This window comes from Meriones unguiculatus (assembly GCF_030254825.1).
Source record: "Meriones unguiculatus strain TT.TT164.6M chromosome X unlocalized genomic scaffold, Bangor_MerUng_6.1 ChrX_unordered_Scaffold_30, whole genome shotgun sequence".
Taxonomy (NCBI): domain Eukaryota; kingdom Metazoa; phylum Chordata; class Mammalia; order Rodentia; family Muridae; genus Meriones; species Meriones unguiculatus.
This window is the reverse complement of record NW_026843706.1, coordinates 14,416,289-14,670,523: the sequence shown is the minus strand read 5'-3', so window position 1 is coordinate 14,670,523 and position 254,235 is coordinate 14,416,289. Positions and strand designations below refer to the sequence as shown.

Genomic DNA, 254,235 nt, shown 5'->3' with positions numbered 1-254,235 from the left:
ATCTGATGTTGGTTGGCTACTCCCACAAGTTTTGTGCCACCATTGCCTTAGCATATCCTTGCATTCAGGGTACCATTGTATATGGGAGGGTTTGTAGCTGGGTTGGTGTTTATATTTCTCATTTGTTAGTATGCAGAGTAACTTCTTTTACCAAAAATACTGGTTTGTAGGTGTGAAGGCTCTATGTATGCACCAGCTTGACTTCTTTGTGTTCAGTAGTTTGTGTAGGTGTTGTACTCAGCCATGAGACCATGCTGTCAGTTTGGGGAGAGCAACATTTAGCTTTGACAACAGCTTTGGTTGTTTGGTGGTTCTCATGGGGCCCCTTTGTCCAACCATTCAGGTGTAACCCTTTCCTGGTACTGTAAGTTTCTTTTGGTGACAAGAGATGTCCAGTTAGCGCTCTGTCTCCCCATTTTTGGCAATTTCATTTATACAGCTCCATATATGTACATTAAATTTAGGAACTGTATTAGTTTTCCCCACTATCCCTCAAATGGCCCTTAGTTTCAGCTGTGTCTTCCCATATTCTATCCCTCTTTCATCTTTGCCTTCCCTCTCTCTACTTAATACTCCCATTTCACTCCAACACCCTCTCTTGTCCACCCATAACTATTCTATTTCCATCTGTCCCCCATTACTACCTTTGATGCATTAGAGAGCTGGTAATCTGCAGCAGATTCATATCTTTCCAAATGGCCTTGCCTCTCTCATCTCCAGATACCAGATTATATATGGAGCACAAGTATCTTTATAACACAGAACATCAAAGTGCTTTGTCTACCATTAGAACCATGGGTATTGGCCACTTAGAAAAGAGGTACAGGTGAAGAAACATTTGTGGAGGGATATGTTAGTCAAAACGCCTTCCCAAAGATGTCCATATATATCTTAGTTTGGATTTTATTGCTATGAAGAGAAACTATGACCACAGCAATTCTTTTTTTTTTTTTGAAAGCTAAAATGAGAGGCTTTGATAAACATGTATTACATTTTTCTTTTTTATCAATTAATTCAATTTATATCTCAGTCATAGGCCCCTCCCTCCTCTCCTCCTAGTCTCACCCTCTCTCCTGCATCCCTGCTCCCCTAGGGGGGCCCGCCTACCTAGACACTACAGCTCATCTATCCACATGAGGACCGAGTTCATCTTTCTCCATTGTGGCTTTGTAGCGATAAAGGAAAATATTTCATTAGGGCTGGCTTACAGTTTCAGAAGTTTGGTTCATTATCATCATGGTGGAAAGCCTGGCAATGTGCAGGAAAACATTGTGCTGGAGAAGGAATTGAGAGTTCTGCATCTTTATCTGATGGCAGCAGAAGTAGACTGTTCCACTTCCTGTAGCTTGAGCATAGGAAACCTTAAAGCCTACCCCAACAGTGACACACTTCCTCCAGCAAGGCCACACATATTCCAACAATGCCATACCTCCTAATAGTGCCAGTCTCTGTGGTCCAAACATATAAACACATTAGTCTATGGCAGCTATTCCTATTATAACCATCACAATACCCTTGTCTCCAGAACCTGTAAAGAAGTGAGTGAATTGGATTGCAGACAGAATTAAAATTGGTTTCAATCAGAGCTAAACTGCCTCTACCCTCCATTTCTGGCTTATATGTGAAAGGCTTAGTCCTCAATGCAACCGTGTTTAGAAGTGGGGAACTGGAAGATGTTAGAATTGTAAGGGTTCTTCCTTCATCATTGGATTTACCCTATCCACATATTCATAGCTCAATGAGCTACCAGGAGGTTGTGGAAACTTCAGGAGTTGGGGCCTAGTTGGAGGAAAGAGGTCACCACAACAGGTGTGCTTTTTGAAAGTTACCTTTTTGTGTTGTACTTTCCCTCTTTTACTTCCTCTTTTTCCTCTCTTCCCTCCTCCTTGCTTCCTTCTTCTTTCTCTCTGCCCTTGCTGACTTTCCTATCACCCTTAGTTTTTGCTTCAACACAGGTCCAGAAACCACAGAGCCAAGTGAGCATTGATTGAAACATGGAGAGGATGAGCCTAAATAAATCTTTACTCCTTTAACTTCTCCAAGTATTTTGTCACAGCTCTGAAAAGCTGACTAACCAAAGCTAATCAACTGACTTAGAGATGAAATTATTTGGGGATTTTCAAGTGGGCCTGACATAGCTGCAAGTGTCTTTAAAAGTACAAGAGGAGGACAGACAATGTCAGAGTCTTGCAAGACTGGCCTGTCTTGGCTGTCTATGAGAATGAAGAAAGCATGATCCAGGGAGTTCAGTAGCATCTAGATGTCAGAAAAGACCAGGAGACAGATTTCTTCCACTGTCTCCAAACGGAGTGCAGCCCTGTAGAATCCTTAACTTTATCCTTAATTTAGTGAGGCCTTTCACTTCTGCCCTCCAGAATACAAGATGCTTATATTGCTGGTAGTGACTTGTTAACAGCAACCACACCTACAAAGGAAAGAGAAAATGGAAAAGACATGCCTGCTCTGATCAATGATCCACACACCTCCCTTCCAACTTCAATGACAGAGGGCCTCAGGGAAACTATGCTAGCTAAGAGCAGAGGTAGAGAAGGTCAAACTGTCCTCAGAAGTAATGCTTACCAACAAACTCTCTGTCATACAGTTTGAATTCATATCACATCAGGAGTTCCAAAGTCCCCCAGAACCAGGCTCATGATGACATGACATGCTCTCTAGAGGAGTCCACCTTCACCTCAGTCCTCAGAAGTGACCTTCTGAAGAAAACATGAGTAAAAACAAAAGCAGAAAGTATCCTTGAAAACCAATGGAAACAGAAGAACAGCAAGAGGCTTGTAAGGTTTAGTTTAAACTACTGAGTTACCATGCACCAGCAGTCAGTATGCTACAACTGTTCCGATGGCTTCATACTGTCAATCATGACTGTTTCTCCACATCTCTGTACTGTAATGTCAAGTTGGAGCCTGAAATCAGCCAGAGTAGCAATAGTTTCACCACAGAGATGAGCAAGAGCCGGAGTTGGGCTTTTTATTCCTTCACAGCTGGTAACTAAAACTTTCAAACATTGTCCTTAAAGGAATAAAATTTATAAAAAAAACAAAACAAAACAAAACAAAAAACATCTCAAAAAGAAGAAGAAAAAAGTTAAAAAGAAAGAAAATATAGAAACACTATCTCAAAGAAAAAAAAGCCTACAAATAAATAAGACCTATACAACCTTGGACTTGTTGATGACAGATACAATATCAGAAATAATCTGTGAGGGAAAACTTGGCAACATAGATCCTACTGAAATGAAAAGCATTTATGAAACAGTTAAGAGAATAATAAAGAAACCCCAGGCTGGGAGAAAGTCTTGTGTTTTATATGTCTAATAAGAGACCACAGAGATTGAGATCTACCCTTCAGCATACACACAAGTTTTGCTATGTAGCACTTGTTGGCTAGCCAGTAACTTGCTATGTAGACCAGGCTAGCCTTGAAGTTGTTACAATCCTCCTGACTCTGCCTCCTATAAAGTGAGGTTGTGGGTATGTGCATCATGTGTGACTCACAAAGAGTCCTGAAGAGTCAACAATAAGAAACTAATGTGTTTTTTTAAAGTGGGGAAAACAGGTTAAAGATTTGAACAGACACCTTATTAGCACACACATACATGGTTGTGCTTTATCTATGTCTCATATTTGTAACTTACATATGTGTTTCATTTCCTAATACCGCAAAGTAGCATATGATAATGCACTCCATGTGCCATCATAGAAATGTAAATCACAGTGAGATACCACTAAACCCCTATTAGAGTGAGCAATGGCAAATCCTGGCGAGAGTGAGAAGCAACACAAGGTTGCTTTAATTGCTGATGAGAATACAACATGGTGCAACCACTTGGAGAGACAGTTTGGTGATGTTTTACACAGTTGAACATACCCTTGCCATATGGATCAGCAATCATATACTTGGAAGTTAACCAGATGAATTTCAAAACTTATGCCCAAGCACAACTCTACACATAAATGTTTGAATGTTTATCAGACAGTTGCCACAATTTGGTTTAATATATATAAGTGAAAAAAAAAATTTTAAAGGGAACTGTGATACATCAGACAATGGAATCTTATTAACTTCTTAAAAGAAATGAGCAATCCAGCCATGAAAACACAAAATCCAAATTAGCTACCCATATGTACTTAAGTGTTAGACCATCCACTAAAGCATGATTAATCTACTAGTGACCACCCCCCTGAAGAAAGCTGACCTTCCCTCATTAACTGTATCAATTATGAATCCTAAACTAGGGGTGAAGGATTCTTGCCCCTCCTCCATCCATGCTGGAATTTTCAGTGGCTTGATTGTGTGCAAGTATTGTGCAAGCCATCACAGTATGCTCTACTTTCTCCTGTTTGTTTTTTTCCTGAAACCCAAAACTCCTTTTAAAGACCAGTTGATGATGATGATGATTGATTTTTCAAGACAGAGTTTCCTTGTGTAGTCATGGCTGTCCTGGACTCACTTTGTAGATCAGGCTGGGGTAAAACTCAGAACTCACAGAGACCTACTTGCCTCTGCCTCCCCACGTGCTGGGATCAAAGGTATGTACCACCATGCCTGGCTCAGTTGTCTAATTTTTTAAAGGAACTTTGTGCATTTTGTTTAGCACCAGATGTTTAGAATTGACTGTTCGTTGGTAGAATGTTTTTGTGGAATTTATACAGTTTACCCTTGTTCATTCAAATGCAGATTGCTCTACCCCACTATCTGGTTTCAATCCAGACTTTATATTGTTCACCTATATCAAGTTTGTGTAAACATGCCAGCATTTGTTCTCTGTATTGACACTAAAACAACCAGCCAATGCTGAGCAATGGAGAGAATAGGGTGGGACATCCTGGTCCAGAAGGGAGGAGAAAGAAGCTAGTGGGAGGGAGATCAGAGAGGAGAGAGATCTGGGAGGAGAGGACTTGGAACCATCAGGAGAGATGAACCAGACCTAAGATATCACTAAAACCAAGTTTTTTTTTTTTTTTTTTAGGAAATCTGAATGGGAGGAAGCTATGCAGGTTTGGAGGTTTAAGATGGAGTAATCATTGCCCAGCATTGTACTCTACGTTAACTAAATACATCCTAGTCTCTGTGTGGTGATTAGGGTATACAGCTGGTTTAGGAATAACTGCTGTTTAACTAAAAGATAAATCAATAATAAATATTAATAATCATCAACAACTGTTTTAGATAATCTTGGTCAAAATTTTAGTCAGAATACATCCGTACGTAGAGTGGTCTCTGGTTAGGAATCAGTGTCTTAGTTTTTTTTCTTTTGATGTTATAAAGACCATGACCAAAAACAACTTGGGGAGGCAAGAGTTTGTTTGACTTACCTTACATCTAACAGTCCATAACTGGTGAAAGCTAAGGTAGAAGTTGAAGTAGAGGCTGTAAAGGAATGCTTCTCATTGGCTTGCTCTTCATGGCTTCCTCAGCCTGCTATCTTATACCATCTAGGACTACCTTCCCAGTGGCAGCACTAATTCTAGTGACCTGGGTCTGCTCCCAACAACCACTATTTTAAAAGTGCCCTATAGACTTGCCTACAGGCCAGTCTGATAGATGACAATCTTTTTATTTCCAGATGACCCTGGCTTGTGTCAAGTTGAACAAAACCAAAAACAAACAAAAATTTCTGACCATCACAATCATCCTCTTTGTGGAGACTTTGAACAAAAACACCAAATAAAGGGACAAATCAGCCCCTATACTTGTAGAGGCAGTGCTTAAGAGAAGGAAGTCCGTCATCAAAATGCAAATACCTTAGTGTGACTTCTAAAACCTCTACATGTGCAAGTGACTACACCACTTCTTAGTGAATTGCATTTTTTCTCCAAATCCACTATTGCTATTATTATTATTAACAAATTATTTGCTTTGTATCCCAGTTGTAGCCCCCTTCCTCCCTCTTCCTCTTCTATCCCTGTTCCCTAGTCCACTGATAGGGGAAGTCCTTCTCCCCTACTGTCTTACCCTAGCCTATCAAGTCCCATCAGGACTGCCTGAATCCTCTTTCTCTGTGGGCTGGCTAGGTTGCTAGTACCTCTTTTTTAATTTAATTTTATTTTTATAATTTATAGTTTATTCACTTTGTATCCCAGCTGTAGTTTCCTCTCCATCCCCTCCCAATCCCAACCCCTCTCCCTCCCTCTTCTTCTGCTATGTCCCTCCCCCAGCACACTGATAGGGAAGGTTCTCCTCCCCATCCATCTGACCCTAGTCTACCATGTCTCATCAGGACTGGCTTCATTGTCTTCCTCTGTGGAATAGTAAGTCTGCTCCCCCAACAGGCAGAGGTGATCAAAGAGCTAGCCCCTGAGTTCATATTAGAGACAGTCCCTATTCCCACTACTAGAGAACCCACTTGGACACTGAGCTGCCATGGGCTGTATCTGTGCAGGGGTTCTAAGTTATCTCCATGAATGGTCCTTGGTTGGAGTAACAGTCTCATAAGACCCCTGTGCCCAGATTTTTTTGGTTCTGTTGCTCTCATTGTGGAGCTCTTGTCCCCTCCAGGTCTTTCTGTCTCCTACTTATTTCGTAAGATTCCCTGCACTTTGAACAAAGTTTGGCTATGAGTCTCAGCATCTGCTTTGATCCCCTGCTGTGCAGAGACATTCAGAGGCCCTCTGTGGTAGGCTTCTGCCCTGTTCCTTGTTTTCTCCCTCTTCTGATGCCCATCCCATTTGCCTTTCAGAATGAAGATTGAGCATCTTACCTAGGATCCTCCTTCTTGATTAGCTTCTTTAGGTCTACAGATTCTAGTATGATTATCCTATATTATATGTCTAATATCCACTTATAAGTGAGTATATACCATGTGTGTCTTTCTGCTTATGGGATACCTTTCTCAGACAATTAGGAATAAGTGCTACCTCAAGATCCAGCTATACTACTCCTAAGCATATATCCAAAAGATGCTTAAGTATACAACAAGGACATTTGCTCAGCCATGTTCGTAGCACCTTTATTTGTAATAGCTAGAATCTGGAAACAACCCACATGTCCCTCAGTTGAGGAATGGATACAGAAATTGTGGTACATTTACACAATGTAATACTACTCAGAAATTAAAAACAAGGAAATCATGAAATTTGCAGGCAAATGGTGGGAAAAAAATCATCTCGATCTGAGGTAAGGCTTTGTGTTTATTTCTGCCTGACCATGTATGAATCATTGTCAGTAGAGGGTGCTAAAGGTACACTGGAAACTGAGACTTGCAGTGTGTTTTTCTGAGACAGGCCTCGTTATGTATGCAGATCTGGCTGTCATGGAACTGCTAATCCTCCCACTCTCCTTCCTCCACTTCACAAGTGCTGGATCACAGGCTTGAGTCATTACACTTAGCTTGAAATGAATTTTATGAGATTGTGATGTGCCTCATTGGTTAGTCTCCTGCAAAGAACAGCATTCTCCAGTGCTAGGCAAAGTTCTTTCAAGTATAAACAGCCTGCAGGCCTCCCTCTCCTCCCACTCTGCTTCCTGCCTCCAGGTTTCTTTTAAAATCTTTTATTTTATGTGCATTAGTGGTTTTGCCTGTATATATGTCCGTGTGAAGGTTTGAATCTGGAGTTTCAGACAGTTGTGCACTGTCATGTCGGTGCTGGGAACTGAACTCAGGACCTCTGGAATAGCAGCCAGTGCTGCTCTTAACTTGTGAGCCATCTCTCCAATCCCCCCCTCCCCCAGGCTTCTTTTAAGACAGTCTCACACTATTTGGCCCAGGTTAACACAAAGTAGAGAACATTTCCTTCACAACCAGGATCCTTCCCACTGCCTTTTTAGAAGCATATTGCTTCCATTCCACACCCACCCTCCCCAACCTCCATGCTCTCAATCTGTTTTTGTTTTTTTTTTATTTGTTTTGTTTTTTGGTTGTTTTTTTTTTTGTTCACATGCTTTATTTATATCATTAGTATATAATATTGAGTACAGTAATTTTTTAATAACTTTTAAAATATTGAGGAATGAAAACCACAAATTTGCCTTCTCTTTTTTTCTTTCCAATTCTTTTTCTTAAATTATACTTTATTTACTTTGTATCCCCCTCTAGTTCCCTCCCTCCTCCCCCTTCTCCCCACACTCCCTTCCCCAAGTCCACTGGTAAGGGAGGGTTTCTTTTTCTTCCTTCTGTTCCTAGTCTGTTAGGTCTCATCAGGAGTGGCTGCATTGTCTTTCTCTTTGGCTAAAATGCTCAATCCCCACTCCGAAAGGCAAAGAGGATGGACACCAGAGGAAGAAGATAACAGGAAACAAGTTAGGAGCCTCCCACAGAAGGCCTCTGAAAGGCTCTGCCCTGCAGACTATCAAAGCAGATGCTGAGACTTATGGCCAAACTTTGGGCAGAATGCAGAGAATCTTATGAAAGAAGTGGGGAATAATAGTAAGAGCTGGAGAGGACAGGAGGTTCACAAGGAGAGCAACAGAACCAAAAAATTTGAGCACAGGGGTCTTTCCTGAGACTCATACTCCAACCAAGTACCATGCATGGAGATAACCTAGAACCCCTGCACAGATGTAGCCCATGGCAGTTCAGTGTCCAAGTGGGTTCCATAGTAATGGGAACAGGGACTGCTTCTGACATGAACTGATTGGCCTGCTCTTTGATCAGTCTGTTTTTCATTTTTATAATTCTGTCATTTCAATGATATTCCTTTCATAGGGACAACTGGGTGTTGCAAAGAGTTTGCTGTTGGCATATTTTAATTCACAAACACACACACACACACACACACAGGTTTTCATCTGGCTTACTGTACGTATAAAATGAAACCCCATGTATACCCATCCCCAGAAATAAAGACTCCTCAGAAATAAAGTCAAATAAGTTCTTCACTTCTTTTTTTATTTCAGAATTTGCAGCTGTTTATCATCACCATCATCTCCTTTTAAGTATCCCTTTAAGGGTGAAATGAAATTCAATGATTTATAGATAAAATGGTTTCCGAATGTACATATTGATTTCCTTTACAAAACAACAATATTATTGTTGTTACTGTTGTTGTCCTTAAATTGTGCATTTTCCATGGCCCTACCACTGACTTGAGTGAGTCCTTTCTTCCCACCTTGAGTCTCACCTTTGTCCTCAAAGCTTCATCACTTCATCATGGCTGCCCCCTATAACTACTGTGATCCCTGGGGGAATGAAGCCAGATGGATACCTAGACAAGCCTCCTTGAGTCTAGAGGACATAGTCCAGTGGCTCCTGGACAATGTGCTCACATTCGCATTCAATTCTGTTTCCCTTCATATTGGGAGACTAGGACACCTGCCCCTCAAATTCCCAGTGTATGCTGTGGTTATATGTGAAACTTTTCAGCTCCACCTCACCCAGGTGGTCTCTCAGCCTATGGTTAGGCCTTTTCCTGCCTTGTTGAAACTGTTATATTATTTTCTCCTGAGAGCAAAGGCCTGCCCAGCAGATATGTACTCTCCCAGGACCCTTCTCCCACCTCAACTGCTCACTGTGGGCAGAAGCCCTGAAATGTCTGAAACAGGCATCTTTGAAGCAGCTGAGGATACCAGGAGTTGGGGGGGGGTGAGGATTTTATTCAAGGAGGAGATATCACACAGGAGTACCCACAGGTATCTCAGGAAAGTGTTCTATTGCAGACGGACCCATAATTCTCCGGGATACTCTGACCCCTGGGGCCACCTCTCAGCCCCAAGGGGAACCAGAGAGGTAGGCTCTTTGTCAATTCTTATCTACCTACCACTAGGGAACTTTCTCATCCCAATCCATTGCCTGAACTCACGGAGGTTTCCTTGGCTTTGCTCCCAGTCTGAAGTCATGGCCTTTAGGCTGTCAGACTTTACTGAATTGATTTGACTCTCTGAAAGGAAGTCCAGATTGAAATTCCACAGGCTTGCTTACCACACTAAGCCCATCACCTAGAGTTGAGTATTATGTTAACAGGGTAAAAGAGACAAGCCAAAATTCTATGTGCTGGAAGTTGTGCTCAATGTTTGCATGCAGGAAATTACAACAGAAAGACTATAGGGTTCACAGTGGTGGGGTGGGGTGTTTGATTAACAGTGTAGTTGTTGTCAAATGAAATAAGCAAAGAAAAAGGCCTCTAGATTTAAAAGGGAAAAAAGCAAACTGTCATTAGTCCATGTAGACATTCTGTGAGTCTAATAAAGAATGTCTCAAGCTAATAACTGAACTCAAAAAGAGTGACAAAAGGTTTATGTGTGTGTAAAATTCTACTTTTATAGACCATCAATAAAATAATTGGAAATTGAAAGCAAAATTGTCAAAATTCAAAGATGAAATTAAAAACATGAAATGCAGAGGAACTGTCTTAGTTTTGTTTCCTGTTGCTATGATAAAACACATTGATAAAAGCAACTTAAGGGACAAAGGGTTTCTTTGTCTCATAGTTCCAGGTTACAGCACATCATTGCAGGAAATCAAGGAGGCAGAAAATTGAAGCAACCTTTCACATCTACCTACAGTCGAGGGCAGATTACAATGAATTAATACATCCACTCTTTTTTTTGGTTTACTTATTTTTAATTAATTAATTATTGAGACATGGATTCTCTGTGTAGCCTTGGCTGTCCTGGACTTACTTCATAGACCAGGCTAGCCTCAAACTCACAGAGATATGCCTGCCTCTGCCTCTGCCTCTGCCTCTGTCCTCTGCCCTCTGCCCTCTGCCCTCTGCCCTCTGCCTTCTGCCTCTGGCCTCTGGCCTCTGGCCTCTGCCTCTGCCTCTGCCTCTGCCTCTGGCCTCTGGCCTCTGCCTCTGCCTCTGCCTCTGGCCTCTGGCCTCTGCCTCTGGCCTCTGCCTCTGCCTCTGCCTCTGCCTCTGCCTCTGCCTCTGCCTCTGCCTCTGCCTCTGCCTCTGCCTCTGCCTCTGCCTCTGCCTCTGCTGCCTCCCTGAGTGCTGGGATCACAGACGTGTGCCACCATGCCTAGATGATTTCTCCACTCTTACACAACCTAAAATCCCTTATCCTACAATGACACCACTCATTGTAGGCAGGTCTTCCCACTTCAGTTAAAGTAATCAAGATAATCATTGTCATTGTTTGAACACACCAACTTGCTCTACAAAATTCTCCATTGAAAACCCTTTCTCATGATTCTAGGTAGTCTCAAGTGTACAGTGAACAAACATGGGGATAAATCTGATAAAATACTTAAGAACTTTGCATACCATAATTTACAAAGAATTGTGGAAAAAAACTAATGAAGACCTAAATTAAAGGAGACAAGTGCCTCATTCAGTTGTCAGGAAAGTCAATATTGTTTTTTTAATTAATTACAGTTTATTCACTTTGTATCCCCTCTGTAGTTCCCCACTCCTCCTCTCCCAACCCTACCTTCCCTCCCCCTCTCCACACATGTCCCACTCCAAGTCCACTGATGAGGGAGGTCCTCCTCCCCTTCCTTTTGATCCTTGTCTATCAAGTCTCATCAGGAGTGGCTGCATTGTCTTCCTCTGTGGCCTGGTAAGGCTGCTCTTCCCTAAGGGGGAGACAGTCAAAGAGCAGGCTAATCAGTTCATGTCAGAGACAGTGCCTGTTCCCATTACTATGGAACCCACTTGGACACTGAACTGCAATGGGCTACATCTGCACACGGGTTCTAGGTTATCTCCATGAATGGTCCTTGGTTGGAGTATCAGTCTCATAAAATACCCCTGTGCCCAGATTTTTTGATTCTGTTGCTCTCCTTGTGCAGATCCTGTCCTCTCCAGGTATTACTATCTCCCACTTCTTTCATAAGATTTCCTGCACTCTGCCCAAAGTTTGGCTATGAGTCTCAGCATCTGCTCTGATACCCTGCAGGGTAGAGCCTTTCAGAGGCCCTCTGTGGCAGGCTCCTGTCCTGTTCCCTGTTTTCTCCCTCTTCTGATGTCCATCCTCTTTGCCTTTCTGAATGGGGATTGAGCATCTTAGCTAGAGTCCTCCTTCTTGATTAGTTTCTTTAGGTGTACAGATTTTAGTATGTTTATCCTGTATTATATATGAGTAAGTATATAGTGTGTGTGTCTTTCTGCTTCTGGAATACCTCACTCGGGATGATATTTTACAGTTCCCACCATTTTCCTGCAAATTTCATGATTTTCTTGTTTTCTGTTGCTGAGCAATATTACATTGTGTAGATGGAATTTCTGTATCCATTACTCAACTGAGGGGCATCTGGGTTAAGACACACATTCTTCTCAAATTTTATCAATAAACCAAATCCAGTCGTATGCAAAATCCCAGAAGTATATTTTGAAAACACAAGAAAATAGAAGACAATGTTCACATTCACACATAACAAGAACAAAGTTGGAGAGGTTACAGAACTTTAATGATAAAGTCACTGTAATCAGGAGAATGTGAAAATAACACAACAATAGAAATGTATCAATAGAGTAGAGCCTAGAAATATTCCTTTAGGCAATAGCATACATATGGAGTACTGATTATGAGAAAGATACAAAGGAATATTGCAAGAGAAAGGCTAGACTTTATATCAGCTGAGTCTAGAACTTCTTGGTATCCATAGACAAACTGTAAGTTTCAATCCATACTTTTAATGTATAGAAAAGTATGTCAGAATGTCCTAGAGATGTGTTTTAGTGTAAGAGCACATACTACTCTTACAGAGAATTTGAATTCAGTTCCCACAGATGGCTAACAGCTCTCTGTTACTCCAGCTCCAGGAAATTCAACACCTTGTTCAAGACTTTATAGGAACCTACATTTGTGTGTACCCTCACTCAAACATATGCATACACAGAATTTTATTATTATTTGATAAATAACCTTTATTATGTATATTTGACAGCTATGTCATGACATGGTGGTACATGTAGAGAATAAAATGATTGTTGTGATAAAGCAGATGAATTGATATATTTCACATGATTGCTTTTGAGGAGGATGACAATAACAGCATACATTTATTTATCAAATCTTCTGACATAATTACATGTTATTAGTTTTAGTCTTCATGCTGTTAATTAGCTCCACAAATTTGTTCACTGCATGCATACATATGACTTTTCAAAAATTTATATTTAAATAAAATTTTAAAATAAATGGCTGAGAATATATAATGGACTCAGTTTACATACCACAACTGTAAGCATCTTAAAGAATACATAGCAGACATCTTTGTTTTATTTGGGTAGCATGGTAAGTTTTTGAGGATCAGGGAAGAGACAGGACTGTGGGAGCAGTAACATATAATAAGCTTTACTTGGCATTTCCTTAGTACACAACTTTAGTCACAAACAATAAAGATAAAGTTTGTTTGTAGAAGGAAGCACTCAAGTTTGAAAGTGACCTTTAATTGAGGGGCAAAGTAAATCAGAGAAAGATTTGACAGAATGAGTCAGAGATAGGATATGCTCAACTCTCACAAGAACAGGCAGGAAAGAAAAACTACTTAAGATCAGTTCAGGATGAAAGAGTAGAGTAGGGTACATTAGAGAGAGTAGACAATACAATACAGTAGAACAGTAGAGAAGACAGTACAGTAGAGAAAGGAGTAGAGGTGGTGGTACATACCTTTAATCCCATCACTCAGGGAGCAAAGGCAGATAGATCTCTGAGTTTGAGGCCATCTGGTCTACAGAGTGAGTCTAGGACAGCCAATGCTACCCTGAGAAACCATGTCTTGAAAAAGAGAGAGACAGAGACAGAGAGAGAAGGGGAGGAGTTGGGTATAGTAGAGAGTTCAGTAGAGAACACAGTAAAGCAGAGTTCAGTACAGTACAGGCAGTTCAGTCCATTTTATTTGAGAGCAGCTGAATTCACTTGAGTTCAGGTGAGTACAGATGAGTTCAGTTAGTGGAGTTCAAAAGCAGAGAAATTCATGAAAAGCCAAGAGAAGCCAGATTCAAGTAGTCATTTGGAAAGGGAATTTGAGCCAGAACAGCTGAGCTGAACCTGCCAGCCAGAGTTCAGAAAGAGCTAGAAAAGGTGAGCTTATTCAGCAGTAAGCCTCCAAGACAACAAGTATGTCTGGTAAATAAAAGCATGTTTTACAAAGAGTTGTCAGAGGTGGGGTTCAAGAACCCTCCCCCTCACTTCCTGAAAACATGTAGATGGTTAACCGTTGGGAGGGGATAGTGAGAGACATATTTTTCATTGGAATAGCCACTCATAAATTGCCCACACTCCCATAAGTAACCCCAATTAAACTCATTGGTCCACTAAGTTAGTCTTGATCAGAATTACTGCTCTGGTCTGTCATTGGTGCTTTATTTGGAATATGTAGACATTTGTTCATTTCTCTAGGAAAAGTTAACACAATACTTGGTACTGGGAAACCACAAACCAAAAATGAGTTTTAGACTGACATGTCTTCTTGCTGCAATAGGTATTTGCATTGTCCTTACAATGGGTTGAAAGACTTGCAACTTAGACCACTCCATCTGAATTGAAGTGTCTATTAAGGAGAATTCCAGGATTTCTGTCATCATCTGTTGGTATGTGTTGACTATTCATGTCATCTCAAGGGGCAGAGAAGGCTTTCCCTGTCCTGGACTCCCTTTGTAAATTTTGTAAACATTGTATAGTTTGTAAACTCTGTAAACCTTCAATGCAAGCAAGTGGTCAGGCCCTGCCTGAGAAGCTCCAGCAGCCAGACCATAAGGGCTAAAACAGTTTTAACTGCCATTTTAGCCCCTCAAGGGAGGAAAGGAGCCAGATCCTGAACCTAAACTTCCCTAATCACTGTAATGGTCATTTTCTAAAGACTGTAATGGTCATTCCCAGCCCTGAAGTGGGAGAGTAGCCAGACTCTGCCCTACAAGAAAAAAAAAAAATTCACCAATCCCTGAGTTTGTCTGAAGATCAGGCCACATAATCCCTCCAATCCCAGGCCACCTTGGGTGGCTCTGCATCCCAAGAAACCTTATACAAACCTTACATTCTGCCAAGTTCCCTGCTGCTTTCCTCCTGGGCAGAGGCAGCCACACTCCTGGGTTTTTCCCTCCCAATAAATCCCTGGTGTGTGGTTTGTTGTGCAGTGTGACTTTGTTGTATCACTTGGCTCCTGACTGCCAGAATAGCTTTCTGAGCAAAGCTGTAACACTTTCACTGGGAAAACTTTCTCCTATCTGAGCACAGCTGTTACATTTGCATTAGGGACACTTTCCAGGTGACTTTTCTGTAGGAGAAGCCTTTCCATTCAGAGCTGCAACACTTACAATATGGAGTGGCAATCCTCCTTGATGAATAAGGTTTGCCATATAAGTATATGATTGTCCCTAAAATGGCTAACAAACAGGGAAATATATTACATTCATGAAAACAAGTGTGAAATAAGATAGGAAGCAGGCTTCAACATCAGTTCCCATGGGCTTTCATTCAGATTGTAAGACATGCAACTAAGGCTGAGCTGTCATCCCAGAAATAACTTACCTGATAAAGGAAGAATTACAAGGAAAAGGCATGAGATGGAGTTTCTGGCTTTCTGTTTCATGTTACTAGGGTTTGGAGACATACTAAAAAAAAGGGTATAAATTTGATCTGTATCAAAGAGCCCCTCTTGGGCTCCCAAAACTATGAAACCTTGAGGACTTGGACAATAATGAGGAAGAGACCAAGATAAATACAATAGAAGATAAAGCCTTTAATAAAGAAGAATAGAAAAGTCATGATTTGGCACACATATAAGAGCCTTAATAATGGCCCAGCCAGCCTCAAGAAACTATGGCAATCAGTGAATACTCAGCCCCTGAACTTCTTGAATAGAGAAAGACTTTTAAACAACAAAAATGAGATATCCTCTCACACCCTGCCTCATGAAACTGTGGGACATGGAGGCAGATGGGTTCAGTCTGAGTGCTGTAGAAGCAGAGAAACTGCAGAACTGCCCATCTCTCCATAAGACAAAGGCTACATTGCCTTAAACTATAGGAAGAAAATCCATCCTTGATCTACTGGCTCATAGTAGCCATTAGGGATACCTGCTTATCACCGACTTAAGTCCCCATGGACTTGAGTGACTGAAGAATGATAGAAGAAGGGCAGAGCTTATTACTGAGAGAACTGAACATAAAAAAAGCACTGTTTGATTCCTAGTTCACTGGTCTGATCAGACTGTGTTCACCGGAGAGGTAAGATAGAGGTAGATTCAGTAGGGACCTTGGAATTGGTATAGGGCTTTAGTGGCTTTGCTAAAAGTGCTATGACATGGGGCAGGGCGGGGAAGGCTGTGCTCCTTACAAGGAAGAATATGAATTACTTAAAATTATATGTATGTCAAATATCTAAAGTATTAAAGCAATCAAGAGGGAGTGAGAACAAGAAAAAGCATACAAAAAGATTTCTGTGGCTCACTTGAATGCAAATGTGTCAAAATTTTATGTTAAATCAGGGTTCCATGGGAAAGAAATCTACAGAAATTCAAATTCAGTACTTGTGGGCCTCTACAAGACTGATGGAAAGTTTTTAAAAAATATTAACAATAAAACAATGTAAATGAAAAAGACTACCCTTGTCTCGGGGGTAAATAGTCAGCCTCCCCAAAACTAATCTGTATACATTTCTCTCTTGCAAGAAAGTGTGCTAGGTGTAGAGATTATTCACCTTCTAGATGCCAGATGGGGTACAGGGGAGAGGTAACAACAAGCTGCTGCTCAGGCCCAGAGACTGTCAGATCCTAATAAGCCTCAGAGGGTGCAGGAGATGAGAACCTTGTCAGGCACCCCCTTGGCCCTTTTTGTAAATCTTATAACTGCATTGTCAGGATCCCGTCAGAAAAATCTTTCCAGTACATTGAGTTCAAAGCTATTCCCCAATTTCTCTTCTAATGGATTTAGTGTATCACCCAGCTTTATGTTGAGGGCTTTGAACCACTTCGACTTGAATTTTGTGTAGGGTGCTAGATATGAGTCTATCTGCATTTTTCCGCATCTAGCTGCAGACATCTAATTAGACCAGCACCATTTGTTGAAAAGGCTCTCTTTTCCATTGTATGGTTTTGGCTTCTTTGTCAAAAGTCAACTGTCCATACATGTGTGGCTTTACTTCTGCATTTTCAATTTGATTCCATTGATCAACTAGTCTGTTTCTATGCCAGTGCCATGTGGTTATTACTATTGCTGTGTAGTATAGCTTAAAATCAGGGATGGCGATTACCTCCCGAAGTTCTTTTATTATATAGGATTGTTTTTAGCTGTTCTGGGTTTGTTTGTTTGTTTGTTTGTTTGTTTTTTCATATGAAGTTTAGAATTGTTCTTTCAAGGTCTGTAAAGAATTGTGTTGGTATTTTGATGGGAAGTGCATTGAATCTGTAGATTACTTTTTGGTAAAATAGCCATTTTTGCTATGTTAATCCTACCAATTGATGAGCATGGGACATCTTGCCATCATTTGGTATTGTTTTCATTTTCTTTCTTCAGAGATTTGAAGTTCTTATCATCCAGGTCTTTGACTTGCTTTGTTAGATTAAACCAAGATATTTTATGTTATTTATGGCTATTGTGAAGGGTATAGATGTTCTAATTTCTTTCTCAGCCTTTTTTTCATTTGTATACAGGAGGGCTACTGCTTTTTTTAAGTTAATTTTGTATCCAGACACTTTGCTGAAGGTGTTTATCAGCTGTAGGAGTTCTCTGGTAGAATTGGGGGGGGGGACTTGTATATACTACATATTCTGTAGATAGCCAGTTTGTATCTCCTTGACCTCCTTTGGTTGTCTCATTGATCTGGCAAGAATTTCAAATACAATATTGAATAGATATGGAAGTAGTGGGCTGCCTTGCCTTGTCCCTGATTTCAGTGGACTTGATTTAAGTTTTTCTCCATTTAATTTGATGTTGTCTATAGGTTTGCTGTATATTGTCTTTATTGTGTTTAGGTATCTGCCTTGTATCCCTGATCTTTCCAAGACTTTTAACATGAAGGGGTGTTAGATTTTGTCAAATGCTTTTTGGCATCTAGTGAGATGTGTTTTTTTTTTTTCTTTCAGTTTGTTTATATGGTGGATTATATTGATGTGTCTTCTCTTATCAAATATTTCCTGTATCCCTGGGATGAAGCCTATTTGATCATGGTAGAAGATGTTTTTGATATGTTCTTGGATTTGCTTTGCAAGTATTTTGTTAAATATGTTTTTTGCATCAATGTTCATAAGCAAGATTGGTCTGAAATTCTCTTTCTTTGTTGGGTCTTTGTGTGGTTTTGGTATCAGAGTAACTGTGGCCTCAGAATGAGTTTGGCAACGTTCCCTCTGTTTCTATTTTATGAAATAGTTTAAGGAGTATTGGTATTAACTCTTCTTTGAAAGTCTTGTAAAATTCTGTGCTGAAATCATCTTACCCTGGGATTTTCTTGAATAGGAGATTTTTGGCAACTGCTTCTATTTCCTTAGGTGTTATAGTACTATTTAACCTGTTTACCTGATCTTGATTTAACTTTGATAAGTTGTTAACTCACCATTTCCTTTAGATTTTCCAATTTTGTGGAGTACAAACCTTTGAAATAAGACCTCATGATTCTTTGGATTTCCTTATTGTCTGTTGTTATATCCACTTTTATTTCTGATTATGTTAAATTGGATACTGTCTCCCTGCCTTTTTGATAATTTGACTAAGGGTTTGTCTATCTTACTGAGTTTCTCAAAGAGCTAGTTCTTTCTTTTGTTGACTTATTGCATTATTGTCTTTGTTTCTAATTTATTAATTTCAGGCCTGAGTTTTATTATTTCCTGCCATCTGCTCTTCCTGAGTGTGTTTGCTTCCTTTTTTTTCTAGAGGTTTTAGGAGTGTTGTTAAGTCCCTAGTATGAGATCTCTCCAAGTTCTTTATGAATGCATTTAGTCCTATGAACTTTCCTCTTTACACTGCTTTTATTGTTTCCCATAAGTGTGAGTATGTTGTGCCTTCATTTACATTTAATTCCAGAAAGTTAATAATTTATTTCTTTCTTGACCAAGTGGTCATCGAGTAGAAAGCTGTTCCTTTTCCAAGAGTTTGTAGGTTTTCTGTTGTTTTTGCTATTGTTGAAGTCCAGCTTTAATACAGGGAAGTCTGATAGAATACAAGGAGTTGTTTCAATTTTCTTATATCCATTGGGCTTTACTTTGTGACCTATTATTTGGTCAATTTTGGAGAAGGTTCTGTGGGTTCTGTGGGGTGCTGAGAAGAAGATATATGTTTTGTGTTTGGGTGAAATGTTTGTAGATATCTGTTAGGTCCATTTGATTCATAACATCAGTTAATTTCATTATTTCTCTGTTTAGTTTCTGTCTGGATGACCTGTCCATTGGTGAGAGTAGGCTGTTGATGTCTCCCACTGTTTACATGTGGGGCCCAATGTGGGATTTAAACTTTAGTAATGTTTCTTTTATGAATGTGGGTGTCCTTGCATTTGGTGCATAGATGTCAGAATTGAGATGTCATCTTGGTAGGTTTTTTCCATTGATGTGTATGAAGTCACCTTCCCCGTCTGTTTTGATTAATTGTGGTTGAGAGAATATTTTATTAGATCTTAGAATGGATACTCCAGCTTGATTCTTGGGTCTGCTTGCTTCATGGTCATCAGATATGATGTAAGGTGTTGTTTCAATTTTCCTATGTTTGTTAAGACTTGCTTTGTCTAGTTACAGGGTGTTCTCTTCAGTCTCCATTACCCCTGCTAAGTCTCAGCTAAGGTCACCCCCATATCCTCCCAGAAGTTTACCATTCTCTATCTTGTCATAGAGATGCCTCTGCCCATGGTTTCTCTTCTCTTTGTAAACCCTCTATCCTTTTGCCTGCTCTCTCCTAGGTCTGGTCTCCATCCTCATTTCTCTCCCAGCTCCTGTTCCCTCCCTTCTTTCATGAGATTCCCTGCACTCTGCCCAAAGTTTGGCTATGACTCTCAGCCTCTGCTTTGATACTTTGCTGGGTAGAGTCTTTCAGAGGCCTCTGTGGTAGCTTTCTGTCCTGTTCCCTGTTTTCTCCCTCTTCTGATGTCCATCCTCTTTGCCTTTCTGAATGAGGATTGAGCATCTTAGCCAGAGTCCTCCTTCTTGATTAGTTTCTTCAGGTGTACAGGTTTTATTATGATTATCCTATATAATATGTCTAATATCCACTTATAAGTGAGTATATACCATGTATGTCTTTCTGCTTCTGTATCCTCACTCAGGATGATCTTTTCTAGATCCATCCTCTTCTCTGCAAATTTCATGATTTTGTTGTTTTTAATTGATGAGTAGTATTCCATTCTGTAAATGTACCACAATTTCTGTATTCTTTTCTCAACTGAGGGACATCTGGGTTGTTTCCAGCTTCTGGCTATTACAAATAAAGCTGCTACAAACATAGCTGAGCAAATGTCCTTGTTGTGTACTTGAGCATCTTTTGAATATATCCCTAGAAGTGGTATAGCTGGGTCTTGAGGAAGCACTATTCCTAATTGTCTGAGAAAGCACCAGATTGATTTCCAAAATAATTGTAAAACTTTACATGCTCACCAGCTATGGAAGAGGGTTCTCCTTTCTCCACATCCTCCACAGTATGTGTTGTCACTTGAGTTTTTGATCTTAGCCATTCTGATAGGTGTAAGGTGAAATCTCAGGGTTGTTTTGATTTGCATTTCCCTGATGACTAAGGATGTTGAGCATTTCTTTAAGTGTTTCTCTTTCATTCATTATTCCTCTACAGAGAATTCTCTATTTAGTTTTGTACCCCATTTTTAATTGGATTACTTGATTTATTGCTTTTTAACTTATTGAGTTCTTTATATATTATGGATATTAACCCTCTGTCAGATATAGGGTTGGTGAAGATTCTTTCCCAGTCTGTAGGCTGTCATTTTATTCTGGCAACCCTGTCTTTTGCTTTACAGAAGCTTTTCAGTTTCATGAGGTCCCATTTATTGATTGTTGACCTTAGAGCCTGTGCTGTTGGTATTCTGTTCAGGAAGTTGTCTCTTGTGCCAATGACTTCAAGGCTCTTCCCCACTTTGTCTTCTTGGACTTTAGTTTTCAGCAGGGTGATAATTATTCATCTATTTGTATTTTTTTACATGTAGACATCCAGTTAGACCAGCACCATTTGTTGAAGATGCTATCTTTTTTTCCATTGTATACTTTTTACTTCTTTGTCAAAACTCAGGTGTCCATAAGTGTGTTTATTTCTGGGTCTTCTATTCGATTGCATTGAACCACCAGCCAGTTTCTATGCCAGTGCCATGAGTTTTTATTATGGTTGCTCTATAGTACAGCTTGAGATCAGGGATGGAGATACCTCCAGAAGATCTGTTGTTGTACCGGATTGTTTTAGCTAGTCTGGGTTTCTTGTTATTCCCTAAGAAGTTTAGAATTTTCCATTCAAGTTCTGTAAAGAATTGTGTTGGTAATTTGATTGGAATTGCACTGAATCTGCAGATTGCTTTAGGTAAGATGGCCATTTTTACTGTGTTAATCCTACTGAAGCATGAGTATGGGAGATCTTTCCATCTTCTGATATCTTCTTCAATTTCTTTCTTCAGAGACTTGAAGTTTTTTTGTTTTTGTTTTTGTTTTTTATTACAAGTCTTTGACTTGCTTGGTTAGAGCTACACCAACGTACTTTATGTCTTTTGTGGCTATTGTGAAGGGTGTTGTTTCCCTAATTTCTTTTTCAGCCCATTTGTCTTTTGCATACAGGAGGGCTACTGATTTTTTTTTTTTTTAGTTAATTTTATATCTAGCCACTTTGCTGAAGGTGTGTATCAACTTTAGGAGTTCCTTGGTATAATTTTTGGGGTCACTCGTGTATACTATCATATTATCTGCAAATAATGATACTTTGACTTCTTCCTTTTCTGATTTGAATCCTTATGATCTCCTTTAATTGTCTTATTGTTCTAGCAAGAATTTCAAGAATTATTTTGAAGAGATATGGAGAGAGTGGGCAGCCTTGTCTTGTCCCTGATTTCAGTGGGATTGACTTCAGTTTCTCTCCATTTATTTTGATGATGGCTACAGGCTTTCTGTATATTGCCTTTACTATGTTTAGGTAAGTGCCTTGTATCCCCGATCTCTCAAGGATTTTAAACATGAATGAGTGTTGGATTTTATCAAATACTTTTTCAACATCTAAGGAGATGATTGTTTTTTTTTTTTTCTTTCATTTTATATATATGGTAGATTATATTGATTGGACCACTACTGCATATCTGGCATAAAGCCTACTTGGTCATAATGGATGATATCTTTGATGTGTTCTTGAATTCAGTTTGTGAGTATTTTGTTGAGTATTTTTGCATCAATGTTCATAAGGGAGATTGGTTTGAAATTCTCTTTCTTTGCTGGGAGATTAGCTTGAAATTTTCATTCTTTGTTAGGTCTTTGTGAGTTTTACGTATCAAGGTGACTGTGGCTTCATAGAATGAGTTTGGTAATGTTCTTTCTGTTTCTATTTTGTGGAATAGTTTGAAGAGTATTGGTGTTAGCTCTTCTTTCAAGGTCTGGTAGAATTCTGTGCTGAAACCATTTGACCCTGGGCTTTTTTTTTTTTTTTTTTTAATGGGAGAATTTTGATGACAGCTTCTATTTCCTTAGAAGATATGGGACTATTTAATTTATTTACCTGGTCTTGATCCAGCTTTGGGAAGTGGAATCAATCAAGAAATTGTCCATTTCATTTAGATTTTCAAATTTTGTGGCATATAGGCTTCTGAAGTAAGACCTGATGATTGTTTGGATTTCTTCAGTGTCTGTTGTTTTTTTTTTTTTTTTTTTTTTTGAAAGTGTGACATGTGAGCTGATGTTCATGTCAGGTTGCTCTTTTTTTTTTTTTTTTTTTTTTTTTTTTTTTTTTTTTTTTACTTTATTTTTATCAGTTACATTTTATTAACTCTGTATCCCAGCAGTGTCCCGATCCCTCATTCCCTCCCAGTCCCTCCCTCCCTCCCTCCCTCATCTCCACCGTGCCCCTTTCCAAGTCCACTGATAGGGGGGACCTCCTCCCCATTCATCTGATCCTGTTTTATCAGGTATCTTCAGGACGGGCTGCAAAGCCCTCCTCTGTGGTCTAGCAGGACTGACTGCTCCTCCCTTCGGGGGTGGGGAGACCAAAGAGCCAGTCATTGAGTTCCTGTTAGAAATAGTCCCTGTTCCCCTCACTTTGGGAAACCAATTGGTTACTGAGCTACCACAGGCTACATCTGAGTGGAGGTTCTAGGTTATATCCATACATGGTCCTTGGTTGAATGTCAGTCTCAGAAAAGACCCTGTGCCCAGATATATTTGGTCCTTGTGGAGCTCCTATCCTTTCCCCATCAGACTAACTCCCCTTCTTTCTTATGATTCCCTGTACTCTGCCAAAGGTTTGGTCATGAGTCTTTGCTTTGAAAACACTGCTAGTTAGAGTCTTTCAGATGCGCTCAGTAGACTCCTGTCATACGTTCAATGCACATCCCATCTGTCTTTCTAAATGAGGATTGATCATCTTACCCCATGTCCGCTCAATTGATTATCTTTTTTAGGTGTATAGATTTCATTATGTTTATCATATCTTATAGGTCTATATAAGTGAGTATATCCCATGTTTGTCTTTCTCCTTCTGGGATATTTCACTCAGAATGATCTTTTCTAGATCCCACCATTTGCCTGCAAATTTCATGATTTCCTCCTTTTTGATTGCTGAGTAGTATTCCATTGTATAAAAATACCACAATTTCTGTACCCATTCCACCGTTGATGACATCTGGGTTGTTTCCAGGTTCTGGCTATTACAAATAGAGCTGCTATAAACATGGTTGAGCAAGTGTCCTTTTTGTGTACTTGAACAAACTTTGGGTATATACCTAGCAGTGGTATAGCTGGGTCTGGAGGAAGCACTATTCCTATTTGTCTTAGAAAGCGCCAGATAGCTTTCCAGAGTGGTTGTACCAGTTTACATTCCCACCAGCAGTGGAGGAGGGTTCCCCTTTCTCCACAACCTCTCCAGCATGTGTTATCGCTTGAGTTTTTGATCTTGGCCATTCTGATGGGTGTAAGGTGATATCTCAGGGTCGTTTTGATTTGCATTTCCCTGATGGCTAATGAGGATGAGCATTTCTTTAAGTGTTTCTCTGCCATTCGATATTCCTCTGTCGAGAATTCTCTGTTTAGCTCTGTTCCCCATTTTTTAATTGGATTACTTGGTTTGCTGCTTTTCAGCTTCTTTAGTTCTTTGTATATACTGGATATTAGTCCTCTGTCAGATAAAGGGTTAGTGAAGATTCTTTCCCAATCTGTAGGCAGTCGTTTTGTTTTGATGACGGTATCCTTTGCTTTACAGAAACTTTTCAGTTTCATGAGGTCCCATTTATTGATTGTTGCTCTTAGAGCCTGTGCTGTTGGTGTTCTGTTCAGGAAGTTGTCTCCTGTGCCAATGAGTTCTAGGCTGTTCCCCACTTTTTTTTCCAATTGATTTAGGGTATCTGGTTTTATGTTGAGGTCCTTGATCCACTTTGACTTTAGTTTTGTGCAGGGTGATAAATATGGATCTATTTTCATTTTTCTGCATGTAGACATCCAGTTGGTCCAGCACCATTTGTTGAAGATGCTGTCTTTTTTCCATTGAATGGAATTGGCTTCTTTGTCGAATATCGAGTATTCATAGGTGTGTGGATTTATTTCTGGGTCTTCTATGCGGTTCCATTGATCCTCCTTTCTGTTTCTATGCCAGTACCATGCAGTTTTTATTACTGTTGCCCTGTAGTACAGCTTGAGATCAGGAATGGAGATACCTCCAGATGATCTGTTGTTGTACAGGATCGTTTTGGAGATTCTGGGTTTTTTGTTTCTCCATATGAAGCTGAGAATCTTTTTTTCAAGGTCTGTAAAGAATTGAGTTGGTATTTTGATGGGAATTGCATTGAATCTGTAGATTGCTTTTGGCAGTATGGCCATTTTCACAATGTTAATCCTACCAATCCATGAGCACGGGAGATCTTTCCATCTTCTGATATCTTCTTCGATTTCTTTCTTCAGAGACTTGAAGTTTTTCTCAAACAGGTCTTTCACTTGCTTGGTTAGGGTCACACCAAGGAACTTTATGTTATTAGTGGCTATTGTGAAGGGTGTTGTTTCCCTAATTTCTTTCTCAGCCTTATTGTCTTTGGTATATAGGAGGGCTTCTGATTTTTTTGAGTTGATTTTGTATCCTGCCACTTTGCTGAAGGTGTTTATCAGCTGAAGGAGTTCTCTGGTTGAATTTTTGGGGTCGCTCATGTATACTATCATATCATCTGCAAATAGTGACACTTTGACCTCTTCCTTTCTGATTTGTATCCCCTTGATCTCCTTTAGTTGTCTTATTGCTCTGGCTAGGACTTCAAGTACTATGTTGAAGAGATATGGGGACAATGGACAGCCTTGTCTTGTCCCTGATTTCAGTGGGATTGATTTAAGTTTCTCTCCATTGAGTTTGATGTTAGCTATAGGCTTGCTATATATTGCCTTTACTATGTTTAGGTATGTGCCTTGTATCCCTGATCTCCCCAAGACTTTAAACATGAATGGGTGTTGGACTTTGTCAAATGCTTTTTCGGCATCTAAGGAGATGATCATGTGGTTTTTCTCCTTCAGTTTGTTTATGTAGTGGATTACATTGATGGATTTCCGTATGTTGAACCACCCTTGCATGCCTGGGATGAAGCCTACTTGGTCATAGTGGATGATATCTTTGATGTGTTCTTGGATTCGGTTTGCAAGTATTTTATTGAGTATTTTTGCGTCAATGTTCATAAGAGAGATAGGCCTAAAGTTCTCTTTTTTTGTTGGGTCTTTGTGTGGTTTAGGTATTAAGGTGACTGTGGCTTCATAGAATGAGTTTGGTAGTGTTCCTTCTGTTTCTATTTTGTGGAATAGCTTGAGGAGAATTGGAGTTAGCACTTCTTTGAAGGTCTTGTAGAATTCTGCGCTGAAGCCATCTGGTCCAGGGCTTTTTTTGGAGGGGAGACTGTTAATGACTGCTTCGATTTCCTTGGGAGATATAGGGCTATTCAGTCTTTCTACCTGATCTTGACTTAGTTTTGGTAGATGGAATCTTTCAAGAAAATTATCCATTTCATTTAGATTCTCAAATTTTGTGGCATATAGGCTTTTGTAGTATGACCTAATAATTGTTTGGATTTCCTCAATGTCTGTGGTTATGTCCCCATTTTCATTTCTGATTTTGCTGATCTGGATAGTTTCTCTCTGCTTTTTAGTTAGTTTGGCTAAGGGTTTGTCTATCTTGTTGATTTTCTCAAAGAACCAGCTTTTTGTTTCATTGATTCTTTGGATAGTTTTATTTGTTTCTAGTTGATTGATTTCAGCCCTTAGTTTGATTATTTCCAGCCGTCTGCTCCTCTTGGGTATATCTGCTTCTTTTTTTTCTAGGGTTTTCAGTTGGGCCATTAAGTTGTTTGTATGTGATGTTACAAATTTCTTCTTGCAGGCACTTAGTGCTATAAATTTTCCTCTGAGCACTGCTTTCAATGTGTCCCATAAATTTGGGTATGTTGTGCCTTCCTTTTCATTGAATTCTAGGAAGACTTTAATTTCTTTATTTCTTCCTTAACCCAGCTGTCATTGAGTAGTAAGTTGTTCAGTTTCCATGTGCGTGTCGGCTTTTTGTTGTTTCTGTTGTTGTTGAGGTCGAGCTTTAGTCCATGGTGGTCAGATAGTATACAAGGGATTATTTCAATCCTTTTGTATCTGTTGAGGCTTGCTTTGTGGCCCACTATATGGTCTATTTTGGAAAAGGTTCCATGGGGTGCTGAAAAGAAGGTGTACTCTTTTGAGTTTGGGTGAAATGATCTGTAGACGTCTATTAGGTCCATTTGATTTAGGGATTCTGTGAGTGCTTTTATTTCCCTATTTGGTGTCTGTCTAGTTGATCTGTCCCTTGGTGAGAGTGGAGTGTTGAAGTCTCCCACTATTAAGGTATTAGGATCAATGTATGTTTTAAGCTTTAATAATGTTTCATTTACGAATGTCGGTGCTCTTGTATTTGGGGCATAGATATTCAAGATTGTGATGTCCTCTTGGTGGATTTTTCCTTTGATGAGAATATAGTGTCTGTTGTTATATTCCATTTTTCACTTTTGATTTTGTTGATTTTGACAGTGTCTTTTTGCCTTTTAGTTAGTCTGGCTAAGGGTTTGTCTATCTTGCTGATTTTCTCAAAGAACCAGCTCTTGGTTTCATTGATTCTTTGAATTATTTTGTTTCCGAATTACTGATTTCAGCCCTGAGTTTTATTATTTCCAGCCCTCTACTCCTCTTGGGTGTGTCTGCTTCTTTTTTTCCTAGGGCTTTCACTTGAGCCATTAAGCTGCTTGAATGAGATGTTTCGAATTTCTTCTTGAAGGCACTTAGTGCTATGAACTTTCCTCTTAGCACAGCTTTCATTGTGTCCCACTAGTTTGGGGTATGTTGGGCCTTCTTTTTCATTGAATTCTAGGAAGATTTTGATTTCTTTCTTTATTTCTTCCCTTACCCAGTTGTCATTGAATAGCAAGTTATTCAGTTTCCATGTATGTGAAGGCTTTTTGCTATTTCTCTTTTTGTTGAGGTCCAGCTTTAGTCCATGGTGGTTACATAAGATACAAGGGATTATTTCAATGTTCTTGTATCTGCTGAAGCTTGCTTTGTGACCAACTATATGGACTATTTTGGAGAAGGTTCCATGAGATGCTGAGAAGAAGGTAAATTCTTTTGTGTTTGGGTGAAAGGTTCTGTAAATGTCTGTTAGGTCTATTTGATTCATGACTTCTGTTAGAGTGATTTTTCATATATAATTTCTGTTTTGTTGACCTGTCCTTTGTTGAGAGTGGGGTGTTGATGTCTCCCACTATTAATGTGTGGGGATCTATATGTCGTTTAAGTTTTATTAATGTTTCTTTTACAAAAATGGGTACTCTTTTAATTTGGTGCACAGATGAAAGAATTGTGATGTCTTTTTGGTGGAATTTTCCTTTGATGAGTATGAAGTGTCCTTCCCCTTCTCTTTTGATTAATTTGTTTGAAAGTTTATTTTATTAGATATTAGAATGGCTACTTCTGCTTGTTTCTTGGGTCCATTTGCTTGGAAAATCATCTTCCAGCCCTTTACTCTCAGGTAATGTCTATCTTTGTGACTTAGAGGTATTTCTTGTATGAAACAGATTGTTGGGTCTTGTTTAGATATCCATTCTGTTAGTCTGTCTCTTTGTATTAGAGAGTTGAGTTCACTGATGTTGAGAGAGGTTAATGACCAGTGGCTGTCAAATTCTTTGATTTTGATGTTGGTTTTGGTAGTGTGTTTGAGTGCTTGGCTACTTTTAGTTTTGCTGTAGTGAGGTTATTTATTTCCTGTGTTTTCCTAAAAGTAGTTCGTTTTCTTGGGTTGTATTTTTGCTTCTAGTATCTTCTGTAATGCTGGATTTGTGGGTAAGTATTGTTAAATTTGTTTTGGTCATTGAATATCTTTTTTTTCTCCATCTATGATGACTGAGAGTTTTTCTGGGTATAGCAACCTGGGTTCACATCTGTGTTCTCTTAGGGTCTGCATGATATCCCTCCAGGCCCTTCTGGCTTTCATAGTCTTTAATTAGAAGTCAGGTGTGATTCTGTTTGGTTTTCCATTATATGTTATTTGGCCTTTTCCCCTTGCAGCTTTTAGTATTTTTTCTTCGTTCTGTATACTTATTCTTTTGATTATTATGTGGTGGGAGGATTTTCTTTTCTGGTCTAATTTATTAGTTGTTTTGTAGGCCTCTTGTATGTTTATAGGCCCCTCCTTTAAATTGAGGAAATTTTCTTCTATGATTTTGTTGAAAATATTTTCTGGGCCTTTGAGAAGGGAATCTTCTTTTCCTCTGTTCCTATTATTCTTTGGTTTTGTCTTTTCATGTTGTCTTGGATTTCTCGGATGGTTTTTTTTTTTTCAAGAATTTTTTTAGGTTTATCATTTTCTTTGATGGACACATCAATTTCTTTCCATTGTATCTTCCACACCTGAGAGTCTTTCTTCCATCTCTTGTAGTCTGTTGGTTATGCTTACCTCTGTAGTACCTGTTTTTGTCCCTAAGTTCTTCTTTTCAATGATTTCCTCCATTTATGTTTTCCTTAATTTTTCCAATTCTATCTTCAGATCTTGAACCATTTTGTTGATTTCCTTCATTTGTCTGACTGTATTTTTCTGTTTTTTCTTCAATTCTTTCACCTGTTTGAACATTCCCCTGTTTCTTTTATTTCTTTCAGTTACTTATTTCCTCTCGGATGGCCACCACTTGTTTGGATGAATCTTCCTGTATTTCTTTACAGACGACCATACTCTGTTTGACTTTATCTTTCTCTATTTCTTTATGTAGTTTATTTGTTTCCTCCATTATCCTCTTCTTAAGCATAAATGTAAGGTCATCTTCTTGGATTTCACTTATGATAGGATGTCCGGGGCTACTTGGCCCTGGATAACTGGGTTCTAAAGATGCCATATTGTTTTGTTCGTTGTGCTTTTATGCTGGCCTCTACCCATCTGGCTGTCTCAGGTGTTGACTGTTAGTTTCCGGTGCCTGCTTGAATCCTGGGGTAGGGGGAATCCCTTTGTCAGGAAGATGGTTGTTCCTGAAGGAGTCCTTCATCTTTTTGAGTATGGTCAACCCTTTGGCAGTGCTTCTCAGGAATTGCCACAGCTCACCTCAGGCGTATGGACCTGTGTGGTAACTGTGGTCATTGGTAGTCAGGGCGAGGGGCTCTTCTCTCACCAGGAAAAGTCCTCGAGACAGCTACCCTGCCACTGTGTTTCTTCTTCTGAATTTAGTGAACTGCTGCTTCTGCTCTTACACTGTGTTTGCTGGGCACAGCCCTCTTGAAGAACCAGGGAGCCCCCTGGTTTGGTCAGTTTAGCTAGGGATAACTGGTTTCACCATGCAGCAGTATCTGGGGGGTGATCCTATGGATCTCAGGCTTGTGTAGGTCTGAAGTTGGAGCTCTGTGCCTAGTACCCAAGCAGTAATCAGTGGCAGGTGAAAGCAGGAATCATGTTTGTGGCAGGAGGCTAGAGCCTGGAGCCTGCAGGAACCCAGAAACTTTTCCAGAGCTGGGTGTCCTCAGGTTGGACTTGATGTTTCCCCAACCATGGGGTTTCCTGCTGACAGGGAGACCCGGTCTGTGGTGTTTGGGGGTCCACAGTTCCATCTGGGAAGGTGAGTTGAGCACAGGTGAGTAGTTCAGTGCTGTCGCCTGGATGCCTGCATAAACCCGGAAACTTTTCCTGAGAACTTTGGGGGCAGGGGAGGGTGGTTGAGTGCCCTGAGGTCAGACTGATGTTTCCCTCACCGTGCGATTTTTCTCCCAATAGGGAAACCCAGTCTCTAGTGCCCTGGGGGGAGGAGGGGGAGCATAGTTCTGTCTGGGATAGTGATCAGAGCACACAGACATGTGGCTTTGGGCTGGTGACTAAACACCTGCCGGGACCCAGTAACTCTTTCAAGATTTAGCTGGGGGACCTGAGAACATACCCAATTGCTTTCCACATTGTGGGGTTTCCTCTAACCTGGGAAACACAATCGCTGGTGTTTTAGGGCCCAGAGTTCAATCTGTTGGTCACTGTGCAGTCACTGCTGTCCTGCTCTTCAGACACACTGTCCTCCCGGCATCGCCATCTTGAATCCCCCCCCCCCATTTTTAATTGTTTTCCTTCATTCATTCAACTGCTTTTGTTCTTATGGGTGTCATTGAGCCATTTGTTCATACTCATAATTGCTCTTATAAAGTCTTTGTTCTATGTTTAAGTTATTTTTGTTTGATGAAGACATGTTGCAATAGACTTGTGGCTTTTGTGGGAGGCATATTGTCTTGTTTATTCTTGCTTCTGTTTTTGTGATGGGACTTAGGCATCTGGAGTTATTATGTTTATAGTATCTCTTGGTTTAGATATCTGGTCTCACCTTTGTTGTGTGGATTTTTGTTGTTTTGGTTGCTCTTGTACCTAAATGATACATTAAGCACCAGAAGAATGAATAGTGCTTGGACAGTCTTGAGGTTACTCAGAGTTTTAGTATTCACATTTTGACTAGTCCTATATCTGAAGTTCTCATTGGAGCTCTGAGTTCAGGCCCTGGCAATCCCATATTAGTGTAGTAGGCTGCATGGATGTTAGGTGAACAGATGGAGGTATGGAAATCACTCTAGAATTATCTTAAGTGGGTGATGGTGCCTGTCTCCTGAAAGGCAGCAAAGGAAGAACTAGGAGTACCCTGCTTCTGCCCAGAGATGGCAGCAACTCTGAAGGAGAAGGGAGGTGGGCTAGAAGAAAGGGCTGATATAGGCAAGCGTAGTATGTCTAAGAATATTCTGGGAAGACCAGAGTGAAGAAGAGGAAGGAGGCCACAAGTAGCTTTCCTGGGTCCCCAAGTGTGGCAGCTGTGGAACCTCTGATAGAGAGTGGTTCTGGAAGGGAGGAATTTTTTGAACACTGAATACTCTTTGGTAAACAAGAAAAGCAGTGGGCAAGAAGGGCATTAACCTAAACAGGTAATTATGGTTTTAGATAAGAAAAGAACAGCAATCTACTTGAGAGAGAAAGCAGTTATTTTTCTCCTCAAAGTAATCATTCCTCTAGAGAAGAAATGCTTGGCTATGAAAGATCAACCTTTGATATTTTTAAATTTCAAATTGTATGGAGAGATGAGCTGTCAGGCATGACTAAGATGGAACGGGTGAAGGGAGGTTCTCCCACTCTCAACATAGTGGTTAGGAGAAATTTGTGAGCCAGTTGATAGTGGTACATAACCCTTTAATCCCAGCACTCAGGAGGCAGAGGTAGGCATATCTCTGTGAGTTTAAGGCCAACCTGGTGTACAGACCTAGTTTTAGGACATTAGGACATCCAAGGCTACACACACACACACACAAAACCTGTCCAGAAAAAAAACAATAAATAAACTAATTAATTAAAAATAAATTTGTGCCTAGGGCCTTTCCAGATATCCCACCTCTTGGTAATTGAGGGTGTGGAGGGGAGGCCAAGATTGGACAAAAAGTCTGGTATCTAAGGGGACCTTGGCAGGCTTTCCTTTAAAAATTGTGTGCTTATGGCTCAAGCCTGGTGTAGTCTCTCCAAGATATAGCTATTAAAGACATTCCTTGGGCTCTTCAGCTTATTTGTTTTATCATCTATCTATCTATCTATCTATCTATCTATCTATCTATCTATCTATTTTTTTCTATTCTTTCTTTCTATCTATTCTATCTATCTATCTATCTATCTATCTATCTATCTATCTATCTATTTTTGATCATCAGAGAGGCCTTAGCATTTAGGGGGCTTTGGTAATAAATAATATTTGGACCTCCAGTGGTCTTGTCAACAGATGAAACATGATTAAAGGAGTTTTTTGTTTGTTTGTTTGTTTACCTTTTTAAGGCATTCTCATTTGAGGTAGTCCTTCTGCCCAAAATTAAAACAGGTAAAAGCCATTTTCCTTTTGTCCTCAAGACTTGGACCCCAGTTAACTTACCATAGTCTGGCCACAAGAACTATTATTTTCCTCTTGATTTCTTTGTCCTTTTCCTTAATGTCCCCTTGATCTCCCTTATAAAGCATCTTAATACATGTTTTAAGGAGATTATCTAACGTGCATTCAAAATCTAAGAATAACATTATGTTTGTCCTGCTTGAATCAAAAGATTAGATAAAATTCTGAAAAACATAGGTTTACTTTTAGGTCATTTAAAATATTCCAAGATCAACTTTAATTGGTCTCAGATCTTGTTAAAAAGGTGGCGGGGGGGGCGCAACAGGGTAGGTTTCTAGTCTGAGAAGAAGGGCTTGACAGGCTCCAGATTCTTGGCATAAGTACGAAAAGAGGGATAATAAAACGTTTTCAGTTGTAAGGGTGGCTAAACCAGTGGAAGGCTGTTCATTGTGGGGCTGAGAAGCCATGCGACCAGGGAGCCAACCCAGATCAAGAGTGAGGTCACAGCATTTCCATATCCCAGGACCAGAAGGAGTAGGACTGGCCCATTCCTGTCCTGGGCATGAATGTCCTGACACACATAGCCTTAAGGCTCCCACCTCTGTCACCCTTGAGGTGGTCAAGTATCCTGGCAGAGATATTACAGGTTTAATGTCCTTTCTCTTTATAAGGTCATGTCCAGCTATCACTTGGAATTCATCTTCATGCAAATAAGGCATTCCTAGCATGTTGGCCCCTGCCAATGATGTACACTCACTCAGAGAGCCCCTACTCACTCCCCAAAGGTTTAAATAGCCTTTGCTCCCCCAATTAAATGAGCTGTCTCATTGAAACTGTCTCCTGAGAAGGCTATTTCTCTTGCACTCACTGCCAACCAGGATCCTGCATTGCATCCACCTGTCCTGACTAAGCTTCCCTCCCTCCAGTCCAGCCCACTGTTCAATGAACCTGGATGCCCCAAAGGGGGAAGCAGACACAGGGTGACAGTTACTGACATGGGAGGCTCTTGGTGTAAGGGCAGTGAGGAATGCTGAGTATACACAGCATGCCTTGTATAAGTCTGGTTTACCTACCAGAGCTAAGAAGGTCCACATATAACTTTTTTTCCTTACAAACAAATCTAATTATCTTAATGTTTGATTAATACTTCCCTCTGGAATCCATTTTTATCCATCCTCCAGTTTATTTTCAGGTCAGGCTTTAGTACAAAAAATTAGCTAGTGTTTCATTTTGATGATTTGAGGGTCCAATTATAGTCAGATGAACTATAATACACTCTATAGGTTTATTGTTACTGATCTGACAAAAAGAATTATGTTGGGAAGACTCCTGTTACCTCTTTGGCTTTCCTACCAGAACATTTTTTGGACTTCTCCTGTCCCACTCATCATGGTTGACCAAGAGTGGAGGTGAAATTTATGATATCAGTTGCACTCATTAGTATAGCTATAATATCTGTCCTTTCCCCCTCATTAGTGAGCATGAGGGGGAAAAGATCTATAGGATTAGTCATCCTCGTTGATATGGCCCTAGTATTCCATGTTCTTGATTAATTATTCTTACATTTTGCCTAGTTAACTCTAACCTGTCTTTGCTGGAACCTATGAAAAAATCTCTAGAGTAAATATTGACAATAATTTTGTCAAGAGAGTCAGCTAATTTTTGCTAATTATATGCATCAGACAGGTTCTTGAACCCTTGCATGTCAATCCTCCAATTATCTACTTTTACCTTTCTCTGAACTCCTCTTTCCCTCAAATTCATTATCTTGCCAATCTATATTGTATACTTGAGTCTGAATGAGGGCACAAAGATGATAATGCTTAAGGTGAAATCTTCAGTTAAGGAGGACAAGCTATCAGGTTGCCTGGACCAAAAGAGATACACTGTAACTTAACACATGCAGCTTGGATTTATTTATTTATTTTTGAGTTGTAGACATAAACCTTTATTTCAGGCATTCACCATTAACTCATTCTTTTTTAATTAATTTATTTTTATAGGTTACAGTTTATTCACTTTGTATCCCAGCTGTAGCCTCCTCCCTAGTCCCTTTTCAATCCCACTTTCCCTCCCTTCTCTTCTTCCATTCCCCTCCCCAAGTCTACTGATAGGGGAAGTCCCCCTCCCATTCCCTCTGACCCTAGCCTATCAGGTCTCATCAGTACTGGCTGCATTGTCTTCTTCTGTGGCCTGGTAAGGCTGATCCCCCATCAGGGGGAGGTGATCAAAGAGCTAGACACTGAGTTCATGTCAGAGACAGTCCCTGTTTGGATTTAAACACTTGTAACCTAGAGAAATAAAAGGACATAAAAACCAAAAATGTCTATAAAGACCCAGGAGGAGATGGTATACTAATATTCTTTTTTCATTAGCCTGTTTATGGCACAGTAGTTGAAAAGCAAAAGTGATGGTGAAAGCTTAGTAGAAAAGTGGAAAATAAGTTAAACTGAAAGCACGAAAGAAATGGATATGTGGTCTATGTACTCATCCCTTCTGTATTTCCTTTGATCCATATAGCCAATGGATCAAACGAAATGGGGATTGGAAGCGAGAGTCCTTAAGTATAATGAACATTTTCTTGTCCTGGATGGGCTTAAGCCAAGAACTAGAGTTCTGGGTGTTTACAAGTCACCAAAATCTTCACAAAGTCAGTGGTTCCCGGTCCTTGTAAAAAAAAAAAAAAATCACAAATGAGGTTTTTAAACTATGAAAGATGTGTCTAAGAAGTTTCACTTCTACTGACTAATGCTAGAATTCATAGTGTTGGAAGGTATTATGTATGGTTCTGGAGAAGAAAAGTAATCGCCAATCTCACCCAGCTTCATACCCTGCAAGCTACAATAGCAACCTGCCAGCAAAATATACCCATAGTTGCAATAGAAGCACAAATGTTCAACCACTTTTGAAATATTAGATTCAAGGCCCACTTTATGAGAGGGAATCCACATCTGACACTGTTAATAAGGTGAAGTACCTGAGACTAGACAGGTCATAGAACTAGAACTAGGAGAAAGCCTAGCACTGTTATTCTGCTAAAGGAACACAGTCAAAAAATGACTTTGAATGACACAATGATGTGCCTATAGATCACAGCATTGCCCAACTCCCATCAGAGAAACTTCTTCCTGCAGTAGATGAGAATTGAGAATTAACTCAGAGACCCACAACTGGGCAATGCACATAAAGCAAGAATCTGCTCAGTCTTGTATGTGCTCTCATACTGCTCTTCTCAACATTCAGCGATTTATTTGGAAGAGGCTGCAGAAAGACTAAGAGCCAGATGTGTTTTTTTTTTTTTTAAGGAAACAGCAATTTCCAAATGTAACATGGATGATCTACAAATGAACTCACAGAGACTGTGAAAGCATGTATAAAACCTGCATATGTTCAAACAAGACAAAATCCCAAGAGAAGGTGAAGAAGGCACAAAATCCTAACCCTAATCAAGAACTATTTCCAATCGGTAGCTTCTGGGAGAAGGAAATCAGTATTCTTCAGTGGAGTAAAACTATATATATCAACCACCCAACAGGTCAGGCCTTGTGTTCAGGAGTAGTTGGCAAATACAAATGGACTCCCTTTGTGTGTGTGTGTGTGTGTGTGTGTGTGTGTGTGTGTTCCTATTTTTTGTTTGTTTTGTTTTGTTTGAGTGCTTTTTATTTTTTTATTTTTATTTTTTCTATTAATCACAGGTTATTTACTTTGTATCCCAGCCGTAGTCCCCTCCATCATTCCTTCCCAATCCCACCCTCCTTCCCTCATCTCCTCCCTGCCCTTTTCTAAGTCCACTGATAGGGGAGGACCTCCTCCCCTTCCAGCTGACCCTAGCTTATCAGGTCTCTTCAGGACTGGCTACAATGTTCTCTTCTGTGGCCTAGCAAGGCTGTTCCTTCCTTGGAGGTGGGTGGGGAGAGGGGGGAGGTCAAAGAGCTCGCCATTGAGTTCATGTCAGAAATGGTCCCTGTTCCCCTTACTAGAGAACCCACTTGGATACTGAGCTACCATGGGCTATATCCAGGCAGGGGTTCTAGGTTATATACATACATGGTCCTTGGTTGGAGAAACAGTCTCATGAAAGACCCCTGTGCCCTGATATATTTGGTCCTTGTGGAGCTCCTGTCCTCTCCAGGTCTTACTAACTCCCCCTACTTTCATATGATTCCCTGTACTCTGCCAAATGTTTGGTTATGAGTCTTACTATCTGCTTTGATACACTGCTAGGTAGAGTCTTTCAGAGGCCCTCTGTGGTAGGCTCCTGTCCTGTTATTTGTTGTTTGAGTTTTTAAGGTAGAGAAAGTATAAGAAGTTAAGTAGTGCAGGGATCTGAAAGGAGTTGGAGAGAGGAAAGAATATGATCAAAATATATTGTAAGCAAATTTTAAACTATAAAATGAAAGGAAATAGCCTGGTGTGGTGGTGCATGCCTGTAATCCCAGCATCCTTGGAGGCAGAGGCATTTGGATCTCTGTGAGTTAGAGCCAACATGGTCTACAAAGTCCAGAACAGCCAAGGCTACACAGAGAAACCCTGTCTCAAGAAACAAAAAACAGAATGAAGAGAAAAAAAAATTTAAGTTTCATTATAAAAAGCAAACCAGCAGGGCTCCTTGATAGCAGGACAGGCCTCAAGAGAAGGCTGCCACAAATAGTAGTACTCTCAGTTATAAAAGTGGGAGTCCCTGAAGGAGGATTACCACTGAGGGGCTTTTGTTAAAGGTAAAATTGGCTTATTTTTAACTAAGGAAGTAAATTGGTCCTTGAAATTACTTGGCTGAGATATCAACATTGACCTGGTTGGACCAACCACAGATGCCCAGAAGTTGTTCATGTACCCCTCTATCATGGTGACTGGACTAGTTTCTGGCATATACCTTTAAGGACCAATAGATTAACTGATTACACATGGCATCCAGGCAGCTGTGCTCATTAGGTTTCTGTGCAAAAGCACAGAAAAAAATCAAACAACAAAAGGCCATGAACTGAACTGTTTCCTCTGGCTGAAACATTTCTGGCATTTCTGGTCTCTGTCCAGGAAAAAACTGCTGATAGAACCAAGGACATTGCTGTCTTCTGGCCAAGAAAATACCGTCTGTTTTTGTGGTCCCCACCTAACTGCCTGACAAGTTTCTGTCTCAGATCCTCATTATTAACATTTTTTTTTCTTTAGTCATCCTTTAGCTTCTGACTCCTGAAATCAACCAGAACTTGACTGGAATGGTGGGTTGGTGGACCTTCAGGAAGTCTGCCTTCTTGAAAAAAAGTTTCATTTCATAAATTATATAATGCTAATTTGAGTATTTTAATTAGAATAAAATCTGAAAGATATGAAAGTACATCTAAAGGCACAAGGACAAGATGTCAGTTCACATAGGCTCCCAGAAGCTACAAGATTATAAAATGAAAATCTCAGTGCCAGAAATGGGCTACATCCCTATGAATTGTTGGCCAGAGAAGCCACTCCCTCCCCAAATCAATGCAGTTCTATTGCCGCTGCTGTTAGCTATGCATCAAAAATACACTGTAAGACTTTATTGCTGAATACATCACATACATTGCTACAGGACATGTAAAAATCAGGGTAGGATTGAGGTGAAAACTTCCTCCCTGTGACAGGCTATTGTAGAGTTTGAAGGAGTAATGAAAATTGCTGGGGTACAAAAGTTACTAACAATTATACTCAGTTCTAGCTTCTGTATACACTCTAGCAACATGACAGAGAAGGAACACCTGTTGGTCTAATAGTGTCGTGACTATTATTGCCACACGGTTTGCTTTCTGTTGGAATTTGAGAGCTGCTCCACAGTATGGAAATCACATCTGGTACTGTAAGCCTAGTCAAAAAGCCCATGGCAGGGAGAACATAGGTCCCATTGGTAAAACTGCTGTTTTACTTAATTGACATGATGTCCCTGCTAAACTGTATTTCAAACATTAGTCTTTATGCCCGTAGATTATTTCTGCTATCATCTTTTGTCAGAGAAGCTTCCTTTTGCACTGATCAGAGACTTATAACTTGTGAAAGTACTGAGAACAATGATTTGTTTTTGTTTTTGGTTTTTGAGACAGGGTTTCTCTGTGTAGCCCTGGCTGTCCTGGAACTCACTCTGCAGACTAGGATAGCCTTGAGCTCACAAAGTTCTGCCTGCCTTTGCCTCCCAAGTGTTGGGATTGCACCACCACCACTGTGATTTTGAGGCCTCAGCCCTAAATGGGACATCCATATCACTCTATTCAAAGGCTCAGAGAATACCTTGGAATGGGGTACAGCATAAATAGGAGCTGGAGGAAGAGTGGAGCATTGTGGAATTATCTCTTCCATGCATGACATGGCTATTGCCCTTTTGAGATCTCTGGAGCTATGATTGCCATCAACAGACTTCACAAGATTGGGTCCATTAACTGAAGTTGAGGTGGGGGTTCACAAGGTCTCCCCACCTTGAAAATGTATACCCAGTTAATGGTTGCTAGAAGGGAGGGGCTCATTATACCTTCCTCACTCTGAGGATACATAGGCAGTAACAGTTGCTGAGGGAGATATGATACATTTTCTCGGGTGTTGCTGCTGTCCATAAGTTGCCCATGCTCCTCTAAGAAACCCTAATTAAAATCATTAAGCTTCAGTAAGCTGGACTTGAGCTGAATCATTTCTTTTGCCATCATCAGCACCCTGTCTGAGATGAAGAGAAATTTGTTTATCTCCCCAGGATAATTCATACAACTGAGGATTTTTTTTTAGAGAGTATTAACTAAGGATGAAAGACTCATCCTTCATGTAGGTGGCACAAGTCCATCTGCCCAGGATTCCAGGCTGAATAAAAAGGAGAAGCTTAGCTGAGCCATGACATTTATCTCTGCTTCTAGAACATAGATTCACTGTTACCAGCTTCCTCACCATCCTGCCACTGTGCATTTTCAAAACGGTGATGAACTGTATCTTCTCAAACTGTGAATCAAATTAAAGCTTTCTTCTTGTTGCCTCTTATTAGTAAGAATGACAAGCTGAGTGGTGGTGGTGTGTGCCTTTAATCCTAGCACTTGGGAGGCAGAGGCAGGTAGATCATGAGTTTGTGGCTAGCCTGGTCTGTAAAGCAAGTTCAAAGACAGCAAAGACTACATAAATTTACATAAGTAAACCCTATCTAAAAAAAATAAGAGTGACAAATATGCAAAGATAATCTAGAGGTGTAATCAGGCTCATTTATCTAGGAGTTATTTCTCTGCAGCAAATTTGTACTCTACAGGCATAGTGGTCCAAAGCACAGCAAAAGTTTTGGACCTTTTAAAGCTATAGGGTTTGCCATCTCTATGGTAAACAGATACTAGATACATTTTTATAATTATTCACAATAACTTCCTGACTGATAAGGATGTGCTCAGCCCCAGTGGATACATATACACAGAACACCTGGACTTAGGGCTCAGGGAATATCATAACAGAGAGGTAGAAAGATTGTAAGAACCAGAGGGCCAGAAAATATTCTGTGAGATGGTCTCCTAGAAATGGCAGAGAATTCTCACACATGGTATCTCAACAGTATAGTCTAAATAAAACCCTAACAAGGAGAACATCAACAGACAGGCTGACCCAAAAGGGGAAATCTCATGGAGCCCCATTTCCAGCTCTAAACAGAAACTACAGGCAACTAAGGAGAATTTATCTTACCCCAGAGAAAGATCCTCAGTTAGTTACCCAATACAAAGGAGTCAGTCCTGAAGTCACATACATACAAGCAACACTTAATAGACTCAGCAGTTTGCATTTACATATTTATGCACATGTGTGTATAGCAATAACAAAGAAAAAGAGGCCATGAATTTGTGAAGCAGTTAGGAGGGGGACATAGGGTTGGAGGAAGGAAATGGGAAAGAAAAAGATACAATTATATTTTAATTTAAAAATAGGTTCTACCTAGATTACATGAAAAACAACTGGATGCATGAGAATTTTAACTTGACAGCAGTGGGCTCTGAGCTAATTCCTTAAGACTGCCAGGGAGAACAGTTCATGAGGCATTCCCTTCCTTGAGGATATGTAAGGAGTTAACAGTTACTAGCAGGGAGGGATTCAAGACGCCCTGTTCCTCCTTCAGGATGTACGAGCTGTTAGCAGTCAACAACATAGAATCCATTTTAAGTCAATGAACACAGACCACAATAATGCCTTAAATATAGTATAGGGTTAATCTTTTAGCTTAAAAAAGAGAGAAAAATAAATGAATGTTAAGCTTTGTGAACAAAAGTTCTTGGGAAGATCCTGTACCTTTAAATGAACCTTCTGCAAGGCTGATGGATTAAGATATCAATGATTGTGGAGAGTTTGGAATGTTGTCAGTCCATAGAAAGATTATCTCTGGCATCTTTTGCCCTCTAAATAGACATGTATTGTCCTCCTCTGTACCAGACTTGGTATCTTTATAACCATTAGAAAATCATCCGGGACACAGAGTGCTAGTTTTCCTTTGGAATGCATAAACAGAGCACTAGTTTTTTAACCAAGCAAAAAGTAAAGGATATTCTCAGATAGCATCTGAAGGCTTTCACCTGCCTACTGGATGTTTCCATCAATGTGCTTTAATGTCCTGATTTATTATTTTCTTTGCTCTGCTACTAGAAAAAAAAAAAAAAAAAAAACCTGCTTCCACATTGTAACATGGTGTTTGGGGTAACCTAAATCTGTGTTCTTGGGCCATGCTCACCCACATTTGGCTCCAAAGAGATAACTATCTCTTATCTTTTTTGTGTGGTGAGAGTTGTTGACAATTTGGATTAAAATATTCTACATAAAAAAAAACAAAAAAAAATATTCTACAAAAGTAGTGTGTTGAAGGCTTAGTCACCAATGTAACAGTGTTCATAGATGAGACCCTAAGGAACTGATTGTACCACAAATACTCTAACCCCTTCGCTGGATTCCTATTCTCAGAGATTCATAGCTAAATAGCCCATGGGTGGTAATTAGGGACTTTAGGAGGTGGAGAGAAGTTAGAGGAAGTAGACCACTGTGGGTGTATCTCTGAAGAGTATTTTTGTTTGTGCTCTCTCTCTCACCTTCCTCTCCTCCTCCCACTTCCTCTGCTCTTCACCACCTCCCCTTCCTTCCTGACCACCGTGTCTTGGTCCATCATATGTGCTCCCCATCAAAGTGCCCTTCCTATATTACCTTAGGTGGAGAAACAACAGAAGCAAATGGCTAAGGACTAAATCACTTGAAACCATGAACCAACATAAAACATTTCTTCATTTTCTTAGATATTTTTGCCACAGGAACAATAACCTAACATAACTGGAATTATTTTGATAAGTTAATATAAAACATAAAACAATCACTAAAACACACACACACACACACACACACACACACACACAGCTTGTAGGTTCAACTCTTTCAACATTGACTACAAATCTGGGCACTGCACATTTATTCTTTTTCCCCCAGAAGAGTGCTTAATTCTGTTTCTTTGGGTAAAACTCCTGCCTTTGTACTGGTCTCAGCCTAATCCAGTCAAAAGTCCATAGCAGCAGCCAGGGAAACCAATTGCTCTGCCTATCCCTGGAAGAACTTCCTAAGTAAAGAAAAAGTAAGACAGCACTGTGGTTGAGTAGGTACAGGGAACAAAAAGTTAGTCCCAATGTCCCTATCCCATTCATGTTGGAAGAAAGTGGTTTTAGTAGGAGGGGCAAGTGCATCAGTATGTTTGTCATTATCAAAGAAATGTGAATTAAAAGTACTCTAAGACACCATCTCATTTTAGTAAGAATGGTCACCATAAAAAAAAAATGACATCAAATGCTGGCAAAGATGTGGAGGGAAAGGAGCGCTTATACACTGCTAAGTAAACTGGTGCAGTAACTAAGGAAATCAGTGTATAACTTCCTCAAAAAGCTAAAAATAGAACTACCATATGACCACAATAAACTGACCCGAGGAATACACTTAAAAGATTCAGTCAGTTTTCAATAGAGACATCTGCAAGTCCATATTTTTATTGCTTTAGTCTCAAAGCCAACTTGTAAAATTAGTCTAGTTATCCATTAATACATGAATGAATGAAGAAAATGTGCTATATATAGGCAATGGAGTTTTATTTAGTCATAAAGAAAGAAATCAGCTGGGTGTAGTGTCACATGCCTGCAATTGCAGCACTTGGGGAGGCAGAGGCAGACAGATTTCTGTGAGTTAAAGGTCAGCCAGCTCTACAAAGCAAGTCCAGGACAGCCAAGGCTACACATAGAAACCCTGTCTTGGAAAACAAAATAATGATGATGATGATGATGATGATGATGATGATGAAATCATGTCATTTTCTGGAATGTGAGCATAACTGGAAGTCATCACATTATGTGACATAAGCTAACCTCACTAAGAGAATGATTTCCCTGTGTGGAATTTAGGATAAGGTAGTAAAAGTAGAAATGTTGGAAATGTGAAATGGGGGAGGAAAGAGAAGGGAAGAAGAAGAAGAAAGAATAATGTAGGGAATAAATATGATCAAAATACATTATTTGCACATATAGGAATATCATCATGAAACTCATTGTTGTGTTCAATAATATATGCTAATAGGGAGGATGTAGGGAAATCTGGATGGAGCTTGAGGGGAGGAGTTTGGTGTGAATATGATTGAAATACATTCTATGCATAAATGGAATTTTCAAAGAAGAAAAATATTACATCTTATATGTGCTAATAAAAAGTAGGTGTTTTATTTCCTTGGACTTCCTTTATAAAATGCTACAGCTTTGTGGGGTGTCTTAAACAACAGGTTTTTATTTTTCTTACAGTTGGGAATGGGAAAGTCTAAGATCAAGATTCTGACCAGGCTGGTTTCTCATAAGGTGTCTCTTTCCAACTCCAAGAAGGCTAGAGGCCTTCTTGTTGTATCCTCAGTGTACTCACATGGCTTTTTAAAGGGCCTGGTGCACACTAAGCACTGGCTTTACTACTGAGTACACCTTTAGCCCCTTGTTTTAGTTTTATTTCGTGTTGCTGAGGAAAAACAAAACAAAACAAAACAAAAAACTAACCCTGACCAAAAGGAACTAGGGAAGCGAAGGGTTTATTTGCTTTATACTTCCAGGTCATGGTCCATCATTGTAGGAAATCAAGGTCAGAACCTAAAAGCAGGCCTACTTGCTATTTCATGCAGAATTTTCTCCTCCTAAGGAACTTACTCAAATCAATGAACTACAGTAGAATCCATAAAGGAATGCTGCTTGGTAGCTTGCTTATAGGCTCATGTGTTTTATACAGCTCTACAGTTCAGGCCCACCTGCCCAGGCAATGGTGCTGCCAACAGTAGTCTGGGCCCTCCTTCATAAACTTATGAGCAAGATAATCCCCTACAGACATGCCCACAGGCCAGTCTCATCTGGAAAAATCTTCTTCAAATAAGACTCACTTCTCAGGCTACTCCAGGCTGTATCGTGTTGACAGTTAAAGCTTGTTGCACTCTTTTTAAACCCTACTTTATTTAGGGTTTTTAAAAGCCTCTCCCTTCTAAATCCCCAACCCTAGGTAGGAGAGAGAGGTTAGTGGGGAAAGAGGGCACAAACCCCTTTACTTTTCCTGGCTGTTTAGGGCCAATGGGTTCTTACGAAGCTGTATCAATTCTCTGTCAACATCAAATGCAACAAGCAGTCTTGATCAAGCTGCTACTGCCAAGCAATCACAATGTCTTTGTCTGATCTCACCAAACTGCCACTCACCACAGACCACATTTTCTCTCTCCCAGCTCTCCTATTTATATCCTCAGAGCCCTAGACCATCACCCTCTCTGTGTTGCATGAGGCAGGCCCTTACCAGCTGGCAAAGACCACATAAGGCAGTTAACAGCTGTGGACAAACTATAGCCAAACTAAAATCCCACACTTGGAATTAAAACAAAAACATATTTACATAACATAACTGAGTTTTTAAGGAAACCAAAACTTCCATTACAGAAGCTAAGACACTCTCTGTGTGTTTTTGGTTTTCTAGGTGTATGCATATGAGAGCACAAGATTAAGCATGTGGTGTTCTTCATGATGATACTAACCTATTTTTACCAGGGCCTTTTGCCTTCAGGACCAAAAAAAGCACCCAAAGTCCCCATCATCATATACCAGAAAGTTACAAAGCCAACCTGGAAATATGAAGAAAACGTGGCCATTCGATACTTAACAGTGCATGCTTATTGTTGCAAGACTTGGCCAATGGAGAAAGATTGCAGCATGTTTGAAGCCAGTATGGTTTACACAGTGAGTTCCAGGCCAACAGTAGCTATAGTGAGACCTTGTCAAACAAACTAAACAAAACAAAAATTGAAATGTAGGCACTTGAAGATGATTTTCTACTGTGTCTGAAGATGTTGCTTTATCCCTGATTACCACTTCTTGGATGTAAGATGGTTGCTAGAACTGGGATGGACATGGGTTACTGTATGCCCAGGTCTGTCTTTAATCAGGGAGCCAAGTACTCCTTAGTCAGGGGTATCCTGTTCATGTCTAATGCCCCCATAGGCAAAATGCTCTTGATCAGGTACCCATGTACAACAAAATCAAGCAGAGCCAAGAGAGAAATTCTTGGTACAGGAACCAAAGCAAAATGAACAGGATAAGTCTATCCTAGGAAATGAATGTCCTAGATTTATCAGATATTGGCTTGATTTTCATAGTGATGATTTGCATAACAGAAGTTAAATGTTAAACTTAACATAAACCAAGGGCGGATGTTCTGAGGGCGTCTTTGGAGCATGTGGTTGTCCTACAGATGGCTGGGAGGTGGATATGTGGAGTAGGAGTGGGGGAGAGTAGGGTAGAGAGAAGAACAGAATGGGAATTGCAAAAAAAAAAAGTGAAGAAAAAAAAAAACAACCCATGGAATTGTTTATGCTTTAAGATGTCTAGCATGACCCCAGGATGTTCCCACCCAAAACTGAGAAGGAAAAAAAAAAGTTTTCAGATAGAGAATTTCCTCGGCACTTCTTTATTATTATTATTATTATTTTATTTTTTTATATCCACAATGTACCCGGTTTGTTTGCAGAGGAAAGCACCTGTCATGCACAACCACTTTGCAGTTTCCAAACCTCAGAGGTTGTAGTGTGTGTGTGTGTGTGTCTGTTGGGGTGTTAGGGTGTCAGGGGTGTTCTGGGGTGGCCAACTTCAGGTTCCTGGGACAGGAATGTGGGCAGGCAGCTGTAGTAGGACAGTGTGAACCCGGGCGTCACGCGCCGCCCTCCCCGCATCGACCCCGCCCCCGCGCGCATGGCCTTGTGGGTAACGCGGGCCCGCCAGGTGCCAGCTAATGGCGGCGGACTCCTGAAGCTAGTGGCTAAGCGGGAGCAGGGCGGCAGGGGGCGCATCGCGGAGCCTGGCTGACCGCCGCTGTACTCTGGACTGCAGCTCCCCGGAGTCTCCGGGCTTGACGCGACATGGACAGGCCGGTGACAGCGGCGGCCGCTGCGGCAGCTGGCTGTGAGGGCTCTGGGGGCCCGGGGCCAGGGCCGGCAGCTGGGTGGAGACCCGCTCGGGTTGCTGGGGGCGGCTCGGCCGGCTCCCGACACCCCAGCATGGAGACCCTGGACAGGTAAGTAGGGCCCTGGACGCCACAGCCTCTCGGTGCCTAGCTTAAAGCCAGGCGTCCTCTCCAGGTTCCCAGTCCGGAGCCGAGGCGGGGGTTGGGCGGCCCCTTCACAGCCACCTCTCGCCTCTCGTCCACGTCTCGGGCCGCTGCTCTAGGACCTGCCCGGGGTTGGGCACCTGCTCACTTCCGCCCAGTGAGCCCGATAGCTCTTTGCTTCAGAGCTGTCAAACCCGCACTAGTGCCTACTGCTCCTCAAGGATCCCTTTTCTGTGCCTGGCCGGGGCCAACGATCCTCTCAGGGGAAATGTCGCCTGGCTTCTTTTTAGCGTCCCCTTCTTGTCTAAATCGTGTGATTTTAAGATCCAGTTCAGCTGCTGCTGTTTGGGGTGGAGACTAGGAGATGAGACTCCATAGGCCCCAGATCTGTAGCAGATCGTGATAAAAATACACAGATTTGAAAAACTGAGGTGGACCGCTTCCATAATGCTCATGAAGCAGGAATATAGTTGTGTACTTTCAGTTCTTTACACTTTAAAGTACACAGTTCCTTTTTTTCTTGGGTATACAAGTCCTACTTCTGAGGAAGATTTAAATAAGTCAGTTCAAGGCATACCTGACATGTCCAACCGAGAAAGGCCACCACCCAGTTGGGTAATGACAACAGATGGCTGGAACATCCAGTTTCCCCACTTAGACACTTGGGCAACAGACAGTTGTGGTGTAGCTCAGTGGGTTTCAGCTGTTTATGCCTGCCTGTCTTAGTCATTTCAGTGCTCTGAACTTTTAAGAGTTTCCAAAGACAAGTAACAAGCAGCAAGCAACATGCTCTCACCTTGTATCTGAGTGTAATTACAGTATATTTTAATACATTAATCACTGAGTGAAAGGCTTCACTAAAAACTAACCACAGCTAAGGCATCCCTTGTAACCATGAGGACTTCACTTCACTCATCGGAAAGTATCCAGCAACACATGAGTTCTTGTCTATTCACAAAATGCCATGCTATAACTCTATGGCTCTAAGGCTGATAATTGAAATTACATGTGTTAAGTGCAGTTTATTGATAAACACAGAACAACAATAAATCCACCCCTTACTTGAAACAGCACAATCAATTTTAAGCCACAAAGGAGATATTTTGATTCACAAACCTCTCCAGAGAGGAAGAAATGAGAGTAGGCACAATTGGAGCCAAAGATTACATTTGAAGCAGTATTGTTAGGGCTTCCTATCTCCTGTGCTTGTGTCTTTTAAAAAATCTGATTTATCCTGTGTGTTCTTCAAAGTGATAGGAATAGGCTTCTGGAGAAAAGCCCTATGGTAGATCCATACAGCAAGGATCCAAAAGGAATCCTGGGACTACCTGGGCAATCCATGTACAAATGAGGACAGGAAGAGGTGGGTCAACCTCAGGAAGCAATGGATTGCAAGTCTGCAAAGTAAAGAGAAGTGTCTTTATGGGAAGAAGGTAGGGCATGATCTAGTCAGCAGTTGATTTCCTCTAGTTGATTTTTATGTATCTATATTCAGGGATGGGTACTGCTGGTAAAAATAGGACAAAAAGGAAACACTCCACTCAGGGGACGAAACCAGGATTGCTGCATATACCAGACCAATATAGTGGTAAATATAGTGAGTTCCAGCCAACCTTCACTGCAAAATAAGGCTGTCTCAAAAAAAAAGAAGAGCAGGCAGTAAAGGAGGCTAACCCAGTGCAGGGGCATTTTGGTGAGTTTGAGACCAGTCTGGTCTATAGAACAAAGCTCTGGGACATCCAGGACTACATAACTACATAGAGAGAACCTGTTTCAACACACACACACACACACACACACACACACACACACACAGATTAAATATCTCTCCCCTTTCCTGTCACCTTAGAAATTGTGATCCAATTCTAACTTCTACTAGGATCATAGAATCTTAGTATATCATAGAAATTTGTACTTATTTAGCAAATATTTTAAATATATTTTCAACCACTAAGACTAGAACACCTTAATCAGAGACTGCAATTAGATGTTCTGTACTTCAAACACAGTAGTGTGAATGTAATTGGCAGTGTTTTTGTTTTGTTTCAAGATGACATCTAACTTCTTGGTAAAAGGTCCTAAGTGTTTTGCTTCCTTTGATTTTTCCCCTGTTCTGAGAGATCTGGAGAGGAGCCTGGCTCTTGAGGGCAAGTTTTAAAGCTCTCACTGCTTAGTTTGCCTACAGAGTCTGTTAGGTCAGGTGAGCACATGGTCACCAGTCATGTGACCATGGGTAAAACTAGAAGCTCAGTTTTCTTTTCTATAAAATGGGTTACTGGGTAGCAAGGTAAGGCTGCATTTTAGACTACCAGAGGGTTCTATTTCCTTTGCACTATTGTGTTTTCATATTGAGACAGTGTCTGAGCATCTGTGGTATTGCCTTTAGCTCACTGTGTGTATAGATGTTGTCCAATGAGGCCAGAAAAGAACATTGGATCCTTTGGGACTGGAGTTACAGAAAGTTGTGAACTGCCACATGGACAATGGGAATATGAACCTGGGTCCTCTAAAGAGGTGCCAAATGCTCTCAATCACTGAGCCATTTCTCCAGCCCCAATACCTACAATCTTAAGTTTTTTAAAGAAGGTTGATTGATTCATCTAGAACTAACCTGGAACCTGACCTTATTCTCTGTTTTGTTTATTATTAATTCTTATATTAATTAGAAAGTAGCCAACCAAATAGTTTAAGACATTGTGGGGCATATCTATAATTTCAGCACTTGGGAGGTAGAGGCTGGAGGATGGAGAGTTCAAGGCTAACCTCAGCTGAACAGTAAGTTGAGGCCAGCCTACTCTGCACAAGAGACACTGTTTTAGAAAATAATATGTATAACTAAACATTCCTACCCAGGACACATTTTTCTCATTAGGAGCCTGTGTTTAAAGATTTTTGACCACATTATTTCTTTTAGTCCTACAGGGTCACATGTTGAATGGTGTAAACAGCTTATAGCTGCTACAATTTCTAGTCAGATTTCAGGTTCAGTCACATCAGAAAATGTGTCCAGAGATTACAAGGTAAGTGACGTGGAGTGTTTAATTCATTATTGGTATTTAAGTAGCCAAGAAGCTTTTTATTTTTAATTCACATGCACATTTAACCTCTGGGTGTTTAATTGCCTTTTGGGGATGGTGAGGACATCGTTTTTCTGGTGTTCAGTCTGAAATAAAGAGGGAATATATACCCATTTCTTTTGTTTGTAGTTACAGTTTTATAATTGACAGGAAAAAACTGTCCTAAGATTTTGATCAAATTTTAAAAAATCAATCTCTATCTTATGAGAAAGGTGTAGTGGGTGTAATGATGCATGCTTGTGATACCAATACTTATTTATAACTGAGTTTGAGGTCAGCCTTTTGTCTACAGAGAGCCTTCAAGGCCAGGGTAGGTTACAGAGTGAGAATCCCATCTAACATCAGGCAAACAAAAACATGTTTGCTTCCTTTGTTACTATTTTGTATAGAAGTCATACTTAGATGGACAGTACTTTGCAGGCATGCTTCTGTATTTGGGTATTGCATTTGAGTATTCATCGTTAGCATGAATACTACAATTCTAAACCATTTACAGAGCTCAAAATGGGGCAACTTTGTTTTTTGAGGCCTTACTGGAGTGAGTAACTTGGAAAAAGTTGGATTCTCTGCATAGCCTAAGGTTAAGTGTGAGATGCTTTTTTTTTTGGTATAGACTGATTTCTATGTCTTAGATCTTAATATATACTCAATAAATAGTTATTGAATGAATTTACAAGCAAAAATATCAGCTGCTCCATCTTTGTTCAGGCTACAAACTAAAATTTTAATTCCAATAAGCTGTTAGAGGATACACTAAGTGAAACTGTATTGATACTTTCTTTGTGTTTTTTGAGGTTTGTTTGTTTGTTTTTGCCTGATAGGAATAGTTGAATAATTTTTTACAAACATACATGGAATACATTCTGTTATCAGTGAATAGCTCTCAGAAGATGGCAAATCTCACACATAGTTCAAGAGCTTCAGCCAACATCCTGCTTCTTCATAAGTGCACCTTGTTGAGGACTTTTGACATCTGTTCCTTGTTAGATCATAGCATAAGATGAGAAACAGACTCCAGCACCTGTAGTTGAGATTTGCTCTTGTGCTGTCTCACTTCACCAAGCTCACAGTTGTCATTGATTATGCTTACCAAAGGTTGTGTAAATAGGATAACCTGCCACGTACAGACTGGCAGTATATCCCTTAATAGTATCCTTAGTTTGTGATTTTCATGCATAGTGACAAGAGAGCAGCTGAAGCTCTTGGTCTCTAAAACCTAGCTAGGAAGCCGCTCCAGGGAGATTCTTTACTGTAGCAGCATTGGGTCTTACTAGTCCCAGGTAGCCTATTGCCCCCACTTTACCTGAAACTGCCCACTGAAGGACCCCTGTCATTAGAGGAGAACATTCATATTATGGGTTGATTTTCTTTATTGTCAATTAAAAGTTAACTGTAGATTTTTCATTATGGCTTAATGTCATGTGGGTTCTGGAAAAAAGTGAATGCAGCCAAGTGTGGTGGCACACTCCAGAATCTTAGCACTTAGGAAACTGAGGCAGGAGAGTCACCTTAACTCAAGGCCTACTTAGATTACACACTGAGTTCACTGCTAACCTGGGATACAGTATACGACCGTGTCTCAAAACACAAAAACAATAACAAACAAAATTGAATTTTGACTAGCTTTCTAATGTATAGGTTAAGCTGGATCTTTAACATGAAATAACTAAGTTTTACCAATTTTAATCTATTTACAGATTTTGTATAGCAAAATCAGCTCATATTAGAATGGTTTAATAGATACAATAAGTTTAATAAGGAACAATACTGTTTAATAAGTTACTTATTAAACAGTAAGTTTAATTAATAAGTAACTTATTAAACAGTAAGTTCAATAGGTAACAATAAGATTTTCATATGTTTTGGAAATTGAAGTTTTAAGTCCCTACATCAGATCATAGTCAAAGCCTTTGATGGATTATTGCAAGATAGCATGTTTTATAACTAAATTTACACAGTTGGCATTAAGTTCTTCAAAGAAATATATTTTAAATAATAAAAGCACAAAATATTCTTAAACTACACAAACTGTTGTACATGCTACTTTTAAAACTCAAAGTAACCATTTTGGGCTTTGGGGACCCTCTGGCAAAGGAGCTGTTACACAGAGTTGAGCCTAAAGATCCAGATACAATTTCAGAAGGATTGAAATTGCAGCCACTAATAGAAAATATTTGAAATTATCTTTTGTATAAATATTTTACTTAAAACCCATACAGATTTGGTGTTGACTTTGCTCACCTCCCTTCCTGTCCTTTCTCTTCTTTCAAGTGCCTTCCCTTCTCTATTCCTTTCCTCTCAAAATTTCTTTCCCTTCTTCCCTCCCTCCTTCCTATCTCTTCCCTTCCCCTTTCCCCTCTTCTCTTTATTCCTCCTCTCCTTCCATAATCTCTCCTTTCTTCCAGTCCTTTCCTCCTACTCTCTTCTTCTTTTCCCTCCTCTCCCCTTTCTTCCTGTCCTGTCTCCTCTTGCTTTCCCTCTCTCCTTTCCTTCTCTGCCCTCTTTCTCCATCCTTTACCTTTTCTTTCCCTCATCCACTCTCCCTCTTTTCTCTTCTGCTCCTATTCCCCTTCTCTGATCTCTTCCTTCCATTTCCTTCTATTTCCCACTCCACCTCCCTCCCTCCTTCTCCTCTCACCTGTTCCTCCTTCTCTATCATCCGTCTGCTTACTCCTCCCTTTTCTGTTTTCATCCCTTCCTCTCCTGTTTCTGTTCTTCCTCCTCCTGCTTCTCCACTCTTCCCCTACTCTCTTCAACCATTTTCTCTTCGCATCTACCCACGCTTCTCCCATTCTTCTCCCACCTCCTTTCTGTGTTTAGTCCCTTCTCCATCTCTCCTTTTCTATCTCTTCTTTTCCTCTTCTTCTCAGTATGGCCTGTCCAATCACCTTATCTTCACCCTCTCCCTCTGCTTATCTCATCTCCCTTCTCTACCCCTCTTCTTCTTTCTCCTCCACCCTCCCTTCCTATCCTCTTCCTCTCCCCTTCCCTCTACTCTTCCCTTTCTTTCTCCCCCTTTATTCTTTCCTCTCCCCTCTATACAAACTCTACATCTTCATGGCTCTTCCATCTAGAGTTCTGGGAGTATGGGTGTGCTGTGCCATACCTTGTCTCCTACAGTTCTTAGGCACACAGAAAGATAAATATTAACACAAATGGTATGCAGTTACAGCAAGCTCAACTTGTAGAGGTAGAATTGTGAAATGACAGGTATTTGCCAGGTATTGTCACACCTGAAAGGGTGGACAGATAATACTAGTTAATAAGTGCTTATTTTATTATGACTTGGTATTAAATACCAAGCCAACATAAAGATTACCCTGATAATCTTAAATCTTGCATCATTAAAAGAAATGTAATAAAATAATTCCTTTTGCTTATCCTCTGCTTGCCAACCAATTGTTTTCATTTAACTAGGCCAATATACAGAAAAAAATGAGGGTTTGTTTATAAATATGATCAAAATACATTGTATGAAATTCTCAAAGAATTAATACATTAATTAAAATTTTTGCCCTTGAATTTATTAAATTAAGACTATGATCTGACTGTAAAATTCCCATAGATTAGGTGCAGTGATATAGTTAGAAATAATACTGAAATATTTCTAGAAATGACAGAACCAATCATAGGTTTTATTTGGAAAGTACATTATTTGGAAAGTACAACTTGACCAGGAAGAGGAACTTTTATGGAGTAGTAAAAACAGTTCTGGCTAGCTCTGAAACCTTGTGTAATCTCAGTGTGTGACCTTGTATAGTCTTTAGGGATTCCTTGACTATAGGGCTGAAATGGTTATGGTCAGATTTTAAAGTGACTAAATGCCTTTGTTTCTAGAATGGTTTTAAATTATGTTTTGCTCAGATGGACTTGATTCTGGTCTGCCTTCTACGAAGTCATCTACTATGTGATGATATTGCTTTTTCTGAATCTAGCATTATCACCATCACTTCTCTGTACCTTTGCTGTCTTTTCGCTGCTCTTATTATTGTGTACACAGTACTGCCTAGATTTTTCTTTAAATAGTCCAAACTACAAAAAAAGGAGAAAATTGAGATGACAGTATACAAATTTTCTTCCTTTTCTTTGTTTATACTATTTAGAGAAGAAAACTAGCTTTATTGAACCAGAACAGTATTAATAGTATTAATTAGTATTAATTAACAATATTAATCTCTGAATCCTCAGGAGAAATTTCTAGAAGGGCTTTGAAGGGAAGGGAAACTATATGGGATGCTCGCTTTGGCAGCACATATACTAAAATTGGGAAACTATATGGGGAGCTACTTATTAGGTCTTGGTTCATGTTTCCTGAATTAGGTGCTAGCCTATGAAAAGGGGAGCTTGAGCATGCCCTTTCAGGATTCACTGGCATAATCTATGGCTGAAAACCTGACTTCATGACATACTTATTAATCATAGGCTGCAGACTCAGATGCCTGCATGGGACAGTTAACAAGGGAGGAAGATACGGGAGGGGAGATGTGGAGAATTGAAGGTATAATATTCTCCCATAAAAGTGTTTTTTACAAAGCCCCATTACTATCTCTTTGAGCAATAACTGTCCAGTTTAAAATCACTTAATAGATGAGAAAAGATCATCCTATAGAAAAGAATTACTTTTTTTAAATGTTGAGACTTTCTCTTCTGCAAAGGTAGAGCAGATGTGTTTTTTCTTTTTCTTTTTCACACTAAATATAACTAAAATTTCTGGAAATTGTCTATAAAATAACACAAGAACAACCTGAAGGGTAAAGTGATGAAGAAAAACTTGCTAGGAATCTCAGTACCCAAAAATTGACAAGCTACAGAGCAGGAAAGAGTTTATTTGGAAACTTAATACATGATAAACAGTAGTATCTGGAGTACATAAAGAATATTCAAAACCTATCAGTGAAAATGGACAAAAGACATAAAGCCTTTCACTAAAGAGGTGCGTACAGATGGCAGAGAAACACATGAAAAGTTCTTCAACATCATAATAGGAGTAAGAGGTAGACTTACAAATTAAAGGCACGAAGATATGCCGCTAAATACCTATCAGAGTGATTAGAATATTGCTCAACAATAAAAAAGATACACTGATGTACTCCTCAACTGGGATGAATTTGAAGAATATTACACTGACTATAAAAATGTAGTGCTGTTCTGTAAGACTAGAAAATGAAGCTCCCAAGACATACATTGGGAGACCATCTAGCCTGCTCCTGTCTTAAAGGCACTTCAGTTTCCTCTGGCTTACATGAGAATGTAAGTCAAGAAGGAAATAAACTTCTGTATGTATATGAAAAGGCTCATTTTAGGAGAGAAGCAAAAGTGAGACAGAGAGAAACATACCCACAAGACTTAGAGGCAAACCCCTCAGACCTAACCGTCCCCTGTCTGGACTACTGAGGATTTCCTTATAGCAGCTTAAGAACCATGTGAGCATAAAAACTGGTTATTACACTGTCCTTTTCCAAACTGTCTAGCTATTTTCTTCCAGTAGAAAAGACACTGACAAGATGTTCTGTAATCTGTTAGACTCAGTCTCGTGACTTTGTTCTGCAGTAGGCACTATTTCCATAGAAAACGATATTATGAAGCCTTCTTTCTAGTGTTCATCTCTTGCTGTCTGTCCATTTAGTAAGCTTCAGGACAAATGCAAAAATACCACAGCATGCTGGAGTAGATGAGACAGAGGCAGAAAAGAAGTAACTTATCATATGTATAGGTCTTCTGCAGATAAGCATAGCTACTGAGTTCATGAGTATGATAGACAGGACATGTCCAGGAAACAGCATTTCACATTTGTTCTCATCCTCTGCTTCTTACATTCTTTTCACCTACTCATCAGAATGTTCCCTGAGGCTTGGTGGCAGAAAGAGGGACTGTGGAAATAGATGTCCTATTCAGAGCCAAGCACTTAGTGTCTTTTTCTCAGCACCCTGATCAGTTACACATCTTTCCATTGATCATTGTCCATTGCAAAAAGAAGTTTCTCTAAGGTTGAGAGCAGCAAAGGTCTACGGGTATGAATATAAATACTTAGAAGGCAATTTGACAGCATGAGCACTTCGGAAAGGGACAATAGTAGGTACTACCTTGCGGCATATAAACTCACCCAGTCAAGGATTCCAAGAATGAAATTGCCTTCTGTGGAGCAGCCCTCAAACCTAATCAAAAAGCATTCAGTTACTCCATAACAGTCATGTCACTAAAAGCGAGCATAGCTTTCCTAGTAAACTGATACTTTAGTATGCTTGGTCCAGTACTAGGTAAGAACTTTGATGTCTTTTCTCCCCATGAGCCTGCATAGCACCTTCCGGCACTAAGGAGGAAGATTCTTGTTGAGTTTGAGAATGATTTCTTATGTTTTAGCAATCAGAGTGTGTGATATTTTCAATAACCAAAGGTAGTGGCAATAGACTCTGCTACTTCGGTGACCTGGGACCTGAACAGTGAATTGAAGGGAGGTATTCTATGACTTGCACTGCTATTTTCAATTAATAACTCATCTCTTCTGGGAGCAAAAATTGTTCAGTCATGTAGGATAATTCCATTTGGACTCTTTTCTTTTAAGTTGTTAATGCTGATACAGGGATGGCTTTTGTGGCCTGTGTTCCCATTCAGGTGATCTTCTCACTCTTTAGTCAATCCATAAAGCTAATAATCTAGGAATTGTCTTTTTTGCTGATATGTTTCTCATACTACATCCAGTGGTTGGATACCAGCATTGTAGACTTCGCAGTGGAGTACAGAAACATTTAAGTCTTCCCCAGAATGTCACAGCTGTTTGTTTTTCTCAGGTTCTGTCCCCGTGTGCTGTTTCTTTTGACTGATGTTTTCCTACACAGAGGCTACATGTTCCGTTAGGATTCACAAGCCATAGGCAAAGGCATAATACTGCTGAAGTTAATGTCTCTCAGTTAAATGAAGCATGATCTTACTTCTTCAGAGACAGCTACTCCCTCTTCCTCCTTGAAGCTTCCTCTTTGATGCCAGGTCCATCAGAGAATGCACCCTGCTTCCAGTGGGGTAACCACATCATAGAGTTTAATTCTAGAGTTCCAATAGGAATTGAAAATTAATTTAAATAGAAATAAGGTTTAAGTTCTGTGATGATCTCACTATTAAGATAGTGAGTTCAAAGTGAATAAAGTGTAATTAATAAAGAATTAAAAAAAGATAGTGAGTTCATATATGGCTAACCTGTGTTCTGGATCCCATTTGGGTTTTGTGGGCTGCTCTGACAGCATATCTCCTTTTTTATATCACTGCTTTTGTATGGAAAATGTCTTCAGTTTTCTAAACAGAAACAACATTTAATTTTGAAATGCAGCTTGTTCACAATAGGTTGTGAAAGCACTTGCTAAAAAGAATTTGTGCTTAAAATAGTTGGAGATGAGGGAGATACATTTCTTCAAATCAGATACTTCCCTGAAAATTACAGCACAAATAAATGTATTAGGATTGATATAATATTGAATGAAACTTTGTGGGTAAATATGTTATAGAGGATTATAATATTTCTAGGGACTAGGCTGTTGAATCTAATGGCATCTTTCACAGGTCAGTAAGAACATTTCCATGATGATGATGATGTTCTGTATTTTAACTAACAGGTTTTCAGGAGGCCTGAAACCAGGGTAAGAATATTTGGCTTTTGGCAGATGGGCCTCCTGCTTATATATGTCTGTGTTTTGTGGAACACTTGGTTTGTTTAGTGCTCTTTACCTTCTCACTGGTTTGTATGAGTCACTCTGATTGGTTTGCTCTGCTTTGTCACAGCTTTAAGTGTTCACTGCAAATGCTGTGTTTGCTACAGAGTTTTAAATGTGTGAAGGCAGGAGATTGTACCCTACTGACTTTCCTCATACCACCTGAATTCTGACTCAATGGATGTTCATGGCCATTGCTATATGAGTATAGGCCTACAGTAGCCTATTTTTAAAAAATATGGTTTTAATTGAAACAGAATTATGTCATGTTCAATCCCTCCCGTTCCTTCTTCCAGACCTTCCTAGACACTATCCCTTGAACCCCTCCCAAATCCCCTAACTTTTTTGGAGTTGACCGACCCTTTTTCTTTTATTGTTACACTTATTGTTAAGTACACTTGTTGCGTGATTCATGCTAAAGAACTTAGCAACCAAAAAAGTGATTAGTTGTTTTCCTTCCAATCTAAGTAAGACTTTAGGTCATGCTTGTGATTGCATGTTCCATCCACAAAAGTGCTAATCTTGAAGCAAGATTTATAAAAGTCAGTATTTTTAAAAATACATATTTAGTGAATTGTAGCTTATATTTATTTCCTCATAATTTTCCTTCGCTCTATTTCAGAATATTCATAAAGCAAGACAAAGATTGGTAATTTGCATGCATTTAACTCCTAGTGTCAGACATGAAAAAATTAACCTATGTTCATTAGATGGAAACAATCTGGATTTTCATAATATGATTAATTACTTCAGTTTGAAACTTGTAACCTTATTGAAGCCAGTGAAGTTATATAGAAATATCCAGATTAAGTAAAATTCTTGCTATATTAGTTGGTTTACCATCTTACTTTGTTCCCTTTGGTTTGTGAAAATCATTTTTTTTCAATGATTCACACAGCTAAATATTAGTATTTGGTTTATACTTGCATGGACTTTGAAATACTGTAAGAATTTGCTTTGAATAATCACTAACTTTTCTGTTCTAACATTTAAAAATTACAGAATGAATTTTCTGTTTTAGTACTTAAAAACACAGAATGATTTTGTTGTTTTTGTATGTAAAAATTAGAAATTTCAATAAAACAGACTCCATTTAAAACCTATACTGCCTTGATAGGTAGCTACAAATTCATATTGAGTATAAACATGTGTTCTGTAGTTACTGGATTTTGTTGACCAATTTGTAAACTTGTGAAGTAGTAAATTTATTCAAAGGTTTGCAACTTCTGTTCCCATTAGAACCAATTTCATAAAGTAAAAATGTTAAGTTTTTAAATTGTCACTATTGAAATTTTATGCCGATTTAAAAGGGGGTTAATGATATTTTCATGTTAAGCATTCTTTTTACCACTTGTTAAGTTAATAATACGGTTTTTTAAAAAGATAACCAATTCTATGAAGAAATTAAGAATAGCATACCTTTAAACAAATCGAATAAAATAAAGAATATGTGACATTTTAGTTTTTTCTTTGAATCATGCTTTTGATACTGTAGTTAGAAATATTTGATGTGATATTGATTGCAAGTCACAGCAATTAGTAATAAGAAATATACTAGTACACATGTATATATATGTATGTATGTATTTATTATATATAAAATCTTGAGCATTTGTTGTGTGCATGTATACAATGAAATTTACCCCTGGGTAATGCAATAATCCTTTAGAATATGCAAATATTTACTCTCTATTTAAAGTGCTCATATATGAACTGCATTTGTATTTTTGCTTGACTTTGCCCTCTATGTGGTTTCTGTGGTGTGCCTTATTTTCTATGAGCACATGATGTGCCCATTATATTCTTTGCTATTTGCTATGGTGTTGCTTACTTTTATAAACACAGTGCATTGTTTGAAATGAAGTTTGTTTGCTTTTCATTTTTCTATCCCAACACAAACACAGAAAATAGACACTACATTGTAGGCTAACAATTTCTTAGATAGTCCACATGTTATTTCCTTAACTCAAAGGGGGCAAGTGTGGTGATTTGCAAAGCCATAAAAGGTTTGTCAACTTTTACATGCTTACTGTCTCTTAAAAAAGAAATTCTGTCCTTTCACCTGTCTGTTTGCACGTGTTTCTCTTTCTCTTTTCTGCCCTTTCTTGTCCATGCACCTGGTGCTGTGCAGGAGATAAAGGAAGAACACAATGGCTACCCTTTTGAAGCTGAAGCTGATCAGGTGGCAAGTTCTACATGTTCATCTCTTTGTAGCTACAGACTGTGTATCTAGAAGCCATTTCATACTAGAAATCTAGGCAATAAGCAAAACTTTCCAGTTGCTTTTATCACCGCAATAGTTCTTCCCAAGAAGGGGAGGAGGTCCTCCCTTATCAGTGGACTAGGGGTGAGGTGTAGGTGGAGAAGGGGAAGGGTGAGTGGGATTGGGAGGAGACTAGGGAAGGGGCCACAGCCGGGATAACAAAGTTAATAAATTGTAACAAATGATAATAAAAACAAAACAAAAAGTAGTTCTTCCCTGTCTGTTATGCAGATTCCATTATGACATTATTTGCAAATGGTTTATCCAACATTTTGTCAACTAGAAATTGGTTCATCCACACTACTTGGTTTCCCAAGACAGGTTTACATGACCTCCACCACTGTAAGAGTATGAAATGCTTTTTAACAAGGACCTAGAGAGGTAAACACAAATGCCACAGGTTTGTTTAAAAAAAAAAAGGGTGTGAACTTTTCTTTACTCAAAGTTGCCTGGTAGGGCTTGAGCTGTTGTACACACCTTTAATCTCAGCACCCTGGAGGCAGAGGTAGGCAGGTATCTGAGTTCCAGGACAGCCAGGGCTATACAGAGAAACCCCATCTTGAAAAATCAAAACAAAAAGCAGTCTGCTCTTCCAATTCCAAGCACCCACATGGCAGCTCACAACTGTCTGTGGTTCTTGGTGATCCAATGCCCTCTTCTGGCCATGTGGTGCATATATATACACATGTAGGCAGAACACTTATACACATAAAATATAGAAATAGAAATTTAAACTTATATTGTATATGCCTAACACACCACATTTTGTATTTTGTATTTGTGGAATGAGCATGTGTATTTTTTTTAATCAGAATTTAGAATCTTACTGTTTACTTCATACTTTCAGATGTTCTCCAGATTCATGAAGCAGCAGTGCATTTCCTGCTGTTGATGTAGAAACCAAATAGGAGAATCCCGTAAAAAGCAGCTCTTTGGGGGTGACTGGCACACCCCAGGTGCTCAGCCTTGCCTTTGTCCTCCATCACCTGTGCAGAACCACCTCCCTTCATTGACCCCAGAAACATCTTTTAGGACTCAATTACAAAATCACTACTTTGGACATGCAGCTGTTACATAAGCTGTTGACCTGGAAGTTTAGAGACATGTTTACCAAAAACAGTGAAAAGGTCAGAGTCGTCTGGGTAGGTTAGATCCCTCAAGGACAAAGTCAGCTAGACATTCAGAATCAAAGGTTGAGATGACCTCATAGGGAATTGCTCAGCTGGGCAACATTATGACAGAAGCACCAAGACCTCAAATTTACTTCATCTTTTATTTCTTTTGCACATAGGTTGGATAAATCAAGGGTCAAATCATGTCCCGTGCAACCTTGTAGTTGCAGTAAAAGCTTAATATAGCATAAATGTGAGTCTCATCTCCTAACACAGGTATAAAAGGAAATCTACTCTGCTCACCAAAAAAAAAAAAAAAAAAAAAAAACAAAAAAAAAAAAAACAAAAAAAAAAAAAACAAAAAACAAAAACCTTCTTTTCTCTCCTGGCTTCCCGTGTTGGAGCTAAATATGTTACTTTTTCTTAGGGAAGAATCTGAAGCATTGGAGTCTTTTATTTGTGTTATTGTGATAGATTCTTTTTCGTCATTGAAAGTCATGTCCCATACTTAATGATCATTAGTGAAAGTTTTGTCCACTGTGTTCACCAACACATTCATTCTTCATAGAAATGTGCAGGCTTTTCCAGTCATATTTGACTATGAATATGGGACAAGAAGAGAACCAGTTATTCCTTACTCTTTATCTTGAGAGCCTTGTGTATTCTTCCTGGGTTTCATTGACTAGCCCAGCCTGGAAGTCTTGAACATGTTTGATGTGGCTTGCTCTAAAGCTCAACAGGCATCTTCTCATCCCAGATCCCCTACAGATGCTAGTGATTAGAGAAGCTTACTTTGATAAATGGTTCCAAAATAACTTATCCTTGGTTATTTTTAAATATGTTATGAAATCTCGGTCTATATACTTTAGTATTTGCTCATTAAAGTAAGTTTTAACAATGTAATATTTGAAGTAATTTACAACTCTGACATTTATTAAAGTAGCTTTCTCACTTGGTAATCATAAAAATTAGTCACTAGTTCAGATAGTAAGTTAAAACAGACCTTCAAATTAAGGCTCCTGTTAAGCTTGTCGGTATTTAGTCTTTATAAAACAAATAGCTTAAAAGTATATGTATTGGTTTATGCTTTATTGAATAAAAAGTATATTCCTGAAGGAATCTTTAAGTGGGGCTGAGGGTGGAGCTCAGTGATACACAGTGACCAAAACAAGTATAATGAAATGACTGTAAAATTGAACATTAAATGGAAAAAGAAAGTCAAGTTTATATGAAAGTCTTAAATGTAATGTTAAGATGGGGTTGTGACTTAGTGATAGATTACTTGCTTGGCATGTACAGTATCCTAGGCTTGATCCCTTGTACTATAAAATTAAAAAAAAATTATTACATAAATTTTTGGTTGAAAATGTCATAACCAATCTGTTTTAAAAATTCAAATTGAATGTATTGTTTGTATATATGATTTTTAACCATACACTTTTTGATAAGGAAAGGATGGACCATGTAATCTTCTGCCTTCTTGGTAGAAGGGACATACATACCATACCATTGATCAACATTGCCCACCTGTTTTCTGATGAATGTTAATGCCCTCCCAAGTGTTAACAGTTCTTTCTTAAAAAGCAATTCCTGAGTAAGGAGGTATGAGATATGTGTTGTATTCTATCGCCCTCTTGCTGATTTGGTGTGCATTAACATACTAAAGCCTAGCTTGCTTTTTTAAAAAAAAAAAAGTCTCATTTGTTTTACCTAACACCATTTCCCTGCTTTATTTTTTTTTTTAAGCCTGTTTACATCTTTTGGTAAATTAATGTTCTACGAAATACAGCCTGGTAATTGCTGGGGTTTTTATTACCTTATTCTTATCTGTGAACCACCTTTTTTATCACCTTATTCTTATTTATTTATACCTGAGAAAATAACTGGTTTCTTTAGTAGCAACTCACATGGTAGCAGTACCTTGGAATATGCCTCAAATTTAGGCTTCAGTCTCAGCTTTGTAGTTCAAGAACTCCATTTTCTGCTCTCCTCTGAGTTATCTGACACCATACAATGAAACTTAGAAGAAGCTGTTCCCAGGTTACAGTGTCAGCCTGATCATAAAAATATGGGCATGAAGTGCCTAGGCATTCTAGGCAATATTCTTTTAGCAACATTGTAGCCAGCAAACCTAGTAACACATTAGCAGTTTTCTTTAAAAGTGTGAAATTAGTTATGAAAATGAATTGGCCTCAAGAATGTGGATGAATATATCCTGACCCACAGTATATACAGTTTAATACAGGTTGAGTATTCTTTATCTCAAATGGGTGGCACACGGATTCCAAATTTTGGGATTTTTCACATTTTGGAGTCTTGGATGAGACTCAAATCTACACATGAATTTTGTGTGTCTTCTATACCTTACACACATAAACTAGAGGAAATTTTATGCAATACTTTTTAGTGTGTGTGTTCTTGTGTTCTTATCTGCCAGTATAATCCTATGGCCTAGAATGAGTGAACAGTGATATTCCCATTTTTATGCTCCCTGTTATATGCTCACACACACACACACACAATTATATGTATGCACACACACATAAACACATGCACACACACACTTACACTTCTAGTGTTTCTATTTGTTAGTCTCATACTCGGAAACCTTATTTCCAAATTTGATGGCACCTTACAATAGCCTCTCTGTCTATAGTGATTACAGTATCTATCTGTCCTGTCAATCCATTTCTGTATTAGTGCTTTCTAACTGTTAAATGTAAATATGTTGTAACAATTTGCTAGAATATGCAGCATGATGTCCTGTGGTGCTGAGCTTTGAAATTATCTTTTAAGGGGAGAGAGGATATATTTTTGCAAGCTTGTGTAGCCTTATTAAGAGATCCCAGAATACCAGCATTTTCCTCAGTATACAGATGGAAAGTGAGATTTATTCCTGTTTGGTTTCTTTCCAGGCTTTGAGAGATGGAAATAAACTGGCACAGATGGAAGAAGCTCCACTTTTTCCAGGAGAATCAATTAAGGCCATTGGTAAGTTTAATATGTACCATTTGCTTATAGGAATCTAAAACATGAAGTGGTACTTTCTGAGCATAGGTGATGTGTATGTTGGAGATCAGCTAGACAGTTTTAATTAGGGGAAAGAGATTGAAGGACTAGGGCTTTTTATTCTTATTGGCATCATTCTGATCTTAAAAGATGGAAGAAATTAGAAGATCCAGTTAAGTGTTTACCAAAAGAAAAGGAGCCTGCCTGTTCCTCATGAAATAAGAGCTGAATGGACACCAAGTGTAATGCTGGCTCACTGTTTTGATGGACTGTTTCACCATAAAGAAATTTATCAGTAGCCCTCAATAGCATATCTTAGTAACAGTTTTGAGAACTTGGCAAATAATTTTTGTTGACTTCTTTGGTTATTGAAAGTATAATTTTAATGGAAGAAAAGAGCATGTGCTATCATCCTGGCTTGTAAAGGTAATGGAATGAGGGTTACCATACCTCCCATGGCAAATTGTCATGCATCTCAAGAGATAGTTAGAGGGGCTTCTGGGAACCACTTTTTTCATCTCAGCTGTGTTGGACAGTCAGCTTTACTGGCATATTTTCTTATTTTTTCATGACTCTCTCCCAACATGGGTGTTCAGTCTCAATATAGTCATGTCATATTAAGAACATATGAATGGTTGGGCTGTCCCACCAGAGCCTCCCAACTAACTCCTGATGAATACCCTAGTTTGTTACTCTGCTATTAACTTTCTTCATTATCCATTTGTCATTTTGAATCTATCTATCTATCTATCTATCTATTGGCTTGTGGATCTTGCTTTTCTCCTTGTCATCCTCTGGCTCTCTCACTCTTCCTTTTTTGGAGTTTTTTTCTAGCATTTCTCCTTGAGGTCTTCAAAACAATCTGTTTTAACATGGCATGCACTACTTCTGCAGACAGTAAGCTGCAGAGTTAGTGTTCAATATGGAAAGGGATGAATCACTTTACTTTTATCAGTAGGTCAGAGTCCACTTAAAAGAGATTAGAGCTAGTCTAGGTGACTGGTTTATCACGTTGTACTTCAGACTCCCAGATGTATTACAAGGAGTGCTGTAAAGCTCACAGCTGTATTAGTAAGAAGGCTTCAGGGATCTCTCTGTGGTCCTGATGCCCATTCTTTCCTGTTTGTATCTCTTTTTATTCTGGAAATGGAGCTTTGGGAGATAGAGGCTGTAACATAACCCCACTCCTCTCCCAGTTATTGGAAATATTTTACAGTTACATGTTAGGGACATCTGCACATCCTTAAGCTTTGTTAAATATGTTTCAAATTCCTCCAGGGACTTGCAAAGGGTAAGTAAATTAACCCTTACTATTAAATAAAATATGCTCCTGGAAGCAAAGTATTAAGTAGGCCATTGTAAAGTAAAATACTCCCTATTGAGTATTATTTTAGAACAGGCAGAATTTTGACATAGTATATACTTGGGAAGCCATTGTCACTCTTATGGTAATGAACTTGTCAAAACCCCTAACAGTAGTTTTCCTTTATCATCCCCTTTCATTTCTCCTATCCATTCCTCTATGCCCCAAAACTCTAGACTACTTTATATTTTCTAGTATTTGCCAGAAGTGAAATTATAGTATTTTTTGCTGAACTTCTTTCAATCAAATAATTGTTCTGATATTCAACCACATTGTGACATCAGTTAGCAATCATCCATTTTTATTGCTGAGTACTATTTCATAAAAAGTTGCTTTTGTATGTTGGTGGATATATGGGTTGTTTCTGTTGCTTTTGTCTTACAAATAAAATTGTTATGAACATTTTTACAAAAGCCTTTTTAAAAGTTTACTTTCTCTTAGATAAATGGCCTAAGGAATAGAACCGGCCATTTAACATAAGAAACTGATGTACTAGTATACATCCAGCAGTGCAGGAGTGTTCTGGTTCTTTCTTTCTGGTCTGGATGCCTTTACTTGCTTTTCTTTTTTTAAATTTTTATTAATTACAGTTTATTCCCTTTATATCCCAGCTGTCCCTCCTTCCCTCAACCTCTCCCAATCCCACCCTCCCTCCTTCTTCTTCTATCCCCTTCTCCAGTCCAATGATAGGGGAGGTCCTCCTCCCTTTCCATCTGACCCTAGTCTAGGAGGTCTCATCAGGATTGACTTCTTTGTCTTCCTCTGTGGACTAGTAAGGCTGCTTCTCCCTCAGGGGGAGGTGATCCAAGAGCCAGCCCATGAGTTCATGTCAGAGAAAGTCACTGTTCCTATTATTGGGGAACCCTCTTGGACACTGAGCTGCAATGGGCTACTTCTGTGCAGGGTTTCTAAGTTAACTCCATTCATGGTTCTTGTTTGATTTATCAGTCTCAGAAAAGAACCCTGTGCCTAGATTTTTTGGTTCTGTTGCTCTCCTTGTGGAGTTCCTGTTCCCTCCAGGTCTTTCTGTCTCCCCATTCTTTCATAAGGTTCCCTGCACTCTGCCCAAAGTTTGGCTATGAATCTCAGCATATGTTTTGATACCCTGCTGCACAGAGAATTCTCAATAAGGAACATCAAATGGAAGAGAAACACCTAAAGAAATGCTCAAAATCCTTAGTCACCAGGGAAATGTAAATCAAAACGACCCTGAGATTTCACCTTACACCCATCAGAATGGCTAAGATAAAAAGCTCAAGTGACAACACATGCTGTGCAGGATGTGGAGAAATGGGAACCCTCCTCCATTGCTGGTGGGAATGTAAACTTGTACAACCACTTTGGAAATCAACCTGGTGCTTTCTCAGACAATTAGGAATAGTGCTTCCTCAAGACCCAGCTATACCACTTCTAGGCATATATCCAAAAGATGCTCAAGTACACAACAAGGACATTTGCTCAGCATATTTGTAACAGCTTTATTTGTTTTTTTCTCTTTTAATTAATTAATTTATTTATTTTTAATTAATTTTTTATTATTAGTTACATTTTATTAACACTGTATCCCATCTGTATCCCACTCCCTCATTCCCTCCCAATCCCACCTTCCCTCCCTCATCTCCTCCCTGCCACTTTCCAAGTCCATTTATTGGGGAGAACCTCCTCCCCTTTCATCTGACCCTGTTTTATCAGATATCTTCAGGACTGGCTGCAAAGTCCTCCTCTGTGGCCTAGCAGAACTGCTCCTCCCTTGGAGGGTGGGGAGGTCAAAGAGCCTGCCATTGAGTTCATGTCAGAAATAGTCCCTGTTCCCCTTACTATGGGAAACCAATTGGTTACTGAGCTACCACGGGCTACATCTGAGCAGAGGTTCTAGGTTATATCCATATATGGTCCTTGGTGGAGTGTCAGACTCAGAAAAGACCCCTGTGCCCAGATATATTTGGTCCTTGTGCAGCTTTATTTATAATAGCCAGAAGCTGAAAACAACCCAGATGTTCCCCAGTTGAGAAAAAAATACAGAAATTGTGGTACATTTACAGAATGGAATACTACTCATCAATTAAAAACAAAGAAATCATTAAATGTGCAGGCAAATGGCGGGATCTAGAAAAGATCATCCTGAGCGAGCTATCCCAGAAGCAGAAAGACACACATGGTATATACTCACTTATAAGTGGATATTAGACATATAATATAGGATAATCATACTAAAATCTGTACACCTAAGGAAGCTAATCAAGATGGAGAACCCTGGGTAAGATGATCAATCTTCATTCAAAAAGGCAAATGAGACAGACATCGGAAGAGGGAGAAAACAGGGAACAGGACAGAAGCCTATAACAGAGAGCCTCTGAAAGACTCCATTCAGCAGGGTATCAAAACTTATGCTTTTCTCTGTATAAACCTTCAGTATGAAGTTAGAGAAATGGTAAGAGTAGACATTCTTATTCCTAATGTGGGGAAAGTGTTCAGATTTTCTAAAATTTAGATATTTAGATATCTAAAAATTTAGATATGATGTTGGCTGTAGGTAGTTGCTGCCCTTTATCAGAATATCAGAGAACTTTCTGCTCTCACTTTTTTAAGAATTGTAGTCAGGATTTGAATTTTGTGAAATGCATTTTTTGTATCAATGTTATTTTTCTTTAACCTATAATATGGCAGATTGCATCAATTAATTTTGAATGTTTAGTGAACACAGTTCCAGTACGAAGTATTTCTTTTCATGTACTATCTTTTTATGGATTGTTAGGTTTGATATATTAGAATTGCATTTAGGAGTGTTGCATATGTATTTATGATAGACAGTAGCCTGTAGTTTTCTTTTCTTGTAATGGCTTTTCAGTTTTTGGTATCAGTAATACTAACTTCATAATGAATTGGAAATTATTCTCTCTCAGCTTTTGTTTTGGAAAGAATTTCTTTCTTTTTTTTTTTTTTATAAGTAACTATTTGTTTTTTTTTTTTTTTTCAATGCAGTTTATTCAGGAACATTGAACGAACAATCCTCAGACCCCGGGGAAAGCCAGCCCACAGCTTAAATAGCCTCTGGGTAGCCAACCCAGGCGTGCCACGGGGGCAATGCAGATAGGTCCACATACATGGAAGCAAGCCAGATCATACCATAAAAAGCTAAAATGATACGCTCAGGATGCGAGGCTAAGCACTGCACTCAGGGTCAGCCGCTTTGGACCCAGAGAAGAGCATGTCTGATTGCATGCGGGTTGATGCCCCAGGTCCCGCCTCTGAGAAAAAGGTATCGGACGGGTCTGATGCTCTTTGGGCGGATGACACCTAAATGAACATCTGTACAAAGTCCCAATTTATTTCTAATATCAGAGATCAGACCTCTACTCTTGCCTGATGCGTCTAAAACAAAAAGGGGGAACTGTAGAGAGCTGCGGAATGCTATGCCTTAAAGATGGAGCTGGTTTCCGCCTTCCACCTTCCCGATGGTGAGTGCTCTCTGTCACGAACAACTCCACATTTGGCTAAGGCCGAGGATCTGGAAAGAATTTCTTTACTGTTTGCAATTTGTAGTTTACCCATGAAACCACCTGGACTGAGACTTTTCTTTGTGGAAATGTCTTAATGATTTGATGTATTGTCTTCAGTAGCTGATAGATAATTTATCTTAACTTTTTTTTTTTTTTTTTACCATGCAAGCTTAGGTAGTTCACATCTTTCCAGAATTCATTCATTTAATTGGAGCTGTGAAATTCCTTATCAGCATGTTACTTATCAGACCCTCTTAGTGTCTGTACAGTTGGTGACATGGCCTTTCACATGTCCTGCATTTGTAATGTACATGCTTTCTCTCTCCTTTCTTTCTGATAATCTTGCTGGAAGGTTTGTCAGTTGTATTGCTTATTCTCAAAGAATTAGTTTTTAGTTTCATTGTTGTATTTGTTTTCTATTTCATTTGTTTATACTAGTATCTTTATTGCTCCTTATCATTTGCTCACTTTGTGTTCCATTATCTTTTCTTCCAGTCTTTGTTTAAGTGGGCAAATGTGGTCATTGATTTGAGATCTTTGCTCTCCTCTAGTTTGGATGTTTGGATTTTCCTCTAGTCACTGGTTTCCACCACCTCATGAATTATGATTTAGTGTTTTCATTTTCATGACATTTAATGCTGTTGATTTCTTCTTTGACCCTCAGATTACTTAAGAGTATGTTGTTCATATCAGCATTCAGGAATAGAGGCAGAAGGACCAGGAGTCCAAGTTCATCTACAACTATATAATTTGAGGTCAGCTCATGCTAGAAAATACAAAACAAACAAACAAAAAACACCACCAACAACAACAAAATCAATGTGTTTTTTAATTTCTGCGTGTTTATGAATTTCTCAAATGCTTTCCTGTTGTTGATTTCTAAGTTTATTCTCATGCTTTGTTCTTATTGATATTTTATTTTCCTTTTAATTTCTCATCTAATTTCATAGTCTATATCCGTAGATGCACAAGTATAGACACAATAAAATCTAGTATCTGCATATCATAGAAAGTATGCAATATTTGTGTGTTTCTGAGTCTACATTATTTTACTTAACACCAGTTGCATTCATTTTTCTGTAAATATGATGAATTTATCTTTTTTTATGTTAAATACAGTACCATTGTGTGTATGTGGCATATTTTCATTCATTCATTTTTCTATGTAGTGTGGGTTTCTTTTGAGCCACATATAGTTTTGATCTTGTTTTTGTCCACAATCTTATAATCTGTACCTTGTATTTGGGATGTTGTGTTCATTAACATGTTATATTAATATAATTAATTTTAAATTGATCATCTTATTGTTTTCTTTTTGTCTCATTTAGTTCTTGCTGTCTTCTTTGTCTTTTTGGTCATGTTTTAGTTTAATTGAGTACTCTTTCTTTCTTTCTTTCTTTCTTTCTTTCTTTCTTTCTTTCTTTCTTTCTTTCTTTCTTTGTTACAGTGCTGAGGACTGAACTGAGAGCCTAAATGCTTGTCAGGCAAGCATCCTGCCACTGAGATCTATCCTCGTTAATTAAATGAGTACTTTCTCAGATAGCATTTTATATCCTCTGTCTATTTACTTGCTTCATTTTTTTTTATTTTATTCTTTGCTTTACATGATTTCTATGTTATATTTTCAAATCCCTTACACATTTTTTTTTTTGAGACAGGATTTCACTATGTAGTCCTGGCTGGCCTAGAACTTTCTATTTTGACTAGACTAGCCTTGAACTCACAGAGATCCACCATGGCTGCCTTCACAGTACTGAGATTTACTGTGTGTGCTATCATTACCATACTCTGTACAGCTTTATACTTCTCTATGTGTAGGGTAAGAACTGTACAAGTGTATACTCTCATGTGTCCTCTCCAGCCTTTGTTATTGTTATCATCCATGTATGCTATAAACCCACAGAGTATTGATTTTATTTTTAGCTTTTAATGATAGCATACTAATGATGCCTTGACATTGTATAAATACATTTATTGGTACATTCCCTGCAACTTGTCTGGCCGTTTTGAGACCCTCTACTCTCACTGCACTCTGATGAAGCCAAAGTAACAATCAGTTCACCACTCTCTCTTCCCTCTCTTCCTCCCCTTCCCCATCTGCTTCCCTGACTTGAGTGAAAGTGAGTTTTAAGTCCATCCCTGTGTATTCATATCATTATAGAAGCATTTATCAAACTAAAATAGATTGGTTATTTTTATGTTTCAAATCTTCCATATTCTCAGCTGCTTATGAGAGGGACTGTGTCTAATTCTATTATACCCAGAATTCCAGCAACAGAAGACAGTCAATACATAAAATTATAGAAAAAAAAACAGTGCTTTGACAGTTGGCTGAATCATTCTACTATCATGAATGTTCTGGTAACTCCAACATTGTAGAGGATGCTGTAAAGGTGCACAATTTTTGATAGCTATGTGTCTTTTAACATTCATAGGAATTAAATATGCTGTGAACACTTGACTGATAACAAACAGAAAGTTAACTTTGATAAGGAATTTTTTTTTATTTTTCATGTTTGCTTTTATTATTTTTGAGATATAATTACAAAAGTCCTCTTTCCTTTTTTCCCTCCACACATTCCCATATAGCCTCCTCTACTCCCCTTCAGATTCATGGTCTCTTTTTATTTAGATCTTTTCACATGTACATATGAATATGTATATACAAAGTTTTAAAACATTTTTTTTCAATGCAGTTTATTCAGGAACCTTGAACAATCATCTGACCCTGGGGAAAGCCAGCCCACAGCTTAAATAGCCTCTGGGTAGCCAACCCAGGCGTGCCACGTGGGCAATGCAGATAGGTCCACATACATGGAAGCAAGCCAGATCTTCAGCCTTAGCCAAATGTGGAATTGTTCGTGACAGAGAGCACTCACCATCGGGAAGGTGGAAGGCGGAAACCAGCTCCATCTTTAAGGCATAGCATTCCGCAGCTCTCTACAGTTCCCCCTTTTTGTTTTAGACGCATCAGGCAAGAGTAGAGGTCTGATCTCTGATATTAGAAATAAATTGGGACTTTGTACCGATGTTCATTTCGGTGTCATCCACCCAAAGAGCATCAGACCCGTCCGATACCTTTTTCTCAGAGGCGGGACCTGGGGTATCAACCCGCATGCAATCAGACATGCTCTTCTAAGCACTGCACTCAGGGTCAGCCGCTTTGGACCCAGGAATTTTTGTTTTGAGACAGAGTCTCAATATGGCTGTTCTGGAACTCACTATGTAGACCAGGTTGGCTTGAACTCACAAATCCTCCTGACTCTGCCTCCCAAGTGCTGGTTAAGATTAAAGGCATGCACTGCTGTGTCTGTAAGGAATTTTAAACAAGCTCTTCTCCTAGCATCTAACAAGCCTGGAGTCTCAGGCCCTGAGCTATATTCTCAGCCTATGAAAGAAGTCTTTTTTTCTACTTCATTGAAGGTATACAAGTTTTCTTCAACTGCAAAGCAGTTCCTACTCAGTTTCTACTCAGTTTGACTTTTATTAGTTTTATGCTGTACCATTTTATAGGAAGATAGTCCAGTGTCTTCTGAGTATAATTAATAATTTGAGCATTATCAACTTTTCAGCCAGGAGAAAATATTAACTACCTGGAAACTACAAAAGGAAAAAATAAACATACTATAAGACATTTTAGCTTAAAACATCATTAAATAGCAAATCAGAGTGTTGGAACTATATCAGAAGACTATTCATTTGTTGTTATGTAAAATAATAACTGATATAATTGTTTAAGTTTTTAAATCCCTAGAAGACTGGATCACGCATATGTATTTGGAAACTCATACTGGAAGTTACTGAAGTACAAGTCTATAAATCATTGCTACGTTGGTTTTCTTCTTTTAGTGAAAGATGTCATGTATATTTGTCCATTTATGGGAGCAGTGAGTGGAACCCTTACAGTGACGGACTTTAAAATGTACTTCAAAAATGTAGAAAGGGTAAGTTTTTTTAAAGTATGCTTTGTTTTCAAAATCTTATGAATAGTAAAAGAAAGTAAAGAGCCTCACGAATTCCCATTATTAGGACACTACAAGACAGTGAATTTGAAGAGAATTTGGTTCTTAAAAAAATTGTTAAAGTTGTACTTAGACTTGGAGGAGAAGTGTCACTGTGGTCTGGGTGTAGACCTTCTGAGTTACACTATCTCTTGGATGCCAGCTTCTTAGTAAATAAACATATGTTAGAGGTCTGAAGCAATTTAAAGCATGAAAACTCCATTGACTGACTTTGATAGGTGTTTAATTTTCAAACCCAGGACCCACATTTCATCCTTGATGTTCCCCTTGGAGTGATCAGCAGAGTTGAGAAGATTGGCGCACAGAGCCATGCGGACAATTCATGTGGTATAGAGATCGTGTGCAAGGTAGGCTGCAGACACAGTGAGCACTGCCATGAGGCAGTCTACTCTGAGCTCTTTGTGGACTCATGACACTTATGGTCTTTGGATCATAGGAACAATTTGTACTATTTTTAGGGCAATGACTCCTTCAAATCTTATATTAGTGAATACAAATCACTGTGCAACTCATAAAAACAGTCCATTTTGAATGCTGAAATGATTCTAGTTAACATGACTGCAATCTAAGTACTGGCATTATTTGTCACATTTCCAAGAAACCAAATGGAAAGTAGAATTCAATACTCTTTCTCACAGTTTGCTGTTTTAGAAGTACCTTTTAACATAGTAGATGGTCAAAGCCTTCTCCAAAGGAACAGCCTGTTCTAGAAATCTTGTGATTCAAGCTTCTTGGCTATGTTGGAAATTTCTACCTTGAATTAGGCTCATTTTTTCCCCTTTTCACTTCCTTCAAGAAATTAGATAGCAGTATGTGGTATAACTTCAATGATGGTCACCAAACCTAGTGACTTTAAATCTTATAAGACAGTATACTAAAAACTAACCTAATATATCCTGCCTGCACATTTGTCAAGATCTCTTCCAAACTTGGAATTTGGATTACTACATAATCTTTTTGTTTTGCTGGAATATGTGGACATCTCCATTCCTGGTTGGCTCAAGCACACAATCTAGACTCACTGTTGGCCATGCACAGCATTTGTTTCCCATTCCTAGAAAATGTTCCACCTGTGGAACAATGGCAAACAGCTGCTTAGGAAGGAAATCAACAACCATGTAGAGTCTACAGTGAATTGAATATGTCTTTGGTTTTTGAATGCTGTCATTCCCCTTGTAACTCCCCCTACCCCAGTGAGGAGACAATAGAAGCTAGGGATTTATGAATGCTAGACAATTGATCTAGCATTGTCTCCAACCCCTTCTGATAACTCTTTGGGAGCTTCTTACTCTCAGGCTATAGGAAGTACTCTTGTCTGTAGTTTCCCTCCCCTCATTCTTGCCTCCCATTTTCTGCTGTCTGTCCCATAATGCTCATGTTTGTTACATGCCTATTTTCTCACAAACACTTAAGTCAATACATCCCTCCCAATTCCTACTCCTTTCCTAAGTACTGTTCGACTCTGCCAGCGGGCTCCAGTAGTAGAGCCTAGAGCTTCTCACATTCTAAGCACATATTCTAACACTAAGCTACATGCCACACTCATTGTACAACCTCTTCCACAGTTTAGAATGCTTTTCCTCCCCTCTGATCATTCTAAACAGCAAGTGAGTTACCAGGATGCTTGCAAGGCCAGTGTGGCTTCAAAAAACAGGAATGTCAGGAAACAATGCTACCGTGCCACTTTTATGTATTTTATGTTATTTTTAAGGTATTTTGTGGCTGGCATGGATATTTGCTGACAGCTAATTTAAATACTTTGTAGCCTGGAATTACAAAGACCAGGCTCCCAACTCATGCTTGAGAACATCACAAGGTGTGGGGGTTTATTTTTTATTGATTTTCGTTGTTGTTAGATTTTTGTTTATTTGTTTTCACATCATCAGTTTTCACTGGGTAGCCTTGGAAGGCCTGAAACTCACTATGTAGACAGAGGCTGGCCTTAAACTCACAGATATCTGCCTGCCTCAGCTTTCTGATTGCTTGAATTAAAGGCATGTTCTAGCAAACCTTGCTTATTTTATTATTATTTTTATATGTGTAGGTGTTTTGCCTGGTGTCTGTGGAGGCCAAAAGAGGGCATCAAATCAGCTCCTCTACAAATGTGATCTGCCATGTGGGCGCTGGGAATTGAATTTGGATACCTCTGGAAGAACAGCCAGTACTCTTAACCACTGAGTCATCTTTCTAACCTGGGTTTTATTTTTTACAAGATGATTCATAATTCCAAAATGCAAAAGCTGTATATAATAAAATGTCAAGTCTTTCTCTCCCACTCTTCATTCCCTGTAGACAGTTACCAATACCTAATGTAACACTGCACAGATATCTTGTACATGGAAACATTTCTTTGAAAGAAACAATGAGCCATGATATGGCACACACCTTTACTAAAAGAACTTGGGAGACAGAGGCAGACAAATCTCTGTGAATTCATGGCTGGCCTGGTCTACATAGCAAGCTCCAGGGCAGCCAATGTGGTATAGTGAGACCTTGTCTCAAAAAAGGGCGCAGGAAGGAAGGCAATGATAGTGTGTATATATGGCTCTGCACCTTTATTTCCTTGGGACTATGTATCTTATAATTCTTTTTGGACCAGTGCATATAAGAACTGCAGTTTCTTTAACAGTCTTAGCTGCCCTGTATATTATTCAGCTACAGCCCCTACTGATGGGCATTTGGGTTATTGCCACTCTTTTGATATTATAAGTATTACAATAAGTTTACTCCCCAAGCTGCTATTTCTTTGTGATTATATTTATTTTCAAATTTCATTTGATGTTAAAGAAGAATGATATATATTACATATATGTATGTATATATAGGTTAGATGAGAGGAACAGAATTTTATTGGGAAGGAATGCTTAAAACGCTGTTACAGTAGGAAATCACACTATTAAGAGCTAGGTTTGATGCACCAGCTCCTGCTAACTTGTACTTGAACATTTGGCCATCAGCTTGCATTGGGACAAAGGAGGGCATTTTATCAAAGGAGTTACTAAGACTCAAAGCCAAACTTTAGGCAGAGTACTGGAAACCTTATGGAAGAAGGGGGAGATAAAAAGACCTGGAGGGGACAGGAACTCCACAAGGAGAGCAACAGAACCAAAAAAATACCTGGGCCCAGGGAGTCCAGCAGAGACCAATACTCCAACCAAGGACCTTGTATGGACAGGGCCTAGACCCCCTGTTCAAAAGAAGCCCATAGGCTTCTCAGCAGGTTCCCTAGTAAGGCATACAGGGGTTGTCTCTGACATGAACTCAGTGGCCACTCTTTGATCACCTACCCCAGAGGGGTTCAGCCTTGCCAGGCCACAGAGGAAGATGATGCAGCCAGGAAGATGATGAGACCTGATAGGCAGGGTCAGAGAGAAGTGGAGGAGGTCCTCCCCTATCAGGAGACTAGGGAAAGGGCATAAGGGGAGAAGAGGGAGGGTAGGAAGTCCTGGGGGGAGAAGAGGGAGGGGGATGTAGCAGGGAAACAAAGTGAATAAATTGAAATAGATAGATAGATAGATAGATAGATAGATAGATAGATAGATAGATAGATAGAGCGAACTTAAGAAACAACATTTGGTGATACAAAGTGACGATAGATAGATAGATAGATAGATAGATAGATAGATAGATAGATAGATAGATAGATAGATAAACAATGTGGACTTAAGAAACAACATTTGGTAAGAGGACATTGCCAAGAGCTGCAATCTCTTCATGGTACAGATTACTTTCTGTGACTACATAAGAGAAAGTATCTGCAATACTAATTTTTCATGGATGAAGTGAGTTCTGTAGTAGGCTTTTTCAGCAGCTTAACGTGAACAATAAATTCTATGCATATTGTTGGCTGGTGAGTGCACAGAATGTGATTGCACCTCTTTTGCGTACAAACTTTTTTTTTTTTTTCAATGCAGTTTATTCAGGAACATTGAACAATCCTCGGACCCCGGGGAACGCCAGCCCACAGCTTAAATAGCCTCTGGGTAGCCAACCCAGGCGTGCCACGGGGGCAATGCAGATAGGTCCACATACATGGAAGCAAGCCAGATCCTTGGCCTTAGCCAAATGTGGAGTTGTTCGACAAACTTTTTTCTTAATAGTTTGTTGAACCACACACATCCCCAAACATCCCCTTTATTCCAGTTTTCTTAATTTTTCAAATCTCACTGGAAGTATTTTTGTTAATTTGTCTTCTGTTAGTTAGAGAACTGTAAAGTACAAAATGAGAGTTATATAAAAATCTTTGATGTATGTCAGGGTATCTGGCTAATAGGTGCTCAATCCATGTTGAATGAGTTTTGCTCATTGTTTATTAGGATATGAGGAACCTAAGACTGGCATATAAGCAGGAAGAACAGCGAAAACTTGGCATATTTGAAAACCTCAATAAGCATGCTTTTCCTCTTTCCAATGGGCAGGTAAGTACAACAAAGTAAACCTTTCCTGCATATATCTATAAGTATCCAATAATCTCGTATTTATACATTCCTTTGAATTTGATTCTATCTCTTTTCTGTGTTGCTACTAAATAAAATATCTGTGGACTTAAAGAGGGGCATAGAAAGAGATGAGGGAGGAAGGGTGGGATTGGGAGGGGATTAGGGAGGGGTATACAGCTGCGATACAAAGTGAATAAGCTGTAATTAATATAAAAAATAAAAATTTCATTAAAAAATACTTGGATTCTATTTTTTCTGTATAATGATTAAGAAAAGCTTCTAGTCAGGGAGTGGTAGTATATGCTTTTAATCCTAGCACTTGGGAAGCAGATGCTGGCAGATCTCTGTGAGTTCAAGACCAGCCTGATCTACAAAGAGATCAGGTAAAAGTAGCCAGGGCTATTACACAGAAAACCCCTGTCAGAAAGAAAGGGAGGGAGGGAGGGAGGGAAGGAAGGAAGGAAAGAGAGGAGAGAAACAAAAGAAGGCAGCAGGACTTCTAATTGTTACTTTAAAATTTGCAGATTAAAATAAGAGTTATAACACATTCAGCTAACAACGGAATGAACAAAGCTTTGCTATTTGTTAAATGATAATAAATACTGACATGTATTTTGTGGATTCTGTGTACAGGTGCTATTTGCATTCAACTATAAAGAAAAGTTTCCAGTTAATGGCTGGAAAGTTTATGATCCAATATCTGAATATAAGAGACAGGTAGAGTATGTCACTTGTCATAATGAATATGATAGCTTAAATGTCTGTACTAAAAGGTTAGGTATGTAGTAGTGGAGAAGAAGCTGGCCAACAAATTGTCAGTAGGCCTAGTTTTTCTAGCTTGTTGGGTCTCAATTTCCTGTGTGCCCTCTTCTCTTATACCATACCTTTGATTCCATCATTGCTTAGTCATCCTTTTCCAGAGGATGTGTGCACAAAGGCTCGAAACTCAGATTTTTGAGAAGCCACCTTTTTTTTCCTTCCTTCCTTCCTTCCCTCCTTCCTTCCTTCCTTCCTTCCTTCCTTCCTTCCTTCCTTCCTTCCTTCCTTCCCTCCTCCTTCCCTAACTCCCTTTCTCCTCTTCCTCCTTTCCTCATTTCTGCTATTTTCCTAAATGTCTTTTCTACCTTCCTGTCTGTCTTCTTACCTGCCTTCTTTCCTTTCTCCTTCCCCACTCTCCCTCCCAGGATTATATACATACTAGGCAAGCATTCTATTTTCAAGCCACACCCCTATCTGCTTCCAGATGTTTTTATTACAGATCTCATAAAGAATTGATGAACAAATATCCAAACTGCATTGATTTGACTTGAGGTATTATTAGTTAATTAACAATAAACAAGTTATAAATGAATTTTCATTTAAAATAAATAAATGTTATTCATACTTTGTTTTTTTTTCAAAGTAGAGATGAATGTTTCCCCTTCTTATTCCTTCTCTAATACCCTACAGGGCTTGCCTAATGAGAGTTGGAAAATATCAAAAATAAATAGTAATTATGAGTTCTGCGATACCTACCCTGCCATCATTGTTGTGCCAACTAGTGTAAAAGATGATGACCTTTCAAAAGTGGCAGCCTTTCGAGCAAAAGGCAGAGTTCCTGTAAGTAATAAGAGTTACCATTTAGATAGAAAGAGACACCACATTGGATCTAATAACAAAATGGAGACTAGAAAAAAATAGTTTATAAACCTGACTCCACCTTTGATTCTTAAGAAATACCTCATTATATAAACACTCATTTGATCTGTCTCACTCTAGTATATGTTCTATTTCTAAATGAAAATGTAACTTAAGTTTTTCCCTCAGGGGATAGCCAAGAATAATAAAGGAGTAACAAGAACAAACTTGCTAGTACACTACAGTTATACTTCATTGGTTGTACCATTCGCTGTGGAGAAGATACATTCTTTCTTCCTGCTGTGTGGATTGCTGTAGCTATATGGTACTAAAACAACTGTGCAGAGAAATGATAAGTTTTACTCAGAGTGTACATCAGCATAATTTCATATCATTTGACCACTGTAGATAAATGGGAGAGTTATACATTTGTAACTTCAAGTTACAGATTTGAAGACCTCACCCTGCTATCTATGTTACTGTAGACAAAGTTTTTTTCTATTAAAAATATGAAACTAGCTAGTCAAATATAAATGGAGCTAGATTTTATTAATTAATTATTAAAACTTATTGACTTAAGTTTTATTTTATTTTCAAAGGTAGAAAGGGACTTTTAGAGAGTGTCTAGTCGGATTTCTTTCAGCATGACCAACACATTAATTCTCTTGGCCATTACTTAGGTACTCATAACAGTTAGGAGAGACTGTACATTTTACCAATAAATTAGATAATATATTATTTTAGAAATCTCTATCAGCAGATATTTATTATTTGTTGCTCTAAAACATTAGGTGTTGTCATGGATTCACCCGGAAAGTCAGGCAACTATTACACGTTGCAGCCAGCCACTGGTGGGTCCCAATGATAAACGCTGCAAAGAAGATGAAAAATACCTGCAGACGATAATGGATGCTAATGCACAGTCACATAAACTTATCATCTTTGATGCCCGACAAAACAGTGTTGCTGATACCAACAAGGTACATGTTTGGTAGCCTTTTAAAATATTTGTTTTTACATGCTTCCTTTAAGCCTTCATGGTTTTGGAACAGGTCATTGAATTCCTTGTCATGTTAACTTGTGAGGTTTTTTAATATAGTCTGTGGCTGTCCCTCCCTCTTTAATATATTACTTTTATATATTTTATATATCCTTTTAGAGTAGACTCAGCTATATGAAACTGCACATATATAAAATTTCCATAAATCACATAAAGCAGTACTCATATATGTGAGATGGCCGTGAAATGTGGTACAAACACATCTACATACAGCTCTTACTAGGTCTCCACTAGCTGAGGGGGCTGAGTCCTTTATATGAATGAAAACTTAAAGGTCAAGCGACTGGTATCTGTTACCCACATAGGAAAAGGCTTTGATTTGAGTCATTTCTCTTTCCCATGGATGATTTTCCAAAAGTCTATACCTGAAGACATGTATTTAGTAGTCAGGGGACTTTACCTTCTCCTCAAGTAATTTCAAGTATTAGAAAATTGACAGTCTTTTACCATCTCATGCCTATTTGTAATGTGACACTTGGGTAACCCATATCTAAAGAACACCTAGCAGGGTGCTAGGGGAAATAACAAAGGCAGACAATTAAAGTGCTATAAATAAGAGGAGTAAGCTTTGTTTCCTTGGGGTGGGGGTGAGGGGCACAGAAGGTGAAATGGCTAGAGTCCTTCTATACATAGACTTAGACTTTTTTACAGAGGAGATGGCACTTGAGCTGGCTTTATATAGTCAAAAAATGATGTAGAGGACATTTGAGACAGTTTGAATACCTGTCCAACAATGTGATGGGACATGGTTTTTATAAAAATGACAAGAATGGTGGCTAGGGGGAACCATCATAATCTGACCTGTGTGTGTGTGTGTATCCAACTTTTTTCTTGTCAGCTTGTTCCTTGTGTTTCCCTAATATGTATTTCATCATGAATTAACTACAGCTTCCAAAAAGACAACCTCCTACCTCTATCATGGCTGTCACTGAGAAAGCACTGACCTTTGCTGTTGTCATTAAGGACCTTAGATGGACCATTCCATTCTCTTGGCTTTCATGATTTCATGAATCCCTCTTACTCCGACCTCCATGTTCTTCTCACTATTCGCTATTCAGCTTGGTCCCCATGTTCTCCTTCATTGGCTCCTCTTCCTTTTCTGAACTTCAAATGGTAGTGTTATTTGAACATGTTTTTGGGGTACCCTTTTTGCTTCTATACCAATATCTCTGGGTCATTTACTCTGAGTTAGTACTTTAAACAGTGTTTCTATGCTAAGTTGCACATGGAAGTATGTCTGGCCCTGAACCCTCCTGAGGTTAGACCAAATCCCCATCCTATTTTATGTTTGACATCTCTATTGGCTGTCTCCAGGGTCACAAAACCTCAGTGAACTCAAATCCACCTAAGAGATAGTTTGGCAGAACAGTGTGACCTTTGGCTTGGACTTGGGTACTTCTGGGCTTTGCTGCACCAGTTACTTAACCTGTCCTACAAGATGGGAGATGATACTAGTGTCTTGTACCAACATTTGTGTGAGGATTAGAACTAAGTAAGAATAATACCTCTGAATGACGACATGCAGTACTTCATGCATAAAGCTACCACTTCTGTGGTCAAGGATGCCACCCAGGATTCTGACTTGAAGGCTAAGTTATGTTGTTAGTTACTAAGATGGGAGAAAAATGGGTCAGGGAGAATAGTGATTTTCTGAGGTTGCCCTTTAAACTATCTGAAGTCCACAAATGTTCATAAAGTTGTTCTCTTTTTAAAGCTTCCAAGAGATTCTGCTTTTTACCTCCTCCAGTGTCTCATGGCCAAGCAAGCACTCCTGAGCTTGTAGCCACACCTTATAATTTACTTCATCTCCACTTGGCCTCCTCTTGCTGTGTGTTTCTATGATTCTCCCTCCTCTTTCTTCTAAGAATATTATAATGACCATCAGGACCCACTTGAAGTAATCCAGGATAATCCCTGCAATTTATGATGTTTAATCACATTTTCAAAGACCTGTTTTGTTTTTCAAATTATGTTGCTTTTACAGTTGGCAGGTATTTATTGTATCTTCAGTGGGGGCCACTTTTCAGCCTATTCTGCCAAGGCATCCTTCATCAGGCAGTTGCCTTTGCTCCTCATGACTGCTGGATCATTGCCAGTCTGTCTACTTCTCTTACCTCTTCCTGTTACCACTGTACTCTTATTCCAAGGAGTTACAAAATATAAGAAAACTGTATGGAGAAGACAGATGCACAAAGACAGAAAAATGATCTTCCTTTTAATTATTTTATTACTATTTAAACAAATATTTGTATATATATATTTGCTGTTAAATAGAGAATATTTTACCAAAATGAAAATCCTGAGGTATATATATATATATATATATATATATATATATATAAATATAATATATCAATATTAGATCAAGAAAAATTTAAACAGACCTCAGTGAAATAGAAGCAGTAGCTAAAAGTCCTAAACCCCCAGACTACCAGGACAAAATGGATTCAACAGAAAAATTCTACCAGCAATTCAAAGAATATTTGATGCCAATATTCCTCAGACTTTTCATGAAACAGGTAGTGAAGAAACATTGCATATATTTTTTATGGAGTGACTGTTACCCTGACACCCAAACCATAAAATGACCCAACAGAAAAGGAAACTTATAGATCAATAAAACATGAATAATTCTCGATAAAATACATATAGATTCAATATAAGAACACATTAAATGGATTAGCCACTATGATCAAGTTGGATACATCAGAGATACAGGGATAGTTCACCATATATAAATCAATAAACTTAAACTACCACATAAACAAATTGAAAGACAAAGAATACATGATCTACTTCATAGACAGAAAAGGCCTATCTTTTATATATTTTTAAATTTATTTATTTTTTATTACAATGTTGATATTAATATTTACTATTGATATATCTTTTAATTAAATACCGGTTAGTCTTAAACCTGCTGTATACCCAAATCATCATATAGGGACTGGGATTTATTTAATTAATCTAGAGCATAATTCTGGGCAATAGTTACTCCATCTTAAACTTCCAAGTCCACATAGTTTCCTACCATTCAGATTTTACCCATTATACTTGCTTTTAGTCATATCTTAGTTCTGGTCCATCTCTCCATGTGGTTCCTAGACCTCTCTTGTGGATTCTCTCTTCTACTCTTCCCATTTACTTCCATCTCCCCCTCTTTCCAGACCAGGATGTCCCACCCTATATTTTCCATTGTACAGCATTGTCTGGTTGGTTGTTTAACTGACAATATAGAGAACAAATGGTAGCATGTTTACACAAACTTGAGACAGTGCAATGTCTGGATTAAAACAAGATAGTGAGCTAGAGAAATCAGCATCTGAATGAATAAGGGTAAATTGTATATATTCCAAAAGAACATTATACCAACATTTCCCCCATTAAGTCCAATAAAAAGCTCCATTTCTTTCAATAAAAAAATAATTATAAAAGTTATAAAAATTATTAGGTAAGATTTGCATATGCCATGTCCTGTTTACATGCACTTGGCAACTTAGAAGAAAGCATTTGATTATCTTATCTAGTTTAGAGTGCTATACCTAAATTAACTTTTATCCTTATTGGTATTACCTATATGAAAACATTTTTTAAAATTCTAAACAAATTAAGCTTAATTGTGGACCCATAACTATAACTATAACTATATAGTTGTCTTCAACCCCATCAGGGACTTGAGAAAGAATAAAAATAGTTACTCTGACTATGGAGTAAATAGGAAGTGCATGTTAGCAGCTTCCAAAAAATAAAAAATTGACAGAATTTGCTGCCTGAACAGTCACCCATAACTCTCTATAACATTGGAGCATCATCTTCAGCCTTCTGGCTCAGAATATCTGACAAACATATATGTGAAGCAGGAACTATTTATGACTTGCTTACCCTGTCTTGGCATAGTTTGGTAGTCAACTTTTCCTGCATTTAAACTTGCCCATTTTTGGTAGATTCTGTCTGTCATGAAGCAAGGGTATTTTCTTTACCTGAGTGGCTCGTTTGCCACATTTAAAGCCATCTTCATATGGAGGTTCTTCTATGCTCATCATCTTCTTTGAGGTAGGTGGAGTGCTGCTAAGAGATGACCTGTCTCATTGTCAAAGAATCTTTAAAATAATAAAGATGCTTTTAATTGCCATATTCTGTAGGTCTCTGAAGTTTTTGATGTAATCTGTCTACAAAATTATATCCAATCTGTTAAACCTAGGATGTATATTACTGTGATAAATTAGACTAGTTTCTGATATGACTATGAGTTGATTAACTAGCAATTAACTTGCATTACCTAATATCCTAAACAGTTTTTTAATAGCAGTTTAAAAGTACTGGAAGTAACCTTGAATTTGTATCAATACTAAAGCTCATGCTTTAGTCTATCAAAAATAGACTTATTTTGGATTAACATATAAAATCTTATACCAGAGTTAAAATTAACCTTATTTGAGAATAACAAATGAAACCTTAAATTGAGTAAATTCAATAATTTACTTTTTGTCTTATGTTTCCTATAAGAAATCCCTGTATTCTCCTTTCTTTCTTTTTAACCCCTTTTCTCCTTATCTAAGAAAGAGCAAAGAAAAAGTAAAAGAGAGGAATCCCTGAGTTTAACCTTGTTTTATCTCCGAATAAGACCATTAATAATTTATAACCATCTCCCAATGACAATAAACATTCATAGCCATAGAAAACAACCAAAAACCTACCCAACCCCCATTAAGGAAAATTGGACATCGTTCTCATGGATTTCTTCTAGATGACATTTTGGACATGCAGAAATCCTATTAGAGAGCCCAAAGGGAATTGGGGAAAAATGGTTAATTAAGCAAGCATTAATGTTTGTGGTCCAGTGTTTGACTGTTGAGAAATTTCAGGCTTAATGGAAGTCCTGTTTGGAACAGTCTTAAAATACTGGACGAATTGAGATTAGTAGCTTTCTTCAAAGCTTTATTGGGAGCAGACTTTGATGAAAAACAGCAATTGAAGCAGTTGAGGAAGGAACAAGCAGAATGCTGGAACATGTAAGATGCTGGAACGGATATGTTAATGTCTCAGCATGTTAGAAGGATGATTTCTGTGAGGTTTGATCCAGAGTCTCCAGTGTCTAGTCCTTTTGTTCTGTAAACATATAACTTCTCACAAGCATTATACAGTTCTAAAATTATAAATATATAAGATGTTCAGGATGAAACTAAACTGTAAAACAATTTTATCTATGCCAAATAAAAGAATGGCATAATAAATTTTAAAGATATAGCCAAGGATTTATTGGTCATGTATTGTTGAAGTTCTAGCTGGAAACATAAATCAGTCAGTTTCAGAGTTGTTCCCATGTAAAGAGATCAGCAATATAAGTTACCATTATTATTGAACATACATTCATTATCATGTTGAAATCAAAACAAGGTTGTATAGATCAAAATATCTTTTTTTGGGCTCTTGGGCGCCTGTTGTGTTAGGCCAAGCTGTTACCTATCTCCAGAGAGGAGGCTTCCCATTAGAGACAAGCTGGTTGCCTTGAACAATAGAAAATGCATGTTTTAAGTAAACTTTATATAAAGTCCTTTTTAATTTAGAATTTAAGCATACTTTAGGCATCTTGTACCTGTTTAGAGATTTAGGCCTAGGATTTTATATATGGTACAGCTATTTTTGTCCTTTCCCTCTTTTTTATACAGAATGGGTAGTTATGCCTTTATAGCCAAACTTTATATAAATTCCCTTTTACCTTTAGCATCCCTTTTACTTAGGCATCTTGGACCTGGATTTTTAAACTCCCTTTTACTTTTAGTACTTAAGCATATCCTAGGCATCTTGTACCTGGATTTTTATATTTGTTTTAGCTATCTTTGGCTTGCCCTCTTTTTTATATGGGATGGACAGTTTTGCCTTTTAAACATATGAATTATAATTTTTGAGTTTTTAGGACTTAACTAGGCTGGCGTATACTTTGCCACCTGTTAGCCTCCTGTGTCTTTTTTTGCACCAGGTATGACCAACATTTGTCCCCCATGTAAATGTCTCACTTTTGAAAGGATAAGCCAGCTTCCAGAGCAGTGTGACAGCTTGATATGGTCAGCATTTAAAAGATTTTTTTTTTGACATGGGAAGCATGCAATTTGCATGTTTGTCTCCCAGCCTAATTTTGAGTCCTTACATTGACCAACAGAACATAATTCTTAAGCCGAAATGCCCTTTTATACCAGTTCTATTTAATTATCCGTTTTGAGATTGGCTGGCCTTTTCAGAATAGTGTGACATTATCTCACTTTACATAAACCTAAAATTGATGTGAATCCAATGTTTAGATCAGTAAGGACATACATCTATTATTAAGAAAAAAGGACTTACATGGTAACCTTAAGGAAAATTTTGTCATTTTGAATCTTAGACTATCTCTGCAAATGGCTAAACAGCAGGCGTTGCCATCCTGGCTTTTATTATGTAAATTAGGCTGATCCTGAACTCTGAGATCTTCCTGTTTCTTTTTACCTTGTGTTGGGATTAAAGCCATGTGCCTTCACCAACTTGTTCAAATTTTTTTTCTCAAATCAATATCATTGTAACTCAAAGTCTTTAAATGAAAATCAAGCAAAGAGATAGGAAAATTTTAAATTTTGGGTCACTTGTGCCAATTTACACTGTAACAAGCAAGGCCTAGTTGATTATTTTTTGGAATTTAGTTGATGTTATCAGTAAATTACCAGAAAGAGCTGACAAGCATCTTGCAGCCAGAGAGCTTTGAGTTTTAGCCGTTATTAATCTAATTTTTATTAGGAAAAGTGCCCTTTCTATTGTCTGTAACTTAGTATTCCATTCCTTGGCTTTCCCCCCCATTTTCTCCTTGAACGTTCTTGGAGAAGGCATGGAGAAGAACCATCACCATTAAACATATTGCAACCAGATCCATGACTATGACAACCAAAACAAAGCCAAAAGGGATTAAAATACCCTCTGCCATGGCATTTTTATTTTACATGCAGTTAAGGCCAAGCTCTGTACAGAGGTCTGTCTGCCTCCATTTCCTTTCTTTCCAGCCATGGCTGCTGAGCTGAGCTAGGCATCTTATAAAGAAGCCATGCTTGTGTGTAGCAGAAGCTAATTTTGTTATGTTAAGTATCAGGTCTTCCCATGGTAGGGTATCTTTTGCTCCTGAGCCTGTTTAAGAGTTTCTCTTAAAGAGACAGTAATTGACCTGGGAGTTTTTAGGTTTTAGGTTGGGGTTGTATTCCTGGGAGCTTATTTCCCCCACCAAAATATGTCAAAGTATGATTTAAAGGGTGTGGATACTTAGATTAGTTGGGCACCATTTGTTGTTGATATTAATATTTACTATAGATGCATCTTTTAATTAAATAGCAGTTAGTCCTAAACCAGCTCTCCACACAGAAACTGGGATTTATTTAAGTAACCTAGAGCACAATGCTGGACAATAATTATTTCATCCTAATCCTCTAAGGCAACATAGTTTCCTACCATTCAGATTTCACCCATTATACTTGTTTTTAGTTATGTCTTGGGTCTGGTCCATGTGGTTGCAAGACCTCTCTTACAGATTTTCTCTCCTACTCTCCCCACCCACTTCCTTTTCCTTCCCTCCCTGGATCAGGATGTTCCACCCTGTATTCTCCATTGTACAGCATTGGCTGGTTGGTTGTTTAATTGACAATATAGAGAACAAGTGGGAAGATGGATCAGCCGTTAAAGGCAAGGCTCACAATCATACATATAAGAGAAAAAAATGGTGGCATATTTACACAAACTTGAGACAGGTGATGCTTAGAATAAGCATCACAATGCAATGTCTAGATTGAAACCAGATAGTGGGGGTAGAGAAATTGGCATTTGAATGAACAAGGGTGAATTTATATATTCCAAAAGAACATTATACTAACATTACAATTTATTCACTTTGTATCCCACTTGTAGTCCCCTCCCACTTCCCTTCCCAATTCTGCCTTTCCTCTCTCTTCTCCTCCCTTGTCCCTCCCCGAGTCCACTGATAGGGAAGGTCCTCCTCCCCTTCCATCTGACCCTAGCCTATCAGGTCTCATCAAGACTGGCTGCATTGTCTTCCTCTGTGGCCTGGTAAGGTTTTTCCCATACTCAGGAGCAAAGAGCTAGCCACTAAGTTCATGTTAGAGATAGTCCCTCTTCCCCTTACTAGGGTACCCACTTGGAGATTGAGCTGCCATGGGCTACATCTGAGCAGGGGTTCTAGGTTATCTCCATGCATGGTCCTTGGTTGATTCATCAGTCTCAGAAAAGACCCCAGGGCCCAGATATTTTGGTTCTGTTGCTCTCCTTATGGAGCTCCTGTCCCCTCCAGGTCTTTCTATCTCCCCTCTCATAAGATTCCCTGCACTCTGCTCAAAGTTTGTCTATGAGTCTCAGCATCTGCTTTGACACCCTGTTGGTAGAATCTTTCAGAGGCCCTCTGTGGTAGGCTCCTGTCCTGTTCCCTATTTTCTCCCTCTTCTGATATCTATCCCATTTACCTTTCTGAATGAGTATTGAGCATCTTATCCAGGGTCCTCCTTCTTGCTTAGCTTCTGACAAAAGTTGTATCTGGTTGTAGTGTGCATGATGTTTTGAAGTATTATACATTGTAGATAGGCTAAATTAAGGTAACAAACATGTAAACCTCACAAACTCTTTTTTGAAGTGAATAAAGTTTAAATCTATTCTTAGCAATTTGGATGTATACAATATGTTGTCATTATCAGTAGTCACCATGTTGTATAGACTGATCTAAGAACAAAGCTCTGTACATCCTATACCCTTAAAGACTTTCCTTTTTCTCTCTCTACAACTCCTGTGTGATAATTCTTTCCATTCCTGCAGTACTTCCCATGGTCACCTCTGAGTCTTTGATGTGTTCACATAGCTAGCCACTTTCCCATACTTCAGGCTGGTGCTTTCTCAGATCCTGAAACTTAGAAACTAAATCCCCCAGCTAGCTGTTTCCCAAAGTATATGCAGATTTTTGTTTCTCTATAGGCACAGTAGTGACCCCGCCCCTATTGATCACATTGCAGAAGGTTCACAGTCTGAGAGGACTTTGTGCATTACAGCATGGAAAGAGTAGTGACAGATGTAAGAGGTGGCTGGTAACATTGATGAATGTTGCTGCTTAGATCACTTTCTCTTTTTTATTCAATACAAGACCCCAGTGTAAAGGGATGGGGGTATCCATATTTAGGGCAAGTTTCCCCTCCTCAGTTGAACCTCTCTGGAAAAATCCCCAAAGCCATGCCCAGGTTGTGTCTATATAATTTTAAACCCATCAGTTGATAATCAAGACCAACAACCATAAAAGTACTGTTCCTTGGCTCTCCTAGTTCCTAGTGGGCTGAGGCATTCTAGGTTTATAGACTCATCACTTTAATTTCTACTTTTATACTTTTTTTTTACTTGATCTTCTCCCCTTCTTCTCTGCCTCTGCATCTGCTTTCCTTATAAAGATATCTGTTGGGCCAGCAAGATGGCTTGCCACCAAGCCTGACGACTTGAGTTTAATTGATACCAAGAACTGATATTGTAGAAGGAATTTTTTGTGTATTGTATGGATGCAACACCTGTCAATTAAAAAAAACCTATGGCCTCTGGCTGAGGCAGGAAATAGGTGGGACATTCAGCAGGCAGGAGGGATTCTGGGATAGAGCCAGCAGCATGAGATTCAGCCAGCAAGATGTGAAAAAGATGGATGCATGGTGCCTGAGCTCAGGTAACCAGCCACATAGCAGAATGTAAATTAATATAAATATTATTTTTAATTATGAACTAGTCAGAGAAGAGCCTAGCTATATAGCCTAGGTATTTGTAAAATAACTGAGTCTCACAAGTTATTCCAGGAGCTATCAGATGGAAGGACACCCCCCCACCCCGGCACACATACACACACACACAATAAAGATATAGTAAAAGAAGAGAACCAAATCCTGTAAGATTGTCTGTCCTCTGGCCTGTATACAAGAGTATGCACACAAGCACACAAATTATGTAATAAAAATGGCATATCTTCTACGCTTAATTAAGGTCCATCTTAATCTAATATGACTTTGGTTTAAGTTGATTAAATTTATAAGGAGTCTTTCAAAATATACTCATAAGCACTAAGAGTCAAGACTTCAACACATCATTGTATTGAAGACAAAATTTAAGCCTTAATAATCCTCTTTCCTCTATTATGGTTTTTAAATCAGTACCAACTGGGTTTTACTCAAGTTTCCTTCTGCTAGTACCATTTATCTACTTAAAAAATGTCATACTATCATAAAATTTCTGCATAAAAAACAATTTGGAGTTCTGAAACCACAGAGTTTATTTTATCAATTTAATAAGAGAAAATAAATGTAACAAAAGGGAGATAACTGATCTTATAATAAAACCTTGCCTGTAGCTAGCTTACACTTTACAGAGGTCAATATTCAAAACACATTTAGATGAGAGGGCAGAGAAACTGGTGAGCATATAAAAAGCTACAGCTTCTGTGGAAGACAATTTGGTGGTTCCTCAAAAGCTAAACAAAGAATTCCCATATCATCCAGTTGCTAGTGAGGACATTCCTAGCTGAAAGGTGCAGGGCTTGAAATGAGTTAAAACCAAGTCAAGAGTTAACTGGCTTTGATATCTTGCTGGGTAGAGTCTTTCAGAGGTCCTCTGTGGCATGTTCCTGTCCTGTTTCCTGTTTTCTCCTCCTTCCAATGTCCTTCCCATTTGCTTTTCTGAGTGAGGATTGATCATCTTAGTCAGGGTCCTCCTTCTTGCTTAGGTACTTTAGGTGATCAGATTTTCGTATGTTTATCCCATATTATATGCCCATGGCAGCTCAGTCTCCAAGTAGGTACCCTAGTAAGGGGAACAGAGACTGTCTCTGACATGAACTCAGGGCTGGCTCTTTGATCACCTCCCTCTGAGTGGAGACCAGCCTTACCAGGCCACAGAGGAAGACATTGCAGCCAATCCTGATGAGACCTGATAGGCTAGGGTCAGATGGAAGGGGAGGAGGACCTGCCCCATCAGTGGACTTGGAGAGGGGCATAGGAGGAGATGAGGGAGGGAGAGTGGGATTGGAAGGGAATGACAGAAGGGGCTACAGCTGGGATACAAGTGAATAAACTGTAATTAATATAAAAATTAGAATTAAAGAAAAGTAAAAGAAGCATAAAAAAATAGAGTTAACTGGTCAGTAGATGAAATTTGGCCTTTTCCCAGAATATGAAACACAAAGCTGTTTCCTAGATCCCAATGACAATGCCCTAATGTCAGCCAGAAGTTTCAGAAGATAACTCAAAACCCATTGTTTCCCACTTAACAGGCTGAAATACTGAATCAAAAAAGGCTCCCTGGCATAACAGACAAATGATTACCTAAGTTTCTTAATGACACTAGATATAACATGTCTAAGGACTACTGGTTCTATCTAGATAGACACCAAGCCCTTCCAGAACCTTTATCTAGTTCTTCTTAAGTGTTAGAGATGGTCTAGAGTCAATGATTTGACTCTAGTACAAAACACAAAGAAGGAAATGAAGGGCCCAAACACCTGAGCTGCAGCATCTGTGCTGCCATGACAGGTTTCATAAAATACTGTAGGCCCGAGTTTCTGTTTCCTGGTAATGTTCCCATAGTTGCTTAGATCATGTTCCTTTTTCTCAGAACATGAAACTATAATTCATGGAAATGAGGTACAATAACTCAATAATCTCCTTGAAAATCAGAAACAATAGTCTAGTAACCACCTTAAAAAGTCCCCAAAGCACTTGAATAATCCCTGAGCACTTTTTGTTAGCACGCTTTGTTATTTGAGCACACCTTGTTATGTGTACACTACATGAAGTCCCCCACCCCAGATCAGCACCAACCAATCAGTTTATGACAACTTTCCTTCTGCTAAATGCAAACCAATCATGTAACTGAAAGTCCTGTTCCTTGCTCAAACCATAACAAAACCCCAGCTTTGCAGCTGCTCGGGGCTCCCTCTTCAATCTACTGTGTTGCATGGTGAGAAACCTGAGCATAAGCCCAAAGTAAAGGCTCTTGGTTCTTGCATATATGGTTAGCCTTCTGGTGGTCTTTGGGGTCTGTGATTTGGATATAACAACAGCACACAGTGAGGATTTGAAATGGTGAGAGTGGATAGGACAATTGATATGTATGACTCTCTGCATGGTTACCTGAGGTGATAGCATCATTTCTTGAGGGTCTATTGGAGAAGGAATATATTGTATGGGAAAATTGTTTGGTATTGAATACAGAGAGGATCAAATGACTCAGTGAGAAAAGTCAGCTGAGATAATTAAAGGCCATGGGATACAAAGTTCTGGAACTCAGAAAAAGTATGAGCTATGAATATCAATGTGGAATATTTGTCATGTGGATGGATAACAAGGGAAGACAAAAACATGGTACATAGTATTCTACAACAATGTGCAATGTAAAGACAGAAGAGTAGGCCAGAAGTCTGAGGAAGACCAATATTTAAGGAAAACAGAGGAGAGGACAGAAAGGAGGAGAGCAGAAAGGAAAGAGGTTAGAAGAGAGGAGATAAGAAGAGAGGGGTACAAATGGTCGAGGAAAGGAGAGTGGAGAGGGCAGAAGAGACGGAAGGGGGAAGTAAGGAGAGTATGAAGGAGTAAAGTTCCTTAGCAGGCAGGAAGGCCAGGGAAAAAAGACAAGGCCCAGGGAGAAAGCCACCACTCCTACTACAAGAGGCAGGAATAGGAGGCAATTACTGTCAGATATAGCTTGTCCTCTATAAAGAAGCAGTCAGTTTTTGAGAATAAGAGGCTGGGTAGGTCTGTACACTTGAATAGACATAATGGGTTGAAATGGCCTTTGTAGAGAATAGAGAGCTGGTAGGAGAAATGTAGAAGACCACCCAGCAGCACCTAAGGCCCAGCTGAAGCTGGAGCTCATGAATCCAGAGCAGTTCTGGTCTATACATCATGAGCCTTTTCTTCGAAAACATTAAGAAGCCCAGGATATGTCCTTGAGGAAGGCACACAAGAGAACTGAAGTAGATTTCAAGGCAATAATGATATTATTGGGCACTTACTTTATATCAAGCTGTAAACTGAGCATAGAAATCAGCCCCTAAAGAGCCAGTAGCCACTGGAGAGGATGCTCTGTGAGGTGATGAGCCAGAGTCTCATGGCTATATAGCATTTCAGCATAGAGGCAGCATGTATGCACTACAAACTGGAATGAACCTGGGGAACATAAAGTCAATTTGTTGTCTATAAGCTGATTATAACAATGCACATAGTGCAAAGTCTCATTAATCAAACCAAGTCTATAGTGTTAAAAGGACGCTGAATACCAATTCTGTAACAGAACATAGGAATTAGGCATGTGGGGGAGGGGGTGTCTCAAGACAAAAAGGAAAGACAATGAGAAAGGGAGCCCACTGTTACCTTGGAAGAAGCAGGGTGTGAGGGTCAGAGAGTTCTAGAAAAAAACAAAAATTTGTTGGACAGACCTGTATCTATCACAGCTAAACAGGGTTCTTTAGAGAAGCTGGTGATACTGGAAAACGTTATCTATCTGTGCCTTCCTTAAGTTACTTTTGCTGAATATTTTGTCATTGCAGTGAGAAAAGTAGAGCCTCTGTTCTAGAGGATTCTAAGGTAGTCAGACTTTGTATGAATGGTAGAAAAGTTAATTCAAGAAGTGATGTTTATTTTTTGCTTTTTTTATAGGCAAAGGGTGGAGGATATGAAAGTGAAAGTGCTTACCCCAATGCAGAACTCGTGTTCTTGGAGATCCACAATATTCATGTGATGAGGGAGTCACTTCGTAAGTTAAAGGAGATCGTGTACCCTTCTATTGATGAGTCCCGGTGGCTATCCAATGTGGATGGAACACATTGGCTGGAATATATAAGGGTAAAGAAGTTCAATATTTCATCTGCCTTCCAATTCAGACATCTAACCATCTGTCATAAATACTTCTATTTAAAGTGTTCTTTTTGAACATAACACATTAGTGCATCTTGGCTATGTAAAAAAACATTTGGACATTCTTCCTGGAAATAGTTGGACAATCCTCTCTGGGGGCTTTGCTGTAAAAAAAATTCACAATGTTTTAATTATCAATTAACAGCTTTGAGACAGGATCATGTAGCCCATGCTAGCCTCCAGATTTGCTGAAGTTCATTTGATCTTCTGATCCTACAGAGTCCACTTTCCTAGTGCTGGGTTTTTAAAAACTTGTTTTTTTTTTTTAAAGATGTGGTTTCATTTTTTTAATTATATGTGTATATATACACATATGAGTGTCTGTGCCTGCAGATACCAGATTATATTAGATCCCTGAAGGTGAAGCTACAGGTGTTTGTGAGCTGCCTGTGTTAGGTGCCAGGAGCCAAACAGTGAAAGAACAGTATGCACTCTTAATTGTTGTGCTGTCCTTCCAGCCCCAGGTTTCTTTGTTTTTAATGACAGGGTATTTCTATGTAGCCTGGGCTACCTTTGAATTTACTACATAAACCAGACTGGCCTGAATTTGCTCTCAAATGCTGGGATTATAGGTATGCAATATACCTAGTAAGTCAGGTTTTTAACAGAATTTTGTAACCCTTCAATAAAGGACTCCATTTACTGTCATTATTTTTCATAGTTTAAAAAATACTTGGTGCTAACACTTCCTAGTGATTCTTAATTGGTTTTATGGTTGTTTGTTGTTGTTTATTTGTTTTGTGTTTTGTTTTGTTTGGGGTACTAGGGCTGGAACCTAGGGACTTACTGAAGTAGAGCCTCCACCATTCTAGTATGGTATATTGACCAGAACAGCCAAACCTTTTCACTGAATTATCTTATATAGCAGTTAGTACTTAATACCTTTTCTTTTCTGAAGGTACTTCTTGCTGGGGCAGTAAGAATTGCTGATAAAGTAGAATCTGGGAAAACTTCCGTTGTTATCCACTGCAGTGATGGGTGGGATCGAACATCCCAGCTTACATCTCTGGCAATGCTGATGTTGGACAGTTTTTACAGGACCATTAAAGGATTTGAAGCTCTCATAGAAAAGGAGTGGATAAGCTTTGGACACAGGTTTGCACTGGTATGTTGATCTGGATTATGTGTAATTGTTGTATTATCTCACATACATGGCATTTGGTAATATATAATATAATTATATACATGAGCATCTTTTTTCCTTTGCACCAGACTTGAATTTCCATAATACAATACCATGGACCTCCACATTTAATGTTCCTAGAAGGATTTATTTTGTATAGTTACGCCTTTCTTTTAAAATGAAGTTACATCCACATAACACAGAATTAATTATTTTTAAGTGCTCAATATAGTGTCCTATATTACACTCACAATGCTTTGTAAACATTACATCCTTCTAGTCCCCAAGCCTATTTGTCACCTCAAATGGAAACCCTCTATACATTAGTCAGTACACTATTCCCCCTTCCTTTCAGTCTCCAGGCTCCTAATCTGCCTCTAAAAGACTCATGAGATATCTGTAATTGGTTGATTCCGTATGGAAATGTGATGTTTTCCATAACAAAGAACCATAGACTGGGTAACAAAAATCACTGTATTTTCTCACTGTTATGGAGGCTAGAAGTACAAAATGAAGTTTCATTTTGAGAAGATGAATTTTCCAGAATGTATGGTGCTAATGTTTATAAAACAATATGTAATACTATTGAACTATATATTTAAGCATTGTTTTAACCTCAATCCTCACTCAGAAAGACAAACAGGATAGGCATTGAAAAAGGAGAAAACAGGAAACAGGACAGGAGCCTACCCACAGAGAGCCTCTGAAAGACTCTACCCAGCAGTGAATTGAAGCAGATACTGAGACTCAGAGCCAAACTTTGGGCAGAGTGCAGGGATTCTTATAAAAGAAGAGGGAGATGAAAGACCTGGAAAGGACAGGAGCTCCACAAGGAAAGTAACAGAACCAAAATATCTGGACAGAGGTCTTTTCTGAGACTGATACCCCAACCAAGGACCATTCATGGAGATAACCTAGAACCCCTGCTCAGATGTAGCCCATGGCATCTCAGTGTCCAAGTGGGTTCCCTAGTGAAGGGAACAGGGACTGTCTCTGACATGAACTTGGTGGCCGGCTCTTTGAGCAGCCTTAGCAGGCCGCAGAGGAGGACAGTGCAGCCAGTCCTCATTAGATCTGATAAGCTAGGGTCAGATGGAAGGGGAGGAGCACCTCCTCTATCAGTGGACTTGGATAGAGGGAGGAAGGGTAGGATTGGGAGGGAATAAGAGAGGGGGCTATAGCTGGGATACAAAGTGAATAAACTATAATTAATATAAAAATAAAACTTTAATTAAAATATTTTCTGGGAAAAAAGAATTATTTTAACCATTGGTTACTTACATGTTGCATATGTTATCATAATTAAAAATGTAAATGGAGAAGGGCTGTAGACATTGTTAAGAGTACTTGCAAGCTCTTGCAGAGGATTTAAGTTCAGTGCCAAGCACCCACATGGCAGTTCTTTTTTAATTTTTATATTAATTACAGTTTATTTGTTTTGTATCCCAGCTGTAGGCCCCTCCCTCATTCCCTCCCAATCACACCCTTCCTCCCTTATCTCCTCCTGTCCCTCTCTAAGTCCACTGATAAGGGAGGGCCTCCTCCCCTTCCATCTGACCCTAACCTATCAGGTCTCATCAGGATTGGCTGCAAAGTCCTTCTCTGTGGCTTAGCAATGCTGCTCCTCCCTCGGGGAGGAGCCACTGAGTTCATGTCAGAGACAGCCCCTGTTCCACTTACTAGAGAACCCACTTGGTTATTGAGCTGCCTTGGGCTACATCTGAGCAGGGGTTCTAGGTTATATCCATGCATGGTCCTTGGTTGGAGAATCAGTCTCAGAAAAGACCCTTGTCCCCAGATATATTTGGTCCTTGTGGAATTCCTGTTCAGGTCTTACTAACTCCCTCTTCTTTCATGATTCCCTGCACTCTTCCCAAGTTTTGGTTATGAGTCTTAGCATCTGCTTTGATACATTGCTAGGTAGAGTCTTTCAGAGGCCCTCTATGGTAGGCTTCTTTAAAGTCCAAGTGGATCAAAGACCTCAACATAAAACCAGACACACTAAATCGATTAGAAGAAAAAGTGGGGAAGAGCCTAGAACTCATTGACACAGGAGATAACTTCTTTAACAGAACACCAACAGCACAGGCTCTAAGATCAACAATTAATAAATGGGAACACAGGAAATTGAAAAGCTTCTGTAAAGCAAAAGACACTGTCGTCAGAACAAAACGACAGCCGACAGACTGGAAAAGGATCGTCACCAACCCTATATCTGACAGAGGGCTAATATCCAGAATTTATAAAGAACTAAAGAAGTTAAAAAGCAACAAATCAGGCAATCCAATTAAAAATGGTGTATGGAGCTAAACAGAGAATTCTCTGTAGAAGAATATAGAATGATAGAGAAACACTTAAAGAAATGCTCAGTGTCCCTAGCCATCAGGGAAACACAAATCAAAACGACCCTAAGATTTCACCTTACACCCATCAGAATGGCTAAGAGTAAAAACTCAAATCGTATGTCAGTTCTTAACCACCTGGAACTCCAGGTCCAGGGCATGCATCAGCCTCTGTCCTCACACACATTATACATATAAATAAAAACAGACAAATCTCTAAAGTAAAACAAATCACCCAAAACAACAGAACTAAACACCCACCCTATCTAATGAAAACAAGGTAATTCTACAAGGTTTTGCTTTTTCAGCAGGGGCCAAGGGAGCCCTTTTGCTCCCACTGTGTGGCCCTCACTGACCTGGGACTTACTATGTAGACCAGGCTGCACTCAAACTCACAAAGATCCAACCTGCTTTTTCCTCACAGGTGCTCTGATTAAAGGCATGTGCCACCATACATTGCATATCTGAGATTTTAAAAAATAATTTTGTAATTTATTTTTTCAAATGTTTATACATGTGCACAATGTGTTTTGATTTTATTCCTTTTTCTCTACTTCCTTCCAACTCCTCCTGGAACCCACCACTCTCATTGTTAGACGCTGTCATTACTTGGTCATTTCCTTGTCATATCCTTCCAGGTGGCAATTTCATTGATTATTTTCCAAGCTCTCTATGTGGGGATTGAATAATTCTGCTCCATGATAATTTCTTTCTTATCCTTTTGCTCATTTGGAAACTTACCTTAGAACACCCACTCTATAGATGTCTTTTTATGCATTGAACTTTCAATGCTTCTAGCAAGTCTCTTTATGTGGTCGGGAATGTTACCTTTAAATTTAAATGCATTAGTATAAAATACCAAAGGTATGAAGTGTGTTTCTTGACTTGCTTGAGGAAAAATATCTGTCCAATTACGATTTTAAGAGTGAGATTTTGAATGAGTGATCTGGACACAGCTGGGATATAGAGTTAATAAAATGTAACTGATAAGAAAAAAATAAAATTAAATTAAAAAAAAAGAAAAAAAAGAGTGAGATTTTGGGTTCTCCAAGTCAGGAAGTCAGGCAAAGATATATAGCACTTATAGCCTCTTTACCAATGTTTTTTTTTCACTGTCAGAATTACTGACATTTCTTATTATATGTGTGTATGTGTATGACGTTTCATGTGTATGAATGTGTAGAGGCCAATGGTTGACATCAAGAGGTCTTTGCCTACCCTTTTCCACATTTGAGACAGGTTTCTCACTGAACATGGACCTCACGATTTAGCCTAGACAGGATAGCAAGACTCCAGGGTCTCTTGTCTATGCCACCCATTATTAAAGTTATAGGCATGTGCCACCACACCCAGCTTTTACATGGGTGCTGGAAACCCATGCTCAGGTCCTGTGTTTGGGTAGCAAGCACTTTCCACACTGAGCCATTTCTTCGGCCTTCTTCCTGATATTTATAAAATACTTCCTACTTTGTAAATTACTAATTAATCTTCCTACACTTGGCATTATACACTTGGTGTAGCCCTCGATTCCATCATTTTAACTGAAAAGTTTGCTAGCCAATTTGTCTTTTTTGGTGTCAACTATATTAAAGAAATATCATAAAACCATCACCATGTAAATGTAGAGTAAACTGTAATTTTGTTTTCTAAAAGAAGGGAAAGTCCATTTAGTTTAATTAATTCTTATTTCTAATTATATAGTCATTTATTTTTTAAGTGTTACAAAATACTTCATTTTGTCGTGGTATTTTCATACTATATATCATTATGCTCTGATTTTCTAAATCATCCTTCTTACAAACAATTTTGAGTGCCTGTGATGAGCAGGAATTCACTTAGGCATGATGAGACATGACTGGGCAATTTAAGTGACTTTTCAGAGGATCATAGCCTATTCATATATATGCATATGCTATATGTGTATATGTATATATATATATATATATATGCATATGCTATGTGTGTATATATATTTGTATGTATAGATACATAGCACATATATGCATATATATGATAAATATGTATTATATTTATGTGTTATGTATATAAAACCTTTTGGTTCTTTTCAGAGAGTAGGCCATGGTGATGACAACCATGCAGATGCTGATCGATCACCTATATTTCTTCAGTTCATTGATTGTGTTTGGCAGATGACAAGACAGGTGAGAGATTTTAAGTGTGATTTCTGACCTATGTCTTTGTTTCAAATATATCTCATAGGTAAAAATTAAATTTCCATTGCTGCTTCATTCCAAATGAGGGTATGTGTGTTAAACATAGCCTCTTCTAGTACTCAGTACAGTTTGATTCTCATTCACTTAAAGATGTGAACAGAACATTCGAAACAATTTTCTTCTGCTGGTAGTTTTGGTCAATCCCCTTATCCATAGTTAATTCTGCTTCTCCTTTTCCCCTTTTGTCAGTCCCCTGCTGAGCACTTACTTCAATATTTCGTCCCACATTAGAACTTCTAGTTAAGCAAGTCAGTCCAAGGCATCTGAGAATATTCACATTGAGAAAAATGTGTGTCTGAGAGCCAATAATAGAGAGGAAGCTTAGAAGTTTTGTGTTCTGTTTTTGTTTCTGTTTTTATTTTTGTCCTCAGCTATTGTTTTAGCCTCCTAACTCCATTGAGCAGGACTCTGATATTTTGTTTGTTTGTTTGTTTGTTTGTTTGTTGTTTCAAGACACGGTTTCTCTGTGAAGCCTTGGCTGTCCTGGACTTGATTTGTAGTCCAGGCTGTCCTCAAACTCACAGAGATCAGCCTGCCTCTGCCTCCCATAGTGCTTAGATTACAGGCTTGCACCACCTTACTCAACTTGAACAGGGCACTGATAAGCAAGCGAACTTTTAGGGATCTTCCCTTCCTGAGTTAGTCAGGCCCTGCAGCTTCATTACAAGTAAGTCCCACTCAGATTTTTCCCTGGGATTAGAGACTTTGTCAGGGACATGAACTTGGAAACAAAAAGAATGAAGGAAGAGGCAAGAGAACAGTCTTTTCCAGTGTTTTCTGTTCAGCCTGAATTGAGTGAGACTGAGGACCAGGGGCTAGAATGCTATCCTTCCTGTGTGTCTATGAGAAGCTCCTAGCCATTTTCAGGTATTCCCCCAAATGGCCTCATGTTCATGCTTGATGCTCCTGAAAGTCTTTTCAAACTTCTCAGAGAACATTTATGTCCTTGCTTGTTTGCTCACTGTGGGTACTGCTACTGGTGGAAGTGTGTTGGAATGAGAAAATGTCAAGAACAAATACATTGCCTCTGCTGCCCTCCCTATCACAGTGTGGACTGCTTCCCAGGAGCATCCCCTGGGAACCTGGTAGCCATACTAGCTCTAGACCCACACAGACCTGCTGATGCTCAAGAGGTAGAGCCCAACACTCTGGGGCTCCCAAGCCCTCCTGGCACTTCTGATGTTTGAGAACACAAAGCTAGACCAGCCCAGCTGGAACTTGAACCAGCACATGAATCTTCTGAGGTTCTTATTGAAATACTAGAACCTGATTCAGTAGTTTGCAGAGCTTCCTTTTTGATGCTATGGGTTCATAAATTGAGGCAAGGACAGTAGTTCTTACTCGTTAATATAGATCCTCATGTTGTGGTGACCCCCCCACCATAAAATTATTGTCATTGGTACTTCATAATTAATTTTGCTATTGTTATGGATCATAATGTAAGTATTTTTGGAGACAGATATTTGCCAAGGGGTTCACAACCTACAGGTCTACCTTTAAAAAATGGTAAGCAAGGGGAGAGTGTATAGAGTAGATCTTACACGCCATCACTTGGAATGGACTCTTCCCTGTAGATTTAGCATCAGCAAGCTGACAGGGGTCTTATGTTAACTGTGTTTCCTATAGTAGAGAATTAAAAAAAAAAATAGTCTAAGGGGAGAATACCCAAGTGAAAGGCAATAGAAAAGACAGGCTGAGATGTCCTAGCGGCTAGCTGGAAGTCTTTTCATTTATAGTACCCTACTAATGACAAAACTTAGTGGTTATTACATTTAGATCAAGAAAAGAAAGTATGAAATACATTTTAGAAAAATTACCTTGAAAATTAAGTGCAAAAAAATCCCTCTGGTAACAATCTCATGGATATGAACTAGGTTCATTTTGCCGAAATGCTTCTGAACATGCACATTGGCATGCACATGTGTGTCTGTGCCTTCAAATTGATTTCTCTTCCTCATACTGATTAGTACTTACTTTTTTACCTCTCATCTGTTATTTTTGTATTGCTTATTAGTTTTTAAGAAGGAAAATAAGAGGGTTGGATGCAGTAGTTCAGGGGCCCCTCGTAACTCTCTGATACTATTCATTAAATGTGTGTATAATTTTCCTTAAAATAACATTGGTACCTGAGAAGAGATTAGTGGTTTTTAGCTATAAGTTAATAAATTATGTTTATATGTAACAAGGTCATAAATAATTATCCATGTAATACATGCACTTATTTTTCATTTGCATAACTGCTAAATTGAGTTCAGTCAGTATAAAGTCAGAAAAAAAATCTCAGAATACAATGAGCTATTTTGTATATAGACAAACTATGACAAAAAGAACTAGGGAAAATGCTTGAGGGAACCTTTAGCATCTTAGAAAATTTCTATAGCATCTATAGTTTAAAGGAACATTACCCTTTGGGATAGTTCTTTTTTTTTTTTTTTTTCAAAGCAGTTTATTCAGGAACCTTGAACAATCCTCGGACCCTGGGGAAAGCCAGCCCACAGCTTAAATAGCCTCTGGGTAGCCAACCCAGGCGTGCCACGTGGGCAATGCAGATAGGTCCACATACACGGAAGCAAGCCAGATCCTCAGCCTTAGCCAAATGTGGAATTGTTCGTGACAGAGAGCACTCACCATCGGGAAGGTGGAAGGCGGAAACCAGCTCCATCTTTAAGGCATAGCATTCCGCAGCTCTCTACAGTTCCCCCTTTTTGTTTTAGACGCATCAGGCAAGAGTAGAGGTCTGATCTCTGATATTAGAAATAAATTGGGACTTTGTACTGATGTTCATTTAGGTGTCATCCACCCAAAGAGCATCAGACCCATCCGATACCTTTTTCTCAGAGGCGGGACCTGGGGCATCAACCCGCATGCAACCAGACATGCTCTTCTCTGGGTCCAAAGCGGCTGACCCTGAGTGCAGTGCTTAGCCTCGCATCCTGAGCGTAACATTTTAGCTTTTTATGGTATCCAACCATGCTTGGGGAACATTACCCTTTGGGATAGTTCTTGATCCTTTTGTTCCTCAAGCAGTACAAAATTTCAGTGTACATTATGATGTATTTTTGAGACTACATTTTAGGTAAATTATATAGTCTCTGGATGAAGACAAGAAAACGAACTACAGCTTATAGAAACTTATCCTCTGTTTGCAATTCTCTGGCACTACCACTATCCCTGTTGAATTCCTTCCTAAATTAAATATCCTGCAACAGTACTCTTTGAGTAATTGCAATCTTGATCCATCCACCCAGTAGGAGTAGATGGAACCTGGGTTGCTGGTTTTCATGAGTGCTGTGGGGCTTGAGCTGAGCCTTTTATTCTCCCATACCTGGCACTCAGTTGGCCACACTAAACCAGTAGTACTGGCACTTGAACACATCCATCCAAGCTTTTAGATCTAGAATATAGACTCATGGACTAGGTATAAATATTCAATGTCTCATTCTTCTCAGACTGATGTCCTACTAACTAGCCTAACAATAATTAGGAAACCCATGTGTCAGTGATCCTGGTTGTCACCCAAGAGATGTCAAGATTAGACTTGACAGTGTACAAGCATGATTCTGACTAGATAATAGTATTTGTGTGTTTTAGAAGTAGTAGAGATTGAATCTGGAGCCTTGTGCAATCTAAACAACTGTTTAATAACTGAACTACCTGATTCCTGCCCAAGAATAGTTCTTTAGTGTAAACTGACTTAATGTAAATATGCTAGGTACCTCTGTTTATTTACTTTTGTTCCGGCTTCCTTTGCTTCATTTAGCAGAGTCTATTTCAGTGTTTTAAATTAAACTCTGGCACATGGTAGGCACTCAGTACAGTCCTACTCTTGGGACTATTATTATTTTCAGATGTCTCACGGCTGGTAAATTGCTGTTACTGGCTGTAAGCTATTGGCAGTGCTCATAATCTTCACAGAAATTCTGAACAACCACATTCATTATGCATTGCCTAAAACAATTAAGGTGACCATGTGGTTTTCTTCTTTGATCTGTTAATAAGATTAATTATAGTAATTTATATTTTTGTAACATTGATTTTCACTGTTAAACCAGCCTTGCATTCCTCTAGAATAAACCAGACTTGGCCATGTAATATCGCCCTTCTTATACACTGCTAGATTCAGTTTAAACATTGGTAATAATTTAGAAGCATGAGTTCATGGGATTGTATGTGTGAGAGAGATCTAAGAATGAGTAATCTCCTTTGATAGTCTGCGGGGCAGAGCCTTTCAGAGGCCCTCTGTGGCAGGTTCCTAACTTGTTTCTTGTTTTCTCCTTCTTCTGATGTCCATCCTCTTTTCCTTTCAGGATGGGGATTGAGCGTTTTAGTCAAGGTCCTCCCTCTTGATTAGTTTCTTTAGGTGTACAGATTTTAGTAGGTTTATCCTATATTCTATGTCTATATGAGTGAGTATATACCATGTGTGTCTTTCTGCTTCTGGGATAGCTCACTCAGGATGATCCTGTCCAGTTCCCACCATTTACCTGCAAATTTCATGATTTTCTTGTTTCTCATTGCAGAGTAATATTCCATTGTATAGATGTACCACAATTTCTGTATCCATTCTTCATTTGAGGGCCATATGGTTGTTTCCAGCTTCTGGCTACTACAAATAAAGCTGCTACAAACATGGTTGAACAAATGTCCTTATTGTGTACTTGAGCCTTTTTTGGATATATGCCTAGGAGTGAGTGATATGGCTGGATCTTGAGGAAGCGCTATTCCTAGTTGTCTGAGAAAGTGCCAGATTGATTTCCAGAGTGGTTGTAAAAGTTTACATTCCCACCAGCAGTGGAGGAGGGTTCTCCTTTCTCCACAACCTCTCCAGCATGTGTTTTCACTTGAATTTTTGATCTTGGCTATTCTGATGGGTGTAAAGTGAAATCTCAGGGTCTTTTTAATTTGCATTTCCTTGATGGCTAATGAGGTTGAGCATCTCTTTAAGTGTTTCTCTGCCATTCGATATTCTTCTATCGAGAATTCTGTTTAGCTCTGTTCCCCTGTTCCCCATGTTTTAATTGGATTACTAGGTTTGTTGCTTTTGAGCTTCTTTAGTTCTTTATATATACTGGATATTAGCCCTCTGTCAGATAGAGGGTTGGTGAAGATTCTTTCCCAATCTGTAGGCATTCATTTTGTTTTGATGATGGTGTCCTTTGCTTTACAGAAACTTTTCAGTATGAAAGCAGATGCTGAGACTTATGTCCAACTGTTGGGCAGAGTGCATAGAATCTTATAGGAAATACTAAGATCTGGAGAGGACAGGAGCTCCACAGGAAAGCAACAGAACCAAAAAATTTGAACACAAGGGTCTTTCCAGAGGCTCATACTCCAACCAAGTACCATGCATGGAGATAACCTAGGACCCCTGCACAGATATAGCCCACGGCAGTTTAGTGTCCAAGTGGGTTCCATAGTAATGGAACAGGGACTGCCTCTGACATAAACTGATTGGCCTGCTCTTTGATCACCACCCCCTGAGGAGGGAGCAGCTTTACCAGGCCACAGAAGATGGCAATGCAGCCACTCCTGATGGGATCTGATAGACTAAGATCAAAAGGATGGAAAGGAGGACCTCCCCTATCAGTGGACTTGGGGAGGAGCATGTGTGAAGAAGGGGAGGAAAGTTGAGATTAGGAGGGGAGGAGATAGGGGTTTATGGGGGATACAAAGTGAATAAACTAATTAATAAAAGTTAAAAAAAGAATGAGTAATCTCTAATATGTTTAGATCTAGTCACGCATTCTGTTCTTCTTGAATCACTTTTGATAAATGTTGAACCTGGAAAGTTCCTCCCCACTCTGTGACCTGCAATGTGCCTCCAGGCAAAAATCAGGTTCAATAACTGCTCTTTTCATTGACTTGTGTTTTCTCAAGGGCCATAGCAATTCCATGTTGCCTACTGCCAGAATCTAAGGACATATATTTTATCTTTATTGTATTTTATCTACCTTTCTAGTTCTTTCTGTCAGAATGGTAAATCTGAGCTTTGTTCTACCATCTGAGAAACTGGAAGCTCTCTGGTTTTCAGGTATTAAGGAACACAACAAATTGTATTGGGTATAGTTGTTTCTTAACCAGATCTATCAGCTTGGACTTGAAATTCTCAATTAGCTGAAAGACTGTTTGCTTCTTAATCTGACCATATTCCATATTGTAGTCCATCTCACACACAAATAAGGAATATGACTTTTTTTTTTAAATTAGACTTCAAGACTAAACTTTATTTTTCCTCTTCATTTAAGTTCCCTTCAGCGTTTGAGTTTAATGAATTACTCTTGATTACAATTTTGGATCACCTCTATAGCTGTCTTTTTGGGACCTTTTTATGCAACTGTGAACAACAACGCATCAAAGAGGTAAGTGTCTATGCTTCCCCTATTGTTCAGGCACCTTTTCTAGTAAACTCTACCAGAAGGGGCTTGAATGGAATGAGGACTTGGCTCCTGGTCCTATTGCTGCTTGTAAATGCCACAGGATAGTGGGAGAGATGACCTAGATACCTTTCCAAGATTTTAGCAGTCTAAGCATAGGTATCTAATATAAGCCTCTTACTTATAGAGGCAGGAACCCAACAAGCCCAAGCCCTCCAAGGTGTAGGACAAAATCCATACTTCCATAGCCCAATATGATGGGACCCTGTTAATTTTTTAAAATGTTTATTTATTTATTTACTTTACATCCTCATCACAGCTCTCCTCTCTTCCTACCTGAATCCCTTATGGGTACCAACCCACCCTGGGACATTAAGTCGCTGCAAGATTAAGTGCATTCTCTCCCACTGAGGCCATTTCCAGCTAGGGGAATGGTATCCAAAGGAAGGCATCAGAGTCAGAGGGGCCCCCCGTTTCAGTTGTTGGGGGACCCACATGAAGACCAAGCTGTACATCTGCTACATATGTACAAGGGACTTAGGACCAATCCTTGCATTCTCTTTGGTTGGTGGTTCAGTCTCTGTGAGACCCCACGGTCCCAGGTTAGTTGACTCTGTAAGTCTTCTTATGGAGTCCTTGACCCCTCACATTCCCTCAATCCTTCTCCCAGTTCTTCCATAGGATTCCCTGAGCTTTATCTAATGTTTGGTTCTGAGTTTCTGCATCTGTTTCCATCAGCTTCTAGGTGAAGCCTCTTAGAGGAGTTATGCCAGGCTCCTCTGAGAGTTGCATAGAAGAGTAAGATTAATAGTGTCAGGGATTGATTCTCCTCAATGGGATGGGTCTCAAATAGGACCAGTCATTGCTTGGCCATTCCCTCAGTCTTTACTCCATCTTTGACCCTGCACATCTCATAGGCAGCACTAATTTTAGGTCAAACGTTTTGTGGGTGGGTTGGTGTCTACACACCTATGAACACTTAATTTTTGACCAAAAAAATAGCCAAAACATACAGTGAAAAAAGAAAGCATTTTCAACAAATAGTGCCAGTCTTCATATAGAAAATGTCTACATATAGAGGAATGCAAATAGATCCATAATTATCACTCTGCACACAACTCAATTCCAAGTGGATCAAAGACCTCAACATAAAACTAGATACACTAAATCTATTAGAAGAGAAAGCTGGGAATAGCCTTGGACTCATTGGCACAGGAAACAACTTCCTGAACAGAACACCGACAGCTCAGGCTCTAAGATCAACAATGGAACCTCATGAAACTGAAAAGCTTCTGCAAGGCAAAGGACACTGCTAAGAGGATAAAACAGCGGCCTACAGATTGGGAAAAGTTCTTTACCAATCCTACATCTGAGAGAGGGCTAATATCAAAAATATATAAAGAACTCAAGAAATTAGACAACAACAAAACAAATAACCGAATTAAAAAATGTGGTACAGAGATAAGCAGAGAACTCTCAACAGAGGAATATCTAATGGCTGAGAAACACTTGAAATGTTAACTGCCCTTAGTCATCAGGGAAATACAAATAGAAATGACCCTGAGAATCTATTTTAAACCCATCAGGATGGCTATGATCAAAAACTCAAGTGGGACAATACATGCTTCAGAGAATGTGGAACAAGGGGAACCCTCCTCCATTGCTGGTAGGAGTGCAAACTCATACAACCACTTTGGAAAGCAATCTGGTAGTTTCTTAGAAAAAATGGAAATAGTTCTACCTCAAGAGCGAGCTATACCACTCCTGGGACTATACCCAAAAGATGTTAAACCATACAAAAAGGACACTTGCTCAACTATGTTCATAGCAGCTTTATTCATAATAGCCAGAACCCTGTTAACTCTTTAAAAAAGATTTTAAATTATTTTTATTTTATATGAATAAATATGGTGCCCAAAGCTGCCATAAAAGAGCATCATATACCCTAGAACTGGAATTCTAGACAGGATGAGCCACCATGTGGGTGCAGGGAACCAAACCCAGGTCCTTGTAAGAGTGGCAAGGGTTTTTAATAGCTGAGCCATCTTTCTAGCCCCTCTATTCACTTTTTAATTTTAAAAAGGGGAGACTAAATAGTAAATATAATGGCATGTGAATTGAATCTCAATGAAATTGTTTAAAGCAAAACAAAAGAAACCCTCAACAGCAGAATAAAATCCATGAGCTGTATCTTTACCAATTGTTGTAAAGTAGGGAATACAAGATTTAGTCTTTATTTAAATAAAATCTCAACATAGATTGCATAACACAAAATTTACTTAATCTGAATATTACAGTTCAGTGTAATCACAGATATTTAATTTCATAAATATTTTATCCATCCCTTTTGGAAGTCCCATATTAATTACAAGTTGCTTTCTATTTTCCCGGCACCTAGAATCTGCATATTCTGGACATGTCCTATAATTGGACTTCTACATTAGGTGCATGTTTGTGAGTGACCTACTCTACCTAGTGTAAAAGTTTCAAGGTTCATCCATATGCCAGCATATTCCTTTTATGGTTAAATAATATTCCTGTATATGAATAGAGCACATTTTGTGTGTCTGTTCATCAGCTGATATTCAATTGTTTTCTTTTTGTGGCTCTTGAATAATGTTCCTATAAATGTTCATGTACAAATTCCATTTCTTGGCTGTATTTTTTCATGGATGTGTATCTAAGAATGGAGTGATTGGACTGACTCTCTGTTTAACCTTTTGTAGAACCTTCAGATTATTTTCCAAATTAATTGTTCCATTTTCGATCTTAGTAGTAATATTCTACAAGTTTTCGTCTCCCTACATTTGCTGATGCTTATTATTTTTCTTTTAAAAGAAATAACCATATCAGTAGATAGTGTAATAAAATTTTTGCTTACATTTCCCTAATGATAAATGATATTGGGCATCCTTTCATGTGCTCATTTGACATTTGTATATCTTCTGTGGGAAATATCTATTCAATTCTTTGTTCATTTTTCAATTAAGTTATTTGTCTTTAAAAATCTTGATTTGTCTGTTTTTATGAAGTTTTATATACATAAGATTTACAAAGTTTTTCTCTCATTCTATGGGATTTTTTACTGTCTTGAAGCACAAAAGTGTTTAACTTTGATAACATCAGATTTTTTTTATGTTGTTTGTTCTTTTGATATTGTAGCTAAGAAATCATTGCTCAACCAAGGCCACAGAGATTTGATCCTGCTTTTCTTCTGAAACTTTTACAAATTTAGCTCTTGCATTTCTGTCTGTGTTACATTAGCAGTTATTATTTGTTTAGCATTTAGTAAGATTTCCACTCCATTCTTTTAGGTTGGCTGTCTAGTTGGCTGTCACAGTACTATTTGTTAGAAAGACTTGCTTTCTCCATTGAGTTGTGTCATTATCCTTGTTGAAAATCAGTTCAATGAATCTGGGCATGATGGCACATGCCTTTAATCCCAGGAGAGCCAGGGTTTCTATAGAAAAACCCTGTCTTGAACCCCCACCCTCAAATCAGTTGACTGTAAAGGTGACACATGTTAATTTCTGTGCTCTTTTTTTATTCCATTGACCTACGTGTATATATTTATACCAGCAACACTGGTATTAATTAGTATAACATTATAGTAAGTATGAGTCTTCCCACATCTTCCTTTTTCTATATTGCTTTGGCTATTCTGGATCCTTTGACTTATTAGTGATGTTGCTTTTATAAATAAAATATATAAATAATGAGGTGGTCATAATTCTGTTAGAATCCTATAGGCTTATAGTTCCTGTGAAAATATAGCTCATAGAAAGTAGGCAGTCCCATGAGCTACAAAGTGGGAGAACATTTACTTGGGTCTTATTTTTTATTTGTGTGAATATTTCACCTTTTAATCCATTGTTTAATGTTTATCTGCCCTAGTGTACCCACCCATTTTGCTGTTTTTATTCAGATAAGCAAATAAAATTCTTACATTTCTAAAGTGTATACTGTGAAATTGAGAGGGAGATATAATGTGATGGAATATACTTCTATACAAAGCTTCTCCAGCCTGCAGACAACTATGCCGTTTCAAATTCTACCAGCATTTCTGAATATGAAGAATCACAAAACCTCAATCCAGAATACAATATGTATTTGTTTTTGATGAGCCTGCTTATACTGTAGATGTTAGAAAGTTCTTATTCATCTTCTTACAGATACAGCTACCAAATGTTGCCTAACTTCACTGTTTTCTGGGATATCACACATGTCATCTGTAGCGTGAGGCTGCATGTAGCCAGAAGGATAGGGCTCAGTAATGTGCCTAGATTTTTTTAGTGTTTGAATTCAGTTCAGTTCATTATCCAAATTCTTTTCTTTATGTAATACTAATCCTTGTGGCTGACAAGAACTTACTTCAGTGTACTGATTTTTGTTTTACAGGATATATATTCAAAGACTATATCTCTGTGGTCTTATATCAATAGCCAACTAGATGAATTTTCAAATCCTTTCTTTGTGAATTATGAGAACCATGTGTTATATCCTGTTGCTAGCATGAGTCACTTGGAATTGTGGGTCAATTACTATGTACGATGGAATCCGCGGATGAGACCACAGGTAATTTTCTGTTTTTCTTCTTTTCATAAGAGTATTCAATTCTTTCCAAGTGAAGATGGTGTTATAAAAATGTGTGAGTAATAGATACTGACCTACTAAAGGTATATTGCTCCTATAAGCCAAGGTTCCATGTTTTGTGTTCCCATTCCAGAAGGTTTCTCCCACATACCCACCCCAATACCATTTACTGAGTTAGAGTTCAAACTGTTAAATGTCTGCATTCTAGTGATGAAATGGTAGAAAATATCATCTCCTCCTGTGTTTGGTTCTGAATCTAAATTGTGTACCTATGGAGATAGTGAAGGCTTGTGGAAAGTACAGCAAGGTTCACTTATAGCATGATATAGGAAGAGGGTATATGATACAACTTGGAAGAAGAGTAAATTTTCCCTACCCTGCTTTCACAGTAAAGTAACATGTTTTGAAATTTAAAAAAAAATACAGTGCACAACAGAAGCCAGTCAACCAAGTTCTATTCCCAAGGTCATGTATGGGTTACTGATGAAGGCAACATGATCTATGGGTGTGGCAGATAAGACAGAGGTCCTAAGGGATGAGTAAAGTATTTGCCCAGTACGCAATGGCCTTTGGAGCCAGCCTGTGCTATGTAAAAATATATTGTTATATAATAATATTACATATTATTATTATTACTCTCTCTCTCTATCTCTTCCTATAGCCTGACAAAATGGACCGTTTCTTTTTTTAAGCTTCCCGAGGCATCTGGCTGCTTTTGCTCAGTCTTTCTCCTACTGTTAGTTTTGTTATGGTCTTTCTCATCCCAATAAGAGCGATAATCACCAATAACACTCCCTATGGTCTAGTTTCAAGTGTTTGAGGGTGTAGAAGCAAGACCTGATGAGAGGTGGCCTGGAAAGGCAGACTGGGGTTTAGAGGATATCACTATTAGTCCTGAGGAAGTAGCCACAGAGGTGTGGTATGTGGTGAGCCATATTGTCCTCCTGAGGCATAGGATCAGTCCAATAACTGCTGTGTGTACAATGAATGGGAATGGAAACAAAGCTCCCAAGACCTGCCTATGCCTCCTTTGTCCCCCAGCATCACCCCACCGTGAGAAATCTATAAGGGAAAGGCTGAGTCTTGGGTCTCTAGGCTCCTAGTAGGTATTAAGGATGTCTGTTAGCTTAGAAAGCTGGGTATGGTGAACATAAATACTGGGACCTTGCCATCTTTGTTATGCTTTCCCACCATCATTTAGGGGGTCTAAAAGATAATCAGAGTGAAGCAATGAAGAAGTGCTAAGTGGGACACAAAGGACTGGTCTCTCTTGGGCACGTGTGCCCTAGCATTGCCCTCCAGGGGCTTTCTGCCAGTTCCTCTTCCAGTTGATGAAAACACAGAGCTCTATGTTGAAGAAAGTGCTGACTTAACAGAAGTGTTTGCAGTCAGTGGAGCTATTTATAAAAATGCATGAGTACAGGGCTAATGGAGCAGGGATCTCATATGAACACTGCTGCGTCTGGCAGCTGGGAAGAAGCTACTTGCATTTCTGAATCCTCCAAAGACTGCCTGGCTCTGAATCTGCACACGTCTATCCTTGGTAGACTTGGGATTGCACCTGAACCTATTTGCTCCTTCTTGAGAGTAAAGGCAGTGGAGGGTGAGGATGACCTGTCCTCCCCACTGCCTTTTCATGCCTAGCTCGTCCCTGGGAGCTTTGGGACAGCCTGGGTAACCACCTAAAACTCCTAACTTGTGGAGACAGAATGGATCACTGTTAGCTAGTTAGTTAGTTAGTTAGTTTTATGTCAGTGTGACACAGGCTAGATTTATTTCGGAAGAGGGACACTCAGTTGAGAAAATGCCTCCATAAATTTTCTTGATGATTGGTGTAGGAAGGCAGTGTCACCCCTGGGCTAATGGTCCTGGGGAGCTATAAGTAAGTAGGCCTGGGGAAAGCCAATAAGCAGCATTCCTCCATGGCCTCTTCTTCAGTTTCTACCTCCAGGTTTTTGCTTTGAGTTCCTGCCTTGACTTCCCTTGGTGATTGTGACCTGAGAGTTGTAAGCTGAAATAAGTCCTTTCCACCACAAATTACTTTTGGTCCTAGTGTCTTATCACAGTAATAGAAACCCTAACCTTTTAAGACAGTCACTGTCCACTTGGTGAAAGATTGGCCAGCAGTCTAGGAGACTAGGCACATAGGCATCTGGTTGCTGAAAGAATCATTAAGCTATGAACCTAGATGCTGAAATCCCTAGAACAAACACTACTGCAACAACAGTACATTAACAGCCTTGTCTCTGTTCACTGCCAGATGCCAATTCATCAGAATCTAAAGGAGCTGCTGGCTGTCAAGGCTGAGCTGCAGAAGCGGGTGGAGGACTTGCAGCGGGAAGTGGCTACACGGACCGTCTCATCTTCCTCTGAGAGGGGTTCCTCACCTACCCACTCAGCTACTCCTGTACACACCTCAGTCTGATGGAGGAGGCCAGTGTCGGGCCATCCTGCTGCTCTACTGTCTTCCAGCAGCTCAGGAACCTGGCCATTGATGTTATGGTTCTAGCTTATCATCTTAGCTCTTAGGATTAGGCCCAGGTACCGTTTGTGTGGCTAGGTGACAGCTCCTATTATTAACAAGTACTTCTTTTGTGTGAACAGCCTGTGACCCTTTATGGGCAGCCTCACAGGGGAGCAACATGTCACACCCACCCTGTGAACCACCTTTGTCTTGTACAGGCAGCTTGGGAGAAACTAGGTTGAATGCAGTGCAGTATTTCAGCTTAAGAGAATCTCATACTTCTTTCCAAGTTAGGTCCTTCCTTAGGAACAACCTGCTCACTTATAGAATACATCACCAGCCATGTGGCTTCTCTCAGCCTTTTGGCACAACTTAAAAACTGTTTTAAATGAAATATTAGCGTGGCAAATGAACCATTGCCAGCTGTTCTACAGTTATCTTCATGCAAGAAGTCCTCCTGTACAATTGGTACAATATGTATTTTTTAAAGAGAAACATGCCTTTATTTTCCTATGTCCTTTTTTATGTTTAGAATAGTTGTCTGCTAAACTGTGCTGTATGAGAAATTCTTACCCAACTATGCTGACTTTTGTGTGGTACATTTGAATTAAGATTTCAGATGTGTCATCTCAGTGGTAATCTAGTATTGTCCTCTAACCCTGGTACTTGCCTTTTGAGGTGACACAATCCAGTCATTCATTAGAGTAACTGCAGGTTCCCTCAGGGTGCACCAAACTATGAATACTCAGTGCTCTGGCTTTGTTGCAGGTAAACTGAGGGCTCAAGCAGCAACTGTGTGCATGTGTTTGGTCTCTCTCTATGACAGCTCTCTAAAGGAGCAACTCTGGCCATTAGATCTTGCATCCTATCACCTGTTTAAGATGCCCAGCACCTGTGTCCTATAAAGTCTTCTTTCACTTGTTGGATACCTGAACACCTTGTTTGCAATTATCACAATCTCTTCTCAGTTTATTTACATACTTTAACGCTGCCTGTCCATACTTTAAAGCAACAAATGTGCTGCAGCTTAGGTTGGAAAGCATAGCATGCTCTTCCTTGGTTTTCCTTTCTCAGAGGAGCCTTGGCTAGTCAGGTCTCTCCACAGTTAACAGCATTGAGATCTGCTATTCCATCAGTCCATGTAAGAATGAATTTCCCATCAGCAACTCTGTGTGCGGTGCCAATATCCCCACTCCCACCACCATGCCCATTTCTGTGTGTCACCTTAGGCCCTTCAGAGTTGGAGATGTGTCTGAAGCTGACAAAGTCAGCCCCTGAGCACAGATACATCACATCTTCCTCTGGTCAGTGTCGAATCACTGGATGCCATGCATTCCTATATAATGACCTCCATTTTCAAAATGTATTCTTAAAAGAGTTTTTTTTTTACAGCTGAACACATAAAAAGTAGATGATTTTTCAACTTGGAACAGAAAACTATCCAACCATAATATAACGACAGACATTTATTCAAGGAAATTTGATAAACTAAGATCAATTCTCCATTTTTATTATCTGGGAGATTTGTTTCTAAACTACACGTTAAGTGATATTAGCTTTTCATTTATGCTGTTCATCGATAAAAAACCTAATTTGTAAATGGTTAAACTGCCATACCTGAGGTAGGAGGACTGCTGTGAGTTCAAGGTCAGCTTTGGCTATACTTTGAGTTCTGGGACAACAGACCTATACTGTGGAACCCTTTCTCAAATCAATACCAAAAAGAAAATATGAACTGCAATATTTTCTCTTCATATACTTTTACAAACTGGGAACATTTACCAACTTTTCCCTAGAAATACCATCTAATTTTCCAGCAACACTAGGACTGTTGAATATAAATAAGGTGGACTGGATGAAGCTTTGACAGAACCAGAGAAGCCACAGGGGCTGCTGCTTGGTAAGGTCAGCTAGCCTGGTCAAGCCATGTCCTCTCAGCTGCACACCTGCAGCACCCCTAGAAATTTCCACTGGATTTTAAGGAAGCACAACAGAGTATTTCCCTTTGTATGTTTCTAGCACAGAATTGTTTCTAAAACAACTTGAAGTATAGTTTTCTTATCTAAGCAATTCTTTCATGTATGTTTTATTTAAGTACTAGAATGTAAAACCTTTTTTAATTAATTTATTTTTTTATTAATTACAATTTATTCACTTTGTATCCCAGCTGTACCTCTCCCTCTTCCCCTCCCAATCCCGCCCTCCCTCCCTTTTCTCCTCCCATGCTTCTCCCCCCAGTCCAATGATAGGGGAAGACCTCTTCCCCTTCCATCTGACCCTAGCCTATCAGGTCTCATCAGGACTGGCTGCATTGTCTTCCTCTGTTGCCTGGTAAGGCTGCTCCCCCTTGGGGAGAATGTAAAACCTTTAAGGTTCAGGTTTTTAAACAACTAGTACAATACTGTATTTGCCTCATCTGATGCACTGTATTCCAACCTGTAATTAAAATGATAATATGTTTGCTCCCTGGTCTTTTTGTTGTCTCTCTCTTTTAGCCATTTCAGTAGTTTTCTTCTCCCTGAGAAAAAATGAGTACTAATAAAGTGCCATGTGTCAAATGCTTACTCTGTGCCTTCCACAGTTAATATATGTAAAGTGCCCAGTATTATTTGATTGACTTACTAAGTTGTCCGTAATTTATTGTGAGTTTTGAGTGTTTGGGCTGGAACAGGTAAGTGATCTGATTTGCAAATCTGAAAGTCCCCTTGCTCATAACCTTGAAGAAATGTGAAACACAGAGAAAGGCCTGAAGTGACCAGAGACACTGGGTCCTCCTTATGCAAGTGTTCTCTTCCATTCTCTTCTTGCCAGCTCTATGGGACTGTGCTTTTTTTTTAAGGTTCTAAAAGCAACTGAGAAATTACACCACCTCCTGTGTGTCACCATTCTTTAAGGGCCTGGCATCAGTCATCCTCTTCATGTAAATTATGGCTAAGTTAGCAAGAGAGCCCAATATTAGGCATAAGAGGATTGGACTACCTCCCAGAATCCCTTCCATAATAGCACCCCACAGCAGGAAGCATACTCATTACTGGCTTACTTTTTAGGACTGAGCAGTATGTTCTAAAGATACCTGGGTAGTGGAGCCAGTGCTAAGCCTACCAAAGAAATTGGCGCTCTGGCAAGAGGGCTCTGCTCCAGCCTTCCCCTCCTCATCCCACATGTCATGCTACAGCTCCTGTACCATGGGGGCCCAACAGCAGAAGCCCCACGATTGGGCATTTTGTGGGAGGAATGATGGCAAATATGCTACCCTGCCCAAGATATACCTTTGGCGTAGGAGAAGGGGAGTAAAGTCAGCATATCACAAGAGACAATAGGAAAAGACAGATAACAACAGAACATAAGAAGCAGTTGGATTCCACTTTGTTTAATGCAAACACTAGACCATTTACAGTTCACACTTGGACACAAGCATGTAAAACGATGTACAGGGATTCTGGCAGTCTCCAGCATGTCTTCCTCAGAGAACTGGTACTAACCATAACCCAAGTGGCTGAGACCACTTGAGAATATTCAGTTTTTGTAAAGTTCTTCATGTCAAGTTACATTGACAGAGATCAGATCTTGGCAATTGACTCTTCTGCTTCATTCATTTTCTCCCTTCTATCACCTGGGACTAGCCCAAGTTGGCCAACTCAGCCTTCAGGGGGGACACAGTTACAAAACCAGTCCCAAGCCTTCTGCAGGCCACAATGCCCCACCAAGTATAAAATGCCAGTGGGAAGGAGGAGCCCGGCCCCTGGGATGAGACTGTATGAACAGGAGGCCGATGGCCCGCCCAGGCCTGTCCAGCCACTTAGCTAGCGCCTGCGGGCTGAGTGATGGGTTTTATGCAGAAGGGCTTTATGCAGAAGGCACCGAGGTAGCTAAGGGAGAGCAAAGTAGAGCTCTTTTTCACTGGTACCAGTGTTATTGAGAAAACAGTTTCACAAGAGGGCATTTATTTTACATCATGGCTGTGGGGTTAAAGGGCTTTACCATCAGACAGGCCTCAGCATAAAGGTAAAGTAGACAATCCCCTCTTAGATTACCCTAGCTACGTATCAACAGACCAGAAATACTAAAATCCTTCCTGAAGTCACCTCTATCTCAGCACTGGCTAGAGGGTAGCAGAATCATCTCTTGATGTCTTGATGACACTGAGGCACAATCCTGATGAAGGCGACAGCAAGTTAGGAGGTTCTGGAAACTGACGCATCTTGCAAGCAATACTTCCCTTGCTAATTAACTTCCTGAGGCCATGTTTTTATTGTCCTTGGTGCCATTTCCCCAGTGTTCCAGCTTCCATATCAGATCCACAGACCTGGACTGTCTGGGACTAAAGGCCAAGCAAAAGGGGTATCTCATAGCCCAAAGGGGCATCTCATAGTCCAAAGGTACACATTGGGAATTGATGTTCAGGCTGCCTGGAGGCATGACACCACCACCAGCCCTCCACCATGAAGAGTCTTTAAATAACAAACACTCAAGGCATGCATTAGACAGCACAAGATTTCAGTTTCTTAAGGTGGGCATTGCCTCATCCCAGCTCAGCAGATGTAAAGGAGCCAAATTCACAGCCTGTGGAATATATGGGGCCAATCATGTCATCCAGAGGAGCTGTGGATCTTGCCTTCCCAGTGACACACTCTGCTTTCAGAAGTGCCTTTTTTTTTAACTGTTAGTTCACATAGACTTTTGCTTAGCTTTTCACATGCAGGGTTCACTGTAGAGGTCACTGGAGCCAAGGACCAAAAGCCAAAGGAACAATCCAGGAAGCAGGTGGCTCCACCCCAAACTAGGGGTAGCAATCAGCTGGGGGCCAGGTGAAGCCCTAGTCCTTGGTTTCCCATGTTTACCATGGTGAACATGGTCAGAGCCTCCTTATGAGAGCAAACTGGGAGGATGGCTACACACCTACAAAGGCAGCAGCGACATTCCACTCAGCTAAGCCAGCATCCCTTCTCCCCTCCCCTCACCCAGCAGCTTCTAATAAAGCAACAAGCATGCTTCTGGCTTCCATATTCATTCTCAGGTTCTGTATGTAGCTCTTACTACTCAAATAAGATCATGTACAGGGTAGGAAGCACCTACTCTGACCTGGTGGAAAATTCATTTCCAATGCAGAAGTGACTTCTAAGACCTGTCACCAGGTCAGCGATCCCTATTGAATCTGATGGCAATCAACCTGCAAGTCACAGCTCCCACGTTCTCCAGATTCCTAAACTCAAGGTAAGTCTAAACTCAAGGTGAGACACATGTTTGCACTAAAATGATGGAAGAGCCTCCACCTGGACAAGCTCTCTGGAAGCTGAGTAATATAAAACCTGAAGTTGGAAAAAGCGTTCAAAGAAAAAATTTTAAAGTGCCTAGGTGTTACATGGGTGTGCACATGTATTACATGTGTGTGCACTTGTGTGTGTGCACTCAACATGTGTGCATGCATTTGTTCATGTGTGTGTGTGTGCGTGTGTGCGTACATTTGTGTATGCCTGTTTGTGTGTGTGTGTGTGTGTGTGTGTATGTGTGTGTGTGTTGCAGCTTGGGGTTGGCTGATTTGCTTCTTGTACAGACTCCATATGCACCAGATGCTAGCTAAGCATTATAATTTCAGCTTCCAGTGGCCAGTGCCACAACAACCCACTATGGAATATGGGTAGAGAGTCTCATAGTACCTAGAGGTTGCTTCAGCAGAAATGCTCTCCTGAAACACTGCTCCCACCATCCTCTTGATTACCCTCATCTTGGTCGTCCTCGCTTTTCCCATGCTAACTCTGGAGCAAGCTGTCTCTATGAGACTCCCAACACTGGTGCTAGTCATCTGCTCAAGTTGGGTCCTAAGTCTCAGGACCAAGTCTCTTCAGATGATCCATGGCAGAACAGTCACCATACTGTACAGGACAGCTCATAGATACCACACTCATGAACACCTAAGGCTTGTCCAGAAAACTCAGTACAATAAGAAGCCAGTGGCATGAGAAGAAACTTGGCGAAAAGGTCGGCAAATAAAATCTGGAGCTGGGTCACAAGCAGTGGCACCCTTCATATGCACCTGCTACTAAACAGGGCCTCAGATCCGGGATGGCACAGATGGTGGAGGTTCTGCAGACTGTGTTTCTTGTTGTGAATATGTCACTACAGAGAAAAGACATGCATTAGGGCATTAGGAGGGTTTCACTTCTGCTCTGCTCAAGTCCCCTGTCTGGTAGGATAGATGTTCGGATCTTTGTTGTGTGGGCAGTTCAGCACATCCCAAACCTGCTCACTGGTCCCTGTAAGACTGCCATGGGTCCTGGATACAAAGTGCAGGGTGGGCCAAGGAAGCAAACGCAAAAGCTTGGCAGGCTGCACAAAAGAGATCAGCCTCCATTTTTTTCTTCTACAAAATGGGCATATTTCCATCAAGACTTCTAAATTATTGGATCTAAAGCATTCATCATACCACTCATTCCTTAGGTGTTAACTCAATATTGATTAAAGTGTTAAAATTTTGATATAGTATGCTCCTATAGAATCCACAGCTCAGCATTTGCATCCAGGACAATTGCCATCCATTTGGTGTTGCACTACCAGAAAACTTCTTAAGCAGTGACTAAAGGACCTCATACTCCATTATGGAACAGGTAGGGCCAGATCCTTTCAAGTACCCAGGCTCCATAGCTTCTGTCCTGCAGCTGTGGCCTCTTCTACTCTCCTTGTCTGTGACACCACAGGTTCAGCTTAAAGAGAGAAGGCTTACCTCCTTGCCTAACAAAGCTATGTATCCCCATCAGCATTATCAGGCCATAGGCATGTCTCCTTCTTCTTTAGACTTACCATATGTGGACTATAGTTTCTGCTAGTCCCTGAACCCTCCAAAGTACTCAATGTCCCCAGAGAAGGTAATAGAATATATGGCTTTTAACTAAGTGTCTTATTGTCTTTGGCCATTTTCTAATCAGAAGGTCTAGAGACAGATGTGGACCCATACCTGTAATCCCAGCACTCAGGGAGTAGATCAGGAATTCAAATCTACTCCCAGCTACAGGTCTAGATACAAAACTTTCTAGATGAGCATGCCTAGGATGCATGTGTGTATGTCTGCTGGCAAAATAGGTGAGGTATCCCAGGCACACATTCAGATGATTCAATAGTTAAGGCTTAGCAGCAAACATTCCCAGAAGCCATTACCATGGCACCAGTATCCCTATTCTCAAGAAAATGGGAAACCAGCTGACCAGCTACAGGATACAGGCAGATCTGGGCCCCTGAAGGTTTTATGATGGACAGACATTTAAGAAACAGAATCTTCTGGGCCTCCCTAAACTAATTCTATTCATTGCTGGAGACAATGAATTGCGAGTCTTCATTAGGGGACAGTGACTGAGAAGGCCTCACCTTGAGGTTCCTCACACACAACAGCTTCCAGATTTTCCCCCTTCACATAGTCTGCATTGAGGCCCTCTGTAAAGAGAGTAAAGTAAAAGAGGCACAATGAAACAAAGGAGCATTCAGATTTAAGAACTTCTGACTGAGTCCTCTATGACAGCAAAGGCTTCCAGGATCAGCTCCGTGTTCCTGGATCACCAGCACGTCATCTTCTAGAGAAAGCCTGGCCACCAAGGAACCAATTGCACAAGACTTCTCATCACCATTCTTATAAACAGCATCATGCATTAAAGGTCCCCACCCCATCCATAAAGAGGCATGGAGGGGAGACCAAATGATTGGGCTCTGAATCATCCACATGTCCACATAAGGTCCAGAGGCCAGGGAGATAGAGAGGAAGCGCTCAGGGAATAAAGGACTGATGGATGCAGGGTAAGGAAGGGCAGACGGATGTGCAGGGATCACTCTGGAAATACTGGCATATGGCCATCCCAGCAACACCATTATGCAGAAGGAAGTCAATTGGCTTCTCCAGACCAGAAGAATGACTGCTGTCCACACCCATGCTTGGCGGACCCAGGGTCCACAAACAGCTGCTCTGGTCTAGTGTATCCTCCCCACACCTACCCTACTACCATATTATCCTCAAGGGCTCTGCAGCAACTCAATGAAGCATCTCTTCAATCAGCCAAAGGCCATCATTCAAGGTCTGAGAGCAGCCCCACATTCATGGTTGCTTAAAAGTCAGAGTCTTCTCTCTGAATAACCCAGTACTTCTAGGGAAAATGGGTTCTAATGCCAACCGACCAACTCACTGGACAAGTCACTTTCCTAGCTTTCACCAGAACTGATAGCTCTTGGGCTCAAGATGAAAGCTAGATGGGCCAGTGAAAAATGTAGGCAGTATTCTCCTGTATGGGTGATTAACTACCATGCAAAGCCAGGCAGGTGATGGCCCTAGTGCCAGTGGATGGGAGATACGAGATGTGTTCTGGGCCTCCAAACCACTGCCCAAATTCCCGCTTGGTGAGTAGGAGACAGTCTTTTTTCCTCCAATGGTTTTTGGAAGGTGTTCACCCACAGGTATCTGAGTGGGCCCCCTCCCTACCCCAGGGACATCCCTAACTCTGGCTACTTTGGGCCTGGAAATAGATGATGTGGCAGGTGGCACCCCCATAACATCTCAGGAAAAGCTATACATGGTATGATCACAGGCAAGTTGGTGAATGCCAGGGAGAGAAGTGAGGTAGAAAGCAAGGAGAGGGGCATAAAGAGGTGTCCAGGGCCAAAGTACAAGGAACATGAGCAAGTAAAATCACGCTGTTACCTTGACCTTCTGCTGCATCCGAAGACAAGACATGAAGCTTAGAGCCCTGGAGTAAGAACTTAGCTCCAGGCAGCAAACCGTATTCAGTATTTTATGAAACTGACACTTGGCACTGAGGGCAGGCAGGGAAACTAAGTATTCCCAAAATGGGAACCCCTTTGGTAGCAACAGAGGTTGGAGGTCAATGAGGTGAGGGAAGTTCCTACCAGCAACCACTTTCCATCTCCTTGGGGCTTTTCATCTGCCTTTCCCAACTGCCAATCACCTGAGGCCCTGGTTGACTCTTATCGGCAGCCCAGACAGACAGTGGAGAGTAGAAGCAAACACCACTGCTTCTTATGAAGTTAGCCACCCACACAAACACCCTTGGGGTCCTTCCAGATCATGGACCAGCACAGTGCAAGTGACAGTCACGTAGCTGCTGGACAATCCAGACGGGTGTGGGATTGGTTGTCTAGTCACAAACAAGGAAAACTGCAGGCTAATCCAGGCTCAAATGAGGTCAGCAGGGGGCGCTGTGACAGCACAATGAACCATAGCTGATGCAGCCAGACTGGCCAGACAGAAGGCTCAGTGGGAGAGGACACCTCAGGCTTGAACAATAAGAGGAGAGAGGAGCACTGCAGAGAGGAAACAGCAGTGGTTGTACCCTAAAGAAGGCAGAACATATAGGAAGGGAAAATGACTATGGAGAAGAAGACTTCCTGGGGACAGGGAGAAGCCAAATGGCCAGGGCTTTAAATGCCAAGTTCAGTCACAAGGCTGTGACCCTGTAATCATCAGGGAACCTGGTAAAGTATTTTTTAAACAGTTCTCCGTGAAGAAGGTAAAGTGTCAGGCAGACAGTGCCAGGAAGGTGGGGTAAGGCCTATTCATGGAGGGAGGCATGTGTGCAGGACTCCTAGACCTCTAGGTTAGAGAAGAGACGCAGGCGTGGGAAAGACAGTGACATCTAAGTTAAAGTAGACTTTCAGCAATGTGAAGACAGAAGCAGGCCTCTAGCTGTTCTCAGGGCCTGCCCATCACTGTCTAAGAGCATCACTGCACAGGAAACTGGCCGAAAATTAATAAAAAGTTTTGGCTAAATGACAACAGTGACTTTGATGACTCATACAGAACTCAGGGTTAACAAAGTGTTATCTTTTTAATCTTTTTAGAAGGCCATCTTGAGAATGCTTATCCGAACTTCTGCTTCTCCTTCTGGCCAACAAGAAGTTGAGCTGTTTTCCCCAAGTACCCTTAGATAAGGACCATATTCCCTTCCCTAAGAAGATTATATAGAGATTGCAGCCACAAGCTCAGCCACCTGCCTGCTTGGGAGAGGGTGGGAGAGGAGCTGACAGGCCTCTGAAACAGAAACACCCTAACACTCCCTCTGTCTTCAAAGATAACAATAATGAGGCTGGAGGAAGTCAGAACTGTAACCATCTTTCTATTTCCTTGTTACAGTCACAGCAAAGGGGAGTGACTCCCCACACCAATGTACAACCTGGCCAATCCCTTGCCTAATATCTCCACAAGGTCTCCCTCCAAATATTCTTTCTGATCCAGGGTCACCCTTGGCCTAAGTGAGTGGGACACCCATCTTTTTCACCAATTAGAAAGTCCCTTTGCTTTATAGTTGAGGGGACAGGCAGGTAAGTAAATCTGAGCCTTTGTCCCCAATATTTTCTTGTTCCTAACAACCCTGTCACCAAGCTTGCGGATCCATTTACATGTGGATATCCTTAATGAAGAATTTTCTATAAGAGCAAAAGAAAAAAGGACCACCATATTCCCAGGAAATCAAAGAATCTGAGGAAGGGGGCAAATACAGCTGAGTCATGTACCCCCCTTGAAGTAAAACCTGCCAGCCCTGAACCAGAGATCTTCCAGTTAAGCAGCGACGTACTGATGTTTTGGTACTAAAACCAAGGAGTTCAGCCCTTTTGTTCTCCTTCAACAGTATCCTCCCAGGCTCCCTGTCATGCTGTGTCAACAGGCATCTCACACTGGAACCCTCTGTAACAACCTGATTTACCCACAAGTGCCCCTACTCATGTCTACAGCCCACATCAAAAGCAATCTCTTCTCTAAAATTCCAGCACATAAAAGGCAAAATTTAAAAATTACTGTTTTCTATTTTATTACTGCTCCTTAAAACAACTTATGAGGTCCTATACTTTTAAATGACTTCAGGAGGAACAGAGGGCACAGGTAGTGACAAATCAAGAAATCGAGATCAGAAAAAGGGGCACTGCCAGAATCATAAGAGGCCTAAAGATGTTCAGTCATGTCAAAGAGACCCCGGGACGACAGTGTTCTAATTGGCAGTAGAGGGGCTGGTGGCACTAGACTTCTCATCCCCTTGGGTGAGATCTGAGGCCATGGGGATTACTGAGTTCACATTCTAGGGAAATCAAACATCATGGTGCTCACTGAGCTTTGTCCCAACAGGAATATGGCCTCTTCTAGCTGAGATGCCTGGAAAGTCAAGATCACATATTCTGACCCCATGTGTTCTTCCAGACCAGGATAATCTTCAGTTTGTCCTAAAGTTATCCCAATGACGTATAAAGTGTACCAGCTAGGAAATCCACTGGTATTGAGTAGGCTGAGGAAGGGATGAGAACTTGCCTGAACCCCTTTCCCTGTTCAGGTGTCTACTTACGCTGAATGCTGAAGCAAAACTTTTTCTGTTGGTAGGAGATGTAGCTGGATACAGCTCCAATCAGGGCCATAGCCAGGGCACTGGCCACACCTGCGATGGTGCCAGTTTCTGTCGACATGCCTGGACATGGAAAAAACAGACAGAACTGAGTAGACAAGGCTCCAAACTCCAGCTTATCCAGGATTCTGTGGCTCTGACAGCCCCAAGTTATGCTGACTCAGATGTCCATAATCCCCAAGCCCATGTGGAAGAGGTATGCAATAGATAACCAAACCATTCAAATGACATCATGCCCCTTGGATTTACCAAGTGCTTCTGATCTTCCATGAAGACTTTCATTTTGAAAAACATGAAAGGCATATATGCAGTTCTTTCTCCCAGAGACCCAGCCGGTTATCTGTATCTCAAGTTTGCACATTTCCCACTGTGCCACCTATCCCTGGGCCCAGCTCTTCATGTTACTTCCACTCAATGGCTACTCCTCTCTGCTATTTGCCTTATGATTCTACTGGTAACTGCGGTGATTAACTGTGAACCACTCCTCCCCCCTCAAAAAAAGCTCATGAGTTGAAGACTTAGGCAGCAGTGAGAAGCAGCAGGACATTTGAGAAGCTATTGGATCATGAGGTCTCCACTCTCAACAAGGGATGGATTTGCAGTGGAATGGTTTCCAGAATCAGGGCTTTGCTATACAGCCAGCTATTTATTTCTAGAAACACATGAGGTGAGCAGCCTTCTCCACCATGGGTGTTTGCCATGACAGTCCACTTCTCCATAGGTCCAAATGCAATAGGGTCAAGTGACCATGCACTGGAACCTCCAAAATCATAAGCAACATAAGTTTTATCTTCTTTTAAATCTTCTACCTTCAGTATTTTTCATGGTGATGGAAAGCTGACTAAGGGAAACATTTGAGGAATGGCAGGGAAGAACAACTCTAAGACCAGAGTGAGCCAATGTTATTTTTCCTTCTGGTTTCAATAAAAACTTTGGGGCACAAATACCCACCAGATCCAGGGTCATCATTGCTGCCATAACCACCACCACCTGAGGAAAGGAAAAAAGCACTTAATGTCTGCTATGACCCTTATGATCCCCAGACTAGCAGATTCAAGTCTCCAGAAAGCCCATTGAAATGGATGCTTCCGTACACTGAACTCTTGCCACACACAATATTGCCTAGGCTCTTTCTTCAAGTTTAGTTCTTCAGTACCCACTAGGGACAGTTCCACGTAGCATCCCTCCCTTAGGAAGGGTGGGAGCCAAGGCTAGCAGGCAGATGAGAGATGAGCAAAAAGCAGTTCAATCTGACTGTAAATTACACCACATCTACACAAGAGCTGGAGTATAAGCAAATGCAAATGCATAAACTCACATCTAATATTTTCACATTTAAAAAGCTGTTTAAATATATAAAAATGCAGAACAAGTTGATACTAATAGAGGTTGGGGAGGATGGGGAAAGGACATTTAGCTGTGCTTATAAGGGTCATAGGCAAGAGATCCTGTGGCAAAATGATTTATCTGATTATATTGATATACTATCACCACATGGCAAATTATAAGGCTAACACACACACACACACACACACACACACACTTATCCAGAGAGAACTACCCCCATTCTCCCATTCCTGGAGAACAACTCCAAGACAAGTAACAAGAACTATACGAGAATATTAAAGAGCCCTGAGTTCATCCCTTTTGTACTACCCTTTTCCTAGAGCCTAATACTCACTGTCAGAAGATGATGTTCTCAGGCTTTGGGGGGGGTATCCTAGGAGAGACTCCTCTAGAATGTTGGAAGAAACAAGCACAAGCATTTCCTTCACCAACCAAAGAGTCTAGGTTTATAAGTATAAAAATATTCCACTGTCATGAGGGAAGGTATAAGAATGGGCAGATGGGACATGAGAAGAGAACCCTACTTAACACTCAGTTTTACTACGCACATAATACTACTCCAAAAATCTTCTACTTTTGAAAAGTGGAGAAAATGAAGTGTGTTATGTTACAATGTGGAGCTGAATCTTCCAATTAAAAGCATTTTATAAAGATCTCTAATTTCCTTTTTACTAAACTAGGTGCTTAAGAGAACCTGAGTTCAATTTTCAGCATCCATTATGTGCCTCACAACCATGTAAAGCTACAGTTACAGGAGATCCACTACTCTCTTCTGGCCTCCTTAGGCACCAGGCATGCAAGTGATGCAGACAAACACCCAAACATACAAATAATTAAATAAAAACATGAAAAGAAAAGCAGTATTTCTGTTTTTTTTTTTTTTTTTTATGCAGGAGATATAACCCAGGCCCACCTGAAACTCTAGATCCTCCTGCCTCAAAGTCTAGTGTGATAGACTTCCAGGCATGCACCACCACATCACACCTAGCTGAGCACTAGCATTTTTGACACCATCACTGTTACAGGAGAAAGAAGAGCAGAACAGAGGACACATCAGTGAGTATTGACATTTCAGCAGTTGTAAATGTTATATTTCCTCAGATGATGGGATGAGATGAGAGCTGTATACAAGCTAAAAATGCATGGCTTAGGCTGAGACCAGAGCGTTTCTACCTAACTATTCCTAGGCCTGGGAGCTTCTAGCCTCTAGACATCTAATCTTCTGCAAGTCTGGACTTAAAAGGCTTCAGCTTCCAGCCTTCAACTGCTAACCTAGGTCTAGAATGTTTTCAGCCTCCAAGACATACTGCTGAATAAGCTCACCCTTTCTAGCTCTTTCTGAACTCTGCCTGGCTGGTTCAGCTCAGCTGTTCTGGCTCAAAATTCCTCTCTAAGCTGACTGATTCAAACTGGCTTTTCTCTGTTTCTCAGTGAGTTGCTCTACTTGGAAAAACTACCTCTAAATTCCAAGCTCCATGAAATGAACTGCATGAACTCACCTGTACTCAGATGAACTGCACTGAACTGTACTGTAGTCCCGAGCTGTACTGTCCTGTCTCCAAGAGCTCCCTGTGCGCTCTCTCTCTCTCTCTCTCTCTCTCTCTCTCTCTCTCTCTTTGTGTGTGTGTGTGTGGGCTGTACTTAAGTAGCTTCTTTTTCCTATCTGTTCTCATGAGAGTTAGGCATCTAACTATCTCTGACTAATTCTGTTGATTCTTTCTCTAATTCATCAATTTGTCTGCCCCTCAATTAGAGGTCATTTCTTAGGATTAAAGGGCATTAAATTCCAACCAGAGGGGTTAAGGACGTGTTCTTAGGGTGTGTTTGTATTCCATCTAGATCACACAGATCTAGACCTTCATATGTGATTCCTTGCCAGAGCAGCTTTTTTGCTGGATTAAAATTCCTCTACAAGCAGTAAGTGCTTAGAGTCCAATGGTGTTGGCCTGAATCCCCTCTGCTGTTTTGGAAGTGGTAACTGACTAGAGAAAAGCTAAGCATCCACACAGGAAACCCTTTGTGGATGTGTTCAAGTCACTAGCTTTCTGAAGTTTGGACTCACATGAACCTGAACCGAAATGAGCCAGATGGGCCTATCACTAGAATTACTCAGGCCAAAGTCATGACCTCCATCCCTTTTTGGCTTCTGAGCGCCACTCATTTTCTCTGAGTATAGGGCTGAACCAAGCTGCTCTACCAAACGCAGTGTGCAAAAGATAATATTAGGACAAGAGACAGAATTAACCAGCATCACACAACTCAATACAGTCTATGAACCTGAATATTCAATAAAAAATGAAATGGATAAAACCACAAGCCCAGGTGCTGTAGAAGTGGCTCAGAGGTTAAGAGCACTGCCTGCTCTTCCAGAGATCCTGAGTTCAATTCCCAGCAACCACATGGTGGCTCAAAACCATCTAAAATGGAATTTGATGCCCGTTTCTGGCATTCAGGCATATATGCAGATAGAGCACTCATACATAAAATAAATAAATAAAATCTTTATTAAAAACCCATAAGCCCATAATACATTTTAGGACAACATTTATATCTTAGGAGCGAGGGATGGCTTTTAAACATGATAGTAAAGTCAGAAATACAAAATAGAAAAGAGAGAGCAAATGAGTGAGTGAGAGAAGAAGAGAGACAGAGAAAGAGACAAAGAGAGACACTGGATATTGTCAAAGACCATTATAAATAAGTGAAGCAAACTGGATGTGGTAGCACACACTTAAATTCCTGAATAGAGTGGGCTAAAACAGGGTGTGAGTTCAAGGCGAGCCTGAGATACATGATGAGACAGTCTCAAAAACAAAACAAGAGTGATATAGTGAGAAGAGGAAGAGAGACCTAGCATACCCATGAAGTAAAAGTCAGGTGTGCCGGAATATGCATGGAATCTCTTCACCCAGTGGGCTAAACTGGGAGAATAAGGAGGCAAAAGCCAGTGTGGACTACATACTAAGGTCTTGTCTCAAAACAAACAAAAGTGGAATGATGGCTCATAAAATACTGGCAAATATATATATATCCAAGAATGGAATAAATTAATTAATCAGAAAAAATGCAAATGAAGCTCATCATGCCATAACATCCCTACATAAGCCATAACATCCACAAAAGAAAGAAAAAGAAGGAAAGTAAAGGATAAAAGGGGAGAGTCTAACAAGAATGTGGAGAGACTAGAACATGTTGCTAGCAGGGATGTGAAATTGTCCCTCTTCTAAGGAAATAGCTTAGTAACTCCTGAGAACATGAAACATAAAGTTATGGCATGTGCTAACAATATTACTTCTAGATCATTATGGTTTGAATATGTTCCCCAGAATTCATGTATGCCAGAAACTTGATCTTTAGGGCCCTATGTTAATGGTATTTGAATGTGAGGCCTTGAGGAGATAATTACGATTAAATGAGGTCATGAGGATGGACCTCTCATATTGACCTCTGAAGTTTTATCAAAAGATGGAGACACAAAACCACATGCTTGTTCTGTCTCACAACTGAGCATCCCCACCACATCTGGAACCAGCACAAGGGCCATACCATATGCCAATGCTCAGATGCACTCAAGATAGTTAAAAATTATACCTATGTAAAAACTTCTATTTACTTGTATACAGATGTTCATAGCAACATATTTCATTCATTATGACCTTTGTTCCAGTAGTCCATCAACTGGCAAGTAACTAAATAAAATGTTTGGTCATAAATGAAAAGGGCTCCCTAATATAAAATAAATTGTTACAAACCAACTAGGAAAAGGGAGGGCAAGGACATGAACAGATCACAAAATATATTGAGCTTTTAATAACAAGGAAATGAAGATATGACTAGGACAAATGCTTTGTTCTGATTGAATTTGCAAAGATTACAAAACTATAATGCTTGGTGGATTGAGGTTAGTATTGTAGAAAATAGATACCAGCTTACTTCCAATAGAGGTTGGTGCCACCTTAATGGGAAATCATTTGGTAATGTCATTTGGAGTCACATTTTTTTTTTATGTTTGCATGTTGTGACCCAGCAATTGCAGTGCTAGGGATTGATCTGACAGAAACAACTGTGGCTTTTCATGTTTGGCCTGACCGTGCTCAAAGTACTTTGTATAATTGAAAGCCTAGAGGAACCTCAACATAATATAGGCTACAGGATAAATAAAGCATAATGTGGTATTAAGCAGTCACTGATGGTATTTCAAAATAATCTACGTAACAGAGAAAATATTCTGAGTATTATTGAATAGGTGCTGATTTTTAAAAGGATAGCATATGCTGGGTATGGGGACACATACACAGAATGCCAGCACATAGTCAAGCTTCCTGGGAGGCTGGGACAAGAGAACTGCCCTGAGTTTAAGGACAGCCCAACATATCCTTCATTGGTATACGTTATGTTATAATTTGTTTTCACAATGCACACCTATTCACACAGATAGCTACACAGACTACCTAGCTCTAGGGGCCACGGCTATAACTCTATTGACTGTCATTACTACAGAGACTGCCACTGCAATGACAGCATGCACTACTATATCAGGTCCCATCGTGATAGGGACCATGTAGCTATAGAAAACACCACCACTTGGATGGACCCTATAGAATAAGAGCCATCATTACCTCAGTAAGGAAGTTGTGTTCAGTGGTTTGAATAAATCTTGTCCCCATGGAAACTTGTGGTAAAAGTTGATTGCCATTGTGGCAGTGCAATGCTTTTGTCCTGAGACTGGGTTAGTTGCCACAAGATTGGGTTGTTACAAAGAAAGCCTGCTTTTGTCTCATGGGTCTGCGCCCACTTATTCTTTTGCTTTTCTGCCATGTCAGGGTGCAACACAAGGCCTTCACCAGATGTAGCCACCAATCATGGCCTTCCAGCTGCTAGAACTGTGAGGTAAATAAACTTCTTTCTGTTATTAATTACTCTGCCTTGGACATTCTATTATAGTGAAAGAGAATGGATTAAGACATTGTGAGTAAGCTCTATTGTCAACAGAGGTGTCAGACTCTCAGCATCTGAAATATAAAGACAACAATGCACATATAGACATCAGCCTTGAGTTCTACAGAGCCACTTATTGGGATAAACAGGAACACAAGGCATGTACTTGCCCTGCTCTGATGGCAGCCCAGCTCAAGGCTCACAGTGAGTGCCTGACACATCCAGTCTTCAAGGACACAGAGAATCGTGGAACAGTAGAATGATTATATCTACAACTGTTGGGGATCTATTCAAGTGTTTAAAGACATTGTGAGTGTCCCAGACTTCCGGCAAAACAGAGCTAGAGCTTTTAGATACTTTTTAAAATGTACATTTATTGTCTCAAAAACAGTAGTAAATGTCATCACCCTTGAACCTAGCATGTGGAAGGTTAAGGGAGGAATTTCATGACATTCAAGCAAACTAGGGCAATAAAATAAGACCCTACCAAGAGAAAAAAAAAAAAGGAATAAACAAAAAGGAGGAAAGACATGGCTGCAAATGGTTTGCAGTTACCAAATAAAATCAAACAGAAAAAAAAAATGTCAAAACATACTGAGTGTCTGGGCTAACCACCAGGGAATACATTCTCACTGTTGCCGAAACTCTCACAGTCATATCTCATCCATTTCCTACCACAGAACTGAGAATATTCTGTAGATAACATGGTGTGTCTTGTCCTGATCTGATATGGGACATTAAAACACCCAATGTTATACATTAAGAACAGCTCAGCAAACCCTGCCACCCGTGTTCATGCTGTATTCCCTGTTGTGTTGAAGGGACTGCAGGTGTCTGACATGTCTCTACACTGTAGAAGACTAGGACCATCTGGTATATATTTCCCCAAGTTAAAGCTAAAAATGTTTTGGAAACAAGTGCAAAGAAACCTCTTTGGACCTTCTCCCATCCGTGCTAGGAAAAGAAGGAGGCTGTTGACTTAAAAAAAAAATGTCAGTGATCTGAGTTTAGGAAGGTCAAGAAAGGAGTAAGGGTAGAGCATTTGCAAGCCACTCTATTCAAGAGATGCTAGAAGGCTCAGTTACAAACTCATTCTGAGCCAGACTCAGTCTGTCAAAATGTTGTCTTGAGGTAAAAATACACAACGGATAATATATTACTTGAGAAATGCACTGTCAACAACAACTGAAGCTATGTCTTGAAGATTTAAGTCTGGGAAGTGCACTAATTGAGTTTATAATTTATGTAAATGTGATGCTTTCCTTCACTCCCATCATGAGCTTGTTTTGGTGTAAAGGATGGTGTCTGTGAATCTCACCCATGTTCCAGTTTCACCACTTGAACTTCTTTCCTGACACCTATGATGACAGAGGGGCTAACTGAAGCTAACAATTGATTATTCTTTACAAGACAAGCTCCAATATGAGCCTAATTAAAGAATTTTCTAACACTTTTTCCTTGCTAAACAAGTACTTTTAATGAAGAAAAGCCCCTGGCATGTCATTCAGACTTTCATTCCTCTGCATGCTTACATACACGACTACTGCCCTCATCTCCCCATCTGGAAATACCAATTGTCACCCAGGAGTAATTGGCTCATTTGCTGGGTTTGCCCTTTCAATGTTCCATGTTCTCCTGACACCTGGAAGTCTCATTTAGAGGCTTTTAGGGCTTATACCTAGAGATGACACCATCTGGAAAGGTGTTTCTGGGAACAAATGTGACTACAGTACACTTTAAGCAAGAGAACACTGTTCCCACATGAAAGGCACAGAGCTTGCAAGAAAGAAGCAAATGCTATGACTTCAGCCACGGCTTGGGAAGGGGGGGGGGGGGCTTTACATGTTATATCCAGATATACTCATAACTTGCAGCCTTCAGACCCTCCTACAGTTTTCCATCACAACAGGGAATAATAAAGCAAAGGGTTTCAAACACCACAGCTTGTCAGTCTAAGATCTTGCCACAAGTGATTGTAGTCAGAGGTCATTGTTGTAGCATGTTACACCTATGGATTGCAACATGACCTTGTTTTCCCACCCAACAAATCTACTCATACCTCTGACCCCATGTTTAAGGTCCATCTTCACATATGTGATGATGAAAGGTTTCAATCATTCATAGCTGGGAGAACTACAAACATGCATCTTGGGGAAGGACAAGACTATTCAAGGGGCAGCAGGAAGAAAAGATTTTATGATGTTGCATTTAAGCAGACATTGTACAGCAATGATAATGTCTCCCCAGTTGTGCTGATGGCTATTGAAATCTGCACATGTAGTAAAATTTCATACACACAGAGAGAGAGAGAGAAAGAGAGAGAGAGAAAGAGAGAGAGAGAGCGCAGTGCATGTAAGATGAGATATGACAAAATTTCCATAAGGTTAATTGGTGACTTTATTGTACAGATGTCAGCTTCCTACTTTAGATAACCTACTATGGTTCTGAAATAGAGGATCCCCAGGAGATGCTGGGTAAAGAGTACACAGGAGCTTTCCTGAACCATTTTAAAACTCTTACCCATCTAAAATTATTTTTAATACAAAGGACTTCTATATTTTTTTTTGGTTGTTTGGTTTGGTTTGGTTAGTCAGACACTAGCTCAGGCAGAACCTTAGATTAAAGAACAATAAGACAAATGGGCAGTTTCTCCAGGATATCGTACAAATAATCCCCTACCTCTAAGAATGATAGCCCACCCCGAGTTACAAGTGGAAATGTTTAAGCCTTATTTTCCAGAGGCTGAGTAAGAATGGCATGCTTTACCTGGAGGCCGAATGGCCAACATTTTAACAAGAATTATGTGTGGTTTTGGACTAAGAAATACTCCTACCTTTATTCTTATCAGGTTTATATCCTCCACCTCCCAGTATGTCTTCAAGATCCTTGTCTGAGAAACCTAGATAAAAACATACATTTCAGTGGCAAAAAAAAAAAAAAAAAAAAAAAAGCAGAAGCAAGAAATTTGGATTAGTAAATATTGCCAATGATACTTGGGTGTTCTTAGTTGTGGTACTGGGAATGTGGTTCAGTGGTACAGAACATGAGAACATGTAAGGCCCTGAGGATCATGCCTAGTGCCCAAACTAAAGAGAGATGGCAGGAGAAAGAAGAAGAAGAGAAGGAAGAAGGGAGAGATGAAATAGAATGAAGACAACAGGTAAAGTTCCAACAGGCCCCTCAGAGTGCCCATTGCCAGAATATGTTCTGTACAACCTCCAATTACCTTGAGTGTTCGTGTGACCACACAGAGATTGGATATAATCCTAGCGAATTAAGTCACATTATAAGCCAAAGATGAAGGGATTTTGTCAAAGTAATTAAGGGCCTGACTCAAACAAGTGAACCCAGATACTGGAAGCTTAAGTCTCTTCTTTCCCCAGTGGTCTTAAAGGAGCCACTAGCCCTATAACTGAAAGGAAATGTACTCTATTAACAAGCGCATGACCTTATTTTGAAGATGAGACCCCTCCTCCCAGTACAGTGATTGCAGCTATCTGTGACTCTGAAGAGAAAACTCGGCTTCTTAAAAGAACAAAGGAAATTATTTTTTTCTATTTTTTTAATTTATTTATTTTTTATATTAATCACAGGTTATTTACTTTGTATCCCAGCCGTAGCCCCCTCCCTCATTCCCTCCCAATCCCGCCCTCCCTCCCTCATCTTCTCCCTGCCCCTCTCTAAGTCCACTAATAGGGGAGGACCTCCTCCCCTTCCATCTAACCTTAACTTATCAAGTCTTTTTAGGACTGGCTGCAATGTCCTCTTCTGTGGCCTAGCAAGGCTGCTCCTTCCTTGGGGGGGGGGGGGGGGAGTTGAAGAGCTTGCCATTGAGTTCATGTCAAAAATAGTCCCTGTTCCCCTTATTAGAGAACCCATTTGGACACTAAGGTACCATGGGCTATATCCGAGCAGGGGTTCTAGGTTATATCCATACATGGTCCTTGGTTGGAGAAACAGTCTCATGAAAGACCCCTGTGCCCTGATATATTTGGTCCTTGTGGCGCTCCTGTACTCTCCAGGTCTTACTAACTCCCCCTTCTTTCATATGATTCAATGCAATCTGTCGAAGTTTTGGTTATGAGTCATAATATCTGCTTTAATACACTGATAGGTAGAGTCTTTCAGAGGCCCTGTGCTGTAGACTCCTGTCCTGTTACTTGTTTTCTCCTACATCCAATGTCCATCCCATTTTCTAAGTAAGGATTGGTCATCTTACTCCAAGTCCTCTTTCTTGTTTATCTTCTTTAGGTGTATAGATTTCAGTATATTTATCCTATCTTATAGGTCTACATAAGCGAGTATATACCATGTGTGTCTTTCTGAGTCCGGGTTACTTCACTCAGGATGATCTTTTCTAGGTCCCATCATTTGCCTGCAAATTTCATGATTTCCTCGTTTTTAATTGCTGAGTAGCATTCCATTGTGTAAAAGTACCACAATTTCTATAAAAGGAAATTCTTAACTCATTTCTTTAAACAAGTCTCAGTGATTCTGTCATGATTTGTGACACAATCATAGATACTAAATACAAGAAGCAGAATCATTATTAAGTATAGTTCAACCTATTAAGCACACATCTTCCTGAAGGTCCTATGTGCTGAAATGCAAAGTATGCTCAAAATGTTTCTACTGTATTCCAAAGTACTGGAGGTGATTCACAAAAGTCATCTGTGGTATCGTGCAATTCTATTAGTTTTATATACTTTGTGTTATGAAACCACTTTTGCTGTGCAGAATGAATACTGTATCAACTTGATTATTTGGGAAGCATTTCTTAAAACTGAATTAAAAGAGCCCATTAGTTAAGGACAGCCACTGATGCTACTTGTCAATAAGATTTCAAGTGCAGCCTTTATAAGCTACTGTGAGTCTATTAGTATCTTGCTACATAGAGACTTTTTCCAGTGGTTTTGATGGTATTAGTAGGAAATTGGCTTTTTCTTCTAATAATAGACTGTGGCATTACACTGAAGTTTAATAAATCCCCAAACAACAAGGTTTTCCAAAGAACTAACCTGCAATGTTACAAAGCAACAAATAAGGCAAAAGTCCATTGGATGGGTGTTGTAGTGCAAATGTGAAATGACCATATAGGCTCATGTGTTGGAATTCCTAAGGCTCAGCTTTTAGAAATATGTCACTGGGAGCTGACATTTGAGCTTCACTAGCCTACTTCCTGCCTCTTCCTTTGGGCTTCCTGAGTGAGGATACAATTTCACCAGCTGAGTCATGCTAATGCCCAATCACTTCTGAAACAATAAGCCAAATGAATCCTTCGTCTTTGCTTTGCTTGCCAAGTCAGGACAATTAGAAACGTTAGAAACATAACTAAAGGATAACTGAATGAGGAAAAGTTACCAAACACTTTTTATAAAGTTTTTATTTATATATATGTTTGTTTTTAAACACTTTTAAATTTAATTGTATTATTTATTATTTAAAGTGTGTGTGTGTGTGTGTGTGTGTGTGTGTGTGCAGGAATGCATGTGCCACCACACTGGATGTGTGCAGGTCAGAGGACAGCTTTCAAGCTGCATAAGTCAATATGAGAAACCAGGTTAGCACCTGCTAAGATGGATACTCTAGGGATTTCTAAAAAATGTAAAATAATGCCACTCTTCACATTAAATTGTTTTTATCTTGCCACATATAGTAATTTGTCATAAAATGTGCTACTTATTTTAATGTGTATTGGTTTAGTATTAATCTTTTTAGACTAGTGATACTGATTTTTAATTTTTTAAATATACAGATGATAAATGCTGATGGATATGATCTACACAGACAAAAAGTTATTGAGATTCCCAATAATTTGGGAAATCCCAAGACCAAAAGGTTTCAGCATTACTATGGTAGAGTTCTCCTACAGCTTAAAATGGTCTGGATCTATGGTGCTTGGAATGGCTTGGAATGTCAATACAGGTAAAAAAGACAGACCCTACCAGGAACAAACCCTAAAGGCATTGGCCTGTGATGTCACAAGGCTAGGACTTACCTTCTCCGTCTCTTGCATTTGGCGTTTTGCCACCATCTAGATCATTTCGATCATCCAAAGCATCAGCCAAGTTTAAACCATCTGGATCTGGGGACCACAAAACAAAAGAAATAATCACACACTGTCCTGGCTAGTTTTTAATATCAACTTGACACAAGCTAGAGTAATATGAGAGGAGGGAACCGCAACTGAGAAAATGTTTCCATAAGATCAGGCCCCTCCATAGCCTCTGCCTCAGCTCCTGCCTCCAGGTTCCTGCCTTGTTTGAGAATCTGTCCTGGCTCCCCTCAATGATGAACAGTGATATGGAAGCATAAGTTAAATAAGCCCTTTCCTTCCCAAGTTGTTTTTGGTCATGGTGTTTAATCTTCACAATAGAAATCCTAACTAAGACACCCATTTAAACAAACAGCTGATGTGGACATCCGTCCTTACTTCTCTCCTCAGAGAGCTTGTCTTACCCATAGGAATTGGTGGTGCTCTAGTTGTTACTGGCTTTCTAGTTGTAGTAGTGGTGACACGGTCCCATCTCTCTAAAAACAGGAGGGGGCGCAGACAGCAAGAGTTATATGTTTAATAACAAAATATGTATCTACATCATAGTTTAAGGAAGTCATACCATGAACAGATTACTCTTGTCCTAGTGTTTGAAATTCCTATATGATCACATAATTACTTGGAAAAAGATGCCAAAGGGATAGAAGAGGTTTAAGTGAGGGAGATTCTGCCCATTCTTTTTTACAGATTGAGGACTAAGAGAAGAATATAGCTCCACATCTTACCACTTGACCAGCATAGCTAGAACATGAGCTCAGTTCTGCTGACCACATCAATTAGGGAGTTCTAGAGTTTAAGCATGATACCCAAGACCTTCAAGCCATGGTTTCCTACACTATTAATTGAGCAACTGAATAACAGATGAACATGCCCAGAGATGAATGAGCTGGCATTTTTTTGGTGCTTTATAGAGAATTGTCTCATAAACTGAAAGTAATTAAAATACAGACATAGATACAGACACACACATACATACAAACATACACACACATGTACTTTTTTAAATGGTCTTTGACAGCAATAAAATTCCTTTAGAAATATTAGTTCCTTTTACAACACTTCTATGAGTTTTCTAACAGTTGCTTCCCTTAAACTTTAGAATTTGCTATAACTATTCCTACTACTTAAGGCATTCAAAGAGAAAGGTAATGACAATGCTATAGCAAACACAAAAGAGAAAAATATCATGTGCATTCATACAAAGAAGCAAATTTGACCATCAAGCTCTACCATATGTGAAAATCAACTAAAAGTGATCAAAGATCTAAACACTCAGCAGAAAACAGTTTGGAAAATATTTGTGACATTATATTTGTAGATATTTCCTGGATATGAAAGTACCAGCATCAAAAGAAATAATGGACATGAGCAGAAAAGATGTCTCAATAGTTAAGAACACTGGCTACTTAGATTCAGGTTCAATTCTCAGCACTCACATGGCTGCTCTCAACTGTAACTCCAGTCCCATGGGATCTGACACCTTCTTCTGCCCTCCTTAAGTACCAGACATACATGAGGTATACAGAAGAAAACAAGCAAACAAACTAACAAAAAAAAATAGGAGATAGGAGATGAGGGAAATCAAAACAAAATATAGTGATATATATGTACAAGATGTCACAGGTGAATGACGGGCAAGAATGGCTTGAGGTTTTTTAAATTATTTTTATTTTTAGTAATTACAGTTTATTCACTTTGTATCCCCCCTGAACCCCCCTCCCTCCTCCCCTCCCAATCTCACTCTCCCTCTTCCCCACCTGTGTCCCTCTCCCAGTTCACTGAAAAGGGAGGTCCTCCTCCCCTTCCCTCTGACCCTAGTCTATCAGGTCTCATCAGGAGTGGCTGCATTGTCTTCTTCTGTGGCCTGGTAAGGCTGCTCCCCCCTCAGGGGGAAGTGATCAGAGAGCAGGCCAATCAGTTCATGTCAGAGACAATCCCTGTCCCCATTACTATGTAACCCACTTGGATCCTAAACTGCCATGGGCCACCTCTGTGCAGGGGTTCCAGGCCATCCCTATGAGTGGTCCTTGGCTGGAGTATCGGTTTCAGAAAACACAGTTTTAATTCCCAAGTTGGAAAGGGAAGGTGAGGGTTGTTCAGACCATGGAAAATATGAGAATTTAGTTACATAAAAGCTGAAAATAAATCAATACATAGGTTAAAGAAGAAAATCATATACCACTGACATGAAAAGATCTAGAACATATTATAAAAAAGACCTTAAAAAACAAATTATGAATTAACTATTTCAGTTTAAAGACTGTCCTCTAGAAAACAGTTATCAGTCTCATTGGTTAAAGACTGTTTTTTTTTTCTGTAAGATCAGGAGCATACCACACTAATTTCAAAGAGTGCTGCAAGTTTTACAACTAAAAGAAGAAAAAATATGTAGATGGGAAATTAAGAAATCAATCTGTGCATATTTGCAGATGACATAATCATCTTCACAAAAAGAATATAAAATATGGGGGACTAGCTAGCAAATTCAGCAGTGTCTTGAAAAGGAGGTCAGTAACATCAACAAGTAATAGTGATGAACATATGGCATCCAAAATCTGCCATTCACAAAATAAAAGGAAACAAAATACTGAAATATATGCCTTTAAAACAATAATGCAAAAATTACTATGTTCAAATAAAATAAGCCTAGATGTTGAAAGCTATAAAATAAAGAGAATCTAGACAAACAGAGATACATACTGAGTTCATGGACTGGAAAACTAACTCAACAGAGTGAAATGTCAGCTCTCACACTGATCTATATGTTCAATGAAAGCTATAAAAGTTCCACTGGTAGGGTTTTTTTTTTTTTTTTAATCAGAAATAGTCAAATTTGATCTAAAATTTTTATGGAAAAGCAGAACCTTAGATTAGCTTTTTAAAACCTTAAAAACAATACAGTAGGATTAATACCTACCTAATATTAAAGCACACTTTATATTAACAGTTATCAAAGATGTGGCAAATGAATTGATACACAAGGCAATAGTAACAGTTATCAGAGATGTGGCAAATAGATTGATACACAAGGCAACAAAACAGAAGGAAGAGCTCACAAGACCTCAGATCCACTCAAGTGATTTTTTATACATATTTAAAGCAACTCAACAGAAGAAAGAATGTTTTCAGCAAAAGGTGCTGGAATAATTAGACTTCCCCCCAAAAAGGCAAGGGGTTTCATTTTATATAAAACCAACTTCAAATGGATGTGTTATATTTCCTTTAAATATAAAATCATAAAAATTTCAGGGGGAGAGAAGTATTTCTGAATTGAATGTTTGGTAAAGATTTCACACATTTGACAACACAAGCATGTCCCATAAAAGGAAGAACTGTTAAGCTGGGAAGGCCAGGCAAATGGTGCATGCCCAGCACTCAGAAAGCTGAGGTGGGACCATCTTACATCTGAGACCATCCAGGACTACTTGCCAAGAAAGTAAGACTCAGTTTCAAAAGATGGAGAAGGAGGAAGAAGTGACAAAGAAGGAGCAGGAGGATGTGGAGAGAGGAGGGAGGACGAAGAATTATAGACAATAAAAACAACAGGAAGCATTAATGGAGCTAAGGTTGAGGTGGGCTACAGGTGTAGCTAAACAGTAAGAATACATTTACATGGAGGCCCTAGGTTTGTTCCATAGAACAAAAGGGAAAAACAAAAGAACCTGAGAGAGGAAAGAAAGGAAATCTGGAGTTGGCTTTCTGAAGTTAAACAAAACTGAAAATCTCTACTTCTGCATTAATGACCCAAAATTATAAATGAGAGCAGAAGCATTACAACTAATACTAAATAAATACAAAAGATCATAAGAAACCACAATTGCCAATATATTCCAACAAATTGGGCAAGCTAGAAGAAATGGATAGAGTTCTAGAAGCACACAAACTATTAAGACAAGATTATGAAAAATAAAAATATAAATGGATTAATAATAATTTGAATAATCAAAGACCTCCCAACAAAGGACTATCCACGGAACAGATGGCTATAAAAATGAATTATTTGAAGAATTCAAAGAAAAATTAAAGCTAATCCTTCTCAAATTCTTGCAGATTTGAAGAGGAGGAAATAAGTCCACATTTACTTCATGAGACCAGCATGATGATCATGCTGGAAAAGAATGCCAAAACCAAGAAAACTTACATGAACAGAGGCAAAAATCACCAGGAAAACATTAGCAAACATAATTCAACAGCACATTTAAAAGATTATATACCATAATCAAAACTGGATTTATGCCTGGGATAGAAGGATGCTTCAGTATAACTTGAATCAATAAACATTAAAAGTATGAAGCATAAAAATGATTTGATCATCTCAGTAGGCACAGAAAGAAAATTTGCCTCTTTACACCCATCAGAATGGCTAAGATCAAAAACTCAAGTGACAACGCATGCTGGAGCAGGTGTAGAGATAAGGGAATCATCCTCAATTGCTGGTGGGAATGTAAACTTGTACAACCACTTTGGAAATCAATCTGGTGCTTTCTCAGAAAATTAGGAATAGTGCTACCTCAAGATCCAGCTATAGCACTCCTAGGCATATATCCAAAATACGCTCAACAAGGATATTTGCTCAACCATGTTTGTAGCGGTTCTCTTCATAATAGCCAGAACCTGGAAACAACCTATATGTCCCTCAATGGAGGAATGGATACAGAATGTGTGCTACACTTAAACAATGGAATACTACTCAGCTATCAAAAACAAGTAAATCATGAAATTTGCAGGCAAATGGTGGGAAATAGAAATGATCTTGAGTGAGGTAAGCCAGAAGCAGAAAGGCACACATGGTATATACTCATTTGTAAGTGGATATTAGCCATACAAAATAGGATAAACATACTAAAATCTATAGTCCTAAAGAAGCTGAACAACAAGGAACACCCTAGGGAAGATGCTCAATCCTTATTCAGAAGGACAAATTCAATAGACATCAGAAGCAGAAAACAGGAAACAGGACAGGGGCCTACCACAGACGGCCTCTGAAAGACTCTACTGATCGATGCATCAAAGCAAAGCCTGAAGTGCATAGCCAAACTTTGGGCAGAGTGCAGGGAATTTCACGAAAGAATGGGGAGATAGAAAGACCTGGAGGGGACAGGAGCTCCAAGAGAAGAACAACAGAGCCATAAAATCTGAGCCCTGGAGGCTCTGAAGGGAATGATACCCCAAACAAGGACAATGCATGGAGAGGACCTAAAACCCTAGCTCAGATGTAGTTTATAGCCTCAGTCTCCAAGTAGTGTCCCTAGTTAGGGGAGCAGGGACTTTCTCTGGCATGAACTTAGTGGCACGCTCTCTGATCACCACCCCAGGGTGGTGCTTGGCCACAGTGGAAGACAATGCACCCAGTTCTGATGTGACCTGATAGGCTAGGGTCAAACAGAAAGGGAGGAGGTCCTCCTCCATCGGTGGATTAGGGGAGGGGCACAGAGGGAGAAGAGGGAGAGAGGGTGGGACTGGAAGGAGATGAGGGAGGGGGCCACAGATGGGATACAAATTGAATAAATTGTAATAAATAATAAAAATAAAAGAGATGAAAAAATATCTATCTTCCAAGTTTTCCCACCAAAGTTTCAAAATTCATTTATAAAAACTCAGTCTTTTTGCAATTATGCTCATTTGCATGGAAACCAAAGCTTATTACTCTCCTAATTATTACTGTTATGATTGTTCCTTTCATTTGAATACAATGGCCCTATAACTTAAAAGAATAAAATTTCGAGCCAGCCAAAAAAAAAAAAAAATTGACAAAATTTAACATCTTTTGATGAAAATTATCAACATATTGGCTATAGGAGCTATGGTGGTTGGTCTCAGTTGTTGACTCAATGAGCTATAGAACCACCCAGGATCCAAGCCTCTGGCTATGTGGTACGGGATTATCTTGACTAAGTTAATTGTGTTGAAAAGAACCACCCATGGCAGATGGTGTGGTTCTCTGGGCTGAGATGCTGGACTGTATAAAAAGGACAAAGTGAGCTGAGCACATACCATCCTCATTCTCTTCTTCTTGTCAGAGTATTTTCTCACAGCAACTGGAAAAGTAACTAAGTTGAAATGAAACTCAATTGGATGAAGGCCACATAGAATAAGGAAACAAGTAACATCACAGTCAATGATGAAACACTGAAATCTTTTCTTCTAACAAGAGGAACAAAACAATGATGCCTACTCTACCAATTCTATTGAACATGGTACCAGCATTACTAGCAAGAACAAAAAAAGGCATCCAAATATGAAGGATGCTGAAGTGTGTCTATAGATGACAGGACTGAATGCATAGAAGATCTTTAAGAGCTAAGTGTGGTGGTGCATACCTATAATCCCAGAGCTTGAGGAGCAGACTCAGGAGGATCAGAAGTTCAAGGGCTGCCTTAACTAAATAAGGAGTTTAAAAGTAGCCTGGGCTATAAAGAAAAACAACAAAACAGAAAAAGTGAAAAAAGAAAATCCTGACAAGTTCACGGTTTTAAAGATGGAAGAAGTAGCCATAAGAAAAAGAATGTAAGTGGCACCAATGGGGGGAAAGATTCTCTCATAGAGTTTCCAGAGGAATGCAACCTTGCTAGCATGTTTATTGTAGCCTGTGATATTCATTATGCATTTTTACTTCCATGATTACAAGATGTATCTCTGCTGTTAAAGTAGCAAAGGTTGTGGTCAATAATCCCTTTTAGGGGACCAAAAGGAAGCTCACAGAACCTCACATTTCAGTTGAAACCCTGGCAGCAACTGACATCTGGATTGCTGCTTTGTAGGAGACTTTGAGCCAAGAATGCAGTTAAATAGGACCTATGACAGTTAATCCTGATGCTCAACATCATTGGATCAAGAAGTACCCAGGATACCAATACATGATACCTCCAGGTATCTTTGTAAGATCTCTCTGAGGAATATTACCTAAGGGCAAAAGACCCTAAACACTAACGGCATCATCACATAAACTGGGAGATCAGAAAAAAATAAAATGGGGGAGAGAACCCACTACTTCAGGCATGCTCTCTATCTGCTTCATTAGGATGGACAGAAAGCTCTAATTTGTAGCTCAACGTAGCACGAGGAATTTATATAACTTTCTTGACATGACATTTTGCAAATGGAAAAAGAGATTAATAGTAACCAGGGATTAGGGAAGGGATGGGGCAAGGAGGATAGAATTGAAGGAAGGCTGGAGTGGTTGTACACTGGGATCATGGAGTGCTTATAGTAATAGAACCATTCAGTATCTGACTAGAATGGCAGATGCACAAACCACCAAATGCTATTTGCATGTACAAATAAAACTGGAAAATGTACTTTCTTGCATCTACATAGCAAGAAAGTATAAGAAGTTATCTGTAGGAACCTAGGTGAAGAGAACATGTGACTTAATCTATGATGAAATTAAAATTTAGTATCGTCAGATATGACTTACATGCCTTAACCTCAGCACAGAGGAGGCAAAGGGAGAAGGAGGGCAAATTGGAGGCCAGCCTTGGCTACCTAACAAGACTATAAAAATAAATAAATAAATAAATAAATAAATAAATATTTCCGTGAAACCAAAATAAAATTGTAATTTTAAAACACCAGGTAAAGACAAATTTGAGAATCATCACAGGGAAACTTAGAAAAAAAAATGAATATTGTTTTATACTGCTAAATTTATTTAGGGTAGCAGCACTGGAAAATGACTACAAAGAAGTATAAATATTATTTTTATTGGAGTATGGGCGTGGTAGGGCACACCTTTAATACCCACTTTACTAATTCTATTGAATAGGAAGCATAGGCAGGTAGCTATCTGTGAATCCAAGGATAACCTGGTCAACAACGTCATGGTCCAGGTCAGGTGGGATCCCTGTCTCAAAATAAATGAACAAAATAAACATTTTCTCTGATGTAGAAGTATGTTTAAATGGTTTGTTGAACAGCCAAAAGACACAGACTGATGCACTCTCAGCAGCACAAGCAACTTCTCTCTGAAGAGTTTTCCCTGAATTACTGAAACCAAGAAATACCTAAAGATTTTATTTAAATAACAACTGCTACTCCATCTTGAATGTGTGTCACACATTTCCTTGCAAATGAATAGAATTTTCTATCACCTAAACACAAAACCTGATAATAATTGATTTTTAATTATTTTACTTTTTATATATGTGTAATTTCACTGCATTCATATCTATGCAACACTTGCATGACTGCAAAGTTGGATCCCCTGGAACGGTAGCCAGTTGTGAGCTGCCATGTGGGTACTCAGAAAACCAGGTCCTCTGAAAGAGCAGTCAGTGCGCTTAACCATTGATTCATCCATCCTTCAAGCCCCCTCTCCCTGATAGTATCTGCTGCCAATAATAAAACTTGAAATTTAAATTAAAATGTAGAATTTTCAAAAATATTTACACCTGACTTTTATGTGGACAGCTAGCCTAGTTGTAAAAATAAATGTTTTATTCATTCATTCATTCATTCGTTTGTTTGTTTGTTTGTTTTTTGACAAGGAATTTTGCTATTGTAACCTTGCCTACCCTGGAACTTGCAATGTAGGCCAGAATAGCCTCAAACTTTGGGTAATCTCCCCTCCTCTGCCTCCATAGTGCTGGGATTACAGGTGTATGCCACCTCATATGGCTTGCTAAAGACTTTTTTCCAGTGAGGGAGATGGCAATGTTAATCAGTGTGGTTTTGTGATACTATAGAGTGTAACATTAAATTATGGGCACTGTGCATTAGTCAGGGTACCAATGATTCCAAGTGACCAGTGCCTGATGCTAGCAAACCATGAATGGGCAGAAGATCTATTAAAAAAAAAAACAGAAGAGTCCAGTGGGGCTCAGTGGGTTCACACAGATGATTCACAATCCACACTTTTATTCTGGGAGAAACAAGCACTGGTCAGGCTTTGGGTCCTGTCTGAGAAGAATGTCTCAACTGATCTCAAAAGCACATTAAATTCTCTTTCCTTTTTCTACTGCATATCTGCATGAGCCTGAGTTTTCTTCATATATTGCTTTGGACCTCAGAATCTATAACAGCTCAGTACAGATGCACATATAAGAATCGAGGTAGAGAGCTGAGTGACATATGCTTTTAATCCCAGCACTAGGGAGACAGAAGCAGATGGATCTCTGAGATTGAGGCCAGCCTAGTGTGCAGAGTTCCAGAACAGCCAGAACTACAGAGAGAAACCCTGTTTCAAAAATACAAAGGAAGAAGGAGGAGAAGAATGAAGAGGAGGAAGAGAAGAAGGAGCAGCAACAGCAGCAGCAGCAACAGCTGAAGCAGCAGAAGCAGTATCCAGATGGAGGAGGAGCATTTCTTTAATTCCAGGACTGGAAAGATAGGGTCAGAGGCAGGCAGATAGATCTGATTTGAGGCCAGCTTGGTCTATCTATTGAGTTGTGCTCTACATAGTGAGTCCCAGGCCATCCTAGTACAATCCTATCTCAAAGCACCACCCAGGTTAAGAATCCGGGTGTATACTATTCAAGCCAAACATTACAGAAAATTGTAAAATAATGTCACTCTTCACTTTAAAGTGTGTTTTCACCTTATAAGCACAGTTATTTCTCATAGAAATTTACCACATATGTCGATGCATATGGCTTTTTCTTTTCTTTAGATTAATAACAGTTTTTCAGTTTTAAATTCTCAGATGAGACATATTTATGTGACCCACATAAATAAATTCTTTCAAGATCTTCACAACTTTAGGGGATTTAGGAAAATTGTTTGAGCATCTTCCTTCAAGAGTTCTTTTGTAGCCTGAAGTTGCCCACTCTGCCAGACTATGAATGGTTCATGTTTGTATTGTAGTTAGTAAGACTGATCCCACCACGGATAGCCTGGGGCTTCAGTCAATTTAGAACCCACCTTTACTGACTCTTCCTCCACTGGTTTCTGAGAGCCATTGTCTCAATCACCCAAAGCATTGGGGAAATAAAATATACTACCCTCACATAAGGCATAATAGTCAACCAGAAAGTATTCTGTTGAATTACATCTCCATTCAGATTGATGCCTTGACTGTCTTTTCATATGTACAGATAAAAACTCTACATAGCTTATTCTGATACTGTCCCAGATAGAGATCCAAAGAGTTCTTCCTCACTTCCCTTCTCAGATGAGCCTTGCCTTTCTCCTTTCCCAATTCAGGTGAGCCTTATTACCTGCTGGGTTTGCTGGGGCTCTGGTTGTTCCTGGCCTCTTAGTTGTGGTGCTGAAGTGTTCCCATCTTGCTGAAAAGAGAAGAAAAGACAACAAGGGGAGCAAACTAAGTAAAGTATATCAGCTACATCATGGCCTGCAGAAGTCATATCATGAGGACAATAGCCTTGATATTACTCCCTGAGGCCACTGTCAGTGAGAGATTCCAAGGGATCACACTGGGAGGAATGATAAAATGACATGGTTCTGGAGCTGGAAATACAGATCAGTGGTGAAGAAAGAACTGAAACAGGCCAAAGTTAACTTATTATACATCAGGAAAATGTCTAAGACAGATGCACATACTCTCATGTATTCAATATACATTAAATGAAAAAAGGAAGATGAAACACATATGGTTATATAACAAAAGCCTTGAACATGTAACAGAAAACAAACAGATGTATAAAGATGCAACTCATCTTCTTGTGTGTGTCTGCTTTTCTTAAGGGGATATTATGAATCTGGTCCACAGCGATCACTAGTAGTTGCTTTTTGTAATTGTTTGCTTGACTCACGCTTTACTGAGGAAGTGTCTTTCAATGCATCCTCCAGATTAAAATCATCAATGTCGCTGTATCCTACAAATAAGAAGATAATTTTAAATTTAGGTGGTTTGTAAAATGAAACTCAGTGACACTGAAATATTTTCTTTGTCTTTACTATTATAATCTGTAGCTCTGAGAACTGAATCTAGGACTTAGAATATAATGGGTTCTACTACTGAGACACACTCTAAAATATACCCTTGTTATAGTCTTTGCCACTTAAAAAATAAGGATATGAGAATACAAATGAAAAACAAAAGAAAGCAAAAGTATCTATACTTACATCAGAAAAAAAATAGGCCAGAAGTCAAACACTCCAAAATAGTAGAAAGGAACAGATCATTAGATAATGCAAAAAGGGCTAACTCATCAAGAAGTCAAAATGTTTGTGATATATATGTGATCAGCACCCAAATATATAAGTCAGTCATTGATATGAACAGAAGTATAATACAGAAATAGGAAATTTCCATCATTGAATAAACGACTAAACATAGCAAAAAAAAAAAAAAAAAAAAAAAAAAAAAACACTGGGTTTTACCAGTATTTACAGACCATTCTTTGCTAATGCACACACAGGGAATATCACAGATCATGTGTCAATACACAAAGCACATCCCAGCAGTGACTGCAGAACACTAGAACCATATCAAATCTCTTTTCTAACTACAATAGCATGAAACTAAAACTGAATGGTAAAAGAGAAAGCTAGAGAAACACAGAAATATGTATAAATTAAACAACACTCTTCTCAACAATCAATAAGTTAATTTAAAAAAAAACAAAAAGAAAACCAACAGTATCTTGAGACAAAGGAAAATGGAAGCACAATATAATCAAACTGAAAACAATGCTGACAGGAAAGTCTCCATCACAACAGGCCTTGTGTTATACCTCAGAAAGCTAGAAAATAAGGGGGCAGGGAGGAGATGAGGGAGGGAAGAGAGGATTGGGAGGGAAAGAGGGAGAGGGCTACAGCTGGGATACAAGTGAATGTATAAAATTATTTAAAAATTTAAAAAAATATTAAAAAAACAAGTAAATAAATCTTAAAAAAAAAGAAAGCTAGAAAATAGAACAAAGGGAAAGCCAAGCATAGTAAAACATTAAAAAAAAAACCAAAAAACTAAGGTTAGAATGGAAATAAACAAAATAGAAACTAGAAAATCAGGCTGGCTGGGAAAAGGGCTCTATGAATGAAGTGCCACCAGGTGCAGCTTTTCCCAGTTCTGCTAGGGATCAAAACTTATGTCCTTACACCCACACAATTTCATTCATGCAGTGCCTTCAGAGGCCTGAAGAGGATGACAGAACCGGAGTTACAGATGATTGTGATCTGTTATGTGGGCGCTGAGAATCAAACCCAGGTCTACAGGAAGAACAGTCAGTGTTTTTAACTGCAGGACCATCTCTCAAACCCTACAGAAGAAACAGTTGAATTCATAGAAACACGCAACCTTCTAAGACCAACTTGTGGAGAAATAAGCAATATGAATAGACCAAAAGTGACTAAAGAGAGTAAGCCAGTGATAAAAACTCTCCAGATTTCACATTAATGAATTATTCTATACAAAATTAAAAAGATAACCTATGTTTACACACACACAAACAAACAAACACATACAACTCACGGGGGAGGGGGTATTTCCAAACTCAGTTTTTCTCATCTAAAAGGTAGACAAGGACACTATAAGAAAACCACAGGACAACATTCTTTGATAAACACAAAGGCACAATTCCTCAACCAAATACTGTCAAACAAATACCTTTCCTCATTATCAAATAGAAATCATCCCAGGAATAAAATCAATACATGAAATACAGTTTACTAACAACAACAACAACAACAAAAACCATACTAAGCAAAATTACATGATTATAATAATAGATGCAGTAATGCATTTGACAAAATTCATTATCTGTTCTTGTTTAACACTATCATAAATGCAGAGCCCATAGCTAACATCATAGTCAACATGTTTTTACAGCACAAGTAAATATACCCAGTTATGGAATCAACCTAATTGTCCATCAGTGGTAAAATGGATAATTTTAATGTGGTATATTTGTGCATTTGAATATTATTTTGCTATACAGAAGAATGAAGTCATGTACTTTGAAAGAAAATGGATGAAATTTGTGTTAAACGTAAAAAGCTTTATGCAGAAAGCTGATGTCATACATTTTGTCTCAAATGGAGATATTCTAGATTTGAATTTTTATTCACTCTTCATTTTTGAAAATTATATGTATGTATGTTTTTGTGGAGATAGGTTCAGGTACCCTTCGAGGCCAGAAGTTCATGTCAAATCCCTGAGAGGTGGAGTTACAGATAGTTGTTAGCTGCCAACCATAGATGCTGGAACCAAACTCAGTGACTGAGCTCTCTCTCAAGTATGAGTCCAGATTTTAAACAAACACCCGAGGAATAGAAAAAATATCAGAAGTCACAGATCTTGCGGCACAGTTCAGAATAAATGAAACCCCTGTGAGGCCAGTATGGAAAGTGAGAGAGCCAGATATTGACCAGCTGGTTTCAAACTACGAGTTGGGTAAGAATAATATAAATATCAGAAATCCAAAATGATCTAAAAGCTGTAAGGGATATTCAACTTGTATGTTACAAAGTTTCCAGAAATAAAAGCTGAACAATGGTGTCATAAAATAAACAACCCAGAAATAAACCCAAGTGTATCCTTTACAGATATCTGATTTTGAAAATGCACAAAGGGTTAAGGATAGTAGATTCAGGAACTGCTGGTGGGAAAACACAAAGGAAGAAAATTAGATCTTTATCCCAGTATAGTAAGCAACTCAAAATTAATTTTAAATTTATTAAATGCAATATCCAAACCTGTAGAGCTCCTAAAAGAAGTAGCAGGCATTGGTCAGCCTGACAGTTTCTTGAAAACTGTCAGTCACAACAGAGTCAGAACTCACAACTCAATATCAAGAGAGCAAACTAGTTAAAATGGATAAAAGACATTTCCCCAAAAGAAATTATATTTATGGTCAACAGGTGAATAAAAGATAAGGTACAACAATTCTAATCTTTGGGGAAATGCAAATTAAAAGTAAAATGAAGCTAGACACGGTACACCTTTAATCCTAGCACTCAGGAGGTAGAAACGTTCCAAAAGCATTTGCAGAAAAGCAAAGTGCAAGAGTAGGGAGTGGCTTAAATGTCAAGGACTTGCTTAGCATGAGTGAAGCCCTGGGTTCAATTCCTGGCACTACAAAAACAAACACAAACAAAAGTAGACTAACAGGGTTGTTTCAAACTAAAATGCTTCAGCATAGCTAAAAAAAATAAATAAATAAAAGAAAAAAAAACAATTGGCGAAATTAAGTGACAACTCTAATCTCACAAAAGCTAATAGTCAAAATGTATAAAGAACTCACAATTCAATATCAAGAGAGCAAACTAGTTAAAATGGATAAAAGACATTTCCCCAAAAGAAATTATATTTATGGTCAACAGATGAATAAAAGATAAGGTACAACAATTCTAATCTTTAGGGAAATGCAAATTAAAAGTAAAATGAAGCTAGGCATGGTACACCTTTAATCCTAGCACTCAGGAGGTAGAAACATGAAGCTCACTATCCAGCAAGACTCTGTCAACTAAAGGGAAAGGAGGGGATGGAAAAAAAGGATAAAGAGATGAGATAAAGGATAAAGGGTAAGAAGAAATGACAAAAACAACTCCCGGAGCTCTTTTACCTTATACCTAGTGAATAGTTAGCATCAGAAAGATAACTGACAACAGGTATTGGAGAGGCTATAGAGAAAGGGCAATTTGTGCATACTGTTTGAAGAATATAAATTAATATCATAAATATAAAAACCAGTAGGGAATCTCCCAAAAGGTGAGCATAGAATTTTCATATAATCCAGTATATCATGCCTGGAAACTGAAATCGGTATGTCAGAGGCATCAGCTCTCTCATGCTCATTGTAGAATTATTTATAGTAGTCAAGAGATGAAAACAACCTAAAGGTTTACCAATGACTAAATGAAAAAAAAATACATGGAGTTTTAGACTAGGGATATAGCTTGGTGGTAGCATGCTTACTTAGCATGTGCAAAGCCCTAGGCCTAATCCCTAGCATTACAAAGAAGAAAGTGGTATGTATAACATATGTCCTTTTTGGAAAAAAAAAAAAAAGAAAATTCTATCACTCGCAGAAACATGATCTTGTATGTATAGCATCTAGAAATGCAGAGCTTTGAGGGTTTATAGCCTTACCTTGTTTCCAGTTCACTCTCTATGCTTTGTATTTGCAAATGAAGAGGTAGAGCTTCCTGCCCTTGCCACCTGCTGCCATTTCTTCCCTACTCTGACTGGGGCTGGGATGGAGAGAAAGGCCCTTGTGTCAGTTACTTTTTGTGTTGGTTTGAATAGGTTTGGCCCCCATAGACTCATTTGTTTGAATGCTTGGACCACAGGGTGTGGCACTATTAGGATGTGTAGTCTTGTTGGAGTGGGTGTGGTTTTGTTGGAGTATGCATGGCCTTCTTGAAGAAAGTGTGTCACTGTCAGGGTGGGCTTTCAGGTTTCCTATGCTCATACTCTGCCCAGTATGGAAGAAAGTCTCCTCCTGGTTGCCTGAAAAAGACAGTCTCCTTGCTGCCTGCACATCCAGACGTAGAACTCTTAGCCACCTCTCCAGCAGCATGTCTGGCTGCCATGCTTCCTGCCATGATGACTGAACCTCAGAAAAATGTAAGCCAGGCCCAATTAAATGTTTTCTTTTATAAGAGTTGCCTTGGTCATGGTGTCTCTTCACAGCAGCAGAACCATAAATAAGACACTGTTCTGTTGCTGTACTAAAACACCATGATAAACAGCAACATAAGGAAAAAAGCTAACTCTGGCTTGGTTGTAGAGAGTCCATAAGATTACTGGTGCTTTGCAATCTACGTAAGCTTTTATTTCAGTTCTGTGAATAGGAGACCAAGAACCTGCACTTACCTGGCCTGGACCTTGACCATCAGTAAGAGGCTTACAGAGACCGAGATATCAACTAAGGAGCATGCATGATCCTAGGCCCCTGCACATATGTGGCCAATGGGCAGCTTGGTGCAAATGGAGGGTGGGGGCTGTTTCTAACATGGACTCTGTTACCTGCTTTTGGATCACTTCCCCCAGACAGTATTGCCTTGCTTGCCCTCAGGGGATGAAGATATGCTCAGTCCTGATGTGACTTGATAGGCTGGGGAGGATTGATATGGGGGGGGCAGAGGTCCCCTTTTTTTGAGGGGAAGGGGGTTCTTGGGGGAGAGGAAGGTAGGACACACTTGGGATGTAAAGTAAATAAACTGAAATAATAAAGATATTAAAAACTTAAAAATAAAAAAGAGCCTTGGTAGGGCATGCTTATAATCCCAGGACAAGGGAGGATGAAGCAAGGGCTGTGAGTTCAAGGCTGCCCTAGGCTATATACAAGACATTGTTTCAAAAAAGTGTGCTCCACAAATACAAACAATTATTATTTTTCAATTAGAATAAACTTTACCTGGGGGGAAAACTCAGTAGTAGAGCCACATTTGGCATGCATAAGTCCCTGAGTTTAACACTCAATACCAAATAAATAAGAAAATAAATATTTTTAGATTGTTTGTTTGTTTGTTTGTTTGAGACAATGTTTCTCTGTGTGGTCTTGGCTGCCCTGGACTCATTTTGTAGACCAGGCTGGCCTTGAACTCAAACAGATCTGCCAGCCTCCGTCTCCCTGAGTGCTGGGATTATAGGCATGTGCCACCATGCCCATCTTAGATTATTTCTAAAATAGCTTCCTAAATTATCTTTGTATGAAAAATTACAGTGGCAAACTCGCTTGAAAAAGTTTTTCTCTTCAAATGTTATCAAAAGACAATTAAGGGTTGTTGAGCTGCCTCCGTAAATAAAGGAACTTGCTGCTGCTGGAAAAAAATATCTGATGACCTGAGTTCAATCCCCAGCTCTACAAAGTTGGTCTCTGATCTCTACAATCCTGCTATGGCATTTATGCCTACCCCAACCCAAGACACACATCATGCATATACACAAAACAACAAATAACTTAAAAAAAAAAAAAAACAGTATTATCCAAAACCACATCAAGATAAACAGAGTTGATGTTCTTCTGAAATCAACTTACTCTCACAAAAATCTCAATAGCAAAAACAAGGAAACTGGGGTTTCCATTGACTAGAAGGTAGAAGGCTCAACTATTTGGAACATTAGGTACAATCACACAGGAAGCCTTGAGAATATGACTTTTGCAAGAAAGAATATTGGATTCCCCAATCTCACTGACAATGAACTAAGCAGTCTCACAATACCCTGGATCCCACAAAGTATTTTGTCAACTTGAGGCACTTTACTTTCTATCCTGGCCCCTGGGAGGTAAAGCGGTCATGCCAAACACACTCAACTGAAAAAACTGGAGGACAAAGGGCTGTTCCAAAAAGAAGCTATCCTCTGAAACAGATCCAGATATCCATCTCTGTCCTACTGAGTAGTGTGGGTTCTAAGCCAGGTTGAGCTACATAGTGAGTTCCAGGCCAACCTAAACTATACACTGAGACCAGGTTTACTGTTTTAGTTTGTTCATTTGTTTTGTTTGGGGGGGGGGGTTGTTTGGTTGTTTTGTTTTTGGTTTTGTTTGTTTTGTTTTCTGAGGCGGTATCTCACTATGTAACCTTGGCTAGCCTGGTACTCATTATGTATAATTTTACAGAACTTCCTGCCTTTGCTTCCCAAGTGCTGGGACTAAAGGTGTGTGCCACTGTGCTTGGTAGGGTGAGACCATCTTTAAAAGTAACCAAACAGCACTTTACTTCTAATGGGCTTCTCATGCTCCCACATTCTCAGTATGAATGTGAGAAAAAAACAACAGACAAATTCCAATTGGAGGGTATTATGCAAAACATCTGACTGGGTCCCCTTCTCACCTGTTAAGATCATGGAGACCAGGGAGAGTCTGAGAAAGCATCCTTTCCTGTGGAGCCTACAGGTACAGTGACTTCAGATAAAATCTAGAAGCTCCACAGCCCAATGAGCAGCTCTTTGGGCTCCTTGAGAGAAACTAGGAAAAGCTCTTAACATATGGGTATTGGTTAATAATAGAGTATTAACATAGGTTCTTTAGAGATAAAGCTCATGTTAATGCTAATGACAGAGGGATATTAGGTATAGTGTATATAGGAATTCTCTACTTTGCAATTTTTTTATTTAAAAATTATTTTCCAATAGCAACAAAATGAGTATCAAATAAAGATATTTGGGATATGTAACCTCAAAACTGTTAAAGGAAAAAAAAAACACAACATAATGAAACTCAATCAAACCCATAAAAAAACATCAGAAGGAAAAGAAAGGGCAGGGCCATGTTAACAAAATTATAAACTGTCATGTAGGGATGTGTACAATCTGTGAGAAGCATCCATAAATTAGACAAATTCCCCAAAGCAAGTGTTCTCAGCACTAAACTAACAGTCAGAGACTTAGATGCTGGCAGAGTGAACATGCCCTGGATGGCTGGATATACTCCAGTGTGCTGAGACTGGAGCAGCTAGGTAACCAGTAACCAGTATCAGATAACCAGTGTACACACTGAAGAGATTTTGGGGGCTGGATACAAACTCTTCACATTCTATTCGCAAATTTTCTGGATGTCTGGATGTCTATAGTTATTTCAACATTTAAACATTTTATACATGCATTTTATAACTTAACAATGACATTTCTCAGTATGTTTTAGAGAAAAATAGTTGTAACATGGACATAAAGAAGGGCATAGAGAGATACCCATTGTAGCTCTGCTTACAACAGCAAAACCAAATGCCGGCAGAACAGTGGTCAGCAGAGAGGAACAGCTGTGTGAAAGGCAGCTCTTCCACACAATGAGTTACTGCATCGCTATGTTAGAAAAGAATGGGGAATGCCTGAATACTGAAATGAGATATGTTCTGAAATACTGAACGATACAAAGAAATGTTCTTCCATTTGTGCATGTGTATCTAAATCCACAACCATAAAAATGATCCAGAAGTTCACACAGGGAAGCTGTTAATATGGATTACATCTAGGGAATTGAGAATAAGGGTCAAGAGGAAGGAATTATTTCCTGTCAGGGTTACTTCTTTCTTGCTTTTTTGTAAAAAAAAAAAAAAAAAAAAAAAAATCATGTATATGTACTTTTCTTACAATAATTCAAGGTTCTGTAGAAGTATCTCCCAAACTATATGCCTATCACTCCATTGGGTCTTCTTTCAACACTCTTCTCCTACTTTAACCAAGAACAACAAAAGTATACATCCAACAATAGCATATTGAGTTAATAACATGTAGAACTGGCCATTCCCCTACTGATGTATCTGGCCATGTGTCATTAGGTAAGGTGTTAACAGCAATAGAACATAATTTTGTAGTATTTATTACTTAATTCCTTATTAATTTTGGACCCAACAGACCCAAACCATCTCTGGCTGAAACACTCACCCTCAAGCTCAATCCTGAACTACTAAGACTTCTTCAAAACCTACAACTAGGACAAGAGTGTAATCCAACAATAGGGCCCTTAAGGAACATGCATGATGCCCTGTGTTTCATTTTCAGTACTACAAGAATAGACCTACAATCCATCACAACTAAAATCCAAACAGGCACAGATGTTCTCATACTAAACCACACATCACAGAGGGTGTCACACAGGTGCTGCTCTTCCACATGCTAACTTAACTCTGTTTGGGATGCAGGTGGCCATCGCATAGGCTCTTCCTCTGGCATGAACACACTTTAAAAAGCAGATGATTCACCTTAGGCCCAGGTCACAACTCCTAAGCCCTGGAATCTGAGGGGGCAATGTTCCTGCATTCAGCAGAAAAATTAGTTACCTCATCCACTGCAGACAGCCACTAATAATTTTAATAGGAAAACCCCACCAGGAGCTGATAACACCTTTCTGATGCTATCTTCTTTGATAAAGAAAAATTTTGGAAATGTTACCTGTGAACTTGTGTGTGTCCTTGAAAGAATCTACTGAATAAATTGTTGGTTCTTTCCAAATACGCCCGGATAGCCACAGTCTGTCCTCTAGCACAGTTTCCTTTGTGGAGAGAATATAAACTTGATCTCCATTGCAACCTGACTTACCAGAAGTGGTGTGGGAAGCCAGGGCTGCATCTTAATGAGGGTTGTAAAACAAAGAAAAGTAGGCCCTTGTTAGTCAGTGATGTCATGAATTGGCTGTATACCAGCACCTGCCAAAGACTTGACAGAAATATGTGATCCTGGAGAGACTACTGATGGGGGCTTAAGGAGCCTTGCATTTGAGTTTGATTAATTAATCACTCTTGCCTCAGTTGTTCCTGTCCACTTGGCTTTGTTCACCCTGAAACCATCCACTTCCAAGTAAGGGCTTATGAACATCTTCTTCATGTCAGCCACCCAACTGCATAAAATAAAATAAGTGAAAATTTAATAAATGTTTAAGTGAGTGCTTGCTCCAATTACCACTCTGGCCTCTCCCAAACTACCAGTACATAGTGACTTGGTAGCAATCAATTCAGGGTTTACACCAAGGGCAAATTCACCTCCACAGAGGGACGTGTCTCCTGCCTGCTGATTGGTAAAGAACTTCAGAGGCTTCTGGACCACCTCCCAGCAAAGGATTTCATAGGTAATGTTAGGAAATAAGCAGAGTTTGGTTACTCTCAAGTGGCCAGTGACAGCCACCCACCTTGCTCTCTAAGGATTGTTTCTATCCTATCTCTTTGTTTTGTACATGTAAGCAATTTCTAGGTTTTCTGAAACAGAACCCAGCATAAATCCTAACTGAATAAATATCTGAACTGCTTCAGTTTTCACATTTGCAAAATGTGAAAACTTTTTTTCACAGTTGTTTTCTGTAGAAGTCAATAAGAACACCAGAGACATCGTAGTGTAGTAAAGCATAGATGTGTCATCTCAACTTTTCCCTTTGTCTGCCTTAATGGAGGTTTCATAAAACCTATTCTGTATTTAAATATGTCCATGAAAGCCATGATGCCATTCAAATGTCTCTCATCTGGACTAGTACCTGTGTCTACACAACTTCAACAGCACAAAGCTAATTATCAAAAAGAAACAGACTTGTTCAATGCTGGTGTAATCAAAGCACAAAGAACACTCACTATAAGAAGAATCAGAATCAAACCTCAGGGACCAAATTGTGTGCCGGGTGTGTTGCCTATGGCATAACTTCTTGATCACTTGGGCTCAAGGAATAAAAACAAATTTGGAGGCACAGGAAGATGGTTCAGTCAATAATGTGTTTGCTATGCAAGCCTGAGAAGCTGAGTTTAAATCCTCAGATCCCACAGGAAAGTGCATTGTGTTCCATGCTTATAACCCTGGTGCTTGGAAGGCAGAAACAGGTCAATCCTTGGGGCCTTCTGGCCAGCCAGTCTAATTGGTGAGCCCCAGATCCCACCCAGAGATCCAGTCTCAGAAAACAAGGAATGTGGATCCTAAGGAATGACACCTGAAGTTGACCTCTGATCCCATACCTACAGGCACACACACACAAATATTGGCATACCTACACACAAACACACACACTTTTTAAACTGAAATAAACTTGGCCCCAATACATGGAGACACCTTGAAATGGATCATGTCTAATGGATGCTCACCATCAAACAATAAAAGACTCACCTGAGCAGCTGCCAGCAAAGCCTTGTGTCCTCAGCTCCCTGGGCAGAGGGCCCCTGGGGCCACAAAAGGAAAGGCTGGAGGTCCATAAAACAAATTCACACTTCTGTGATTTGCATGGAAACATTCCTGAAAGCTGCTTATGGGAAATCCATAGGATAAACCTATTGGTACGTATGATCAAATTCCCAAATGTCTCTGGTGAAAATAATTCATCGTCTTTGGTGAAAACAAATAAATATCCTATCCTGACCTAGTGCCACAGAAGGCCAGAACAAACCAAGAATGTTAGTGACCAATCTACCTGAAATGTGTGCAGCATTTTACTTCATATTACTCAATCCAGACCTGGACACATTGCCTTGATAAGTGTATAGTTTTCCACCTCAAAGCATGCTGAGCAATTAATATCCTCTGTGTTAGTTAGGCACTACAGCACTGCAAAGGAATGTGAAAATAGCTTGCCTCTTTATTCTGATTACTAAATGCATTTCGCTGTCACCACCTGAGCTCCAACTAGTTTCATGAATAAATTTAAACTACTCTCAGAGAGGACAATAATGACAGGAAGGCAGTGGTTCACTAGAAGCCAGGAGTCAGCACCATTGTCAGTTCAACTGCAGTGGCCACTGAGATTGGAGCTGCCAGCTGATTTCAAGTATGCACAGAGCACCCCATGCTTCAGTTCCTGCTAGAGAAGGGGAAAACCTGTAAACATGGCATCTTTCAAATGCAGGCACCAGGGCTGAAAATCTTTTTGTATATTGCCAGGAAGCATCTAAGTATCCTATATAGCAGGTTGTTTGATTTCCAATGTTGGGGAAGGATTTGTACACATTGTAATTGTCACTTCACTGATGAGTATGTAATTAAAAGAAGAGTCTCATTTTCCTTTCTAAACAGAAAACAAAATGTATGTGAAGGATGTTCACAAAGGAAATTACAAATGTGCACTGAATGCCCACAAAGAGATCCTCCTGCACAGAAGTCAGAGCTGAGGGCAAAAAATGTGGAATGGGTGCCTGAGGCTAGAGGTGAGACTGCTAATGGGAATGATGCTTCATTTGAGGGTAGCATAAATTTACTGGCACCAGATAGATGACTGTAAAGCATAATGAGTGTATTGAAAACACTAAAGTATAGATACTGAAATGGTTGACTTTTTGTTTTGTAATTTCCATATCAACAGACTGGAGGGTTAGCTGTATCCAGGTCCTATTCCAGTGCTTCAGAAATCTTACGCACTTTGTTACAGGTAGGGCCCATTGGCCACAGCAATGAATAATTAGGCAGCATGGGGAATGGGGAAAAAGCTCAGCAGCTATGATCTGCTCTTAGAGATGATCTAGGTTCAGTTTTCGGCACTTGCATGATGCCTCACAGCAGTCTGTAACTGCAGTTCCAAGGCCCTCTTTTGGCCTCCACAGGCACCAGGCATGAATGCTGCACACTTACTTAAGTCAGAAGACCCTTACATGCAAAATAAATAAGCTAAAATTAATAATTATGTAGCAGAAGTGAAAATGGCCACTTACCTACAAAACCCGAGATATCTACTCATTACCTAGGTATCCATAGCAACCACTTGATTCCACAGAGGTGATCTGTTCCTGTATCTCAAATGACAATGCTATACCAGATTGCCTGTCCCTCTGCAGTAGGTGTATTACACATGATAGAAATAAAACCACATGCACAAGCAAGGTTCTGCCATGAGATGTCAGGATGCTTTAGGTTATATTACAGTCTGATGGCCTAACATATGCTGCATGGGGGGCTGCTGTGCCAATTTCCAAGTATTCCACTGAAGGTAAAAACCGCTGCTAAGACACAAAGGCAAGGCTGTTCTGAGACAACATCAGAACTTATCAGTACTGATGACCTGCTTTGGAGCCAATCCAGGTAGAGATCCAGCTCTCCTACTCACCACCACAGACAGCTGTGTGCTAATGAAGACCTGGCTCGGTACCCATAAAAACCCAAGCATAGCAGCATGCACCTGGAAGTCCAGAGTTCAGGATCTGTACAAAGGAAGATCCATGGGGCTTTCTGGCCATCCACTCTAGCCAGTGAGAAAACTCCATTCACTGAAAACTCAAATGGTAAAACAAAAACCTATTGTGCAAGACACCAACACAAACCTCTGACTTACACACTCACATACATGCTCACATATACGTGCACGTATACATGAACACACATACACACCCAAAAATTACAATAAAAGATTTAAGGGTTCAAGTCCTCAGTTTTCTCATCTGAAAAATGGATATGAAAACAGAGAGCCCACTTCAGTGGACTGATGTGAGGATTAATTGGTCATTTTACACAAAGTGATTATCAGAATACCTGACACACCTCTCTCAGATATTAACTACTCTTATTATCACATCTGGTGTTAAGTATAGCCAAGTGAATTGACTGTAACTTACAAGAGAGTGTGTTCAAATGGTCAAAGGCTTAGGACATTCAGACATAACAAAGCCACGTTGTCATCTAAACTCACCCCTCCCTGATGAATATTCAAACTCTGCTCTTCTGACATAAGCCTGGAAAATCAATGCACAAGAATGTCAGCGTTTCAGACAAGGCCATTTTCAAGCCCTTCTACACGAATAACAATGTGGGTGGCATTTCCTTCTCCTGCAGCTGGCATAAACAGCAGTGGCTCTCTGTGTAATTTCTTAGGGGGAGTGGGAAGTTGTGTCTGGCCTGTGTTTCTTACCTGAACATTTCCAAATCAGAGTCTGGCAAAGAAGACAGAAACCTCAGAGATCACTAAGTCCAATCCACTTGTTTTAACTTGAGATAAAGGTTGATGGTTGCGGCTGAGAAGACAAACTGCTTGCTTTGCAAACAACAAGAACCAGGGGATGGGAAAATTGTATGGAGCTCATTGTTTAATCAATCTAACCTACTAGGCTCAAAACAACAATGTGGATGGCTCGTGAGGAATGAAAACCAAGGTTGACCACTGGCCTTCACATACATGGGCATCTCACAGGCGTGTGCATTGTCCCCCTACACACACAAACATCTCCCCACATATTAAATACATAAATAAGTTGTTTTTCCTCATTCTGCCTCAAGCTAGTAGCAGGAGACTCTCACTATAAGACAGCTCATTAGGCAGTACAAATGTGCTTACCTGAAACCTGGGTTGCAATTACAGCCCCCATGAGCCAGCCTAGACAGAACCCAATGCAATCCACACAGGAATCCCAACAGAGCCCACACAGCCTCAGAGACAAGAGAAGCAGAGCAAACACTCCATGAAGCCCAGTATTAGAGACAGGCATCCCTTCTATGTTCATAAGCAGGGCAGGCCTGCATTAAGAATCCCAGTCTGCATTTGCCAGGTCATCAAGATTTCCATCTTTCCATCTGGCCAAACACTGCAAAGGGAGAAAGACAATGACAGTGGCCCAGCCTGGCCCTGGCCCATCTATCTACCCATTCTACTCCTACCAGAGGGGATTCTCTGTCTGCCTGGCTATTTTGGGTTCCTTAAATTTCCATGTGAATTTTAAGAGCATCCTGCCCATGTCTGCAAATGAAAGCTGCTGAGATTTTAATAGGATTGAGTGGAATCTGCAGATCAAATTGGGAAGTATCATTCCATCTGTTTTTAACATTTTCCATTTCAAACTAGAAAACCCTCTTTTGACTTCATTTCTCCATCTCAGTCCTGCTGCTTTATCTCCCCTTTTCATGACCAGGCTTATTAAATGGGCATCTAGGCTCTGTTTCCTCCTCTTTGAGTCACTCTCCAATGTCTCTTAGCCAAATACTAGACCTAGGTTCTACATTAATTTTATCGATTGGTACAGCTATCCGCATTATCTATTGTCCAAGACTAAATCCTAAAAACCATGCTAGATATCTCTCTTATGTTCTAAAGAATGCCATCACCAAGAATTATAAATCCATTTCTCTAGAATACCTAAGGATTATCTGCCTTTTTTACACCTAGCTCAGGCTGGAAGCATCTTTCACTTGAGCCACTTCCCAGGACTTTCAAGACAATAAGTTTTGTAGAAAATAGGCTCCAAGACTTTCTGCAAACCACAGGTAGGTAGACACCCTTTTTGTCCTCTCTAAATAGATCCTAGAGCATCACCTTCCCCACTCAAAAGCTCAATGATATTTTCATTACACTGACTATAAATCCTCCACGCCTAAATATAGCCTTCAAAGCCATGTGGCCTGACGTGGCCCTATCTTCTAGGCCTCTTACTGTTTTGTGAGCCTTTTAAGACTATTTTCAAGTTGTGCAGCCTAGCTGTGTAAATTTTAGAAAATATAAACAAGAATGAGAAATGAAATGACAGCAAAAGCTATAGTGCTTATTAGCAGCTATTCAAACTCTAACTATAAATAAATAAATAAATAAATAAATAAATAAATAAGCAAGCAAGTCATTATAACATGGATGAACCTTTTTAAAAAAATATATACTAGATTAATTAAGCTTCAAAACTCATGGAAAGCCACAAACATGGTGGTATGAGTCTATAAATCCTAGTGATATTCAGTGAGATGAAAAGCAAAAGAATCCCTGCTAGCTCAAGGGCTAGCCTGGTGTACAGAAAAGTGAACAAAAGAAAATCCTAACTCAAACAAGGTAGAATGTAAAGGTGGCAATGGAGGTTGTCCACTGATCTCCACACACAAGCCCTTGCATGAATGTACTTAAAACAACATGCAAATACGTGCACATAAACATACACATCACACAAAAAGATCAAAAACATAGGCAGCTGCATCACCCAAAGGCCACATAAGACGGATCATCCTGAGTCTTGTGTGTTTTGTGAGATTAAGTTACGATGTCTACCTTCCTGGATCTTTTAATGTTTGTTAGTCTCTTAAGAAGTACTATTTGTTTTAATTAGGAGAGGGTGGCTAAGGACCACTACCCTTAATACAAGAGCAATGATAAAGTCCTGCAGAGACTTCAAGATTTGGGACAGGTGACACGTTATCTGGACCTACCTGCTGACCAGAGAATGGATGGAGTTTGTGGATGAAAAGGGAAGAAGTACATACTCATCTGAATCAAACTTCTGCTGCCATCCAAGCATCATCTTGTGGTGGTTGGAGTGTAGGCTGTTTGGACAAGGATTGGGTACATAATAGGAATTCCATTTACTTAGCTACACCTCTATCAAAGATCAAGTTCTTACAGCAATCATTGATACTGGTGGCAAAATAGTTGGCATCCAAGCCAGTCTCTCACATCATCCAGATACTTTGATGTTTAATTTGTCTAGCAGACAGTGCTGTTCAACATGACCCCAAGGAAAGCCATAATGAAATAGTACATTTTAGTTCTGGATGGCTTCACATAGCTCACTATAGCAGTGCCAACAGAGTAAGAAATTCCAATATGGGTACATTTGAGAATGGTTAAAGAGCCAGGTGTGGAGATACACATCTCTAATCTCAGTTCTTGTGATGCTAAAGCATGAGGCCTGCCATGAATTTGAGGCCAGTAAGAGGTACACAGTAAGTTCCAGGACAGCTTGGGGTACATACTGAGTTCATATCTCAAAAATAAGAAAGGGAGGTCAAAGGGAAAAACATGAAATTATTAACAATGGAAAGATATGTTGGCTCCTGCCTTGCTGAGACAAGGCTGTACCTGCTGTAAGTTACCACACAGTGGTTTTCAGGCTCTGCCTTGCCATGAGAAACTCTGTTATGAAGACGGAGGTTCAGTGTGCACCTGGATAGGTACTTCATGGGCACCCTCTGTCCAGTACCACCTACATAATATAAACTGAAAAATGACTTATTACTGGGAGTAGTATGGAATGTCACCCCAGAAATTAATCAAGATTCACTGCAGCTATAGGAACACATGAACATAGGAAAATCATAGTAAGGAAACAACCTGATAACTTATCAGCGAAACTACCCCAAGAGTGCAACTCTCTCACCTGTACATATGAAGACACCTAGCAATTTGATGGCCACAGTCCCACTGACCACCTGATGTAGATGTCAAGGGACCTACAGACAGAGAATCCTGGACGGTGTCAGGGGCTTCAGCTCAGCTCAGGTGAGTTGCTGTCTGCCCATCATCCTCCTGTTCCCCAATCTGGATCTACAGTATGTGATGCTCATTCATCCTACCTTTCATGTTTGCATCTGGACTCAATTGTGCAGGTCCACTCAAACCTCTGACCACACCCTTGGACAGTGGCCAGGAGTCCCAGTGCCTCTTGAAGTCTCTAGCTAATTCATTTCCTTGCCCCTACAGAGATAACTTTGTATTTCTGTCAGTTTCCCAGCTCTGGTTGCGCAGGCCTCTTTGAAACTCTACCTCTTTAACTGTTTACAGTCACATACATGTCATCGAGAGGACAGAGACAAAAACAGAGAGGCAGGCAGAACAGAGAGATCTTTACTGTATGATGTATAATGTGTGATTTGAAAGGTAATATTAGAAATTAAGATTAGAATAAAAAGCCTACATTTGCCTTAGCCAGACCTATAAAGGAAAGTACAAGAATCTGGCAAACTCTGCCAAAGAAACTGCCTCATTTCGTGAATTTGGTGTTGTCTTACATAATCAGCTTGGGGAGGAATGGAGAAGAGCCTAAAGAAAGGTTCCTTGGGCTATGGATGCAGCTCGGTTGGTAGAGAGAACATCTAGCTTGCACAAAGGTCCAGGTTTGAACAATAACACAGCATAAACCTGGGATGTTAGGCACATCTATAATCTCAGCCCTTTGGAGATGGAGTCAAGCTCTGGGAACTGGGTAGGCCATCCTTGGCTATATACTGACTTTGAGGCTATCCTGAGGTAGGAAGGAAGGAAGGAAGAATTGCTTTCTTCAAGTGGAATTGTAGAATCTAACTCATCAACTTCCTAAGCTTCTTTTCAGCTCAGCTGAGTCCCCTGAGACAGGAACCAGGATTAGTAATACACACCTCACTACTAAGGCCAGAGAAGCAGTAAGCATCTCCAGCAGTTAAGCATAGTATGTTTATCTCCAAACACACAGGACTCAGATGCATAGACACAGAGCTCACATTTTCTCCTCTCTAACTAGCACATTCCTTTACAGAATACAGAAATCCACACAGGCACAAAAGCACTGGAGCAAACACTATTCACACTGTGATCTCATGGCTCTGGAAGCCACAAGAATGAAGTGAGCTAAAATCCGGACGCTATCAAGTCATATACAATCTTCTTGGGGGCTCCACTGAAGAACAGTCTGTTTTCTTGCCTCTTGTAAGTTTTGAAGGTTCACGGCATCCCTCGGCTCACAGTCTTTTATCCTCAATGTTCATCATTCCACCCTCTGCTCCTATCATCACATGCCTTTCCGGACTGATCGTCCCCTTGTGATGCCACTGGCACTCCTGCATAACTAAAGAAATCTTTTAGTTTTGAGTCCTATAGATTAAGTTTGTCTGTGAGACCCTTTAGCCATGCAAGGTACCAGGCTGCAGAAAATTGCAAGTCGCCATCTTGGCTGGGGAGGAGAAGCATGGCTATGCTGACTGCAACAATCAATGAGCACCAGCTAGTTTCCCATTTCAACCATTTAACTATGCATTTCTACTTAGATGAAAGCACTCCTCCCCATATCATCTTCTCAAGAATTAAATGCCTCCTTTGGGTGGAGTGGTGGAGAAGGTGTCTGTTAGTGAGGTGTGCTTTTGCTCTGCAGACTGTGTCAGAGAAGCATATTTTGCAAAACTGACATTTTTTTCAAAAACGCCCTGTATTCTGTGGAGATTTGTTTATGGGAGGCCAGTTGGAGAGCTGTGTGGCTCTGAGCCAAACCTTTGAGGACTATATGCCTATATGGGATGGCAAGATTCTAGTTTGCCCAAGACCTGTGAAATTTATTTAGTCACTAGTCCTCAGAGAACTCTTCCCCCACTCAGGGCTTTCAGAAGTCCCTCTACCTAAAAACTCCTTCCCATCACATGATCTGGCTATAGTACCTCTGACTCACTCTTTTTCAAGACATATTTATTAAAAGCATAAAATCCAGGGATTGAGAGGTGGATTGTTGGTTAATAACAGCTGCTGCACTTCCAGAGGCCTTGGGTTCCATTCCCAAACCCCTCATGGTGGTTCACAAGCACCTGTCTAGTTTCAGGAGATCTGACACCCTTTTCTGGCCCCCATGGACACAAGGCCTGCACATAGTATAGAGGCACACATGCACATAAAACACTCATACACACAAAATAAAATAAAACATGCAATTTGGTGGTTTCTACTACATCACATGGTCTATAGACATTGCAGATATCACTTTCCATTGATCCAAAAGGAAATCTGGCATCCATTAGGCATTTAAGCAGTAACTGCCCACACCCAGACCTTGCAATCATCTATTTTTTTGTCTCTATGGATTTGCCTGCTCTGGCTATCTCAATACATGGAATCATACATCCTGTATTTTTGTTACTACTTTTTTTTTTTTATTTAGTATCGTGTCTTCAAAGCTTCATCCACATTGTGGCATGTATGAGAAATTTGTTTCTTTTAATGGCTGAATAATTCACTGACTGAATAAAGAATGTTTCATTTGTTCACTCCTTGGGGTCCAGGCATTTTGTCTGATTCCTTTTTTTTTTTTCCAGTGCCAGTAACAGAACCCAGGGCTCCTTGCATGCTAGGCAATTATTTTCCCACTAAGATGAATCCCAGCTCTGCTTCCAGTTTTTGACACTATAAATAATGATGTCATGAATGACCCTGTACAAAATTTTGTATGGACATGTCTCAATTATCTTACTTATATATCAGAAAATTATGAATTTTTTCATTTATTGAAAATAGATTCAATATGTACTGCTTATAGTTTCCCCTCCCTCTACTCCTCCCAGTTCCTTCCCACCTTCCCTTCTGTTTCTTATTTAAAAAGAACAGGATTCTAAGAGATAACAACCAAACATGACAAAACAAAATATAAGATGAAGCAAAAACTATCATATCGAAATTAGACCCTGCGGGACAACAGTAGCTAAAAAGTCCCAAGAGCAGGGAAAAGAGCCAGAGACCCTACTCATTCTCAATCAGGAGTCACATAAAAATACTAAGTTAATATCTAAAATATATATGCAGAGGACTTGATGTAAACCCATGTAGGCTTTGAGGAGATGGAAGACACCAGGAGTACAAGGCCCTCTGAACAAACTAAGCAGGGCTCATACAGGCATACAGAAACTGAAGTAAAGAGATGATTTTTAACAGTGTGGGGGTTAGATGCCTCTATAGGCTCATATATTTGAATAATTGGTCTGTAGTTGGCAGAAGAGTTTGGGAAGGATTAGGAGGTGTGGCCTTGTTGGAGGAGGTGTGTCACTGGGGGTAGGTTTTAAAGCTTCAAATGTCCTTGCCATTCAGTTAGTTCTCTCTTTTTGTGTCTCTGCCTCTGTAAAATAAAAAGTCAAGCATGGTGGCACATGCTTATAACCCAACACTGAAAAGGTAGAGACAGAAGGACACCCAGGACACACTAGGAGGTTACTCTAGAGTAATTCTCAGCAAAAAGACTCTATCAAAATCATGGTGAATGACTCTTGAGGAATGGAACCCAATGTTGATCTCTGGCTCCCATGTACATATGCAACCATACACACAGAGGGGATAAGCTATGCTCACTTATTTTGTGGGTTCACCCTCTCTAAGACCATCAAGGGCCTTGAGAGGTTATATCCAGACAGTTATTGGTGCAGAGCTCTACAAGTGTATGCTCAGCTAGAAGGGGCCTCCTCCAAGAATCTCAGATTTTGAGCCTTTTCACTCTGTTACTTCTCTAATAAAATGAAATAAAGACAATGGAATGGCTTCAGGAGGGCTAACCAGAGGGGATGAGCTTTGTACTCATTGTTGTATATTTTCAATTTTTAAAGTTTATTTCATTTTTTCCTGAGCGTGACACTGGGCCCAGGGCCTCACACATGTCAGACAATTGCTCTACAACTAATTTAAACTAAGCTCTGAATGAGACTATAACTTTATTGTTGAGATTATAATTACAACATTTATCCCTTCCCTTCCCTCCATCCAAACCCTCCACATACCCCTCCAAGCAGCACTGTTAGCCTCACTTAGTCAAAACAGCAGAGTATACCATACTCAACCTGCCCAAAGCTACTAAGTCATGTAGGTCCTGTCCACAACCTGGTAAATACACCTGAAAAGTCTATAAGCCAAAAGGTTATAACCCAATAGCTAAGGTGCACTTGTCTTCAGTATCTTTTGTAAACTCCTTTCAAATCCCCGAACACAGGGCTCAGTAGCATTCACTTGATATAGAGAAAATCAAGATCCCCTTTGGGATTCCGGTTCAGTCACATTAATAAAAGAATTTAGAAATAGACTCAAATGGAAGTACAAGGACAATATTATTAGAGCTCAAAATAACCATAGGATTAGCATGTTGTAAAAATATAGCGGCTCCCAAGAGGAAGAGAATGAAGAAGGGGAAAAGCCATGCTCTTTAAGCTAGCATGGAGGTCAGGCAAGCAGCCACATGTTGGAGATGGAGGTTTTAGAGAACGAGTAGAAAAGCTCAAAATGATGGGGTATATCCCAAAGTGTTAAGGAAAGCACACCATAGAAAACAGAAAGAAGTGAAAGACAATTTATGCTTTCTTGAGTAATTCAGAAAAGCAGGCAGACTTACAACCTTTACATGCCTATGGTCCATAAGTTTCCATACTATGGGGCAGGGATCCTGGGAAGAAAATATACAGTGCTTCATTTAAAAAAGCTAATCATTATGCCTATCTCTTTAGTAAGCCTTAGAGTGAGGTATCCCTCATAGGGGTGGTCCCTAAGCCAAAGTGATTGAACCAGTCTGCACTCAGGCCAAAGATCCTATCCTCATGACCTACACTAACAATACTAGAAACGTGTGGAAGTAGCCAGCTCTCTCTCAAGCCTTGAGCCCAAAGTGGTACCCAAAAGACACATATTTGAACGCTCACCCAACTTACAGAACAAGCAGCCCATTAAGCAGTTTTCCCATGAGGTGCCACTCTGGAAATAATGTGAAATTACTTTGCCTGTTTATCGCTCCACTCCCCTTGTCACATTCTGGTTCATCTAATTATTGCTTCTCATAACAAGATGCAACACTTGCTGGGGATTCCCAGTGTGTGAGCTGGATTCTGACTTAGAGGCAGCTAATTTAAAAGACCAATTAAAAACAAGGAAATCATGAAATTTGCAGGCAAATGGTGGGATCTAGAAAAGATCATTCTGAGTGAGGTATCCCAAAAGCAGAAAGACACATGGTATATACTCACTTACGAGTGGATATTAGACATATAATATAGAATAATCATACTAAAATCTGTACATCTAAGGAAGTTAAGCAAGGAGGACCCGGGGTAAGATGCTCAAATCTTCATTCAGAAAGGCAAACGGGATGGACATTGGAAGAGGGAAAAAACAGGTAACAGGACAGGAGCCTACCACAGAGGGCCTCTGAAACACTCTACCCAGCAGGGTATCAGAGCAGATGCTGATGCTCATAGCCAAACTTTGGGCAGAGTACAGGGAATCTTATGAAAGTAGGGGGGATAGAAAGACCTGGAGGAGACAGGAGTTCAGTGTCCAAGAGGGTTCCCCAGTAATAGGAACAGGGACTATCTCTGACAAGAACTCATGGGTTGGCTCTTTGATCATCTCCACCTGAGGAGGGAGCAGCCTTACCAGTCCACAGAGAGAAACAATGAAGTGAGTCCTGATGAGACCTGATAGAGTAGGATCAGATGGGAAGGGAGGAGAACACCCCCTATCAATGGACTGGGGCAGGGGCATAGGAGAAGAAGAGGGAGGGAGGGAGGATAGGACTGGGAGGGGAGGGGACTACAGTTGGGATACAAAGTGAATAAACTGTAATTAATAAAAATAAAATAAAAATAAAAAAAGAGGAAACCTTTCCTCAGCAAAGGCAAAGAGTGATGTTATTGATGAATTGTGCTCTTCCTCCCATTCATATGTTCAGGTATAGTCCCTCAGAATGGGACTCTATTTGGGCAAAGTGGTTTTAAAATACATTTTTTGTTTATTTATTTAATGTGTGCATGTATGTATGTCCACAATGTGTATGCGGGAATCCTTGGTGATCAGAAGAGGTCATCGGATCCCTTGGAATTGAACTTACAGGCATTTGTGAGCCATTATGTGGATGATGGGAATTGAACCCAGGTCATCTTCAAGAGCCAAAGTGTTTTTAACCACTGAGTCATCTCTGAAAAAAAGATTTTAAGAGGAGTAATCAAGTTAAAATGAGCTCAGCATTGTGGTCCTAATCTAAAGACCTTATAAGAAGATCTTTATAAAAAGGTCCTTATAAGAAGATGAAAAGATAGACAAACCCAAGGCACACCCCTATAATCCCAACAACTGGGAGTCAACAGCAGGACACCAGGGTTCAAGGCTGGCCTGGTATACACATTAATTTCAAGGACATGTCAAATTCTAGGCCAGCCAGGACTACACACTGAAACCTTACCTCAAAGTAGAGAAGAAAGATACATATTGAAGAAAGCCTTATAAAGATGTAAATGGACTGGAGTGAGACATCTATAGCCAAGGAATGTCAAGGATTTTAGTTCTAGTCTAGCTCCAATCTGCCACTTCTATATCCTGCCCTGTGACTCTTCACGGTACTCTTTCCTTAAGGACTCTTGCTACTTCTTGGGCTGAAAGCAGCGTTCTTCATAAAGCTAGTCATTCCTAATCCCTTCCTGGAGTGAGGAGGTAGGCTCACAAGACTCAGGAAGCTCACAAAGCTTAACAATATGCATTAGATCCCTAGGCAAACTCACAATCTTCCCTGGATCTGCCTGCAAGTTGTTCAGAGAGTTCTATGGATATAGCTTTAGTGACTCATCATCCATGCAGGGATAGAACTTAAAAAAAAAAACTTTGTAGATGCATGTGCAGGTGTGTATGTGCATGTTTGTGTGCTCTGGGGCACATGAACTTCACTTTATCAGTATTTGAAGGCCAGAGGTCAACTTTGAGTGTTGTTCCTTAGGAAAGTTCACATTTATCTTTTGAGACAGCCTTTCATACATATGTAGAGCATACCAATTGAGTTAGGGAGGTCCACTAGTGAGCTCCAAGGCTCTGCTTATCTCCCCTTCCCCAACACTGACATCACAAGCATCTGCCAAGCCTCAGTACTGACCTCAGATGCCTTTGAGCCACCCATATTCCCATAAATAACTACCCCTCAATAAATTAATTGATTACAGCCAGCTGTGGTGGCACATACCTATAATCCTAGTGTTCTGGGAGGCACAGGCAGGCTGATTTCTATGAGTTCAAGGCCAGCCTGGTCCAGAACTCATTCCAGAATATCCAGCACCACACAGAGAAACCTTGTCTCAGAAAAAAAAAAAAAAATGATTCACAGAGTTAAATATGGAGTGAATAGAAGTTCATTCACGTCTTCCCAGGAAACATGACAGAACAGATGGACAGGGGAAAATTGTTTAACCAGTGGATCCATGAGTTTATTCTAAGATTGTGTATCCTAGGAATGTCAGAAGGTACACCCACAGTCTCATCAACATGACTGACTAAACAAAAGCTGAACAAAGACAACAGTAATAGACATGCTAAAGTGGGAGAAATCCTATGAGCCTCAATCCTTCACAAACAACTATAGCCAACTAAGGAATGCCGACAGCAAGAGAAATACTATTCTCCAGGCAAGAACACACCAACTGGTTATCCAATCAAGTACTGAGACCTGATAAACATAAACATACACAGACTGAAAGGATTGTAATTATGTATGTAGGGAAATCTATGTGTATATACATACACATATATGCATGTAACAACAATTAATGAAAAGAGAGTTTATGCAGTACTAACGATATTCTGCTATACTTGAAAACAAAAGCCTAGCATAGCTGTCCTCTGACAGGCCCCACCCAGCATGGAGCAAAACAGACGCTGAGACTCACAACCCAAATATTGGGTGAAACACTGAAGACCTTTTGGAAAAGTGGGGGGAATGATTAAAGGACCTGGAGGGGACAGGAGCTCCACAAGAAGACCAACAGAGCCAACTAACCAGGTCCCAGGAGGTCTTGTAGAGATTGAAGCAATAACCAAGGATTATGCATAGACTGGACCTAGGCCAACTACACAGTGTAGCCAATGTGCAGCTCTGGCTTCATGTGGGTCTCCTAGTAAGGGGAGCAGTATCTCTCTCTGACATGGACACTGTTGCCTGTTTTTTGATTCCCCCTGGCACAGCTGCCTCACCAAACCACAGAGGAAGAGGATGTTCTCAGTCCTGATGTGAATTGATGAGCTAGGATGGGTTGGTAGGGGGGCTCCCCTTTTCTGAGGAATAGGGAAGGGAGTAGGCAGAAGAGGGAGGGAGAGTGGAACTGGGAGGAGAGAAGGGAAGGGACTACAATCAAGATGTAAAATGAATAACTAATTTTTAAAAGATATAAAAAAGGCCATACCACTCCTAGGCATATATCCAAAAGAGGTTCAAGTACACAAAAAGGACATTTGCTCAACCATGTTTGTAGCAGCTTTATTTGTAATAGCCAGAAGCTGGAAACAACCATATGCCCCTCAAATGAAGAATGGATGCAGAAACTGTGGTACATCTATACAATGGAGTATTACTCAGAAATGAAAAATAAGGAAATCATGAAACTTGCAGGTAAATGGTGGGACCTGGAAAGGATCATCCTGAGTGAGTTGTCCCAGAAGCAAAAAGACACACACGGTATATACTCACTCATATAGACATACAACATAGGATAAACCCGCTAAAATCTGTACATCTAAACAAACTAAGCAAAAGAGAGGAGCCTAACTAAAAAGCTCAATCCCCATCCTGAAAGGCAAAGAGGATGGACATCAGAAGAAGAAGAAAACAGGAAACAACCTAGGAACCTGCCACAGAGGGCATCTGAAAGCCTCTGCCCTGCAGACTATCAAAGCAGATGCTGAGCCTGATGGCCAACTGTCGGGCAGAGTGAATGGAATTTTATGTAAGAAGTGGGAAATAGCAAGAGCTGGAGAGGACAGGAACTCCACAAGGTGAGCAACAGAACAAGAAAATTTGAACACAGGGAACTTCCCAGAGACTCATACTCCAACCAAGTACCATGCATAAAGATAACTTAGAACCCCTGCACAGATGTATCACATGGCAGTTCAGTGTCCAAGTGGGTTACATAGTAATGGGAAGAGGGACTGCCTCTGACATAATCTGATTGGCCTGCTCTTTGATCACCTCCCCCTGAGGGGGGAGCAGTCTTACCAGGCCACAGAAGATGACAATGCAGCCACTTCTGATGAGAACTGATAGACTAAGATCAGAAAGAAGGAGAGGAGGATCTCCCCTATCAGTGGACTTGGGGAGAGGCATGCATGCAGAAAGGGGAGGAAGGGTGGGGTCGGCAGGGAAGGAGGGAGGGGCTTATGGGGGGATACAAAATGAATAAAGTGTAATTAATAAAAGTTAAAAAAAGATTATATCTATAAAAATATATAAAAAAGAAAGAAGAGAAAGAGGGGTCATGGATTTGAAAGAGAGCAAAGAGAGGTATATGGGAAGCATTTTAACATTTATTTTATTTTCATCATTGTATATGTGTGACAGAATTTCTGAGGAGGCCAGAGGCATCAGAGCCTGTGGTGCTAGAGTTCTAGGTCATAGATTTGAAAGAGAGCAAAGAGGCATCAGAGCCTGCGGGTGCTGGGCTTAGGTCTTCAAGAAGAGTAATATATATATTTCTAACCACTGAGCCATCTCTTCAGCCCATATGGAAGGGTTTGGAGTGAGGATAAGGAATGCATAAATGTTGTCATTATATTATAATGTCAAACATTAAAGAAATAACTTAAAACCGTGCTTAAGTTAAGCATCACTTCCTCTGGGAAGCCCACATACAATACCCTCAGCCAGAGGATCATTGTGTCCTTGCTATCACTCCACATCCCTGTGGAGACTGCTGGGAAGTTAAGTTCTAATTTCTCTACACAACAGAGGCCCAAGAGGCCAGATGTAGTGGGGCCACTGAGATACTGAGTGTACAATTGTACCCCATTGTACACTCAACATGTTTGTCACAGGAAGTCATATAGCCCATCATTTTGAGTAACACAGATACTTTTGATCTGATAGGGAAAACAAATGAATAATACACACACTAATATGGAATACCAGAAGACTCATGCAGACTAGCAGTAACTAGACTACAAAGAAAAAAGTGCACTTAGTGTGCTGTGTAATCCCATTTCTACAAAATATAACATAGGCAATGGAGAGAAAAACAGATATGTTGTCACATGGTCATGGGGAGGAGGGGAGAAGATGTGACAAAGGTATAAGGTAGCTTTGAAACGGTCAGTTACACGGGTGTATGAGATCAGCCTGAACTGACTAGACAGTCTATTTAAGTCATTTATTGTATGCTCATTAACCACCACTTAGGAAAAGAAAAAAGGACTTAAACCCCTGCAATGGGTCTGAGTCATTTCAGCTGACCCCTCACTTTACCCACATATTTGGGGATTTTCATTTGCGTTTTTCATAAAATCTTAACATATATATCAAAACATATATGAAAATTGTCTAGATATTACCTCTTTCTAGAAATCTATTGTGCTTTTATGTAAAATAAAAACTATGCTTTAAAAGCAATGTGACATCATGATACAATCCTAATGATATAATATTCAATACCCCTGTGGTGAGTGGACTCACTCTGGGATGTTCTCCTTTCAAGTGTCAGAATATATAAACTTGCTACTTTATGTGGCAGAAATCACTATAAAATGTAATTAAGCTAAATTTCAGGTCTTGGAGATAGGGTTATTAGCGTGCATTACCTGGATGGGCTCATGGCAAAGGCTAGGGTCACTCTAAGGAAAGAAGAGTGATGGTCAGACCACATGTGGTCAGTGGATCCGTGGAAAGGACTGTGAGCCATGAGATGAAGACACACTAAAATAAAATAAAATAAAATAAAATAAAATAAAATAAAATAAAATAAAATAAAACAAAACAAAACAAAACAAAATAAAATAAAATAAAATAAAATAAAATAAAAACAAAACGTCAAAGAAACTGATGCATTACTAGAGCCGTCCAAGGACTGCAACCCTACTGAACCTGAACTTTAGGCTAGTGAGGTTCTTTCACCCACCCAGTACCCAAAATATTACGGGACTGATTTGTGTTGCGTTAGGCATCTAAGCTCATGGTAATCAGTTATACAAGAAACAGTAGACTATTTGCTTCTTTCTTCTATGTATGTAACAATGCAGACACTGGATTCTTTGCGCCGAAGAAGTTTCCAAAGCAGGTGACATCTGTTTGAAATAAGCCAAGTGTTCACCTTTGTTCTTCAGAGGTCTGCAGTATTCTCTTGGAAATCTTTCCAGATCCTAGTCTGCTAACTCTTTAATGTCACACTTTCAACAAGCAATTATTCTTTTTAAAAAATGGAGTCCTACTTACAATTATGTATATTCTAATTGGGCAATATGACTGGCAAAGGCCTTAATTATGGTCCATAATTCACACCTAGTGTATTATTAGGCCTTTGCTACACATTGGCATTTGTGAACATTGTACCATGGCCCTGTCATTTGCACAGCTTCTTCCAATTATTGTGCTTGCAGAGGACTTGTGAGAAGTGAGGTGACAAATGATGGCATTCCACCCATCTGAGGGAAACATCTTTTGGTCATACTAACTAAAACTCAGAAGAGGGGCTTCCAACAGATCATATCTATTAACAGGGAACCAGTTAGCTGCTCTTACATTTTAGTGAGATACAAAGTGATTTTAAGAGCAACAAGTCAGGAAGGGAGAACACAGTGAGCTCCAGACCTGCATTTTCACATGGATCTCACATCACTGAGTCATGATTAGGCAGCTGTGTTCTTTAGTGGATAGCTAGGGGATTTGGGTGGTGGTTTTAAGCACTTCTATTTATTGGAGTGGAATTTGTACCCCCTAAAGCCATGCTCGACCAGACCCTAAGGAGATGACCATATTTGGAAAATGAGTCTTTGGGGATAAACTCAAGTTAAGATGCAGTCACTCTGGGTTAGAGTGATACATACTTATAAAACTCTAACATTCAAGACTCTAAGAAAAGATGATCAGGATTTCAAGGCCAGCCTGGACTACACAATACTGTGTCACAAAAAAATGTGGGTCCTAATCCAATGTGTTCTCACACAAAAAGAAATCTGAACAGATTCAGATGAGAATTCCATGTGAAGAGGAGGCTGATGCACACTAAGGGATGCTCAATGACTGATTTTCACTACTAGAAGCTAGGAAGAGGCAAGGACAAATTCCATCCAGAAGCCAAGAGCAAGGGAACACAGCTCTACTGACACCTTGAACACTGGAGAATTCTACTCTCCAAAACTGTGAGAAATGTGTTTTGTTTTGTTTCGAATTTTAAGTTGTCCAGTTGGTAGTACAATTGTCTCCTGCTTAAAGAAAACAAGGATTCACTGCAATCATGGTTCTGTGGGTAAGGCAGATGCTGTGAAAGCCTGACAGCCTGAGTTTGATCCCTTGAACCCACATAAAGGTGGGAGAGAACCAACTCCAAGGCTTTTCCCTGACTTCCACACATGCTTTGGTACATATCAAAATCTCTCTCTCTCTGAGAGAGAGAGAGAGAGAAATTATTCAAAAAGAAATGCCTGAAACTAAAGCCAGTAATAACTGGACTGGGTGGCTCAGTGGGTAAGGCACCTGGTGCCAAGAATAATAACATGAGTTCAATCCCTGGGGCCCACAGGATAGAAGGAGAAAGCCAGTTCCTGAAAGCTGTCCTCTGACTTCCACATATGTGCTACATGTGTTATCCTGTGAGCAAAAATTGCACATATAAATAAGGAAGCAACATGGAAACTCACAGGTCCTGATGGTGGGAAATGAAGCTAGCCAGTATAGCTGTCCTAAGAACAGCATGGCAGCACCAGGGTGGCTTCCCCAGCGCTCTCTCTCTCTCTCTCTCTCTCTCTCTCTCTCTCTCTCTGTGTGTGTGTGTGTGTGTGTGTGTGTGTGTGTGTGTGTCTGTCTCTGTCTCTGTCTATATATCTGTCTGTCTGTCTGTATCTGTGTGTGTGTGTGTGTGTGTGTGTCCTCCATGACTAGAAATCTCCCCCTTAGGTCCTCCTTGTGTTAGTCATCTTTCCATCAACTAAAGAAGAAAAACTTGAGAAGCCACTCACCTTTAATCCCAGCACTCCAAGAGGAAGAGGTATATCTCTGTGAGTTCAAGGACAGCCTGGTCTACAAAGAGAGTCCAAGACAGCCAAGGCTACACAGGAAAATCCCTGTCATGAACCTCCACCCCCACCCCACCCCCGTCAATAAAAAGAAAGAAGGAAAACTTGTTACTGAGGTTATACTCACTGGGATTCATCACCTTAGACTTACGGTAGGCATACAATCATGGCAGAAAGGCATGGTAGAGGAAAGTTTCTTACCTCATGATGGCCAGAAAGCAAAGGGAGAGGGAACCATGGATCAGACATAATTGTATCTTTGAAAGGCATGGACCTAGGGTGTACTTCATTAATAGAGTACTGTCTAGCATGCACAAAGCCCTGATTTCCAGTCTCTGCACTCAAAATAATGGAAAGAAAGGAGGGAAGGAGGGGTGGAAGGAGGGAACCATGTGGAACAAGTTAGAAGATAAATTTAGAAAGCATAAAATTCCCAAATGATTCTTTCCAGCATCTTTTTCTCCCTGAATGACCTGCTCCTACCCACAGTATAGTACACTCAAACTTATAGTACTAATAATAGTACTAATAAGCACACAAACACACATGTCAAACTCTGCTTAAGCACTATGGACTTCCTCACTTTCTAGTTCATTTCCCTTTTGTTTTTATCAAATACCTGTCTGTAATTTTAATGTCCTCCTGACATGAGTGCCTTGTCTTCTATTGCAGGTTTTCTTCTGGATTTCCCAGCATGCTATGCTAGCCTAACAGAGTGACTGGAATATCTGCAGTCCACAGTCAGCCTGTCAGAAGAGGGCGTGTGCTCCTACTACTGTTGCCAGTCAAGACATGTTGGTGTTCTCTCTCTCTCTCTCTCTCTCTCTCTCTCTCTCTCTCTCTCTGTCTTCCCCAAAAGCTACTCTTTCTTTAAAAATGACTATCTGTAAAAGTAAACAGACTTTTAAAAATCCTTTCAATCTTTGGCCTTTGGGAGGAAGGGAGGGAAGGAAGAGAAAGGACGGCTGACTGAGAAGGTTGTTCTCATTCCCACTGCTGCTGAGGCATTTGATTTCCTAAGTATTAATCAAAATCACTCTTGATTATAGCAAAAACAACCTTTGCCATAATTTTAATGCAATTAACAAGAATATATGGTAATTCTGAGCAATCTTGCTCTTGAGATTAAAGAACAGCCTGCCAGGAAACATACGAATAAAGCTTTAAGATCAAAATTTGCATAATTAGGTTTCTTCTCTATGCTGCCCACCCCCACCCCACCTCCAGCTTCTCTGGCTATGATAAGTTCTACTGAAAAAGATGTTTAAAGTCAAATCAGCAAGCCTCTACCCAGGCTTCCTCCTGAGCTAGAACATCCTTTTCCAATAATGTTTTCGTGGTTTTACAGCTCATGCCTGCCAGACTAACAGATAGCCAATGATGACTGAATGAAAGAGGGAAGGTTTTGAGCCCTACTCTTAGATTTAGGAGGCAAAAAAAAAAAAAAAAAAGGTAGCACCTTATGGAACTGCTTCCTGCCACTTGGGTACTATATAAATCTATGTGTCCTGCTTTATGGAGATGTCATACCTGGTCATGAAAGTCTAACCTAAGTAACATATCAAAGATGCAAACTTAACAAGCTTTGTTTAAGAATACCAGACAGAAAGGTTCCACCTCCCCTTCCTCAATAGGGACTGTGATAGCGAGGGCCACTGCCTACCCCTGTCTACCACATGCCCACTTTACGAGCACAATAAGCCCCAGTCTTTTAGGGAAGACATGTGTTGTTCCAAGAGTACAGACAAAAGCATTAGGCAGCTGTTCTCTGAGGATGTAAGAAGCAGCACAGTGCACACAGTAAAGGTGCTACTCTCCCAAGAAGAAAGAACAGTGCAAAAAGTGATGATGCCACCTGTACCCACCTGCCTGAGCACTGGAGGACCCAGCAAACAATTCTCACCTCTTGCCTCCCAACTTGTGTCTCAAATAGATTTTTGTGAATTTGCCCCCACCCTCAAAAAGATCTTTAACGTTTCAATTCAAGTAAAATGTCAACAGCCCATTTCCCCTTCAATGAGTTGTTCCTTTCTATGTGGTAAGACTATAGGTGAAAGGTTAATAGGCGTTGATCAGAGACCTGGAGGGAACAGAAACCATCATTTTTTTTTCTATCTGCTTCTATGAAAAGAAAAGAGGAAGACGTCAGGAACAGCTGGCCCCCTTTACAGAGAACTTCAAGCTGGACTCCACACACATTTGTATAATTAAAACATTATTTCCTCACACATGTATAACTGTATCCTCAGTCTCACCAACCCCCTGGGAAAGAGTATAAAAGAGCACATGGGTATCCATAAAGACCCTGGACACAGGAGGCATTCCAAAGCACTTCTACTGTTTTATGTTCTCAGCAGCAGTGCATGGAAAATCCCATTCTTCTGTATTTTATTCAACATTTATGGCTTCACCGCTCCTCTGAATGTGAGTTTTCTTTTATTCTGATTTCAGCCGCTTCTGTTCTCTGGAAGTTCATCTTAATCTTAGGAAGAATAGGATCTGCCATGCACTGCTGTTGAGAGTGTAAAATGGTAGAAGCACTTTAGAAGCCCCCAGAATTTTCTTAAGACAGTAAACATATGTGTGCTCCATAAGTCAGGAATGCCCCTCCTTGGTCTCTCAGATATGTTTCATTTGTAATACTAATAAAAAGAGAACAACCCAAACATCTGTCTTCAGGGAAAATACACGAGCTATAGAGTCACAGTGGAAAATTGGCCAACAGCAACAAAAAGTTATGTTGGCCAAACATATACCCCCATACTTCACTTGTGGCACTACTGAATAGAGAGCAAACCAAACATCCACTTTCCAGCACATGAGAGGCAGAAGCAGAGGTACAACTAGCACCAATCTAGTCTGCTGAAATAAATACAAGAAGGAGGAGGAGAAGGAAAAGGAGGAGGCAGGAGGAGGACAAGGAAGAGGAAAAGCAGAGAAGAGAGAGGAGAGCTGAACAAGAGAATGAGGGAGAAAAGAGCATATGAAAGAGAAGTGATAGAGAAGAAGGGATGGAAGTGGAGGAGACAGAAGAGGAAAAGAAGGGAGATCTAGCAGGGAGCTAGTGGCCTAAACTGAACTGGCACCAAGAAGAGGTGCTGCTTACTTGTTACCCACAGCCCCAGCTTATATTGCACCCACTCTCATCTTCCCAGCCCTCAGCATACCTACCAAATGACTCTCCATTGGGAAATGACACTTAAATCACCAGAGACTGGAAAACAAACAGCAACCTGCTTTCATTCCTCTAACAAGCATTATCAATAAACATGCTTGTTGTACAGCTTTAATCTCTCAGCCTTTGAAAAAAATCCTCAACAAGGTGACTACAGATTTTCTCCTATGAATCAGAATGTTGGTAAAATGGTACAGCTACACAATGAGCTATCACTGAGGTGGAAAGAAATGGAGTACTGACCCATACTACAGCTAGAATACGCCCTGACAATGTGATGCAAGTGTAATCTCTATGCCTGGGTTTTATATGATGCTAAAGGTATAACAAGGGGCTTCCTGCAAGTACCTCAAACATGGTAGAAAGCAAGGACTGATACTTAAGATTGTCCTCTAACATCCACATATATGCAATGTTTTTGTCTGGGGGAGGGAAGGGGATACAAGCATTCACACACACACACACACACAAACACACACACACACAACTGAATTTAGCCTGATGTGGTGGTTGCATGCCTATAATTCCAGCATTCAAGAGGCAGAAACAAGAGGATCACCACATATTCAAGACTAACCTGGTCCACATAGGGAATTCGACAGCAGCCTTTGCTATAGGATGAGACATGATCAGAAAGAAGGAAGGAAGGAAAAAAGAAAGGAAGGAAGGAAAGAAGGAAGGAAGGAAGGAAGGAAGGAAGGAAGGAAGGAAGGAAGGAAGGAAGGAAGGCAAAGCCAAAACAAACAAAGCAAGCTATCAATTTATTCTAAGTAGTCTTGTGTATCCAGGACTGTCTCAAGCTCACTATATATATGAGGGTGACTGAATTTCTGATCCTTTTGCTCCAATCACATAAGTGTAATCTCCATGCCTAGGTTTTATGTGATGCTAGAGGTAAAACAGGAGGCTTTTTGCAGGTACTGTACCAAGTGAGCTACACTCCAGTTCCATCTATCTGTTTTCAAGAGCCGTTTTTAATTTCTATTCTTATAGCTGTGACAAATACTTGACAGAAACAACTTAAGGGAAGAAGGCCTTATACTGACTCAGAGTCTTAGAGAATATAGTATGTCCTATTGGGGGAAGCATAACATAGTGTTTGGATCCAGGTATAACAGGAGCTTGCAGGTGCCATGTCTCACACCTTAGTGAATCAGAAAGCAGAGATCTCAGACCAGAACCAGAAGTGGTTATCACCTCAAGGCCTTCCCCTAGTAACACACTCCTGCTATCTAGGTGACATGAGCCAAGAGTGCCATAATGTCCCACAATACTACTTCCATTTTGAAGCCAAATGTTCTAATACAAAACCCTATGAGGGACACTTACAATCAAACTATAATAACATATTTTAAAAAAGAAAACTGCAGGGCTGGAAAGATAGTTCAGTGGTTTAAGAGTACTAGCTGCTCTTGCAGAGGACCTGGGTTTGGTTCCCAAATCCACATGACAGCTTATAAGTGTCTGTAACTCCAGTCCCAGGGGTCCTGACTCCCTCTTCTGGCTTCTAAGGGTACCAGGCACACATGTGGTACACAGACATACATGAAGGCAAAAGTCATTCACATAACAATAAAATATTTTTAAAGAAAATTGCATTTCAAGATCCTACCCTCACAAGAAAGGAGATTTACACAAACAAAAAAGATTCTAGCCAGGGAACCAAGAAGATGTCTGGAGCTCCCATCTGAATCAGTGCTGAAAAGAGGGATGAGAAATAGCCAAGTACTCAGGGTGAGATGGAAGAGGGGAGGGTCATATGTCTTACGAACCATAAATATACCTGGCTTCCAACCAAAACCTAAGCCTGATTGTCCAAATATGAAACAAGATGTGCTTCCAACTGCCACCACATAAGCACAAGGGACCTGACCCTGGTGCTTTGATTCTGATTTCAGGAAACCCCATTCTATTTAAAACAGCCAAACAGTAAAGTTCCTGCTGCACATGCATAAGCGTCTGAGTTCAGATGAGCAGCACACATGTAAAAGCTGGATGTGCTGCCACGAATCCGTAAATCTAGCACTGAGTGAGGATATATGGAGACAGGTGGTCCTTGGAACTCATCAGTCACTCCACCTGGGTAATTGGTAAACTCTGTTCCGAGACAGACTTTGTGTCAAAAACTAAGGTGGCAGGGAATAGAGAAATGGCTTGGTGGTTAAGATCACTCACTGCTCCTGCAGAGGACCCAAGTTCAGTTTCCAGAACCCCGTGTTAGGTGACTTAACAACCATCTGTATTCCAGTTCCAGGAGATCTAGCACCATTTTCTGACATATGCAAGCACTGCACTAATGTGATGAACTTTTATGTGCTGCCAAAAACAGGGGTAAAAAGTAAAGGTTCAGGGAGGAGGAAAAGGGTTTCAATCAGCCTGTAAAGTGATTAAATAAATAATTAATGAAAAAGTAAATAAAATTATTTTTTAAATTGTAGAGAGCAATTGAAGAACATAGTGTTGCCCTCAGAATAATAATCTATAGTGAATTTAACTCTGACCAAAATAGAGGACTGAGGGTTGGCTCAGCAGTTAAGAGCATCTGATGCTGCTCTTACAGAAGACCTGGGTTGGATTTCCAGCATCTACATGGCTGCTCACAATCATCTGTAACTCCAGTGCCATGGGATCCAACATTCCTGATCTCTGAGGGCTCGAAACACCACGTGGTACACATAATGTTCCACATAAAAAAATAAATCAAAAAAAAAAAAAAAAAGCTAAGCATAATAGAGGCTGGGCATAGTGGTGCATGCCTCCAACCCGGCATTGGAAATGCTAAGAGAGAAGGATCAAGGTTTCATGGCCAGACAGGCTACACATTGAGATCTTGCCTGAGAAAACTAATTGGACTGGTGGGTGGGGAGTGGGGGAATCTTAACAACCTTTAAAGCTCTCAAAATTTTACTCTCAGTTGTGTGTGGCTGAAAGTTGCAGGTAAATAGATTTCAAAAGCAAAGAGTAATTTTAGAAAGACCTGCTTTGAGCAGGGCACAGAACATTGAGCTAGTAAGTGACTGTGCTAGATTCAATCTTTTGTACTGAGAAAGATAGGGGAGGAAAAGAGGGAGAGAGTAAGAGAAGGAGGGAGGAAAAGAGGAAAGAAAGGAGGAAAAGAGAGGGGAAATGGTAGGGGTGGGAATCACAAAGGAGATGGTAAAATTTCTAAAATTTATTAGAGAAATCTATAACTGTATTTTTTTTAATTGCAGAATACAAATGACCCAGCCATATCACTTACTGTGTTCCTAGACAATGTCTGATCCCAAGTTAAGGTTATAGGTTATGGAGTTCACTTTTCATTTGTCTTTTTTCTAAATAGCTGCCACAAATTCAAGTGATGAGTGTTATGCCTTCGTGTTTCTGTTGTCTGCCTTGAACTAAGCTAATTTAGCATCTTCCCAAACAACAAAGAAAGGGAACCACACCTTTCCCCCCCCCCAGTTCTGCTTTCCAGAGAATTCACTGAAGTCAGTAGTTTCAGAACCATTATGTTAATAATCAACTTAAACATAAAAGATAGAAGCTCCGGATGTAATACAGTTGGTAATGCTTCCTTAATATTCACAGGTCCTGGGTTTTACCTCTACCATCCCATTAACCAGTGTCTGCTGTAATCCTAGCAGTTCAGGAGTACAGGAAAGAACTTTAAGGTCATCCTTACCTACACAGGAGTTAAATGTCAGTCTAAAATACAGGAGACCTTGTCTTAACGAAAATAACAATGATGGCCTCAGGAAGTGGCTCAACAGTCAAGAAGAATGCACACTACTCTTGCTGAAGACCTGAATTCTGTTCCCAGCATTCCTATCAGGCAGATTATGGCTGTTTATGACTCCATCTCATGGGGATCTGATACCTTCTTCAAAAAAAAAATCTAAATGTGGGGCCATCAAGGTGGCTCAGTAGATAAACATATTTGCTGCCAAGCCTCATAACCTGAGTTCAATCCCTGCAACACACATAGAAGAAAGAGAGAAACGACTCCCATAAGTGTCCTCTGACATCCACATTGATGTGCATGCATGCACGCACACACACACACACACACACACACACACACACACACACACACACACACACAGAAGCATGAGAACCTGAGTTTGGATCCCCAGCACCTACATAAAAGCCAGGCATGGCAGCATGAGTCAATGACCCCAGCAGTGTAGAATGTAAACAGGCAGATTCTGAGGGTTTGTGAGCTATAAAATTTATCAAAACTGTCCAAGTTCAAAAGCCAGGCATGATGGTGCATTCCTCTAATCCCAGCATGTGGAGGCAGAGGCAGGCAGATCTCTGTGAGTTCAAGGCCAGCTTGGTCTACATAGTAAGTCCAGGACAACCAAGGCTACACAGAGAAACCCTGTCTCAAAAACAAACAAACAAACAACAACAAACCCTGTCCGGTTTCAGTGAGAGATCAAAAAACAAAGGTAGAGAGTCCTAAAGCGCAACACCTGTGAGCCCACATGCAGTGACACACACGCACACAAACACAATTAAAAACTGACAAAAACAAGCTAGATGTGTCGAGGTGCACTTTAGTGGCAGAGTCAGTTTGAGGCCAGCATAGGCTGGCCAAAACTTTTAGAGGAGATATTTGCAGGCCGATGGATATTTAGAGTCACTCTCCTTTGGGGGTGTGGCTACTGGTAGGTTGTTCCATGACTCAGTGGCCTGCCACACACTCATTTGCATATGTGCAACAGTATCTTTTGGAGACTAATAATAACAATGGAAGGAAGATGCAGTGGGGACTGGTGAAAGTTGGAGGGAGGAAATGGTACATAGATACACTCAATATGCATTGTATAAATGTATAAAACTTTCAAAAATAAAAATAATTTAAAAAATAAGCAAACAAATACAATCAATAAAGCTTATGAGACAACAAGAAAGCCACACAAGCAGCCACTTCCTCTGCGGCATCACAAACTTTCCAAAGCACCAAATCGCTTATGAGACAACAAGAAAGCCACACAAGCAGCCACTTCCTCTGCGGCATTACAAACTTTCCAAGACACCAAATCCAAGCTTCTGCACAGTAAGTTAAGGAACGTAAGAGAAAATTCTTCCCAAACTAAATTGGGAACCGAAAATGTTAGAGCCAAAAAATAAGACTGACTCGAAAGCAAAACTGCTTTTCCTAAATTAAGTCCCAGAGACTGAAAAAAAATAAAAAAGACCCAGATACTGAAAGGATCTAGGAGCTGGTGACACCAAGCAAAGCACTCAATCTTGTTTCAGGTATGCCTAAGCCCATTACACAAAGCAACTGACAAAATTCCAAAGAAATCATGCATTATAGCCTCCAAATGATACTACACACACACACACACACATTATTGCTTAAGTGCTATAACTGCAATCTTTCATTAGATTATATTATGGTTTATTCTCTCTATTTTGTTATATTAGTCTAAAGGTCATAGTATTAGATTACAAATTGAGAGCAAAGAAGACTATTTTGCTTCCTTGTCTGTTAAAATAAAACACCTGACTTGGTAAACAAAAGATGCTGACTTTTTAAAAAATCAGTCAGTAAAGAAGCTATGAGTCTTTTCTTGTATTGTTTAAGATTAGGGCAAACAATGGGGATGATGTGCAATATATATATATATATATATATATATATATATATATATATATATTACAATGATGACGAGAGCACCAGAAGAAAAACACAGCCAAGAACACAGAAAAATAAAGCACTGTGAGTGGGAACCAGGAGAAAATAATGAACAGGGAAGTGAGCCAACTTAAAGAAGAAATCAACTAGGATAAGACCCACAGTAATCGGAGACATATAAATTAAAGCAGAGAAATACATATATGTAAATCCTGTAGACTTGTATCATGATAAAGCTAAAAAGGCCAAGTGCTGGCAAGGCACAATGGCTACTTTATATGCTGCTGGTGGCCAGAACCAGCACAACCACTTTGAGAGACAGTTGGGCACCACTTCATAACAATGAACTGACAATTAACTGACAAACATTGTGCACTGCAGAAACTCCACTCCTGGGTATAATTTTGCAATAGGAAGCATCAAACATTTTGGTCTTATAACTCTAGATACCAAAACATTTAAAGGCCTTCAAGGGATTTTTTATATGGGTTCTAACTGTTGATCTTTATCATATTAGAGGTTAAAATAGATTTTTAAGATACAAGACACAGCACACACGACATTAGCCATCAAAGTACATTTTTTTTATTTATTAAACTTTTGTAATGCTAGATTTGCAAATTAAACAGCAAACAACAAAACAAACAAAAATAAATAACAAAACCCATATTTCTGTATTTTATTGTCCATTTTGATTTACTCTTTTACAAACCTTCTGAACAAGCCTTTGGCTCATTTTCCTTTTTATCCTTTTTCACTGTCCTCCAAAATCAAACATATTAAAAAGTGTCAGTCTACCACCTTTTAACAAGGAAGTGATTAGTTATCTTTGGATATTGAGGGGGAAAAAAATAACCGCCTAAAAAGCATAGTGACAGTGGAGCTCAAAGCTCACCAGAGTCCAGGGTGGATCTGAGATCAGTGGAGCCGACACCAACCCAGTAAGATGGCCCATGATCTCATTTCTTCCAACACATCTGTTCTGAGGCAGTGAAGAAGACAGAAAGCTTTGGTGACTCGTGAGTGTACTGAAGTAAGAGAAGAAACTCCAAAGTATACAACTGCAAGCAGTGTAAGATACCTCAAACTTTTAAATCCCAGCATTTGGGAGCAGAAGTTCAAGTCTAGCCTGAGCAACATAGAGACCCTGTCTCAAAAAAAAAAAAAAAGAAACAAGAGCTGGGGTACATGTTGGTGGCTGGGCTTTTGAGTAGCATATACGAGGCTCTTATTTACATCCCTAGCACCACACACATGCAGAGCCATCTTGAGAGTCATGATATATACACCTGTGACAAAATCAATGGTGCTCCACCAATGGAGGTCTGCCCTCCAGCACACACTGGGCACTATCTGCAGTCATCTTCAGGTGGCAAGACAGGTGAGCAGGCTGCTACTTACATCTGTTGGGTAAAGGCAAGTGATAGTGCCAAACATCTTACAGTGCACAGGACAGCACCTACTTTTCCCCTTGCCAACAGAGTGTCCATTATCAATCAATCAACCATCCTTTTTCTGTTACTGCCCCTCCCCCACTTCCAGGAACCTACTGCCTCACATATGCCAGACAAGTTTTCTAACACTAAGCTACCCCCACCCACATAAAATTTCCAAGCCAAATTTCAAAGGCATGGGTATAAAGAACTTCTCTGTAGTCTAGATCTAGGGACAGTTAAACCTTAGTCACTCTCCTCTGACACAGACAGGCACCCTCAGCCTGCCCCAGCTCATGGGCTAATCAAAACCCCTGAAGACTTATGCTCTGCCAATTCCACCAAGGGAATTGTCCTCCTGGACATAGTGCTCTCTGTATGAAGCAACCCCCCACAAAGAAAATTCTAGAAAAACCTTTGGAGACTCCTCATTGGAGAGAGAATGTGACAGTCCACATTTGACAGGCACGGCATGGCATCATTCAAAGGGATAGAAATAAAGAGGTGGGAATATCTCTAAATAGCTCTAGTGATTATTGGTACTTGAAGAACCAAAAGGTCCAGCTTCATCCTAGAGCTATACAGTTACTGCGGAAAGCCTTAGGGATGCAGCATTTCAGCTAGACCTTGATATCTCAGGGATTTTGTGCCATAGTTTTACAATTGGGGTTAAAAAAAACATTGGACACTCCTTCACTTGCAAGGTAGGATATTGTCATCTAGAATTTCAACTATCCTATGTGACTCACAACACATAGAAGACAATAAAAGCAACACTTTGTCACTTGCAAGCCTAATTGATTAAAGGCCACGCACAGGGTATATAAACAGAAATACTGAAGAGTGGTGTCAAGGTTTCACATAACAAGGCTGGCCTCAATTTTGTTGTGTAGCTGAGACTAGCCTTTGAACTCCTGATTCTCCTGCTCCCACCTCCTGAGTGCTAGGATTACAGACACATACCACCACATCCAATGGTGATTTTATATATCTACATTAAAACTACAAACCACCATTCAACTGACCTCTGAGAAGGCTTCTGAAGAGCTAAGTGTAAAATAAAGAGAGGTTTGGGAGCCTCTGCATCAGGCTTCACAGGCACCCAACAGCAGAGGAATCACATTCAAAATGTACAAAGTAACAGTAGATACAAAGCTAGAAAAGCAAAACCACCAGATGGAAAACATAGGTAAGAAAGCCAGTGTATCTAGAACTCAGTGAAGTTCTTGGTCTTAGGCACCTCTGAATAGACAGAACAGGCCTTTTCATTGTCATCTCACTTGAGTAGTAGTTTTCGTCCTTCCTATTGCTGTGACCCTTTAATACACCTTATGTTGTGGTGACCTCAACCACAAAATTACTTTCATTACTATTTCATAATTGTAATTTTGCTACTATTATGAATTGTAATATCAATATCTGATATGCCATCCCTGTTGGTATAATGTTCTTGTGGAATGTACCCTTGCTCATTCAAACGCTGGTTTCTCTACCCCACTATCTGGTTTCAATCTGGACATTACATTGTAATGTTTACTCTGAGCATCACCTGTCTCAAGTATGTGTAAACATGCCACCATTTGTTCTCTGTAATTTTCAATTAAACAACCAGCCAGTGCTGTGCAATGGAGAAAATAGGGTGGACATCCTGGTCTGGAGGGAGAAGAAAGCCAGTGGGGGTAGAAGAAGGCAGAGGTCGAGAGGAGAGGACTTGGAACAATGAGGAGGAGAGAGAGATCAGCAGGAGAGGACTTCAAAACACGAGGAAAGATGAACTGGACCTAAGATATGACTAAAAGCAAGTATGATGGGTGAAATCTGAATAGTAGGAAACTATTCGGGCTTGGAGGTCTAGGATGGAGTAACTATTGCCCAGCATTGTGTTCTAGGTTAATTAAATAAATCCTAGTCTCTGTGTGGTGGTTTGGATATATAGCTGGATTAGGAATAACCACTGTTTAACTAAAATATCAGTAATAAAAATTAATAACCACAACAAATGGCGCCCAACTAATCTAAGTATCCACACCCTTTAAATCATACTTCATCATAATTTGGTGGGAGGAATGCTCCCAGTGATACAACCCAAACCCTTTCTCTCTTACTGTTTCTGTAAGAGAGACTCTTAAACAGGCCAAGGAGCAAAGGACAGCATACTGTTGGTAGACCTGAGAATTAACATAACACAACTGGCTGCCTCTACAGTCTAACAGGACAGATACAAGAGCATGGCTTCTTTGTATTGTGGCTGGCTCAGAGCAACAACAGCAGCCCTGGCTAAAAAGAAAGGAAATGGAGGCACACAGACCTCTAGACCTATACCTACATCTAAAATAAAAAATGCCATGACAGAGGGTGTTTAATCCCTTTGGCTTTGTGTTTTTTGTTTGTTTGTTTGTTTTTTGTCATAGTCATGGATCTGGTTGCAGTATGTTTAATGGTGATGGTTCTTCTCCATGCCTTCTCCAAGAACATTCAAGGAGAAAATGGGGGAAAAGCCAAGGATTGGAATACTAAGTTACAGACAATAGAAAGGACAAACTTCCTAATCAAAGTTCTCTGGCTGCAAGATCCTTGTCAGTTCTGGTAAAGGTCTACCAATTCACTGAAACATCAACCAAATTCCAAAATATAAACAACCGTGTTTTGTTTGTTACAACCTAAATTGACACAACTGATACAAAACTTAAAATTTTCTGGTTTCTTTGCTTTATTTTCATTTAAAGGCTTTGAGTTTACAACAATATTGACTTGAGAAAAAATGTAAACAAATTGGTGAAGGCACATGTCTTTAATCGCAAAACAAAGTGAAAAGAAACAGGCAGATCTCTGAGTTCAGGATCAGTTTAATTTACATAATAAAAGCCAGGGTAGTAATTCCTGCTGTAGCCACTTACAGAGATAGTCTAAGATTCAAAATGACAAAATTTTCCTTAAGGTTACCAAGTAAGTTCTTTTTTATTAATAATAGATGTATGTCCTTACTGATCTAAAGATTGGATTCACATCAATTTTAGGTTTATGTAAAGAGAAATGATGTCACACTGCTCTAAAAAAGCCAGCCAATCTCAAAAACTGGTACTTCCACAGAATTGGTACAAAAGGGCATTTTGGCTTAAGAAATATGTTCTGTTGGTCAATGTAAGGACTCAAAATTAAGCTGGGAGACAAGCATGCAAACTGCACAGTTACCATGTCAAAAAACTTTTAAATGCTGACTAAATTAAGGTGTCATACTGCTCTAGAAGCTGACTTACACTTTCAAAAGTGAGACATTTACATGGGGGACAAATGTTGATCATGCCTGATGCAAAAAAGACACAGGAGGCTTACAGGTGGCAAAGTACACACCAGCCTAGTTAAGTCCTAAAAACTCAAAAATTACAATGCCTATGTTTAAAAGGCGGAACTCTCCATCCCATATCAAAAAAGGTGGCAAGCCAACGATAGCAAAAACGAATGTAAATACCCAGGTACAAGATGCTTAGGGTATGCTTAAATGCTAAAAGTAAAAGAGAAAGTATGTAAAGTTTGGCTATAAAGGCATAACTGCCCATTCTGTATAAAAAAGAGGGCAAGGTAAAGAATAGCCACAACCAATGTAAAAACCCAGGTACAAGATGCCTAGGGTATGCTTAAATGCTAAAGGTAAAAGGGAATTTATACAAACTTTGGCTATAAAGGCATAACTGCCCATTCTATATAAAAGGGGGATAGGACAAAAATAGCTACAACATATATAAAAACCTAGGTCTAAACCTCTAAACAGGTACAGGATGCCTAGGGTATGCGTAAACTCTAAATTAAAAAGGAGTTAACATAAAGTTTATTTTAAACATGTATTTTCTATAGCTCAAGGCAACCAGCTTGTCTCTCTAATGGGAGGCCTTCTCTAGGGAGATAGATAGCAGCTTGGCCTAATACAACAGGCTCCCAAAAGCCTAAAAAAGATATTTTGATCTATACAACCTTGTTTTGATTTTTACATGATAATGATTGTATATTCAATAATAATTGTAACTTACATTGCTGATCCCTCTACATGGAAATAACTCTGAAACTGACTGAGACATAAAAAATGTCTCTAGCCAGAATGCCAACAATACACGGCCAATAAATCTTTGGCTATAATAACCTCAAAATTTATTATACCATTCTCCTAACTGACATAGATAAAATTGGTTTACAATTTAGTTTCATCCTGAACATCTCATACATTTATAATTTTAGAACTGTATAATGCTTGTGAGAAGTCATATTTTGCAGAACAAAATGACTGGACACCAGAGATGCTGGATCAAACCTGACAGAATTCATCCTTCCAACACGCTGAGAAATTGACACATCTGTTCCAGCATCTTGCATGTTCCAGCATTCTGCTTGTTCCTGCCTCAACTGCTTCAGTTGCTGTTTCTCATCAAAGCCTGCTCCCAAGAGAGCTTTGAAGAAAGCTACTAATCTCAATTGGTCCAGCATTTTAGACTGTTCCAAACAGGACTTCTATTAAGCCTGAATTTTCTCAGCATTTAAGGACTGGACCACAAATGTTAATGCTTGCTTAAGTAACCATTTTCCCCAATTTCCTTTGGGCCCCCTAACAAGAAGTCTGCATGTCCAAAATGTCAGCTAGAAGAAATTCGTGAGAATGAAGTCCGTTTTCCTTAAAGGGGGTTGGGTAGGTTTTTGGTAATTTTCTATGACTATGAATATTTATTTTCATTGGGAGATGGTTATAAATTATTAATAGTCTTATTCTGAGAGAAAACAAGGTTATACTCAGGAATTCCTCTCTTTTTCTTTTCTCTATCTGACTTAGGTAAGGAGAAAAGGTGTTGAAAAGAAAGAAAGGGGAATACAGGGATATCTTATAGGAAATGTAAGACAAAAGATAGACTATTGAATCTACTCAACTTAAGGTTTTATTTGTTATTCTCAAATAAGGTTAATTTTAACTCTGATATAGGCTTTTGCATATTGATGCAAAAATAAGTCTTTTTTAATACATTTGTAAATTTTAGTATATTGATACAAATTCAAGGTTACTTCCAATACTTTTAAATTGCTATTACAAATTGTTTAGGGTATTAGTTATTAGTTAATTGTTAGTTAATCAACTCATAGTCATGTCAGAAACTAGTCTAATTTATCATAGGAGTATACATCCTAGGTTTAACAGATATAGATATAGTTTTGTAGATAGGTCAATTACATAAAGATAGATAAGTCTTCAAAAACTTCAGAGACCTACAGAATATGTCAATTAAAAATGTCTTTACTATCTTAAAGATTCTCTGACAATAAGACAGGTCATCTCCTGACAGTACCCCGCCTACCTCAAAGAAGATGATGAGCATTGAAAAACCTCTATATGGAGATGGCTTCAAATATGGCAAATGAGCCACTCGGGTAAAGAAAATACTCTCACTTCTCAACACACAGAATCTACCAAAAATGGGCAAGCTTAAATGCAGAACAAGTTGACTGCCGAAATCTGCCAAGACAAGGTAAGCAAGTCCTAAAGAGTTCCTGCTTCATATATATGTCTGTCAAAATATTCTAAGCCAGAAGTCTGAAAATCATGCTCCAATGTTATAGAGAGTTATGGATGACTGTTCAGGCAGCAAACTGTCTCTGTCATTTTTTTTTTTTTTTTAGAAGCTGCTAACATGCACTTCCTATTTACTCCAGTAACCAATTTTATTCCTTCTCAAGTCTCTGGTGGGGTTGAAGGCCAAATAGTTATAGTTCTACAATTAAGCTTAAGTTGTTTAGAATTTAAGAAACTATTTTCATATAGGTAATACCAGTAAGGATAAAAGTAAATTAAGTAAAGAACTCTAAACTTGTCAAGATAAGATAAAAATCAAATACTTTCTTCTAAGTTGCCAAATACACATTGACTGGACATCACACATGTAACTCTTACTTAATAGTTTTCATAACTTTTATTATTATTATTGTATTGAAAGAAAAGGAGCCTTTTATTGGACTTAAAGGGGAAAATGTTGGTATAATGTTCTTGTGGAATGTATGCAATTTACCCTTGTTCATTCAAATGCTGATTTCTCTACCCCACTATCTGGTTTCAATCTGGACATTACATTGTGATGTTTACTCTGAGCATCACCTGTCTCAAGTTTGTTTAAACACGCCACCATTTGTTCTCTGTAATTTTCAATTAAATAACCAGCCAGTGCTGTGCAATGGAGAAAATAGGGTGGACATCCTGGTCTGGAGGGAGAAGAAAGCCAGTGGGGGTAGAAGAAGGCAGAGGTCGAGAGGAGAGAACTTGGAACAATGAGGAGGAGAGAAAGATCAGCAGGAGAGGACTTTGAACCATAAGAAAAGATGAACTGGACCTAAGATATGACTAAAAGCAAGTATAATGGGTGAAATATGAATTGTAGGAAACTATGCAGGCTTTGAAGATTTAGGATAGAGTAACTATTGCCCAGCATTGTGCTCTAGGTTAATTAAATAAATCCTAGTCTCTGTGTGGTGATTTAGATATATAGCTGGATTAGGAATAACTGCTCCTTAACTAAAAAAGTATATATCAATAATAAATATTAATACCCAACAGATCATCCCAAAAGGGGTCACAACCCACAGGTTGAGAACCATTCCACTAGAGCAACTTCATGACCTTCCCTGGTACCCAAAAATGCCCATTCAAATGACTTCTGTGTATTTGGTACAGTTACCTGTTGTCTATCTTGTGAAGAGGGATGAAGACATGATCTATAAGATCAAGAAAGGGGTGAAAGCTTATCACACTTCTCAAGACTGAGTCTTCTGTCCAGTGGAGGACTGACTGACACACATAATGGTGACCCCCCCCCAACTACATAGGGAAATAAAATTCTCTCTGTCCTCATGATGCCCAATTCCTAGGACTGAGGCAGGGAGAGTCAAGTAGCTTGAAGCCCGTCCTGCACACTTTCTAGTACACATCTATCAAGCCTGCTTCTCCAAGTCAGCCACAGGTTCTTGTTTAGGATCCCAGCCTGGTCACTCAGTGCTGTAATACCTGGGGCCACTGTGCTCTTGCCCAGTCCTAACCCACAATCATGTGCACCTAGTTTGGCTTGGTTGTTTCCTCAGACAGCTAGCTTCAAATTCAAGATCCTCCTGCCTCAGCTTCTGGAGCACTAAAATTAATGGGCATGTGCCACCACATCTGGTGTAATTAGAAGAGCATTTGTTTTCTTTCAGTGCAATGTGGTGTTTTGCTTTGCTTTGCTTTACTTTGAGTAATTATAACCTAGGTTAGCCAGGAACTCACCATGTACTCCAGACTGCTCTCAAACTTACAGCAATCCTCCTGCTTCATCCCCAAATGCTGGGATTACAGACATGGGCTACCATATCAAGCGTACTTCTTTTTCTTTTTTAAATTAATTTATTTTTAATATAATTTTTGTTTATTATAATTTATTCACTTTGTATCCCAGCTGTAGCCCCCACCCTCGTATTTTTTTAATAAATTTACATTTATTTATTCATTCTTTCTATTTGTGATACTGGAGATGGAATCCAGGTCCTTGCACATGTTAAATAAGTGTTCCACCAACGAGCTACACCTCCAGCCCTTGTGGATTATTTTAAACAAATATATAATTCACATACCACACAATCACCCTTTCAATGTGTATAATTATTCAATGGTTTTTACAGCACTTTTAAGACTGCACAGCATTCCCTTTCTCTATTCCTAGAACATTTTCATTACTCCCCAAAGCCTTGACCCTTTAAGCAGTCATTTACCATCCCCTTACCCTGATCCTTAGCAACCACTAATCTGTTTTCTGTTTGTGTAGATGTGAAATCTCTGATCATTTCTTATAAACAATGCTGTCAAGATTTGCAAAGTATTTTTGTTGTTTTTTTGGGGGGGGTTGTTCTATTTTTTATTTTTACTTATTTTTTTTTTGGTTTGTTTTTAAAAACAGGGTTTCTCTGTGTAGCCTAGGATGTCCTGGACTCACTCTGTAGACCAGGCTGGCCTCAAACTCACAGCAATCAGCTGTCCTCTGCCTCCCGAGTGCTGGAATTAAAGGCATGACCCACCATGCCTGGCTGAAAAGTGTATTTTTTTAAGTGTGGCTTGGAATATTTAAGAAGTAGGATTAATATGGACTATTTTGAAAGGGGCTCACTGGAAAGCGAGTCCTATGCTGAGCACATTTAATCCTAATAACTGCCACACCAAAAGAAAAAGGCCATTATCCCCATGGTACAAGCGAAGAAACTATCGGTAATGTCTCCAGAAGATTCCTAAAATCTTTGGAACTACATTTTTCCATGTAGGAAGTTGGTTATTGCCCACTACTTATGTTTCATTTTAAAAATTAACATACAAAGTAAGGGGCTTCACTATGGCATTTTCATACATATACTGCTGTGCTTCACTCATGTTCATCTTCCTCATTATCCATTAACCTCTCTTATTCTTTCTTCTGCCTCCTTCTTGATTCATGTCACATATATATATATGTATATATATATATATATATATAGTCTCAAAACTTCATCGTGTACATGTACCACATTTTCTTTAGCCATCTGCCAGTCAATGTACATCTAGACTGGTTCCAATTCCTGGCTATTGAAAACAGTATAGGAAGAAACATGGTATGCAGGTATCTTTGTAGTGTGTTAACTTAAGTTCGGTTAGGTATGTGCACAGACTCAGGTGAACCTGAATCATGTGGAAATTCTATTTGCAGATTTTAAGAAATCTCATACTCATTTCCACATTGGCTGCACTGGTGATGACTAAGACCCTCTTACATCCTCAACATAACCATTCTAACCTCAAGCAAATTTAATTTGCAATTCCCCGAAGACCCAGGATGTTGAACAGTTTTTTAAATATTTATTAGACGTTTATATTTTGTTCTTTAAGAGCTGTCTATTTACTGATTTGATGGTCCTGACTGTGGTGGGATAGAATTGCAAAGCAGTTTGAGTTGCATGGTCCTCATTTGTCCGTTACTTTTCAAGACTGCAACAGGTCACTGTGTATGTAGAGGGGAAGAAAAGGACACAGTGGCAGCCTTCCCAGGATGGTAAAAGGGGTGAATGTGTGCATTGTACTAAGAGTCTGTCTCAGGGAAGGCTTTCTTGAAATATAGCCCCTGTTAGGACACACACACAAACAGAGCAAGAGAATCGAGCTGAGGTCCTTCTCCCTGGTACTAAGAAGAAAAACTTGCCACACTCAGGACACCTTCAGAGGACCCCTATCCTCAGAAAATGTTACAGAACCAGTAAGATACACATTGAAGTTAACTCCCATTTGTCTTTATAGTGACCTCTTAACTACACTTTCAAATACTGGGAGGTAAAACCTGTCTCTACTTTCTAGAGCCTGGAGGAACTTAACATCTTATCCCAAGATGGGCTTCTGGGACCTTTTGCATGCTTGCTGGGGTTGCTCAGGCACAACCCATTACTGAGGACTAGGAATAAGAAAAAAGGGACACCAGGGCAGAGCTCTGTGGACCCCAATACAAAAAAAAAAAAAATAGGTCTCTACCTTCAAAACAATCCTACTTCTACTCCAACATTCTTAGGTCAAACAAAACAAAAAGGTCACAGAGTGGAATTCTAACCTGGTTTGAACCCTGGAATTTCTTCTGATACATGACATTTCCCTTACTTGGAAGCAAGGATAATTCCTAACCTGAACAGTTGTGATGATACCTTCTAGGCATGGTGGCATGTGTCATCCCAGGTCTCAAGAGGCAGAGGCAAGAGAATTAGGAATATGAGCCCAGATCTCATCAAACAGAGGCAGAAGGATCAAGAGTTCAAGGCCAGCTTTGGACAGATAGCATATTTGAGGCTACCAAACTGGGTTACATGAGACCCTCTCTGTAAAAAGGAGGAGGAGAAGTGGGGCAGACTCTAGGTATAAATGAATTGTACTTAGTGTTTTAAGATGGTTGCTGTGGAGTCACAGAAACCTGGAAGCAACCCTAGCTGCCAATTAATCACTGTATGACCTCACCTCTACCAGCTTCCTCAATCTCTCTCAACTCAAAGCAGGAAAACCTGAGGCTTGGCCATTTATAGGCTATAGTGTCAAAACTTCCATTCTATAACATGCAATTATCTAGCATGCACAGGGCTTCATGTTCCAATTTCAGCAAAGGAGAAAAGCCACATTTGTAGTCTCAAGCATCTCCTGCAGTGTTTAAAATATAGCCCTCAAGGAAAAGGTGGGCTTTTCTCTCAAAAGCCCATTAGACAATAAAAATGTTATCCCCAAAGGGAAACTGAAAAAAAAAATAGCAACTCTTTATCCCTGTGACAGTTTGCTTTCTTCTCTCCATCGCAGTCTATCACACACATGCGATGTTTATGCTGGTATTCTCCCTCTACTGGGCTGTCATTGCAGAGACAGAAGTCTTGTCTTTCTTCACCCTCCGCATCGGTTCCTAGAACCCAGATTGGCCATACCTCTGTAGCTCATTGAAAGGTTCTTTTTGTAACAACTCCAGCAGGGTTGCCCTTGGAAAAAATATTTCTGCATCTTTTGCATATTGTCCTGGGCTAGGAGTTCTCTTTCTCAGTGCTCCTTATAAGTGACATAAACCTCACTTGATGTCAGTGCTAAGACCAAGTTTTGTTTGCCTATGTTTTTCACTGGTTGGATTTGCCATCATTTTCAGAAAGCTCAACGCACAATCCTGCTCAATTACAATTGCAGTGTTTTCTTGAAGCCATTTTTTTTCCTCCTGCTGTGGAAATGGGGCATAAATAAATGAAAGAAGACTCTGTTGGTACATGCTGAAGACACTATTTTCAAGCACAGATTGTATTTATCATAAGAAGATGCTACTCAGACTTTAATGTGCCTGCAAATTCCCCAGGGATCTGGTTATTATGCTAAATAAAACACAGAATCTGACTCAGTAGGTCAGAGCAGGGCATGAGCTACTGCATTTCTAACAAGACCCAAGCTGATGCCATTGTGTCCTGTTCCACAAATTGAGTTGCACACTGTGAAAGAAACTTGCTCCCTTGATTCAGCACAATTTCTGTGTCCATCTCCTCCACAATATATGACCAAAAGTCTCTAGTAGTGTAAGGACAGACACCAAAAGCATGTAGCGAGCTAGAAAGTTGCCCCCATTCCATTTTTGATTTGCCTTACCCAACCTCTCCTAGATCCTGATGAAAGTGGCCAGGAAGTCCCCTTGGAAACCTCTTCAGATGCTTCTGCTGCAGGTGGCTTCATAGCCAATTTTCAAAATGACTGTTTTTTTCAAGGTTTTCCCAAGGTATTCCCAGGGTACACTCCTGGGGACAGCTGTTGTCACCAATGCTTGACAAGGATTTTAACATCCTAGTGTTTTAAGACCAGCTCTAAGAAGGGTCCCATCCCTCATCTTCAACTATACAATTCACAGTGGGTTTAGTTCTAGAAGCCTCAGACCCTCACCCCTAGGCCTAGAGCTGCCAGGTAGTCCGATGCCCCCTACCTCAGGCCAGCCAGACGGGACAAGGCCACTCAAGAGCAGAGCGACCCCCAGGCCACAGGGCGGGGTCCCTGGGTGCCCCAGCCCACACCCACCTTACCTCTCTGGACCAGGGTGGCCAAGGAGAAAACGAAGCAAATGAGGAAACCGGTGCGCCAGGCCACCATGGCTGGGAGCAGGCGCAGGGGCCCGGAGGAGCTCAGTTAGCGCAGGAGGGCCCGACGGGGAGGGGAGGAGCCGGGGAGGAGGAGCCTGTCAAAACCGCAGGACCCCGCCCAGAGCTGGCACGAGTTGCTAGGCCTGGGAGGGAGGTGGCCAGGCGCGGCTAAATACCAGCGCTGGGGGTCGACTCTGGCGGGCCCAGGGTTGGAGACCGGGAGACACTGCTGTTTCAGGGACTTGGCTGCAGTCTGGGGGCGGGACATGAGAAGAGGGCGGGGGCGGGGCTCACAGACATCCATTGGGTCCCGTGATCTGGACTGGGTGGCAAGCTTACTTGCTGCCTTCAGACCCCTTCCCACCCTATCATCGCTAAAGAAATGTCAGAGGTGGCCTGCAAGCTCCTAGCAGTGTATCACCAGAGGTCAGGGAATGGGGAGCAGCAGTGGAGAGAGTGCTAAGGAATAAAAGCACTACACCCTAGCCTAGGGCTTGGGTACTGGCAGCCTTTGACTTTGGGCCGCAACTTCCCCCTCTACTCAGTTTCTCCCAGCTGCCAGGTCCCCCAGCTCCTTAGCAGCAGTTTCGGCTTCCGGCTGGAAGCTGCAGCAAAACCCCTGGCCCGGAATAAAGAACTGGTCTGTTGGCTGCTGGGAATTCGCTGAAAGCGGACAATGCCGGGCAGGCAACAGGGAGGGTGGGCTCAGTCCAGAGCAAAGGCTCTGGGGAATGCTCCCCAGACTTGGTTTAGAGACAGGGTTAGTACTGCGAAAGTTCACAGTCGCTCAATCGATCGGAAAAAAACATGCCCCGTGACCAACAAACGCGCTGCAGTCTTTTCCCATGAATCTCTGCAAATGGAATCCATTCCCTAGCGGCAAGAATGCAGATAACCGTCTCTGCTGCGACAACCAAAAACCTACTGCAGCTTAGAAGCAAAAGCTCCCAAGAAGAGCATAGCTGCAGCCAGCTCTCAGGACAAAGAAAGCACCACTGCTCAAGGTGGCAACATGAAGCCCAGCAGGAGCTGCCCTGGGTCACTTCAAAAGATGACTCCTATTCCTATCCCCAGTGTTCCTGGCTAGAAACAACACATATGCACAGTCCCCCTCCCCTCTCTCTCCTATCCCCTCTCTCTCCTATCCCCTCCCGGACTACCTTTCTCCTCCCTCTACCCCCCTTCTCTGCTTCTAGTCTATCCACTGCACTAAATACGAGACTGGGAAACACAAATACACTAGGTGTTAAGGGTAAACCTTCCCATGGGTAGGACTGTAAGAGAAGAAATAGCTGATAGATTTGGTTTTCTTATAGTCTTGTGTGTCATCTCAATAATCTAGGAGGAGAAATGAGTGAGTGGGAGTGCCTTGACTTTGAGACAGTAACCAGGGGACCATGCAGTCAAAGGGGCCAGAAAAATACTGGCAGGCCTGCTGCTGAGTGGCCAAGACCAGGAGCTTTCAGAACCTGGCTGAACTAAAGAGTCAATAATGTGGTGGAAAGTGGTGGGATGGAATGTAGTGAGGGCTAGATGAAACTGAGCTATCACAGTGGAGGTATTGGCAGGTGATGAGGCTGGACCTAAATTATATGCTTCTTTAACAATACAAGATAACCTGTCTAGATGCAGGAGCAAGAACTATGAGAAAATAATGGTATTGTAATATGCCAAATGATACCAGATAAACAAACAAACAAACAAAAACAAACTTTGCTAATCAAAGTGCCTGAATAAGGCTATGAGACAACTCTTCCTTTGTAAGATGATGTATCTGGGGCCTAGTGTGTCTCTCAGTTGAAGAGAAAGGCCCACCTGGAACTTGGTGAGCAACGCAGTCAGAAAATTGTAACCCTGCTGAATTGCAATTGAACATGAAACTGATTTACACACAGGAAATCTAAAACACTTACAGGCCATCCTTACCTCTCCACTTTATATAACTTCCTTATTATCAAAGCATCTGATCTGGGACCAGTGACTGACCAAGAATCTTGTTAACACACTACTCCTTTCTCCTCACCCTGCACACCTAGCTCTTCCCTGAACTTCTCATGCCCCGAATACTGCCACCAGCTGGAAAAAAGCAACTTGGCCCTTCATATTCCTCTCCTTTTTTTACAAGGCAGAAAAGCGTGTCATTACCCACAAGAGTCAGCAGACCTCCCTGGGAGCACAGCAGATGTCCAGAGTATGCTGAGAACACTGCTAGTGACCCCTCAAGTGTCTTTCTGAGAGTCAACCTGGTGTTCAACAACTCCCAGCTTTCTGTTCCTGTTGTAATATACCAAACCCAGGGTAAAATGTGTGAACGGTGAAGCCATGATCTCTTGAGAATCCTGGGCTTCAGCATCTTTCTAGAACTATGATGTTCTATTGCTACCCAAATAACAGATGCAAACCTGTCCTCATAAAATATTCACCATCAATCCCATATGCCAGCCATTTTTTTCAAAGGAGCCTCCTTCACCCATGGTCAAAGGCAGCTGTCAAATGTTTCATCTACTAACCAACCAGGACTCTGACACTGCTGAAGATGCCTGTCAGGAGAGCACCACTGTCCTTGTTAAAACTGCACTTCCATGAGAGTTGTGGTAGCTCATCCTTCAATATCAGCCATTGTGAGGATGAGGAAGGAAAACTGCTACAATATCAATGCCAATAAGCTTCTGCTACATTCCTCAACCTTGGAGGGCCCTACACACACACACAGAGAGAGAGACAGAGACAGAGACAGAGACAGAGACAGAGACAGAGAGAGCACTTCAGGAAGAGGGAGCATTAGGAAAGAAAGTTCTCCTGTCCGTCAGTCTAGTTCCCCACTCAGTTCCCCCCACTCTGTGGCAGACCTCATACTCAAAGTTCTGACCAGTTCTGTGCAGAGAAGGAAAAAAGAAGCCCTAAACCTCCAGAGCACTGACCTTTATTCTGCAATTGTGAACTTTGTTGCTGTACAAAAGTCCTTTATTTCATGGAATATAATAGTGTTTTGTTTAAAGTGCTTGCTGCACAAAATTAAAATTTAGCAAGCCTAGTATCCCCAAACTAAAAAGAAAACAAAATCTACAAGGCAAAAATTGACACATCTTTGAGCCTTTACCTCATGAGAACCCAGATATATGGTAACTGACAGAGCATACTCCATAAGTGAACAGAAGCTTTGGAAATGGAGCCCCCGTTTTTTACTTGCAAGCAAATTATACTCAGCCTCTCCACAGCTCTTCATTTCTCCTCTTGCATATTTGGTCATACGGCAAGGTCACACAAGACCTTGGATGCCACATCAATGGCAAAGGTTAAGCCTAAGAGCAAAGGGAGAGCACTGAAGGGTGTTAAGGGATCTGAAGCATGACAAGGCCTGTGGTTCATGGAAGAATGGCAACCATACTGTAGGAAGAAAAGCTAGTGCTGGATTCTCAGTGACCACATTAGGGAGTTGGAGTAGTTGTCTGGACCTGGGTACAGGGCAGGGGAATTGATGAAATTCAAGGACACAAGGAATTGAGTCAGTTAGAGTCAACATCCTGTGTACACACTGGAGCAACCCTGTAGAATTGATTTAAAGGGAAAAAAAAAAAACAGTCTACCAAGCCACAAAGACAGGACTTGCCAGAGAAAGGCTGAGGAGAATGCGGGAAAGACTAGACATGAGAATATATGTCTAAACTAGGAGTAGCAAGAACTACCACATACAAGACTTGAGGACCAGCTGCTAAGGCAGCTGAAGTGGTTTAAGCAGGTGGAGCCTGAAGAGGCTCAAGCAGGCACAGGGTAACACTGCAGAAGGGCACAAGATCTGATTACTGGTATTGTGTAGATCAGTTTCTCCAAGGGACCTCAGAACCCTACTGTGTAAAAACCAGAGTTTTCCTTAGAAAACCCTGTTCTACTAGTATGGAAGAGACCCTGGCTTGTATCCCTAGCAAAGGAAGAAGATGGGAGAAAAGGAGAAGAGAAGAGGAGAGGAGAAGAGGGATGGAAAGAAAACTGGAAAAGGAGGGGAGGGGAAAGGTGAGGAGAGAAGAGATAAGGAAAGGGAGGAGGGAATAGAGGGGTAGGAGAAGTGGGGAAGATAATGACAATACTAGTTGTGTGACAATGGTCCAGGAAGAAAACAAGGTGCAAAAGACCACCTGGTCCTTACTCCTTCTTGAGGCTCATTATGATGAGAAGGAGCCCTCCTTTCTGTCTATCTGTTTGCAGAGTACCCAGAGACATTGAAAATCCTGCATGCTAAGCCAGTCAGGGCCAACACTTCCACCTGCATGCTTTCCTAATGTGAGAGGCTCTCTGCATTGTTCTCTTCAGAACTTGGTTGAGTTAATATGGAATTTACATAAGCACTTGTCAAGAAATTGCTAATATCTCCATAATATTTCCAAGACAGCATTTTCTACTCTGAATCCTAACCTCAGTAGGAACAGGAGTTAATATTTGTTGGACTTTATTTAACTTAGTTGTTGAAATCTCTCCCTGCAAGCACTTTGAGAGACTCAAATCACAGAATCAGCATCTGTTGTCTTTTCCTGTCAGTGAAGCTGCCTAAGAAACTTCACAGGAAAGTCATGAGACATAAATGTGACCAGAGCTCTAATTGGGAGCTATGTCATCTTGTTAAAATAAGATTTCTTGGGGGCACTGCAATATATAAAACAAAAGTGTACCCCTATGATACCAGAATCAGTGCTCCTCCTCCATCATGTGTTCTTTTATCTTAGCAAATGGCATCACTATTCCTTCAATTGCTAGGGTCCCAGATCCTAAAGGTAGCCATGAGCTTCTCCTGGTTACTCCTATCCATCCTTCTGTCCACAGCAGACTCCTCCAGAGCATTCTGCACCTAGCACATAGAAGAAGACACAAAGGTAGCTGCTCTAACAGCAGCCTTGCAACCTCATGTTAAAGGCTCCACATCTCACCAGGAAGAAATCTAAGCTCCTGTCCCTGACCCACACATTCCTCCAAGACCTATACATCCTTTTGATAGTTTTTTTTTCATCAGTGCTTCACTTTAACTCTAAGATCATGCCAGAACCTACTATTGCCTCCTAGACCAAGAAAAGCTGAAGATCTATCACTTCCACTCTCACAGGTCCTAACACCAAGCATTTAAGACTTTTTTTTTTTTCAGGAAAGAGATGGCTCAGTCAATAAAGTATCTGCTGTTGTAAGTGACGATTGATATTTACTATTGGTTTATCTTTTATTAACGCTGCTGTTAATCGTAAACAGCTGTATAACCAAATCACCGCAGAAAGACTATGATTTATTTAACCTAGAACACAATGCTGGGCAATAGTTACTCCATCCTAAACCTCCAAGCCCTCATAGTTTCTTAACATTTAGATTTCCCACATTATACTTGTTTTTAGTGATATATTAGGTCCAGTCCATCTCTCCACATTGTTCCAAGATCTCTCTAGCTCTGTCTCCCAGCTCTCTCTCCCTTCTCCCTCCTCTGCCTCCCACCTTCCTGTCCTCTGGCTCCTCCCTCTCCTCCTGCTTCCTTTCCTTTGCTCAACATTGTGGCTAGTTGCTTTATTTTGGCATGTTTACACAAAGTTGAGGGAGGTAATGCTTAGAATAAGTATCACAATGCAATGTCTAGATTGAAACCAGAGAGTGGGGGAGAGAAATCAGCATTTGAATGAACAAGGGTAAAATGCATACATTCCAAAAGAACATTATACCAACAATCTGCCATGGAATCATGAGGACTTGAGTCCAGATCCCTGCAACCCAGATAAAAAGCCAGCTGTGTTTAATTAGGTGTAAAGATTTTAGTAGGTTTATCCTATATTATATGTCTATATGAGTGAGTATATACCATGTGCATCTTTCTGCTTCTGGGGTAGCTCACTCATGATGATCTTTTCCAGATCCCACATTTACCTGCAAATTTCATGAGTTCCTTGTTTTTTATTGCTGAGTAATATTCCATTGTGTAGATATACCACAATTTGTGCATCCATTCCTCCACTGAGGGGTATCTGGGCTGTTTCCAGGTTCTGGCTATCCTACACAGATGTAGCCCATGGCAGTTCAGTATCCAAGTGGGTTCCATTGTAATAGGAACAGGGACTATCTCTGACATGAACTGATTGGCCTACTCTTTAATTACCTCCACCTGAGAGGGAAGCAACATTACCAAGGCACAGAAGAAGACAATGCAGCCACTCCTGATGAGACCTAATTGACTAGGATCAGAAGGAAGGAAAAGAATTCCACCCCTATCAGTGGATTTGGGGAGGGGCATGAATGCAGAGGGTGGAGAAAGGGAGGGATTGGGACGGGAGGAGGGAGGGAGCCACAGGGAGGATATAAAGTGAATAAAGTGTAACTAATAAAGAATTTTAAAAAAAAGCCAGGTGTGGTAGGAGGAGACACAACTGAATATCTGAAGCTCCTTGGCCAGCCAACAGCCCAATTATGAGCTGCAGATTCATGGAGAGACTCTATTTAAAACAATGAAGGGAAGAGAGTGATCGAGGAAAGACACTTGATGTAGGCCCTAAACCCACTCCTACCCCACCACACAGGAAAAACAGTTTGGGAGCAAATTGATGTGAGACTCACTGGTTCCATGTTCCTCAACCTTAGCTCCATGATAAAATGAGGGCTGAGGTATAATTAGTCTTGCACTCATAAATCTTGATACTCAAGTTGATTTTGATTGTGAAGTGCTTAAGAGAGCTGGAAGTATAGCTTAGTGGTCGAGCACTTGTCTAGCAAATGTGAAGCCTTGGATTCCACTCTCCACATCCTCTCTCCCCACTTCCCCACTCCACTTGCACCAAAACCACAGCAAACAAAAATCAAAAGAAAACAAAGATAGAGCACCTCTCCCAGAAGTACTAAGACATTAGTAAAGCACAAACTTAGGTATGTCTGTGGTATGCTTCTGGAGAGGATTAACTAAAGTGGGGAAACCCACCAGTACTCTACAGAAAAAGGCAGACAGACCATTGCAATTTCTAGGTCAGCCTTCTCTACAAACCAAGTTTTAAGCTGGCCAAAGCTATGTAACAAGACCCTTTCTTCAAAAATAAACGACTCCCCCTAAATGAGTGTGGACAGCATAATCCCACAAGCTGGTAGCTTGAAAGGAATAAAAGTGAGGAGGGAAAAAGACTTTAGACATAGACATATTCTCTCCCTCTTCCTCTTTTTCTTCATTTTCCTCTTCCCCCTCCCTCCCTCTCTCTTAGAATGGACTGAAACCATGAGCTAAAACAATACTTTCCAAAATCTAGCTGTGGTGATGCCTATACTTGCAGTTTCAATGTTATGGTGAGTTCAGATCACTGGGGCTGAGTGGCTGCCAGCCTAGCTCCAAGTTCAGTGAGACCCTGCCCAAAAGAAATAAGGTAGAGAATTACAAATCAGCACATCAGATCACCTCTTCTGGTTTCTACATGTACAAGCATGTGTACCCCCACACATACGTGCACATATACAGCACATTGAATAAATTAAATAAATAAATGTTTCCTATCATATGATGTGTTGCTCAAGCATCTTGTCACAACAAGGACAAATCTAATGTAAATCTTTTATAAGTGCAAAAACAATCACTTCTATATAGTTTCAGAACATTTCCATCACCCCCAAATAAAAGAAAACCTGCACTTACTTAAGCAGTCATTCTCGATTTCTCCTATCCCTAGGCCCTGGAAACTACTAATGTCATGTCTGTCGCCAAAGTTTGTTTTTTGTTTGTTTGTTATTTTGTTTTCGTTTGTTTTGGTTTTGGTTTGGGGTTGTTTTTTTTAATTTATTTATTTGTTTGTTTGTTTGTTTGTTTATTTATTTATTTATTTTGAGACAGGGTTTCTCTGTGTAGCCTTTGGCTGTCCTGAAATTGCTTTGAAGACCAGCCTGCCCTTGAACTTGCTTTGTAGATCAGCCTGCCTCTGCCTCAAGAGTGTTGAATTAAAGGCATGTACCACCACAGCCCAGCTTCAAAATGTGTTTATTCTAAACTCATCTATATGTTTATATATATATATTATCTGTACATTCTAATGGTAGACCCCTTCTTCTCCTCCAGGTCTCACCCTTTCTTTCTTCTCACTAACCTCCCTTTTTTTTTCTTTTTTCTTAGAAAAGAGGAGCCTCCTAACTTACCCAAACACATCAAGTCACATCAGAACTAAGCACATCCTCTTCTCTTGTGGCCACACGAGGCAGCCCCACCAGGAAAAAGTGAACAAAAAACAGGCAACCGAGTTCATGTCAGAGACAGCCACCACTTCCCTTACTAGAGGACCCACATGGAGATGGAGCTGCCCATCGGCTACATCTCTGTTGGAGGCCTAGGTCCAGTCCATAGATGGTCCTTGGTTGGTGCTTCAGTCTCCACAAGCCCCTCTGGGCCCTGGTTAGTTGGCTCTGGCTGGTCTTCTTTTGGAGCTCTTCATCCTCCCCCACACTCTTCCACAAGTCTCCCTGCTTGTTCTGCCCAATGTTTAGCTGTGAGTATTAGCATCTGTTTCAAACTTCTGCTGGGTGGAGCCACTCAGAGGATAGCAATGCTAGGCTCCTGTCTGCAAGCATAAGCAGAGTGTCATTAATAGTGTCAGGGGTTGACTCTTTCCCATGGGGTGGGTCTCAGGTTGGGCCAGGCATTGGTTGGACATTCCCTCAATCTGCTCTATTTTTATCCCTGAATAGCTTGTAGGTAGGTAAATTTTAGGTCAAAGTTTATGTGGGTAGGTTGGTGATCTCCTCCTTTCATTAGGAGAACTGTGTAGTTAGAGTGTGTCCTCCTCAGTCTCCATGACCCCTGCCAATAGGAGTCACCCCCATATCCTCCCAGGAGCCTGCCCTCTCAAAAGTCTCCAGCTTGTCACAGAGATGCCCCTGCCCATGGTTTCTCTTCTCTTTGCAAGGCATCTGTCCTCCTGTTCCTGCTCTCTCCAGGTCTGGTTTCCACCCTCATTTCTCTCCGGGATCCCTCTACTACCCTGTTTCCTTTTTTTTTTTTTTTAACTGCTTCCACTGTTTGTTCCATTTCCCACTCTGAGTGATATTTAAGCATCCTCCCTTGGGTCCTCCTCGTTACTTATCTTTTTTGGGTCTGTGGATTGTAATATTAATATTCTATACCATATAGCTAAAATCTGCCTATAAGTGAGTACATACCATGTGTATCTTTCTGGGTTACGTCACTCAGGATGATCTTTTCTACTTCCATCCACTTGCCTGAAAATTTCAAGATGTCTTTGTTTTTAATAGCGGAATAGTATTCCATTTTGTAAATGTACCACAGTTTCTTTAGCCATTCTTCAGTTGTGGGACATCTGGATTGTTTCTAGGTTCTGGATATTACAAATAAAGCTGTTATGAACATAGCCGTGCAAATGTCCTTGTTGTATGGTGGCACATCTTTTGGGTATATGCCCAGGAATGAAATAGCTGGTCTGAAATATTTTCAGTTTTCCGAGAAAGAGCTAGATTGATTTCCAAAGTGGTTGTACAAGTTTATAGTCTCACCAGCAATGGAGGAATATTCTCCTTTCGCCATCCTCCACAGCGTGTGCTGTCACTTAAGTACTTTATCTTAGCCATTCTGATGGGTGTAAGGTGGAATCTCAGAGTGGGTTTGATTTGCATTTCAATGATGGCTAAAGACATTGAGCATTTCTTTAAGTGCTGCAAGATGCCTTTGGTTAGCTCTGCACCCCAGTTTTAATTGGGTTATTTGTTTTGTTGGTGTTTAATTCCTTGAGTTCTTTATATACTTTGGATATTAGCTTTCTGTTTGATGTAGGGTTGGCAAAGATGTTTTCACAATCTGTAGGCTGTACAACAGCTTAAGCAAGAGATGCAATATAACACTTTGGTATTACCATAGGTTTTGGAACCCCCGAGTTTCCACTGGCAAGGCGATCTCATTCTAAAAGAGCTCTGTGGAAAACCTTTACCACACCCCAGCCTAGCACATGCAGGCCTCCTCTAAAGTGCTCTAGCTTCCCCTGAAAGAAACAGAAACCCAGTTCTCCATCTGGAAACCCAGCTGTAGGCCCCCATCAAAATCTAGGTCTCTGGCAAATGGAGAACAACAATAAATGGCCCTGAAAACATTATGCTTAAGTCATACTGGAGGATAAATACTGTGTGATTCTACTGATATAATGTATCTCAATGGACAAACATTTAAAGACTTCAAGTGCATGAAAGACCACTGTGGGTTGGGATAGGGAGGTAATGTTATGTTTTAGATATGACATCTCTCCTATTTCAAAAAACCCATGTATTGAAAGCATGATCCCCAACTGGTAACATAGTCTTGAGATGATCACAGATTAATCCACTGGCAATTTCAAAGGTGAATGGACTGTTATGAAGTGGGGCATAGGGACTTGAGAGATGACTCAGTGGTTAAGAGCACTGGCTTCTCTTCCGAGGACCTGGGTTCAATTTCCAGCACCCACATGGCAGCTGTCACCTATTTCCAGTTCCGAGGAACCCAACACCCTCACACAGACATGCAGGCAAAACACCAATGCATATAAAATAAAAACAAATAAATTATAAAAATAAAAAAAGAAGTGGGAGTTAGTTGGAAGAAGTCAGTTACTGATGTCTCACCTTCTAATTATATATGTTCTCCCTGGATCATTCTTCTCTACTTCTCTACTTTTCTTTTTTTTTTTTTTTTTTAAGATTTATTTATTATTTATACAACATTCTGCCTGCATACCAGATCTTATTATAGATGGTTCTGAGCTACCATGTGGTTGCTGGGAATTGAACTCAGGACCTTCGGAAGAACAGCGAGTGTTCTTAACCTCTGAGCCATCTCTCCAGCCCTCTTCTCTACTTTTCTGTGTCCTCAGGCCACCATGAATTAAGCACTACATACACTCAGCCATGCTGTTGAGTCTCACCACTATCCCAAAAACCATGCAATAAGTCTACCATGAATCGAAACCATGAGGCAAAACAAATCATTCATCCCTTAAGTTATCTCAAGCTAACCTATATGGATAATTACAAAGCAAACAGAGCTCATGTTGGGTTCAAGTCCAAAGCCTTATATATACACAACAGTTATGAGAACATAACATTGGGAATGTAATCAATGTGTTCTTACAGAACGTTAGGATGATAAGTACACTATGAATGCTTTAACACGATAAAAATTGCTTTTAAAATGTGATTCAGGGCTGGTGAGATGGCTCAGTAGATAGAAGTGCTTACACCTTTCTTAGGGCAACCATTGCTATGATGAAACAGATGACAAAAAAAAGCAGGTTGGGGAGGAAAGGACTTATTTGGATTATACTTCCACATTGCTGTTCATCACCGAAGAAAGTCAGGACAGGAACTCAAGCAGGGCTGGAACCTGGAGGCTGGAGCTGATGCAGAGGCCATGGAGGGTGTTGCTTACTGGCTTGTTCCCCATAGCTTGCTCAGCCTGCTTTCTTATAAAGAACCCAGAACAACTGGCCCAGGGGTAGTCCTACTTATAATAGGCTGGGACTCCCTCATTAATCACTAATTTTAAGTAACAAGGAAGGCTTAAGGGGGCAGAAGGATCTCCCTAGGAAGGGAAAATACAATTAGATTTTGCCGGTGGGCTGGGGGTGGGTAGGGTTGGGAACACAAGGGATCAGGTGAGAGGGGAACGAGAAAATACTGGGAGAAATGACTGGAATTAGAGGACATACCAGGTGTGAAATAGAAACCTAGTGCAATGGAAACTCCATGAAATCTACAAGAGTAACTCTAGCAAAGACTCCTAGTAATGGGGGACAGGGAGTCTGAACTGAACATCTTCTGTAACCAGGCAAGGCCTCAAGTGGAGGGATTGGGACACCAATCCAGCTACAAAACCTTTGACCTACAGTTTGCCCTGCTTGCAGAGTGTTCTGGGACCAAAGCCTAGCAGAATCCTCATCAAAGAAACTTCAGATGGCTGGAGAGATGGCTGAGCAGTTAAGAACACTCGTTGTTCTTCCAAAGGTCCTGAGCTCAATTCCCAGAAACCACATGGTGGCTCATAACCATCTATAGTAAGATTTGGTGTGCTGGCAGAATGTTGTATAAATAATAAATAAATCTTTAGAAAAAGAAACCTCAGAACACACCAGGAGAACATGACCCCCAGAATAAACTGACCAGGACTCATGGTCACTTACAGAGACCAGGGAGCCTGTAGGGGTCTGACCTAGGTCCTCTGCATATATGTTATGGCTGAGTAGCTTTGCACAGGAATCCTGGCAGTGGGAACAGGGCCTGGCCCTGACTCTTTTGCCTATGTGTGAGACCCTTTTCCCTTGGTTGCCTTGTCTACCCTTGATGTGATGGTGGGTGCCTGGTCTTATTGTAGCTTGTTATGCCTTGTTTGGTTGATTTCCCTGGGAGTCCTGCTCTTCTCTGAAAGGGGGGGTATGGGTCTGGGGAGCTGGGGGGAAGAGACTGGGGGGAGGGGAAGGAGAGGAAACTGCAGTCGGGATGTAATGTATGAGAGGAATTTTAAAATGCCTTACAAGTTTGCTAACAGCCTGATGTGTGGAGGCATTTTCTCAGCTGAAAGTCCCTTTTCTTTGATGACTCTAGCTTGTATCAAATTGACGTAAAACTAGCCAGCACACCACCCAAACTGGCAAACTGAGTTTTATCCCCAGGACTCACATAGTGGAAACAGAGAACCAGTTTCTGTAATTTCTTCTCTGACATCCATTCTCAAGCAAATGTGCTTGACAATTTGTACAAATTGTCACATATGTGTGCCCTCCCTCACAATTAAAGTGAGCACAAAAGTGTAATTAAAAAGTTAAAAAAAAAACCAGCTGGGCTGTGGTGCATGCCTTTAATCCCAGCACTTGTGTGGCAAAGGCAGGCAGAGGTCTACTTGGGAGGAAAAGGTCTACAGAACAAGTAGCAGGACAGCCAGGACTACACAGCAATGAGACAAGTAGATAATTCATCCATTCTGTTTGACTCCTGGATAGCCAGCTGGGCTCTCAGGCCTCACTGCCTATTCAGTGCCTTGTATCTCTCCTTTTGCTTCACCTTGCTTCTAGTAGAATCACTTCAGGGGCTAGTGCACTGGCAGCAGTATCCCCGGGGCTTCTCTCACAGTGACATTTGCCATTTTGCAGCTGTACATACTCAATGACAGGTCTCTGAAAGATCCCAGAGATTACTGATTGATTTCTGTCATAGTCTTCTGAAGTCAGGTTTCCATGGCATTTCAGCTCATAGAATGCCCACAACCATAATCACTTCTTGCTTTAAACAGAATGTCTCCCTAGCTTCCCATTCCCTACAAGATTTAAACAGAATGTCTCCCTAGCTTCCCATTTCCTACAAGATTGAGGCCAATGCCTTGGCTTGCCATTCCATGCCCAGCATCCTGGTCAGTGACCTCATTGTAGGTTGACTAAGTCTCTTTGCCTTTGCTGATGTGGCTTCTCCTGACTACTGAGCCTTCATTTAAACTTTCTATCCTAGTATCCAAAGGTTATGTGTCTTGAGGTCCAGGTAAACACTGATTAAGTTGCAGAGCATTGAATAACAAATGGTTGTTGGTACAAATTGTCACATATAAGGATGATATATGGAAGATTTTTCAAGAGATGGAGTTTCAACTATTAGATACAATTTTCCCCACTGGAAATTGGGGAGGGGAGAGAGAAATAGTTGTATGAGTTAAAAAGAAAATTTTGGTTAATTTGGTTAATTTCAGTTAATTTGGGTTGCCCTTTTCTAGGCCGTCTTTGTCATCTTCCACCTTTGAGACCCAAAGCTGTTGTACTAAATTCTACCAGAAATGCATCACTTTTGAAAACTCTACCTAAGCCAGGTTTGGTGGAGCATGTTTTTCAGTCCTCGGGGAGGCAGAGGCAAACAGATCTCTATGAGTTCAAGGCCAGCCTGGTCTACAAAGTGACTCCAGGACATCCAAAGCAGAAAACCTTGCTTATAAAAAGAGAAAGGAAAGAAAAGAAAAAAAAGGAAAAGAAAAGAAAAGGAAGGGAAGGGAAGGGAAGGGAAGGAAAAGGAAAGGGAAGAGAAGAGAAGAAAAAAAAGAAAAGAAAAGAAAAGAAAAGAAAAGAAAAGAAAAGAAAAGAAAAGAAAAGAAAACTACACCTATTTGAAGGCTCACACATGTAGATCATTTGAAAGGGTCAAACTGGAAAAAACCGAAATGTCTATCAAGGGTTGGAAGCCTTCATAAATAAAATGTAGTTTCTCTATACAGTGAAATATTATTCATTCATCCAGAAAAATGAAGTCCCAGAACATGCCAGAACATGCCATAAACATGACCCTATCTTAAAGACATTATGGGTATGGATACTACACTAAATGAAAGAAACTAGAGACAATAGGTCACATATTACATCTTTCTGCTGCATAAAATATACAGAATCAGGAGATGGATAAGTACCTCAGCAATTAAGAGCATTTGTTGCTCTGGCAGAGGGCCTAGATTCAATTTCTAGTACTCACAGTGGTACACAGCCATCTTTAACTCCAGTTCCAGGGGATACAATGCCCTCTTCTGACCTCAATGAGCAACAAGCACACAAAACACTCACACATAAAATAAAACAAATCTTTAAAAAGAACTAAATTTAGCATAGACCTTATCATGTTCATCATCTCATATTGAACCTAAATCTCTGATGCCCTCTAATCCCAGGATAATTTCTACTCTAGTATATGTCATGGGTTGGACTTCGCTGAGCCCTTCCTAGAAGCTGATTTACTCACTGTCATTTTCTGCCTACCTTACTTTACTGAGCAACATGTCCTCAAGGGTCTCCTACTTTTGTACTGCACCTTAGAATTAAGGGGTACAATTTTGTATGTGAGGTTTACTTCAACTGAAAAAAAAATGTTTCTTGAACTGGGCAGTGGTGGAGCGCCACTATCAACAAAAACAGAAAATCAACAAAGACACAAAAGTAGCAGCAGTTCCAGGGTTGATTCTAGAGACGAAAAAAAAAATGTCCCAGGTAAATGAGGGTCACAGTTTTTAGTAGGAAAAAGAAGATTCTAGTGGAGGTTGTGCCAGTTCCTGACCATCATCAAATGTCTTGACACCAAGTGAAACCATGGAACATGAACCTGTTCTAAGTTACAGGGAGGTATGGGAATATTTATAAGGATACGAGGTCATAGAACATGAGCATTAAGAAGATCATGGGGCCAGGTAGTGGTGACGCACACCTTTAACTCCAGTACTAAGGAGGCAGATTATGAGGTTCTCTGTGAGTTAAATGCCAGCCTGCTCTATAGAGTTAGTTCTAAGACAGCCAAGGCTACACAAAGGAGGAGGAGGAGCAGGAGGACAGGAGGAGGAAGCTCATGAGAGTTACACAGATGGCTTAGTGGTTAAAAACACTGATTGTTCTTCCAGAGGACCCAGGTTCAACTTCCAGAACACCACAACCATCTAGTTCCAGGGCATCTAATCCACTTTTCTGGCCTCCAGGTACACCTGTGGTATGCATATATACATGCAGGGGAAAAGACTCACACATCTTAGTTGTTTTTTTTTGTTTGTTTGTTTGTTTTTGTTTTTTTTAAAGAAGTTTATTATGCCTGAAAGATGGCTCAGTCATTAAACTGCATGCTTCACAAGAATGAGGATATGAGTTTAGATCCTTAGAACCTGTGTAAAAAGCCAAGCGTGATAATGAGTACTCCTAACTTCAGCAGTTGGGGAAGGGAAACAGGTAGATCCCCGAACATCACTGGACAGCCAGTCTAGCTAAATTGATGACCTCTAGGTTCAGTAAGAGACTCTGTCTCAAACAATAAATATTAAAGGCTTGATATGGTGACACACACCTTTAATCCCACCCAGCACTGGGAGACATGTGCAGGAGGTCCTCTATGAGTTCCAGGACAGCCTGAACTACATAGTGAATTTCAGGACAGCTAGAGCTATGCAGAGAGACCCTTTCTCAAACAAACAACAAGACTGAGAGCAATTGAGAAAAAGACACCTGATGTCAACCTCTGGCCTTTACCATGCATGCATACCATGGTTTTGGCTCAGTGACACAGATTTTGGATTTCTGACTTTCAGCAATATAAAAGAATAATTACTTTATGTGTCTCTCTGTCTCTGTTTCACTCTCTCTCTTCCTCTCTCTCTCTCTGTGTGTGTGTGTGTGTACTAGATGTCAACCTTGGTTATCATCCCTCAGGTGTTGTCAACCTTACTATTTTGAGACAAGGTCGCTCACTGGCCTTGAACTCCGCAGACTGGCTGGCCAGCAAAAACAGGGGTCCTCCCCTCTCTAGTACTGGCATTCAAATGAGTTCCACCTTGCCCAGCACTTGTATGTGAGTTCTAGAGATTGAGCCCAGGTTCTTATGTTTGCCAGATAAGTGTTTTAGCTCCTGAGTTATTTCCCCAGCCCAATATCTGCAGTTTTTATTTTAAAGAAGGAATTTTTTTGCATTTTTTAAATTTAATTTTATCTTATTAATTACACTTTACTCACTTTGTATCCCCCCATAAGCCCCTCTCTCCTCCCCGCTCGGTCCTCCTTCCCCTCCCCCCTTCCCCTTCTTCACGCATGCCCCTCCCCAAGTCCAATGATAAGAGAGGTCCTCCTCTCCTTCCTTCTGATCTTAGTCTATCAGATCACATCAGGAGTGGCTGCATTGTCATCTTCTGTGGCCTGGTAAGGCTGCTCCCCCCTCAGGGGAGGTGATCAAAGAGCAGGCCAATCAGATTATGTCAGAGACAGTTCCTCTTCCCATTACTATGTAACCCACTTAGACACTAAACTGTCATGGGTTACATCTGTGCAGGGGATCCAGGGTACTTCCATGCATGGTACTTGGTTAGAGTATGAGTCTCTGGGAAGACCCCCGTGCTCAAATTTTCTGGTTCTGTTGCTCTCCTTGTGGGGTTCCTATCCTCTCCAGATCTTACTATTTCCCACTTCTTACATAAGATTCCATGCACTCAGCCCAACAGTTGGCCATAAGTCTCAGCATCTGCTTTGATAGTCTTCAGGGCAGAGCCTTTCAGAGGCCCTCTGTGGCAGGTTCCTAGGTTGTTTCCTGTTTTTTCTTCTTCTTCTGATGTCCATCCTCTTTGCCTTTCTGGATGGGGATTGAGCATTTTAGTCAGGGTCCTCCATCTTGATTAGTTTCTTTAGATGTACAGATTTTAGTAGGTTTATCCTATGTTATATGTCTATATGAGTGAGTACATACCGTGTATGTCTTTCTGCTTCTGGGCCAGCTCACTCAGGATGATCCTTTCCAGGTCCCACCATTTACCTGCAAATTTCATGATTTCCTCATTTTTTCACTGCAGAGTAATACTCCATTGTGTAGATGTACCAAAAATTCTGCATCCATTCCTCCACTGAGGAGCATCTGGGCTGTTTCCAGCTTCTGGCTATTACAAATAAAGCTGCAACAAACATGGTTGAGCAAATGTCCTTTTTGTGTACTTGAGCCTCTTTTGGATATATGCCTAAAAGTGGTATGGCTGGATCTTGAGGAAGCACTATTCCTAGTTGTCTGAGAAAGCACCAGATTGATTTCCAGAGTAGTTTTACAAGTGTACATTCCCACCAACCGTGGAGGAGGGTTCCCCTTTCTCCACAACCTCTTAGCATGTGTTGTCACTAGAGTTTTTCATCTTGGCCATTCTAATGGGTGTAAGGTGAAATCTCAGGGTCGTTTTGATTTGCATTTCCCTAATGGCTAATGACGTTGAGCATTTCTTTGAGTGTTTCTCTGCCATTCGATATTCCTCTACTGAGAATTGTCTGTTTAGCTCTGTTCCCCATTTTTTAACTGGATTACTTGGTTTGCTGCTTTTCAGCTTCTTTAGTTCTTTATATATACTGGATATTAGCCCTCTGTCAGATAAACGGTTGGTGAAGATTCTTTCCCAATCTGTAGGCAGTTGTTTTGTTTTGATCACGGTGTCCTTTGCTTTACAGAAGCTTTTCAGTTTCATGAGGTCCTGTTTATTGATTGTTGCTCTTAGAGCCTGTGCTGTTGCTGTTCTGTTCAGGAAGTTGTCTCCTGTACCAATGAGTTCTGGGGTTTCCCCCACTTTTTTTTTCTAACCTATTTAATGTATCTGGTTTTATGTTGAGTTCTTTGATCCACTTGGACTTTAGTTTTATGCAGGGTGATAAGTATAGATCTATTTGCATTTTTCTACATGTAGACATCCAGTTAGACCAGCACCATTTGTTGAATGTGCTATCTTTTTTCCATTGTATGGTTTTGGCATCTTTGTCAAAAATCAGGTGTCCATAAGTGTGTGGGTTTATTTCTGGGTCTTCTGTAAGGTTCCATTGATCCACCATTCTGTTTCTATGCCCGAACTACGCAGTTTTTATAACTGTTGCTCTATAGTACAGCTTAAGATCAGGGATGGAGATACCTCCAGAAGATCTTTTATTGTAGAGGATTGTTTTAGCAATTCTGGGCTTCTTGTTATTCCATATGAAGTTGAGAATTTTTCTTTTCAGGTCTGTAAGGAATTGTGTTGGTAATTTGATGGGAATTGCATTGAATCTGCAGATTGCTTTTGGTAAGATGGCCATTTTTACTATGTTAATCCTGCCAAGCCATGAGCATGGGAGATCTTTCCATCTTCTGATATCTTCTTCTAATTCTTTCTTCAGAGACTTGAAATTTTTTTCATACAAGTCTTTGACTTGCTTGGTTAGGGTCACACCAAGGTACTTTATGTCCTTTGTGGCTATTGTGAAGGGTATTGTTTCCCTAATTTCTTTCTCAACCCTTTTGTCTTTTGTATACAGGAGGGCTACTGATGTTTTTTTTTTTTTTTTTTTTTTTTGAGTTAATTTTGTATCTGTCCACTTTTCTCAAGATGTTTATCCACTGTAGCAGTTCCCTGGTAGAGTTTTTGGAGTCACTCAGGTATACTATCATATCATCTGCAAATAGTGATAATTTGACTTCTTCCTTACCAGTTTGTATCTCCTTGATTTCCTTCAACTGTCTTATTGCTCTAGCAAGGACTTCCAGAACTATGTTGAAGAGATATGGAGAAAGTAGGCAGTCTTGTCTTGTCCCTGATTTCAGTGGGATTGCTTTAAGTTTCTCTCAGTTCAGTTTGATGTTGGCTATAGGCTTGCTGTATATTGCTTTTACTATGTTTAGATATGTGCCTTGTATCCCTGATCTCTCCAATACTTTAAACATGAATGGATGTTGGATTTTGTCAAATTCTTTTTCAGCATCTAGGGAGATTATCATGTGGTTTTTTTTCTTTCAGTTTGTTAATATGGTGGATCACATTGATGGATTTCCATATACTGAATCACCCCTGCATACTTGAGATGAAGCCTACTTCATGATATCTTTGATGTGTTCTTGTATTTGGTTTGCAAGTATTTTGTTGAGTATTTTTGCATCTATGTTCATAAGGGATATTGGCCTGAAATTCTTTTCTTTGTTGGGTCTTTGTGAGGTTTAGGTACCAAGGTGACTGTGGCTTCATAGAATGAGTTTGGTAGTGTTCCTTCTGTTTCTATTTTGTGGAATAGTTTGAAGAGAACTGCAATTAGCTTTTCTTTGAAGATCTGGTAGAATTCTGTGCTGAAACCATCTGGTCCTGGGCTTTTTTTTGGATTGGAGACTTTTGATGACCCCTTCTATTTCTTTGGGGGATATAGGACTATTTAATTGATTTACCTGGTCCTGATTCAGCTTTGGTAAGTTGAATCGATTAAGAAAATTGTCCATTTCATTTAGATTTTCAAATTTTATGGCATATAGACTTTTGAAGTAAGTCCTAATGATTGTTTGAATTTCCTCAGTGTCCGTCGTTATGTCCCCCTTTTCATTTCTGATTTTGTTGATTTGGATGGTGTCTCTCTGTCTTTTAGTTAGCTTGGCTAAGGGTTTGTCTATATTGTTGATTTTCTCAAAGAACCAGCTCTTGGTTTCATTGATTCTTTGAATTGTTTTATTTGTTTCTAATTGATTGATTTCAGCCCTGAGTTTGATTATTTCCAGCCATCTACTCCTTTTTGGTGTGTCTGCTTCTTCCTTTTCTAGGGTTTTTAAGTCAGCCATTAAGTTGCTTGAATGAGCTGTCTCCAATTTCTTCTTGAAGGCACTTAGTGCTATGAACTTCCCTCTTATCACTGCTTTTATTGTGTCCCACAAGTTTGGGTATGCTGTGTCTTCATTTTCATTGATTTCTAGGAAGACTTTAATTTCTTTCTTTATTTCTTCCCTGACCCAGCTGTCATTTAGTAGCAAGTTGTTCAGTTTTCATGGGTGTGTAGGCTTTTTGCTATTTCTGTTGTTGTTGAGGTCCAGATTTATTCCATGGTGATCAGACAGGATACAAGGGTTTATTTCAATCTTCTTGTATCTGTTGAGGCTTGCTTTGTTACCAATTATATGGTCTATTTTGGAGAAGGTTTCATGAGGTGCTGAGAAGAAGGTAAATTCTTTTGTGTTTGGGTGTAAGGTTCTGTAAATGTCTGTTAGGTCTATTTGATTCATGACCTTTGTTAAAGACATTGTTTCTTTGTTTAATTTCTGTTTTGTTGACCTGTTCTTTGTTGAGAGTGGGGTGTTGAAGTATCCCACTATTAATGTGTGGGGATCTATGTGTGGTTTGAGTTTTATCAATGTTTCTTTTACAAATGTGGGTGCCCTTGTATTTGGGGCATAGATGTTCAGGATTGTGATGTCTTACTAGTGGATTTTTCCCTTGATGAGTATGAAGTGTCCTTCCCCATATCTTTTGATTAATTTTGGTTGAAAGTCTATTTTATCAGATATTAGAATGGCTACTCCTTGGGTCCTTGCTTCTTGGGTCCATTTGATTGGAAAGCCATCTTCCAACCCTTTACCTTCAGGTAATGTCTATCTTTGTGACTTAGGTGTGTTTCTTGTATGCAACAGATTGCTGGGTCTTGTTTACGCATCCATTCTGTTAGTCTGTGTCTTTTTATTGGAGAATTGAGTCCATTGATGTTGAGAGAGATTAATGACCAGTGGCTGTTAGATCCTTTGATTTTGGTGTTGGCTGTGATCATAAGTTTATGTGATTGGTTGCTTTTTGTTTTACTGTAGTGAAGTTAATTATTTCCTGTGTTTTCTTGAAAGTAGTTAGTTTTCTTGGGTTGTATTTTCCCTTCTAGTGTCTTCTGTAATGCTGGATTTGTGTGTAGGTATTTTTGAAATTTGCTTTTGTCATTGAATATCTTGTTTTCTCCTCTGCAGTTTTAAGTCAGTGAGTTTTAGGGAACTGTATATAGTTTAGTAGAGCAACCCTAAGATGCCACAGAAACTTTCCTAGTGTGAGATGCTTGGAAAAGTTATGCAGTCAGACATGCTGACTTAAGTATTTGTATCCATTGGCTCCTTGACAAATAATGTGTATTGATATGATTTTTGTGGAAGACAATTTCTGAAATGTTCTTTAGTTTCGAGAATATTCTGTGCACTAATAGGAGACATAAGAGGGCCACAATCTTCAGATTTGTTGTGACAAGTTGCCCAGGGTACAGAATTCTTCCTGTTTAGCCTGAATTTATAGGCAGAACTTATCTTATTCATCTATAATCAGATGTCTGATGTTCTATCTATTCTTCATGGCTTAGGCAGGTTGTGGTCAACTGTGGGGTTATTTATTCTTTTTTTTTTATTTGTTTGCTTGTTTGTTTTGAGATTGAGCCTCACTATGTACCTGAGCTACATTATAAGCCTCTTGAGTTCTAGCATTAAAGGTGTGTGATGCCATACAAGGTTAAAAGGAATATTGTTTCATTGTCTAAATATTTCCTAGTGTGAGCTTGATGTAATTTTGCAAGCCTGTAACTCCCACCCCTTGAGAGATTGATACAGAAGACTGAAGATTTCAAGGTTAACCTCAGATACATAGTTAAACTCTGCCCAACACATGTTTGTTCGTTCTTTCTCCCTCCCTCCCTCCCTCTCCCCACATCTCTCTCTCTCTCTCTCTCTCTCTCTCTCTCCCTCCCTCCCTCCCTCCCTCCCTCCTCTCTTCAGGATCTACTTACTCCCTATAATAACTAGCACTCCTGATCCAGGGATTTGATTCTCATGATTATCACTTCTTCTTTTTCTTCTACATGAGGTAATTTTTACAATTTAAGAAATCCTCACAGACTTGGGTAAAACTTAAACTGAGATGTCAGAGAAAGAATAATTATATGAAATGAAAAGAATATAACAGAACCCCCTTAGTGCTGACTTTCCTCTGATATGAACCATTCCTTAGTCTCATAGGGTCATTGTAGATTGGGAGGGGAAGAATGATTGGAACAAAGGCCCGTGGACTGTAGAAATCTTGCCTCATGTACAGTTTCTCAGGCTGTTTTGTGGACTGACCTTGGCAGAGGCCATGCTGGCTCTTCCCCAGATACCTCTTGGCTTGTTCAACAGTCATCATGTCTGTGTGGGCTTCCCTTCATCGTTCTCCCTCAGCTATGCTTGGCTTAAAGTGTGAGCCTAATTCACTTATTGATTCAGTGGGTGGCCATTCTTCTTATAAATGTTCCAAGGTTTTCTGGTAGACTATGGTGTTTTCCAGCAATTTTCGGTGTCCTTTTGTTCATAGATGAATCACTCCATTATCTGCTTCCATATGTGTGTGTGTGTGTGTGTGTGTGTTTACATATAACACAAAATGACATTTTGTTACGTACTGCTTCAATCAAATATCTCACCTAAGAAACTTATGGAAAGAGGGGTATACTTTGGCTCATGGCTTAAATGGATAGAGTCCACTATAGTGAGGATACATGGTGGATCAGTCCATGACACCTGGCCCCATTATGGCATCAGGCTGGAAGCAGATAACTAGAGAGGATGCAAGGCCTGCCTATAATTCTCAAATCCCATCCCTACTCACATCTACCAGCTAGACTCCATGTCCAAAAGTGTGCACAGTCTCCCAAAACAGTACTCTTAGAGGTTGATCTAATGCTAATTATTGGCACTCAAGTTGTGGTCACTGCTAGCTGGATACACCCATCCTTGTTCTTATAAGCCTGCCTAAAACATTACACCTGATTGATTCATTAAATGGGCAATACCTGGGCAGGGCAGAATGGGTTAGGTGTGGCTAGGTTCCTGGGCTTTTGAGGAGGGAAGAATCACGGAACAGACAGACAGGAAGAGAAGAGGAAGGAAGACATGATGGTGGGTTATCCTGGAGAAGAAATCTCATGAGGCTGGGAGGAAGGACTCCAATAATGGCATGAAAAGGCTGAGATGAAGAATAAAAGCAAGTATTAAAAAAAATATGGATGGAAGAATTTACAATATAGCACCACCAGCAGGAAACAAAATGTTCAAGCACATGAGCCTTTCACATTAAAACCATAATAGACAAAGCTTTGGGTTCAGTCCTCAGCTCTGAAAAAAACAAACTAACAAAACAAAAAACGGCTATGTTGATTTTCTTTTCAGTTGACAGTATAAAGGTAAAAACAACCCCAATGTCCATGTTTGGTCAGTACATGCTAAGCAAACGGTTCTGTGTATGTACAATGAAGTATATTAGATCATGATATGGAATGACATATTGCTCCATGTGAAAACATGCACAATCCATTTTCACTTTGGTACTCCAGATGAAAAAGACTGCCAATTCTGTCATTGGAAAGTCTAGAGCATGGAACTCTGTGGAAACTGACAGTAGATTAGTGCTTATTTAGGACTAGGTAAGAGGATAGGCTAGAGGTTATGGAGGGAGGTGACAGCTAAAGGGTATAGCTTCTAATCCAATAGATAAAAATGTTCTAAGACAGACTGTCAGAGTATTGGGGACTTCGCTCAGTGGCAGAGCACTTGCCAAACAGATAAGAAGTCCTAAGCTCAGTCTTCATCTCTGAAAAAATATCACAACAAGAAAACCCAAGGGAATGAAAAGTGGCTCTTATGATGGTTGTATGGCTCTGAATATACTAGACTTCTTTGAATTATAAACCTTAAATGAGTGAATTGTGTGTAAAATGAATGACATGTCTGGGAAGCTTTTTTTCCTGAGCCAGGAGTTAAAGCTCCATTGGTAGAATGCTTGACTAGATCTAGATTCTGTCCTCAGCACCACAAAAGGTAAGTATAACTGGAGCCTGCAATTCAGCACTCAAAAGATGCAGACAGATGGAGCAGAAATTCAAGTTTGTTTTTAGTTACATGGCAAATTTGAAGCCACTCTAAGATACATGAGACTCTCTTTCTCAAAATGAAAGAAAGACACACAGAGAAAGAGAGAGACAGAGAGAGGAAGGAAGGAAGGAAGGAAGGAAGGAAGGAAGGAAGGAAGGAAGGAAGGAAGGAAGGGAGAAGAGAAAAGAAAGGCCTGTGAGATGGCTCAGCTGGTAAAGGTCCTTGTCACCAAGACTGATGTCCTGAGTTCAGATCTCAGACTTCACAATGGAAGGAGAGAACTGGCACCTGAAAGTTGTCCTCTAATCTCTATATGTACAGCATGGTATATGTGCATGCTCTTCTCTCTCTCTCTCTCTCTCTAATAGTAAAATAATAAAGTTAATTAATTTTTATCTTTTTCTGACTGTAACCCTCCTGATTCCCTCTTTTAAAAACCCATGTGATGATACTAGCCCTACATGGAAAATCCAAAGTAATCTCCCAACACATCTGCAAAAACCCTTTGACCATCCCTGGCAGGTCTGGAAGATTAGGAATAGGGTATTTTGTCATTCTGTTATCCAGTCCAGTATATGAAGCTCCTTTTTTACATAGTATTTCAGAGCTTGAAGTAAGATTTCAAAATGGAAGGAGGAACCTTTCCAGCCTTATTTTCTACATATTCTGTAGATAAGGCCTCCACTTGGATGTGACATCTAGTAAAAATATCCTGCTTCCCTCTCCACCACTGGCAACTAGGGGGAGTGATTCCTTCCACCCCAGAGACAAGGTTTTGTATAACCTACTGCATATTTGTGATCAGTTAGCTTAAAGCCGACTTGTTCCCAGCCTGGAGAAAGGATGAAGGTCAGTGTAAAGGAACCCCTGTGCTTGGACAGCTTCAAGGTCGTCACTAAATAATTATGCTAACATCTCCACCACTGAACTCTTCTTTGGAGCTAATTTAAATCTCTTCTATGATGACTGGAGCCTATTTCATTTGCTATTGTTTGGTTCTCAGGGCAAGTGCACAAATAGCTTCTGAACACTAAATCTGCTGCTTGAAAAAGCACCATTAATTTACTTTGGGGCCTTTTGGGCAGGTGAAATCATCTTAGTTCCTTTTCAGTTTCTTCCCTTGCTCCCCCCATCTCAGGGAGCTACCCACACAGTGACAAGCCCAGTTCTATTTTTCTAAATAATATATAAATTCTCCTTACTACAAACACATACTCTGAGTGATCTGCTGTGAGAGGACTTCATCTTGCTAACCAGCCCCTAGCTGATTTTTGTTGGTTGGTTTGTTTGTTTGTTTGTTTGTGTTTTGAGACAGGATATCAGGCTGGCGGCAAACTTAAGCTTCCCAAAAGCTGAGATTACAGGCGTGGAGAGATTGGCTTACTTCTGAATTCTTTTTAAGGATTTGTTTATTTGTTTGTTGTATATATGTGTATTTGCAAGAGTTTATGTGCTCTGTGCATGCAGGTGCCTGCAGAGGACAAAGATCATTTGACCACCTGGAATTGGAGTTTAAAAGGTTGTGAATTGCCTGTTTGGGGAGCTGGGAACCAAACTGGGGTCCTCTGAAAGAGCAGTAAGCACCCTAAACCACTTAGACATCTCTCCAGACCCTACAACTTATTTTTCCTTCCTTCCTTTTTTCCTTCCTTCTTTCCTTTTTTTTTCTTTCTTTCTTTTGTTCTTGACTTTTAAGACATAGTTTCTCTGTGTAGCCTTAGCCATCCTGTAACTCACTATGTATGGCAGATAATTAAAAATCTGTATGCACTCTCTCCCAACCAAACATGTGGATGTGGGAGATCTAGGTGTCTCAGGCTCTGCTGGTGGAATCCTGCCTTTTCTCAAAGCTCTTGATCAATTTATAGCAAAATGAACAGTGATTGAACTTCACCTTCAGAAACTCAAAATGAACAACAGCCTTAGGGAATGAGATGTTAAGCACAACAGAATGTAAATCAAAGCAGCTATCCCTGCCATTAACTAAAAATGGATCAAAGACTTAAATATAGAGCTACAACTATAAAACTAATTTTCTTGCCATCCTATCTTTGCACTTGACCTGAATTAAATTACAAAAGGAGTTGGCTGAAATGACTCCCATTTATAATCCCAATATTTAAGGAGCACAGGCAAAAGGATCAGTGGAAGTTTGAGACCAGCCTACTCTACATAGTAAGATTCAGGTCATCTGGGAATACATAATGAAACCACGTCTCAATGAACAAATGAGATTAGCAGAGTTCTCAAAAGAAGAAACTACAAATGATCTATACAGCTTTGTGTTTTTGTTTTGTGTTAATGTTTTTCAGGGAAAAACAAATTAAACTACTTTGAGATTCCATCTTGCCTCAGTCAGAATAGCTATGATCATTTAAAAAAATATATATGAGAGAGGATGTGGAGAAAGAGGAACTGTCATTCACTGCTGGTGGGAGTGTAAACTGGTACAGCTCTATGGAAAACCCTGTGGAGGTTTCTCAAAAAGCTAAAAATAGATAGCATATGAGTCAGCAATGCTACCCCTGGGCATACACCCAAAGGACAAATACTCACAGACACTTTCATACCCATGTTTGTTGCTGCTCTACTCACAGGAGCAAGGAAATAGAATCAACATAGATGTTCATCAACTAATGAATAAATAATGAAAATGAGATATGTATACACAACGGAATTTTATTCATCTGTAAAGAAAAATGAAAATTTCAGGAAACTGGATAATTCTGGAAAGGATCATATTAAGTAAAGTCACTCGGATATAGAAAGACAAAAAAATTATCATCTTTCCTATATTTGGACACTAACCTATAATGTTTATAGACATACATACTTATGAATTACTTATTTTCATTGCTGTGATAAAACACCATCACCAAGAGTAACTTAAAAAAGAAAAAGTTTATTTAGCTTACTGTTCCAGAGGTAGAGTTCATGATAATAGGGGAAACATGGCAGCAAATGGCAGGTATGGTGGCCAGAACAGGAAGCCGAGAAATCATGTCTACAAGAAATCATGTCTTCAGCCACAAACAGGAGATCACATCTTCATCTGCAAACATGAAGCAGAAAGAGAAAACTGGAAATGGAACAAAGCTATAAACTCTGAATGGCCCAGTGACATATTACATCTAGCAAAGCTCCATCTCCTTAAGTAGTGGTTCTCAATCTGTGGGTCATGACCCCTTTGTAAATATCTGACGTCCTGAATATCAGATATTTACATTATGACTCATAACAGTAGGGAAATTACAGTTATAAAATATTTTATGATTGGGGTCACCACAACACGAGTAACTGTATTAAAGGGTCACAGCATTAGGAAGATTAAGAACCAGTGTCCTAAATGTTCCACATTAGTGACACCATGTGCCCAGTACCACTCACAAAGTACAGACTGTTCCATGTGTAGGAGTAGTATTCTTACTCCTAGGAATCCTAGGAGTAGAATGTGAAGTTAGTTGAGACTAGAGGAACATGCAGATATTAAAAATCCTATCAAGGAAACCTGGTTCAAGAATGTGTTAGATACACCACACAGACAGAGGAAATAGTGTAACTCTCTTACCTGATCCCAGTAAAAAAAAAGGGGGGGGGGAGGGCTCCTAGTACTGACAGCCCCCAACATATCTATTTTCCATTAGAACACTTAGTGCATTCATAAAAGAACAGACAGAAAACTCCTGACTGTCCCTGGGGCTATTTAGTACGGCTGGGTCTGGTGTTTTTGCAGCCTACTCATTCACTGTCTTCTGAACCTCCTGTTCACACTTCTGTACCTGCCATCCATCTATGTATAAGGTTTTTTGTCTGGACTGCCTTTTTGCACCTACAGTTGGACTCCTCGGCAGCTCCATTTTCAGACCTGTGACAGCAGCTCCTTCCGCAGCTTCTGTACACCTCGGTTGGCTTGATTCTTTTGTTTGTTTGTTTGTTTGTTTGTTTGTTTGACCAAGGGTTTCTCTGTATAGCCTTGGCTGTCCTGAACTCATTTTGTAGACAAGGCTGGCCTTGAACTCACAGAGATCCACCTGCCTCTGCCTCTCTGAGTGATGGGATTATAGGTGTGTGACACTGGGCAGGGTTAAAATATCTTTTCAACAAAAGAGAAGCGTAAACATTTAAGAACTGAAAGATAAAGGAATCTTCCTTCTTCTTGTGCTTGAGCTAAGACATTCCTTCTTCTGCAAATGTGAGACATCCATGCCTCAGGCACTGGAGCCTTTAGGCTCTGTCAGGCACACAGAGATCAAGAAATTTCTGAGCTTCCAGAACCACAGGAACCAATTCCTGTTAGATGGGTGACAGATAGATGGTAGGTACATAGATAGATAATAGATAGATAGTCAGATACGAGGATAGATATAAAGAGATAGATGATAGATAAGATAGAGTGAGCATGTCCTAAAGTAATTCTAGCTGGGATTTGGCTGTTATTCTTAGCTAAACAGGGCTCATGAGGGAGTAACACTGGTTGTCAAATTTCTTCAGGACTCACTGTTAAGGAGAGACATTTTCCCTGAGGTCTGAGCAGTAAAATTAGGAGGACGAACAGTTTGTTTTAGGAAAGCAGTTTCTTCTCTAGGTAAGGACAGTTTTCCCTGTTGCCCTCTCTCACTGCTGAGAATGGAAATCAGGCCTTGAGCATTATATGAAAGTGCTTTACCTCTGAGCTACAGCCCCAACAGTAGCAGGGTCTTGGAGAGGGGCAGAGGGACAAGGCATTGTAGGACAATCAAAGCTTGAAAAAGTCCTTGGTGGAGCTGCTGTGGGCTGGTCTGCTGCCCATTCATATTTAGGCCAGATAACCTCTAAATCTGCAACCTTGAGAAGCTTTGTTTTTCTGAATTGCTCAGAGTCCAGTTACGCCTCTGTAGGGAGGCTGCTAAACGTCTGCAAGCCTCCCACAGATGGGAAAAATGCCAACTCACTTCAAGAAGACAAGGAAGTAGACTGACAGGAGCAGCAGGCACCATTCAGAAATGGATTCTGTGTGCTGGAAGAATGGCTCTTCAAAAAACAGGCCACCTACTGTCCAAGGCAGCTGTGAACTTCTCCTGTTCCCATCAACAGACAAAACTCCCTGTAGCCTCCTCATGACAAGGAAACAGGAGGACTCCTTCTCTCATCCTTTGGGGACAATAGTCCAGGGAGACGCAGCAAAGGCAAAGGAGGGCAGGTCTTCCAGGGCACAAGACTCTCAGCCTTCAGATTAGGAAGAGGCCAGGGCTCATGGGACTGATTTCTTTCATGTTTTTCCTTTTCTGGCTACCCTCCTCTCAATATGGAGGGATCTGCCACCCCTCCTGAAAGGGCTCCAAAGGGCTCCAGCCCTTTGTCGGTTTTCCTTTGGGTATGCTGACCAATAAAGTCTATTCTTCATATGATCACATTCAAATAACATCCACACCAGGGGATCCTATAGACTAGTAGATCAGCAGTTACCAGAGGCTGGGGGAGGGGTCGCATGAGAATAATAGCTTAAAATGTACTAGGGTTTTTTTAGGGGTAACAAAAATGTTTCGCAACTGACTGGTGATTATTGCACCTACCTGTGAATATACTTTTTTAAAAGCATAGTACATTTTACACCTTAAATAGTATGTGTATATAGTATGTGTAATAGATGTCAATATAGCTGCTTTTCAAAAAAGGCATTGTGGATCCTTTTACAGCTGAATTATTTCTTTCACTCACCAGAGAAAACCTAGAACGTCTGTGGGCCATGAGACAGCCTGGCCTGCCCCAGCACCATCTGAGAGACTGGTGCTGCTGGTGCTGGGTGCCCCTCCATTGAGCGAGGCGCCTCATTGTGATTACAGATGGCTGGCCAAACACGCCGTGTGTATGCAGCAATGAGAACTATCTGGAAGGCATTTAATATAGTGACTCACAGGGTCATGCTTGGAAAATTAATTCAAATTGGCTTGGCATCAAGCCAAGGAAAACTGTTTGAAGAGGCTGTAAACAGAAGGTAATAGATTGAGTGGAAGGAAGGGTAGAGGGAGGAGGCAGGGGAAGGCCCAGCCACAGGGCTGCCAAGGCAGCTGGGGGTGGGGGCTCTCATGGTAGCTGACACTGAGTGCTTTTCAGCTCTGCACAATGGAGTCCCTGGTACCTGTTCTGTTTCTCCTGCTAGTCCCTGGTATTCCTGACTTTTCAGATGTTTATTGCTACTGTACCTCCCTAGTGTGAACACCTTGGAGCAGAGGGATATAGACAAATACACTTAGCTGTGTGTTTATAGAACAGTCTCTGCTTACAGGAAGTCCTTGGTGGGCTACCCACTGGCTCTGCCTTTGAAAAACCTGTTTCTCATTGGACAAAATGATCTTTGCCAGTGCTAGGTATGGAGCCCTGGGCACTGTGCATGCTAAATAAGTGCCCTACTGCTGAGCTACTACTCCCCAGCCCTAGACAAAAAGAAAAAAAAAAACAACACGATAATGCAAGCTTTAGTTTCAGTAGTTTTTCATGGATAAATACAAATTTCCAAAGAGATGTTATTAAAGCCTTTTGTGCAGATTTACAGAAGGATAATGTATAAATTATAGTCATACATAACACTGAGTAGTTGTGAGGAAATTTCTGGAGTTGAGTAAATACCACCATAATCATTCGGATTTTTATTTATTCAGGTGTTTATTATCCATAAACATTCAGGACACTTCCATTGCCACACACACTGTTTCAACTGTGCACTGCTCACTTTCTGATATTCTCAAGGACACAAAATGTCTTCTTCCTACTCATTTGATTGGGTGGCAACCGGAAGCTCACCTGGATTCTCAGTCCAGCTCTATCACTGAGATCTTAGGCAACTCTTTTTCCCTTTGGGGCCTTCTCTTATTTCTTGAGAAAGAAAGAGGTTGAGACTAAACCAGTGGCTCTCACCTTGGAGGCCTTTTGATTCTACGATTGTGTGAGTGTCCTTGCCTTCAAAGGGAGGTTGAGGCAAAGATCACAGCAGAAGATCTCTGGGACCCTGTAAGTCTAGAATCAACATCTGGGCCCCATTGTTAGAAGCCAGGAGAGGAGAGCAGGGCTGAAGATGCTTCTTGGCTGGACAATGCTTCATCTGGTATTCTTTTCCTATGTATGACTCTGACACGCAGCAAAGCTACTTGAGAGGATTCACATCTGCCCTACCCTTCTGCCCTCAGTGCCCCTCTCTCTGAATAAACAAACTCAAGCAAATGTTTCCTGAACATGAGAAGTCAGTTGGCAAGTCTCTTCCAGGTATGAGGGGACAAGATGTAAAAAGTACACAAATTAGGCCATACATTCTCCACAGTATTAGAGGTAAGATATATACTAATTTCCTATGACTTGTAACAGATTATCCAAATTTAAGTGGCCTTAGAACAACACAAATTGACTCTCTCACAGTGCTAAGGGTCATACACCCCAAATGGGTCTCACAAGAGAATCCCTTCCCTTGCCTCTTCCATCTCCTACAGACTGGCTACAACCCTGAGTCTGTTCCTATGACCCTTCACGTCTGTTTCTGTCATAGTTTCTCTGGCTCTCACCTTCCTCACCCTTACAAGTAATTGTGTTGTACCCACCCAACTAAAGCAGGGTAATATTGCCATTTCTAAGTGCTAACCTTAACACCCTTACTGAGTCTCTTCTACCATGAATGAGTCCACTAGGGAATAGGAGATAGATAACTTTAACGGAGTCAAGAAGAATCTGGACTTTGTACATATTGTATTGTGTGTTCTGGTACATGAGCATGTTCACACTACTGTGTGAAGGCTGGAGGTAAACCTTGCCTATCATTTCTCATTGTTTTATTAATACAGAGCAATATCCTCAGACCAACTTTTTTCTATCTATCTATCTATCTATCTATCTATCTATCTATCTATCTATCATCTGTCTGTCTGCCTATTGTTTTCTTCAATGCTTTTATTGGTTTTCAATGTGGGGGACAGATTATCAATGTTCTATGACTTCTCCAGAGGAAATTGAAAGAAATGCCTATTTTCCTTATTTAGGAAGGACATTCCAACGGAAAGATTTGATCCAAACCCAGATTTGTGGATGGAATTTATTAGGATCATACACAGGAACATTGATAACTCAAAGACAGCTACAACATCAGGAATTTCCCCCAAGCAACTAAAAGTCCCACTGCAGCAATGGTTTATATCTTTTATATAACCTCCAGGTAGAGAGAAGCCTCTGGAAGATTTCCATGTGCCTAATGAGCATCTTCTCCTGCCATAGGTGAATGTTAATAAGCCTGCCCTCCTGAGATCACAGCCATTCTCCTTATAGATGCCAATGCTCATGTCCAACCTTGAGAAAACAACTACTACACCAGGGCCTCATGCCTGTTAAGAAAGTGCTCCACCACTAGCTAGAACAACTGAGCCCACTGTGGCGGCTGGCTGAAAAATACCCTTCATAGACTCATGTTCTTGAATACTTGGTTCCCAGTTGGTGGACCTGTTTGGAGAGATTAAGGAAATCTTCAGGAGATACAGCTTCAATGGAGGAATGACATCACTGGGTGTGGGATCTGAGGGTTTATAGTCTCATCCTATGTTCAGTGTTTATGCTTTCTCTTCTCTCTTCTGTTTCTATCTGTTTCCTCTGTGCTGATGAAATGTAACCAGCTTTCTACTCCTGCCACATTGTGCCATGCATTCCCTAAAATTATGGGCTTCTCCTCTGCAATTCTAGACCAAAATAAACTCTTTCTTTTAACAAAATAGCTTTTGGTCACTGTATTCATCCTGGCAACAAAAAACGTTAACTAATGCACTGTGGTGGTTTGAATAAGAATGACACCATAAACTCATATATTTGAGTGCTTAATTATAAGGGTATGGCACTACTTGAGAGGGATTAGGAGGTATGGCCTTGTAGTAGGTATGCCCTTGTTGAAAGAAGTGTTTCACTGGTATGGGAGGTGGGGGGGGGGGTGGTTGCTTTGAGGTTTCAAATGCTCAAGCCAGGCCCAGTGTCACTCTCTTCCTGCTGCCTGAAGATCCAGATGTAGAACTCTCAACTACTTCTCCAGCTCCATGTCTGCCTGTGTGCTGCAGTGTCTGCACCATAATGATAATAGACCAAAACTCTAAAACTGTAAGTTTTCTTTTATAAGAGTTACCTTGGTCATGGTGTCTCTTCACAGCAACAGAACACTGAGTAAGATATACACCTACCAACAACTGTCTTTCCCATTTCCTTTTCTTCTTCTGATTCCAATCTTAGACCATATGCTGTAAGCAGTTGTCACCCAATGTAGAACAGTTTCTCAGTCTTTCTTTGTTTTGCATGACCTTTATAGTTTGCTTGCTGTTTGGTTTTAAGACATAGTTTCACTATCCCAGGCTGTAAGTCTTAATTATTCTTTCTCAGAGTGTTTGGATCACAGGTGGCACTGTTGTCAATATGTTGGAGCCTGAGAATATGGAAGTTATTTTATTTTAGTTATTCTAGTTATTTTGTAAAATCACCTTCCATTTTCTTGTGTTTAATGTCTCTTAAGGAACATTTTAGGAGTGATTTATAGAAGAAAGGTTCTCTATCTGATGAACATTGTTGCCAATGCTATAGAACTGGGTTTGTTTTTGTTTTCCAAGAAGAGAGTACTTTACCATAGCTTATCTAAAAGAAGAGAGAAGCTTTCTCAGCTCTATCTCCCCCTCAGAGTTGACTGGCAAAGAACCTAAGTGGCCCAGGTTATTGAGAAACAAAATTCTCACCATAGTGATGGGGTAGCTGGGACGTTATTAGCTCATGAGTGTGGAAGCCCCACAAATGGGACTAGTGGCCTTAGTTCTGGAAATTACCACTGCCCTTTCCATGTGGACACAGCAAAGAAACAGCCAACACCCTAAAGCCAGGGACTCACACAAGTTTGTTCCTGCTGGTTGGATCCAGAGTGTTTTTCATTGCACCTTTCCATACTTGCATGCATTTCCTTTGTCCCACCGTGAGAAACCTGGTTCATCTCATCTAATGCACCTTGTACTTACTTTTTCACTCCATTCTTAAGTATGGTTCTAATCTCCTGATTACAAAGGCTGGCTAAGCTATGGCCCTGCTGAGCCTGCCAACTATACCTGCTGAAGCATCCTTCCCTGGCACTGTTGAATGCTGACTATGCCAGCCAGCTTGCCTGAACCTGACACCAACCCAACACCAACCTGGGAGATCTTGGCCAGCTTTTTTGTCTACCCTGAAAGGGAGTGGCTGGGAAAAGGGTTGTGCCTCTTCTGTGCCCAGGTACAGAGCTGTATGTGTGTGGCTAGAATTTTAGATAAAGGTGGTAGAGAGTGGTATACTTGACAGACAGGAACTCTATTTCCTCTCCCAGCACAGGCTGAAGAGTCAGTGTCTCTTTGCTGTTTTGTGACAGTTGCCCAGTTTGACCTAGAACTCTCCACATGGCCAAACTCCTGATCTTCTTGGCTCCATGTCCTAAGTGCTAGTGTTACAGGGTACACCACAATACCCATCTGGGTTCATGTTTTTTAAAGTGGGTTCACAGAGACCTAGGGGATGCTGCTGACAGCAAGGAGATGGGTAGATCTTAGAGGAGTAGACTAAGTATGAATTTAATCCCTGTGACTAGAGCTTTGGAGGATGGGAGCTGCAGTTGCATTTTCTTTTTGATTGAGACAATGCCTCAGGTAGCCCAGGCCGGTGTCCAACTATGTAGTCAAGGATGGCTTTTAACTTCTTATCTTCCCAAGTGCTGGAATTACTGACATTTACCACTATATCTGCTTACTAAGGTACTGGAAATGGAAACCAGGGCTTCCTGCATGCATGCTAGGCAAACATTCCACCAACTCATCTACATCAAACTATGGGACCATTGTGGTTTGAACAAGATGATCTCCAAGTTTCAGGCATTTGATTATTTGGTCCCCAGTTGGTGGTACTGTTTGGGTAGATTTAGGAGGTATGGCCTTGCTGAGGGAAATATGTTACTGGGGGCAGGCTTTGAGGCTTCAAAACCATGGCCCCATTCCCAGATTGCTTTCTTCTTAAGGTTTGTGATGAGAGCTCTCACTTATGCCTGCTGCCATGCTGCCATGTGTCTCTGCCATTATAGATTCTTATTCCTCTGGAACTGTACGCCAAGTAAATCTCTCCTTTTATAAGTTGCCTTAGTCATTGTGCTGTATCACAACAATAGACAAGTAACTAAGACACTGTTGTTTGCATTTTATTTTATGTGTGTATCTTGACTGCCTGTGTGTCTTGTGTACCACTTGCATGCTTGATACCCACAGACCACAGAGCAAGAACTCGGATCCCTTAACCTCTGAGCCATCTCTCCAATCTCCATTTACATTTTCATTAGAGACTCTGGCAGCTGAGTGACAGTTCAGGTGGAATGTAGGAAGGATGATGGTAGAGGCTGAATCTAATTAGAAAACTATTGTTCCCAGAGGCAGGAGTGGGAACCTAGTATAGGTGGAGGAGTGGACAGACCTCAGGGATAGTTAAAGTCATGAAATGAAATTATAGATAGAAAGGCCTGGTATTTTTCATGATATAAATATTGAACCTGGGAATCAACAACAACAGGGAGAGGGAAGAAAAGGAAACCAGGTATTGTTTTGATCTAAGGTAACAGTGAGACTTCAGGGAGATGCCTGTACCAGGCAGATGGGGATAAAAAAAAAATGCAGGAGAGACAGACAGTCTATAGGGGCAAGCCATCAAGGCCACAGGAAGGGGAGAGAAAATGTAGTCCCTAAGGCAAAGACCTAAGGACTTGGTAATGGTATAGTGGACAGGGAAGAAACAGAAGATCCTGGGCAATGGGAAAAGGAACAGAGGAGGGAAGCAAAAACCCAGACTACCTGGAAAATGGTTCCTTATTCTAGTTAAGTGGTCTCCTTGTAGAAGTCTGGCCTGTGACCCTCTAAGCAGGAGCTCAACCAGGTCTGTTGATTATTAATATTTAATATTAGTATATCTTTTAGCTAAAGAGTGGTTATTCCTAAACCAGCTGTATACCCAAATCACCACACAGGATTTATTTAACTAACCTAGAGCATAATGCTGAGCAATAATTCCTTCCTCTTAAACCTCTAAGCCCATATAGTTTTATCTCATTCAGATTTCCCATATTATATTTGCTTTTTAGTCATATCTTAGATCCAGTTCATTTTTCCTGATGTTTCTTGGTCCTCTCCTCTTGGATTTCTCCTCCCACCTGCTTTTTTTCTCTTCCCTTCCGGACCAGGTTGTCCCATTCTATTTTTTCCATTGCTGGTTGTTTTTATTGGCAATACAGAGAACAAATGTAGCACGTTTACACAAACTTGAGATAGGTGATGCTTAGAATAAGCATCACAGTGCAATGTCCGGATTGAAACCAGAGAGTGGGGTAAAGAAATCAGCATTCGAATGAACAAGGGTAAATTGTATACATTTCACAAGAACATTTTACCAACACAGGTCCTTTTGAATTTCTAGAGTAATCGTTGTCCTTAAATTCCTAAAGAATATTTGGCCTGCCTGAAGGTCAATCTGTCTCATGTGCTTGTCTAACCATCCACAAACTGAAGCCATTGTATTCTACAAGCAGTCATTAAATACCCTTTCCCCCAAGGCAGATGATCTGGATTGGCAGGAAACTTTTTTTTTAGACTTTGAAAACATTATTTTTATTGTTCATATTTACATCTTTTCTACTATCTAATACTCTAATTTTATTATTGTTGTGTATTTCTTTCTTTCTTCCACCACCCCCCCCCCCCCCGCAGAAGACTTTGAGGAGTCCAGTGTTCCTGATTGGTCACATGTTAATCCAACCTCAAACCTTACTTGTACATCACTCAAAGTATGGAAAATGTCCCTGTTTTCCTAAAAGGGCACCCCTACAGTACCTTGGAATCAATAATTGCTGATAATGCTTTTATTAGTCAGGATTATCTAGGTCAATAATAGTTCTTTACCTTCCAATACTGTGACCCTTTAATACAGTTTCTCGTGTTGTGGTGACCCCCAACCATGAAATTATTTTCATTGCTACTTTATAAGTGTAATTTTGCTACTTTTATGAATCCTAAATATGGTCTTAAGCGACCCTTATGAAAGGGTCATTCAACCAACAAGGGGTTGTGAGCCACAGATTAAGAACACTGCTCTAAAGGAAGAGAACGGATAGTGTGAGTGTATATTACCAAAGGACTTTATTAGATTGCCTTGCTTAATACAGACTGGGTAGTGCACCAATGTCTGTCTTCATACTGGAGAGACTGAGAACCAGGCAGCTGCCCAGTTCTAGAGGGTGAATGCCTCAGCAGATTCAGTGTGGTGCCTGGAGGATTCTTACAGAGCCACCCCTCTTCAACCCACGTTGGAAGCCTGAAGAAACTGGGTTCCTATGTTAGCAAAAGATGGCTGTTGCAGCCGCAGCAGCAGAACAGATGCACTCACCAGGAAGAAGTCAAAGACATGCAAGCAAAAGTAATCCTGCTTTCCCCTCAGACCTCTGACTATCTGGGCCACCTCAGGAAGGAGATTCTCCTTCTGAGGGAGGAATCTTTCTACCGCAATAGATCCTTTCTGGAAAGACCCTCATCAATCCACCTAAAAGCATATCTCTGAGTTGATCTTGGTTCAGTCAAGTTGATAACTATGGTTAATCATGACAGTATTCCGTGGCAGACTGCTGATCAGAAGCATTCAGAGCCCTGTCTCCGTCTCAACCCAGGCCATCTGGAGTAAAGGAGAGATCCTGCCAAGACATAGCCCAAAGGACAGATTCTTCAACAGCAAGCCACCTTGGATGAATCCACCTTTCAGTGAGTGTGGGATTTACAGACTGTTTACAGTCAGCAATTATTGGTTGCTACCTCAAAGAGCTATCTCATAACACACTTAGCTGACTTGGGACAGTGAATTCATTAATCTGTAGGCAAACTGGCTCACAAGCAGATGCTGAGCCACAAGAACAGCCAAGACTGGCCTGGCTGGCAGGACAAATTCACACTGTGCCTTCTTGAGGCCAGAAGTCATAAGTGGCAAATCAGTTCTTCTTACATTGATTGGCAGGCCTCCAATGAGAGGCCCTGGGCAGGTAGCATGGGGATGCAAGGTAAGGTAGCAGGCCCAGTCCCAATTTCAGCTGCTTTTGTCTTCCAGGGCCAGGTGGCTGAACAAGGTAGATGCACCAAACCCATGGACCCATAGTTTTGCAGGGACACACTTTGTCCATAGCTAGGAGCAGTCTCCTCCTTAAATCAGATGTCAGACAGCCCTGTCCCTTTATAGTCTTCTCTGCAGAACAGGCCCAACTCACCTGCAGCCTCTGATACTACACTCATGCTCCATCATACCTACCCTGATCCCACAAGCTCATGTGCTTCCAACAGTGTCACATGTGTCTTCCCTCTCATGACTACCTCCATATGTGAGCGCTCACATACAGAAGCCCTCACATGCACAATGCTCATTACCTTCTGTCATTCACATATTCATATCTATTCACACACAAACCCATGTATATCCATACAGACTAACACACGTACACATGCACATCCACTGTGATGCACACCCTCAACATCTTCCACTCACTTATTCAAGCTACCAGTCTCTCCTCTGTCCCCTATGACCAGTCATCCAGGCCAGCTGCATGCAGTCATCATCATAATCTGACAGATCCCCAGGTCTGGGCAGAGACCTAAAGCTATGAAGAGAGAGAGAGAGAGAGAGAGAGAGAGAGAGAGAGAGAGAGAGAGAAGGTCCCTAGATTGAAAGACTAGGAGGAAATTATTTTCCTGAACTCTCAGAGAGTGTTTTAAAAATATGAATACCTTTGACCAAGCCTCTATTTCCCACTGCCTGGTGGCAGGAAATGTGGTTTTCTCTCAGACAGAAGGAAACACGTTTATCCAGTCAGTCATTTACATGTTTGTTGTGGAATTGATCAATTTAATGTCCTGGACACTCCTCAAAGGGAGAACCTGTACCTTGTTCTTGCAGCTGATGTTACAAATTACTGCAAACTTAGTGTCTTAAATGGCAAAAATTTATTCTGTCTCAGTTCTGAGACCATAAGTTCCAAATCAAGGTATTAAAGGACATTTCCTCTGGAAGCTCAAGAGAACATGCTCCTTCCTCATCCCTCCCAGCTGCTGGTAGCTACAACATCCCACCCAGTCTGTGCTTTTGTCTTCACAGCCTCCACTTTTGTGTATGTGCTGAAATCTCCCTTTTATGAAGGTACACGTAATTGCATTTACAGCCCACCTGGATACCAGGACAACTTCACAACTGTGAACTTAACACCATCTACAAAATCTCTTTTCATATGTAAAGTAACATTCATAACAGGTTGCAGGGATTCAGACCTGTAAATCTTAGGGAGCTATTATCAACCTCCCACATCACTCAAAGTACCCACCAGTAGAGCTATTTACTTGTCCAAAAAGAAAGATGATATTAAAAATTGGTTATGGGCTGTAAGGATAGACAGATTAATCCAATGTCAAAGAGTACTGAGGTAGCTGGGCTTTTAGAGCCCTTTTTGAACCTTAATTTCTGCCATGATTAAATCAGATTCACTATCCTTGCCCTGCTTGTCTCCAAGCACTGGTATAATTACTATGTGAAGGAGAATGTCTAATATTATACAGATGGCAAGCATTGTTGTAGATGCTGTTACAACCTTAAGGAGAGAGAAAATGAGGGTAACACCCAGTGCAAGGAATGTTTCTAATGGTGGAATTTATATCTGTGCCAGGCCTGCAGAATCTGTACTACCCAGTGGTCTCCTCTGGTTGCCATTCAAGTGGCCTTGACATTTTAGCCACATCCCTTCAAAGCACTCCTGCTGCCCTGGGTATTGCATGTGGTGGCAGAGGCCACCCTGAGCATACACGGCAGCTCTGATCTGCTATTGTCCTGCCTTCTGCTCCCACCAAACATGTATTGTAAACCACTGAAAGCCGTGTCACTCTCTCCTCGAGCAGAGATGAGGAAAGCCTTTCTGTAGAGGCTAGATCCCCAAATCCTAGAGCAAGGCTTTTTCTTCTGGGGCTGGTACACAAATCTGCAATAGAAGAAATACGGCAGCACAGCTGTCAGGCAGCTTTACAAAATGGTGGACAGACTTGTTCTTGGCATCTCTTGGAATGTGTCTTTTTTTTTTTTTCTTCATTTATTTTTCCTCTGCCTGTCCCATCCTACAGAAGACAAGAATGCTCTGAAAACTTCAGGATGGCTCCTCTACTCCAAGATTGAACTTTGGCCTCTGGTCCTGCCAAGGCCTGCTTCTCTTCAGGCCTCTGCCACAACTGCCACAACCACCACCACCACCCCACTTCCACCTTCTACTTGCCCACAAGTGTGTCTATTCCTAGTTGACATGTAGGGACTTTGCAAAGCACAGGCAAGGTTTAGCTGCTGCCCTCTTGCCAGCGGAGGATGGAATAGTACAGGCTGCTCCTATGTCAGCTTTTGAATGGCTGAAAGCCCCAGGCACTATGAAGCCACTCACATGTTAAGAACTTATGATTTCCCCTCCACCTCTTCCCAGCAGTGTTCCCAGAGTGCCCATTATCTGGTGCCAGGGCCTTTCCTTGGTTGCATATTGGTTCTGTAACTTCTTTGCATGTAGTCATTAGGACTAAGTCTCCTCTGAGCAGGCAGATCACAGACTCCAACCTTTTGTACCTGCCAAGATGCCCACCGGTCATCAGAAGAGCCTTAACAAGAGATGAAACCCCCATGAGGTGAGCCTGGCTTTACTTTTTTCATCTCACACACCAGCAGTGAGAGAGGAAAACAAACATCTGCTTATTTCAGATAGGGCCATGAAGACAGACCAAAGATGATTCCACCCAAGTCTAGCTTGAATTATTGGAGTTACTTATAATAGCATGGGTTATGGGTTACTTAGAAGTGCATGACTGATTCACAGGCAGCTACATAGCTGAAAATACCAACCTAGCATGGGTGACAGCTCACAAAAAAAAAAAAAAAAAAGAAAATGTGCATCCCTGAGACTTTTCAAGCAGGATTTCCACTGAATAGTCTACTTCCCCACAATTGTTTACTGCCCATGCAGCCTCAGGGGTATGATTTACTAAGAGTAACTTTCATGAACTTCCTGTGTCTTCTGAGTCTCCTTAGCTTCCTGAGTCTTTTGTGCCTCCAGCCTTCAGACCAGAAGGAATCCTGTAATTAGGAGGAAACAGGAAACAACTTCACAACAGATTCCATTCACTTGTTGGCCCAGGATGCATTAGGTACCTATGGTATTGCAGGCTTATGCCATGTAGTGCAAGAAAAGAACCAAGGCCAAAGGGAATGAGGATATTTGTGTCTTGCTTGGTAGTAAAATACACACAACACAAACATTAGTATTTTAGCCTTTTTAAAGTGTGTAATTCAATGATATTTATTCCATCTACAGTGTGTGCCGCCATCACCTTATGCCCAGTTGCAGAATTTGTCCATCAGCTTTAATGCCCCTCATTAAGTAGTCACTTCCCCTTGTCATCTTCACCAACCCCGGAAACAACTGGTACATTCTCCATCTCTATGAATGTGCATCTTCTAGATATTTCACAGAAATAGAATCATGCAAAGTGTCTTTTTGTTTCCCACTTCTATTCGCCATCATGTTTTAAGGCTCATCCATGCTATCACATGGAACATTATAACATTAATGTGGTTGAATAATGATCCACATGAATAGGTCACAGATTACTTATCAGTTCAACTGTGAATCAGAAACTTTTTATGGATTTGGGGTTTGGGTTTTGTTGTTTTATGTCATTTTGAGACAGGGTCTCTTAGACCCCAGGCTGGCCTCAAATGTGCCACATAGCAGTCTTGGCTTTAATCTTCTGATTGTTCCTTCTCTACCACCCTGGTTCTGAGATTATGTACATGTACTTCTGCACCTGGTTGATATATGGGCTATTATGTCTATTTTTTATTACATTGTATTTATTTATTTTCTCTCTCTCTCTCTCTCTGTGTGTGTGTGTGTGTGTGTGTATGTGCTTGGGTGTGCATATAAGTTGTGCCACAGTTTTTTTCTTTCCACCATCCATGTGCATTGTAGGGATCACACTCAGATCATCAAGCTTTACTCACTGGCAGAAGTCTTTATTCACTGGGACATCATACCAACCCCAATGTTTGTTTTATGGGCAGGGTCTCATTCTAGTCTTGGCTAGCATGGAACTCACCTCATGGACTAGGCTGGATTCAAGCATGCAGCAATCCTCTTGTCTCAGCATTCCCTAGTTCTGGGTTTTCAGGTATACACAGCATGGCATCTGGATGTTCTACTTAGTTCTACAATGTTGTTTCTAAGTAGTACTACAATGAAATTAATTGCAAGCTTTGTTTAGGTGTGTGATCCCAGAGTCTCAGTTTACTGCTTTGGGGTTTATACCTAGCTGAGTGTGTACTAGGGCAAGTCTATGGTGAAGTTTCAAAGAAACTAGAAGTTTTCCCATGATCACATAAGAGGTACAAATTTCCCCTCTCGCTTAGCCTCCCTAATGCTTGTAAGAAGCAGACCAAAGAGGATGTATTGGACAGGGGGTATCTAGGAGGAGAATCCAGAAAAGGATGAGAGAAACCTGAACTCTGGGAGACATTGTGTGCCCCAGGAGAAGAGATTGGCTAGCAGCATCATTAATAGTATCCTCAACTGAAGATGGTTGGTTTTGTAGTGGCCGGCACTTGAGATATGGGGAGGGAGGAGGAATTGGAGAAGAAAGAAAACCAGTGTGGTACAGAAAATTGTGATGGTGGGAGGATCCTTGGGAAATATAAAGAAGACCTTCATGTTATAATTTGAATTACTTCCTACACTGGCAGAGGAGGGGAAGGGCTTTTCCTCATTGCTGGAGGTTTGGAACCTATGCCAAATGCCCAAGACACTGCTGGCCTGATAGCTGTGAAGAAGTGAAGAAGTGAACTGGGGAAGAGAGAAAACAGGAATTAGGGAAATTTGGGAAAGTGGAAGCAATGAGGTGAATGAATGAATGAATGAAAACCTGTTTTAAGGCTTCAAAGACTCCATTTGCAAGAGACCCTGTAAGCTCAGTGATGGTAGTAGCTGGTAGGTGTTCAAGTCCTTTAAGGGTCACTCTAGGCCATGTCTTCCTACCCCATCTTGGCCTGCCTTCCACTGTATGATGCAAGGTCCTCAGAAGGATCCAGAGCAAGGGTAAAGTCCCAAAAAAGCCCTTCGGCAGTGGCCAAGTGCCAAGCCTTCAGCTCTGCTGGTGAGGCCTATGTATGCTTGACTCCACTCTGCAACCCTATGAGCTGCAGGCTCTGAGTAGGTACATATTCTGTTGCTAGCAGTAGGAGAAGGTTGGCTTGGCATGGTGGGAGCCACCCAGGCATTAAATCTCTGAATGTCCTGTCAATTTTGTCAGCCTGTTTGCTGTTTCACAAGACACTGGGAAGATGGGGCTCCCAGATCCAAAAGTAAGCCTTAAAGTACAGAGCAAAGGGCCCAAGATAATGTCAGAGGAACAGCCAGGCAAAGGGGAGGGGGAGTTGTGCTCTGAAAGCAAGGCAGGCTACCGACTGTACTGGTTCCTTCCCAGCAAGCTTGTTACCCTTTCCTACCTACTCTTTTCATCTGCTCTCTACCTCATTTAAATAAAACCTCAGCCACTTGTGAAAGCTGGCCCACCAGAGGTGCTCCAGCCATATTCTGTTTTGCTCTCACCTTGAACAATCTGGGAGAACTTGTAGCTCAGAGGAGGCTGTTCTTGCTTTTCTCTCCTCTCCTCCCTTCCTACTGCTGTACCCTATCATTTTCTCTTCTCTTGTGCATCACCTCCCAGCATCCTTCTCACCTCTGTTCCTCCCTTCTACTGTGTTTCATTTAATTTAGAGATGATGAGGATGGAACCCAGTGACCTAAAGCCTCTTGGAGCTTCTTACCTCTCTCAGTGTCTCTCCTTATTCCCTCCTTCCTTCTTTCCCCCAGATAGCGGCATCCTTTTCTTACAGTACCTTTTCTGCTTTTCCTCTCTCACCCTGCTCTCACGTCCTCTAGCTGAGACAGGGGATCATCTCCTTTTATTCTGTGCCACAGGCCAGAAGATGTTATTTCCTCTTGTCAAATGAAGGACTGTTATGGAAATGTGAGAACCGCTGTCCACAGCTTTCTCAACAGAAAACCAAAGGACAGAAACTGATAAAGGAAAATGGGTTGATTTATGATTTACACCAGAAATGGAGAAAGAAAAAAATTCTTCTTCCCACCTTTCCTATAACCATGTTATAATTCTATAGAAAAGACAAAGTACAGGTCAGAAATTAAATGTATATATAGCTGAGATGTGGTCTTAGACTATCTGCTGGACATAGTGTCAGACACTTTTAATGCTAGCAGAGGCAAAGGCAAACCAGAGGATCAGTGTGAGTTCAAGGCCAACGGGGTCCACATATCAAGATCCAAGGCAGCCAGCACTACGCAATGAGACACTATCCCTCTTTCCCCTAATACACACAGGTTTTTTTTTTTCTTTTGTTTCTGAGATCTGAGGCCTCTTTCTGGAAAGAAACCCCCCACTGGTTCCAAGACTTGGATTATACTCATTCCTGGTAGAGATTTTCTACCTTCAGACTTTTGGGAATCTTCCAAGGGTTGTGCTTTTTAAAATACTAGATGAGACAGAAGACCCTGAGCAAGGTCTTCAGGAAGAGGTCCAGGCTTACCGGTGCCAAATTTCAAGCACTGCTGTGCAATATTCCATCCTGCAAGATGCTCCTTCAGCAAGAAAGTAAACAACCCAAAATAGCTTCAGGAAGTCCCTGAAACTGATCAGATTCACTAGGCCTCTCCTTTTGCTAGTGTAAGCAATAAACACAAAGAGTCCTACTCAGAGGGAAGAGAAGGTCAAGCTGCAAAGTAGACTCTGAGGTCAGACCATATACATGGAAGAAGCAAAAAACAGCTGAGCTATCTGGAAGAGATTTAGACCTACTGAGTCACCTGGAGAGGACACTCTCCAAACTGCTGAGCTGCCTGAAGACTGTGCAGTGTTCTCCAGTTTCCCTGCTTTTATAAGAAAGTTGCAGTGGGTTTTGGTGATACAGATGTCTTTGAGGAGTTTCTGCTTTTGTCAGTAATTCCTATCCCATATACCCATTAGTAACCCCCAAAAAATCATGGTTCACCAAGTTGGACTTTAATGTTATTCACAATTTGGTCTGGTGTGAGCTCCCTATCTGGGGTGATTGGATTTGTATGTTGTGTCGTTCCAGGAAAAGTTTTGTCATGCAACAGGCACCCAGGAATCCGTTTTTCTGTTCTGTTTTATTTTTTATTTGTTTGTTGAGACTGCATCTCATGTATCCCAGGCTGGTCTCAGAACCACTATGTAGCCAAGGAGAAACTTAAACTCCTGATTTTTCTGTTTTTATTTCCAGAGTGCTGAGATTATAGGGATGAACCACCACATCTGTTTTATGCAATGCTGAGAGTTGAAGCCAGGGCCTTGTGCATGCTAGGCAAGCACTCTATCAACCAAGTTACATTGCCAGCCGTAGGAATCTTGGTTTTCACAAGCTCTCTCCTCAGGGTGATTTTAGTGTACACTGAAGGATGAACACCTTGGTACTGAACTTCTCACATTAACAGGGAGAACAGAGGAGCAGTGGAGACAAGGGACTCAAGGTGAGGTTGACACTCAGTCAGAGATGCAGGCTCTCTGCACAGCCTGATGGAATTTGTACAGTTTGTACACATTATTGCCATCACAGGCACAGCAGCACTCACTCTGCTTGCCCAAGGTCCCTGCTCAGCCTACCCTACTGGCAGATTTGAATTAGGTAGACTGGATAACTACAAAATTAAGGATTTCCTTCCATTAAGGACATTGCAGATAGAGTTAAGAGACAGATGACAGATGGAGAGAAGATATTTGCTATTTAAAACCAACAAGGGACTAATTGGGGAAAAAATACACAAGAAAATTCTGCAAACCAACAAGAAAAAGACCCAAGAGGAAAATGAGCAAAGCATGTGAATAGGCAATTACCAGACGGAGACACCCAAAAGGCTATCGAGTGAATACGGAGGAAAGGCTCGCATTCCAGATTCTTGAGAGATACAAATGAAAACAAAGAGACAGGATTTGTACATGTCAGATTGGCAATAATCAGCTGCCTGATGCCAAGCCTTGGCTGGCATAAGAAGGAGGAACCACTGTGTGTGACTGGTGGCAGCTGCTGTGAAAAGTCACCAGATGGTATTTAACTAGATCCAGGGTTCATGACCACACTGCCCTGCCTGGCCTAGTCCTGGGTATACCCTGATATATATATTTTTCCCATTGGATCACAAAAGGGATAACAGAACAACTGCCACCAGCTCAGTGGCTTCAATGAGCATAACTCAGCTGAATGTGGTGATGGACACCTGTAGTCTTCACATTCAGAAGGCTATAGCAACATTAATAATGATGACAACCGTAATACTAAAACATAAACAAATGTATTATCTCAAAGTTCTGGACTGGAAGCTGGAAGTCCAAAAAAATAATGAGGATGCTTAAGCTGATACCAAGTGGCAGCAAGACCTGGCTCCTCCGGGAGGCTCCAGGAGACAATGAATTTCTTGTCTCTGCCAACTTCTGGTGGCTGCCAAAAATTTATGGCTGTATCACCCTTATCTTCAAGGCCAGGATTTTCAACTAATTCTCTGATCTGCCCTTTAATTACATTCACACAGAACCCAAGAAAAGGAACAGTCTTTGCTGATATCAATAGTTAGAGTTAAAATGGGCTCTTAACCCAAGAGCTGGTAGTCTTGGAAGTAGGAAAGTGCTCATAGAGACACAGAGAAAGCCATGTGAACATGGAGTTATTTGGCATATGGGAACAGAGATCAGTGGTAGAATGCTGGCCTACCATGTGTAGAGCACTGGGTTCAATCCCAGCACCACAAAAAGAAAAGTGTTGAAAGAGGAAGAGTTTGGAGTTATTCTGCTACAAATCAAGCACACCTGGGCCTATTCTAATATGGAAGTAATAGGGAAGTATCTGCCCCCAGACCCTCCAAAGGAAGCATGGCCCTGCTTATACAACTTGATCTCAAACTTCCAGCCTCTGGAGTTTTGAAGTTAGGCTGTGTTTTTTCGTGTTGTTTCTGAGGCACTTTGTTATATCAGTCACAGGCCACTCACTAAACTTGGGACTGCATCCCATCCTGACAGTCAAGGACAATTTCCCCAAGCTTATACCCATTATACTGATCATGCTTGCAAAAACCCCTTTCCACACAAGATAACACTTTCAGGTTATAGGGATATGATGGCTTTGATCACCAGCATCCAGTCTATTACAGGGCTCTAGGTCAGAATCCCAATCACACAGTGCTTGTATAACAAAGGCAATCGAGGGCTGGAGAGATGGCTTAGTGGTTAAGAGCACTTGGCTGCTCTTCCAGAAGTCCTGAGTTCAATTCCCACCACATAGTGGCTCATAACCATCTATATATCTGATGCTCTCTTCTGGCAAGTAGGTGTACATGATGATAGAGCATATATATAAAATAAGTTAAAAATATTAAAAAAAAAACACGAAGGCAATCCAAGTGCTGGCCACTGGAAAAAAGGAGAAGTAATTGAGTGGTTACATGTGTCCAATGGAAGAGGCAATTAACACACAGCTGAGTAGAAAAGTGTCCCATAAGAAACTGGACATCTCCAGCTGTTCCTTGCCTAGTATGCACAAGACCCTGGGTTTCATTCCCTCACATACTGTAAAGTAAGCATGGTGTTCACTATACACACACACACACACACACACACACACACACAGGGGGAGAGAGAGACAGACAGACAGACAGACAGACAGATGCAGAGAGAGACAGAGAGAACAACAAATGATGGAATCCACTCAATGCTTTTAGGAAGGAACAGCAGAAGAGAAAGAACTGTCAGTCACAGCTGTCAGTCACAGCAAATGGCATTAATGTGTGTGTGTGTGACTCTTTTGTTCCTTAGCATTGCTAAAAGAGATGTGATGGCCCTAATGTAATAGCATCAGAGACTCTGATGGCCGCTTTTGGATCACTTTTTCCTAACTGGGCTGCCTTGTCTGGCCTCAGTGGGAGAAGATGCACCTAGTTCTGTAGCGACTTAATATGCCAGAGTGGGTCGACACCCATGGGGGACCCCCTACTTCTCTGAAGAGAAGGAGAGAGGAGAATGGGTGAGGGGTATGTGAGATGGTGGGAGGCTGAGAGGAGAGGTAAGGGGGCTGTGATCAGTGTGGAAAGTGAATTAATTAATTAATTAATTAATTAATTAATTAATTAATTAAAAGAGATGTGCACTCCTCACTCTAGAGCCCACAAGGTTCTTTTCTCAAGCTAAAATGGAATGTAAAGCATACTGGCTGCTAACAAGGTCTGCAGCTAATGGATAGTGTTTTGGAATGCTTTGGAAAGGATCCTTGAACACTTCACTCTTCTGTTTGTTGTAGAGAAAACAAAGTAATGCACACTCTTCTCTTGACAGTGACAATTCTATTTAACTGTGAGATCACTTTCTAGCTGGATCTGTCTAGTTCTTTGTACTCACTCTTTTCTACTCTAATTTTGCTCCCTCAGTGGAAGCCAATTGAATATGTGCTCAAACAAAATGTGAAGCTGTGCATGTGTGTTGTGTGTGTGTGTGTGTGTGTGTGTTTTCTCACCACGTTTGTTTCTTGGTTTTGTTGTTGTTATTTGTTTAGTTTAGTTTCGTGAAACCAGGATGGTCTCAAACTCACTATGTAGTTGAGGATGACCCTGAACTCCTGTTTCTCCTGCTTCTATCTCTCAAGTACTGGGATTACAGGAGTAAACCACCAGGCCTACTCATTTTGTTCATTTTCAAAACATATCCTCACCCCCTTTCTCCAGATATAATCCCACTGGATTGTGCTCTCTCTCTACTCCCTTTTCCTTCCTTTTCTCCTTCCCTCTCCCCTCTCTCCCCTTCTCTTTGGTTTTGAGACAGAGTCTCTCTGTAGTCCATGCTTGTCTTGACTCAACCTCTTGAGTACTATGATTACTTAGCATGAGCCACTACTCCCATCTTGCCATACATCTTTCAATATTAGTTGGCAAAGTAGCAGAGACACAAAATATAAAGAAGCCAGTAGTCCTGAAAATAGTCATACACATCTCCTTGAATTTAGAATCACTTTGGGAAATGGTCCAGTACTCTGACCCTGGGGAGAGGGCTTTGATCTTATTTGTTTAATTTCCCATCGGTTCTCATGGTTCCTTGTGAAGTTCCCTTTGAAAATGCCATCCTATGTTGACTATGCTTGGGGAGGAAAGAGAATCTGATTTTTAATGTTTTGTCTGTTAGTATCAAGGCCAGAGGGAAAAGGGGAGTAATATTTTATTGTAACCTTTTCTTTATCCACCACAAAGGCCTCTTGGTAGAACTGACCTTCAAAACTTTTAAATCTAACAAGGGAAAATCTGATTGTGGCATTCTGCTGTATTCTTGTCTAGACTCTCCTTTATTCCCTTGAGGATTCATGTTTTAGGGTAAACCAATAGCTGCTGGGTTTTGTTCTTCATTCCTTGTCACCCCCTTACCCCAACTCTTATGGTTATATCCAGGAGACTAAGAGTCCAAATGCAGGTGAGGAATAAAGTGCTGAGGCCTCATCTCTAAAGATGCTTTAATAACCTGCTCAAGGTCTGCACTCTCACGAGCAAATATTTCATCTGAGCTTTGCCACATCCATACTTGGCAGTCTTTGTTCAAAAAAGGAAAACAAAATGCTTAAAAATCATCTAGAGTCACCAATATATTCTTAGTTGTTTGTTTGGGATCTGAAATTAGTCAAGTGTCCACTCAGGCAGAAGGACTTCACCTAATTGCCCCGCCCCACCTGAGTTCCAACTCTCATCTATACAATGCAGGTGGTTGCAGCTAGATGAGTTTTTACATTATGTTAGCAGAAGGTTCTGGGAGGTGCTTCAAGAGCCACCATGGAGATAGTTCCTAATAGGTGAGGATCCTGGCCTTCTTTCTAACCATCTTCCTTTATGTTAACTAGATGTCTCTAGAAAGGGAAAGTGGTTGGTTTTGATGCTTAAAATATGCAGAAACCATTGTGCTAAATAGGCTCAGAAAGTCTTGTGTTAATTTTCTGGGAATTGCCATGACAAAGAACTACAAACTGGAAGGAGTAGACAGCAGGAATTTAATCTATCTTTGTCTCTAGAGGGAAGAAAACCAAAATAAATATCACCTTGGGGTGAAACCAAGGTGTTCACAAGGTGCTCTGCTTCTTTCTGAGTCTCTAAGAACAAACCCATTACTTGTTTCTTCCAGCCTCTGGTGGATGCCCCCATTTTTGCTGTTGTTGTTTTGTTTTTCAAGACAGGGTTTCTGTTCTGATCCTGATGGTCCTGGACTCGTTTTGTAGACCAGGCTGGCCTGGAGCTCAGAGATCTACCCCCTTTTGCCTCTGGAGTGCTAGGATTAAAGTTGTGCACCACCACACCTGGCTTTGGCACCCCGATTTTTAAGAACAGCATCTTCAAATCTCTTTGCTCCACCTTTGCATTACATTCTCCTATGTTTTTTTTCACATCTTCCTTTGTGTCACTAATTCACATACACATATGGGTTTTTTTGTGGATGTCTCTCTGTCTGACTTCATTTAGGACGCATCCAGATAACGCAGCATAATTTTCCTGTCTTCAACTGTTTTGTGTTGTTATAACTAAATACCAGTGTCTAAATACTTTATAAAGAAATTTTCTTTTATTTAGCTCATGTTTCGGTAACTAACTTTTCAGTATCTGGCTTTGTCTAATATGATGGACAAGTACAAACAGAAACTTGATAAGCAATGGAGGCTGAATATATGTGTGCTTTTGATATGTAGCAGCCTCCCATCTCCCCACATCCTGAACTAACTTTGTTCTTCAGGAGTTACATTAATCCCCTCCAAGGTGACTGTGACTTTATTACCTCGCCTGATACCTTGCCTTTTAAAATCCTACTACCCTTCAATACTGTCATACTGGAGATAAGGTCTCTATATACTACACCTTTTGAGGGCAAACCAGTAACAAGCTATAAAGGTCCCCATGTCAAAATCTTTCTTTGTTTTTGCTTTGTTTTGATTTGTTGTTGTTGTTGTTTTGTTTTGTTTTTTTGAGACAAGGTTTCTCTGTATAACCGCTCTAGCTGTCCTGGAACTAGCTTTGCAGACCAGGCTGACCTCAAACTCACAGATCCTTCTGCCTCTACCTTCTGAGTGCTAGTATTAAAGACATATACTACCATGCCTCACTCCCCACTCCAATGCCAGGATTTTAAACTGCTGTTTTTATTTCTGCAGAGGTTAAATGGATGTTGGGAGTTAGTTTTGCTTTATTGGCTTTGTCACCAGATCATAACATGTGCCATGCATGTTCACAAGGAATGCAGAAAGAACCACATTTTGGGGCCTTTCTTGTCCTATGGGCTGTTAATAACATCCCTCCCTCTTCTGAGGATGGGACATTACCCAGTAGCTTTGCAGCAATGCCTTGTAAGAGCAGTTCAGGACTATGTTGTACATACTACAGTCTGTCCTTTGCATTTCTCACAAACACATCTTGAGGTGAGACATTGAGCATTATGAGACCATTTTACTGATGAGGAAACAGGCATAGTTTCAGTGACCAGCGCTAGAAAGGGACATAGTTGAGACTTGAATCCTCATACCACTGACATCAAAGCCCATGACTTCTGCACTCACCACATGTGCCCTGAACATTTTGTGTTTACACCTTTCAAGACAGCACAGCACCTAGGCTGTATGACACAGCATGTATGATATGGCCCAGCATGACAGAGCCAGCAGGATGTATCCTCAACAGGATGCATGTATAATGCCTTGCCTGGGTCTCTTTGCAAGGTACCATGGAAGTGGAGTGCAGCTGGTGGAGACCTCACAGGGCTTTGAATTCTTTGAAAGCCTGAGAAATCTTCATTCCCACCTTCATCCATTTGGGAGGGAGAGGCAGAGTGGTATATTTCAAGAAGCCAGGTCTCACTCTTGGTACAGCAGGGGTAGCAGCATCCTTGTGTAGTAGCATTAATGTCATGTGGGATGGTGGGAGATGACAGGCACTCTGTGCAGCCTGTATCTAACTATTTCACCATCTCTATCTGTTTCCTTCATTGTTCTCTTCAGAGAATGATGTGCCTCATTTTCCTTTGAAAAGAGCAACGTGGTCTCCATCTGTTTCCAAAGCAGCAGCAGTTTACTAATCGCCACTCTCTTGGGGGAGGCTTTTGGTGTGGTGCAATGGCCGGCGCCCCGGGAAATAAGCCAGCATCTCGCCACAAATGTCTATGTGACCTTGAGCCACCATTTGGCTCTCTCAGGGACTAAATTCTCCATCCAGCCAGCTAGGCAGAAAAAATTTACACTAGATACTAATGGCCCTTCCACCTGCAAAGTTACACGATTTATAGGGTATCAACACTCTGGCATGCTAAGAAGTAATCTGAAAATCTACCATAAATATTTAAATTAGCCAGCAACATATGCTGGCTCATCATATAATCAGGAGCCATGTTAGGGGAGCTAGATCAGAAGACAGAGGGTAATGCCTGATTTGGTGCAGTCTTCTTTCTGTATCCCCATTCCCCTCAATCAAGTGTTCCAGAAACTGGGCTTCAGTGTGTGCCCTCATCATCATTATAGTCACCAGATCTTAAGATGAAAGGCAAGACGCTATTGGGAAACACTTCCATGAGCCAGCTGTGGCAGGAGGCAGTGACAGTGGCAGCAGCAGCAGCAGCAGCAGCAGCAGCAGCAGCAGGAGCAGCAGCAGCAAGAACAGCAAGAGCAGCAGCAACAGCAAGGCCACTGTAAATTTTCCCTTTTCTCTCCTTATCCTTACACTCCCAGCAGAGATTTAGGATACTGCACTTGCTATCAATCCCTGTGGCTCTGCATCCGTAAACAGTAGCAAGGTAACTCAGCTCCATCCCAGTTTGACTTATCTCTAGGTAGGATCAAATGGTTCTTTTTGTATTAGGAATGGCTGAAGAAACAGCCCCACACAAGCCTAGTTTACTAGGTTAGTTAGGGTTTTTTGGGTTGTTTAACAGGAGTATGGGTGACTCAATAGTATCCGCATCATGGAGTGTCATTGGTTATTGTTGTCAACCACACTTACTCCAGGGCAGGGCCCACGCCCAAGAGTAAATGACCTACAGAAAATAGACTCCATTATTTTTGTGTGGTTTTCATTTTGGTTTCTTTGTTTCAATTTTGTCTTATTTTGTTTTTAAGAGAGAGAGAGAGAGAGAGAGAGAGAGAGAGCTATTAAGTTGGGTGGGTTGATTGAAGGGTAGATTTGTAGAGAGGGATATGATCAAAACATGTGGAATTTTTTAATAATAAAAGAGAAAAAAGACACTGCTGCATTGAAAAGCCCATCCCAGCCTGGGTGAAAGAGGCTCATGAAAGCTATACGGTCTGTGTTCCCTTCACTACATCTAGGCAGCTTTATGAGATGTTTTCTAGAGTCTATCAGGGATCTCTCTGTCTTTGCTCCATTTTCTACAGCATCTGGAATATCTCAAATACAGCTTTGAATAGGTGACTCCTTGTGGCTTGCTATGAAGGAGGTATCAGAGGATGACAACTGCTGCCATGAGCAAATTTGGCCAGCCACAACTGTGTCCCACCTCTGTACCCCCAAAGCAGATTTTCTTGTAAGCCTGACTCCAAAACCTGAACCTTTAGGTTCTCCACTAGATTTCAGGGTACTTTTATAGTTTTGTTTGTTTGTTTTTTGAGACATGGTTTCTTTGTATAGCCTAGGCTGTTCTAGCACTTGCTCAGTGGACCAGTCCAGCCTTGAACTCACAGAGATCCCTCTGCCTCTGCCTATCAAGTGCTAGGCTTAAAGGTGTATGCAACCACAGCCCAGCCTTACTTTCACACTTTAAGAACTTGTGGGTTTTTTTTCCCAATGCCTGTAGTAGTTTGCATCTTCATTGCTTATAGAAGCTTCACAAATACTCTTTCCCTGACTTTAATTAGAGTCTGTACAGCCTTCCCAGACCCTCTCCCCCTTTATCCACCTTCAGAAAGAAAGCCTTCTTCCTCTGTAATCCCAGTACTTGGGAAGCAGAGACAGGAGGATAGGGAACTCCAGTCCAGCCTGGGCTACATAGTTGATTTGAGGCCAACCTGGGTTATATGAAACAGATCCTGTAAAAAAGAAAAAAAAAAAGAAACAAACAAACAAAAAACTGTAGTTAAGAAAGAAAGTATTTAATTTGTGGTGCTGGCTCTGAAGAAACCTAGAGACTTGAATATGCTAGGCAAACTCTCAAGACTTCTACGGAGGACAGTATCTTTAGTTTATATGCATTTGAAAAGGGGTGCATTGGTGGGTGCTAGAGTTTAGAAGTCAGAAGACACCTCTGGTGTTGATCCTAGTATACCTTGTTATGCCTTCTGTTAGAAACAAGATCTCTTGCTAACCTGGAACTTTGCTGGCTGGTGAACTTCCAGGAACCTGCCTGTCTTTGCCTTCCGTGTCATCATCACTGGGATTACAGGTACATTTTTTTATGTAGGCTTTGGGATTCTAAATCAACTCCTTAATTCTTGCCAAGTACTGACTGAACCGGACCCAAGAGCAGTTTTTTAAAGGTAACTCTTGAGCATGATATGGTGGTACACATCTTTTGTCCTAGCACTTGGGACATAGAAGCAGGTGGGTCTCTATGAGTTTGAGGCCATCCAGGACTACATTACACAGTGAAATCCTGATTAAAAAAAAAAAAAAAAAAAAAAGCATCTCTTACCCCAGGTAGAAGCTGCTTCCTCCTTAGTGTCCCGTTCCCACCTTGGCCTCAGGTGAAAAGAAAAAGCTCTTCCCTTTTCTCCAGGAGGTAGGTGCTCACCAATTAGCTCCTTCCTCTGAGGCCAGAGTTAAATTAAACATACCTTCAGGAACAGAAGTTGCTTGAGCTTGTCCAAACTCCGAGAAATGAGCCTGGGATCCAGTGTTTGGGAAACTGAGGCATGAGGGTGGCAACCTTGGAGACAGGCTAGATCCAGTCTTGAAATAAAGACCTGAGATAGAGCTTGGTGTTAGTGAGCTTATCTAGCATGTGTGAGGTCTTGAACTTAATTCCAAGGACCACAAAACAAAACAAAACAAAACAGGCAAGGCTTAATGGCAAATGCCTTTGATGCTAGCATTTAAGAGGCTGGTGTTAAATTCTAGCACTTGGGAAAAGCTGGTGAATTTCTGTGAGTTGGAGGCCAGCCTGGTATACACAGTAAATTCCAGACAGCCTGAGTTACATTTAGAGACCCTGTCTAAAACAAAACAAAACAAAAATAATAATAACAAATAAATTAAAATTAAATAAAAAAGAAAAACACCCTTAGGGGTGCTGCCAATGTGAGTCCTCTAAACAAGGGAGTCAGGGCTGGGTGAGACAGTTGTGGTTTTGTTTGCTTGTATGTTTGTTTGTTTTAAAATTTATTTATTTATTGTGTGTACAGTGTCCTGCCTGCATGTATGCCTATATGCC

The 254,235-nt window shown here is 40.3% G+C and overlaps 2 protein-coding genes across 7 annotated transcripts; one reads left to right on the top strand and one right to left on the bottom strand.

Moving 5' to 3' along the window:
• Positions 1-45,627: 45,627 nt before the first annotated feature.
• Positions 45,628-114,777, top strand: Mtmr1 (myotubularin related protein 1). Of its 5 annotated transcripts, XM_060376683.1 has the most exons (18): positions 45,628-45,936; positions 48,884-48,989; positions 56,651-56,674; positions 57,369-57,395; positions 58,878-58,928; positions 63,037-63,112; positions 71,843-71,937; positions 72,255-72,362; positions 76,332-76,433; positions 77,088-77,171; positions 77,904-78,053; positions 78,863-79,051; positions 92,826-93,011; positions 93,982-94,188; positions 98,618-98,710; positions 105,028-105,141; positions 109,555-109,731; positions 112,010-114,777. In XM_060376683.1, the coding sequence occupies exons 1-18, from the start codon at positions 45,782-45,784 to the stop codon at positions 112,172-112,174; spliced, it is 2,109 nt and encodes a 702-aa protein (XP_060232666.1). In that variant the 5' UTR covers positions 45,628-45,781; the 3' UTR covers positions 112,175-114,777. The 5 variants fall into 5 exon arrangements, with proteins under 5 accessions (XP_060232666.1, XP_060232667.1, XP_060232668.1 ...); XM_060376684.1 differs by lacking the exon at positions 57,369-57,395; XM_060376685.1 differs by lacking the exons at positions 56,651-56,674; positions 57,369-57,395.
• Positions 114,778-115,567: 790 nt separating this feature from the next.
• On the bottom strand, positions 115,568-198,798 carry Cd99l2 (CD99 molecule like 2). 2 transcript variants are annotated; one of them, XM_060376688.1, is made up of 10 exons: positions 198,488-198,798; positions 146,647-146,709; positions 146,092-146,160; positions 136,342-136,413; positions 135,881-135,967; positions 132,716-132,781; positions 124,549-124,587; positions 123,541-123,660; positions 119,573-119,638; positions 115,568-118,330 (listed from the first exon to the last, which is right to left on the bottom strand). In XM_060376688.1, the coding sequence occupies exons 1-10, from the start codon at positions 198,552-198,554 to the stop codon at positions 118,266-118,268; spliced, it is 714 nt and encodes a 237-aa protein (XP_060232671.1). In that variant the 5' UTR covers positions 198,555-198,798; the 3' UTR covers positions 115,568-118,265. The 2 variants fall into 2 exon arrangements, with proteins under 2 accessions (XP_060232671.1, XP_060232672.1); XM_060376689.1 differs by lacking the exon at positions 136,342-136,413.
• Between the last annotated feature and the right edge of the window lie 55,437 nt (positions 198,799-254,235).

Excerpts from the sequence above, each read along its gene's own strand:
- Mtmr1 (XM_060376683.1), top strand. The coding sequence starts at position 45,782 with ATGGACAGGCCGGTGACAGCGGCGGCCGCTGCGGCAGCTGGCTGTGAG. Across the intron at positions 71,938-72,254 it reads ACTTCAAAAATGTAGAAAGG|GACCCACATTTCATCCTTGA; the intron begins GTAAGTTTTTTT and ends TTTCAAACCCAG. Across the intron at positions 93,012-93,981 it reads ATTGGCTGGAATATATAAGG|GTACTTCTTGCTGGGGCAGT; the intron begins GTAAAGAAGTTC and ends TCTTTTCTGAAG.
- Cd99l2 (XM_060376688.1), bottom strand. The coding sequence starts at position 198,554 with ATGGTGGCCTGGCGCACCGGTTTCCTCATTTGCTTCGTTTTCTCCTTG. Across the intron at positions 135,968-136,341 it reads AGCACCACCAATTCCTATGG|ATCCAGATGGTTTAAACTTG; the intron begins GTAAGACAAGCT and ends TGTGGTCCCCAG. Across the intron at positions 123,661-124,548 it reads CAATGATGACCCTGGATCTG|GCATGTCGACAGAAACTGGC; the intron begins GTGGGTATTTGT and ends TTCCATGTCCAG.